General features: G+C 61.8%; 8 protein-coding genes across 11 annotated transcripts; 3 read left to right on the top strand and 5 right to left on the bottom strand.

Annotated features, from left to right (window-relative positions):
* Positions 1 to 55221: 55221 nt before the first annotated feature.
* On the top strand, positions 55222 to 129939 carry Kif1a (kinesin family member 1A). Of its 4 annotated transcripts, XM_042689050.1 has the most exons (48): positions 55222 to 55327; positions 56318 to 56394; positions 56875 to 57054; positions 57697 to 57762; positions 59200 to 59378; positions 65755 to 65866; positions 66913 to 66990; positions 67632 to 67697; positions 68336 to 68353; positions 73506 to 73581; positions 74869 to 74947; positions 75460 to 75602; positions 77360 to 77493; positions 81036 to 81115; positions 81448 to 81523; positions 82516 to 82595; positions 82915 to 83021; positions 83833 to 83916; positions 85883 to 86063; positions 86133 to 86205; positions 86331 to 86424; positions 87160 to 87308; positions 87628 to 87806; positions 89672 to 89809; positions 90434 to 90700; positions 95867 to 95985; positions 96960 to 97045; positions 97858 to 97996; positions 98115 to 98283; positions 98447 to 98537; positions 99490 to 99608; positions 100175 to 100230; positions 100891 to 100999; positions 102293 to 102359; positions 102462 to 102546; positions 105985 to 106090; positions 108116 to 108142; positions 115486 to 115600; positions 117282 to 117415; positions 118364 to 118425; positions 118976 to 119121; positions 119642 to 119842; positions 124762 to 124839; positions 125593 to 125717; positions 126983 to 127135; positions 127718 to 127910; positions 128773 to 128891; positions 129552 to 129939. In XM_042689050.1, exons 1-48 carry the CDS (start codon positions 55222 to 55224, stop codon positions 129592 to 129594), a joined length of 5364 nt encoding a protein of 1787 aa, XP_042544984.1. In that variant the 3' UTR covers positions 129595 to 129939. The 4 variants fall into 4 exon arrangements, with proteins under 4 accessions (XP_042544984.1, XP_042544986.1, XP_042544985.1 ...); XM_042689052.1 differs by lacking the exon at positions 90434 to 90700; XM_042689051.1 differs by lacking the exon at positions 108116 to 108142.
* A 1215-nt stretch (positions 129940 to 131154) lies between these two features.
* Positions 131155 to 144578, bottom strand: LOC122115680 (aquaporin-12-like). Its single transcript, XM_042689084.1, has 8 exons — positions 143975 to 144578; positions 142301 to 142417; positions 139539 to 139707; positions 138645 to 138870; positions 134821 to 134942; positions 132629 to 132692; positions 131624 to 131812; positions 131155 to 131193 (listed from the first exon to the last, which is right to left on the bottom strand). Exons 1-8 carry the CDS (start codon positions 144576 to 144578, stop codon positions 131155 to 131157), a joined length of 1530 nt encoding a protein of 509 aa, XP_042545018.1.
* Positions 144579 to 151362: 6784 nt separating this feature from the next.
* On the bottom strand, positions 151363 to 163049 carry Gpr35 (G protein-coupled receptor 35). Its single transcript, XM_042689057.1, has 2 exons — positions 162917 to 163049; positions 151363 to 152791 (listed from the first exon to the last, which is right to left on the bottom strand). The coding sequence occupies exon 2, from the start codon at positions 152779 to 152781 to the stop codon at positions 151870 to 151872; it is 912 nt and encodes a 303-aa protein (XP_042544991.1). The 5' UTR covers positions 152782 to 152791; positions 162917 to 163049; the 3' UTR covers positions 151363 to 151869.
* A 22863-nt stretch (positions 163050 to 185912) lies between these two features.
* Capn10 (calpain 10) lies at positions 185913 to 201193 on the bottom strand. The gene is made up of 12 exons (XM_042689055.1): positions 200962 to 201193; positions 194830 to 194961; positions 193713 to 193909; positions 192144 to 192361; positions 190171 to 190312; positions 189368 to 189534; positions 188969 to 189234; positions 188255 to 188457; positions 187898 to 188159; positions 186681 to 186880; positions 186502 to 186547; positions 185913 to 186272 (listed from the first exon to the last, which is right to left on the bottom strand). Exons 1-12 carry the CDS (start codon positions 201100 to 201102, stop codon positions 186243 to 186245), a joined length of 2004 nt encoding a protein of 667 aa, XP_042544989.1. The 5' UTR covers positions 201103 to 201193; the 3' UTR covers positions 185913 to 186242.
* A 6717-nt stretch (positions 201194 to 207910) lies between these two features.
* Positions 207911 to 217888, bottom strand: Rnpepl1 (arginyl aminopeptidase like 1). The gene is made up of 11 exons (XM_042689054.1): positions 217347 to 217888; positions 214454 to 214594; positions 213199 to 213350; positions 212601 to 212717; positions 212243 to 212478; positions 211530 to 211643; positions 210756 to 210868; positions 210528 to 210636; positions 209468 to 209698; positions 209252 to 209394; positions 207911 to 208793 (listed from the first exon to the last, which is right to left on the bottom strand). The coding sequence occupies exons 1-11, from the start codon at positions 217860 to 217862 to the stop codon at positions 208548 to 208550; spliced, it is 2118 nt and encodes a 705-aa protein (XP_042544988.1). The 5' UTR covers positions 217863 to 217888; the 3' UTR covers positions 207911 to 208547.
* Positions 217889 to 219888: 2000 nt separating this feature from the next.
* Positions 219889 to 223195, bottom strand: Dusp28 (dual specificity phosphatase 28). Its single transcript, XM_042689058.1, has 2 exons — positions 222827 to 223195; positions 219889 to 222662 (listed from the first exon to the last, which is right to left on the bottom strand). The coding sequence occupies exons 1-2, from the start codon at positions 223193 to 223195 to the stop codon at positions 222528 to 222530; spliced, it is 504 nt and encodes a 167-aa protein (XP_042544992.1). The 3' UTR covers positions 219889 to 222527.
* Positions 221497 to 222288, top strand: LOC122115679 (vegetative cell wall protein gp1-like). Its single transcript, XM_042689082.1, has one exon. The coding sequence runs from the start codon at positions 221497 to 221499 to the stop codon at positions 222286 to 222288; it is 792 nt and encodes a 263-aa protein (XP_042545016.1).
* Positions 223196 to 227889: 4694 nt separating the features above from the next.
* On the top strand, positions 227890 to 263080 carry Ankmy1 (ankyrin repeat and MYND domain containing 1). Its single transcript, XM_042689081.1, has 17 exons — positions 227890 to 228005; positions 230856 to 231045; positions 232322 to 232465; positions 233245 to 233717; positions 236872 to 237088; positions 237471 to 237629; positions 238646 to 239040; positions 239569 to 239740; positions 241213 to 241353; positions 242554 to 242697; positions 246492 to 246599; positions 247169 to 247300; positions 252740 to 252853; positions 253102 to 253267; positions 258944 to 259016; positions 260962 to 261122; positions 262998 to 263080. Exons 1-17 carry the CDS (start codon positions 227890 to 227892, stop codon positions 263078 to 263080), a joined length of 2988 nt encoding a protein of 995 aa, XP_042545015.1.
* The last annotated feature ends 17799 nt before the right edge of the window (positions 263081 to 280879 follow it).

Here is a 280879-nt window from a genome sequence, read left to right as displayed (position 1 = left end):
GTGGAGCTGTGGTTTCACGCCCATGTGTAAGCACACGCTGTCTGTCTGTGGAGCTGTGGTTTCACGCCCATGTGTAAGCACACGCTGTCTGTGGAGCTGTGGTTTCACACCCATGTGTTAGCACACACTGTCTGTGGAGCTGTGGTTTCACGCCCATGTGTAAGCACCCGCTGTCTGTGGAGCTGTGGTTTCACACCCATGTGTAAGCACACGCTGTCTGTCTGTGGAGCTGTGGTTTCACACCCATGTGTAAGCACACGCTGTCTGTGGAGCTGTGGTTTCACGCCCATGTGTAAGCACACGCTGTCTGTCTGTAGAGCTGTGGTTTCACGCCCATGTGTAAGCACACCGCTGTCTGTGGAGCTGTGGTTTCACGCCCATGTGTAAGCACACGCTGTCTGTGGAGCTGTGGTTTCACGCCCATGTGTAAGCACCCGCTGTCTGTGGAGCTGTGGTTTCACACCCATGTGTAAGCACACGCTGTCTGTCTGTGGAGCTGTGGTTTCACACCCATGTGTAAGCACACACTGTCTGTGGAGCTGTGGTTTCACACCCATGTGTAAGCACACGCTGTCTGTGGAGCTGTGGGTTCACGCCCATGTGTAAGCACACGCTGTCTGTGGAGCTGTGGTTTCACGCCCATGTGTAAGCACACGCTGTCTGTGGAGCTGTGGTTTCACGCCCATGTGTAAGCACACGCTGGTCTGTGGAGCCGTGGTTTCACGCCCCATGTGTAAGCACACGCTGTCTGTGGAGCCGTGGTTTCACACCCATGTGTAAAGCACACGCTGTCTGTGGAGCTGTGGTTTCACGCCCATGTGTAAGCACACGCTGTCTGTGGAGCTGTGGTTTCACACCCATGTGTAAGCACACGCTGTCTGTCTGTGGAGCTGTGGTTTCACGCCCATGTGTAAGCACACGCTGTCTGTGGATCTGTGGTTTCACGCCCATGTGTAAGCCACACGCTGTCTGTCTGTAGAGCTGTGGTTTCACACCCATGTGTAAGCACACGCTGTCTGTCTGTGGAGCTGTGGTTTCACACCCATGTGTAAGCACACGCTGTCTGTTTGTGGAGCTGTTGGTTTCACACCCATGTGTAAGCACACGCTGTCTGTGGAGCCGTGGTTTCACGCCCATGTGTAAGCACACGCTGTCTGTCGGTGGAGCTGTGGTTTCACACCCATGTGTAAGCACACGCTGTCTGTCTGTGGAGCTGTGGTTTTATGCCCATGTGTAAGCACACGCTGTCTGTCTGTGGAGCTGTGGTTTCACACCCATGTGTAAGCACACGCTGTCTGTGGAGCTGTGGTTTCACACCCATGTTTAAGCACACACTGTCTGTGGAGCTGTGGTTTCACGCCCATGTGTAAGCACACGCTGTCTGTGGAGCTTTGGTTTCACACCCATGTGTAAGCACACACTGTCTGTCTGTGGAGCTGTGGTTTCACGCCCATGTGTAAGCACACGCTGTCTGTCTGTGGAGCTGTGGTTTCACGCCCATGTGTAAGCACACGCTGTCTGTCTGTGGAGCCGTGGTTTTACGCCCATGTGTAAGCACACGCTGTCTGTCTGTGGAGCCGTGGTTTCACACCCATGTGTAAGCACACGCTGTCTGTCTGTGGAGCCGTGGTTTCACACCCATGTGTAAGCACACGCTGTCTGTCTGTGGAGCTGTGGTTTCACACCCATGTGTAAGCACACGCTGTTTGTGGAGCTGTGGTTTGACGCCCATGTGTAAGCACACGCTGTTTGTGGAGCTGTGGTTTCACACCCATGTGTAAGCACACGCGGTCTGTGGAGCTGTGGTTTCACACCCATGTGTAAGCACACGCTGTCTGTGGAGCCGTGGTTTCACACCCATGTGTAAGCACACGCTGTCTGTCTGTGGAGCTGTGGTTTCACGCCCATGTGTAAGCACACGCTGTCTGTCTGTGGTGCTGTGGTTTCACGCCCATGTGTAAGCACACGCTGTCTGTCTGTGGAGCTGTGGTTTCACACCCATGTGTAAGCACACGCTGTCTGTGGAGCTGTGGTTTCACGCCCATGTGTAAGCACACGCTGTCTGTCTGTGGATCCGTGGTTTCACGCCCATGTGTAAGCACACGCTGTCTGTGGAGCTGTGGTTTCACGCCCATGTGTAAGCACACGCTGTCTGTGGAGCTGTGGTTTCACACCCATGTGTAAGCACACGCTGTCTGTCTGTGGAGCTGTGGTTTCACGCCCATGTGTAAGCACACGCTGTCTGTCTGTGGAGCTGTGGTTTCACATCCATGTGTAAGCACACGCTGTCTGTCTGTGGAGCCGTGGTTTCACGCCCATGTGTAAGCACTCGCTGTCTGTGGAGCTGTGGTTTCACACCCATGTGTAAGCACACGCTGTCTGTCTGTGGAGCCGTGGTTTCACGCCCATGTGTAAGCACACGCTGTCTGTGGAGCTGTGGTATCACACCCATGTGTAAGCACACGCTGTCTGTGGAGCTGTGGTTTCACGCCCATGTGTAAGCACACGCTGTCTGTCTGTGGAGCTGTGGTTTCACGCCCATGTGTAAGCACACGCTGTCTGTCTGTGGAGCTGTGGTTTCACGCCCATGTGTAAGCACACGCTGTCTGTCTGTGGAGCTGTGGTTTCACACCCATGTGTAAGCACACGCTGTCTGTCTGTGGAGCCGTGGTTTCACGCCCATGTGTAAGCACACGCTGTCTGTGGAGCTGTGGTTTCACGCCCATGTGTAAGCACACGCTGTCTGTGGAGCTGTGGTTTCACGCCCATGTGTAAGCACACGCTGTCTGTGGAGCTGTGGTTTCACGCCCATGTGTAAGCACACGCTGTCTGTCTGTGGAGCTGTGGTTTCACGCCCATGTGTAAGCACATGCTGTCTGTGGAGCTGTGGTTTCACGCCCATGTGTAAGCACACACTGTCTGTGGAGCTGTGGTTTCACGCCCATGTGTAAGCACACGCTGTCTGTCTGTGGAGCTGTGGTTTCACGCCCATGTGTAAGCACACGCTGTCTGTCTGTGGAGCTGTGGTTTCACGCCCATGTGTAAGCACACGCTGTCTGTCTGTGGAGCTGTGGTTTCACGCCCATGTGTAAGCACACGCTGTCTGTCTGTGGAGCCGTGGTTTCACGCCCATGTGTAAGCACACGCTGTCTGTGGAGCTGTGGTTTCACATCCATGTGTAAGCACACGCTGTCTGTGGAGCTGTGGTTTCACGCCCATGTGTAAGCACACGCTTTCTGTGGAGCTGTGGTTTCACGCCCATGTGTAAGCACACGCTGTCTGTCTGTGGAGCTGTGGTTTCACACCCATGTGTAAGCACACGCTGTCTGTGGAGCTGTGGTTTCACACCCATGTGTAAGCACACGCTGTCTGTCTGTGGAGCTGTGGTTTCACGCCCATGTGTAAGCACACGCTGTCTGTCTGTAGAGCTGTAGTTTCACGCCCATGTGTAAGCACACGCTGTCTGTCTGTGGAGCCGTGGTTTCACGCCCATGTGTAAGCACTCGCTGTTTATGGATCTGATGGTTTCACGCCCATGTGTAAGCACTCGCTGTTTATGGATCTGATGGTTTCACGCTCACGTGTAAGTGCTCGCTGTCTTGGAGCCGGTGGCTCTGCAGTCACGCGTCAGGGAGTGCTCTGTCTGCCCTGGCGTCTGGCTCCTCTCCCTCAGCCCAGCGTCTGCGGCGTCCGCTCGGGCCGCTGCAGGAGAGGGAAGGCCGTTCTTCCCTGTGGCTGGTGCGATCGCACCGAGTCCTCACAGTGCTTTCTGTGCACGCGCGTCCACCCTGACACTCCTGTGGATCGTTCTCGTGCCAGGCGTGGTGGGCGGGCGCCTGTCTCGGGGTCAGGGCCGAGAACCCAGGCCAGGCGACCTGGGAGTCAGCGCAAGCTGGGGAGGGCTGAGGCTGAGCGGAGCGGGCGGCTCCAGAGCTCAGGCCCTCATCCACCTGGAAGGAGGGGCGAGCAGGCCGAGGGGGCGGGGAGGTGGGGGGCTGAGGGTGGGTCTTCCTGCACCCCCGGCACCCCCGTAGCACCACCCTCCCACTTCCCTGTGTGCTGGTGTCTGTCTGTCCTCAGCAAGACCACAGGGTTGTGCGGGGCTAGTCAATGGCCAGACACTGAGGCCCCCAAGCCTCTCTCCCCGCCTCCCCCCCACCCCGGGAGGGGAAGCCGTCATGGCCAGGCCCCCGGGGAGTCCTAGTTACTGCCCCCCAGCCTGCCCAGGGGTGAGCAGGACCTGTCCCTCCTCAGAAATAGCCCTGCCATGCAGAGGCCAGCCCTGTCCCCACCCCCATCCTCCCAGAGGAAAACGAGGCCTGGCAGGGTCTTTGTGGACAGACAGGAGGACAGAGGGAGGAGACGGACAGGGGCAGGCACTGGGAGGGGGAGGGGTGCGGGACGTTGGTCACAGAGGCCGCCTGGACGGAGCCATTGTGCAGACAGGGCATCCTGCCCGGGCTCTGGGCCAGCAGACACGGAGTCAGCACCGGGCCGGCGGGCGGGCGGGAGCCAGGCCCAGCAGAGCCGTCTGCGTGGTGCAGGCCTCGCTGCTGGCCTCAGCCCTGCCATGTCCACACAGCGCGGGGCCCGCCGCGCACCTGCCGGATGCCCGTCTCTGGACTGGGCCTGGCACAGCCCTTCCCCTGCGGGTCATCGCCTTCTTGGTGAGGTGAGACACAGTGGGGCCAGACTAGGGAGCGGCGTGGCCTCCGGCGTGGAGCCCCCTGCCTGGCCTCCGGCGTGGGCTGTGCACACACCTTCCTCCCCACAAACTGCCTTAAAATGAGCATCACAGGGGCTCCCCCAAGCCCCCCGCCTCCTGCAGGGTGGGTTCCGGCTCACCCCAGGGTCTGGAGCTGCCTTGTGAGCTGGCACCATCTTCCCCTTCGGCAGTCCCAGGCCCCCAGCTGGGCGCGCCTAACCATGGTCCACGCCTGTGGCTGCCCTGGGAATCGACCTGTCCTCATTCCTCAGAAACTGGCCTCAAAGGGAGTCCACATCGCCCAGGCTGGCCGTGGTGAGAGGTGGGGCCGGGGCCGGTTCTCAGCCTGGTGGGCACCGCCACCGCCCCCCAGCCTTCCGGTGCCTCCCGGTGCATGTGGCACCCTGAGGCTCAGGTCCCCGCGGGGACCCCGGGGCCAGCGTTGGCAAAGGCCGAGCAGGGCTGGCACTGAGGTGCGAGGGGGCAGGAGGCAAGGCCCTGGGGCCAGGGCAGCTCTGTCACAGATTGGAGGGTCCGGCGGGACACACCCGGATGTCTGGCCCTGTCCTGGAACAAGCCCCTCCCTCCTTATCCACCTCTGTGCCTGCCAGCCCCGCGCCTGTGTGCCTGGGCCCAGCCCTGGGGGTGCCCTTGCTCGGGGGCCCTTGGGGTCAAGCTTGGACTCGGCCCCTGCCGCTCCCACACCCGCTGCACCCACACCCGGGCTGCCTGTCCGCCCAGCTCCAGCCGCGCCCGGCGCTGCCAGGCAACGCACTCCCGGGAGCTGGACCACGCCGAGATCGCCAGGGCGACCAGGGGCCTCGCGGGAGGAGCGGGGGAGCGGTGCCACCCCCCCCCCCCGGCCTGGCCCTCGGGAGGCCTGCGCCCCGCACCCAAGCTCAGCCCCAGCCCGCGTACTTCCTCTCCCATCCTCTCCAAACTCTGGTCTTTCCGCGCCAGCGGGCGTATTCACGTACGGATGTATTTATTTTTGTGCCTGGTATGCTCCAGATGCTTCTCCTATTCAAACCGTCATGGTTCGTAGTCTGAATGCGTCTATTAGCAGTTCTGGACAATCCCAAGCCATTCATCTTCAAATATGGTGGCAGCCTCATTGCTCCCAGAGCCGGGAACCCTGTCCCTGTGCTAGCCGAGGGTCCTGTCCTCCCGAGTGGAGCCGGCCTGGCCCGCTGCTCCTGGGTGACCAGTGTCACAGAGTGTCCCCCCCCTCCCCGCCTGGCCGCGACCCCCCCCCCCCCTTCCCTGAGCTCCCCTCACCCCATGAGCCCTGCGGCTGCATCTGGACAGTCCACACCCACTCTGCCCCTAGTGGGCAGCTGGAGCAGCACATGTGTTTACTGACTTCCTGCCCAGAACAGGGCCAGGGTGCAGGGCCCGCAGGACAAAGCCTGGAACGTGGCCAGGGTGCAGGGCCCGCAGGACGAAGCCCGGAATGCGGCCAGGGTGCAGGGCCCGCAGGACGAAGCCCGGAAGGGTGCTGGCGAGGCAGTGTCTGTCCAAGGAGCGGGCACCTGTAGACTGGAGGCCGGGAGGGCAAGGGCAGGGTGGGGCTGCCCACGGCCCGGGAAGCCCCGACCCACGGACCTTCTCCATGCCCATGGCAATGGTGGGGGGGCTCTGCATCTTCAGGGGGCTCTGATCTGGTCATGGGGCTCCGCTCCCAGGACTCGTCTCCACGTAAAGCCCCCAACTATGAGTGCTGCCACACTGGAGGCTAAGTTCCAACACACAGCGGTGGGCTCAGAAACCGGCATTGATACCGAGGAGCTTCGGCCATGGGCGCGATCCATGACCAGCCCTCTCCTCCCCCCTCCCCGCCGCGGAGCGCCGTGGAGCTAACACCCCCAGGTGGTGATGGTGGCTCAGTCTTCTTGACTTTGTTTCCAGCTTCCAGCTGAGGAAGAGACAAGTCTGTGCTGCACGTCTTCCCTCTCCTCCGTGATGGGCAGACAGGTGTTCATAAACAGAACACGACAGCATGATCCATTGTGATGGCAGTCGATACTGCACACCCACATTGTGACCAGAGGTGACAGCACACACTATCGCTGTGACCGGAGGCGACAGCGCACACTATCACTGTGATGGGAGGTGACAGCGCACACTATCACTGTGATGGGAGGTGACAGCGCACACTATCACTGTGATGGGAGGTGACAGCACACTATCAATGTGACCGGAGGGGACAGCGCACACTATCACTGTGATGGGAGGTGACAGCACACTATCGCTGTGATGGGAGGTGACAGCACACTATCACTGTGATGGGAGGTGACAGCACACACTATCACTGTGATGGGAGGTGACAGCACACTATCGCTGTGATGGGAGGTGACAGCACACACTATCACTGTGATGGGAGGTGACAGCGCACACTATCACTGTGATGGGAGGTGACAGCACACACTATCACTGTGACCGGAGGTGACAGCACACACTATCGCTGTGATGGGAGGTGACAGCGCACGATGTCACACAGGAGGTGACAGCGCACGATGTCCTGTGATGGGAGGTGACAGCGCACACTATCGCTGGGACGGGAGGTGACAGCACACACTATCACTGTGATGGGAGGTGACAGCACACTATCACTGTGATGGGAGGTGACAGCACACACTATCACTGTGATGGGAGGTGACAGCACACACTATCGCTGTGATGGGAGGTGACAGCACACACTATCGCTGTGATGGGAGGTGACAGCACACTATCACTGTGATGGGAGGTGACAGCACACACTATCACTGTGATGGGAGGTGACAGTGCACACTATCAATGTGACCGGAGGGGACAGCGCACACTATCACTGTGATGGGAGGTGACAGCACACTATCGCTGTGATGGGAGGTGACAGCACACACTATCGCTGTGATGGGAGGTGACAGCACACTATCGCTGTGATGGGAGGTGACAGCACACACTATCGCTGTGACCGGAGGTGACAGCACACACTATCGCTGTGATGGGAGGTGACAGCACACTATCACTGTGATGGGAGGTGACAGCACACACTATCACTGTGATGGGAGGTGACAGCACACTATCGCTGTGATGGGAGGTGACAGCACACACTATCACTGTGATGGGAGGTGACAGCGCACACTATCACTGTGATGGGAGGTGACAGCACACACTATCACTGTGACCGGAGGTGACAGCACACACTATCGCTGTGATGGGAGGTGACAGCGCACGAGGTCACACAGGAGGTGACAGCGCACGATGTCCTGTGATGGGAGGTGACAGCGCACACTATCGCTGTGACGGGAGGTGACAGCGCACGATGTCCTGTGGCGGGAGGTGACAGCGCACACTATCGCTGTGATGGGAGGTGACAGCACAGATGTCACACAGGAGGTGACAGTGCACGATGTCCTGTGATGGGAGGTGACAGCACACACTATCACTGTGACCGGAGGTGACAGCACACACTATCGCTGTGATGGGAGGTGACAGCGCACGAGGTCACACAGGAGGTGACAGCGCACGATGTCCTGTGATGGGAGGTGACAGCGCACACTATCGCTGTGACGGGAGGTGACAGCGCACGATGTCCTGTGGCGGGAGGTGACAGCGCACACTATCGCTGTGATGGGAGGTGACAGCACAGATGTCACACAGGAGGTGACAGCGCACGATGTCCTGTGATGGGAGGTGACAGCACACACTATCGCTGTGACGGGAGGTGACAGCACACACTATCGCTGTGACGGGAGGTGACAGCGCACACTATCGCTGGGACGGGAGGTGACAGCACACACTATCACTGTGATGGGAGGTGACAGCACACTATCACTGTGATGGGAGGTGACAGCACACACTATCACTGTGATGGGAGGTGACAGCACACACTATCGCTGTGATGGGAGGTGACAGCACACACTATCGCTGTGATGGGAGGTGACAGCACACTATCACTGTGATGGGAGGTGACAGCACACACTATCACTGTGATGGGAGGTGACAGTGCACACTATCAATGTGACCGGAGGGGACAGCGCACACTATCACTGTGATGGGAGGTGACAGCACACTATCGCTGTGATGGGAGGTGACAGCACACACTATCGCTGTGATGGGAGGTGACAGCACACTATCGCTGTGATGGGAGGTGACAGCACACACTATCGCTGTGACCGGAGGTGACAGCACACACTATCGCTGTGATGGGAGGTGACAGCACACTATCACTGTGATGGGAGGTGACAGCACACACTATCACTGTGATGGGAGGTGACAGCACACTATCGCTGTGATGGGAGGTGACAGCACACACTATCACTGTGATGGGAGGTGACAGCGCACACTATCACTGTGATGGGAGGTGACAGCACACACTATCACTGTGACCGGAGGTGACAGCACACACTATCGCTGTGATGGGAGGTGACAGCGCACGAGGTCACACAGGAGGTGACAGCGCACGATGTCCTGTGATGGGAGGTGACAGCGCACACTATCGCTGTGACGGGAGGTGACAGCGCACGATGTCCTGTGGCGGGAGGTGACAGCGCACACTATCGCTGTGATGGGAGGTGACAGCACAGATGTCACACAGGAGGTGACAGTGCACGATGTCCTGTGATGGGAGGTGACAGCACACACTATCACTGTGACCGGAGGTGACAGCACACACTATCGCTGTGATGGGAGGTGACAGCGCACGAGGTCACACAGGAGGTGACAGCGCACGATGTCCTGTGATGGGAGGTGACAGCGCACACTATCGCTGTGACGGGAGGTGACAGCGCACGATGTCCTGTGGCGGGAGGTGACAGCGCACACTATCGCTGTGATGGGAGGTGACAGCACAGATGTCACACAGGAGGTGACAGCGCACGATGTCCTGTGATGGGAGGTGACAGCACACACTATCGCTGTGACGGGAGGTGACAGCACACACTATCGCTGTGACGGGAGGTGACAGCACACACTATCGCTGTGACGGGAGGTGACAGCACACACTATCGCTGTGATGGGAGGTGACAGCACACACTATCGCTGTGATGGGAGGTGACAGCACACTATCACTGTGATGGGAGGTGACAGCACACTATCACTGTGATGGGAGGTGACAGCACACACTATCACTGTGATGGGAGGTGACAGCACACTATCACTGTGATGGGAGGTGACAGCACACACTATCGCTGTGATGGGAGGTGACAGCACACTATCACTGTGATGGGAGGTGACAGCACACTATCACTGTGATGGGAGGTGACAGCACACACTATCGCTGTGATGGGAGGTGACAGCGCACACTATCACTGTGATGGGAGGTGACAGTGCACACTATCACTGTGATGGGAGGTGACAGCACACTATCACTGTGATGGGAGGTGACAGCACACACTATCACTGTGATGGGAGGTGACAGCACACTATCACTGTGATGGGAGGTGACAGCGCACACTATCGCTGTGACCGGAGGTGACAGCACACACTATCACTGTGATGGGAGGTGACAGCACACACTATCGCTGCGATGGGAGGTGACAGCACACACTATCACTGTGATGGGAGGTGACAGCACACACTATCGCTGTGATGGGAGGTGACAGCACACACTATCGCTGTGATGGGAGGTGACAGCGCACACTATCACTGTGATGGGAGGTGACAGCACACACTATCGCTGTGTTGGGAGGTGACAGCGCACACTATCACTGTGATGGGAGGTGACAGCGCACACTATCACTGTGTTGGGAGGTGACAGCACACACTATCGCTGTGTTGGGAGGTGACAGCGCACGACGTCACACAGGAGGTGACAGCACACGATGTCCTTGGATGGGAGGTGACAGCACACACTATCACTGTGACGGGAGGTGACAGCACACACTATCGCTGTGACGGGAGGTGACAGCACACGATGTCCTGAGATGGGAAGTGATAGCACACGATGTCCTGTGACGGGAGGTGACAGCACACGATGTCCTGTGATGGGAGGTGACAGCGCACGATGTCCTGTGATGGGAGGTGACAGCGCACGATGTCCTGTGATGGGAGGTGACAGCACAGATGTTACACAGGAGGTGACAGCGCACGATGTCCTGTGACGGGAGGTGACAGCACACGATGTCCTGTGACAGGAGGTGACAGCGCACGATGTCCTGAGACGGGAGGTGACAGCACAGATGTCACACAGGAGGTGACAGCGCACATGATGTCCTGTGACGGGAGGTGACAGCACAGATGTCACACAGGAGGTGACAGCGCACGATGTCCTGTGATGGGAGGTGACAGCACACACTATCGCTGTGATGGGAGGTGACAGCGCACACTATCGCTGTGATGGGAGGTGACAGCACACACTATCGCTGTGATGGGAGGTGACAGCACACTATCGCTGTGATGGGAGGTGACAGCGCACACTATCACTGTGATGGGAGGTGACAGTGCACACTATCACTGTGATGGGAGGTGACAGCACACTATCACTGTGATGGGAGGTGACAGCACACACTATCGCTGTGATGGGAGGTGACAGCACACTATCACTGTGATGGGAGGTGACAGCACACACTATCGCTGTGATGGGAGGTGACAGCGCACACTATCGCTGTGATGGGAGGTGACAGCGCACACTATCACTGTGATGGGAGGTGACAGCGCACGATGTCCTGTGATGGGAGGTGACAGCACACACTATCGCTGTGACGGGAGGTGACAGCGCACACTATCGCTGTGACGGGAGGTGACAGCACACACTATCGCTGTGATGGGAGGTGACAGCGCACACTATCGCTGTGATGGGAGGTGACAGCACACACTATCGCTGTGATGGGAGGTGACAGCGCACACTATCGCTGTGATGGGAGGTGACAGCGCACACTATCTCTGTGATGGGAGGTGACAGCACACACTATCACTGTGATGGGAGGTGACAGCACACTATCACTGTGATGGGAGGTGACAGCACACACTATCACTGTGATGGGAGGTGACAGCACACTATCACTGTGATGGGAGGTGACAGCACACTATCACTGTGATGGGAGGTGACAGCGCACACTATCGCTGTGATGGGAGGTGACAGCGCACACTATCACTGTGATGGGAGGTGACAGCACACACTATCGCTGTGATGGGAGGTGACAGCACACTATCACTGTGATGGGAGGTGACAGCACACTATCACTGTGATGGGAGGTGACAGTGCACACTATCACTGTGATGGGAGGTGACAGCACACACTATCACTGTGATGGGAGGTGACAGCGCACACTATCACTGTGATGGGAGGTGACAGCACACACTATCACTGTGATGGGAGGTGACAGCACACACTATCACTGTGATGGGAGGTGACAGCACACACTATCGCTGTGATGGGAGGTGACAGCACACACTATCACTGTGATGGGAGGTGACAGCACACTATCACTGTGATGGGAGGTGACAGTGCACACTATCGCTGTGATGGGAGGCGACAGCACACACTATCACTGTGATGGGAGGTGACAGCACACACTATCACTGTGATGGGAGGTGACAGCACACTATCACTGTGATGGGAGGTGACAGCACACTATCACTGTGATGGGAGGTGACAGCACACTATCACTGTGATGGGAGGTGACAGCACACTATCACTGTGATGGGAGGTGACAGCACACACTATCACTGTGATGGGAGGTGACAGCACACACTATCACTGTGATGGGAGGTGACAGCACACACTATCACTGTGATGGGAGGTGACAGTGCACACTATCGCTGTGATGGGAGGCGACAGCACACTATCACTGTGATGGGAGGTGACAGCACACACTATCACTGTGATGGGAGGTGACAGCACACTATCACTGTGATGGGAGGTGACAGTGCACGCTATCACTGTGATGGGAGGTGACAGCACACACTATCGCTGTGATGGGAGGTGACAGCACACACTATCGCTGTGATGGGAGGTGAAAGCGCACACTATCAATGTGACCGGAGGGGACAGCGCACACTATCGCTGTGACGGGAGGTGACAGCACACACTATCACTGTGATGGGAGGTGACAGCACACACTATCGCTGTGATGGGAGGTGACAGTGCACACTATCACTGTGATGGGAGGTGACAGCACACACTATCGCTGTGATGGGAGGTGACAGCACACACTATCGCTGTGATGGGAGGTGACAGTGCACACTATCGCTGTGATGGGAGGTGACAGTGCACACTATCGCTGTGATGGGAGGTGACAGCACACTATCACTGTGATGGGAGGTGACAGTGCACACTATCACTGTGATGGGAGGTGACAGCACACTATCGCTGTGATGGGAGGTGACAGCGCACACTATCACTGTGATGGGAGGTGACAGCGCACACTATCACTGTGATGGGAGGTGACAGCACACTATCACTGTGATGGGAGGTGACAGCACACTATCGCTGTGATGGGAGGTGACAGCACACTATCGCTGTGATGGGAGGTGACAGCACACACTATCACTGTGACGGGAGGTGACAGCACACTATCACTGTGATGGGAGGTGACAGCACACTATCGCTGTGATGGGAGGTGACAGCACACTATCGCTGTGATGGGAGGTGACAGCACACTATCGCTGTGATGGGAGGTGACAGCACACTATCACTGTGATGGGAGGTGACAGCACACTATCACTGTGATGGGAGGTGACAGCGCACACTATCGCTGTGACGGGAGGTGACAGCGCACACTATCGCTGTGACGGGAGGTGACAGCACACACTATCACTGTGACGGGAGGTGACAGCACACACTATCGCTGTGACGGGAGGTGACAGCGCACACTATCGCTGTGATGGGAGGTGACAGCACACGATGTCCTGAGATGGGAGGTGATAGCACACGATGTCCTGTGACGGGAGGTGACAGCACACGATGTCCTGTGACGGGAGGTGACAGCGCACGATGTCCTGTGATGGGAGGTGACAGCGCACGATGTCCTGTGATGGGAGGTGACAGCACAGATGTTACACAGGAGGTGACAGCGCACGATGTCCTGTGACGGGAGGTGACAGCACACGATGTCCTGTGACGGGAGGTGACAGCACACGATGTCCTGTGATGGGAGGTGACAGCGCACGATGTCCTGTGACGGGAGGTGACAGCACACGATGTCCTGTGACAGGAGGTGACAGCGCACGATGTCCTGAGACGGGAGGTGACAGCACAGATGTCACACAGGAGGTGACAGCACACGATGTCCTGTGATGGGAGGTGACAGCACAGATGTCACACAGGAGGTGACAGCGCACGATGTCCTGTGACGGGAGGTGACAGCACAGATGTCACACAGGAGGTGACGGCTCTCCGCGGCCGCCGCTCCTCGTGCTTGCGGGTTCTGTATCTCCCCCTCTCCCCTGTTCATGGGGAGACTCGCGGCTGCAGGACCGCCCTTCCCGTGAGGCTGTTCTTCCCGGTGTCTGGGGCGGCAGCATGGAGTCCGGCGGCATCCATCCTCGTCCGCAGAGCTTCCCGTCCCTCGCGGTTTGCTGTTGGCTGTTTAGCTAGAGACACGTCCCCTTGGCCGGTGTCTTTTTCATGCCTGTTGAAACTGTCCATTTCTTTTTACTCCATGATTTACTAAGCCCGTGGTGGTTTGGATGCACTCTCCAGGATTGTGCGGCCTTGCGTTGGGGAGATTCGGCCACCGTGTAGAATCCTTTCTGCCTTGTGTCTGGTTTTGCTACTACTTACGGCTGTGACAGTTGCTTCTAATTTTCTAGTTTGAGATTTTTCTACCAGGTTTTGGCATCAATGTTATACTGGCTTCACAATTTAAATTTCATAGATACCTTTATGTATGTGGCTGTACTTCACTGCTTTGAAGAGCCTAAGTTTGGAAAAAGAGAGATAGATGAGAGAGAGACAGAGAAAGACAGAGAGAGAGAGGGACAGAGAAAGAGAGAGAGAAAGAGAGACAGAGAAAGAGAGAGAGAGAGAGAGACAGAGAGAGAGAGAGAGAGAGACAGAGAAAGAGAGAGAGAGAGAGACAGAGAAAGAGAGAGAGAGACAGAGAAAGAGAGAGAGAGACAGAGAAAGAGAGAGAGAGAGAGAGACAGAGAGAGAGAGAGAGAGAGAAAGAGAGAGACAGAGAAAGAGAGAGAGACAGAGAGAGAGAGAGAGAGGGACAGAGAAAGAGAGAGAGACAGAGAAAGAGAGAGAGAGAGGGACAGAGAAAGAGAGAGAGAGGGGGGGGTTGTTTATCTCTGGCCCCTGACCCAGGCTTTTGGGTGGCTGCTCTTTCAATACTTTCTTCTTTTGTATTGGTGATCTATTTGAGTTTCAGATTATTTATCCAGAAAATCCTTTGTTTCCTACACATTTTAAGTTATTTCTGTATAGCTTTTCTCTCACTCTATATTTGAGGTTGCTCGCCCTTTTTTCTGACATTTCTGACTCTGTCCATAGTGCACTTGCTTATTCTAAAATGTAGTCTTTTCTCTCCAACTTCCATCTTCTTTGTAAAGAATGAGTCCTAAAAATCCCCATTTCCCATTTTTGACATTCCTTTATCTTGCCCGTTAATTCCTCTTTTGTTTTCTTTGTCCTTTGATTCTGGTCCTGTCTTTTTGAGTTAAAATCTAGAGGCTCGTTGACGTCCCTGGATGCTTTCTCCTCCAGCTGGTCAGCATGTGTGGTCTTGAGCAGTGTTTGCGCTCACAGGCCATGGTGTGTGTTTTTCTTTTTCTGATGGACACAGGCTGTGACCTTAGGACCTGGCGTGCTGGCTGGGTGCTCCATCACCTGAGCCCAGAGTGTTGCCAAGCCATGTTGCCACGTTTGTTTTCTGGACACGGTGCAGTTTCAGTTTTGACTTCTTTTATTCAAGCAGAAGTCCAACGTGGTGCCTTTTCGGCATTCTGCTGCCAGCCCACCCCGGGGGACCCTCCTGGGGCAGGAGTCCCCCTCCAGACCAGCTGCCAGAACCTGCCCGCCCTTCTGTAGGACGCAGCCCAGACGTTGCTAGACACAGGAGGATGCACGGATGGACAGATACGTGGATAGAGATAAAGCAGCCCAGGGAAAGGACCTGTCTCCTCAGCATCTCCCAGCAGGCATCCATGGGCTGGGCTATATTCCTGGGCCACACCACCCCTGCCCTTGGCACTCTGCTTAGAGTTCTCTGCTTTGAGTGCGTGGGGACAGGAGCAGGGGACGGGTCTACAATCTAGCTGGGGGACATTTGTGGGAGGAGATCGAGTCTTCACCCAGTCGGCCACCCCTCACCGCACCCTGGAACTCCATCCTCAGAAGCAGGACCTGAGTGGTAAATGCCTTGGGTTCAGTTTAGAGGCTGGAAACAGAATCAGGTGTCTCAAGGAAAGGGATGAGATTGGAAGGAGGAGGGAAAAGGGAGTAGAACAAAGGGAAGAAAGAGAGGAGAAGAGAAAAAGAGGATGAAGAGAGAAAGAGAAGGAGACCACAGAGGAGGAAAGAAGGGGAAACAATGGGACTGGCTCACACCTGTCCTGAGCCACAAGCGGGGGTTCTGCGCCCTGCGCCTCGCGCCCACGGGCAGCCCCACTCCCAGGCCAGGGCTTGCTGCGGCGCCCCAGGGTTCTTCATGGCTTTCTTCTGTGTTCTGTGAGAGGTGGGGATTGTGAGGACTCACCGAGGAGCCGCACAACCTTCGGAGACGCCTCCCCCAGCCCCGCGTGATCCCAGCGCCCGTGGCCAGTGCACACTCCCCATCGGAACCAGTGCTCACAAGAAGCACAGTGTTCTCAGAAACGCAGGTGACAGGACCCCGCGGCCCCTCCCCTCCCTCCCTGGCCCACTGAGGTGAAAGGGAAGGGAAGGACAGGCCCAGAGCTCTGTCCTTCCACCCTTCCGGTCCCTCGGGGAGCAGGAGCAGCGTGGTGTGGGTGGGCTGCGCTCTGTGCATGCTTCTGGCGGCCTGTGCATGCTTCCGGCGGCCGTGGGGTTTGCGCCCTGTCTTAGGCTCACCCCTCCGTGGCCCTAAGCACAGGGAGCAAGGAACACCAGCACGGGAAAGCAGACCCAGAATTTAGAAGAAGTCCCACACCAGGGGAGGAGGGGGAAGACCTGAGCTGTGGGAATTAAGAAGAATCACTGAGCAGAAAGCCTCAAGGGAGTATTTTAGGTGTGAAGAATGGTTGACATTAAGAACAGGCTGGACTGGTGGCCACTTGGGGAGACTGAAGGAGAAGCTGTGAGCAGTGAGCTGAGAGGCCAGTGAGCAGGCCAGTCTGGCCTCACTTTTCCAATCCTCCCTCCTTCCTCAGCCTCCCCAGTTTGGGGATTGGAGACATACGCTACTGTGCCCATTTGCCTAAAATGCTGGAAGCAGGATGGAAACAGACCTCAGTCCAGCCGCAGCTCAGAACCCACCCGTTGGACTGGCCTGCACGGTCGCCCTCTTTCCAGAAGTAGTTCAGAGGATCACGAGGCATTTTTTTCCCGAAGGGGGCTGCCCTTGACTTTTCTATTAACACCCGTATGGAGTGCATGCTGAGTGTGACGCAAGGGGCGCTCTGAGGACCAGAGACGCCACACGATGCAAGGGGGTTGCACAGGCATCTCAAGAGAGACTCAGAGCCAGGCCCGAAGACAGCAGGGCAGGGCGCCGTGGCTGGCAGACCAAGGGGTCCCCTGCCCCGCATCAGGAAGCAGTTAGAAGGCGCCAAGGAGATCCCTAGGAGCGGGCACTTAGGACAAACTGGGAGTTGGCTGTCAGCGGACAGAGGCTGCAATCCCCTCAGAACAAGGGGTGGGAAGAAAATAGAATAATACAGATGAAGCCAGGTGCAGAGCCAAATGGCAGGGTGCTGGTGTGAGGCCAGCCCAGGCGGACGAGCTTTCGAGACCTGTGTGCCTCTCATCCTAGCTCTGTCGGGAAACCTGAAATAGGTGGATTATGTTCCAGGGGAAGACCTGAGACCCTACTGAGACAAGAACCAGCCGAACATAGGGTGGGGGCACGGTTCAGCGGGAAAGCACCTACCCAGCCAGGGAACAAAGCACCTACCCAGCCAGGGAACAAAGCACCTACCCAGCCAGGGAACAAAGCACCTACCCAGCCAGGGAACAAAGCACCTACCCAGCCAGGGAACAAAGCACCTACCCAGCCAGGGAACAAAGCACCTACCCAGCCAGGGAACAAAGCACCTACCCAGCCAGGGAACAAAGCACCTACCCAGCCAGGGAACAAAGCACCTACCCAGCCAGGGAACAAAGCACCTACCCAGCCAGGGAACAAAGCAAAGCACCTACCCAGCCAGGGAACAAAGCACCTACCCAGCCAGGGAACAAAGCACCTACCCAGCCAGGGAACAAAGCACCTACCCAGCCAGGGAACAAAGCACCTACCCAGCCAGGGAACAAAGCACCTACCCAGCCAGGGAACAAAGCACCTACCCAGCCAGGGAACAAAGCACCTACCCAGCCAGGGAACAAAGCAAAAAGCTGACAACAGTGAACCCGAAACAAAGAAGATGCGCTTTCCCATAATTAAAGAAGAACTACACGCTTTCAGTCTGAAAGCCCACAGAATGTCCACACCAGGAGCACAGCTCTGCACAATGAGACCCCAGCTGCAAGAACACAAACTCTGCAGTAGAATTTTACATCTGGGAAAATTAACTAAGTAGTAAAAAAATATTCCCAAGGATACAAGGCTTGGAAGCATGTTCCAGACCAGATCTACATTAAACTTCTCTGTATTTCATAAGCAATACAAATATAGGGGAGGTTTCAAGAAGTGGGGAGAATCTGGGTGGCTCAGGCCTAGAATCCCAGCTACTCAGGAGGCAGAAACTGGAAGAACCCTGTGCGGTTCAAGGCCAGCAGGGCCAAAAGTTCAAGAGACTCCATCACAACCGGTGAACAGCCGGAAGGGGCAGTGTACATCTGTCACTTCAGTTACATGGAAATCGTAAAGAGGGAGATTGGGTCCAGCTCCATGGGGCGAACATGTGCCCTCAAATAAGTAAAGCGAGAAGGGCTGGGGCATGGCTTGCATGGTAGAGCACCTGCCGAGCAAGTGCAGAGCTTTGAGTTCAAGCCCAGTACCACAAAAAAAGAAAAGGAGAAAACAGAGGGGATCCACTTTCTTAGCTGCTTTCAAAAATTATCTGCAAGAAATCCCAGAAATCAGTTCATAAGCAAGATGCGTCTCAACCAGTGCGACGCCTTCCACGTTCCCCTCATCTTCCCCACCCTCGGGTACTTTCAGGACAATATCTGAACTACCTTAAAAGCAAGGCCAAGGGAAAGTGCAGAAACTGTAATTCCACAGGACACCAGCAGTGTCTGGGGGCCCCAGGGGGCGGAAGTCTCCCACCCAAGCGAGTTTGGCCTTCTGTCTAGGTGCCACAGCTCCCCCTGCAGGCAGGAGGGCTGTCAAACACCCTGCCCTTGGGATTTTCTGACTTGCCCACACCCTTGTCCACGGTCCTTTCTACAAAACACTCCCTGAGTGACCAGCTGCAAGTGAGCCTCAGCCTCCTGCCAGGATCCCTGCTGACCGCTGTCTTCTACCATAAGGCAATGGACTTGGAAACTGCAAACAAAAGGTTCTTTTTTAAAAAAGCAAACACTACTGGAAAGTAAGGAGCATTATTAAATGTGGGTTTAAAAGATGATTGTCAAGCTGGGCACCGGTACTCACACCTGTCATCCTAGCTACTCAGGAGGCTGAGATCTGAGGATCAAAGTTCAAAGCCAGCCTGGGCAAGAAAGTCCATGAGACTGTTATCTCCAATAAACCACCAGAAAACTGGAAGTGGCGCTGTGGCTCAAAGTGGTACAGTGCTAGGCTTGAGGGAAAAGCTCAGAGACAGCCTCCAGGCCCAGAGTTCAAGACCCACACCTGACCCGGCCCCCCCTCGCTCCCAACTCTTCCCCCCACCAAATAAAAACATGATTGTCAGGGATAGTAAGACATGATCATGGACTTTTTTTTTTTTCTCTCATTCTAGGGCTTCAATCCTGGGCTTGGGTGCTGTTCCTGGGTTGCTTTTGCTCAAGGCTAGCACTCTACCATCTGAGCCACAGTGCCACTTTTGGCTTTTTTTTGTGATTAATTGGAGGTAAGAGTCTCGTGGATTTTCCTGCCTTGGTTGGCTTTGAATCATGATCCTTGGATCTCAGCCTCCTGAGTAGCTAGGATTACAGGTGTGAGCCAGGCAATAATGGACATATTCTAAGACCAAAATGGTAAAGTTCAGCTAAGGCAGAGCTGTAGAAGGAGTGTGCTAGCTTAAAACAGATCTATCAGAATATGGAAAGGCTTAAGAGGTGGAATTGATCAATGCCTTGTGCTCATAAACTGCTTTGTTATGTGGCACTGCTTGGTACAACTACTTAAATAAAATAGAAAGACTACAGATCAAGTTCAAAAACTGGAGAAGGAAGAGTAGACAAGGAAAGACACCCATGAAATAGAGGAAGTCTGGGAACGGGACCTTTGGGCCTAAGTGTGCTGGTGATTAAAAATTTAAGCGGAATGGATCAATTCCTAGAAAAAAAAAAGTTGGATCAGATTGATTCCTCAAACACAGCAGTTGGCTTCAGACACAGAGAAGTTGACCAGATGGACTCGTACAGAGGACCTGGAGGCCGAGGGCCGGCCTGGTTCCTCTGGGAAGGAAGGGCCATGCTTGCTCCTCTGCAGGTGCTCCCCGGAGAGGAAGGCACAGCGGGCTCCAGGGAGAGGATGGTGGTCCCAGCTGTGCCCAGACCTGGTACCAGGGAGGGGGTGCGGGGTGGGGGGGACAGAGGGCTGACGGGATGAGGAGGTGATGATGATGATGAGGTGATGGTGATGATGATGATGATGGTGATGATGATGATGATGATGATGATGATGATGATGGTGATGATGATGATGATGATGATGATGATGATGGTGATGATGATGATGATGGTGATGATGATGATGATGATGATGATGATGATGGTGATGGTGATGATGATGGTGATGATGATGATGACGATGATGATGATGATGATGACGATGATGATGATGATGACGATGATGATGACGATGATGATGACGATGATGATGATGATGATGATGATGAGGTGGTGATGATGATGATGATGATGATGATGATGGTGATGATGATGATGATGGTGATGATGATGATGATGATGATGGTGATGATGATGATGATGATGATGATGGTGATGATGATGATGATGACGATGATGATGACGATGATGATGATGATGATGATGATGAGGTGGTGATGATGATGATGATGATGATGAGGTGATGATGATGATGGTGATGATGATGATGATGATGATGATGATAATGAGGTGATGATGATGATGATGATGATGATGATGGGTGCTGAGGTGATGATGATGATGATGATGATGATGATGAGGTGGTGATGATGATGATGATGATGATGAGGTGGTGATGATGATGATGATGATGATGATGATGATGATGATGATGATGATGGTGATGATGATGATGATGATGGTGATGATGATGATGATGATGATGATGATGATGATGATGATGGTGATGATGATGATGATGATGATGATGATGATGAGGTGATGATGATGATGATGATGAGGTGATGATGATGATGATGATGAGGATGATGATGATGATGATGATGATGGTGATGATGATGATGATGATGATGAGGTGATGATGATGATGATGATGATGATGAGGTGATGAGATGATGATGATGATGATGATGATGATGGGTGCTGAGGTGATGGGGTGCTGAGGTGATGGGTGCTGAGGTGATGATGGGTGCTGAGGTGATGGGTGCTGAGGTGATGATGGGTGCTAAGGTGATGGGTGCTGAGGTGATGATGGGTGCTGAGGTGATGGGTGCTGAGGTGATGATGGGTGCTGAGGTGATGATGGGTGCTGAGGTGATGATGGGTGCTGAGGTGATGGGTGCTCAGGTGATGATGGGTGCTGAGGTGATGGGTGCTGAGGTGATGGGTGCTGAGGTGATGATGGGTGCTGAGGTGGTGATGGGTGCTGAGGTGGTGATGGGTGCTGAGGTGATGATGGGTGCTGAGGTGGTGATGGGTGCTGAGGTGATGGGTGCTGAGGTGATGGGTGCTGAGGTGATGATGGGTGCTGAGGTGATGATGGGTGCTGAGGTGGTGATGGGTGCTGAGGTGATGATGGGTGCTGAGGTGGTGATGAGGTGATGATGGGTGCTGAGGTGATGGGGTGCTGAGGTGATGGGTGCTGAGGTGATGATGGGTGCTGAGGTGATGGGTGCTGAGGTGATGGGTGCTGAGGTGATGGGTGCTGAGGTGATGATGGGTGCTGAGGTGATGGGTGCTGAGGTGATGGGTGCTGAGGTGATGATGGGTGCTGAGGTGATGGGTGCTGAGGTGGTGATGGGTGCTGAGGTGGTGATGGGTGCTGAGGTGATGGGTGCTGAGGTGATGGGTGCTGAGGTGATGGGTGCTGAGGTGATGATGGGTGCTGAGGTGATGGGTGCTGAGGTGGTGATGGGTGCTGAGGTGGTGATGGGTGCTGAGGTGATGGGTGCTGAGGTGATGGGTGCTGAGGTGATGATGGGTGCTGAGGTGATGGGTGCTGAGGTGGTGATGGGTGCTGAGGTGGTGATGGGTGCTGAGGTGATGGGTGCTGAGGTGATGATGGGTGCTGAGGTGATGGATGCTGAGGTGGTGATGGGTGCTGAGGTGATGATGGGTGCTGAGGTGATGGGTGCTGAGGTGATGGGTGCTGAGGTGATGATGGGTGCTGAGGTGATGATGGGTGCTGAGGTGATGGGTGCTGAGGTGATGATGGGTGCTGAGGTGATGGGTGCTGAGGTGATGGGGTGCTGAGGTGATGGGTGCTGAGGTGATGATGGGTGCTGAGGTGATGGGTGCTGAGGTGATGGGTGCTGAGGTGATGATGGGTGCTGAGGTGATGATGGGTGCTGAGGTGGTGATGGGTGCTGAGGTGATGGGTGCTGAGGTGATGGGTGCTCAGGTGATGATGGGTGCTGAGGTGATGGGTGCTGAGGTGATGGGTGCTGAGGTGATGATGGGTGCTGAGGTGATGGGTGCTGAGGTGATGGGGTGCTGAGGTGATGGGTGCTGAGGTGATGGGTGCTGAGGTGATGATGGGTGCTGAGGTGATGGGTGCTGAGGTGATGGGTGCTGAGGTGATGATGGGTGCTGAGGTGATGATGGGTGCTGAGGTGATGATGGGTGCTGAGGTGATGGGTGCTGAGGTGATGATGGGTGCTGAGGTGGTGATGGGTGCTGAGGTGATGGGTGCTGAGGTGATGATGGGTGCTGAGGTGGTGATGGGTGCTGAGGTGGTGATGGGTGCTGAGGTGATGATGGGTGCTGAGGTGATGATGGGTGCTGAGGTGATGGGTGCTGAGGTGATGATGGGTGCTGAGGTGGTGATGGGTGCTGAGGTGATGGGTGCTGAGGTGGTGATGGGTGCTGAGGTGGTGATGGGTGCTGAGGTGATGGGTGCTGAGGTGATGGGTGCTGAGGTGATGATGGGTGCTGAGGTGGTGATGGGTGCTGAGGTGATGGGTGCTGAGGTGGTGATGGGTGCTGAGGTGATGATGGGTGCTGAGGTGATGATGGGTGCTGAGGTGATGGGTGCTGAGGTGATGATGGGTGCTGAGGTGGTGATGGGTGCTGAGGTGATGGGTGCTGAGGTGGTGATGGGTGCTGAGGTGGTGATGGGTGCTGAGGTGATGGGTGCTGAGGTGATGGGTGCTGAGGTGGTGATGGGTGCTGAGGTGGTGATGGGTGCTGAGGTGATGGGTGCTGAGGTGGTGATGGGTGCTGAGGTGATGATGGGTGCTGAGGTGATGATGGGGTGCTGAGGTGATGGGTGCTGAGGTGATGATGGGTGCTGAGGTGATGGGTGCTGAGGTGATGGGTGCTGAGGTGATGGGTGCTGAGGTGATGGGTGCTGAGGTGGTGATGGGTGCTGAGGTGATGATGGGTGCTGAGGTGATGGGTGCTGAGGTGATGGGTGCTGAGGTGATGATGGGTGCTGAGGTGATGATGGGTGCTGAGGTGATGGGTGCTGAGGTGATGATGGGTGCTGAGGTGATGGGTGCTGAGGTGATGGGGTGCTGAGGTGATGGGTGCTGAGGTGATGATGGGTGCTGAGGTGATGGGTGCTGAGGTGATGATGGGTGCTGAGGTGATGATGGGTGCTGAGGTGGTGATGGGTGCTGAGGTGATGGGTGCTGAGGTGATGGGTGCTCAGGTGATGATGGGTGCTGAGGTGATGGGTGCTGAGGTGATGGGTGCTGAGGTGATGATGGGTGCTGAGGTGATGGGTGCTGAGGTGATGGGGTGCTGAGGTGATGGGTGCTGAGGTGATGGGTGCTGAGGTGATGATGGGTGCTGAGGTGATGGGTGCTGAGGTGATGGGTGCTGAGGTGATGATGGGTGCTGAGGTGATGATGGGTGCTGAGGTGATGATGGGTGCTGAGGTGATGGGTGCTGAGGTGATGATGGGTGCTGAGGTGGTGATGGGTGCTGAGGTGATGGGTGCTGAGGTGATGATGGGTGCTGAGGTGGTGATGGGTGCTGAGGTGGTGATGGGTGCTGAGGTGATGATGGGTGCTGAGGTGATGATGGGTGCTGAGGTGATGGGTGCTGAGGTGATGATGGGTGCTGAGGTGGTGATGGGTGCTGAGGTGATGGGTGCTGAGGTGGTGATGGGTGCTGAGGTGGTGATGGGTGCTGAGGTGATGGGTGCTGAGGTGATGGGTGCTGAGGTGGTGATGGGTGCTGAGGTGGTGATGGGTGCTGAGGTGATGGGTGCTGAGGTGGTGATGGGTGCTGAGGTGATGATGGGTGCTGAGGTGATGATGGGTGCTGAGGTGATGGGTGCTGAGGTGATGATGGGTGCTGAGGTGGTGATGGGTGCTGAGGTGATGGGTGCTGAGGTGGTGATGGGTGCTGAGGTGGTGATGGGTGCTGAGGTGATGGGTGCTGAGGTGATGGGTGCTGAGGTGGTGATGGGTGCTGAGGTGGTGATGGGTGCTGAGGTGATGGGTGCTGAGGTGGTGATGGGTGCTGAGGTGATGATGGGTGCTGAGGTGATGATGGGGTGCTGAGGTGATGGGTGCTGAGGTGATGATGGGTGCTGAGGTGATGGGTGCTGAGGTGATGGGTGCTGAGGTGATGGGTGCTGAGGTGATGATGGGTGCTGAGGTGATGGGTGCTGAGGTGATGATGGGTGCTGAGGTGATGGGTGCTGAGGTGATGGGTGCTGAGGTGATGGGTGCTGAGGTGATGATGGGTGCTGAGGTGATGGGTGCTGAGGTGATGATGGGTGCTGAGGTGATGGGTGCTGAGGTGATGATGGGTGCTGAGGTGATGGGTGCTAAGGTGATGGGTGCTGAGGTGATGATGGGTGCTGAGGTGATGGGTGCTGAGGTGGTGATGGGTGCTGAGGTGATGATGGGTGCTGAGGTGATGGGTGCTGAGGTGATGGGTGCTGAGGTGATGGGTGCTGAGGTGGTGATGGGTGCTGAGGTGGTGATGGGTGCTGAGGTGATGATGGGTGCTGAGGTGATGGGTGCTGAGGTGATGATGGGTGCTGAGGTGATGGGTGCTGAGGTGATGATGGGTGCTGAGGTGATGATGGGTGCTGAGGTGATGATGGGTGCTGAGGTGATGGGTGATGGTGTGTTGGGGTGCTGAGGTGATGGGTGCTGAGGTGATGATAGGTGCTGAGGTGGTGATGGGTGCTCAGGTGATGATGGGTGCTGAGGTGATGGGTGCTCAGGTGATGGGTGCTGAGGTGATGATAGGTGCTGAGGTGGTGATGGGTGCTGAGGTGATGGGTGCTGAGGTGATGATGGGTGCTGAGGTGATGGGTGCTGAGGTGGTGATGGGTGCTGAGGTGATGATGGGTGCTGAGGTGATGATGGGTGCTGAGGTGATGGGTGCTCAGGTGATGGGTGCTGAGGTGATGATGGGTGCTGAGGTGATGGGTGCTGAGGTGATGATGGGTGCTGAGGTGGTGATGGGTGCTGAGGTGATGGGTGCTGAGGTGATGATGGGTGCTGAGGTGATGGGTGCTGAGGTGATGATGGGTGCTGAGGTGATGGGTGCTCAGGTGATGGGTGCTGAGGTGATGATGGGTGCTGAGGTGATGATGGGTGCTGAGGTGATGGGTGCTGAGGTGATGATGGGTGCTGAGGTGATGGGTGCTGAGGTGATGATGGGTGCTGAGGTGATGATGGGTGCTGAGGTGATGGGTGCTGAGGTGATGGGTGCTGAGGTGATGGGTGCTGAGGTGATGATAGGTGCTGAGGTGATGGGTGCTGAGGTGGTGATGGGTGCTGAGGTGATGGGTGCTGAGGTGATGATGGGTGCTGAGGTGATGGGTGCTGAGGTGATGATGGGTGCTGAGGTGATGGGTGCTGAGGTGATGATGGGTGCTGAGGTGGTGATGGGTGCTGAGGTGATGGGTGCTGAGGTGATGGGTGCTGAGGTGATGGGTGCTGAGGTGGTGATGGGTGCTGAGGTGATGATGGGTGCTGAGGTGATGGGTGCTGAGGTGATGGGTGCTGAGGTGATGATGGGTGCTGAGGTGATGGGTGCTGAGGTGATGATGGGTGCTGAGGTGATGGGTGCTGAGGTGATGATGGGTGCTGAGGTGATGCGTGCTGAGGTGATGGGTGCTGAGGTGATGATGGGTGCTGAGGTGATGATGGGTGCTGAGGTGATGGGTGCTGAGGTGATGGGTGCTGAGGTGATGGGGTGCTGAGGTGATGGGTGCTGAGGTGATGCGTGCTGAGGTGATGGGTGCTGAGGTGATGCGTGCTGAGGTGATGGGTGCTGAGGTGGTGATAGGTGCTGAGGTGGTGATGGGTGCTGAGGTGATGATGGGTGCTGAGGTGATGGGTGCTGAGGTGATGATGGGTGCTGAGGTGATGCGTGCTGAGGTGATGATGGGTGCTGAGGTGATGGGTGATGGTGTGTTGGGGTGCTGAGGTGATGGGTGCTGAGGTGCTGGGGCACAGGCTGGACCCCAGGCGCGGGGTGCAGGCCGCTGGTCAGGGCAGCAGGCTGGGCTTGGTGGGCGCCGCAGGGCTACAGAGCGTGGTTTGGGCGGGAAGCGCTGGGCCGGCCTTGGTGGACGGCGGCGCGCTGCAGGGTCTGGAGGCGAGGACGGGCCTCAGGATGGCCGCGCCGTGGCGGGAGCGCTGAGGACGGGGTGCGCTGCCTGGGGGCGCCGTGGTGGTTTGCTTTGGGGGATGCGGTGATGATGCGCCGTGGGGAGGGCGGGCGGCGCCGTGGGGGGACGGGGTGAGGACGGGGCGCGCCGTGGGGGGACGGGGTGAGGACGGGGCGCGCCGTGGGGGGACGGGGTTTGGACGGGGCGCGCCGTGGGGAGGGCGGGCGGCGCCGTGGGGGGACGGGGTGAGGACGGGGCGCGCCGTGGGGGGACGGGGTGAGGACGGGGCGCGCCGTGGGGGGACGGGGTGAGGACGGGGCGCGCCGTGGGGGGACGGGGTGAGGACGGGGCGCGCCGTGGGGGGACGGGGTGAGGACGGGCGCGCCGTGGGGAGGGCGGGCGGCGCCGTGGGGGGACGGGGTGAGGACGGGCGCGCCGTGGGGAGGACGGGCGCGCCGTGGGGAGGGCGGGCGGCGCCGTGGGGGGACGGGGGTGAGGACGGGCGCGCCGTGGGGAGGGCGGGCGGCGCCGTGGGGGGACGGGGTGAGGACGGGGCGCGCCGTGGGGGGACGGGGTGAGGACGGGGCGCGCCGTGGGGGGACGGGGTGAGGACGGGCGCGCCGTGGGGGAGGGCGGGCGGCGCCGTGGGGGGACGGGGTGAGGACGGGGCGCGCCGTGGGGGGACGGGGTGAGGACGGGGCGCGCCGTGGGGGGACGGGGGTGAGGACGGGGCGCGCCGTGGGGAGGGCGGGCGGCGTCGTGGGGGGACGGGGGTGAGGACGGGGCGCGCCGTGGGGGGACGGGGTGAGGACGGGGCGCGCCGTGGTGGGGACGGGGTGAGGACGGGCGCGCCGTGGGGAAGGCGGGCGGCGCCGTGGGGGGACGGGGTGAGGACGGGCGCGCCGTGGGGAGGACGGGCGCGCCGTGGGGAGGGCGGGCGGCGCCGTGGGGGGACGGGGTGAGGACGGGCGCGCCGTGGGGAGGGCGGGCGATGAGGGGGGGGGCGTCCCCTGCGGGCCGGGCGCGCGCGGCGGATTGCAGACCCACCTGTTGCCCCCGCCCGGCCCGCGCCCATCTCCCCGCAGCCGGCCCGGGGCGCAGCCGGGGTCGCCCTTGGGGTCTGGCGTGTGGCGGGGGGCGTCGTGGCCGGGTCCGCGGGCGGGCGGGGGGTCGGGGGTGCGGGCCGGGCGGGGGGCGCGGGGGAGGGCGGCGCGCCCCGCCTCGGCGTCCGCCCCCCCGGCTGGTGACGTCACCCCCCTCCCCGCGCGCAGCCAACCAGCGGCCGGCGGGCGGGGGTCGGGCGGGGGCGCGGGGCGCGGGCGCAGCCGTCACGCGGCGCCTCCGTCACAGCGCCCGGGCGGCGGGCGAGCGGCGGGGCTCGGGCTCGGGGACCGCGCCGCGGCCGGGCGCAGGACGCCGGAGAGGTAAGGCCCGCGCCGCGCCGCACCCGCGCCGGGAGCCGGCCGCCGGCCCCCGCCACCTGGGTCCCCGCGGAGAACAATGGGCGGTTCGGGCGCCCGCCCCGCAGGCGCGGCGCCGCGGGGCCTCGGCAGAGGCGCGGCCTGGGCGCGGGGCGCGCGGCGGGGAGGGCGCGGGGCGCGGCCGGTCCTCCCGGGGCCCGGCCGCCCGGGCGGGGCCGCCCGCGGGCGCGGCGTCTGCGTGGCCGGGGAACAGGTGCGGCGGCGGCGGGGGCGCTGCGGGCGCGGGCGGGGCGGCTCGGCCTCGGACCCGCCTCGGGGCCGCCGGCCGCGCAGACCCTCGTCCGGCCTCTGAACGCCGCTGCGCCCGGCCGCCCAGGCTGGGGAGGGGGGAGACCGCGGGGGACCGCGGGGGGCGCCGGCCGGGGGCGGGAGGGCGGGAATGCCGAGTCACGGGCCGCCGGGCGCGGCCCCGAGCGCGCGCCGCCCCCCGCGGTCCCCCCTCCTCCGCGGTCCCCCCTCCCCCGCCGCCCCCCGTCCCCCCTCCTCCGCGGTCCCCCCTCCTCCGCGGTCCCCCCCCCCCCGTGCCCGCAGTGCTGGATGCGCGGGGTCACGCGGCGGCGGGGGGCGGGGGCCGAGCCGTCCCGCGCAGCCGCCCTGGCCGCCGCGGTGGGAGGGGGCCGGGGGCGCGGGCGGGCCCCGCTCCTCCACCTGCGGCGGCCATTTTGCAGGTGTGGCCCCCCCAGTCTGCGGGTTTTGGGGTGATCTGGCGGCGGGGTGCGGGGCCGCCGGGACCGCTTTGTTCGCACATCTTGAGGACCTTCTGGGGTCCGGGGTTCGGGGCCCCGCAGGGAGTCCCCCCCCCCCAGCGTGTGAAGGGCAGCGTGTCCTCCAGCGATGCGGCCGCAGGACGAGCCCGCACCGCAGGTCCGCCGACGGGGACCCCACGGTGTCCGCTCCGTTCTGCAGGGGTGCGGCCCACCCCCGGGGTGCAGGCCCCGCCCGGCCCGGAGCCCCCACCCCGGCCCCCTGCGGTCATTTTCTGCTGTCACTGTGGATGCGGACGGCTGTCCTCTGGGAATACCGCAGGCTCCCCGAGGAGATGGGGGAGGAGGAGATGGGGGGAGGGAGGAGATGGGGGGAGGAGGAGATGGGGGGAGGAGGAGATGGGGGAGGGATTAGATGGGGGAGGGAGGAAATGGGGGAGGGAGGAGATGGGGGGAGGAGGAGATGGGGGGAGGGAGGAGATGGGGGGAGGGAGGAGATGGGGGGAGGAGGAGATGGGGGAGGGAGGAGATGGGGGGACGAGGAGATGGGGGGAGGAGGAGATGGGGGAGGGAGGAGATGGGGGGAGGAGGAGATGGGGGGAGGGAGGAGATGGGGGAGGGAGGAGATGGGGGAGGGAGGAGATGGGGGGGAGGAGGAGATGGGGGGAGGGAGGAGATGGGGGAGGGAGGTGATGGGGGGACGAGGAGATGGGGGGAGGGAAGAGATGGGGGGAGGAGGAGATGGGGGAGGGAGGAGATGGGGGAGGGAGGAGATGGGGGGATGAGGAGATGGGGGGATGAGGAGATGGGGGGAGGGAGGAGATGGGGGGAGGGAGGAGATGGGGGGACGAGGAGATGGGGGGACGAGGAGATGGGGGAGGGAAGAGATGGGGGGGGAGGAGATGAGGGAGGGAGGAGATGGGGGGAGGGAGGAGATGGGGGGACGAGGAGATGGGGGGAGGGAAGAGATGGGGGGGAGGAGGAGATGGGGGGAGGGAGGAGATGGGGGAGGGAGGAGATGGGGGGACGAGGAGATGGGGGGAGGAGGAGATGGGGGAGGGAGGAGATGGGGGAGGGAGGAGATGGGGGGAGGGAGGAGATGGGGGGAGGAGGAGATGGGGGAGGGAGGTGATGGGGGGAGGGAGGAGATGGGGGACGAGGAGATGGGGGGAGGGAGGAGATGGGGGGAGGAGGAGATGGGGGAGGGAGGAGATGGGGGAGGGAGGAGATGGGGGGATGAGGAGATGGGGGGGAGGGAGGAGATGGGGAGGGAGGAGATGGGGGAGGGAGGAGATGGGGGGAGGGAGGAGATGGGGGAGGAGGAGATGGGGGAGGGAGGAGATGGGGGAGGAGGAGATGGGGGAGGGAGAAGAGGAGGAGATGGGGGGAGGGAGGAGATGGGGGGACTGAGGAGATGGGGGGACTGAGGAGATGGGGGAGGGAGGAGATGGAGGGAGAGAGGAGAGGAGGAGATGGGGGGACTGAGGAGATGGGGGGAGGAGATGGGGGGACGAGGAGATGGGAGGAGGGGGTCCCCCAGAGGCCCTCTGGTTGGGGCCTGGCCAGCCAGGGTGGGGACGGTCCCCAGAGTCCGGCACCCCTGGGCGAGGGTGGGCAGAGGGGCTGCGGGTGTCAGGAGCCACACCCTGCGTGCCTGCTGAGCCCGAGCCCTGCTGGGAGCTGGGAGGCGTCTGGCGGTGGGGATGGAGGGCCTGGCCCCTCAGCCGCTGCTGGTGGGATGAACGCATGGTCATCTCATACAGACCCTGGCACAGCCCCCTATGTTTCCCAGTGCGCCGGTGAGCATGCTCAGGCCTGGGGGACAGGGCTCCCCTCCCCCAGCGGGTGGCCAGAGGCAGCTGGGGGAGTCCCCCCCCCCCCCCCCCCCGCACCATTTCTGAGAGACCTGAGGGGGCAGCGCGGGTGGTGGCTCTGCCTGCCGACCCCTCACTGTCAGGATCCTAGGTCTGCATCTGGGGCTGTGGCACCAGCGGGGGGCAGGGGTCCCCTGGCCCCACCCAGGTCACCAGCCTGCTGCTGCCTGCTGCATTCAGCTGGGGCCCGCCCAAGGCCTGCCCGGTCCTTCCCCCCAGTGTCTCTCTCTGTGAGGAAGGAGGAACACCCTGCCAGGCCTGCCACCATGCCGTGGGACTCTGCAGGGGTGCCCGCCAGGCCAGCTCCGGACCCCAGGGGTTCACCCTCCCACCGGCCCAGCCCTTCTGCTGGCTCTGGAGCTCCTCACCCTGGAGCTTACCCAATCCCAGGTCCTGCAAGGGCAGGCTGAGCTCTCCAGACGGCCTTGGGGCTCCTGCCTGTGACCTCGGCTCAGGTTCAGGCTGCAGGGGCAAGTCTGGACTCCTGCCTGGGCCTCTGTCTGCCCCCTGCCTGGCCTGCTGCAGTCTCTGTAGTCATGCCAGTGCTAGTGCCTGTAGCCACGGCAGCCCTGGGACAGGTGGGAGGGGGACCAGATGACACATACAAAGCAGCTGAGAACCACGGCCCAGGGCCCATGGCCTCCGAAGCTGCTCCCCATGGGCCCAGCCCCATCCTGGCCTGAGCTGGTGGAGAGGCCCACCTGAGGGAGATGGTCAGGAACCCCAGTGCCCCTCTGAGAAAGCCTGGGCACCAGCCAGCTGCTACGGGCAGCCCGGGGGCTAGCGCAGGAGGCCTGTGGGAACAGCCAAAGCTTGTCCCTACCCCAAGGCCTAAACCTTGAAGGCTGCATGAGGCCCAGAGGAGCCAGGGGTCCTGCCCAGCCAGCCTTGGGTGCAGCCAGCCCAGCGTCCCCAGCCCAAGGTGCAGCTGTTCCCCAGGGATCCACTGGTGCTTGCACGCACCAGGTCCTACCCTGCTTCTGGGAGTGGTGGGTGTGGCAGAAGGTTCTAAAGGAGAACTGTCATTGGAGTCAGAAAGCTGAGCTAGACCCCCGTCCTGTCCTGTAAGTCACGAGGCTTCACAGAAGCCTCAGAGTCTGTGTCTGAAAAGTGGGGTACCAGCATTGGTGTCTGGAGCAGAGGGGCCACAGAGTGATCTAGTTTTTGTACCCTGAAACCTGAGGAGGGGGCGGGACCTGTGTACTGGGGGCTCCCAGTGGGCCTCAGGGCGGGGCCTGGCAGCTGCCGGTGGAAGGGGGGGGGTCTAAAATCACGTCACATGACAAGACCTGCACTCAGGCAGGTACTCAGCGGGGCTCCGAGGACAGGTCTCCAGCCTGCTCCCCACCCCCAGCCGCAGCAGGGCACTCAGCTCAGCATCCTCTCCTCAGACTGGTGCCACATCCGGCCTGCTACAGCCCCGCCCTCACTGCCCACCCCTCCAGCCTGCTGCGGAGCTCCGCCCTGCCTGCCTGCTGGGGACTTTGGATGGGCAAAACCTGCAGTGGGCCTTGGTGTGTTCTCACGGTGCCGCTGGCCGGCCGTGTGAGGCTCTCTCAGGATGCACACAGCGAGGACAGACACTGCCCAGCACCCAGTGTGTGTGTGGGGGGGTACCGGTCCCATGCATGGCCTTTGGTGCAGCCTCTGGCTGGCCGTGTGGGCAGCGCTCAACCAGATCCTGCCACAGCGTTTTCAAGGTGATTCACTGATTAACCCATTTCTCCAAGGCAAGCTATTAAAAAAAAGAAAGAAAGAAAAGTTCCGGTATCGGTTGTCCCAGCTGCTGGAGAGGCTGCCGCTGGGAGCAGTGGAGCGTACCGTGTGAGGTCAGCCTGGCGGCGTAGACTCTGGGCCGTCTACCTTGGGGCATTCCCAGTTAGGCATCGTGGGGTGCCCACGGTCCGTGTTAAGTCACACGGAATGGCTGTCGTGTTATCTTTCCATGTAAATTTGCATGTTTGCATCCCCTGGCCCCGCTTTCCTCTGTGGCTTCTGCGTGCGGATTTTTGTCAGTCCCCATGCATCCTTGTTGGATGACGCGCCACAGACGCTGTTTCTGGGTGGGGAGCTCCTGGACTTTTTCTTTTTGCGCTGGTTCTGGGATTGAACTCAGCACCTGGGCACTGTCCCTTCGCTTTTCACTCAAGGCTAGTGCTCTGCAGCTCAAGCCATAGCTCTGCCTCTGCCCTTTTGGTGGTTTATTGGAGGTAAGAGTCTCATGGACTTTCCTGCCCAGGCTGGCTTTGAACCAGGATCCTCAGGTCTCAGCCTCCTGAGTAGCTGGGATGACAGGAGTGAGCCACCTGCACCTGGCTGGCTTTTCCTTGGTTTTGATTCTAGACCTTCTGTGTCACATGCCCTTCTTCACTGACAGCTGGAAGGTGGCTTCCTTTGAAGTGATTTTGTTCATGTTTAGGTCTTCTGTCCGCATGGGATGTGCTTTGCATACAGCAGGATCTAATTCTGTATGTGGCCTAGTCCACTGAGCTCTACCAATTGTACACGTGAAGCTACGTAGTAGCCACAGGGCTCTGGTGTTACACCTGGTCCTCAGCTTGGCACAGGCTGGGGGGGCCATCTCCAGGGGAGTCCCACTTGGAAGCCAGGCCATCACTGGAGTGTGCTGAGTGTTTTCTTCCAGTCTGGTTCCTGGTGTTCTGCGCACCTGCTCTTCTTATGCACTTTATTACACATTTTTAGAAGCAACGTCTTGTGATGTCACTTGAAATGACGTTGATCATTTGTATTTACTTGGGTGCAAGGGAACATTTTTAAGATACTGAGAATTTTATTTCTCCCACAAAAGGTCACAGTTCTTCATTTATTTAAATTTTCTGTACAAGTTTTTGAAAAATATTTATCATAAAAGTTACATGTTTCTCTTTTTTGTGTGTGCAATGCTGGGCATCGAACTCTGGGCTTCCCAGCCTCCTGCTGCCCTTCTGATGCCCTTTTGTTTTTGAGATGGGGTCTTGGTCTCCTGCGTAACCATCCTTTGCTTCTCCCTCCTGAGTAGCTGGGAGTACAGACATACGCCACTGTGCCCCGCTTATGTGCATGAATGATGCTCTTTGTTAGTGGAATATAGATTTGTGACATATAATTAATGGATTTTCAACAACTAAATCTTCCTGCTAACTCCAATAATTTGAAGAGGAATCTTGATTTCTGTGTAGATGAGCAAAAAGTCTGCAAATCCTTCCCAGTCAATTTTATGTTGTTTGTTACTTTTCTTGTCTTATTAGTGTGGCCAGGACCTGCTGACCCCTGCTTCCCGAAAAAGGAGCCTCCTGATCACTGTTAGGTGTAATGTTTGGATGACTTTTTGGTACACAGCTGGGAGTGGTGGCTGACACTTGTAATACCAGCACCAGGAGGCTGAGGCAGGAGCACTTTTTGGCTACAGAGTCAGTTCAAAGTCAGATGGAGCTGGAGAGCTCTTGTTTCAACAGTAGTTCTATTATAATACTGCTCAGTGCTTTATTGTTAAGGAATGTGTTTTCTACCCATGGAGGACCTCAGCCTTGGTCTGTTTAACCTGGGGTGTGGTGAAGTTGGGAAGCAGAGCTCTGGAGGTAAATTCCAGGAGGTGATACTCCTGGAGAGAGAATTCTTTGGGACTTTGTGTCTAAGTTCCTCAGTGAAATTGGCCTGTAATGTTGCCAGTTATGTTTGCCTCGAGGAATGAGCCAGGAGTGTGTTATTTCTTTCGTTTTCCCCGTGTCTGAAAGCATTTCTATATATATGGTGGTGGTGGTGGTGGTGATGATGATGATGCTTGTATGGGACTTGAACCCAGGGCCTACCACTTGCTAGGGCTAGGAAAGCTCTCTGCCATTTCAGCCAGTCCTTTTTGATTTTGTTTGCTTTTGAGGTAGGGTCTCACTAACTTTCCCTAGGCTGGATCCAAACTCAAGATCTTCCTGGATAGCCTCCTGAGTGGCAGGGATCACAAGCATGCACCACCACCTCTGGCATACCATTTCAATTAATTTTACGATCTGTAAGTAGCTGTGCAAGGACGTTACCGTGTAACCAGGCGGCTGATGAATGCCGCTCCCTTCAGCCCTCCCACCCATCCCCCCCCCTCCCCTGCCTTAATCCTGTAGAATGTTCACTGAATCGCAGAGCTCATCTGTGAAGGGTTTTGGGAGGGCCTTACATGTACAAGCCCCAGCTACATGCACACACATGCACACACACGCGTTAAGGTCTGCTGCCTATTTTATACGTAAAACTTTATTTTTGTGTTCTCAGATAGAATTGTTATTTTTGAAATGCCATCTCCATATGCTGGTGGGCTTTTGGGCTCCAGTGTCTGCTCAACCCTGTCAGTGCCAACACTGCAGGGGTGGGCACGGTGCTCAGCTGTGGGCACATTTTTATGAATTAGTTTTCTCTGACGTTATAGAAAAATATTCATGTGTCTGCCGGTGACTTTTTGCCCTGCTCCATGGTGTGCTGGTCATTTCTAGCTGATCGCTGGACCTGGTTTTTGTGTGGCAGGGTTTCCTCCTGGAGAGTGTGTTGGGCTCTGTTCTGTAGGCAGCCAGCTTATGGGAGGGCCTGTGGGTCAGCAGAGCCTGTCCTTGCTTCTAGAGTGGGTCTGGAGCAGGTCTAGAGCGGGTGTAGACATGACTTCCCGGAGTCTGCACTGAAGATCGTCAGCGGGAGGCAGGCCAGGGCTTTTGTCCCTCATTCGTGTGGGCTTGGCTGCTGCTCAGCCCTCCACACCTGGGTGTTTTGTGTCTGCGTCATGTGAGCACCCACTCTGGAGTTGTCCTGAGAAGCTCCTTCCTTTCCAGAACTCGGCTCAGCTTCCAGCTGCCCAGCCCCCAGCCCCGTCCCTTCAGCCTGGCCCTCCCTCCCAGGACCCCAGGTCTGAGGGTTGGGCTTGTGCTGGGACCCTGGAGCCCTGGGGCCTGGCCTGCCTGTGGTGCAGGGTCTGCAGCTGGGCACTGTCATGTTTCCTGGCACTGGCTGCTGTCCCGTCCACGGGTGGTGCCTGTGGCGTGTCCTGGCCCAAGGAGGGGGAAGCGCCAGGTGCTTTGCCGGCAGCGTTTCCACGACCACTTACTACATCTTCTGTCTTACCACCGTGGTTTCTTCTTTGGTGTACTAGTTAGTTAAAAGCATATTTTAAAATGCCTAAACAATAGTTATGTTTGATTGATTTTTAATTTTTAAACTCAGGGCCTGGGTGCTGTCCCTGAGCATTTTTGCTCAAGGCAAGTGCTCTACCACTTGGGCCACAGCACCACCTCCAGTTTTCTGGTGGTTCATTGGAGATAAGAGTCTCACAGACTTTCCTGCCCAGGTTGGCTTTGAACCACAATCCTCAGGTCTCAAGCCGCCTGAGTAGCTAGGATGACAGGTGTGAGCCATCAGCACCCAGCTCCTTTTGTTGATTTGAAACTTATTTCGAAATCCCATGATCTGCCAGTTGTAGTCTTTGGAAAATCCTAGGGCTTGTACCACTCCAAGGGTTGGAAGCCTCCCTCCTAGCTGCAATTGAGGACAGAGCCCAGTTGCTACGCTATATAACTCTGTATTAAGAGGTCATGGTTAGTTATTATGTTGCTCGTGCTTGTATATTCTTATTAGTTATGTCTGCTTGATCTATTAGCGAGCCTTGTATTGGAATCCCTGCCATGATGAATTAACAAAATCCTCACATAACCTGAAACTAGGCTTCAGCTTTGTCTCTGGAGCATGTTACCTAATTTCTTCTGACACATTTCCCAGTTCATTAATGCGTTCTCAACTTCACCTGACTTGCAGAGCAACATGTCTGCTGCGTTTCATATTTTAAATAGTTGCATTTTTAATGCAGGTAGTTGTACAGAGGCATTTCCGCTCAGCATGTAGTTTATGAGTACCAAGTCTCTTGATGGATGCCACCTCTTCCATCATTCTCCCCGGCTCTCCCGGCCTCATCTGTTCGAGTTGGTTATCTGGGTCCCTTGGCTCCGTTTTTCACATAGGTATGTTGAATGCAATGTTGTGTTCATTCACCTTCCTCTCTCCCCTTGTCTGCCAGCTTTCCCTTCACCTCTCCTCCCCCAACAAAGCAGAATCCCCTGAAAAGGAAACAATAGTAATACACACACACACACACACATGCACATGCATGCATACAGGCATGTGCACACACGCACACGCATGCAGGCACGCGCACAAACGCAGGCAGACAGGTATGCACACGCGCACACACGCACATGCATGCATGCAGGCATGCGCACACACGCACACGTGCGCAGGCAGGCACGCACACACACACACAGGCAGGCATGTGCACACACGCACACGCACATGCATGCATGCAGGCACGCACATGCACGCACACGCACACAGGCAGGCACGCACACACACACGCAGGCAGGCACGCATATTTGATCCACTTGTCTGGGCCTCTGGGCTGCTTCCAGATGCCCTTGGCTGTAGTAAACAGTGCAGAAATAATTGCACTTTTATTTCCAGAAGTCCTCTGTGGTTCATTTTCACAGTTTACTCCTTCGTTTCCCATTACCGCCTCTATCTGTAGGCTGCCTAAACGTGCATATCTGCCTACCATCCGAATCCTGCCAATCCAGCATCTGAAGTCCCGGAGGCCGCCATCCACGCCCCCCCCCTTCCCAGAGGCCACCATCCACACCCCCTCCTTCCTTCCCGGAGGCCGCCTCCACGGCCCCCCTTCCTTCCCAGAGGCAGCCATCCACGACCCCCCTTCCTGGAGGCCACCATCCACGCCCCCTCATCCCAGAGGCCGCCATCCACGCCCCCCCCTTCCCAGAGGCCGCCATTCACGCCCCCCCCTTCCCAGAGGCTGCCATCCACACCCCCCTCCTTCCCAGAGGCCGCCTCCACGCCCCCCCTTCCTTCCCAGAGGCCGCCATCCACGCCTGCCCCCCTTCCCAGAGGCCGCCATCCACGCCCTCCCTCCTTCCCAGAGGCCGCCATCCACGCCCTCCCTCCTTCCCAGAGGCCGCCATCCACGCCCCCCCTTCCTTCCCAGAGGCCGCCATCCACGCCCTCCCTCCTTCCCAGAGGCCGCCATCCACGCCCCCCCTTCCTTCCCAGAGGCCGCCATCCACGCCCCCCCTTCCTTCCCAGAGGCCGCCATCCACGCCCCCCCTCCTACCTAGAGGCCGCCATCCACACCCCCCCCCATTCCCGGAGGCCGCCATCCATGCCACCCTTCCCGGAGGCCGCCATCCATGCCCCCCCTCCTACCTAGAGGCCGCCATCCACACCCCCCCCATTCCCGGAGGCCGCCATCCATGCCCCCCCTTCCCGGAGGCCGCCATCCATGCCCCCCCATTCCCGGAGGCCGCCATCCACGCCCCCCCTTCCCAGAGGCCGCCATCCACGCTCCCCCTCCTACCTAGAGGCCGCCATCCACGCCCCCCCCATTCCCGGAGGCCGCCATCCACGCCCCCCCTTCCCGGAGGCCGCCATCCATGCCCCCCCATTCCCGGAGGCCGCCATCCACGCTCCCCCTTCCCAGAGGCCGCCATCCACGCCCCCCCCCTTCCCGGAGGCCGCCATCCACGCTCCTCCTCCTACCTAGAGGCCACCATCCACGCCCCCCCCTTCCCAGAGGCCACCATCCACGCCCCCCCCCCTTCCCAGAGGCCGCCATCCACGCCCCCCCTTCCCAGAGGCCGCCATCCACGCCCCCCCCCTTCCCAGAGGCCGCCATCCACGCCCCCCCCTTCCCAGAGGCCGCCATCCACGCCCCCCCTTCCCGGAGGCTGCCATCCACGCTCCCCCCATTCCCGGAGGCCGCCATCCACGCCCCTCCCCCCTCTGTCTCCGTGGCTCTTGCAGGAGAGAACTGTGTCTCCACGTGTTTGGTGGCATTGGATCGTGAGCTCAGGTGTGATCTTCCTCTGGGGAGCGGGGCTGGCCCAGCACTCTGCAGGGAGGAGGATGTCTGCTCTTGGCTGTCACTGCTCTGCAGCTTTGGGTGCGGGTGGCCAACCCCTCCCCTGGGCTTGGGTCACGGGGGTTTTAAGCGTGAAGCGGAACTAACATGAGGACACCTGTGGCCCCCCGGAACCTAGTGGCATCTAGACCGGTTCCCTGCGGCCTCCTGTCTCTGAGCTGGCTCTGAAGGTCCCTTCCTCTGGGCGTGAGGCGCCCCTCCCCTCCGTCCCCAGAGAGCCAGTTCCAGGCCCCTGGACGCCCAGTGCCTGCACTGCTCCGTGCAGACGTGCCTCTGCCCCGGCCGCACGCCCTTCCTCGAACTCTTTGGTTTTACTTAGGAATCTTGTTTCCTTCCCAGGACGTCTCTTACTTTGTCCGATGTTTGCTCAGTCGCCCTGGATCCCAGGTGTTTTGTAGTGGATGGCGTTGTGTCATTGTAGTCGCAGAGGTGACAGTCACCCTTAGTATTTTTTAACGAGAAAACACACGAGGGTTTGTCAGCCAAAATGTTTTTCTTCTCTTCCTGCCTTTTTCCTTCCATTCTTCTTTTCTTTCATGTTGGATCTAGATAAGTAGCCCAGGCCAGCCTCAAACTCCTCATTTTCCTATCTAGCCTCTGACAGCTGAGTGCTGGGATTACAGATGTGTGCCACCTTGCCTGGTTGAGTCATTTATCTATGTATGCATGTATGTATGCATGCATGTGTGTATCTACTTTACCTGAACTGTCTAGTAATATTTTTATGTTAAAATAATTTCTTTTAGGATTAAAATACAGACTGCATAGCGGAATTAAACAACTTACAAAATTTATTTTGCATAGCGGAATTAAACAACTTACAAAATTTATTTAGAAAGACAGCAGTTTATTTCAATCTGCATTTTATTTCAATTCTCACAACTAGGTTTAAGAATTTAGCCCTGTTACTGACGCTGTGCTGTTCTGCTTTGCATTACACCCAGATTGAGTGGCCTGACCCACGAACCCAGACAGCCACTCCACATACCTCCTCTGTGTACGCATGCACAAGAGACCAACTCCACCCACCTCACACACTTGTACAGAGACCTACCCCACCAGCCTCACACCTGTGCATAGAGACCTACTATACCCGCCTCACACGCATGCAACAGACCCACTCCACCCACCTCACATGCGTGTACAGAGACCTACCCCACACGCCTCACACACGTGCATAGAGACATACTATACCCGCCTCACACGCATGCACACAGACCCACTCAACCCGCCTCACACGCCTGCACACAGACCCATTCCACCCACCTTACACGCCTGCACACAGACCCACTCCAACCACCTCACACGCCTGCACACAGACCCACTCCACCCACCTCACACGTGCACACAGACCCACTCCACCAACCTCACACACGTGCACAGACCCACTACACCCACCTCACACGCGTGCACACAGACCCACTCCACCCACCTCACATGCCTACACACAGACCCTTTCCACCCACCTCACACGTGCACACAGACCCACTCCACCCACCTCACACACGTGCACAGACCCACTACACCCACCTCACACGCGAGCACACAGACCCACTCCACCCACCTCACACGCCTGCACACAGACCCACTCCACCAACCTCACACACGTGCACAGACCCACTACACCCACCTCACACGCGTGCACACAGACCCACTCCACCCACCTCACACGCCTGCATACAGACCCACTCCACCCACCTCACGCCTGCACACAGACCCACTCCACCCACCTCACACGCCTACACACAGACCCACTCCACCCACCTCACACGCCTACACACAGACCCAATCCACCCACCTCACACGCTTACACAGACCCACTCCACCCACCTCACACGTGTGCACACAGACCCATTCCACCCACCTCACACGTGTGCACACAGACCCACTCCACCCACCTCACACGCCTACACACAGACCCACTCCACCCACCTCACACGCCTACACACAGAACCACTCCACCCACCTCACACGCGTACACAGACCCACTCCACCCACCTCACACGTGCACAGGCTCACTCCACCCACCTCACACGCGTGCACACAGAACCACTCCACCCACCTCACAAGCCTGCACACAGACCCACTCCACCCACCTCACACGCCTGCACAGACCCACTCCACCCACCTCACACGCGTGCACACAGACCCACTCCACACGCCTCACACGCCTACACACAGACCCACTCCACCCACCTCACACGCCTGCACACAGACCAACTCCACCCACCTCACACGCGTACACACAGACCCACTCCACCCACCTCACATGTGCACACAGACCCACTCCACCCACCTCACACGCGTGCACACAGACCCACTCCACCCAGCTCACACGCCTGCACACAGACCCACTCCACCCACCTCACACGTGTGCACACAGACCCACTCCACCCACCTCACACGTGTGCACAAAGACCCACTCCACCCACCTCACACGTGTGCACACAGACCCACTCCACCCACCTCACACGCCTGCACAGACCCACTCCACCCACCTCACACGCCTGCACACAGACCCACTCCACCCACCTCACACGTGCACACAGACCCACTCCACCCACCTTACACGCCTGCACACAGACCCACTCCACCCACCTCACGCGCCTGCACACAGACCCACTCCACCCGCCTCACACGCCTGCACACAGACCCACTCCACCCACCTCACACTTGTACACAGACCCACTCCACCCACCTTACACGCCTGCACACAGACCCACTCCACCTGCCTCACACGCCTGCACAGACCCACTCCACCCGCCTCACATGCCTGCACACAGACCCACTCCACCCACCTCACACGCGTGCACACAGACCCACTCCACCCACCTCACACGCGTGCACACAGACCCACTCCACACGCCTCACATGCCTACACACAGACCCACTCCACCCGCCTCACACGCATACACACAGACCCACTCCACCCACCTCACACGCGTACACACAGACCCACTCCACCCACCTTACACGCCTGCACACAGACCCACTCCACCCACCTCACACGTGCACACAGACCCACTCCACCAACCTCACACACGTGCACAGACCCACTACACCCACCTCACACGCGAGCACACAGACCCACTCCACCCACCTCACACGCCTGCACACAGACCCACTCCACCAACCTCACACACGTGCACAGACCCACTACACCCACCTCACACGCGTGCACACAGACCCACTCCACCCACCTCACGCCTGCATACAGACCCACTCCACCCACCTCACACACCTGCACACAGACCCACTCCACCCACCTCACACGCCTACACACAGACCCACTCCACCCACCTCACACGCCTACACACAGACCCAATCCACCCACCTCACACGCATACACAGACCCACTCCACCCACCTCACACGTGTGCACACAGACCCATTCCACCCACCTCACACGTGTGCACACAGACCCACTCCACCCACCTCACATGCCTACACACAGACCCACTCCACCCACCTCACACGCCTACACACAGACCCACTCTACCCACCTCACACGGGTACACAGACCCACTCCACCCACCTCACACGTGCACAGGCTCACTCCACCCACCTCACACGCGTGCACACAGAACCACTCCACCAACCTCACACGCCTGCACACAGACCCACTCCACCCGCCTCACACGCCTGCACACAGACCCACTCCACCCACCTCACACGCGTGCACACAGACCCACTCCACCCGCCTCACACGCCTACACACAGACCCACTCCACCCACCTCACACGCATACACACAGACCCACTCCACCCACCTCACACGCGTACACACAGACCCACTCCACCCACCTCACACGCCTGCACAGACCCACTCCACCCACCTCACACGCCTGCACACAGACCCACTCCACCCACCTCACACGCCTGCACACAGACCCACCCCACCCACCTCACACGTGCACACAGACCCACTCCACCCACCTCACACACGTGCACAGGCTCACTCCACCCACCTCACACGCCTGGACACAGACCCACTCCACGCACCTCACACGCCTGCACAGACTCACTCCACCTGCCTGACACACATGCACACAGACCCACTCCACCCACCTCACACGCCTACACACAGACCCACTCCACCCACCTCACACGCCTACACACAGACCCACTCCACCCACCTCACAAGCCTGCACACAGACCCACTCCACCCACCTCACATGCGTGCACAGACCCACTACACCCACCTTACACGCCTGCACACAGACCCACTCCACCCACCTCACACGCCTGCACAGACCCACTCCACCCACCTCACATGCCTGCACACAGACCCACTCCACCCACCTCACACGCCTGCACACAGACCCCCTCCACCCACCTCACACGCCTACACACAGACCTACTCCACCCACCTCACACGCCTGCACAGACCCACTCCACCCACCTCACACGTGTGCACACAGACCCACTCCACCCACCTCACACGCCTACACACAGACCCACTCCACCCACCTCACACGTGTGCACACAGACCCACTCCACCCACCTCACACGTGTGCACACAGACCCACTCCACCCACCTCACACGCCTGCACACAGACCCACTCCACCCGCCTCACACGCCTGCACACAGACCCACTCCACCCGCCTCACACGCCTACACATAGACCCACTCCACCCACCTCACACGCCTACACACAGACCCACTCCACCCGCCTCACACGCCTGCACACAGACCCACTCCACCCACCTCACACGCCTACACACAGACCCACTCCACCCACCTCACACGCCTGCATACAGACCCACTCCACCCGCCTCACACGCATGCACAGACCCACTCCACCCACCTCACACGCCTACACACAGACCCACTCTACCCACCTCACACGTGTGCACACAGACCCACTCCACCCACCTCACACGTGTGCACACAGACCCACTCCACCCACCTCACACGCCTGCACACAGACCCACTCCACCCGCCTCACACGCCTGCACACAGACCCACTCCACCCGCCTCACACGCCTACACATAGACCCACTCCACCCACCTCACACGCCTACACACAGACCCACTCCACCCGCCTCACACGCCTGCACACAGACCCACTCCACCCACCTCACACGCCTACACACAGACCCACTCCACCCACCTCACACGCCTACACACAGACCCAATCCACCCACCTCACACGCATACACAGACCCACTCCACCCACCTCACACGTGTGCACACAGACCCATTCCACCCACCTCACACGTGTGCAGACAGACCCACTCCACCCACCTCACATGCCTACACACAGACCCACTCCACCCACCTCACACGCCTACACACAGACCCACTCTACCCACCTCACACGGGTACACAGACCCACTCCACCCACCTCACACGTGCACAGGCTCACTCCACCCACCTCACACGCGTGCACACAGAACCACTCCACCAACCTCACACGCCTGCACACAGACCCACTCCACCCGCCTCACACGCCTGCACACAGACCCACTCCACCCACCTCACACGCGTGCACACAGACCCACTCCACCCGCCTCACACGCCTACACACAGACCCACTCCACCCACCTCACACGCATACACACAGACCCACTCCACCCACCTCACACGCGTACACACAGACCCACTCCACCCACCTCACACGCCTGCACAGACCCACTCCACCCACCTCACACGCCTGCACACAGACCCACTCCACCCACCTCACACGCCTGCACACAGACCCACCCCACCCACCTCACACGTGCACACAGACCCACTCCACCCACCTCACACACGTGCACAGGCTCACTCCACCCACCTCACACGCCTGGACACAGACCCACTCCACGCACCTCACACGCCTGCACAGACGCACTCCACCTGCCTGACACACATGCACACAGACCCACTCCACCCACCTCACACGCCTACACACAGACCCACTCCACCCACCTCACACGCCTACACACAGACCCACTCCACCCACCTCACAAGCCTGCACACAGACCCACTCCACCCACCTCACATGCGTGCACAGACCCACTCCACCCACCTTACACGCCTGCACACAGACCCACTCCACCCACCTCACACGCCTGCACAGACCCACTCCACCCACCTCACACGCCTGCACACAGACCCACTCCACCCACCTCACACGCCTGCACACAGACCCCCTCCACCCACCTCACACGCCTACACACAGACCTACTCCACCCACCTCACACGCCTGCACAGACCCACTCCACCCACCTCACACGTGTGCACACAGACCCACTCCACCCACCTCACACGCCTACACACAGACCCACTCCACCCACCTCACACGTGTGCACACAGACCCACTCCACCCACCTCACACGTGTGCACACAGACCCACTCCACCCACCTCACACGCCTGCACACAGACCCACTCCACCCGCCTCACACGCCTGCACACAGACCCACTCCACCCGCCTCACACGCCTACACATAGACCCACTCCACCCACCTCACACGCCTACACACAGACCCACTCCACCCGCCTCACACGCCTGCACACAGACCCACTCCACCCACCTCACACGCCTACACACAGACCCACTCCACCCACCTCACACGCCTGCATACAGACCCACTCCACCCGCCTCACACGCATGCACAGACCCACTCCACCCACCTCACACGCCTACACACAGACCCACTCTACCCACCTCACACGTGTGCACACAGACCCACTTCACCCACCTCACACGTGTGCACACAGACCCACTCCACCCACCTCACACGCCTGCACACAGACCCACTCCACCCGCCTCACACGCCTGCACACAGACCCACTCCACCCGCCTCACACGCCTACACATAGACCCACTCCACCCACCTCACACGCCTACACACAGACCCACTCCACCCGCCTCACACGCCTGCACACAGACCCACTCCACCCACCTCACACGCCTACACACAGACCCACTCCACCCACCTCACACGCCTGCATACAGACCCACTCCACCCGCCTCACACGCATGCACAGACCCACTCCACCCACCTCACACGTGTGCACACAGACCCACTCCACCCACCTCACACGTGTGCACACAGACCCACTCCACCCACCTCACACGCCTGCACACAGACCCACTCCACCCGCCTCACATGCCTGCACACAGACCCACTCCACCCACCTCACACGCCTACACACAGACCTACTCCACCCACCTCACACGCCTACACACAGACGCACTCCACCCGCCTCACATGCCTGCACACAGACCCACTCCACCCAGCTCACACGCCTACACACAGACCCACTCCACCTGCCTCACATGCCTGCACACAGACCCACTCCACCCACCTCATACGTGTGCACACAGACCCACTCCACCCACCTCACACGCCTACACACAGACCCACTCCACCCACCTCACACGTGTGCACAGACCCACTCCACCCACCTCACACGTGTGCACACAGACCCACTCCACCCACCTCACACGCCTACACACAGACCCACTCCACCCGCCTCACACGCCTGCACACAGACCCACTCCACCCGCTTCACACGCCTACACACAGACCCACTCCACCCACCTCACACGCCTACACACAGACCCACTCCACCTGCCTCACATGCCTGCACACAGACCCACTCCACCCACCTCACACGCCTACACACAGACCCACTCCACCCACCTCACATGCCTGCACACAGACCCACTCCACCCAGCTCACACGCCTACACACAGACCCACTCCATCCACCTCACACGCCTACACACAGACCCACTCCACCCGCCTCACACGCCTACACACAGACCCACTCCACCCACCTCACACGCGTGCACACAGACCCACTCCACCCACCTCACACGTGTACACAGACCCACTCCACCCACCTCACACGTGTGCACACAGACCCACTCCACCCACCTCACACGTGTGCACACAGACCCACTCCACCCACCTCACACGCCTGCACACAGACCCACTCCACCCGCCTCACACGCCTGCACACAGACCCACTCCACCCGCCTCACACGCCTACACACAGACCCACTCCACCTGCCTCACATGCCTGCACACAGACCCACTCCACCCACCTCACACGCCTACACACAGACCCACTCCACCCACCTCACACGCCTACACACAGACCCACTCCACCCGCCTCACATGCCTGCACACAGACCCACTCCACCCACCTCACACGCCTGCACACAGACCCACTCCACCCACCTCACAGGCCTGCACACAGACCCACTCCACCCACCTCACACGTGTGCACACAGACCCACTCCACCCACCTCACACGCCTGCACACAGACCCACTCCACCCAGCTCACACGCCTGCACACAGACCCACTCCACCCACCTCACACGCCTACACAGACCCACTCCACCCGCCTCACATGCCTACACACAGACCCACTCCACCCACCTCACACACGTGCACAATCTCACTCCACCCACCTCACACGCGTGCACACAGACCCACTCCATCCACCTCACACGCCTACACACAGACCCAATCCACCCACCTCACACGCCTGCATACAGACCCACTCCACCCGCCTCACACGCATGCACAGACCCACTCCACCCACCTCACACGTGTGCACACAGACCCACTCCACCCACCTCACACGCCTGCACACAGACTCACTCCACCTGCCTCACACGCCTGCACACAGACCCACTCCACCCACCTCACGTGTGCACACAGACCCACTCCACCCACCTCACACGCCTACACACAGACCCACTCCACCCACCTCACACGCCTACACACAGACCCACTCCACCCGCCTCACATGCCTACACACAGACCCACTCCACCCACTTCACACGCCTACACACAGACCCACTCCACCCGCCTCACATGCCTACACACAGACCCACTCCACCCACCTCACACGCCTACACACAGACCCACTCCACCTGCCTCACACGCGTGCACAGACTCACTCCACCCACCTCACACGTGTGCACACAGACCCACTCCACCCACCTCACACGCGTGCACAGACCCACTCCACCCGCCTCACATGCCTGCACACAGACCCACTCCACCCGCCTCACACGCCTACACACAGACCCACTCCACCCACCTCACAAGCGTGCACAGACCCACTCCACCCGCCTCACACGCGTGTACAGACCCACTCCACCCACCTCACACACATGCACAGACCCACTCCACCTGCCTCACACGCCTACACACAGACCCACTCCACCCACCTCACACGTGTACACACAGACCCACTCCACCCACCTCACACGCGTGCACAGACCCACTGCACGCTCCTCACACACTTGCACAATCTCACTCCCAGCACTGCTCCACAGCCGCGTGGCCACCCACTAGAAATCTATGACAAGAAAAGCTTGGGAGTCATCCAAATATGTAGAAATTAAGTTACCTCAACGACTGCTGCTGACGGTGGGACTCAGAAGGGATTTGAACCACAAGGGTGACCCCAAGGCAAGCCCTGTGGGTGCCGGGGAAGCAGCTCTGAGCGGCACGGGTGGAGCGGTCAGCTCGCGTGGCCCACAGCAGAGACCTCGAGTCTGCGACCCTCCGTGATCTTAAGGAATTAGCAAAAACACACAGAATCAGTCGAAGGAAGGAACACAGTTTGGAGCACAAATAAATAAAACAGACTCCACAGACTGTTTTGTTTTTTTTTTGAAAGATAAAATCGATAAATCCTTAGCCAGACAGGAGAAAATGAGAAAACTAAGCTCAGAGCTGAAAGGAAAATGTGAGAGCCTGTCCTGCAGACATGCCCAGGACTGTGGGACCCCATGAAGAGCAAGCCTGTGATGACACCCCCGATCACCCAGCGGAAGCAGACACACAAAGTCATGCACCTTTCCAAGGCTGGAGGAGGACCAATCACAAGTAGCAGGACCGAGTCATTCATAGGAGCCGTCCCATCAAAGCAAAGCCTTGGACCAGATGGCTTCCCGCTGACCTTGCAGAAGGAAAAAAGCCAGGCTCGTGCCAGGGATCCAGCCACTCTGGAGGCTGAGATCTGAGCAGCACCGTTCAAAGCCAATGACTCCAGTCTTCAGTTAACCACCAAAAAGCTGGAAGTGGAGCTGAGGTTCTGGCATTAGAATACCAACCTGGTGTGAAAAAGCTAAAGGACAGTGTTCAGGCCCTGACTCTTCAGGCCCCAGTACCTCCCCGCTCCAGTCCCTAAAACCAATTCAATACTTACAGTAATTCCAAAAGAAAAAGAAAGAAGAGGAAGGAGATCTTCTAACTACATTTCACAGGCCGCATTACTCCGATGTCAGACCCAGGTAACTACATAGCACTGGTAACAATGGAAGAAAGAGAGAGCACAAGGAAACTACTATCACACAAATACCCTTGTAAAAGTCCTCAGCAAAATCCTGGCGACCCAAACCCATAGCTCATGAAAACGATTATAGACCATGATCATGCGGAATTCACTCTAGGCTGCAGGGTTGGTTTGACACAGGCCAGTTAACGCACCACACCTGTAGAATCAGAGACAAGCCCCATAGTTTCTGGTGCAGAAACTATGCATTAAAGGAGCAGAAAGTGAATGACAGAGTGGGTGGGCTCCATTGAGGGAGGAAAGAGGGGAATGCGTTCAAAGTCATTTGTTGGCACGTGTGAAAACGGAACAATAGGGCCTGTTGAGAACATGGGCGGCAGGGGTGGGGGTGGGGGTGTGAGTCAGTGTACTCATGTGCGCAAGTGTGACAGTGGAACCCCTTGTACGACGCATGCATCCTACTAAGAATGTGTAAAATAAAACCATCTGATCATCCCATCAAATCATCGGATAAAATTCAACACCTCCTCGTGACAAAAATGCTGCACAGATTCACTACAGGAGGAATGCACCTGAACACAATAAAGACCACTTACAATAAGCCAACAGCTCCTGTTCCGCGGAATGAGGAAAGGCTGAAGCATCCACCCGAGACCATGGCCACTTTCACCACTCCTACCCCAGACGGTGTCTGAAGTTCCCGCCTGAGCAGTTAAGCGACAGGAAGAAGTAAAGGGCACCTGGATGGAAAGGAGGTAAATTCTCACTGTTTCAGTTGGAAATTATGTATGGAAAACGCCAGAAAAGACTTCCAAAAATGACTGCAACAAATGAGCTCCGAGAAGTTGCCAGACAGAAAGCCACCAGACAAAATGAACAGTATTGGGTGAAACTGTAGCTCAATGGTAGAGTACTTACCAGATGTGTAAGGCCATGAGTTATAGCCCAGCCACACACGCACAAAGACACACACACACACCAGTAGTTTCTATATAATGATGGCCAATTATTTGAACAGAAATCAAGAAAGCAGTCCAGTTTGCAATAACACCCTCAAAAACCTAGGCATAAATTAAACCAAAGAGGTAAAAAAAATTATGTAATGAAAATTATTAAGCATTGACAAAAGTAATGGGAGAAGACCCAAAAAGAATAGAAAGGCATCCTAGGTTCATGGTTTGGAAGAATCAACATCATCAGAATGTCCAAAGCAATCTCTAGATTTAATATAGTCCCTTCAAAGTCCCAATGATGTTCTTCAAAAACTAGGAAAAACAAGGAACTGTAAAACCTTGAGTTGCTAAAGCCACCTTTAGTAAAAAGAATGAAGGAGGTATTATACTACCTGTTGTTGAAACATACCACAAAGTTGTAGTAAACAAAGCAGTATGATATTGGCATAAAAACAGACACATGGACCAAAGGAACAGAGCAGAGAGCCCAGCTGTAAACCTCTATGCGGCCTGATTTTTGACAAAGATGCTAAGACTGTGTATTAGAGAAAGGTCAGCCTTCAATAAGCGGGGCGTGGAGCCACGCAGAAGCGACATGACCCTGACCGCTCAGCTACACAAGTCACCTCAAAATGATCCAAGGCTCCCGTGTAAGATCCAGAGCCACAGAGCTGCGAAAGAAAACAGGAGAAGGGCTCCAGACATGGGCAAACTTCGTTTTGGAGAAGATTCCAAAGGCACAGGAAGCAAAAGCAAAAACAGGCAAATGGGTTTGTGTCGCTTCTGTGTGGCACAGGAAATAAGCAGCAGACTTCTCCTACCTTGTAGTGCAGAACACACTCTCAAGCCGCAGCTGACAGACAGGGCGGCCACGGAGACCAGGCAAGGAACTCCGAAGCCTTGGGACAAAAATCAGATTAACCCAGTGTAAAAAGGGACAGGAAGCCTGAGTGGGCACGCTGCTGTCAAGGAGGTTCAGAAGGCTGAAGGAACGGGAACGTGGCTCAGAATCACCGTGGTGACGGGGAAGTGCTCACCAAAGCCCCATGAGACCTTACCCACCCGAGAGATGAGATCCGGGGAGAACGTGGGGAAAAGGGGAGCCCCACCCACGAGGGCAGGGGTTAGGGAGGCCCGTCACGGTGGTTACAAGATGGATGGCCCTCAAAAGAAGTAAAATTCAGGCTCGGCACCACCCAGTGATCCCACGGTCCATTTGTCAGAGACATCTGGACGCCAGTGCTCACTGCAGCACTGGGCTGGGTAGCAGTCAGGCAAGCCGCCGTCACACCCATCTTCTGATGAGCAGATAAGATGCAGCACATATATGCACAGTGGAATACTATTCAGCATAAAAAGAACGGGATCTGTCGCCCTATGCCGAGTGCGGAAAGATGAGCGCTGCTTCATCTTGTGCACTCACTTGTGGAGGCCGCAGTAGAAGAGCCGACCTCAGAACTGTGCGGTAGGATGAGCCTAGCTACCTGCAGTACGCTGTGCGTTTCAAAAGGAAAAGGTGCCAGGACGTGACAAATGTTGAACCTGACTCAAACATTTACAATATATATAAGTACCTAAGTATCACATTGCCCCATTAATACATGGTCTTTGTGAGTCAGTTAAAAGTAAATTTGACTAAGCCGGGCACCGGTGGCGCGCACCTGTAATCCTGTTTACTCAGGAGGCTGAGATCTGAGGATCGTAGTTTGAAGCCAGCCCAGGCAGGAATGTCCTTGAGGCTCTTATCTCCAACTAACTACCAAAAAGCTGGAAGTGGAGCTGTGGTAGAGCACTAGCCTTGAGCACAAGAGCTCCAGGACATCTCCTGGGCCCGGAGTTCAAGTCCTAAGACCTGTACCTAAGTAAGTAATGCCCAAATAAAACCTTTACTAACTTAAGAGTCATGCTCTAAGCATGAGGACATGAGTTGATCCCCAACTCTGACAATAAATAATAAGCTTTGGAAACAAAATAACTTGATCTGACAGTGGTTTGCTTGGAATATTCAGTCCACATTAGTTGAGTTGGGCTTTTATATACGATCTTAACTTTAATTATAATGTATTATGTTTAGTCCTGTGTACAAGGCATTTCCATCGGCTGCCGCTTTCCCCGCCCTCCCTGTCCCTCCCTGCCCCTCCCCGCCCCTCCCCGCCCCTCCCCGCCCCTCCCCTCCCTGCCCCTCCCTGCCCCTCCCCGCTCCTCCCTGCCCCTCCCCGCCCCTCCCTGCCCCTCCCCACCCCTCCCCGCCTCTCCCCACCCCTCCCCTCCCTGCCCCTCCCTGTCCTCCCCGCCCCTCCCCACCCCTCCCCGCCCCTCCCCGCCCCGCCCCTCCCCGCCTCTCCCCGCCCCTCCCCGCCCCTCCCCGCCCCTCCCCACCCCTCCCCTCCCTGCCCCTCCCTGTCCTCCCCACCCCTCCCCGCCCCTCCCCACCCTGCCTCTCCCCGCCCCTCCCCGCCTCTCCCCGCCCCTCCCTGCCCCTCCCTGTCCTCCCTGCCCCTCCCTGCCCCTCCCCGCCCCTCCCTGCCCCTCCCCCCCCTCCCCGCCTCTCCCTGTCCCTCCCCGCCCCTCCCTGCGGGAGAGCCTCAGGCTTCCAGCAGTGCAGGATAGCTGTGATTATCACCAGTGGCCCCTTCCTCTCTCCATTCATCTTTGCTCACCTCCACAAACCTTTCAAGTGCCACCTTCCTGGCGTGTGTTTTGCTGTGCTGTTAATTTTTCTAAGGAAGTACACTGTTTGAATCCTGCCCTCAGAGGCCATACTTAGGTTACTGCTTTGCTCTACCACGCCAGCAGCCACGTTAGCGCGGCGTTAGCACGCTTCAGCCTCAGTGGCTCCCACTTCCGGCCTCCAGGGCATGCCAGCCCCTCCGTCTGCCAGGCCTGGCCCACCTGGCTCTGGGGCTCCCTGCTGGGCCTCCAGATCTGGCCCACGGTGACACCCAGAACCCTCTGGAAAACCTTGAGCTTCAGTCTCGGTTCCATAGCAGCGGCGTTGTGGAAGTGTGCTCTGACTTTGAGAGGAGAGGCTTCCTGCGTTTTGCCCCTCATCCCTCGCTCTCCATATTCAGAAGCTGCCCAGATTGTCAGGGATGGAGGGGCTGCGTGTCCTGCCAGGACCTGGCGCCATCCTCTCTTGGACCCTGGCCTTGAGCTTTTTTCTTGACCACACTGCCGCTTTCTCTGTCCCTCGGCAACGGCTCTCTGCCTGGGAAGACTCCAGATTCCCAGCCTCTGGCGCCGTGCCCAGAATGCAAATGCCCCGGGGCCGCTGTGACCGGCGTCTCCTGTCCCCTGCAGCCCTGCTCTGGAATCTTGGCCTCCCAGTCCCCGCTGCTCTGTCCTTTCATTCCTTTGGGCGGACTTTAACATGCTGTGCAGAGCGGCTGGCTGTGTGGGGGGAGCCTTGCCCACCGCCGCCTTGGGCTGCAGCTTCCTGTACGGGCAGAGTCTCTGCTCCAAGCCACACGGAGGTCCTGAGCATGAGGGCTTTTAAAAGGAAAGTTCTAGCTTTATTTTCACTGTGGATGAGCCAACGGTGCTGATGCCGATCTGACATGATGGCCTGAAATGCCGGCTTTGCCTTTCTGTGTGTGGTGCGCATGCATGCGAGTGTGTGTGTGTGCACGTGTGTGTGCATGTGAGTGGACTGGACACTGTCTCCTCTGGAGAGCAGCCCGCCCCGGTGATGTTACCGAGCTTGGGAATGGCTGCAGCTTCGCGGTCAGCATGATGGTGGAGAGGTGGCCATCTGTCCTTACTACACCACCATCTCTGCTTGCTGACTTACGTCACAAATCCTGCTGGAACCGGTTAGGGATGGAGTGCTACACTTGAGCAGACCTTGCATGGTGGAGTTGAACGGGCTGTGACAGACATGCCGTGTCCGTCTCATGATTTCCAGGTCCAGGGCTGGAGCGTGTCCGGCCTCCACCCGCTGGGCCCAGCGCTGCCTCTGCCCCCTTGCTCCCTGCTGGCCTGTCCGAGATCCCAGACAGCAGTTTGTCCCTGGAAGGAAGCACAGCAGAGTGGCGTGCTGTCCTCCCGTCCGCCTGAGCTGGTCCACGGGTGGGCTCTGGCAGACGCCCGTGTGGAGCAGGGCCTGGAGGACGCTGCGGGTGTCGGGGTTGGGTGTGAGCCGCAGGGAGGTGGGTAGACTCTGGAGGGGCTTTGTGCTGAGCGTCAGTCTTGGCTGTTCTTCAGAGTTCTGGAATTAAGTCCGCAGCTGTGCCCAGTTCCTGCTCCCCGGTGCAGGCTCTCCCGCCTCGATCCCGGGTCCCAAGGCACTGCTCAGAGGGCCGCGACACCCTTCTGTGACAGGTGGGCGGCACCGCAGGGCGCACCGCCGGCTGCGTTCTCTTCCTGGAGGTGGTGACCAGAGGGGTGAGGTAGAAGCCACCCTGTCAGAAGGGCCGTGCTGTGCTCTGAGTGTGTGGGTTCACAGAGCCGAGGCCCCCCTGCCCGTCCAGATGCTTTGGCGATGGGGACTGGGCACTGAACAGACTTCCAGGTCATGTCTAAGCAGCAAAAGGCAGAGCCATTTCCCCTACACCAAGCAGAGCAGCACCCTCCACTGGTCCCAGAGCCCGTCTGCCACCAGCTCTCTTGGGGGCAGCAGCTGGGGTCGGGCAGCTCTGGTGAGTCGGCTCTGGGCGGCGGCCGCAGAACGCGGGCAGCATTCCTCACAGCCTGGGCATGCAGGAGGCCAGATCTTGACCTCAAGCCTGGACTCCAGCCATCTGCAAACCAGGCCCACAGCGGGCTAAGTCACAGCTGGAGAACCGCAGGGCCAGCGCCACACCTGCGTGCAGGCCGGTGCCGGGTCCCCAGGGGAGGCTCCTCCCAGAGGAGCTCACGGGGAGGGAGGGGTCACTTTCCTCCGCTTACACCAGGGTGCCTTCCTGTCGCCTGGCTGGCCTCTGGCCTTGCTTTGTGCTGTGCCAGAGTCATCGGTTGGCGTGCGCCCTCCGCGCCACCCGCCAGCCGTGCCCGGCCTCTGGCCTCCGCTCACGCGTCCTTCGGGGTTTCAGAGGGAGTCCGTGCCGCCAACCATCCAGGCACCGACAGTGCTTCTAATTCCTGTTCCCCTTCTTCCAGGGCGTGTCCTGACTGGCTGGGGCTCCTGCCTGCGGGGCCGACACCACTGCCGAGATGGCCGGGGCATCTGTGAAGGTGGCGGTGAGGGTCCGCCCCTTCAACTCCCGGGAGATGAGCCGCGACTCCAAGTGCATCATCCAGATGTCAGGAAGCACCACCAGTGAGCACTGGGCTGGGGTGGGGCACGGCTGCCCACCCACATACAGAGCACGGGTCCTCTGTCCTCTGGCCCCGCGCCCCGGGGTGCTGGCCTCGGGCCACAGGCTGGGGAGGGCCTGCAAAACCAGAGGTCTGTTCTCAGAGGTCAGGAGGCTCCGGTGTGAGCCCAGGGCACTGTCCTGGTGTGAGCCCAGGGGTGAGGCTGATGACCCCCCCTAGGGACCGTCCTGGTGTGAGCCCTGGGGACCGTCCCAGTGTGAGCCCTGGGCACCCTCCTGGTGTGAGCCCAGGGGTGCGGCTGATGACCCCCTGGGGACTGTCCTGGTGTGAGCCCTGGGGACCGTCCTGGTGTGAGCCCAGGGGTGCGGCTGATGACCCCCTGGGGACCGTCCTGGTGTGAGCCCAGGGGTGCGGCTGATGACCCCCTGGGCACCGTCCTGGTATGAGCCCAGGGGTGCGGCTGATGACCTGGGGACCGTCCTGGTGTGAGCCCAGGGGTGCGGCTGATGACCCCCTGGGGACCGTCCTGGTGTGAGCCCAGGGGTGCGGCTGATGACCCCCTGGGGACCGTCCTGGTGTGAGCCCAGGGGTGTGGCTGGTGACCCCCTGGGCACCGTCCCCCGCCTCCCACTCTGGCCACGTGGCTGTCCCTCTGCCACAGGCCTTCTCTGCATGTCTGGGTCTTTCTTTTCAGATGTTCTTACTCTCACAAAGACACCAGTCCTTGGGTTGAAGGCTCTCCTTAACCTGACATTTTGATAATTATATCTTTAAAGACACCATTTCCAAGCCAGGTGCACCCCTCTGGGGTCCGGGAGGCCAGCCTGGCCAGGACTTCAGGCATCTGTGGCCCGCAGAGGACACCGGGGCCATCCTCCTGGAAGCAGTCTCCGGCCTCCTCCTCCTCCTGGCCAGAGGCCCTGACTGGGGAGTGTGCACAGGGTGGTTGAGTTAGTCTCAGCGCTGACCACTGTGTTCCTCCCCCCCATAGCCATCGTGAATCCCAAACAGCCCAAGGAGACACCCAAGAGCTTCAGCTTTGACTACTCCTACTGGTCACACACTTCGGTGAGCCAGGGCGGGGCCTGCAGGGCGGGGCCTGCAGGGTGGGGCGGGGTCAGCAGGGACAGGCAGGGGGAGGCTGGGCAGCCTGGAGCCATGCTGGCTCCGCCCCCTTGCTGTGTGCGCCCCCTGGTCGCGCTGTGCCTCTGCCCACCATCTGGCTATTGTCAGGACCCAGCCAGCGGCCTCTGCCCAGCCCCAAGGACTCCCAGCCTCTGGACCCTGCCTCCACTCTGGCCCTGGGTCGCCTACCAGTCACACGGTGGGCTGGGCTTGAGACCCCACCTCTGGGTCTTGGCTGTGCTGGGATGCCCTTCTGCCTTGTCCCAACTGGGCAGCCAGAGGCTGCTCCGGGGGCAGCCCCCGGGCAGGATTCCGACAGGCCATCCTACCTCCGCTCTGCTCTGCCTGGGTTTCGGGGAGGGGGCACGCTGCCTCCCGTGGCTGCCCGTGCAGCCGCCCATAGCCTCCACACTGTCGTCCCAGCCAGAGGATATCAACTACGCCTCCCAGAAGCAGGTGTACCGCGACATCGGGGAGGAGATGCTGCAGCACGCCTTCGAGGGCTACAACGTGTGCATCTTCGCCTATGGGCAGACGGGGGCCGGCAAGTCGTACACCATGATGGGCAAGCAAGAGAAGGACCAGCAGGGCATCATTCCACAGGCACGCAGGCAGGGCTGGGCAGGCAGGCCGGGGAGGGAGGGAGGGTCAGGGAGCAGGAGCAGGCAGGCTGGGGAGGGAGGGAGGGTCAGGGAGCAGGAGCAGGCAGGCAGGCTGGGGTGGGGAGGGGAGGGCCAGGGGACAGGGGCAGGCAGGCTTGGGCTACAGAGAGGTCCATGTTTAGCCAGTGCCCACCAGGACAGTGGTGTCTTGTAGACAGGACCCTGGGGCTGCTGGCTGGGCAGTTACTCTCCAGGGCACTGTGAGGCTGTGGGTCTGGACAAGGCAGGTGCCCAGGACACAAGGTGACCAAGCACTGAGGCATAGATGGCGTCTCTGATGCCCCTGGAGCATCAGCTCTCTGGGCCCTGCCCCTGGCAGCCTCTGGACCCAAGCAGACCGGAGCCGGGCAGGGAGAACACTGGGTAGTCTAGGGAGTGTCGGCCCAAGCCGGGCAGATGAGGATCCACAGGACCTCATCAAATTCTGGCCAGGAGGATGCGGGTTTTAAAGACCCAAGCATGGTACAGACCCTCCCAGAGCCTTTAAATGTGCACTATGAGGGTGCAGAAGGGACCTGGGCACGGGAGAGTGAGTGCCAGGCCACGTGTTCTCACCGGCTGACCATCTCCCTGCACCTTGCAGCTCTGCGAAGACCTCTTCTCTCGAATCAATGACACGACCAACGACAACATGTCCTACTCAGTGGAGGTGAGTCTGTGTCTGCCCAGGGCATGGGGTCCCCTGTTCTACTCAGTGCAGGGGGGTCTCCGTCTGCCATGCCAGGGCATGGGGTCCCCTGTTCTACTCAGTGGAGAGGGGTCTCCATCTGCCATGCCAGGGCATGGGGTCCCCTGTTCTACTCAGTGGAGGGGGGTCTGTGTCTGCCCAGGGCATGGGGTCCCCTGTTCTACTCAGTGCAGGGGGGTCTCCGTCTGCCATGCCAGGGCATGGGGTCCCCTGTTCTACTCAGTGGAGGGGGGTCTGTGTCTGCCCAGGGCATGGGGTCCCCTGTTCTACTCAGTGGAGGGGGGTCTGCGTCTGCCCAGGGCATGGGGTCCCCTGTTCTACTCAGTGGAGGGGGGTCTGCGTCTGCCATGCCAGGACATGGGGTCCCCTGTTCTACTCAGTGGAGGGGGGTCTGTGTCTGCCATGCCAGGACATGGGGTCCCCTGTTCTACTCAGTGGAGGGGGGTCTGCGTCTGCCATGCCAGGACATGGGGTCCCCTGTTCTACTCAGTGGAGGGGGGTCTGCGTCTGCCGTGCCAGGACATGGGGTCCCCTGTTCTACTCAGTGGAGGGGGGTCTGCGTCTGCCTAAGGCATGGGGTCCCCTGTTCTACTCAGTGGAGGGGGGTCTGTGTCTGCCCAGGACATGGGGTCCCCTGTTCTACTCAGTGGAGGGGGGTCTGCGTCTGCCCAGGGCATGGGGTCCCCTGTTCTACTCAGTGGAGGGGGGTCTGCATCTGCCGTGCCAGGGCATGGGGTCCCCTGTTCTACTCAGTGGAGGGGGGTCTGCGTCTGCCGTGCCAGGGCATGGGGTCCCCTGTTCTACTCAGTGGAGGGGGGTCTGCGTCTGCCCAGGGCATGGGGTCCCCTGTTCTACTCAGTGGAGGGGGGTCTGCGTCTGCCCAGGGCATGGGACCCCCTGTTCTACTCAGTGGAGGGGGGTCTGCGTCTGCCATGCCAGGGCATGGGACCCCCTGTTCTACTCAGTGGAGGTGGGTCTGTGTCTGCCAGTTGGGGTTGGTGACCCTTTTCTGGTTTGAAGTGAGTCCTGCCTCTGGTCTAGGCCCTTAGCTTGTCACTGTGGCCAAGCCAGCAAGTCCACCTAAGGCAAGGTGACCCGTGGAGGTGCAGAGACTGCTGGGAGTGGTTCTGAACTTGCAGATGTTGGGGGACAGCTGCCCTGCGGTGTAGGCACCTCGAAGCGTGGCCTGGCTATGCCATGGCCGAGGAGGACCTGGTGTGGCCTCGGTGCCGTGGACGAGCCCCAGGGAGGGGGGAAGCCGGGCAGGTGGTGCTGGCTACAGCCACTTGTGCAGAGGCCGCTGGCCGGGACTGTCCAGGGCTGTCCGTGCAGCACTGCCCGGTGGGCGGTCCCCAGGCTCCCGCTCGGGCCCCTGACATGTGACCCTTGACCTCGCAGGTTAGCTACATGGAGATTTATTGCGAGCGTGTCCGTGACCTCCTGAACCCAAAGAACAAGGGGAATCTGCGCGTCCGGGAGCACCCACTGCTTGGGCCCTACGTGGAGGACCTGTCCAAACTGGCAGTCACCTCCTACAACGACATCCAGGACCTCATGGACTCAGGGAACAAGGCCAGGTGCGTGGGGAGGGCGCTGGCCGGCCTTCCTGCCACACCCGCCTCCCTGGGCCCCGGGGGCCTCAGCTCCAGCCTGGCCATGGCTGCGCGGTTGGCTTCCTGTGGGCTTGTGTGCCCAGGCCCCTGGGCAAGGCCCGGGCTCCTCACCTGCATGAGAGAGGTTTCTCTGGGGAGGGGGGCAGTGGGGCCGTGTGACAATGGCCTTGGGCGGTGGCTGTGCTGTTGGCAGATTGCTTCCAGTTCTCAAGGCAGCTACAAGCCAGCTGCGACCTCCACAGAGGGTCCAGGAAGGTGGGGAAAGGGCTGCTGGCTGAGACAGTCCACCTCCTCTGGCCCCCAGGACGAGGGTCCTCCAGCCTGGTTGTCATGGTAGCAGCCATCTCCCTCTGTGCCTTGAGACCCCCAGGAGAGTGGCATTGCCCCTTGGAGCCTTGGCGTCTGAGGTGGTGCTGGGCACCGCGTTTCCCTGGCAGCCCTGTTCTGACAAGGTCTCGGGGTACGGGGTCCCTGTACCCCCTGTTCTGACGAGGCCTCGGGGTGTCGGATCCCTGTACTCCCTGTTCTGACAAGGCCTCGGGGTGTCAGGTCCCTGTGCCCCCTGTTCTGACGAGGCCTTGGGGTGCGGGGTCCCTGTACCCCGAGGCCTCGTCAGAACAGGGGTATCAGGTCCCTATACCCCTTGTTCTGACGAGGCCTTGGGGTGTCGGGTCCCTCTGCCCCCTGTTCTGACCAGGCCTCGGGGTGTAAGGTCCCTGTGCCCTCTGTTCTGACCAGGCCTCGGGGTGTCAGGTCCCTGTGCCCTCTGTTCTGACCAGGCCTCGGGGTGTCGGGTCCCAGTGCCCCCTGTTCTGACCAGGCCTCGGGGTGCCGGGGTCCCTGTGCCCTCTGTTCTGGAGGTGAGCTGGGCCTGGCATCCTCCGAGCCCTCATGGGCTAGGACGTCCATCCCCCAGGAGGGCCATACTGCCGACTCATATCACCTCTGTGGCTCCCAGGGCTGTGGTGGGCTACTTAGCCTCTCCCAGGGCTGGTCAAGGCTGTGGTGAGCATGGCTGGAAAACCCTTGGAGGAGGACTGGATATCTAAGAGAGGAGCACTAGATGACCCATGGAGGAGGGCTAGATGACCCACGGTGGACTAGATGACCCATGGAGGACTAGATAACCCATGGAGGAGGGCTAGATGACCCATGGAGGACTAGATGACCCATGGAGGAGGACTAGATGACCCATGGAGGACTAGATGACCCATGGAGGGCTAGATGACCCATGGAGGAGGGCTAGATGACCCATGGTGGACTAGATGACCCATGGAGGACTAGATGACCCATGGAGGACTAGATGACCCATGGAGGAGGGCTAGATGACCCATGGAGGAGGACTAGATGACCCACGGAGGACTAGATGACCCATGGAGGGCTAGATGACCCATGGAGGAGGCCTAGGTGACCCATGGAGGAGGACTAGATGACCCATGGAGGACTAGATGACCCATGGAGGACTAGATGACCCATGGAGGAGGGCTAGATGACCCATGGAGGGCTAGATGACCCATGGAGGAGGGCTAGATGACCCATGGAGGGCTAGATGACCCATGGAGGAGGGCTAGATGACCCATGGAGGACTAGATGACCCACGGAGGGCTAGATGACCCATGGAGGGCTAGATGACCCATGGAGGACTAGATGACCCATGGAGGAGGGCTAGATGACCCATGGAGGAGGGCTAGATGACCCACGGAGGACTAGATGACCCATGGAGGGCTAGATGACCCATGGAGAACTAGATGACCCATGGAGGAGGGCTAGATGACCCATGGAGGAGGGCTAGGTGACCCATGGAGGAGGACTAGATGACCCATGGAGGACTAGATGACCCATGGAGGAGGACTAGATGACCCATGGAGGAGGGCTAGATGACCCATGGAGGACTAGATGACCCATGGAGGACTAGATGACCCATGGAGGAGGGCTAGATGACCCATGGAGGGCTAGATGACCCATGGAGGACTAGATGACCCATGGAGGACTAGATGACCCACGGAGGAGGGCTAGATGACCCATGGAGGACTAGGTGACCCATGGAGGACTAGATGACCCACGGAGGAGGGCTAGATGACCCATGGAGGAGGACTAGATGACCCATGGAGGAGGGCTAGATGATCCATGGAGGAGGGCTAGATGACCCATGGAGGAGGACTAGATGACCCATGGAGGACTAGATGACCCATGGAGGAGGGCTAGATGACCCATGGAGGAGGGCTAGATGACCCATGGAGGAGGGCTAGATGACCCATGGAGGAGGACTAGATGACCCATGGAGGACTAGATGACCCATGGAGGACTAGATGACCCACGGAGGACTAGATGACCCATGGAGGAGGGCTAGATGATCCATGGAGGAGGGCTAGATGACCCATGGAGGAGGGCTAGATGACCCATGGAGGAGGGCTAGATGACCCATGGAGGAGGATAGATGACCCATGGAGGAGGGCTAGATGACCCATGGAGGAGGGCTGGATGACCCATGGAGGGCTAGATGACCCATGGAGGAGAGCTACATGACCCATGGAGGACTAGATGATCCATGGAGGACTAGATGACCCATGGAGGAGGGCTAGATGACCCATGGAGGAGGGCTAGATGACCCACGGAGGGCTAGATGACCCACGGAGGGCTAGATGACCCATGGAGGAGGGCTAGATGACCCATGGAGGACTAGATGACCCACGGAGGGCTAGATGACCCATGGAGGAGGGCTGGATGACCCATGGAGGACTAAATGAACCATGGAGGACTAGATGACCCATGGAGGAGGGCTAGATGACCCATGGAGGAGGGCTAGATGACCCATGGCGGAGGGCTAGATGACCCATGGAGGACTAGATGACCCATGGAGGACTAGATGACCCATGGAGGAGGGCTAGATGACCCATGGAGGAGGGCTGGATGACCCATGGAGGAGGGCTAGATGACCCACCGAGGGCTAGATGACCCACGGAGGGCTAGATGACCCACGGAGGACTAGATGACCCATGGAGGACTAGATGACCCATGGAGGACTAGATGACCCATGGAGGAGGGCTAGATGACCCATGGAGGAGGGCTGGATGACCCATGGAGGAGGGCTAGATGACCCATGGAGGGCTAGATGACCCACGGAGGGCTAGATGACCCATGGAGGACTAGATGACCCATGGAGGAGGGCTAGGTGACCCATGGAGGAGGACTAGATGACCCATGGAGGACTAGATGACCCATGGAGGACTAGATGACCCATGGAGGAGGACTAGATGACCCATGGAGGACTAGATGACCCACGGAGGACTAGATGACCCATGGAGGAGGGCTGGATGACCCATGGAGGACTAGATGACCCATGGAGGACTAGATGACCCATGGAGGACTAGATGACCCATGGAGGAGGGCTAGGTGATCCATGGAGGAGGACTAGATGACCCATGGAGGGCTAGATGACCCATGGAGGACTAGATGACCCATGGAGGACTAGATGACCCATGGAGGAGGGCTGGATGACCCATGGAGGACTAGATGACCCATGGAGGACTAGATGACCCATGGAGGAGGGCTAGGTGACCCATGGAGGAGGACTAGATGACCCATGGAGGACTAGATGACCCATGGAGGAGGGCTGGATGACCCATGGAGGACTAGATGACCCATGGAGGACTAGATGACCCATGGAGGACTAGATGACCCATGGAGGAGGGCTAGATGACCCATGGAGGACTAGATGACCCACGGAGGGCTAGATGACCCATGGAGGAGGGCTGGATGACCCATGGAGGACTAAATGAACCATGGAGGACTAGATGACCCATGGAGGAGGGCTAGATGACCCATGGAGGAGGGCTAGATGACCCATGGCGGAGGGCTAGATGACCCATGGAGGACTAGATGACCCATGGAGGACTAGATGACCCATGGAGGAGGGCTAGATGACCCATGGAGGAGGGCTGGATGACCCATGGAGGAGGGCTAGATGACCCACCGAGGGCTAGATGACCCACGGAGGGCTAGATGACCCACGGAGGACTAGATGACCCATGGAGGACTAGATGACCCATGGAGGACTAGATGACCCATGGAGGAGGGCTAGATGACCCATGGAGGAGGGCTGGATGACCCATGGAGGAGGGCTAGATGACCCATGGAGGGCTAGATGACCCACGGAGGGCTAGATGACCCATGGAGGACTAGATGACCCATGGAGGAGGGCTAGGTGACCCATGGAGGAGGACTAGATGACCCATGGAGGACTAGATGACCCATGGAGGACTAGATGACCCATGGAGGAGGACTAGATGACCCATGGAGGACTAGATGACCCACGGAGGACTAGATGACCCATGGAGGAGGGCTGGATGACCCATGGAGGACTAGATGACCCATGGAGGACTAGATGACCCATGGAGGACTAGATGACCCATGGAGGAGGGCTAGGTGATCCATGGAGGAGGACTAGATGACCCATGGAGGGCTAGATGACCCATGGAGGACTAGATGACCCATGGAGGACTAGATGACCCATGGAGGAGGGCTGGATGACCCATGGAGGACTAGATGACCCATGGAGGACTAGATGACCCATGGAGGAGGGCTAGGTGACCCATGGAGGAGGACTAGATGACCCATGGAGGACTAGATGACCCATGGAGGAGGGCTGGATGACCCATGGAGGACTAGATGACCCATGGAGGACTAGATGACCCATGGAGGACTAGATGACCCATGGAGGAGGGCTAGGTGACCCATGGAGGAGGACTAGATGACCCATGGAGGGCTAGATGACCCATGGAGGAGGGCTGGATGACCCATGGAGGACTAGATGACCCATGGAGGACTAGATGACCCATAGAGGACTAGATGACCCATGGAGGACTAGATGACCCATGGAGGAGGGCTAGATGATCCATGGAGGACTAGATGACCCATGGAGGAGGACTAGATGACCCATGGAGGAGGGCTAGGTGACCCATGGTGGAGGACTAGATGACCCATGGAGGGCTAGATGACCCATGGAGGAGGAATGGATGACCCTTGGAGGACTAGATGACCCATGGAGGACTAGATGACCCACGGAGGATTAGATGACCCATGGAGGAGGACTAGATGACCCATGGAGGAGGACTAGATGACCCATGGAGGAGGGCTAGATGACCCATGGAGGACTAGACCCATGGAGAACTAGATAATCCATGGAGGATTATATAAACCATGGAGAAGGGCTAGATGACCCATGGAGGAGTGCTGGATGACCCATGGAGGACTAGATGACCCATGGAGGACTAGATGACCCATGGAGGACTATATGACCCATGGAGGACTACATGACCCATGGAGGAGGGCTAGGTGACCCATGGAGGAGGACTAGATGACCCATGGAGGACTAGATGACCCATGGAGGAGGGCTAGGTGACCCATGGAGGAGGACTAGATGACCCATGGAGGAGGGCTAGATGACCCATGGAGGAGGGCTGGATGACCTACGGAGGACTAGATGACCCATGGAGGAGGACTAGATGACCCATGGAGGAGGGCTAGGTGACCCATGGAGGAGGGCTAGATGACCCATGGAGGAGGGCTGGATGACCCACGGAGGACTAGATGACCCATGGAGGAGGACTAGATGACCCATGGAGGAGGACTAGATGACCCATGGAGGAGGGCTAGGTGACCCATGGAGGAGGGCTAGGTGACCCATGGAGGAGGGCTAGGTGACCCATGGAGGAGGACTAGATGACCCATGGAGGAGGGCTAGATTACCCATGGAGGAGGGCTGGATGACCCACGGAGGACTAGATGACCCATGGAGGAGGACTAGATGACCCATGGAGGAGGACTAGATGACCCATGGAGGAGGGCTAGATGACCCATGGAGGAGGGCTAGATGACCCATGGAGGAGGGCTGGATGACCCACGGAGGACTAGATGACCCATGGAGGACTAGATGACCCACGGAGGACTAGATGACCCATGGAGGACTAGATGACCCATGGAGGACTATATGACCCATGGAGGAGGACTAGATGACCCATGGAGGAGGGCTAGATGACCCATGGAGGAGGGCTGGATGACCCACGGAGGACTAGATGACCCATGGAGGAGGACTAGATGACCCATGGAGGAGGACTAGATGACCCATGGAGGACTAGACCCATGGAGAACTAGATAATCCATGGAGGATTATATAAACCATGGAGAAGGGCTAGATGACCCATGGAGGAGGGCTAGGTGACCCATGGAGGATTAGATAACTTAGATAACCCAGGGAGGACTAGATGACCCATGGAGGAGGGCTAGAAGACCCATGGAGGTGGACTAGATAGACAACTCTCATGTGGGCTCCTGTTCCCAGGACTGTGGCAGCCACAAACATGAATGAAACCAGTAGCCGTTCCCACGCCGTGTTCAACATCATCTTCACCCAGAAGCGCCATGATGCAGAGACTGACATTACCACGGAGAAAGTGAGCGTAACAGGAGGTCTTGGTTGGCCGTGCTGCCTGGAGTGGCGGCTGAGGCTGGGCTGGGTGGTTAGGATGGCCGTGGCAGGGTGAGAAAACCTCAGCAGCTTAGTTGGTGACCTATAAGTCCCGTCTTCCCCAGCACTAGGTACTGGCCAGTCCAGCCCTGGGCATGAGAGGTGCACCAGGTCTGGAATGCTGCTCCCTCTGAGTGTGGGACCTCAGTGTGTAGGAACTCAGAGGTGAGGGGCTGTGGACTGGGGTCAGCCAGCCCTGTCTCTCTGAGCTTGATAGTTTTGACGGGCACTTCAGGGCTGGGGAAGGGAGGGGACAGAGCCATGCCTGTCCAGGGGCAGCGGAGATGAGCGGCAGGTCCAGGGAGCATCAGACACGGCGGTGCTCATGGCTGCTGGTCCAAGCTGGCAGGGAGAGCAGGGCCCCCACCCTCCCTGGACTGGGGCTGCCCGGGGGGCCGGGCCTCTGGTAGGCCCCAGCAGCCTTCGGCACAGGGAACCCCGTGTGTGGGGTGGGCCTTGCCCTATCGTGAGCAGCACCCGTCCTGATCCTGTGCCCTCCCCACCACCGCGCCTGCTTTCCCGCTGCCCCTGCCGGGGTCTGCGGGGTGGATGAGTGCACATCATTGTGACCTCGCCAAGTAGTGGAGAGGCCGAGGAAGGCTGGCCAGCGGGTGCCAGGGCAGGACAGGATCAGGACTGGGGCTGGAGACATCTGGTGGGCTCAGGAGGGCCACCTCCCTGGGGGCCTTAGCCTGGTGGCCACACAGACAGTTGAGTAGTGCCTTCCCAGGGCTGGCTTTCCATCCCTGGTGATGGAGGCAGTGCCCCTGCGCTTGCTCCGGTGTGGGGGGGCTGTGTCGGCCGGGTGGCTTGGCACGTGCTTGGAACAGAGCTTCCGAGGGCTGTGACAGGCAGGGAAGGAGACTGGACCCCAGCTGGGGCGGGGCCACGCTCATCGCAGGGCTCTGGGGCTGAGACGCCCGGCCTGCATGGCCGGAGCTGCTCCTGCATTTGATGCATCTGCTGTTCCAGGTGAGCAAGATCAGCCTCGTGGATCTGGCGGGGAGCGAGCGAGCTGACTCCACCGGTGCCAAGGGCACACGTCTCAAGGTAGGGCCGGGCCCCACGTCCAGGGCGCAGCCTACAGGGCCCAGGGCCAGGCCCGGCAAGCTATGGGGTTGTTGGGTGGGGATAGAGGGAGCTTGGAGCACCCCCAGGGCCATCCTGAGCGGGGGGGGGGGGGGGGGGGGCGGGGGCGGGCCCTAGGCCAGAGCCTTCCGCCCGAGGTGGCTGCTGGAACATAGGCTCAGGTAGACAAGGCCAGGAGGCCCCGTCTGGAGAGCAGCCCTTTGCCATGGTCCCCGCCCGCACCAGAGCAGCACACGGGCTGAGATAGCAGGGCCGCCCGAGTCCCAAGGGGCACCCTCCTGTGGACACGGTCCTTTGCGCAGGAGGCAATGTTTTATTGTCCTGAGCCCTGCATGTCGTCTGCCACAATCTGAGGAGGACTGAGGGGCTCTGGAAGCAGTACCAGGCAGGGATGCGTGAGGTGTAGCCAGGCTGCTGAGGAGACTGAGGAGAAACTGAGTCACTGGCTCCCTGGTCCGGTCGGGCCTCTAACAGGCCTGCCCAGCACCCCTTACTAGAGCGGCCCCTGGGGGACAGCAGTCAGGTGCCCCAGTGGTCAGGCCCTAGGGGAGCATGCTGGACTGAGTCTCTACTGACTTCCTGATCACCTTCTGCACACCCAGGAAGGGGCCAACATCAACAAGTCCTTGACCACACTGGGGAAGGTCATCTCTGCCCTGGCTGAAATGGTGAGCTGACTCCAGGCAGCTGGATCTGGGCTGGCGGGCTGGACGGGTCAGGGCCCTCCCTGGGGACTGGAGGGAGCCCTTCACACCTGTTCACAGGGGCCAGCTCTGGTGAGTATCTGGGACCCCAGGGGAAGCCCAGGGGAGGTGGTGCCATGGGGCCGGAGCTGGAATCCCTGGAGCCTCGGTTTGCACACCTGTGAGGTGGGGTGCACCGCCTTCCTCACAGGGCCACTCCAAGGCCACCCCATGCCATGGCACTGGGCAGCCCTGCCTTGTGCTGGCCTCATCTGGTACCCTCCGGAAGAAGCCCACAGTATTAGGGGAGGAGGCCCAGGATTGGCAGGGCCTGCAGGGCAGGAGTTCCTGCCCTTCCACAGGCCCCCTGGGCCCTGAAGACCCCACCCTATTCTGAAATCGTTGGTTGTTGGGTGACAGAGGCCAGAGAGGTCCCATTCTTACTTGGCACAGCCAGCTCAACGTGGCCAGCCATGGTGTGGGCAGTGGGCTGAGGTCCCTGGACTGTGCTCTGGCCTCTGCCTGGTCTGGCCCCTGGAGCCAGTGGTCCTCCCCTTACCCCAGCCCCTTGGAGCCCAGCCTCTCCCCTTGTTCTCAGACCCCCTTTGTCTTTTCTTTTTCAGGATTCTGGGCCCAATAAGGTAAGCTGCTTTCCTTCACTGAAGGGGGTGGAGCTGGATGTGGGGCCCTCCGCCAGCTCCCCAGGCGTCTCGCCCCTTCATACGGTCATTCGTGCACTCGCCCACCACCCCTGCTACGCCCCAAGCAGCAGCGGGCCCTCGTGGTGAACAGCACAGCTCTTCTGACTGCACCCGCAGTGGGGAGGCAGGCAGTAAGCAAGGGCAAGGCAGAGACGCGAACGTAAACCTCGAGGGCGAAAACAAGTTTTGAGTGTGGTACACAGCAAGACGGTTGTTAGTCGGTTGTTAGTTGCGAAGCTCCTGAAAGGTTTGAAGAAGTGGCCTGTGACAGAGCCCTGGGGTGAGGAGGGGCAGGGGAGGCCTATGTGTGGAGTTAGGAGAGGTGGGGTGGGAAAGGCTGGGGACTGTGGGGGACACAGAGGGATCGGAGAGGACAGGCGAGAAAGCACGTGGGGTTGTGGGAGAACCGTGCGAATCGTGTGAGGAGCCACGCAGGGGCGGTGGGAGGGAGCCAGGAGGGACTGTGGGGGGAAAGTGAGGGAAAGGAGGGACTGGGAGGGAGCCAGGAGGGACTGGGAGGGAGCCAGGAGGAACTGTGGGGGGAAAGTGAGGGAAAGGAGGGACTGGGAGGGAGCCAGGAGGGACTGGGAGGAAATGGGAGGAACTGGGAAGGAGACAGGAGGGACTGGGAGGGAGCCAGGAGGGACTGGGAGGAAACGGGAGGAACTGGGAAGGAGACAGGAGGGACTGGGAGGAAACGGGAGGAACTGGGAGGGAGCCAGGAGGGACTGGGAGGAAACGGGAGGAACTGGGAAGGAGACAGGAGGGACTGGGAGGGAGCCAGGAGGGACTGGGAGAGGAAAGTGAGGGAAAGGAGGGACTGGGAGGAAGCCAGAGGGACTGGGAGGGAGCCAGGAGGGACTGGGAGGAAACGGGAGGAACTGGGAGGGAGCCAGGAGGGACTGGGAGGAAACGGGAGGAACTGGGAAGGAGACAGGAGGGACTGGGAGAGGAAAGTGAGGGAAAGGAGGGACTGGGAGGAAGCCAGGAGGGACTGGGAGGAAGCCAGGAGGGACTGGGAGGGAGCCAGGAGGGACTGGGAGGGAGCCAGGAGGGACTGGGAGGAAACGGGAGGAACTGGGAAGGAGACAGGAGGAAAGGGATAGAAACAGAGAAATGTGAGGAGCCATGGGAGGGAATCATGAGGAACTGTGGGAGGGAGATGTGAGGAAATGTGGGAGACAAACATGAGGAACTGTGAAGGACCAACATGTGTGAGGACCAAATACTTGAGGGACGGCGTGAGGAAGTTTGAGGGTGAGGAAAGCGGCCGGGAGGCCTGTGTGAGTGAGGAGCCCCGCAGGGGTGTTCTGGGGGGGGGGGGCTGTTGGAGGGCTGTCAGTCCATGAAGTGGATTGCACGAGGAACTGTGGACACACGAGATACAGTTTAAATAGCGTGGGAGATGGGTGGAAATGGTGAGAGGATTGTCTGGAACTGGGTGTAGACCCAGGAATGGTGCTGGGAGCAGTGGAGGGGCTGTGAGGAGCCAAAGAGCTAGGAAAATCGAGGGTACCTGTGCGCAGCACTGTGCCAGAGGTACTGAGGACCATGCAGGACTGTGAGGAACTGAGCTGTATGGGGAGCCAAATGAGTAACAGGAGCTATGTTGGTCCACGTGAGCGGAACTGCAAGAGGGACCTGTGTCCAGGGGGGTCTGTGTGGGAAATGGACGGACTACTGCAACCGAGGAAGGAATTGTTCAAGGGGAAACAAACTGTGTCCTTACTAGGAAATGTCACAGAATTGTGCAGGGGTGTGCCCAAGTCTGAAGAATTGTGTGGAGAATCGTGAAGAGCCATGTGGAATTGTATCGAGTACTGTGTGAGAACTCCATATGAGTGTGTGTGTGTGTGAGAGAGAGAGAAACAGAGAGAGAGAGAGACTTAGAGTACAGAAAAGGTTTTGCAGGGAACTCAGAGAAGTCAAGAACTGTGGGAGTGGTTGTGTGTGTGCGCACGTGCGCACGCACACATGTGTGACTTAGAGTACAGAGAGCGTTGTGAAGGGAATATGGAGACGTTGAGACCCAGGGGAGGTGTTGTGTGGGAATGTGGAATGCACGAGGAGCCGTGGAAGGGAACTGGAACCATGTGGAGCCTGTGCAGAACTAACTGGGCATCGGTGAGCATGTATTTCCATCTGCAGGAGGATGTGGAAAGGGAGCTGTGTGGTGAATCGTTTAGGAACTGGAAGTATGCAGTGCGCTATACGAGTACAGGAAGTGGGAAAGGGCGAGACACTGAAGACTGGGCATCCATGAAAGAATTGTGTGAGGGAACTGTGCGAGAAGCCATGTGAAACTACAGGTTCTGTGAGGAACTGCAGGGTGCAGTGTGGGGTGCAGTGGGGGTTTCAGTGGGGGGCAGTGGGAGTGTGTGCAGTGCAGGGAGCAGTGGGAACGCAGTGCAGGGAGCAGTGGGAGCGCAGTGCAGGGAGCAGTGGGAACGCAGTGCAGGGAGCAGTGGGAACGCAGTGCAGGGAGCACTGGGAACGCAGTGCAGGGAGCAGTGTTGGCAGTGCAGGGAGCACTGGGAACGCAGTGCAGGGAGCAGTGTTGGCAGTGCAGGGAGCAGTGGGAACGCAGTGCAGGGAGCAGTGGGAACGCAGTGCAGGGAGCACTGGGAACGCAGTGCAGGGAGCAGTGTTAGTGCAGGGAGCACTGGGAACGCAGTGCAGGGAGCAGTGGGAACGCAGTGCAGGGAGCACTGGGAACGCAGTGCAGGGAGCAGTGGGAACGCAGTGCAGGGAGCAGTGTTAGTGCAGGGAGCACTGGGAACGCAGTGCAGGGAGCAGTGGGAACGCAGTGCAGGGAGCAGTGTTGGCAGTGCAGGGAGCAGTGGGAACGCAGTGCAGGGAGCAGTGGGAACGCAGTGCAGGGAGCAGTGGGAACGCAGTGCAGGGAGCAGTGGGAACGCAGTGCGGGGAGCAGTGGGAACGCAGTGCGGGGAGCACTGGGAACGCAGTGCAGGGAGCACTGGGAACGCAGTGCAGGGAGCACTGGGAACGCAGTGCAGGGAGCAGTGGGAACGCAGTGCAGGGAGCAGTGGGAACGCAGTGCAGGGAGCAGTGTTAGTGCAGGGAGCACTGGGAACGCAGTGCGGGGAGCAGTGGGAACGCAGTGCGGGGAGCAGTGGGAACGCAGTGTAGGGAGCACTGGGAATGCAGTGCAGGGAGCAGTGGGAACGCAGTGCGGGGAGCAGTGGGAATGCAGCATGGGGTGCAGTGCAGGGAGCAGTGTTGGACACTGTGTGGGGAGCAGTGGGAGGTGCAGTGATGGACACTGTGGGGTACAGTGGGGGTACAGTGCGGCGTGCAGCGTTGGACATTGTGGGGTGCAGTGCGGGGTACAGTAGGGGCGCAGTGCGGGGTGCCGCGTTGGACGCTGTGTGGGGTACAGTGGGGTGCAGTGTGGGGTGCAGTGTTGGATGCTGTGTGGGGTACAGTGGGGGTGCAGTGCAGGGTAGAGTGTGGGGTGCAGTGATGGATGCTGTGTGGGGTGCAGTGCGGGGTGGAGTGCGGGGTGCAGTGATGGATGCTGTGTGGGGTACAGTACAGGTGCAGTGCGGGTGCAGTGTTGGACGCTGTGTGGGGTACAGTGCGGGGTGCAGTGTTGGATGCTGTGTGGGGGTGCAGTGCAGGGTAAAGTGCGGGTGCAGTGTTGGACGCTGTGTGGGGTACAGTGGGGGCGCAGTGTGGAGTGCAGTGCGGGTGCAGTGGGAGTTACCTGAGACCTCCACTCTGTGAGGTAGTATGGGAGGACCATGAGGCATCAGCTGTGTGAGAACTGACAGAAGCCTTTTAGGGACCAGCTCCCCTCCTGTGAGGCCCTCAATCTGAGGCCAGAGCCGCTGACTGGGCCTGGAGTCAGCCGTGGACTGCTGTGTGAGGTGTGGTCAGGGCAAGGACAGCCTGTTGGCAGGGAAGAGTGGCATGGCGTGGACCTGGGCTTGAGACGGTGGGCCCCACGGGAGGCGAGGAGCGGGTGGTCCTGAGGTGGTGGGAGCATCAGGCAGGGTGCCAGAGCGCAGGGGGAGGGGAAGCGGGCAGTGATGTCCTGGGGGCTTCGGGCTCCTTGCGGCGGTGGCTGAGCGACAGCAGGGGCTTCCTGTGCAAACAAGGCAGGCCGTGCGGCAGGCCCGGAGCCGCAGGAATACACACGCCACATGCCAGTGAGCCAGCCGCTTCCCTACCTACCCAGTTTCCAAAAGGAGAGCAGAGTGCACAGCGTGGAAGGGCATTCCTGACAGCGGGGCTTGGGGTGTTCAGAACTCACATCACCTGTGAGCAGGGGAGCCTCTGCTGGGGATTGAAGCGCAGCAACGGAGGTGTATGTGTCCATGGAAACGGCGCAGCCTGCAGGCAGCGCCTGTATGCATCCCCAGGGTGTGGCCCCGGGCGGGCCTCGGGTGCTGGTCCTGGAGGCTCTGCAGGTACTTCAGCAAATACATGCACCAACCAGTAGATGCTGGAAAGTAACTCCAGCCACCATTGACAGAATCATGAAAGTATCCATAAGAAGCTGTCCCTAAAGAGGCCGAGATCTGAGAATCACAGTTCAAAGCCAGCACAGGCAGGGGGGATAAAAAGCTGTCCCTAGCAGCCATACAAAGGGATGAAATCCCATTTTGAGGGACTGCTGTTTGTCTTAACAGAGGTATAAAAAGCCTTTAGGAGCAAGAGAATAGAGAGCCTCCCCTTCCCTGCTCCCCCCCCCCCCCCCCCCCCGTTCCCCCTGGAGGTCAGACAGGACAGATGGTTACAGAGGGCCCAGGGATTGGCTTCGGAAGGGGGGAGAGGGTTTGCTGGGGAAGGGAGGGCCGGTTCTGTGTGGAAGGGGAGAGGTGTGCTGGGTGACCCTCCTTGGTTGTGAGGCCCCTTCCTTTTGGCCAGAAGGTGTTGCTTCAGAGGGCAGAGGGAAGGTGCCAGCCGGGTGACCCAGACCTAGCAGGGTGGGCGAGGGCAGAGCTGCCTCAGGCAGGAATGGCCCGAGAGCATGGCCTGGGCCAGGGCCTCTGGTTGGGAGGCTCACCGCAGGCCCTGAGCCTGGCCTCCCTGACGCGGTGCGGGTTAACCCTGACTGTCCTCGCAGAACAAGAAAAAGAAGAAGACTGATTTCATCCCGTACCGAGACTCTGTGCTGACTTGGCTCCTCCGGGAGAACCTGGGTGAGGACTTGGGGGCCCCGAGGGGGGCTCTGCCCTGCTTCCTGGGCACAGCGGGGCAGGGGGGGGTAACCGGGATGGCCAGCCCCTCCCAGTGCGGCCCTTCTGGAAGGCCCTGTCCCGGGAGCCAGGGTGGCTTTGGGGGCTGGCAGATGTGCGCCCGGTGGGCAAGGCAGGTGGTGACGCCCAGACCAAGCACCCGCCCTTCCAGGTCTCGCTTTCCCTATCTGTAACGTTAATCTAGGACTTAGTGAGTTGGGGAGCTCTGCTTGTCTGCTGGCTTTTGAGGGGCAGGGCTCCGCGAGCCCCACTCCTCTCTGCCTGAGTTCTAAGCCCTGAGGGATACGCAGGATGATGGCAGCAGGCCGGGGCCGGCGTGGACCCCACCCTAACGGACTGGCCCAGGCTTCTCCCCGCTGTGTCCACAGCCAGCCTGGGGAGCGGTGCACCGGCGGGAAGGAAGCTGGGGTCTGGGTGTTGGCCGCGGTAGCTGTACCCCACACCCAGCCAGGCCCGTCTCTGGCTCCGGCAGCGTGGTGTGCAGGGCAGATCTGCCAGGCCGGGCCAGTAGAGGGGGCTCCGGGGGACAGTGGGAGGCTGAGAGAGGACGGAGGGTCACAGAATTCACGTCCCTGTGTGAGATGCAGGATCTGGGCAGCAGGCCTCTCCCACGGGGGGGGGGGGGGGCAGGGGAGACCCTCCTATAACCCCTCCTGGGGTCTGGCAAGACCTTGTTCTTCCCGCTGTGACCTCCGTCTCGGGGACTCACCAGGGAGTCACACCGGGCCATGGCATGGAGGCCCAGGCCCCTGAGCAGGCAGGACCCCTAGTCTACTCAGGGCGGGGGTAAGAGGCAGTCCCGAGGGCTGGGCTTGGGTCAGTGCTGACCCTGGCACAACCACCGAGGCCACCAGCTGTGTCCCCTGCATCCCAAGGGAAGGGACGGTGTCCTCCCACAGCTATTACTGCTCTGGGCTGTGAACCTGGTGTGAAATACCGAGAAAAGCACTTCAGCAGACACGGGCCAGAGGGCGTGGAGAATGGAGCATAAGCTGTTTCGTTTCGGAGGAAACACCATGGAACCCTCCACAACTGGCCCCGTGTGTGACGAGGGTGACGAGGGCAGGTGGACAGCCAGCCCTGGCAGTCACGGGTGCCAGGAGAGGCTGCGACTCAGTTTCCCCTTTTGCCTCAATCTCCTCATCCAACAGTGCCGATGGGAGGGAGGGAGCTGCGAGTCCCCAGCTTTAGGCTGAGCCCCTCTGGGGTAACTGAGTCGTCTCCCGGCAGGTGGCAACTCCAGGACTGCTATGGTGGCAGCCCTGAGCCCTGCAGACATCAACTACGATGAGACCCTCAGCACGCTGAGGTGAGGCCTGGGGATGGGGCGGGGCCACGGGGGCGTGGGGGGGGGGGAGGCCATGGGGACGGGGGTGGGGGTGGGGTGGGGAGCTCTTCTGAGGGCTCCCTGGGCCTGCCTGGACTTCACGAGTCCTGATCTGATCTCTCCAGTGCTGCTCTGTGAGAACCGGCCTTGGCCGGCGCGTCAGGGACAGGTGGGCACCTGGAGGCAGCCTGGCTCCTCTCCGCGGGCTGACCTCTGGCTACCATTTTGGGTGCAGTGGGAAACGGGGCTAGTGCCAGTGTATGCATGTGTTGACACTTGGTGTAAGCCGTGGCCTGTGCGTGGCTGGCCTCTGCCCCGGAGCCGGGCAGACACGAAGGGCCCCTGTGCGGCAGGAGGCCCTCTCCCTTCTGCCCCTCAGAGGTGAGGCCATCCTCAGGGGCCTGCGGCGGGGTGACCTCACCCCAGGTTGGGCACCCCTGAGCCCGTGGGCGGGGATCTGCCTCCCCAGCCCTGCGCCCGCCTCCCCTGCCCAGGTACGCGGACCGGGCCAAGCAGATCCGCTGCAACGCCGTCATCAACGAGGACCCCAACAACAAGCTGATTCGGGAGCTGAAGGACGAGGTGACACGGCTGCGGGACCTGCTCTACGCCCAGGGCCTGGGTGACATCACCGACAGTGAGTGTCTGCGCGGGCTGCCCTGGGCAGGGCCGGGCCTCCTGGGCCACTGCGTCCTGACTCCCGGGGCCCCCATGGCCGGCTGTGGCCAGAGCAGGGTGGGCGGGTGCGTGGAGCCCCGTGACTCCCCACCCTGCTGAGCTCCCGGGCAGAGCACGTCTGGGCAGGGCGTGGGGCCAGGCTGGTGCTCCGGCCCTGGCTTGGGTGGAACTGCACGGTTTGGGTGTGGAGCTGGTCCTGGTGGGCCAGGCCCAGTTTCCTGGAAGCCGCAGGGTGGCCGTGGCTGCTGGACCACGGGGGTGCGGGCTCTCTCTCCCCACGGTAAGGACCTCTGCCACCTGCCTGCAGCGCCTGCGCTGCACCGTGGGCGTGCAAACCCTGGAGATGAACTTGCTCTGTTTCTCTGTCTCTCCTCCCCCTGCCTGCTCGCCCTATAGCCAACACTGTGCCTGGAGGACCCAAATGTGTGTATTCCCCACGCCACTGCGTCTCTGCTTCCCGCCTGGTCCCGGGGCACAGGGCGGCACGGGCTGGGAGGGGAGGGCCACCGTGACGCCACCTTCCTTGGCTCCCCATCTTGGGGCTATAAAGAGCAGCCCCCCATTCGCAGGGGCCTCCCCCCGATAGGAGATCGTGTCTGCCTTCGAGCCGAATTCCTGGCTCTTCCCGAGACTGAGGCAGCAGGGAGGTGGAGTATAGGCAAAATCTTCTCAGGCCCGAAGTGGCCAAAGTCAAACCCTGACCCCTGAGCTCCCACAGCCTGGGAAGGTCAAATGTCAGCACTCGAGGGTCAGAGGGCCGGAAGGCAAGTCCACCCCAGCTCCGGGCTCAGGTCTGCCTCCACTGGCCAGTGCTGCGGCTGCCCCCACGGGGCCTTTGTCTGGAAAGCACCCGGTCCGTGCTCATGGTCAGCCATGCCCAGCCCTGTCCTGCTTTGCCTCTGGCCTTCGACCACAGGCTCTGCTGCTTCCTGTCACCCTGCCCCGTGCCTGGCGCTGCCCTGTGCTGGCCACTGCGCTGCTGTGTGTGTGCTTCTGCTGGGGGGGCTGGGCACCTCCCCTCCCGGTGTCCCAGCCCAACTCCTGGGCTGGGGTGGCTGAAGTAGGGGCTCCCTAGGGGCCTCTGCCCACCTCCTCCTCTAGAGGGCCTCTGGGCTGTGTCCAGATTTAGCCAGACGGTTAGCACACTGAGTCTGATGCCCAGAGGGGCACAGAGGCCCAGCTGAGGGTGGGCAGGCTGCCCACAGGGGTGAAGCGCGGTGCTGGGTGTCCCGGTGGATGGCAGTGCTTGGGGAAGCCAAGGCCACGGGCTGCCTCTGGCCCTCAGGTTCAGGGGTGACGGCCAAGAGCACGAGCCTGGGAAAGGGCGTTGGGAGACGGGGCTGTGGAATGGTGGGACGGGGCGGGGCTTGATGGGGTCCAGAGGGCCTGAGTGCTGCTATCCGGAGAATGGGCCTTTGGCCGGGCAGGGAGTAGGCCTGGCCCTGGCACCGTGGCCCTCACCATGGCAGGAGACAGGAGAAAAAGAGGTCTTGCATGTGCTGTCCCCGCCTGCTCGGCTGCCGGCCCCTTCGTTGGTGGGCTCTGCTCCCTTCCTTCCCCTGGCCCCCCTGCTGGCTTTCTCCCCGCTGCATCTCTCTTTCCCCTCTGTCTGTCCACCTGGCCTTCCCTTCCTGCCTCAGACGTGTCCAACCCTGGGAGCTGTAGCTAACGGTGGCAGGGCCGAGCGGTGTCAAGCCCCCAACGCTCTCTTCACAGTGACCAATGCCCTGGTGGGCATGAGCCCCTCCTCCTCACTCTCCGCCCTGTCCAGCCGCGCAGCCTCTGTGTCCAGCCTCCACGAGCGCATCTTGTTTGCTCCAGGCAGCGAGGAAGCTATTGAAAGGCTGAAGGTGAGGGGGGCATGCGTCCCAGAGGGGCCAGGCTCCAGCACACAGTGAGGTTCGAGGAGATGGAGCCCGGCCCAGTCCTGGGCGCAGCCCCGCTGGGAGGGCAGCTGTGGTGGTGTGGGGCGTGGGGCAGCCAGGCCTGGCGGGAGTTCCTGTGAGGGGCTCGGCCTGGAGGGAGAGCCGCTCCCGAGGAGAGCCCAGGCTGAGGCCTCTCCAGGAGTCCAGCAGGGCGCAGTGGGCGTGCAGTGGCCAGCGGGCGGGAGTCCTGTCCTGCCCTCCAGCTGCCCTTCTTGGCAGCTCTCAGTTGGCATCACACAGAGCTGTGCTTACTGAGAAAGTTGGCAGGGGGCTGAGGGGCCCAGAGCCCCCGCTGCTGTCCCATGAGACCCCCGCAGCCCCCCGAGTGCCTCCCTGCTGTCTGTGTGACCACCCCTGAGTCCCCAAGTCCCTCCCTGCTGTCTGTGTGACCCCTGTCCCCTCCCTGCTGTCTGTGTGACCCCTGTCCCTGCTGTCTGTGTGACCCCTGTCCCCTCCCTGCTGTCTGTGTGACCCCTGTCCCTGCTGTCTGTGTGACCCCTGTCCCTGCTGTCTGTGTGACCCCTGTCCCTGCTGTCTGTGTGACCCCTGTCCCTGCTGTCTGTGTGACCCCCGTCCCTGCTGTCTGTGTGACCCCTGTCCCCTCCCTGCTGTCTGTGTGTCCCCTGTCCCCTCCCTGCTGTCTGTGTGACCCCTGTCCCCTCCCTGCTGTCTGTGTGACCCCTGTCCCCTCCCTGCTGTCTGTGTGACCCCTGTCCCTGCTGTCTGTGTGACCCCTGTCCCTGCTGTCTGTGTGTCCCCTGTCCCTGCTGTCTGTGTGACCCCTGTCCCTGCTGTCTGTGTGACCCCCGTCCCTGCTGTCTGTGTGACCCCCGTCCCTGCTGTCTGTGTGACCCCTGTCCCTGCTGTCTGTGTGACCCCTGTCCCTGCTGTCTGTGTGACCCCTGTCCCCTCCCTACTGTCTGTGTGACCCCTGTCCCCTCCCTGCTGTCTGTGTGACCCCTGTCCCTGCTGTCTGTGTGACCCCCGTCCCTGCTGTCTGTGTGACCCCCGTCCCTGCTGTCTGTGTGACCCCCGTCCCTGCTGTCTGTGTGACCCCCGTCCCTGCTGTCTGTGTGTCCCCTGTCCCTGCTGTCTGTGTGACCCCTGTCCCCTCCCTGCTGTCTGTGTGACCCCTGTCCCCTCCCTGCTGTCTGTGTGACCCCTGTCCCCTTCCTGCTGTCTGTGTGACCCCCGTCCCTGCTGTCTGTGTGACCCCTGTCCCTGCTGTCTGTGTGACCCCTGTCCCTGCTGTCTGTGTGTCCCCTGTCCCTGCTGTCTGTGTGACCCCTGTCCCTGCTGTCTGTGTGACCTCCGTCCCTGCTGTCTGTGTGACCCCTGTCCCTGCTGTCTGTGTGACCCCTGTCCCCTTCCTGCTGTCTGTGTGACCCCTGTCCCTGCTGTCTGTGTGACCCCTGTCCCTGCTGTCTGTGTGACCCCTGTCCCTGCTGTCTGTGTGACCCCTGTCCCTGCTGTCTGTGTGACCCCCGTCCCTGCTGTCTGTGTGACCCCTGTCCCCTCCCTGCTGTCTGTGTGTCCCCTGTCCCTGCTGTCTGTGTGACCCCTGTCCCTGCTGTCTGTGTGTCCCCTGTCCCTGCTGTCTGTGTGACCCCTGTCCCCTCCCTGCTGTCTGTGTGACCCCTGTCCCCTCCCTGCTGTCTGTGTGACCCCTGTCCCTGCTGTCTGTGTGACCCCTGTCCCTGCTGTCTGTGTGACCCCTGTCCCCTCCCTGCTGTCTGTGTGACCCCTGTCCCTGCTGTCTGTGTGACCCCTGTCCCTGCTGTCTGTGTGTCCCCTGTCCCTGCTGTCTGTGTGACCCCTGTCCCTGCTGTCTGTGTGACCCCCGTCCCTGCTGTCTGTGTGACCCCCGTCCCTGCTGTCTGTGTGACCCCTGTCCCTGCTGTCTGTGTGACCCCTGTCCCTGCTGTCTGTGTGACCCCTGTCCCCTCCCTACTGTCTGTGTGACCCCTGTCCCCTCCCTGCTGTCTGTGTGACCCCTGTCCCTGCTGTCTGTGTGACCCCCGTCCCTGCTGTCTGTGTGACCCCCGTCCCTGCTGTCTGTGTGTCCCCTGTCCCTGCTGTCTGTGTGTCCCCTGTCCCTGCTGTCTGTGTGACCCCCGTCCCTGCTGTCTGTGTGACCCCTGTCCCTGCTGTCTGTGTGACCCCTGTCCCCTCCCTGCTGTCTGTGTGACCCCTGTCCCCTCCCTGCTGTCTGTGTGACCCCTGTCCCCTTCCTGCTGTCTGTGTGACCCCTGTCCCTGCTGTCTGTGTGACCCCTGTCCCTGCTGTCTGTGTGACCCCTGTCCCTGCTGTCTGTGTGACCCCCGTCCCTGCTGTCTGTGTGACCCCTGTCCCTGCTGTCTGTGTGACCCCTGTCCCTGCTGTCTGTGTGACCCCTGTCCCCTTCCTGCTGTCTGTGTGACCCCTGTCCCTGCTGTCTGTGTGTCCCCTGTCCCTGCTGTCTGTGTGACCCCTGTCCCTGCTGTCTGTGTGACCCCCGTCCCTGCTGTCTGTGTGACCCCCGTCCCTGCTGTCTGTGTGACCCCCGTCCCTGCTGTCTGTGTGACCCCTGTCCCTGCTGTCTGTGTGACCCCCGTCCCTGCTGTCTGTGTGACCCCCGTCCCTGCTGTCTGTGTGACCCCTGTCCCCTCCCTGCTGTCTGTGTGACCCCCGTCCCTGCTGTCTGTGTGACCCCTGTCCCCTTCCTGCTGTCTGTGTGTCCCCTGTCCCTGCTGTCTGTGTGACCCCTGTCCCCTCCCTGCTGTCTGTGTGACCCCTGTCCCCTTCCTGCTGTCTGTGTGACCCCTGTCCCTGCTGTCTGTGTGACCCCCGTCCCTGCTGTCTGTGTGACCCCCGTCCCTGCTGTCTGTGTGTCCCCTGTCCCTGCTGTCTGTGTGACCCCTGTCCCTGCTGTCTGTGTGACCCCCGTCCCTGCTGTCTGTGTGACCCCTGTCCCGTCCCTGCTGTCTGTGTGACCCCTGTCCCCTTCCTGCTGTCTGTGTGACCCCTGTCCCGTCCCTGCTGTCTGTGTGACCCCTGTCCCTGCTGTCTGTGTGACCCCTGTCCCTGCTGTCTGTGTGACCCCTGTCCCTGCTGTCTGTGTGACCCCTGTCCCCTCCCTGCTGTCTGTGTGACCCCTGTCCCCTTCCTGCTGTCTGTGTGACCCCTTTCCCCTTCCTGCTGTCTGTGTGACCCCTGTCCCCTTCGTGCTGTCTGTGTGACATGGTTCTGGGGGGTGTGGGAGGCCTGCTCGGGTTCGTGTGTGTCAAGAAGCAGAGACAGAGCCCTTGCGTCTCTGCAGGAAGGACGGCCCTCGCCGCTGGCTCATGCTCGGTTTGCTGAGATGTCTGCGGGGCTGTGGCTTCTCTGCCATCCCCTAGGCCTCGCTGTGGACAGGGGCTCGCGCCTCAGTGCTTTGCAGCCCCTTTCCCGGCCCAGACCTCACCCGCTCTGTCCTGCTCCTCTCACAGGAGACAGAAAAGATCATTGCCGAGCTCAACGAGACCTGGGAGGAGAAGCTGCGGCGGACGGAAGCCATTCGGATGGAGAGGTGAGCGGCGGGGACGCTGAGCTCAGGGCAGGGCAGGCATAGCGAGAGGCCCACGGTCCAGCCGGACGTGACTGAACCCTGGCCTGCACTCCCTCGAGCGGTCACGCCCCGGTCACGGGAGAGACCTGTTCTTCCCGACCCGTGGCCTCTGCCTTGTGTGGCCCTGGCCACCGGCCATGGAGGCCTGGTGATGCAAAAAGTCTGGGGCCAGCCGTGGACGCCGTCCCTCCCGGAGCAGACCGGAGAGCGTGGCACCACCTCTGGCTCCTGCCGCGCTGCCCGGCATTGAGGCCTGGGCTCCGGGCCGCGCTGACCCCGGCTCTGACCTCCAGGGAAGCACTGCTGGCGGAGATGGGCGTGGCCATGCGGGAGGACGGCGGCACCCTGGGTGTGTTCTCCCCAAAAAAGGTAGGAGCTGGGCCCAGGCCCCTGGCACCGCCTCCTGTGGGTGGGCGCTGCCCCCGGGGGAGGGGAGAGCATTGGCTTCTGGAAGGAGTAGGGGGGGCAGCATGGGCTTCTGGAAGGAGTGGGAGAGGGCTGGGGGCCGGCCCGGCACCGGGCAGCCCCTTCCTACCTCCCAGCCGGACTCGTGTGGCGGGAGGCTGGGCGCCCCCGCCCGTCCTCCCCTGAGCCGTCCCGGAGGCGCAGGCCCCTCTCGCGGTTCGCAGGGGCAGTGGCTGGACGGCCTTGTGGGATGGCCGGGACACCCATGCCACAGGCGCACTGAGGAGTGGCCTGAGCCAGGTTCCCTGTGGGAAGCTGAGGCAGCAGCACCGCCTAGGCCTGCTTCCATCCTGCAGCCCCTTGGCCTGGGACGGGGCAGAGTCCTGGGCTGGGCTGGGGGGAGCAGAGACCCCGGGAGGGAGGGAGGAGGGAGGACGGAGCGGGCTGTGGGCCGGCCCTGCGCCGAGGTGGGCGGGGAAGGACACGGGCAGAGGCAGTGCCAGACCCCAGAGTCAAGGGAAAAGTGGTCACCATTGTGTGGTCCCACACGGGGTATACAGCAGCGCTGGGACCCGGCCTTTGTTCTTCGTGTCCAGGGCTCATCACAGGGCCTCCCCACCCCTCCGCAGCCCACTTCCCTTCCAGGTGCCTAGCGCTGGCCTGGCCTGCGCAGTCTGGCCCCGGAGTTTTCTTTCTCTCCCTTGCCCCGGTTTGAAGCCACCAGCCTGACTAGGCCTGCGGAGCCGGCTCTGGGGTCCTGGGGTCCTTCCTGGGGGACTCTTTTCTCAGTCTTCTGTCTTCTCTGCCGGGCTGTGGGTGGGGGAGCAGGCCCTGTGTGCCTCAGAAGCCAGGCCTGGGGAAGGGGGATGGCTCAGAGCGGTGGTCTCGGGGAGGGGAGGGCCACTGCGGAGCCCTTGCCCCTCCCCAGGAGAGGTAACCTCCCCCTCCCCCCACAGACGCCGCATCTTGTCAACCTGAATGAGGACCCGCTGATGTCCGAGTGTCTCCTCTACTACATCAAGGATGGGGTCACCAGGTGGGGCCTGGTTGGGGGCGCTGGAGCAGGTGGGGAGGGGCGGCCCCTCGAGAGGCCTCTGCCCTAACAATGCCTCCTGCCGCCCCTCCTGCAGTGTGTTCCCGCAGAGCCCTGTGGGCCACGTGGCTTTCCCAGTGGCTAGGCCACGTCCCGGGCATGGCACCCACTTCTGCTTCCTCTGCTCCCTGTGGGGAACCCCACTTTCCCCACAGTGCACCCCTGGGGTGCTTCTAGGAAGTCCCATGGGGCACCTCCGGGAGGCTGTGGGCTGGGCGGGCCCGCGTACGGCTGCCTCCTCATGCCCCTTACCTGCCCGCAGAGTGGGCAGAGAGGACGCGGAGAGGCGGCAGGACATCGTTCTCAGCGGACACTTCATCAAGGAAGAGCACTGTATCTTCCGGAGCGACTCCCGGGGCGGCGGCGAAGGTAGCCCTGCTGCAGTCCCCTCCCGCCTGCCCTGGCTGCCGGCCAGGCCCCTGCCGGCCTGCTGGGGGCCTGCCTGCCGGCCACCTGCCCAGCTTCTCGGCTCTCAGTGGGTTTCTGGATGGAACATGTGGCGCCAGGAGGGGTGTCGTATGGGGGCCAGGGCTGGTGTTCTTATGGGGACGGCCTCTTTGAAGGCCGGGGAGCAGGCAGCGTGGGGAGGGGCAGGTGGGCGGGGAGCCAGGCTGGGGGGGCGGGAGCTGTTCTGCCCCGCTCCTGGGTGGGGGGAGGGGGGTAGCCATCTGGGCATTTCCCCGCCCTCTCACAGGCCTCTCTCCGGAGGATGGCATTTTACGTTTTGGCTGGGGCTTGCGTGTCCGTGTGCCATTCGTGCCCACGGCCCCCGCACTGGCCCACGGCCAGTGGCCTCTCCTGCAGATCTGTGACTGGAGCCCGTGGCCGCGTGCGTGGCTGGCTCTGGAAGCTGCTCCGTGCGAGGCTGGGAGGGGAGGGGCACCCCCAGGATTCTAAGCTACAAGGACACCCTTGGAGACACAGTTGCGACACTGTCACATAGTCTGCCAGGAGACCTGGCCCTGGAAGTCAGGCCTGATGGGTCCGCAGGCATCCCTCCCAAGGGTGGTTTTCCTCCTCTGTGGTGTGGAGATGCCGTGAGGCTCCTCTGGGGCCCAGTGCATGGTGCCCTGGCCAGGTTGTGTGAACAGGGATGAGGAGCCGGGGACACACACCAGGGCCAGGCAAGAGGAGCCATCAGAGTGACAACCCCCCCCCCCCCACTTCTCTCTGTCTGTAGCTGTGGTGACCCTGGAGCCCTGTGAGGGGGCAGACACGTATGTCAATGGCAAGAAGGTCACAGAGCCCAGCATCCTACGATCAGGTATGGCTGGGGTAGATGGGGTTCAGGTGAGGTTGGGCTGGGGTATGAGGGCCTGGGGTAGAAAGGTTTGAGGTGAAGTCCTGTCTCCACGTTGGAGTTGCCTTGTCTGCCTGTGGTGTGCTTCTTGGGGAAAGCTGGGTTCCCGTAGGTGGCAGGGCTGTGGCCCTGACCAGCCCACGGGGCTCCCTCACTCTTGGGCACCCAAGGGCCCTGCTGTCAGGAACCAAGATGGCAGGATTGGCAGGAGCAGAGAAGGCCCACTCACAGACCACAGACCCTGCCTGGGGAAGCCAGGCCAGCCCTGCCCGGAGGCGGCTCCTGTTTGGAGAAGGGATGACCACTGCGGTGCTGGGCTCAGGGGAGAGGCCTGGGGACCAGTACCCGGATTAATAAGACATCGAGTTGAGCGAGGGGGACGGGATATCTCGGCACCCGAGGACCAGCACCCTGGGCTTGGCTTCGTTCCCAGTTGCCACAGTGCTCCTGGAACCGTGACATCCACACACAGCACACAGTGCTCCAGTCCCTCCCTTGGGAAGCCAGACAGGACGTGTCAGGCGGACTGGCAGAGGGAGTTGTGGGGGCACCGACACACACAGCTGTGGGCAGAGCTACAAGTTGATGAACGTGTGTGCTTGTGTGTGTGTGAGCATTATACACACATACCTGATGTGTATTGACAAGTGTGCACACACGCACGCTCGTGTTTGTGTGTGAGATTGCAAGGAGCTGGCCCATGCGTGTGGTGATCACTTTTGTCACTGTGACAATGTCTGAGGTAAGCAGTGTAGAGGAAGACTTGGGGCTCGTGGGGCCGGAGGTCGCGGTGCCTGGCCAGCTGGTTCCCTTGCCTTTGGTTCTGTGGTGAGGCAGAGCTCACGATGGCCAGAAAAAGAGGAAAAAGCACAGGAAGGGATTTGTGAACAAAGACTATCCTTTGGGATGAGCCCCTGGCTCCCGGCCTCCTCCACAGAGGCCGCTCCTGGGCACATCCCCTGACGGAGCGGGCCTCGTGACCCCAGCGCCTCCTGACAGTCCATAGCCCAGGACCACACCTTTGTCACATGAATCTTTTTGGGGGACGCTTCATGTCCAAACCAGAACCTTCCACCCGTCTCCACATAGCTTTCATAACGCAGTGCGTTCAGTCCCTCACCAAGAATTCTCACAGTCTTAAAAGTGTTACTTGAAAATTTGACGTCTCCTCCACGACTCCAGGCGAGCTGTGCGGTGAGCTCGTGTGAAATCAGGGCGCTGGGACGGGGTGTGTGCATCCTCATCCCAAAGAGGTAGGGACGAAAAGAGCAGCGTGGATCGGACCAAAGCAAGGGCGGAATCCAGCAGCGCAGACCCTAGATCCCATAGCTCTGTGTGCGTGGCACCCGGGGCCTGGGAGCCCTGCGTGTGAGGTTGACACCAGCGTTCTAGACCCCACGCTCCGGGAGTCGCACGCGGCCAGCCACTGTGGGGAGGCCTGGAAAGGAGGCACGGCGCGTTTGCCTGTCAGTGCCAGGCCCAGGGGAAGGCAGCGGAGGCTGGTGGAGCCAGGGCAGGGGGTACCGCGGAGTCTGCAGACAGGACTGCCTGAGGCCGCAGGCACGAGCCCCGAGCGGTGGCCGGCTCTGAGGGTCCTGCACAGGGTAGGCCCTGAGGGGGGCTGAGGCCAGCCTCCAGGCCGCGTCCCTGCACTGGCTGCCCACGCTGCCCAGCCTCTGCCTGCCTGGGGAAAGGGGGAGGTGGGGGGCTGCTGAGGTGAGTGTGTAGAGCCCCTGATGCGTGGGTAGTCCACGTCCTGCAGATCCGGCAGTGGCCAGGGCTGGGTGGCAGCTGGGGTTCCTGCAGCTGGCCTTCCCTTGGGGGATGCCAAGGGCCGGCGGAGGAGGCACCTCCCCCATTTCCGCTTCACCCCTTGGACCGCGTGAGGCGCCTTGCGGGTCCCCACACCCAGCCCGGCCTCTGTCCTCAGGGAACCGCATCATCATGGGCAAGAGCCACGTGTTCCGGTTCAACCACCCCGAGCAAGCCCGCCAGGAGCGCGAGCGCACGCCCTGCGCAGAGACGCCCGCGGAGCCCGTGGACTGGGCCTTCGCCCAGCGGGAGCTGCTGGAGAAGCAGGGCATCGACATGAAGCAGGAGATGGAGCAGAGGTGAGGCTCGGGCCCGCTGCCGGCAGGGGCAGCCACCGCCTGGCGCTCACGCCTGCCGCCCTCTCGCAGGCTGCAGGAGCTGGAGGACCAGTACCGCCGGGAGCGTGAGGAAGCCACCTACCTGCTGGAGCAGCAGAGGCTGGTGAGGACGCTGTCCCCACCTTGTCCCCCGCCCCGCGCCCAGCTGCCCCACGGGAGCGGCTACCCCCCCCCCCCCGCTGCTCCCCGTGCTCCAGCTGTGGAGTCACGCTGGGCCTCTCTCTGCAGGACTATGAGAGCAAGCTGGAGGCCCTGCAGAAGCAAATGGACTCCAGGTACTACCCAGAGGTGAACGAGGAGGAGGAGGAGCCCGAGGATGAAGGTGAGGGCTCTCAGGCGGCGGCTGCTTCCATCAGGAGGGCCGGGGGACGGAGGGGCAGGGCAGGGCCAAGGCCCTGGAGAAGCGGCGGCTGGCCAGCACTGCCCGGGGGACAAGCCTCCTCTGCCTGGGCGGCACCGCAGAGGCCGACGTGGGAGGCTGTGCACAGGTGGTGAGCACACCTGAGCTGCCCCCTGTGCTCCCCGGGGGGAGCCAGCCGCAGGGGCTCCCTATGGGGGCACCAAGGGGGAGGTCCGCTCCGCATTTCACCCCAAACCCTCCTCCTCTGGAGGACTCAGTGGACAGAGGGCTGAGCTGGCTCCTCTGAGCCCCCTCCCCGCCCTCTCCAGACTGCCCTGACTTCATCCCGACCCTCCAGCCCGGTGAGGGGAGCTTGCACCGCTTTGTCGCTGGGCATGGGGGCCTCTCCCGTCACTCGCGTGGCTGATCTTCCTCTGAACGCAGAGCAGAGGAAGAACAGAACTCCCCGGCGTAGAGCAGGGGGCTCTGCAGAGACCCATTGCCCAGGGAGGGCAAGGCCTGGGCCCGGCCCCGCCCCCGGCCGGCCTGGCAGAGCTTAGCCTTTTCACTCAGCGGACGGCCCTGCCCACAGACTGCTCTGGCACGGGCTCGGCTCGGCACTCCCCACGCCGGGCAGACCAGTGGACCTTCCGGAGGCTGGGATGTGGTGGGCCACGGGTGGCATTGCTTTGGTGGCCAGTGTGTCCTCTCCCACAGTCCACTGGACGGAGCGAGAGTGTGAGCTGGCGCTCTGGGCCTTCCGGAAGTGGAAGTGGTACCAGTTCACGTCCCTCCGGGACCAGCTGTGGGGCAATGCCATCTTCCTGAAGGAGGCCAACGCCATCAGCGTCGAGCTGAAGAAGAAGGTGGGCGCCCATCCCAGGCCATGCCTTTTCCCAGTGGGGACCATGCACACGCGCTAGGGACAGCTGCCCACAGCGGGGACTTGGCACTGGGCCAGCCCTGGGCTCCGGCAGGGGCGGCTGCGCGGGGGCCTGGACGGTGGACCTGGGGCCTCCTCTGCTGGGGGAGATGGCAGGCGAGGTGCAGCCACTCCTAGTGGTGTCTGGAGGGTTCTGGTGAGCCACTGCCGGGCGCCTGAGAGCCTGGAGAGCTGAGCAGCCCTCTCAGGACCTGGCCCCGCTCACCGAGGGGCTGATGGGCATCGTCAACTGCTGGCCACAGGTCCAGTTCCAGTTTGTCCTCCTCACTGACACCCTGTACTCGCCGCTGCCGCCTGACCTGCTGCCCCCAGAGGCCGCCAAGGACCGAGAGACACGCCCCTTCCCCCGCACCATCGTGGCTGTGGAGGTCCAGGACCAGAAGAATGGGGCCACCCACTACTGGACACTAGAGAAGCTCAGGTGTGGACTGGGGTCGTGGGGTGGGCAGGGTCTTGCTCCAGGATGGACCGGGCTGGGCCTCACAGCAGTGGTGTGGATGTGTGTCTGTCAAGGTGAGAGGAAACACGTGGTTAGAGCCCCAGTGCTTCCTCCAGCACCCTGGTCAACAGGAAAAGTAAATGCTGGGGTTTTCCAGCGGTGGGGGCCCCGGGGGCACAGGTGCCCTGCATCCTGGGAGCCAGGACGCCGCTGCCCAGCTTGAGGTCAGGGGCCTGGCACCACAGCCAAGCAGTACCTCAGGGCCTGCAGGGTGGCCTCTGTCCCCCAAACCAGGCAGCTGGGATGGGACACTCAGAATGTCTCCATCCTGGAGTCTTGGGAGGACCAGGAGTGGTGGAGGAACACCGCCTCCTCCGCTTGAGCAGCGTGGGAGCACCGCACACTCCAACGTGTGACGGGCCTTCACGAAGGGCGGTGACCGAGCGGAGAGGGGTGGACGGCTGGGAGGAGGGGTGGACAGGACGCACAGCAGGCCTGCGGTGACCGAGTGGAGAGGGGTGGACGGCTGGGAGGAGGGGTGGACGGGACGCACAGCAGGCCTGCGGTGACCGAGCGGAGAGGGGTGGACGGCTGGGAGGAGGGGTGGACGGGACGCACAGCAAGCCTGTGGTGACCGAGCGGAGAGGGGTGGACAGGACGCACAGCAAGCCTGCGGTGACCGAGCGGAGAGGGGTGGACGGCTGGGAGGAGGGGTGGACGGGACGCACAGCAGGCCTGCGGTGACCGAGTGGAGAGGGGTGGACGGCTGGGAGGAGGGGTGGACGGGACGCACAGTAGGCCTGCGGTGACCGAGTGGAGAGGGGTGGATGGCTGGGAGGAGGGGTGGACAGGACGCATAGCAGGCCTGCGGCCATGGCGGGAGCCGAGGGCTAGCGCGTCCTCAGGCAGCTGATGGTGGAGGCTCCTGGCCGTGATGCTGTCCACGTTCCCAGGCTTCCGACCACCTTCCCTCGTCTGCCCTGCCTCTCACGGTCCCCAGGTGGAGCCTCAGGCAAGGGCTGTCCTGAGTTCCCCGTGCCTTGCACAGTTGACTGAAGGTGGGCGACGTTAGACAGTGCCTGGACGTTAGGAGGAGAGAGCGTGGGTAGACTCGGGTAGGGTGGCCTGTCCGTGGGAGGCAGACTCACTGACAGTGTCGGCTGTCTCCCTTGAGGGGGGCTTTCTCCCCGTGAGGAAGGCCCCCACAAAGAGGAAAACACAGTCAGGAGATGCACACTTGCTCATACAGCTCACACACCCGTGTGTGCACGTGCTTGGGCAAGCACACACACAGGCCCACGCCACACGCCCCTCTCCCCTGCCTCCCAGGTGGGCTTCTGAAAGAAGCTGTTCTTGGGGTGGCCATGCTCACCCTGAGCCTGGGAGGGCCAGCCTCGCGTCCCTTCCTGCCACATCTTACCAGGGATGATCGTTTAAAAAGCAGGTCCGGCTTCAAGGCCCCACGCCCGCCTCGCTCCCCGTCACTCTGTGCCTTGAGCCCGCTCCCAGGCTTCAGCTGGGCTCTCTCCATCAGCCCATGTACCCCACTTTCAGGCTTGGGTTCTCTTCACCTGTCCGCCCCTCGGGGGCCGACAGCTGCCCATGGCCCTCTGTCCCTGCCATTTCCTCCTTCCCGCCCCTCTTTCCGGTCGCATCGCTGTCATCTGCTGGGTCCTGGAGGGATTGTGGTTCAGAGGTAGGTCTCGCGGCTGACAGGCCAAGGAAAGGTTTCTGCAGTGAGGAGCCCAGGCTGGTGATGCTAGGGTGCCGCGGACCGCACCGAGCTGCTGCACCAGGACAGGAGGAGAGGCCCCGGCTGAGCCCCCGCCCGGTCACCGTGTCCACAGGCAGCGCCTGGACCTGATGCGGGAGATGTACGACCGGGCTGCAGAGGTGCCCTCCAGCGTCGTGGAGGACTGCGACAACGTGGTGACCGGCGGAGACCCCTTCTACGACCGCTTCCCCTGGTTCCGGCTGGTGGGCAGGTGTGCCTCTCCCCTCCCCCACAGAGCAGTGGAAGGGGGCGGGGCGGGGCGGGGCGGGGCGGGCCTCCTCCTGGGACCCAGACCCACTGCTGCCCCAGCTCCGGCCTGAGAAAGGGGCCCCTCCTGTCTTTGTCCTCACTCCACCTGAGCTGCCCGCACACTCCTCCCCACGCACCGGGGCCATCATTCCAGGGGCCCAGACGCTGCCGCCCACATCTCTGGGCCACATGTGTGAGTGTGTGACAGCGTACAGCTGCCAGGGCCGCTGGTGGCCTTTGGTGGAGACGTGGGCCAGGGCTGTGTCACCCAGGCTGCAGGGTGCGGTCCTCCCGCGTGGACTCCGGCCCGTGGTCTGCACCCAGGCCCTCTCTCTACCGTGACAGTCTGAGGCCTCCACGTGGCCGCCCGGCAAGCCTTGGGTGGCTGATGGGCGCTCACGCCCGTCGGAGCCCCCCAGCCAGCCACGTCTGTGACGTGGCCCTGGGAACGGGCTTCTCACGTTTCAAAGCTGCATTCTCAGAGGCGTGAGGGTGTGGTTTTACACAGAAGCTCCTGCCGCGCCGTCCTCGAGCCGTCCTCGAGCCGCTGTGTTAACTTCTCTCTGTCTTGTCGCACTCACCCCAGCTCAGTCATCTCTGGCTGCAAAGGCTACCCTCTTCTCAACACATGCATGAGCCAGCGCATGGCTACTCTCACCCCCTCCCCCACCTTCTCGAGCCCCGACTCCGACACCACCACCGAGCCTGCCGAGGAGCAGAGCGTGGGGGAGGAGGAGGAGGAGGAGGAGGAGGAGGAGGAGGACCTGGAGGACGACGTCTTTCGGGAGCACGCGCAGTGCGACGGCCGGGACCCGTTTTACGACCGGCCCCCCCTGTTCAGTTTTGTGGGAAGGTTGGTGAGGTTGAGGCATGCTGGGGAGGAGCCAGCTCTTTGCGCAGGAGCACTGCTGTGGCACGATCCGGTGTCAGGGCCACCCGGACCCTCCAGGACAGGCAGGCTAGGGACCGGCCTCGAGGAGCCCGAGGGAGCTGGGCTGCCCCCACGGTGGGGCCTGTGCCGCCCTGCAGAGGGTTCCTCCCCCAGCCAGGAGGTCTGCATCCAGCTGCACAATGGGCAAGGGCAGCAGAGCGCAGCCCTGCAGAGAGGATATGACCGTGGCTCAGTTGCTCCCGATGAGGGCCTAGTGGGTGTGTGAGGGGTGAGCAGGGTGCCCGGCCTTCGTCCTGGGGGTGAGCGTCGTCCCCGCAAGGTGGAACCTGCCCCTCTGCTGTAGTCTGTGGAGAAGCAGGCAGCGAGTGTGCGCTGTGCACTACACTCAGGGAAAAGGAGCAGGACTTCCAAGGCTTTGGGGGCAGGGGAGGCTGCGTCTCCCATACCCATCTGGTTCAGGGGCCTGGCAGGCCCTCCTGCCACCCGAAGGGTGAAGATGGCTTCGTCTCTCTAGCCTCCCCCATCTCTGGCGAGAAATGGGGCATGTGGCCCCACGCTGTCAGACATGCCTTGCGGAGAAGAGCCGGCCGCTGGGTCTCCTGGGTCAGGAGGTGGAAGGAGGGGCAGAAAGAAGTAGCCACTGAACTGTAGAAACGGAATGGGGTGTAGGGGCATCTCCCTCTGGAAACAGCAGCAGCTACAAAGTCTTCCTGTGTGGAAAGGCGGAAGACAGTTTCATAGCTGCCGTTCTTAGTTTTGAGATTGCACTCTTGGGCTAGGATGATGGAAGTTTCCCTGGGTCTTGGCCTTGGGTTCCAGTACTGGAATCTGAAGGCTGGGATGGACCCCTGCAGGTGAAGAGTTTCCGGGGCCCGCCTTCCTTGGTAGTGGAAGTGATGGCATGAGATTCCCCCTCCCCCAAGCTGAGAAGGCAGCCCGCTCCGTGCCTGCCGTGGACTTGCTCTGACTAGTTTTCCCCGACTGTCTCCGCTGGTATTAGGAGTGTTGAGTTGGCCAGGGGACACAGGTGGGCAGCGTCCCCCTGAACACACCCCGCTCTGCGGGCCCCAGGCCGGCTCCACAGGCTTCCTCCAGCAAGGCCCCCAGGCCTCCCGCGCCTGCCGGGCCCTGGGAGTGGCTCCGGGTGCCAGGTAGGCGGGGGTGAGGACAGGCAGGGAGGGGTGAGTGGGAGAAACGGGGCGCGGGCTCTGCAGCCTCACAGAAAGAGCTGGGTCCTTCCAACCTTGTTCCCCCTCGTGGACTGGAGATTTCACCAAAGTACCCAGCAGACCAAATGCCACCTGCGCGCGGCCCGGCCCCTGCCGTGGCGCGGTCTGTAAAGGGCTGCGTGCGGCGGTACCCTGACCTTTTGGTTTGGCAAGAATTGGCTTTTCCCGCACAGCAGCTGCGCAGGCCAGCCCGGGGGAGACCCCGCTGCCGATTTTCCTTTCATCCTCTCGGAAGCTGCTGGCTCTCTCAAAGCTTAAGCAGAAGTAGGGTGCCACTGTGGTCCCCTGGGGAAGGGCTTCCCGTCCCGGCATGTGTCTCTGCACCTCACCAATCTGTGGTTAGCACGCCTCCTCCCTCCCGCCCCGCCAGCCTCACCGCGCTCCCCCCCAACCCTCCCCTCCCCTCCCCTCCCCGGCCATTTCAGTCTGCTTCAAGGTGCTCTGGACTTCGGGCCAGAGCCAGGGGCACCTCCCCTCCTCCAGGGTCAGGCCGTCCAGGGCCTCTGCTGGTGGCGCTCGGGTGCCTGTGGCCTGGGGTGGTGGAGGGTGTGGCGTCTGTGGCCCAGACTGAGGGAGTGAGCCGGGGTCTCTGGGAAAGGTGCTTCCAAAAGGGAGACGGGGGGCAAGAGGGGTGGGTGGGTGCGACATTGCAGAGAGGAGGGGGAGAGGGGTGCCGGGGGAGGGTCCCAGGAGGGAGCCAGCCGGGGGAGGGGCGTGTCACCAGGAGCAGCGTCCGGCACGGGTGGACGTATGCTGGCCGGTAGGAGGTGGAGCGCGGGTCAGCCCATGAGGCCCTGGGTGCCCTCAGCTCTCGCCAGGGCCTCATGTCTAGGCTGCCCACCTGTCTTTGTCCAGGGCCTGTGGAAGGTGTTTCTTCCATCTGAGTGGGTGTGGTGTGGCTAGGATTGTGTCACAGCACCTCGGGGGGCAGGCACTGGTGTCAGGTGACACGGGCAGAAGCGCAAGGCTGCAGACGTAACCCTTAGCCCCATACTCCTGGCTGTGCTGGTGTGTCCTCTGGCAGAGGGAGCTCAGGCCTGCCTTGCAGCCCCCCGAGGCTGCTGCTGCTGCTGGGCGGGTAAGTTCTGGACCCTTCTGGCTCAGTGAATCTGTTGCTGTTGCCAAGTGGACTGAGGCTGGGTTGTGGGGGAGATGGAGGGACCTTTGACCTTTGCCTTCTCCGACACTTAACGCCAGAGCTTCAGCTCCCACCTAGTGAGGGAGCCAGGTCAGAAGGCGCACCTGCCCAGAGCTGCAGGTGTCGAGATGCGGAGGCTTTGGACGCAGATCCCAGGGGTCTTTTCCACTGTCCAGCCCGTGGGGCCTTCGGGAACAGCCTGAGGTGTGGATGTGGGTCCTGGCGAACCAGTGCTCTGACAGGGAAGTTCTCAAAGGCCAAGACAGAATGACCTCCCGGGGAGGCATCAGGCAGGCGGGCACAGTGAAGCCGGCCGAGGGCCTGCCCGCAGGCCACGGATCCCCTCTGGCCCTGCTGCCAGCCCTGGCCACCTTCTGCTTTCTTTGTGCCTCCGACTGCATACAGCATCTCATCAGCTCTTACACACCATCTTAGACCCTAGATCTGCTTTAGTACCCCTAAGAGAGGAGGGGACAGTTAGCTGAACTGAGACATACTGCAGCTAAGTCACATCTGAAGACCTACCTCCAGGTGCTGGGGATCCCACAGTGCATCCCACGTTGCCTCCAGGTGCTGGGGATCCCACAGTGCATCCCACGTTGCCTCCAGGTGCTGGGGATCCCACAGTGCATCCCACGTTGCCTCCAGGTGCTGGGGATCCCACAGTGCATCCCACGTTGCCTCCAGGTGCTGGGGATCCCACAGTGCATCCCACGTTGCCTCCAGGTGCTGGGGATCCCACAGTGTGCCCCATACCTCCTCGCCACGAAGCTAACCACTTCTCTGTATTTCTCAGTCTCTTTTGTGTGTATGTGCGTGCGCACGCGTGTGTGCGTGCGTGCGTATACACGTGCTTGAACTCAGGTCCTCGCTCCCTGAGCACTTTTTTTCAAGGCTCTACCACTTGAGCCATATCTCTGCTTCCAGTTTGTTAGTAGATAAGAGTTTTGCGCACTTTTCTGCCTGGGTTGGCTTTGACCCTCAGTCCTGGGATCTCGGCCTCCCGAGTGGTTCAGACTGCAGGTGTGAGCACTGGAGCCTGGCTGGGTCCGTTGTGTTCACAGCAGGTTGCTTGAGGCTTAGGACACGAGGACCCTGGGCCAGTCTGATCTGCAGGAACATGAGCTGGGGGGGGGGTCTGCTCGGGGTGGAGCGGAAGGGGCTGTGGCGGGGGGGGGGTCTGCTCGGGGTGGAGCGGAAGGGGGGGGGCGGGGGGGGTCTGCTCGGGGTGGAGCGGAAGGGGGTGGGGCGGGGCCTGCTCAGCACCTGGGCTGTGGGAAAGTGGGCGTGCCTCCTGCTGAGCCTGGCTCTGCGGCCAGAGCAGGGCCTTCCTCTTCTCTCAGCTGACCTCCATACCGCTCAAACCCCTGGGACCTGGCCTTTGGGGGTTGGTGGGAGAGGATCAGACAGGGTCCTGGGAGCTTCCTGTCAGGGGTCCCTGGAAGCCCACAACCCTTCCAAACCACTGAGGACAGGTCTGGGCAGCGGCAGGACCTGGGCCCCACTGCCTCTGAGCCTTCTGGGAGACAGCAGGGGCCGGAATGGGCCTTTGAGCTTCAGGCTGGGTGCCCAGGCAGCCTGTGTTGTCTGGGTCCCGGGACATCCACACCCCCAGGGTGGCTGTGGCAGAGCCCACTGCTGAGAAAAGCAGGGCCCTGGATGGACAGCCGGAGAGGCCCAGGGCCCTGGATGGACAGCCGGAGAGGCCCAGGGCTCCGAGGCAGACAGCCCACCACACCACACTGCCGGCCTACTGGAGATGTTTTCTGGAAACAATCATGAAACCCCTTGTGTGTAGGAGGGCTTACTGAAAGCAAGAGATTTTTTATGGATTGACTAAGCCAAAAGACCAAGGGCTGCTGGGGAGAGGTCTGGACCAGAAGAAGGGAATGAGGGGCTGCTGCATGGGAGGACGGAGTCAGTCTAGGTATCCGAGATGCCGCTGGCCCCCGAGGCCAGTCAGGGCTAAGCCTGTGGGAACGGTGGAGACAGCTGGGCCGCCGTGGGCCTCCTGGGACTTGGGCATCCCGCAAGAATTTGGGGTGTCACTGAGGGTATAGCAGCCTCTTGTGGCCAGTGCCCTGGACCTGTGGGAATGGAAGAGGGGCGGGTGGTGGAGAGACACCCACAGGGCCTCCCAGGAGCTCCTGAGGCGGAGCTGCTAGCGTGTGGGCGGGGCCTGTGCGTGTGTGTGTGTGTGTGTGTGTGTGTGTGTGTGTGTGTGTGTGTGTGTGTGTCCTCCACTTGGGGCACGGGGCTGGTACTGACCCTGGGAGAGCTGGCTTGACCTAGGTGACCACATAGCTCCACCAGCCAAGTTTCTATGTGCATGTGTAGAAGGAACTTAGGAATTGAGCTGTTCCACGGGGGCCAGTGCAGGTCGGCCCGTGAGCGGTGGAGATCAGCATGTCCCAGCGGCCCTGTCCCCCAGTCCTTGAAGCAGGCTGAAACCCTCCTCAGCGATTCTTTTCTCAGATGGCCCTGTCTGGGCGGAGCTGGGCTGTGCCTCTGCTTGTGAGGCCTGCTCCCTCCTCTGTGTCTCCACCTCCTCCTGTCTTCTCTGAGCACAGAAGACCGCGCGGCCTCCTCGTCACCCCGTGCCTGCACCCCGCTTGCCTGTGCTGCCTCAGCCCCGGCTGGTCGGTGGCTTCGCTCGGCTTTGCAGCTTCGCGTCGTGTCGTGCGCGGGCTGTGCTGTCACTGTCACCACGCAGAGTGCGCGCCGAGGGCCGCCCGTAACCACAGCCCCTGCCCCCCGCAGGGCCTTCGTGTACCTGAGCAACCTGCTGTATCCCGTGCCGCTGGTGCACCGCGTGGCCATTGTCAGCGAGAAGGGCGAGGTGAAGGGCTTCCTCCGAGTGGCCGTGCAGGCCATCTCAGGTGCGGGCTGGGCCAGGAGGGCGCGTGTACATGCAGGCTGGGGCAGGGATGGATTCTCCAGGTGTCCTCACGTGGTCTGTGTGAGGCTAGCCCCGTCCGGGCCCCTCAGTGTCCTCACGTGGTCTGTGTGAGGCTAGCCCCGTCCGGGCCCCTCAGCCACTCTGGAGCCAGTGTGAACTAGTTTTGTCTTCCTATCCCGCGATGGCCTGAAGGTGGGCGTGGTGTGTCCCAGGTTGTGTTTGGGAAATGCGGCTGGATGAGGCCCGGGGATGCAGTCTGACCCACACTGGTCTCTGAGACGTTAGAAGACAGCTGGGTTCCTGCGTTTCGGGTGACACCTACTGTTCCCTTGTCTGTTCCTACTGTTCCTGCCTGTCTCATGGCCGTGGACCGAGGCCAGATTGCCGAGCCCACTGGAGCAGGCCCTGGCCGGCACTGAGGACTGCTCGTCAGCCCTCTGGGGCTTCGGGCCATGCTCGGGGTAACAGAGTCTGGAACCAAATCGGGCCACTTGGAGCAGAGGCCCAGCTGTCTCACTGAGGGAAAGCCATCTGCACTGTGTGGAGGAAGAGGGGGTGGTGAGAGTTAGAGGAGTCACTGATGGGGTCCTGGTGGCTTCACACAGTACTGGTGACGACACCAGTGGGGTCCATGTGGCTCTGCCCAGGGCGGTGGAGCGGTAGGAGCCCTCGGCTCTACCTGAGCATCCTTGTGGTTGTGAGAGATGGGCGAGGCAGGGCGTGTGGCTCCCGTGGAGGAAGCACAGGCTGGGGCTGGCGCAGCACCCCGGCCAGCGCAGGCTGATGGTGCTCCCTGGCCGTTACTGATGGCTGGCAGTGTTGGCTGCCTGGAATACAGGCGGGAGTGGCTGACCGTCCCGCCCCGGACCCTGTTCTGGTCCTCAGGCCTGCTGCTTGTCTCCACCCCGCTGGAGGACAAGCTGGGCCCGACTGCTTACGTATTCCCTTCTGCAGCTGATGAAGAGGCCCCTGACTATGGCTCTGGTGTCCGCCAATCTGGAACCGCTAAAATCTCCTTTGATGACCAGCATTTCGAAAAGGTACTTGCTGTTCAAGGTCTGTTCTTCACACCGCCATGGTGCCTCCAGGGCCTGGGGTCCCCTGGTAGGGTCTCCAGTGAGTTCTGCTGGGTTCTTCACTTATTCGTGCACGGGCCTGCCCTCCCCCTGCCCCCTGCCCCCTGCCCTCTGCCTCCTGCCTCCCGTCCCCTGCGTTCCAGAACACCACCACTAGGACCACCCTGGGGCCTTGCCTGGCTCTCAGGAGGGCACAGAGCTGGAAGCAGTAGATCTCAGGACAGATACCCCAATCTCGATCCTCTCTTGGGTCGGATCCTTACAGGACATTGCGTTTCCACACCCCTGTCTGCCTTCCCACCTGAAAGACCTAGACAGGCCCCACAGAGGCCGCCCATCTCTGGCCCTCTTGGAGGGACCAGGAATGAGACTTCCTAGGCTGTCTGAGGAGGAAATGGGGGCTGAGCCCCTGCCAGGCTCGGGGCCTCCTCGTCTTGGGCTCTCCTGGCCCTGCCTACATGGCTGCTTACCACTAGGGAATGCCCAGGAGGAGAGCGTTCTCCCATGTCCTGCCCTAGCAGGGGGCAGCACAAAACCTTTCCCACCCCTGTGCCTCCTTGTGCTCAGGCACCTCCCCCGAGGTGGCTTGCACCTCAGGTCACCTGCACAGGTCAGAAGGGGCCTGTCGCGGCAGGGGAGACCGAGTCCTAGGAGGCGGTGTCCCACGCGGGGTGAGAGCAGGCTTGGAGCCAGGCTCCCTGCAGGTCCTGGGCTGGTTGCACCGCTCCTCTGTGGACCCATGACCCAGTGGCCTTCCTGACTCGTGTCCCACGCAGTTCCAGTCTGAGTCCTGCCCTGGGGTGGGCATGTCACGCTCGGGGACCTCCCAGGAGGAGCTGCGCATCGTGGAAGGTCAGGGCCAGGGAGCCGATGCTGGACCCTCGGCTGACGAAGTCAACAACAACACTTGCTCCGGTAGGCAACCCCCCCCCCACCGGCTCGGGACGTGGGATGCATGAGACCAGGGCACCAGCTCCCAGCTTGAAGGGAGTGTGGCCTGGAGTGTGGCCTAGAGCCCCTGCCCCCTCCACAGCCGTGCCGCCCGAGGGTCTCCTGGACAGCCCTGAGAAGGCTGCTCTGGAGGGGCCACTGGACTCCACCCTGGACCACCTCCGCCTGGGCAGCACCTTCACCTTCCGAGTGACCGTCCTGCAGGCGTCCAGCATCTCTGCTGAATACGCAGACATCTTCTGCCAGTTCAAGTGAGCCCTGCGGTCTGTGCCCGAGGCTGAGGGGAGGCGGTGGCTCTGCTCGCTCACCTGTGAGGCGTGTGGTCAGCCGGGCGGTATCGGGGGCTCATGCTGGCCCACGGGACCCGGGTTCTGCCTGGGCCCAATCCTGTCTCCAAGTGACATCTCCCTGCAGCTTCATCCACCGTCATGACGAAGCCTTCTCCACCGAGCCACTGAAGAATACCGGCAGGGGCCCTCCGCTCGGCTTCTACCACGTTCAGAACGTATGTCTGCCCCCCCCCCCCGCCCGCCACATTGAGGCTCTGCATCCTTCATTCGTTCTGTTCTGAACCAGCCTGTGCCAGGCTTTGCCTGCCCCAGGACAAGAGCGCTGGTGCTGTGGTGGTTGTGGGAGCTGCAGCTAGGGCCTTCGATGTTGAAAAAATGGGGGATCCTTGGCAGATAGAGACGGGGGTGTTCAGTGAGGTCGTGACCAGGGTGTGTCCTGAGGTCTCCAAGGCCCCTGACCTGGGTTTCAGGGCTAGGGAGGAAGAGAACACACGGAGGGCCACAGGGCATCAATCCTGAGCAGCCAGGGGAGCTGCGACCGTGAGGGCTGGGCTGTCAGGAGCAGAGAGCGGGGGCCTCGAGCCTTCAGTGGAGCAGCCTTCAGGATGGGAGAGGCGCAGGCTGGGACAGAAGCACCGCAGACGGGGCTGTGCAGTGGAAGCTTTGCTGCAGAGCTGGACGGTCAAGGTCAAATCATTCTGGAGCTCCGTGGTCAGTCACCCATCAGCAGGGCTGGTTCCTTGACTGACCTCCCCTTGGCTTTTAGAAGACTACCTCTTACATGCACTCGACGGCCGCCTGCCCGTGTGTCTGCCCAGTCCCCCTTCTCCGAGGACCAGAGCCTGGGGATGGCCGCACAGGAGCTGGGGGTGGGGACACAAGTCAGTCTGTGTAACCTGGCAGGCTGCTGAGGCCACGCCGGCCTCGGCCTCCTTCCTGGACTCTGTTCCGGAAAGGCAACTGAGTCGTGTGGCCCCGTCTGTCCTGGAGACATTAGCCGAGAGCTGGCTGCGGGCACCTGGCCTGGTCTGGCTTGGGAGCAGAGGCCAAGGTGGTCAGGGGTAGGAGAGGACCGTTGTTCCCACAGGAGCAGAGGGTGGGCCCAGAGTGATTGGTTCTGTGTGGAGAGGGAGCACTTTCTGATGAGACTCTCCTCCCCCTGTCCAGATCGCAGTGGAGGTGACCAAGTCCTTCGTCGAGTACATCAAGAGCCAGCCCATCGTGTTTGAGGTGTTTGGTCACTACCAGCAGCACCCGTTCCCGCCTCTCTGCAAGGACGTGCTCAGGTCAGCCTTCCCTGCCCCTCGGCGCTCCTGTCCGTCAGTCCTCGAGCTGCTAAGCCCTGTGTCCCAGCGGCCACCCCTCTGGTGGGTCCCCCCACAAGACTGAGCAGGGGTTCAGAACCCCAGCCTTCGCCTAGGCGTGGGCGGGGTTCCGGGAGGCTGGCTGGGCTGGACCTCAAGAAGGGGTTCTGCTGACAGCTGCCTGCTCCCATCTCTCTGGCCTTCCTGCAGCTCTGACGCCTCCCCAGCTGCCGCGCAGGACCCGGGCTGTGGATGTCCGGTGGTCAGGGGGATGGCAGGGGCTCTGCCTGCCCCCTGCTGAATAGAGAGGTTCAGCCCAGGGTCTCTGAGCTGGGAACCAGAGCTCGGCCCACCTTGTTTCCTGTGGGGTGGAGCCAGGGTGCTGAGGGGGGGTCCTGCCATCCAGGCTGGTCCAGGGCCCAGTAGGAACCAAGAAGGTAGGGTCAGGGTCGGGGCCCATGTCTGCCCTGCCCTGGCCACCTGCTCCACCAGCACCCTGCGGTTACCAGCCCTTTGAGTCCTCTCACGCAGGCCTCCTCTCCCCACAGCCCCCTGAGACCCTCACGCCGGCACTTTCCTCGGGTCATGCCGCTGTCCAAGCCAGGTAGGCAGGGCTCCCTGTGTCCATCCAAGCAGTGTGATGTCGGTGCTGTGGGTGCAGGTGTGGGGCCCGGGTCTACACACCGAGGATGCTGTCAGCAGGGGCCTCCAGCCCACACGGGAGAGATCTTTGGAGCCACAGTGGCAGGAGCATGAGGGAGGCAGGGTGTTGTAATGGGTCCCAGGAGCTGCTGGCAAGGAGGGCACAGAAGCTGTCAGTCAGGAGCAGGACATAAGTGGCAGGCGGGGGAGGGTTGAGGCCAGGAGAAGGTATGGGGCTGGCCTTGGGACACGACACGCCTGGACTGGTGTATTAGCTGTGGCCAAGCGCATCTGGGAGACAGAGGGGCAGCTCGGGCTTGTGCGGGGGTTGAGCCTTAGTGTCTGCGTCTGCTGCCTTGCTGGGTCTCTGATTTTCAGCCACGGCCCTACTTAAGAGACCATGCCCAGGTTTTAAGGCCATGTGAGCCTCTCGCTTGGGTAGTGGAGAACATGTCTCCTGCATCTGAACTTGGGTGACGCAAGGACCAAGTGTGTCCTGGCTGTAGGCGGGATTGGGGGGGGGGGGGGGCGTCTCTGGAGAGAAGATGCCCGTCCAGCCTCTGAAGCCCTCCCATGTGATTAGCCAGGTCTCTGCCACCATGCATGTCTCCTGTCCCCCTAGTGCCTGCCACCAAGCTCAGCACTCTGACACGGCCCAGCCCTGGGCCTTGCCACTGCAAATATGACCTGCTGGTCTACTTCGAGATCTGCGAGCTGGAAGCCAACGGCGAGTGAGTGGCACCTCCTGTGCGACGGGCCGGGGGGGCCTCCGTGCGTGCGCGACACGCCAGGCCGGGGGGGCCTCCGTGCGCGACAGGCCAGGCGGGTATGGCCTCCGTGCACGACAGGCCAGGCGGGTGGGGCCTCCGTGCACGACAGGCCAGGCCGGGGGGGGGGGGGGGGGGCCTCCGTGCGTGAGCGACAGGCCAGGCCGGGGGGGCCTCCGTGCGCGACAGGCCAGGCCGGGGGGGCCTCCGTTCGCGACAGGCCAGGCCGGGCCTCGGGCTGGTGGAGTGCGAGGAGGGGGCCCTCAGGCTGGGGGGCTGGACCTTGGAACTAAACTTCTGGGCTCCTGGCTCCCAGCGGATCTTTCCAGGTGCCTTCTGCACCACATATGGACCAGAGAAGCAGAACCCTCTGCCCCCAGGGCTGGGTTCAGGCAGACACACAGTAGCTAGTGGCCCATAGACACACAGTAGCTAGTGGCCCATAGACACACAGTAGCTAGTGGCCCATAGACACACAGTAGCTAGTGGCCCATAGACACACAGTAGCTAGTGGCCCATAGACACCCAGTGGCCCATGAGGCTGAGCCCTGGCTCAGCTGTGCATTGGGATGGGCTGAAGGTGGTGGGTGGTGGGGTACAGAGCATGACCAAGGGGCCCCTGAGTGAAGACCTGAACATGATAGGAATCAGCCCAGGTTCCACAAGGGCAGCCTAGGGCCATTGTGGCCCACTGATGCCCAGGGAGCACCGGAGCCCACAGTGTCTGGGAAGGAGTGGGAGAGAAGGAGCAAGGGAGGCCCTAGTAGGGCTGGGCCTCACAACGGGAGCCCAGAGGGCCGGCCTTGTCCCATGGACACCTCCTAGAGGGCAGGGCCTTGTCCTCACTGGACACCTCCTAGAGGGCAGGGCCTTGTCCTCACTGGACACCTCCTAGAGGGCAGGTCTTGTCCCATGGACACCTCCCGGAGGGCCGGGCCTTGTCCTGCTGGACACCTCCCAGAGGGCCAGTCTTGTCCCATGGACACCTCCCAGAGGGCTGGGCCTTGTCCTCACTGGACACCTCCTGGAGGGCCAGTCTTGTCCCATGGACACCTCCTGGAGGGCCAGGCCTTGTCTTGGGGTCCCTGGACACCTCCTAGAGGGCAGGTCTTGGGTAGACAGGGGTTGAGGTGCCATGGGGCTCCCTAGGCCTAACTGACACATCTCCCTGTGCCGAGCTGTCTGCTGTTACCCACCTCTGCCCCTACCTGCCCTGGGCCTGGGGAGGGCCCCATCTCTTGCCCTTGTTTTTTCCAGTTACATCCCTGCCATGGTGGACCACCGTGGGGGCATGCCGTGCATGGGAACCTTCCTCCTCCACCAGGTGTGACGCCCTCCCACCCTACCTTGCTCTCTGCCTCCCCCGCCTGCACCCTCTCCCTGGGTCCCTGGTGCCATCCCGCCTCTCCTCTCCCGGTGCATGCAGGGCATCCAGAGACGGATAACCGTGACACTGCTGCATGAGACCGGAAGCCACATACGCTGGAAGGAAGTGCGCGAGCTGGTCGTGGGTGAGCGCGGTGGGCGGGGCTCCCTGGGGCTGGTCGTGGGTGAGCGCGGTGGGCGGGGCTCCCTGGGGCTGGTCCTGGGTGAGTGCGGTGGGCGGGGCTCCCTCGGGATGGGCTGGTCGTGGGTGAGTGCGGTGGGCGGGGCTCCCTCGGGCTGGTCCTGGGTGAGCGTGGTGGACGGGGCTCCCTCGGGATGGGCTGGTCCTGGGTGAGTGCGGTGGACGGGGCTCCCTCGGGCTGGTCCTGGGTGAGTGCGGTGGGCGGGGCTCCCTCGGGATGGTCCTGGGTGAGTGCGGTGGGCGGGGCTCCCTCAGGATGGGCTGGTCCTGGGTGAGTACGGTGGGCGGGGCTCCCTCGGGATGGGCTGGTCGTGGGTGAGCGCGGTGGGCGGGGCTCCCTCGGGCTGGTCCTGGGTGAGTGCGGTGGGCGGGGCTCCCTCGGGCTGGTCCTGGGTGAATGCGGTGGGCGGAGCTCCCTCGGGCTGGGCTGGTCGTGGGTGAGTGCGGTGGGCGGGGCTCCCTCGGGATGGGCTGGTCCTGGGTGAGCGTGGTGGACGGGGCTCCCTCGGGATGGGCTGGTCCTGGGTGAGTGCGGTGGGCGGGGCTCCCTCGGGCTGGTCCTGGGTGAGTGCGGTGGGCGGGGCTCCCTCGGGCTGGTCGTGGGTGAGCGCGGTGGACGGGGCTCCCTTGGGATGGGCTGGTCCTGGGTGAGTGCGGTGGACGGGGCTCCCTCGGGATGGGCTGGTCCTGGGTGAGTGCGGTGGGCGGGGCTCCCTCAGGATGGGCTGGTCCTGGGTGAGTACGGTGGGCGGGGCTCCCTCGGGATGGTCCTGGGTGAGTGCGGTGGGCGGGGCTCCCTCGGGCTGGTCCTGGGTGAATGCGGTGGGCGGGGCTCCCTCAGGATGGGCTGGTCCTGGGTGAGTACGGTGGGCGGAGCTCCCTCGGGATGGGCTGGTCCTGGGTGAGTGCGGTGGGCGGGGCTCCCTCGGGCTGGGCTGGTCGTGGGTGAGTGCGGTGGGCGGGGCTCCCTCGGGATGGGCTGGTCCTGGGTGAGTGCGGTGGGCGGGGCTCCCTCGGGATGGGCTGGTCCTGGGTGAGTGCGGTGGGCGGGGCTCCCTCAGGCTGGGCTGGTCGTTGGTGAGTGCGGTGGGCGGGGCTCCCTCCGGCTGGGCTGGTCCTGGGTGAGCGCGGTGGGCGGGGCTCCCTCGGGATGGGCTGGTCCTGGGTGAGTGCGGTGGGCGGGGCTCCTTTGGGATGGTCGTGGGTGAGTGCGGTGGGCGGGGCTCCCTCGGGATGGGCTGGTCGTGGGTGAGCGCCGTGGGCGGGGCTCCCTCGGGATGGGCTGGTCCTGGGTGAGCGCGGTGGGCGGGGCTCCCTCGGGATGGGCTGGTCCTGGGTGAGTGCGGTGGGCGGGGCTCCCTCGGGATGGGCTGCTTGTTAGGAAGAGCACGGACTCTGCCAGATGCCTGAATTCCAGCCACAGCTCTCCCCTCATGCTGTGTGGCCCTGTGTAAGTCATAAAACCCTTCTGTGCCTCTTCCTGTCTCCCGAAAACAAGAGGATTGGATCCAGGTGACAACGCCCAGATTTCCATTTAATCTGTGTTAAGGTCCTAGGGCTGCTGGGACAAAGCACCAGAAAACGGGGTTGTTTGAACCAGTAGAAATGTGTCATGTCCCACTTCTGGAGGCCAGAGGTTCAAAGTCAAGAGCCAGCAAGGCACGCTCAGGCCCATCTGGTCTCCCGGCTCTGCCCTGGCCTTTCCCGGAGGTCACCCTCCTTCAGGTGGCTGCTCCAGCCTTGTGCCCACAGTGCCACCACCTCCAGCGTGGCCCCAGGAGCACCCGTCTCCACGTGAGGCTGTACTTGGAGGCTCTGGGCCAGGCCTCCCGTAGCTCTTAGGGGTGCACGGCTCATCCAGTCCCCAGCACGGGTCTTAGGGGCAGGCTGAACGCTGGTCTGTCACACTTTCCTCTGCGAGGGTAGGCAGAGACGCAGACGGGTGGCCATCCCAATGTGTGGTTCAGCAAGGGCCTGTCCCCTGACTGGAGCTGAGGACTGGCCCCCAGGAATCTCCACCCAGTCCCCGGTGACCTGGTGTCTAGGCAGCGTGGGGAAATAGGGATCAAGTCCCAGGGAGCAGGGCTGCGGTTAGGGAAGTCCAGGGACACTGGGACAAACCTCTCACTTGATAAGCTCTGTGTCTGCTTTTCATGAGTCAGAAAAAGATGGAAAGAAGTGGACAAACCCTCCTGTGGCCTTGAATTTGAGAGTGAGTCAGGTCAAAGATAGAGGCCAGGGCTGGGAAGGTGGCTCAGCGGTAGCGCGCTTGCCTAGCATGCACAAAGCCTTGGGTTCGAGTCCACATACACAGAAAAGGATGGGAGTGGTGCTGTGGCTCAGTTGGTAGAGCACCTGAGCAAAAAGAAGCTGAGGAACAGTGCTCAGGTCCTGAGTGAGTTCAAGAGGCCAAGTCCAACTCCAACACTGGGCTTCTGCTTGGGGAGCACTGGAGGAGCCGCTGATGCCCAGGGTGGGGTTTGCGCAGAGGACTGCGCCTCTTCACCCCATGTGACCCGAGACAGCCCCAGCCCCCCTCACTGTGTACCCCTCTTCCTGTAGGGGCAGGGACGCAGAGAATAAGGGTGGCCCTGGCATGAACACCCAGGCCCGGCACAGGTGGGCCCCTGCTTCCATCTCAGCCTGACTGGGAACCCTCACCCCCCACCCCCGTCAGACCATAGCCAAAGCGCTCTGCAGAGGCCCGGTCCTGGGACTGAGGTCCTGCTCTGAGCAGGTTCTCTCCTCTGTGAGCGCCCCGGGTCCCGGAGGGCCCAGCATGGAGAGGGGGCTCGTTGGAGAACCTTACACAACTTCCTCCCTCAACCCAAGTGCTGCAAAGATGTGGTCAGAGTTCCAGGAACCGGGCAGAGCCTGGAGTATGCAACCAGATCCTGACTGTGGCAGGCAGGGGGACTGGCCCTCACAGGCTGACGTCTGGGAAATGGTCTCTGTCTGTCTCTCCCTGTCTCTCTCTCTCTGCTCCTTTGAATGAGCAGATCTCACAGCTGCAGATGGACCACAAATGCAGGCATTTCTGGCTCTGCCGGAATGGTTGGTGCCAGGAGCGCCTGTGGCAGGCAGAGTGCTTCTTTCTTCCATTCCTGTTACTTTAAGCATAGAAAAGGAACATCTTCTCGTCTTGCGGGCGGGAAGGCCTGTGTTTCTAGGCTGGGCATCCTACAGGAGGAGCACAGGAGAGGGGACTGTCCAGAGCCACATGGGACGCAGCCCAGCCTCGCTGTCAGCCTGGTGCTTTCCCCCACGTGGCACATGGCGCTGTCAGACTCCACTAGCTACCCAGGCTTCCCCCGAGGATGCAGTGACCCCAAGCTACTGCGGCCTCCTGAGAAATGACCTGCAGTTGTTGGCTTTTCTGCAGGACGAATCCGAAACACTCCAGAAACCGACGAGTCCCTGATTGACCCCAATATCTTGTCTCTGAACATCCTGTCCTCCGGATATGTCCACCCAGCCCAGGATGACCGGTAAGTCCCCAGCTCCCTGGAGGCAGGCCTAGGTCAGCACCCAGCCCACCATGACCTCCACCGGCCCAGCCTCCTGTTCCGTGTCCAGCTGCAGAGCTTTCCTGCCCTCCTTCCTGAGACTTGAGGGGATGGCTGCAGGCGCGGAGGCCCATGGCCTCCAGGTTCCTCACTTGATTGAGTGTCCTCCACCTCTGAGTCCTCCGCTGTGTCACTCTGTCACCTCGCTGGGTCCAGGCCTTGGGAGGCAGGTGCTGTGGGCAGGTTGTCTGGTGGCGTGGCTGGTGTTTAGTAAGCAGGCCTGTGCGTCCAGGGACCACACCGCTAGGGGCACTAGAGATGGGACAGTTCAGAGGCTCATGGAGCTGGAGGGCTGAGGTCCTACGCGTTGTTGGCCCCAGGCTGCTCGTCACTGGGCTGTTTCTCCCCTGGTCCCAGGGCACTGCCAGCTCACTTGCATCCAGACACTGGAGATGTTTCTGGAAACCCTGCTGGGGTTTGCCGGTGGGTGGATGTGAGAGGCCTCACCAGCAGCTGCAGGCACTTTGAGGACCGCCCTGCGCGGGCGGGGAGGGTATCCAGCTGGGAGTATGCAAGTGTCCAGCAGTGTGAAGACACTGCTCTCCAGGGCTGGGGGCGGGGGGAGCAGGAGGGGGCTCTGAGTCCCAGCTGGCTTCACCTGGCACAGACAGAAGCCGAGAGCTGATGCTTGGCTCTGGACGGAGCCTGGAGCCTGAGCAGGGACTGTTGGGACAGTTTGTGCTTGGAGCGGGGTGAAGGACAGAGGGCTCTGAGGGAGCATCTGTCCTTCCAGCTCCTGAGCCCAGACAGCTGGGCAAAGGGGCCTCCCCTCCCAGCACCCCAGTCACACAGGACGCTTCCCTTGGGGCAGCCAGACGGGCCAGGGAGGTGCTGGGCTGCGGTGGGTGGAGGCCAGGATGTGCCTCCGCCCTCACCCTCCACTCTTGGGGCACTGTCCAGAGGTGGGGGCCTGCCCGCGGGCCGGGGGCTCCCATCCAAGAGCGGAAGGAGAGGCAGGCTGGAGAGAAGGACCCGCGCTCCGACAGGCACAGAGAAAGCCTGGCCCCTGTCGCGGCGCTGCCTCGGGCTGGCTGCGGAGCCCGAGTCAGGTGCTGCCCACGGGGCGACGCCTGGGCCTGGACCACGGAGGGAAGTGTGGGGTCGGAGGGCCTGCCCGCCCCGCAGCGCTGGAGCCCAGGAATGGCCTCATTCCCCACCCCTACACGCACACCTGAGCCCCCCTTTGGGCAGTTCCTAGAATATGGGGACCAGAAGGAGGGTGTGGGTGCCCCTGGGGCCTCCTTCCCCACTGCCTCCGTGCACTTAGCCTTGTTTCTGGAGTCTTCTTGCTCCGCTAGCCAGCCCGAGCGCCGAGGGGCTCCCTGGGGGTCCTTGGGCCTGGCCAAGCCGAGCGAGACAGCCGCTCGTGGATGGACCTGGGCAGGGGGCTTCGAGGCTTGTCTCTGTGCTGCCCGGTGCAGCCTCAGTGCCCAGAGGTCCAGAACTGCCTCTGCTTCTTGCTGTTCCCCGCGAGCTGTGAGAAATGAGGGTCCCTGCGTGGGTTTGAGGCCCCGGGTCCAGGAGGAAGTTACAGACCCAGCCCCGGACGCTCAGGCCTGGCGCCTGCCCGTGCCAGTGCAGCCCCAGATCTCATACTGCTCCTCGCTGCGGCCTCCTGCCTGGGGCCCCGGGGGCCTTGGCTTCCTGTTTGGTCTGATGGCTGACATCCTGGGTGCCTGTAGTGAGGGCTGCTCGGAGGCCGGCCTCCCCCACGAAGGCTGTGGGGCTCGGGACCCCTCCCTGTCCTGCCTTGGGCTGCTCGTGTGCTTTGCCTTGACCTGGGCCTCCACCTCCTGCTCTAGGTTCGTTGCTTTGCAGCCTCCATACCCCACCGTGGGCTGCCAGCCCCGTGGCTGCCCCGCTGCCCCCGCTGCTGCCCGCTGCCCCCTGCTGCCCGCTGCCCGGCCCCACGGCCCTCACTAACGTGTGGTTGTTTGTGTTTTGCAGGCAGTTTCTTGATTCGGACATACCTAGGTACCATTTGTGTCCCTTGATTTTATCTCAGCCTTTGCCTCCCTCCTCTTCCCGGTGCCCCACAGCCCTGGGGAGTTGATTTCCAGCTTCGATCAACTCCTCGTAAACTTGCACACCTTTACCTCCTGGTTCTCCCTCTATTTCATTTCCTTGGAACTTGTTTTTTTTTCTTTCCCTTGCCGCATCCCTATTCTCTTGGCTGAGTCTCTCCCTCCCTCCTTGCCTTCCTCCCTCCTGATTTTGGCTGCTTTTGTAGTCTCCTGCCTCCGCAGACGCTGCTGGCCACCCCTCCCGCCCCAGCCTTGCCACCTGTGCTGACCCCACTGCCTGACAGGGCGGCCGGGCTTCTTGGCGTGCAGGCTGGCTGGCAGCTGCCTGGGCCGCCCCGGCTCACGAGGCCCGGTTGTTCCCTGTGAAGGGCGGGAGCAGGCAGAGCTAGGAGCACAGGGTGGGCCAGGCAGTACCCACACCAGGAGCCGCTTGCTCCCCAGCCGGCGGCCACGAGCCCTGGGCTGGCCAAGCCAGGAGAGGGACCATGCTTCATCCCACTGCCCGCCCTTTGAGAATGACACGCAGTGAATTCATGGACTCACGTCCGCCTTGGGTGCTTGGCCCCACCAGGGGAGAACGCGCCTCCTTCCCTCGGGCTTGAAGGAGGCCCCTGCCCACACCAGCTCCGGGCAGGAGCTCGGTGACCGCCAGTCCGAGGATCCAGACGCCCTCCCGGGGAGGCGTGGGTCTGCTCTGTGGAGTCCCTGGGGGATGGGGCCGGGCGTCGTCGCGGTCACCTTGTAGTCCAGCCTTCTTGAATCACAAACGTTTCCGTTTAACAGTTGGGGTGCCTGTCCCCATCCTGGTTGGGTCCCGGGGGAGGCGGGTGCAGCTGTGTCTGCCAGCTCGTGGCTGCGGTGGGTCATACAGATGGTGGCCGCAATAGTGGCCCGGGGCTGTCTGCTGTGACCGGGCAGAGGCCTCAGACACCTGCAGGGCTGTGGCAGTCCCTCCAGTATCCTAGACGGGTGCACATGTGCACCTGTGTGGACGCGCAAACCCTTCCGAGGGCTGCTGCGGCCCTGGGCTGTGTGAAGCAAAGGTGGTGGCCGTGCCTGAGCAGGAAGCACGGGCAGGCCCAGAGCACAGAGGGGCGGTCTGCTGTGGTCCTGGGGGCGGGCAGCTGGACTCCGCTCTTCTCCCCGCTGCCATCTCCCGGCACCTGCAGCTTCCCAGCGCACTGACCGGATCTCAGGAGGGCGCAGCAGGAGCCGAGTCGTAGCATGGCAGGCTGGTACCAGGGGTTCTACGGTTTGGTCGTGTTTGGGTTCCATGATCTCTGTCTGAGGGTTCTGCTCCCAGAGAAACCCTGGGTACAAAAACCCGGGACTTTCAGGAAGGTTCCGGATGAAGCAGGAAATGGCAGTGGGAGGGGAGAGGGAGCTGGCCTCCATCTCCCTGGCCTCCTTCCTCCGCCCCAGGCCACATTAGGCACTTGCCCTGGGACCTGGCAGGGAGCTAGGGGGGGCTGGCCCTCTCGTGGCCACCTGGGCGGGCTGGCCCTCTGGTGACCACCTGGGGGAAGGCTGGCCCTCTGGTGGCCACCTGCCCTCCTCGTACCAGTCCAGAGCTTGTCAGCCCCCACGGGCAGCCGAGCCCAGGACCTGGCCTTCAAGCAGAGGCCTCCCTCAGAGGAAGATGGGGGCCTCAGTCTTGGACTTGGGGCTCCTCACTGGGCCCAGTTCTTCAGAGCAGAGGTCCACCGTCAGGCAGTACCTCCCAATGAGTGGGTTGGAAGGAATGTCTCCCGAGACACGGGAGGGGAGGGGCTACAGCCATGCTGAGGGCTCGGGCAGCCTGGGGGAGTCACTGCTGATTGTGGCAGTGTGGACAAGTGGCAGAACCTTCTGGAATGTAATTCTCTTCCCCCTAAGGATGAGAACAGCAGGTGCTGTGGTGGCTGAGGTGGGTGAGATGGTGGGAAAGGCTGCCGCCCAGGCCTGCCCACAAGATCCGGAGTTGTGCTGTGCTGTGGCTGCTGCCCAGTTCTCGCCAGCCTGGCGTTATCCTAACAGCCATTTTGCTCAGTGGTCGCACACTACACAGTTGGCAGAGGAGTGGACGAGATGAGGGCTATGGCGTGGTGGGCTACGCTGGCTCAAGATTCGGTCACTCTCTGTCCCTTGTCTGGGGCCGTTTGCCGCTGCCCTGGGGGACAGAAGGGTCCGCGGGCCGTTGAAGCTGTGGCTTCCTTCTCAGACGCCCGTGGCAGGCTGAAGAGCAGCTCCATCCAGGCTCCCCTCCCACGCTGGGCTCAGGAGTGCCAGCGTGCCTGGGCCTCCCAACCTCGGGGAGGGCCGAGGGGCAGCTTGCATGGCCCGCTGTGAGTCAGAGCTAGCACCTGTGACTCCTCAGACGTCTGTCCTGGGAACCACACGGGTGGGGTTCTGGAAGCACCAGGCTCACCCCACTGCAGACAGCAACAGCATTCTTGTTTTTCTCTTTTTGTCAGTGGTGGGTCTTGAATTCGGTCTGGGTACTGGCTCTGAGTATTTCAGCTCAAGGCGAATGTTGTACCACTTGAGCCACTCTACCACATCCGGTTTTCTGTGATTAATTGGAGATGAGTCTCGTGGATTTTCCTGGCCCGGGCTGGCTTTGAACTGCAGTCCTCAGAAATCAACCTCCTTAGTAGCTAGGATGACAGGCGTGAGCCACCAGCGCCCGGCCCAACAGCATTCTTGTCCTGGGACAGAGCCGAGTGAGACAGGCAGCCTGCGGGGCCCGGGCAGTGAGGCCCTGGACTGCACAGAGCAGAGGCGGGGGTGGCCAGCCTGCTGGGTGGGTGATGTCACAGGATGGAGCAGCCAGCTGTGTTGGGAGCAAGACGTTCCTGAGCACGGGGGGAGGGGGGGCCTGGGGGTGGCAGCGGTTGGGCCAGGCCAGTCCCTACTGCTGCCTCTGGTCGGTGTTTTGCTAAAAGCAGGTCTGGTCGCCAGCTCCTCTTCCGTGGACAGCGGCCTCCCACGCCGGCCTTCAGATGTGGGTTGTTGGGGCCATGGAGGGAAGGTTGGCTCTTGATGAGGGCTAGCGGCCAGCTCTGGCCACCTGCGGATGCAGCCACAGTGCCTGTCAGGGGAAGCCTGTTTTCCTAGGTGCCTGGCAGTCCACGCAGGTCTGGTAGGAGCCGGGTATGGCTCTTTTGCGCTGCCTGGTGACTCTCATCCCAACCTGGGCCAAAATCCAAGAGGTTTCCAGAACAGGGGCAACACCCCTGCCTCCAGCTGTTCTTCTGACCTGCCCTCCCAGAGTTCACCCTTCCCCACCTCAGTCTCCTGAATGTGGGCTGCTGAGCTGGACTTCACGATCCCAGGGGAAACATTAGGTGCTTCAGTTTCCTGCTTCCCCATGGGACAGAGCCTGGGGCGGTACAGCTCAGGCCTGGGGGCTGCCCACAGTTGATCCTGATGTAGCTGGGAAGGCAGGCCAGGGTTGGTCAGACCCAGGCCAAAGGTGCGAGGAAGGGCTCAGGCAGTGCTCGCGAGCACGGGGCCACGTGTGCCACGTCTTCTGTGCGTGTTGCTGCAGCTGCTTGGCCTGCGCAATGTCTGTGTGATTTTCCATTCTAGGAGAGGACTCGGCCGCTCTGATCTCTGGTCTGTCCTAGTCTGACTGCTCGAGCTGCGCCTGGCATCAGAGCCTAGGGCATTCCTGAATTTAGTGCCTTTTCTAGAAACGTACTTCCTGGGCATCGTGAGCTTCTGGCATCACGTGGCTTGAGCTCAGGGTTTGATCTTCACGTGCTGGTAAAGGGCAGCGCTGCCGCGGAGCGCGGGTCCCGCGGCATGCTGGGTGAGGGTGCAGAGGCAGGAGGAAGGGTCGCATTCTGACACAGTCCTTGGACAGGTGGGGTCGCGGTGGTGTGTCCGTCCCCCCCGGCGCTCCTTGCCCACCGTGGCAGTGGCCTCCACGCTGCCCGTGGCTCCGTGGCCTCTGCTCTGTCAGGCCGGTGTGCTGAGGGCTCTTCCCTATGGGTCTCCAGGGCTGACATGCTGATCCTTTCATTAGGGCACGTGTGTTCTCTCGGCTGGGCCCCAGGCTCTGTGAGCGGCCTCTCCAGGACCAGGTACAGAGGTGTGCTTCCTGGGCCCCCAGTGCCCAGCACCAAGTGCACCACGGCCCTGCAAGCCAGGCAGGCCAACACGTGGTCTCAGTTTACAAACATGGGGCCAAGGGACACTGCCCAGGTCCGCTGGCGCTGTCAGGCAGGACTGGGGTGGAGGGGTGCCCCACGGCCCTCAGTGCTCACACTCTCCAGGAGGCTGGCCCTGCTTGAGCACCGGGCCTGCAGGTCCCACCGCTGAATTCAGGGGTCCTGTTCATGGACCTCTGAGGGCAGCTCAGCTCCCAACCACGAAGAAGAGCCAGGCCTGCAGGTCCCCACTAGCTCAGGCTGGCCGGGAAGGAGCCTTGCTGACCAGCCTGTCACCAGAAGGGCTCCGTGTCACCTCCCTGGGCTCTGCTTTCTGCAGCCTCGAGCTTCCCGGCCCTCTCTTCAGAATAGGGCTCTGGGAAGGAAGGGGAGCAGGCAGGAGCTCAGGACAGGCCGGCCCGCAGTGGAGGCCAGACCCCGCCCTGGGCTCCCGCCAGGGAACAGGTGGACTTGGAAGATCTGAAAGGTGGAGAGGTCGCAGAGCCAGGGCCGAGGCTCTGCAGGCCCAGCTCGGGTCCTTGTGTTTCTGACCCAGAATCTGCATCCAGTAGGTCTCCCAGAGGCCCTGTGCCCAGCCTGGGCCACATGTCTGGTCTGCTCACTGCCTCCTAACGGTTGAGTCCATTGGGGTCGCTATCAGCAAATGTGGAGGCCGGGTGCCTGCAGGGGCAACCAGCACACAGGGCCCGCAGATCTGAGCTCACTCACAGCATGGGGGTCCAGGGTGGACTCGGGACCCCCAGCACTCACCCTGGGGCTCCCCACGGTGGGTGAGGTGTCTACCCCCAGGTCCCTGGGCCTTCGTGCTGCTCTGTGCCTCGGAGGTGCTGGTTTTCAGGTGTAGCGGGTCTTCTGGGGGTCGCCCTTCCCTTTCCCTCCCCCCACATTGTCCCATGTGGGTCTTGGGGTACTGCCTGGAGCACCAGGTCTGTGACTGTAGAGCCCTGGCTGGTGTGGTCCGGAGCCCTGTGTGCGCTGCTCCCATCCCTTCAGAAGGGACCTGAGGAGAGCGTTACGGATGCCCGTGCCACACTCGGCCTTGCGCCATCCGGGCAGTGGCTGCAGACCTGGGTCCAGCAGAGCCCCCTCCCACCGCCTGCACCCCCTGAGGAGACCCCTCCCCCAGCTCTCAGGTTGGTTTCAGCTTTGGGGTCTCTCGTGAAGGCCCCGGAGGCAGGTTTCTCTCTCACCAGGCCGGCCGGGGTCTGGCTGCCCCCTCTCCAGATGTCCCTAGGACGGGATGGGGTGCCGGGGCCCTGGGCTGGAGGGCCGGTTGGGGCACGTAGATGGGTGTCCTGTCCACACGCCCTTCAGGCACCGGGGGCCTTGGGGCCCACACGGGCCTCACCAGGCGTTGGCTTAGAGCTGGCGCCACCAGCTCCCGGCTCTCCTCCTGGTCCCGTAGCTGCTTAGTCTGAGGCGGGGGCCGCGATCACTCACTGTCCACTCGTGACCTGCCCCCCCGACGGTTCCTGAGGGCAGCATGGGGCGCTGGCTCCAGCCCCCCCCAGACTGGGCCCTCTGCAGCCCTGGGGTGGGGCGGTGTGCAGCGGCACCCGACCGGCGTGCGGCCGCCTCTGACGTCTCCCTCTCTTCTGTGTGTGCGTGTGTCTGGCTGCCTCCCTTAGCGTTTCCTTCGGAAATGACACTAGGTACAGACGCCACCCCGCCCCTGCTGGCTCGTTCTCCGCTGTCTGTCCCTTCTTCCCCGACGTCTGCCTGTCCTGTGCCCTGTGCTGTGTCCCCGCCCCGGTGGCTTCGTCCCCTGCCCTGTGCCCGCTGCCCCCCCTGGACTCTACGCGGCGGCCCTGTCTGGCCGCTCCGCCTGTTGGCCTTGCCCCTTTGCCCTGGGCTGCGTCCTGCGGGAGGCAGGGTGGCAGGGCCCTGGGAGCCCGCTCTGTGCTCGGCGGGGGCCTGCTCTGCGGGGCACGCCGCGGCCCTCTGTCCGTGGGGAGCACCCTGCCCCCGCTGTGACTGAGGATGCTTGGATGGGAGCTCGCTCCAGGACCAGCGGGCTGTGGACGGGGACAAAGTTCCCCGGAGTGAGCACCCGCCCTAGGAAGGGGTGGGGGGAGTGGGCAGCAGCTCCTGGGGGACCGTGAGGGGTGGGGCATGGTGGCGGCAAGGTCCCGGCTTCCTGGCCCTGGCAGGCCTCTCTGGGCTGGAGACCAGTGGCAGGACAGCCTGGGGGCCAGGACGCACCCTGGGGGCGGCTTCCACTCCAAGCATCCTCCCCCAGGGCCTTCCTCTGGGGTGGGGGGGGGGGTGAGTTGGTTCATGAAGGGGAGGGGCCCAGCGTTGGGGCAGACCCAGGAAGGTCCTCTTCAGGCCTGGAGGGACTGTGAGACTCCTTGCTCAGACTAAGGCTGAGGTGGGACAGGAAGCGGCCCTGCCCTCCTCCCCCTCCCCCTCCCCGCCTGCCCTCCCCCCCTCCCCGCCTGCCCTCCCCCCCCTCCGCCTGCCTTCCTCCCCCTCCCCGCCTGCCCTCCTCCCCCTCTCCCTCCCCGCCTGCCCTCCCCCCCTGCCCTCCTCCCCCTCCCCCTCCCCGCCTGCCCTCTTCCCCCTCTCCCTCCCCGCCTGCCCTCCCCCCCTCCCCGCCTGCCCTCCTCCCCCTCCCCGCCTGCCCTCCTCCCCCTCCCCGCCTGCCCTCCCCCCTCCCCGTCTGCCCTCCTCCCCCTCCCCGCCTGCCCTCCTCCCCCTCCCCGCCTGCCCTCCTCCCCCTCCCCGCCTGCCCTCCCCCCCTCCCCGCCTGCCCTCCCCCCCTCCCCGCCTGCCCTCCTCCCCCCTCCCCGCCTGCCCTCCCCCCCTCCCCGCCTGCCCTCCTCCCCCTCCCCGCCTGCCCTCCTCCCCCTCCCCGCCTCTCCCACTTTGTGCATCCTAGTTAGCCCTCCATGTCTCCTCCTCCCCCTCCCCGGCCTCCAGTCCTCCCTTGGGAGCTGGGAGAACTGGAGTTCACAGGGGTGGCCACTGAGGGGCGGGCACGCATGGCCCGGCCGGTGTGCAGGGCCTGGTGTCCCCTGGGTGCCGGCGCCCTGTCCCCGCCCTCTACTCCAGTAGCTCCCTCTGTCTGTCTGAATGTGTGTGTCCCTGCTGGAGGCAGCCCCACACATTGTCTTTTACTTTGTCTGCTTCCTTCCAGGACTTTCTACCAGTTTGAGGCAGCGTGGGACAGCTCCATGCACAACTCCCTGCTGCTGAACCGCGTCACACCGTACCGGGAGAAGATCTACATGACCTTGTCTGCCTACATCGAGGCAAGGCACTGGGTCCTGGGCACCCCCAGAAGCCGGGGGGGGGGCAGTGAGGTTCCCGTGAGCTCTGGGCCCTCTGGGGTGGCTGTGGGGGTGGGTAGTGAGGTTCCCGTGAGCTCCGGGGTGGCTGTGGGGGTGGGTAGTGAGGTTCCCGTGAGCTCCGGGGTGGCTGTGGGGGTGGGTAGTGAGGTTCCCGTCAGCTCTGGGGTGGCTGTGGGGGTGGGTAGTGAGGTTCCCGTGAGCTCTGGGGTGTCTGGGGGGGCCGTGAGGTTCCCGTGAGCTCTGGGCCCTCTGGGGTGGCTATGGGGGTGGGTAGTGAGGTTCCTGTGAGCTCCGGGGTGGCTTGGGGGTGGGTAGTGAGGTTCCTGTGAGCTCCAGGGTGGCTGGGGGTGGGCAGTGAGGTTCCCGCGAGCTCTGGGCCCTCCGGGGTGGCTGGGGGGGTTGGTAGTGAGGTTCCCGTGAGCTCCGGGCCCTCCGGGGTGGCTGGGGGGGTGGGCAGTGAGGTTCCTGTGAGCTCCAGGGTGGCTGGGGGGGGGCAGTGAGGTTCCCGCGAGCTCTGGGCCCTCCGGGGTGGCTGGGGGGGGTTGGTAGTGAGGTTCCCGTGAGCTCCGGGCCCTCCGGGGTGGCTGGGGGTGGGCAGTGAGGTTCCCGCGAGCTCTGGGCCCTCCGGGGTGGCTGGGGGGGTGGGCAGTGAGGTTCCCGTGAGCTCCGGGCCCTCCAGGGTGGCTGGGGGGGGGCAGTGAGGTTCCCGTGAGCTCCGGGCCCTCCGGGGTGGCTGGGGGGGGGGGGGCAGTGAGGTTCCCGCGAGCTCTGGGCCCTCCGGGGTGGCTGGGGGGGTGGGCAGTGAGGTTCCCGTGAGCTCCGGGCCCTCCAGGGTGGCTGGGGGGGGGGCAGTGAGGTTCCTGTGAGCTCCAGGCTCGAGTCCTGCGTGGAGTCCATGTGCTCACACTCCACCGTGCTCAGCCGTGCGTCTCGTCTGCGGTGTTGCAGTGTGGCTGCGTCACCACCAGACATTGCATCTGTATTCCAGGCAGCTCCTTCTGCAGTGCCGCCCGTTCTCAGGAGCTGTAGCCTAGGGGCTTTCCAGACGTTGCTGTGGCTTGTCTTTGAGGCAGAGGCTGGGGCATGAGGGTTTTGGGGGGCACAGCAGTGGTGGAGAAGGGGCTGAGGAACTGGGGCCACCCCCTCTCCATAGAGACAGATTGCTGAGGCTGGGCAAAGGGGGCAGTGTGCGGCCTGGCGAGATGAAGCGGCGGTTTGGGCATGGCCGGGCCGGCAGGCCCTGTCCCCGCAGCCTGCAGGACGCCTGGGGCAGATGGCCTGGACGGGGATGTCTGTAGTGTGGGCAGACGGTGGAGGCCAGGGTCGGCTGCTCCTCACGGGTGTCAGGGTGCCCCTGGGGGTGTGGTGAGGTGGCCAGGACTGAGTGCGAGAGGTGCAGGTCTGGTGGAGCTGCCCGGCCCAGGCCGCCTCCTGCAGAGGCTCAGCCCAGGCTGAGGGGGGGATGCGGTGTGTTGAGGAGTCTCTTGTGCTGCTGGAGGAGGGAGGGGGGGGCTGTGCTGCTGAGCCCGGGAGGGCTGGGGTGGGTGCCCTGTGGCTGGGGAGGGCTGGGTACTCCAGTGCCCTCCCCCACCCACTCCCTCCCCCACCCACCATGCCCAGCCTCCACCCTCTGCCCTCACAGATGGAGAACTGCACCCAGCCCGCCGTCATCACCAAGGACTTCTGCATGGTCTTCTACTCCCGGGACGCCAAGCTTCCCGCCTCCCGCTCCATCCGAAACCTGTTTGGCAGTGGGAGCCTGCGTGCCGCAGAGGGGTGCGTCCGTGGGGGGTGAAGGGCAGAGGAAGGGGGGCGTGGAGGGGTGCGTCCGTGGGGGGTGGAGGGCAGAGGAAGGGGGCGTGGAGGGGTGCGTCCATGGGGGGTGGAGGGCAGAGGAAGGGGGCGTGGAGGGGTGTGTCTGTGGGGGGTGGAGGAGGGCAGAGGAAGGGAGCGTGGAGGGTGCGTCCGTGGTTGGTGGAGGGCAGAGGTAGGGGGCGTGGAGGGTGCGTCCGTGGGGGGTGGAGGGCAGAGGAAGGGGGTGTGGAGGGGTGCTGCTCCTCCCAGGGCTGGGGCGGGGAGGGCTGTAAGCTGAGCCGCTCCTCCCAGGGCGAGTCCTGAGGAGCACGGCCCCGGGCACGAGGCCCAGCCCTCCCGGAGTTTTGGCCACTTCTAGGCGGGAGAGGACCAAGCCAGTGTCCCAGTGCCAGGACTCTGCCTGGCACTGACCACCTTCCTGGGGGACCTCGTTGTCCACCCCACAGACCCACTGTCAGACCCAGCGGCCCCGCCAGGGGCCAGGAGACTTGGTGGCTGGGGCCCCGGGGCCAGTGGGGGGCTCTGCCGGGTGCAGGGCTGTGGGGCCTGCGTGGACGTGGTCAAGACCAGCTCTTGGAGGAGATCTCCTACGAGCATGAGGCCATGGGGACCCCAACGCAGGATCTGGGGGTGGAGGCAGCGCCGAGGTCCCTGGACTCACGCCCAGGCCCGTGGCACCTGAGCAGAAGTTTCCCACCCATCCTTTATCGGGACGGAGGGTCTGGGACGGGAATGGGGCCTGTAGCTCAGGAGCGCGTGCCTGGCGGCTACCAGAACAGGTCTCATGCCCGGGGCGAGGCTCATGCCCGTGTGTCGTACTGTGGCTAGTCAGGACCCGGCCTGTGTGCCTGTCCCCGCTGGGCCTGGTGACCAGGTGTCCTCCCCACCCCACCCACCCCCCCCCCGCAGCAACCGTGTGACTGGTGTGTACGAGCTGAGCCTGTGCCACGTGGCAGATGCTGGCAGCCCAGGTGGGTGCGGGCTGCCTGGGGGGAGGGGGGAGGGCCACCCAGGGGGGTGAGGGCAGCCTGGGGGGAGGGGGAGGGCCACCCAGGGGGGTGAGGGCAGCCTGGGGGGAGGGGGAGGGCCACCCAGGAGGGAGGGCTGCCCAGAGGGGGGAGGGCCACCCAGGGGGGGAGGGCTGCCTGGGGGGAGGGGGGAGGGGGGAGGGCCACCCAGGGGGGGAGAGCTGCCCAGTTGGGCTACTGCCTTGCCCTCTGCTGGGCTGGTCAGGGCCCTGGTGCTCCTGGGTGAGGGCAGGTCAGCTGGGGTCCTCACCTACAAAATGCAAGCACTGGTCTGGTCTGTGGTCTTCAGGGGGCTCACAGATGGAGGAGGGGGTGTGCAGGGGGCGTTCAGGATCACCAGCTCTAGGTGCTACCAGGCCAGAGGCCAGCCTGCTCCTGTGGTCCTGGGCTGGGGGCCAAGGCCCAGGGGAGCCCATCCTGATCCCAAGGGCTTCCCTGAGCTGGAAAGAGCCCCATTGGGAAGGAGAGTTGTCCGCTTTCTGCCACCATCCAGGGATGCAGCGCCGGCGTCGGCGGGTGCTGGACACGTCGGTGGCCTACGTCCGGGGTGAGGAGAATCTGGCGGGCTGGAGGCCCCGGAGTGACAGCCTGATCCTAGACCACCAGTGGGAGCTGGAAAAGCTCAGCCTGCTGCAGGAGGTGAGCTGTGGGGCCTGGGAAGCCGAGCGTGGGGACGAAGCCTCCACAGCCCCGCCCACCACAGCCTTGACCTGAGGGTGGTCTGGAACCAGCCTGGCACTGGCCAGACCAGACCAGAGTGTGTGGCCCATATCTGCCCTGCACGGGGCTTTGTGGCACCCGACAAAACCGAGCCCTCTGAGGTTAGACAGTTTAGGCTCACATAAGCATGGGGACTGGGCACTTAGGGACACCAAAGGGGCCAGGCTGAGGGTCTCTGTTACTTCAGTCAGGAACTCCCAACTCCAGTGTGGGCAGGTGGCACCGCTGTCGGGCTGAGGGTGGGCCTGCACCTGTGAGGCTAGGCCGGGCCCCCGGCCCTTCCCCGAGGTGGCGAAGATGCCAGCACCTCCTCCAGCTGGAGGAGGCCCACGTGTCCACTGCACAGCAGGCTAGGGAGGGAGGGGGTGACAGATCTTCCCAGAGGGGCTCGGAGGGCGGTGCTGCGCCAGCACAGCTGATCAGCCTGTGCTCGGTGCAGGTGGAGAAGACGCGGCACTACCTGCTCCTGCGGGAGAAGCTGGAGACCACCCAGCGGCCGGGCCCCGAGGCGCTGTCCCCCGCCTCCAGCGAGGACTCCGAGTCCCGCAGCTCCTCCGGAGCTTCCTCTCCGCTGTCGGCCGAGGGGCGGCCCTCACCTCTGGAGACTCCCAATGAGAGGCAGCGAGAGCTGGCGGTCAAGGTAGGTGGAGCTGCAGGCCGTGTGGTCAGGCGCATTGGCCCTGTCCATGGCTGGCTCCAGTTAGGTCTGCCTGGAGGAGGATGGGGAGTTGGCGTGTCCCTCCCCTGCTGCCCCCACACCCGCATGCTCCCTCCTGAGCCACTCCAGCAGGGCTGGCCCTCTGGAATCCTGAACTGGCGGGCCCCCACCACCTCCACCTGTGCGCTGGACGGGCTCTGGGCCGGCGGCCATCTTCGGGCACTGCCTCTGAGCCTGGGCTGTCCTTGTGGGTCCCCAGCTCACCTATCACCTGGGTACCTTGACCCAAGTGCTCAGGCCTCACCCCGTCCTCCTGGCTCTGGGGGGGATGTGTGTAGGCCTGCAGCCACGCACACAAAGCAGTCCCGAACACGCAGAGCCATCCTGACCACGCAGAAAGGTCCTGACCACACACACACAACTCCTGACCACATACACACACAGAGGTCCTGACCACACACACACACAGAGGCCCTGACCACACACACACACAGAGGTCCTGACCATACACACAGAGGCCCTGACCACACACACACACAGAGCCCCTGACCACATACACACACAGAGGTCCTGACCACACACACACACAGAGGTCCTGGCCACACACACACACAGAGGCCCTGATCACACACACACACAGAGCCCCTGACCACATACACACACAGAGGTCCTGACCACACACACACACAGAGCCCCTGACCACACACACAGAGGCCCTGACCACACACACACACAGAGGCCCTGACCACACACACACACAGAGGCCCTGACCACACACACACACAGAGGCCCTGACCACACACACAGAGGCCCTGACCATACACACAGAGGCCCTGACCACACACACACACAGAGCCCCTGACCACATACACACACAGAGGTCCTGACCATACACACACAGAGGCCCTGACCACACACACAGAGGCCCTGACCATACACACAGAGGCCCTGACCACACACACACACAGAGCCCCTGACCACACACACACAGAGGCCCTGACCATACACACACAGAGGCCCTGACCATACACACAGAGGCCCTGACCACACACACACACAGAGCCCCTGACCACACACACACAGAGGCCCTGACCACACACACAGAGGCCCTGACCATACACACAGAGGCCCTGACCACACACACACACAGAGCCCCTGACCACACACACACACACAGAGGCCCTGATCACACACACACACAGAGGCCCTGACCACACACACACACAGAGGCCCTGACCATACACACACACAGAACTCCTGACCACACACACACACACAGAGGCCCTGATCACACACACACACAGAGGCCCTGACCACACACACACACAGAGGCCCTGACCATACACACAGAGGCCCTGACCACACACACACACAGAGCCCCTGACCACATACACACACAGAGGTCCTGACCATACACACACAGAGGCCCTGACCATACACACAGAGGCCCTGACCACACACACACACAGAGCCCCTGACCACATACACACACAGAGGTCCTGACCATACACACACAGGGGCCCTGACCACACACACACACAGAGCCCCTGACCACATACACACACAGAGGCCCTGACCACATACACACACAGAGGTCCTGACCACACACACACAGAGGCCCTGACCACACACACACACAGAGGTCCTGACCATACACACACACAGAGCCCCTGACCACACACACAGAGGTCCTGGCCACACACACACACAGAGGTCCTGACCACACACACACACAGAGCCCCTGACCACATACACACACAGAGGCCCTGACCACATACACACACAGAGGTCCTGACCACACACACACAGAGGCCCTGACCACACACACACACACAGAGGCCCTGACCACACACACACACAGAGGTCCTGACCACACACACACACAGAGCCCCTGACCACACACACAGAGGTCCTGGCCACACACACACACAGAGGTCCTGACCACACACACACACAGAGGCCCTGACCACACACGCACACAGAGGCCCTGACCACACACGCACACAGAGGCCCTGACCACACACGCAGAGCCCCTGACCACACACACACACAGAGGCCCTGACCACACACACACACAGAGGCCCTGACCACACACGCACACAGAGGCCCTGACCACACACACACACAGAGGCCCTGACCACACACACAGAGGCCCTGACCACACACACACACAGAGGCCCTGACCACACACACACACAGAGGTCCTGACCACACACACACACAGAGGCCCTGACCACACACACAGAGGCCCTGACCACACACACACACAGAGGTCCTGACCATACACACACAGAGGTCCTGACCACACACACACACACACAGAGGTCCTGACCATACACACACAGAGGCCCTGACCACACACACAGAGGCCCTGACCATGCACACAGAGGCCCTGACCACACACACACACAGAGCCCCTGACCACACACACACAGAGGCCCTGACCACACACACACACACAGAGGCCCTGACCACACACACACACAGAGGCCCTGACCATACACACAGAGGCCCTGACCACACACACACACAGAGCCCCTGACCACACACACACAGAGGCCCTGACCACACACACACACACACACACACAGAGGCCCTGACCACACACACACACAGAGGTCCTGACCACACACACACACAGAGGCCCTGACCACACACACAGAGGCCCTGACCACACACACACACAGAGGTCCTGACCATACACACACAGAGGTCCTGACCACACACACACACACACAGAGGTCCTGACCATACACACACAGAGGCCCTGACCACACACACACACAGAGGTCCTGACCACACACACACACAGAGGTCCTGACCACACACACACACACAGAGGCCCTGACCACACACACACACAGAGGCCCTGACCACACACGCACACAGAGCCCCTGACCACACACACACAGAGGCCCTGACCACACACACACACAGAGGTCCTGATCACACACACACACACAGAGGCCCTGATCACATACACACACAGAGGCCCTGACCACACACACACACAGAGGCCCTGACCACACACGCACAGAGGCCCTGACCACACACACACACAGAGGCCCTGACCACACGCACACACAGAGGCCCTGATCATACACACACACACACACACACACACACACACACACAGGTCCTGACCACACACACACACACACAGAGGCCATGATCTCACACACACACACAGAGGTCCTGGCCACACACACACACAGAGGCCCTGACCATACACACACACAGAGGCCCTGACCACACACACACACACACAGAGGCCCTGACCACATACACACACAGAGGCCCTGACCACACACACACACACACAGAGGTCCTGACCATACACACACACACACAGAGGTCCTGACCATACACACACAGAGGCCCTGACCACACACACACACAGAGGTCCTGACCACACACACACACACACAGAGGCCCTGACCACACACACACAGAGGCCCTGACCATACACACACACACAGAGGCCCTGACCACACACACACACAGAGGCCCTGATCATACACACACACAGAGGCCCTGACCACACACACACACACAGAGGCCCTGACCACACACACACACAGAGGCCCTGATCATACACACACACACATACACACACACAGGTCCTGACCACACACACACACACACACACACAGAGGCCCTGACCATACACACAGAGGTCCTGGCCACACACACACACAGAGGTCCTGGCCACACACACACACAGAGGCCCTGATCACACACACAGAGGCCCTGACCACACACACACACACAGAGGCCCTCACCACATACACACACAGAGGCCCTGACCACACACACAGAGGCCCTGACCACACACACACACAGAGGCCCTGACCACACACACAGAGGCCCTGACCACACACACACACAGAGGCCCTGACCACACATGCACACAGAGGCCCTGACCACACACACAGAGGCCCTGACCATACACGCAGAGCCCCTGACCACTCACACACACAGAGGCCCTGACCACACACACACAGAGGCCCTGACCATACACACACACACAGAGGCCCTGACGACACACGCACAGAGGCCCTGACCATACACACACAGAGGCCCTGACCACACGCACACACAGAGGCCCTGATCATACACACACACACACACACACACACACACACACACACACACACAGGTCCTGACCACACACACACACACACACACACACACACACACAGAGGCCCTGATCTCACACACACACACAGAGGTCCTGGCCACACACACACACAGAGGCCCTGACCACACACACAGAGGCCCTGACCACACACACACACACAGAGGCCCTGACCACATACACACACAGAGGCCCTGACCACACACACAGAGGCCCTGACCACACACACACACAGAGGCCCTGACCACACACACAGAGGCCCTGACCACACACACACACAGAGGCCCTGACCACACACACACATAGAGGCCCTGACCACACACACACACAGAGGTCCTGACCACACACACACACACACACAGAGGCCCTGACCACACACACACACAGAGGCCCTGACCACACACACACACAGAGGCCCTGACCACACACACACATAGAGGCCCTGACCACACACACACACAGAGGTCCTGACCACACACACACACACACAGAGGCCCTGACCATACACACACACAGAGGTCCTGACCACACACATACACACACACAGAGGCCCTTACCACACACATACACACACAGAGAGGCCCTGACCACACACATACACACACACAGAGGCCCTGACCACACACACAGAGGCCCTGACCACACACACACACAAGAGGTCCTGACCACACACCCACACACACACAGGTCCTGATCATACACACCCACACAGAGGTCCTGACAATGTGGAGTGGGCCTGATTCTGCGTGTGCTTTGTCCACAGTGCTTACGCCTCCTCACACACACGTTCAACAGGGAGTACAGCCACAGCCATGTCTGCGTCAGTGCCAGCGAGAGCAAGGTAGGCAGGGCCCAGCCCCACAGGGCAGCGCCAACCGCAGGGCAGCGCCCCCACAGGTGTTGCTAAGGAAATGCCTCCTTGTCTCCAGCAAGCGCGGCTGCATTGTCTTAGGCTCTCCCCTCTGCAGGGGGCTGAAGTTGTATAGTAGGGGGCTGGAGTTGTGGAGCAGGGGCTGGGGTCGTGGAGCAGGGGCTGGGGTCGTGGAGCAGGGGCTGGGGTCGTGGAGCAGGGGCTGGGGTCGTGGAGCAGGGGCTGGGGTCGTGGAGCAGGGGCTGGGGTCGTGGAGCAGGGGCTGGGGTCGTGGAGCAGGGGCTGGGGTCGTGGAGCAGGAGGCTGGGGTCGTGGAGCAGGGGCTGGGGTCGTGGAGCAGGGGCTGGGGTCGTGGAGCAGGGGCTGGGGTCGTGGAGCAGGGGCTGGGGTCGTGGAGCAGGAGGCTGGGGTCGTGGAGCAGGGGCTGGGGTCGTGGAGCAGGGGGTGGGGTCGTGGAGCAGGGGCTGGGGTCGTGGAGCAGGACCTGGGGTCATGGAGCAGGAGGCTGGGGTCGTGGAGCAGGGGCTGGGGTCATGGAGCAGGAGGCTGGGGTCATGGAGCAGGAGGCTGGGGTCGTGGAGCAGGGGGTGGGGTCGTGGAGCAGGGGCTGGAGTCGTGGAGCAGGGGGAGCCTTGCTTGGGTTCTGGACAACTGTGGAGGTGCGGATAAGAACCCCACCCGCAGAGGCCCAGAGACCCCTGAGAAACATCTTCTCTCCCGCAGCTCTCAGAGATGTCTGTCACCCTGCTTCGGGACCCGTCCATGTCCCCTCTGGGGGCAGCCACGCTCACCCCCTCCTCCACCTGCCCCTCCCTGGTCGAAGGGCGCTATGGTACCCCTGGTGTGAGGTGAGCTCTCCCTGGCCTGCCGAGGAAGCTTCTGGAACCTCAGACAAGCCAATGATGGCGGCTGAACCTTGGGCACGGGGAGGGAGAGAGGCCGGTGTGCTGCATGCTCTGCACTGGCCGCACGGGGGTGGGCTCTGGAGCGGAGGCTGCCAGGCCTCCGGGGGGCAGCACCCGCTGAAACACAAATGCAAAGCCATGTTGGTGGATAAAACGAGGTGGGTGGAAACACGCCACAGGGCCCTTCTCCAGGGCCAAGGTTGGGCCCTCCTGTCCCCAGCGGGTAAAGTCTGCACAGCCGCTCTCAAGGGGCCGTGCGCTCTGCACTGAAGGCAAGGCCACCGGCCTGGGTCTGACGTGGGCGTGTGAAGGAGCCATCCCCTCCTGCGCGTGGTTGGCTCCACAGCTTCAAGTCAGCTGTCTTTACTTTTTTTGGTCGGTTGTGGGGCTTGAACTCTGGGCTTGGGCGCTGTCCCTCAGCTCTTCGGCTCAAGGGGAGCGCTCTACCACTTGAGTCACAGCGCCACTTCCAGTTTTCTGGTGGTTTATTGGAGATGAGAGTCTCACGGACTTTCTTGCCCAGGCTGGCTTTGAACCGCGATCTCAGATCTCAGCTTCCTGAGTAGGATGACAGGCGGGAGCCACCGGTGCCTGGCTAGTCATTTTTACTTTAAAATGCTTTAGGGTTCCCTCGTTTTGTTTTAGTTTTGGTGGCAGTATGTGTTTTGCATTCAGGCCTCAGCTCGCTAGATGGCTGTCCTGCCCCTTGAGTCAGGACCCCAGGCTCTTTTGTGCTTTTGTTTTCTGGTTTTGGGGGTTTGGTAGGGTCTGTGTTTTGGCCCAAGGCTGACGGGACGGCAGATCCGCACCTCTGCCTCCCAGCAGCTGTGCTGACAGATGTGTGCCGCCGGCGCCAGCTCTGGGCTTTCCTGTCCTGCCACAGGCCTCCCGGCCCGGCAGGCTCCCGCTCAGCCACCGCTGAGAACCCCGCGCCACACTGACATGCAGGAAAGCCGGACGTGCTTCTGTGGAGGCTGCAGATGGGGAGGTGGGCGTGTGTCCTCTGCACAGCCCTGGGCCTTGGGGCCATGGCCGAGTCCTCCTCACTTTGCCCAGCGGTGCTGAGTCGATGCGGTGCTCAGTGTTCTGAGGCTGGGCCGGGGTCTCAGCTAGGCAGACCCCAGGGGTTGTCCCAGTGGGTCTGAGGCAGAGGAGGCCCAGGAGGCAGCCACAGCCCAGCAAGGACCCTCTGCATCTCTGTCTTCCAGGACCCCACAGCCCTGCTCCCGGCCGGCCAGCCCCGAGCCTGAGCCGCTCTCAGAGGCTGACTCCAGGAAGCTCCCGTCCCCCGCCCTAGCGTCCCAGGCAGACAAGGAGCCGCAGCGCCTGCTGGTCCCCGACATCCAGGAGATCCGGGTCAGGTGTGTGAGGCTCTACCTGGAGCAGGCATGCCAGGCAAGCCCTGCCCAGCCAGCCTCAGGCAGGCAGGGGCAGAGCCAGTGGTCATGGCTGCTGTGGCTGCGGCTCCCTTCCTCCTCCTCCTCCTCCTCCTCCTCCTCCTCCTCCTCCTCCTCCTCCTGCTCCTCCTCTTCCTTCTTCTCCCCCTTCCTCCTCCTCTACCTCCTCCTCTTTCTTCCTCTTCCTCCTCCTCCTCCTTCCTCTCCTTTCTTCTTCCTCTTTCTCCTCTACCTCCTCTTCTCCTCCTTCTTCTCTACCTCTTCCTCTTCTCCACCCTCTTCTTCCTCCCTCCTCCCCCTCCTCCTCTACCTCCTTCTCTACCTTCTCCTCTTTCTTCCTCTTCTTCCTCCTCCTCCGTCTCCATGTCCCAGAGATGGGCTGGCAGCTTGGCCTCTGACCTCACAGGCCGGGGTCTGCCAGGCGCTCCAGGGTGCCGTGACCATTCCTGGCCTGTGTGGTGGCCAGCACTGCTGGGAGCGGGCCTGGGGAGGTGCGCTGAGCCCCGGCGCTGGACCTCCCTCCTGAGCCTTGCTGCCCCCCCACAGCCCCATCGTCTCCAAGAAGGGCTACCTGCACTTCCTGGAGCCGCACACGTCTGGCTGGGCAAAGCGCTTCGTGGTAGTGCGGCGCCCCTACGCCTACATGTACAACAGCGACCGGGACTCGGTGGAGCGGTTCCTCCTCAACCTCTCCACCGCCCAGGTGGAGTACAGTGAGGACCAGCAGGCCATGCTCAAGGTGCGGCCCGCGCAGCACGGGGTCCCGGGGGGTGGGGTCCTCCGCCGAGCCAGGGCCAGACCCCGGCTGACCGGGAGACGGCTTTGGGGAGGGTCACGCGGCCTGGGCGGTAGCATTCTGTACACCGTGGCGGTGCTGGGGCAGTGGGGCAGGGCCACGCATCTCCGTGAGCCCCCTGCCCCGCTGAGCATGCAGTGTCCTAAAACTGCCGGGCAGAGAAGGTTCTGGAAGCTGTCTGGGTCATGGCTATGATGCCCACTAGGAGACTTTTTATTTCTGGGCAAGCGTGACAGTGCACTCAGCTGCCGCCAATGCTGCCACACAGCCGGGGCTGGGAGCAGGCGCCCTGCGCGGGCGGCTCGGCTGGGGAGCAGGCGCCCTCTGCGGGCGGCTCGGCTGGGTCCCGGAGCGGTGTGACCCGTGCGGAGAGCCCTGGACGGGGCTTCGTGGCAATGCCACCACACACAGAGCTGGGGCTGGGGAGCAGGTGCCCTGTACGGGAGGCTCGTCTGGGGAGCAGGCGCCCTGTGCGGGAGGCTCGTCTGGGGAGCAGGCGCCCTGCGCGGGAGGCTCGGCTGGGGAGCAGGCGCCCTGCGCGGGAGGTTCGGCTGGGGAGCAGGCGCCCTGCACGGACGGCTCGGCTGGGGAGCAGGCGCCCTGTGCGGGCGGCTCGTCTGGGGAGCAGGTGCCCTGCGCTGGCGGCTTGGCTGGGTCCCAGCACGGGTGTGACCCGTGCGGAGAGCCCTGGACGGGGCTTCGTGGCAGTGCAGCCCCTGGGCTGGGGTAGGACACGTGCCCGCAGAGGAGGCCCCTCTCTGGGCCGCTCCCCGGGCGTCACCTCCCAACCCGCTCGCCTCCGCAGACGCCCAACACGTTCGCGGTGTGCACGGAGCACCGCGGCATCCTGCTGCAGGCCAACAGCGACAAGGACATGCACGACTGGCTGTACGCCTTCAACCCCCTCCTGGCGGGGACCATCCGGTACGGCCGGCCCGCCCCCCCCTGGCCAGGCAACACCCCGGGGGGCCCCGGCCGGGGACCCCCGCGGAGACCAGACCTGCAGGGGCGGGAAGCACCAGCCATGCCCCGCTCCTGTGTGCCACGGGCTGGGGGTGGGGTCCAGGGGTGGGGTTGGTGGGGTGTGGGGTCCAGGGCTGGGGTTGGTGGGGTGTGGGGTTGGTGGGGTGTGGGGTTGGTGGGGTGGGGTTGGTGGGTGTGGGGTTGGTGGGTGTGGGGTTGGTGGGGTGTGGGGTTGGTGGGGTGTGGGGTTGGTGGGGTGTGGGGTCCCAGGGGATGTGGGGTTGGTGGGTAGTGGGGTCCCAGGGGATGTGGGGTTGGTGGGGTGTGGAGTTGGTGGGGTGTGGGGTCCCGGGGATGTGGGGTTGGTCCAAGCAGCGATCTTCCGAGTGCACACCCTACAGGGTGGACCTAGACTCGGAACAGCGTGGGAGTGAGGCCTGGGTGTCACAGATTCTGGGTGGGGGCCCCGTGGGGCAGGCACCTCCACGGGTCACCTTGTCCTTCTGGGAGGCCAGGGACCAGGCTTTGGGTTGCACGGTGTGCATGGCGCCGCGAGGGCCCGGTGGACGGGCAGCCTGGGAGCCCGAGGCTCCGACCTGACTTCTTCCCCTGGCTCCACAGGTCCAAGCTCTCCAGAAGGAGGTCTGCGCAGATGAAGGTCTGAGCCGGCCGGTCCCCGCCGCCCGCCGGCAGCCTGGCATCCCACCCCGTGCCATCTTCTCGTGGTCCGCTGCCCAGCCCTCTCCCTCCAGGGGACGCCCGTGCGGGGCCAGCGCCAGCACGGTCGGCCATGCCGCACAGCCCTTGTGCCCCTAGGGGCTGTGCTGTTGTTGTGTCTTCTAAAATGGCTCTGGGTAGAGTTAGGAGAGGCCAGAAAGGTCAGAGGGCGCAGGGCCCGGGGTGTCGCTGCCGTGCTAATATTTTTTTAAGCATAGACAGACTTATAATTAATATACACTAGTTAGTGATGTTGAAATGGTCCATTGAGAAATTAACTATTAAGACTGTGTTTTATTTATAAGTATTTATTTCTCACGTCTCCAGGTAGACCTCTGTGGTTTGGTGGAGTCCTGCCCGCGGCCCAGCCTGTCGGGGGGTGGGGAGGGGGGGGTAGGCAGGAGGTGTCCGGGCCAGCCGGCTCCTCGGGGCTGTGCACGGGAGCGCTCACGGGCAGGCTTCTCCAGGGCTCCTGGGCCGGCGTCCGGTGGAGTGAGGTGTGCGCGGGAGCCGGAGCCCCGAGAGGGTCTAGAGCATGTGTGCTGCTTTGGAGGGGCAGTGTCGGGGGGGGGGGGCAGAGGGCGGCCGGCAGGTGTGCTGATCTGAGAGGAGGCTGTGAGGCATCTGGGTGAGGCAGGAGGGAAGTCAGGCTCCCCTGACGCTGCTGTGGGTCAGGCTGTTGGGCTCCGGGTGGCAGGATGGTCCACGCTCAGGATACACCACCCTTCCAGAGTTTGGGCCGCAGCCTCTCCTGCTTCCAGAAGATCGGGGGCAGGGTTCCTGGCAGTTTTGTGGCAGGGGTTCCCTAGTGCCGGCCTGGCCCTGGGAAGGGTCTCTGTGGGTCCCAGTGTGAAGACTGCAGGCGGGCCGTGGGCGGGCAGCAAGCAGGGGCCAGCCACGTGGCCTTCTCAGAGGAGTGCTCTTTTCCTGCTCGCATCTATGCACAGACATAGCGTGTGTGCATGCACAAACACCCAGCCCTCGGGAGTGGGCGTGCCGGGCCAGACTGGAGCCTCCCTGCTTGGTCCACCACCCGTCTCAGCTCCGGCAGCTTGGCCTAGGCGGGTCCCCTCCGGGGCTGTCCTGCCTGTGCCGACGTGGCCCCCCAGGCCCCTGTAGCAGGAGGTGCTGGCAGCTCCCTCCCAGGGTCTCCGGCCGTGGAAGCCCGTGTGGAGGGGAGGCTCTGGTTCCGGGGCTCTGAGGGGACCTGGCTGGTGGGGCTGGGGCGGCCAGGCCATGCTGTCAGCATCTGTGCCTGATGGCAGCCTTCGCCCGGTCAAAGCTGGAGCCTCAACAGCAGCCTCCACTGTCCTGGGCTCAGATGCCCCGGGCCGCCACCCCCTCCACCACCGCGTCCAGCGCACGGGCCGCCACCCCCTTCCACCACCGCGTCCAGCACAAGCACCTGTCCAGTGCCAGGCCTCCAACACCCGCCGATGCACCACACGGGGCGTCGGTTTTGCTTCCAAACCCCAGAGCAGGAAGCCCACTCCCGGGAGCTGAAGCCCTACTGTCCAGAAGCCAGGCCGCCTGTGCGGGCCCCTCCCTGGGGTGTGGGAGGAGGGGTGAGGTGTGGAGGGGACAGGAGACCGTGTGCCTACGGGGCTCTTGCTGGCTGCCTGGCCACCGAGAGGGAAGGGCAGACACGGCTGCTGTGAGCTGAGCTGGCTTCCAAGGGCATTGAGGGCCACGCTGTGCCCAGCGTGCAGAGATCGGACTGCCCAGGTCGGCCAGCCTGGGCCGGGCCCTGGAAGGACCTGGGCCTGGCATGCAGAGATCGGGCCACCCAGGTCGGCCAGCCTGGGCCAGGGCCCTGGAAAGACCTCGGCTGCTGTGAGCTGAGCTGGTTTCCAAGGGCATTGAGGGCCACACTGTGCCCAGCGGGCAGAGATGGGGCCAGCCTGCCCAGGTCGGTCAGCCTGGGCCCGGCCCTGGAAGGACCTGGGCCTGGCGTGCAGTGCCTCAGGCCAGCCCACCTGCAGAGCACCGCGCCGGAGAGGCGCCAGCCGCCCACCAGGCCCCAGATGCGTCCGCACCGCCTGCTTCTGTCTTTGGAATCGCTGGCTGGGAATGGAGGTGGGGAGGCCCCGATTGGTGCCCAGAAATGTGGAGTCGCTGGTGTGCGAGATCTGCCCACAGCCCGGGAAGTCGCTGGTGTGCGAGATCTGCCCACAGCCCGGGAAGTTGGGTGTCTGCCCCCCCTGCCGCCACTTACCCGTGTGTGTGTTACATTCGCTAGGACAACTCCTCCAGCCTCCTGGGATCTGCCTCTCATCTCTGACGTGGAGGGAGCCCGGGGTGGGGGGCCGGCCGGGGGAGGGGAGGTGCTCACACCCTGCCGTGAAGAAGGAAAACAATCCAGCTCTGGCTGCCCCTTCCCATTAGCCACAGAGGGTAAGGCGTTTCCGGAAGGCTCTCTACCCTAGGCAGTTTTGTCTTCTTGCTTGACCCTGGCCAGGCTCTGTCCACCCCTGTCCACCTCAGAGGGTGAGCTGTGTCCGGGCCCTGGGTGGGGCGGGCAGGACTGTGCCCTGCGGTGCCGCCGGGAAGCCAGAGGTCTCCAGTCTGAGCGACTGCCCATGTTTGTGCTCACTGACCGAATGGACGCACGCCGGCCCCGACCCCCGGATGGCTGTGGAAAGGGGCTTTCCCCATCGATCGAGGTCCCTGGAGACCCCCGGGCAGCTCAGCCCCCACACACACCATGGCTGATGCTACAGGCGGGGAGCAGGGTGCGGTGCCCTCTGCCAGCTCCACCCAGCCTGGGGACTTGAGAAACAGCCTTGATCCCTGAGTCTGGAGCCGCACAGCCCCCCAGGACGGAAGACAGCCCCCCAGGACGGAGGACAGCCCCCCAGGACGGAGGACAGCCCCCCAGGACGGAGGACAGCCTCCCTCAGGATGGACAGAGGTCGCGGCTGGCGTGCGTGTGTCCCGTGCCTGTGCCTGCTGTACGCGTCCGTGCCCTGGCTTGTACATACGTGAGTGCTAAAGCACACCCCGGGCCCCACGTCATCACCACCCCGATGTTCCGACTCCAGGTCCCTGCTGTGTCACACCGAGTGTTAGCTATAGGCCCCTGTACTGTTTGTGTGCACTTAAGGCTGTGTCCAATTAAGAAATAAACGTGGCTCTTGCGCAGTACAAACCGTGGATCCCGGCTGAGGCTTTGTTCCTGCCTTCCCTGGCCAGACAGCATGACCCCAGGGCAGAGGATGGGGAGGGGACATCGCTGAGGGGGAGAGGTCACGGGGGGGGGGGGTAGTGGTAGCCAGAGCCCTCGCTTCCCTCACCCCATGGGGCATGCCGGTCTGAGCTTGCGTGGGCCAGGCTGCTGCATCGCCCCGACAGCCCCCGGACAGGAGATCTCGTGGGCCAGGCTGCTGCATCGCCCCTGGACAGCCGCTGGGCAGGAGATCTCGGCCTCAGGACGTCCAGTTTCTGGTGTGTGATCCTTGCTTACAGGGCCCTGGCCTTGGCAGAGGCCCAGCTGGGAGGAGCAGCACTGGACCCTGGCCACTATGGTCTGTGGACAGGAGGCAGTCTGGGCCTGGGGAACGGGTGCTGGCAGGGCCCTGGGCCCACAGACTTGATGTATGGACGTCAGATGACCACTGACCTCCCCTGACAACTGTAGCTTCCAGGGGACACCTGGGAGGGGAGGGGGCTGCAGACTTGAGGGATGGGGCGACGTGGTGCCACCCTCTGGCTGCGGGTGGAACTGCAGCCGCTTTTGCCTCCACAGCAGAAGAGCCGTGGAGTCGGGATCCGTGCTACTGCCCACTGAGCACAGGCCAGGTTCTGGGCCAGGGCAGAGTGCGGCAGGGACAGGAAGCCCGGCTGAAGAGATCAGGTGTCCCCGCCCACTGCCCCAGAGACGCAGCTACTGGTCACTGCGAGGATCAGCCTGAACATGAGTGGCGCTGCCCAGGCTGGCCAGCACATGACCTAGAGGTCCCAGCGCTTGCTGCCCCGGGGCCCTGGCGGGTGTGACGTGGCCTCTCCCTGAGTTAGGAAGGAAGTCAGTGTGTGCTGAGCCGCTGCACTGCTCTGAAGGTACACTGGGACGTGGAGCAGCCCTGGCCCTGGAGCACCGCCCAGCCGGGGGAGGGAGGACTGCCGGGAGGGAGGGCACGCCACGGGCCGAGGACAGCGGGGCTCTGCAGGGCTGGGTGGGGGCCACACCCCAGGCTCCAGCCACAGCCCCGCAACACCCCAGCCCTCTAGAGCCTGGTGGAGATGTTTGCCTTCCATGAGGCCCCGGAGCCAGAACAGAGGCCGCGACAGGAGTGTGTGTGTGTGTGTGTGTGTGTGTGTGTGTGTGTGTGTGTGTGTGTGTGTGTGTGTGTGTGTTGGTTTGCTGAGATGCTGTCTTCCTGTGTAGCCAGGCTAGCCTCTTGAGAGCCTCCTGCTCTGTCTTCTGAGTGCAGGGATTACAGTATCTGCCACCACGCTCAGTTCCCCCTTCCTTCCTTCCTTCCTCCCTTCCTCCCTCCCTCCCTTCCTCCTTCCCTCCCTTGCTAATTTTTAATTATCTTTAATTACACAAGGGTTTTCGGTTCAGCATGTCACCTCTCATCCTTCTTCCTTCATTTACTTTTTTTTGGGGGGAGGGTCCGGTCGTGGGTCTTGAACTCTGGGCCTGGGCGCTGTCCCTCAGCTCTTCAGCTCAAGGCTAGTGCTCTACCACTTGAGCCACAGCACCACTTCCGGCTTTTTTCTGCTTATGTGGTGCTGAGGAATTGAACCCAGGGCCTCAGGCATGCAAGGCAAGCGCTCTACCACTGAGCCACCTTCCCAGCCCCTCCCCTTCATTTACTTTTTAAAAGAAATCCAGGAGTCTTGTCCACCTGGTGCTGGTCCAGGCCCAGCCAAGCCTGGAGCTGTGAAGCTGTGAGCCCTCCCTCCCCTCCTCCCTACTCCGCTCCCCCCCTCCCCCCCCCCCCCCCCCCCCCCCCGGCCTGGTCCCAAGCTGTGTGACTGTCAGGCTCCCACTGGTGCCTCTGCTGATTTCTCTTTGTTTTAAAAAGAATGAATTACAATGCACTGTGGAGAGTTAGGACATGCCACGAGTAAAAAGAGCCGTGCGTTTTCTTGTTTTCGGGCTTCACAGTTCCCCAAAGGCGCTGGTGTGCACAGTCCACCCTTGGCTGGCCGCCCTGCCAGTGCAGACCTGGGGGCCTCGCGGAGCCGACGTGGGCTCCCGGGCCACCTTCCAGAGCCCTGCCGCTCCGCCTTCCACTCCCCCTCCTGCTCCCGCAGAGCATCGTCCTTTCCTGCTCCTCCAGGCCAGGCCTGGGGGGACATGGAGGTGGGGACAGTGTGAGAGCAACAGCTCGCTTACAGAAGCGAGTGCGTGTGCTGAGCACGGCGCACAGCACTGCACGTCCACAGCTTCAGCTTCCCGTTCAAAAATACAGGAGGCACTTGGCTTGTCAACAGACAAACCCTGTGGCATTTTCAAGACTCCCCATTATGTCACCCTGTGGATGAACCATAATCTTTCAGTGTCAGAAATCAGTGTCGCGAGCTTGCTTTCCTATGAGTCTGGGTGTGTGGCTCCCCCATGGGACACATTCCCCGCTGGAATCGTGTGTGTGTGTGTGTGTGTGTGTGTGTGTGTGTGTGCATGCACGTGTGCATGCACAACTTCTGGGAGATCACCACCCCTGGGCCAGCTCAGCCTCCCTCACCTCCCCAGGTCCTTCGGGAATAAATGACACCCATTAAATTTCAAGCCTTGGGTGCTGCTTAGGGTGGCTGAATCTTTTACGTGCTCACTTGGTCTCCTTTCTGTATCATGGCTGGGGTCTGGCCATGTTTTCCTCTGACTTTGAAGCTAATTCCATAATGCGCTCCTCCATCTCTGCGTGGGGCTGGAAGCCCGGCGCATTCCGGGACGTGAGAGGCGAGTGTTTGCCGCTGTGTGGACACTGCGGAGCACTGGGCAAGCCCGCCGGTGTGGGTCCGCCGCCCAGACGGCGTCTGGGTGCCAAGAGCACTGAGCTGGAGCTGCCCTGGCAATGCTGTCTGGCGCCCCATGCGGAAGTTGTGCTTCGTAGAAGTAGATGTGAGCGAGGGAAATGGGGACCGGGAGCACAGAGACCAGCGCGCAGCGCTGGGTTCAAATCCCATTCCCACCCCAGAGAACACAGCAGCCAGCGAAACAGCTGTCTACCCTGCGTGTCCTGTGCTGTGTGTGCGGGCCGTGCGATGAGTGTGCTCACACCTGGTCAGCACACACCCCTGGGGCCCGGTGCGGGCCGTGTGATGAGTGTGTTCACACCTGGTCAGCACACACCCCTGGGACACGGTGCTGGCCGTGCGATGAGTGTGCTCACACCTGGTCAGCACACACCCCTGGGGCCCGGTGCGGGCCGTGTGATGAGTGTGTTCACACCTGGTCAGCACACACCCCTGGGACACGGTGCTGGCCGTGCGATGAGTGTGCTCACACCTGGTCAGCACACACCCCTGGGGCCCGGTGCGGGCCGTGTGATGAGTGTGTTCACACCTGGTCAGCACACACCCCTGGGACCCGGTGGGGGCCGTGCATTGAGTGTGTTCACACCTGGTCAGCACACACCCCTGGGGCCCGGTGCTGGCCGTGCGATGAGTGTGTTCACACCTGGTCAGCACACACCCCTGGGGCCCGGTGCGGGCCGTGTGATGAGTGTGTTCACACCTGGTCAGCACACACCCCTGGGACACGGTGCGGGCCGTGCGATGAGTGTGCTCACACCTGGTCAGCACACACCCCTGGGACCCGGTGCTGGCCGTGCGACGAGTGTGCTCACACCTGGTCAGCACACCCCCCTGGGACACAGTGCTGGCCGTGCGATGAGTGTGCTCACACCTGGTCAGCACACACACCTGGGACCCGGTGCGGGCCGTGCATTGAGTGTGCTCACACCTGGTCAGCACACACCCCTGGGACACGGTGCTGGCCGTGTGATGAGTGTGTTCACACCTGGTCAGCACACACCCCTGGGACACGGTGCTGGCCGTGCGATGAGTGTGCTCACACCTGGTCAGCACACACCCCTGGGGCCCGGTGCGGGCCGTGTGATGAGTGTGTTCACACCTGGTCAGCACACACCCCTGGGACCCGGTGCGGGCCGTGCATTGAGTGTGTTCACACCTGGTCAGCACACACCCCTGGGGCCCGGTGCTGGCCGTGCGATGAGTGTGTTCACACCTGGTCAGCACACACCCCTGGGACACGGTGCTGGCCGTGTGATGAGTGTGTTCAGACCTGCATCAGCACACATCCCTGGGACACGGTGCTGGCCGTGTGATGTGTGTTCACACCTGCGTCAGCACACACCCCTGGGACAAGGTGCTGGCCGTGCGATGAGTGTGCTCACACCTGAGTCAGCACACACCCCTGGGACACGGTGCTGGCCGTGCGATGAGTGTGCTCACACCTGGTCAGCACACACCCCTGGGACCCGGTGCTGGCCGTGCGATGAGTGTGCTCACACCTGGTCAGCACACACCGCGGTGCAGTGCTGATGGACACCTGGCCTCAGCGGTGGAGGTGTGGTTGTGCCGTGTGCTGACCCTGGAGTGGAGCACCTGGTGCTGGTGTGGCGTGGGCATGGTCTGGGCTGGTGTGAGCATGGTTTGGGTGGGGCATGGTCTGGGCTGGCATGGGCGTGGCATGGGCATGACGTGGGCATGGTGTGGCGTGGGCTGGCCTGGGTGTGGTGTGTGCATGGCGTGGGCTGTGTGGGTTTGGCATGGGCTGACGTGGGTGTGGTTTTGGCATGTCATGGCATGGAGTGGGCTGGTGTGGTGGGGTGGGGTGTGGGCGTGGCCTGGGCTGGCATGGGCGTGGTGTGGGCATGGCATGGGTGTAGCATGGGCTTGGGCGTGGCCTGGGCTGGCGTGGGTGTGACGTGGGCGTGGCCTGGGCTGCCTTGGGCCTGGGTGGTGAGTCTATCATTGGCACCAACCAGCATGTGGCTGCTGTCTGGGAGCTGCCTGGTGCCTGCGGGTGCGCCACGCCCCAGGGTGTGGCCAGAGCCCCCCCCAACCTCCTGCGGGGCGCCTGCTGGCACCATCCTGGCTGCGCGCTGAGCCCAGCCTGCCTGGGACACCCACAGCAGCGGCCACCCGGCCACCTCTGGGTCTTGTCTGCGAGGCACCTCTACCTCACCAGCTCCGGGACCCCTGTGCGGCCTGGCCCCCAGGGGCTGCCAGGCGCTCTGGGTCTTGGCCAGGGGAGGTGCAGGCCTTCTCCAACCAGCGGGGTTGAGCCACAGCACCACTTCCAGTTTTCTGGTGGTTTATTGGAGATAAGAGTCTCCTGGACTTTCCTGCCCAGGCTGGCTTTGATCCACGATCCTCAGATCTCAGCCTCCTGAGTAGCTAGGATGACAGGCATGAGACTTCGGTGCCTGGCTCAGCTCTTCAGCTCAAGGCGAGCGTTCTACCCCGTGAGCCACAGCACCACTCCTGGCTTTTTCTGCTTATGTGGTGCTGAGCAATGGAACCCAGGGCCTCATGCAAGGCAAGCACTGAGCCACCTTCCCAGCCCCTTACAAGTGAATTCCTGGTGGTTATATGAATTAGCATGCTGGGAATTCTGGACCATCAAGCAACAGGAGAAATTAATTTTAAAATCATCTTCCACATCAGTATTGTTCATCTAGGCCAGGCGTGGGAATGACTCAGGCCTGTAATTCTAGCTGCCTAGGAGGCAGACAGTGTGGTGAGGACAGCCTTGGGTAGAGGAGACTGCAAGACTCCAGTTCAACCCATGACGCGGTCACACGTGCCAGGCATTCTAGTGACATGTGAAGGCACAGACAGGGTCCCAGTCCAGGTCAGCCTGGACATAAAGCAGCAATGGCCAGCAGCGTCTTAACAATAACCCGCACGAAGCAGCCTGTCAGAGTGGCTCAAGTGGCAAGTGCGTGCCTAGCGAGTGTGAGGTCCTGAGCCCAGCACCTCAGTGCTACCAAAAGACGGAGCCCAGCACCTCAGTGCTACCAAAAAGAGTTCATCTGACATCTTGTGAGACTCGGGTGCCCGTGGCCGGTGGCCATGCCTGTCATCCTTCCTCCGGGAGGCTGAGGTTGAGAGGACTGCGGAGCCGGGCTGCCCCTCGGCAGAAAGCTCGAGGTGCGGGAGCTCCGTGGGGAGCTGGAGGACTCGGTGTGCTGTGAGTCCAGCAACCGCAGGGGCCTTAAAATAGGGAGAAGGCTCAGTCCCGTGCCTGGAACAAGAAAAAAACCGGCAGAAAGCAGTGCTGGAGGCCTGGCTCAGGTGATAGAGCACCAGCCTAACGGGGGGGAGGGGGAGCTCTGAGCTCAAACCAGCGTCGTCCCCGCAAAGTAAATGATAGATAAGTGCGTGTGCGTCGTGAAAAGCGAGGGGTCTTCACCAACAGCAATCACTGAGTGTTAGATGCGATGTTTGTTTTGAAATCTGTGGGTGTGCTTCGTGCTTTCCAGAATGGGGTTCTGAGACTGCTCCGGCTTCCAGTGGCACCCTGGCGGAGCCTGTGTGCCCCCCGCGGGCTGCCTTTCCGCCCGGGCTCAGCCTGGGTGCCAGAGGCCTCGGCTGGCTGGACGCCTGGGCTCCAGGACGGCCGTCCAGGTGCCGCTGGGGGACCCCAGCCATGTTTGCCAGCCGCTCTGGGCCCTGGGGGCCCCGCCCTCCTCTCCCCTGAGCGGCTTCCTGCCCCCCTCAGCAAGGCCCCGCAGGATGCTGCAGGCCCGCCGCGGCAGGGGAGGCTGCTTGGGGCTGGAACTTGTGCCTCATCCTGGAAGCCAGTGACGGGCTGAGATGGGAGGTCTCTCCGCAACAGTTTATTGGCAACAGCTTCCAAGGTCCTCCTAGCTAGGCGAGGTCCAGGCCGCCCTGAGCGCCGCCGTCCCGCACAGCCTGGGCTCCTGGCTGCAGCGTCCCTTTGCGGGTGTCTGGGTGTCGGAGGCGCCGGAGGCCAGCTTCCCCCTGGGGCTGCGGTACTTGTGCCTCTGCCGGTAGAGCAGGTTCCTCTGGGAGAGGCGGGGAAGCCGGCCCTCGTGCAGCAGGACCGCCAGCACCATCCCTGCAAGAGACCAGAAGCCAGGCGGCCCTTTCCCCTGGAATCCTCGCCGCCCGAGGCTGACACCTGAGGGTCGTGGTGTGAAGCCAGCCCGGACAGAAAACTGTGAAACCCTGATCTCAAATTAACCAGCCAAAGGCCATCAGTGGAGCTATGACTCAAAGGGTAGAGCACCCGCTTTGAGTGAAGAGAACCAAGCCAGAGTGAGAGGCTCAGAAGCAGAGCAGGCCTGGGATGGGCAAGGCACTCCTTGGGGGCCCCAGGACACCTCCTCGGCCCTCCCCCCAGGACACCTGCTCAGCCCCCCAGGGACACCTGCTCAGCCCCCCACCCCCAGGACACCTGCTCAGCCCCCAGGACGCCTGCTCAGCCCCCCACCCCCAGGACACCTGCTCAGCCCCCAGGACACCTGCTCAGCCCCCAGGATGCCTGCTCAGCCCCCCAGGACACCTGCTCAGCCCCCAGGATGCCTGCTCAGCCCCCCAGGACACCTGCTCAGCCCCCAGGATGCCTGCTCAGCCCCCCCACACCTGCTCAGCCCCCCCAGGACACCTGCTCAGCCCCCCAGGACACCTGCTCAGCCCCCCCAGGACACCTGCTCAGCCCCCCAGGACACCTGCTCAGCCCCCCAGGACACCTGCTCAGCCCCCCAGGACACCTGCTCAGCCCCCAGGACACCTGCTCAGCCCCGAGGACACCTGCTCAGCCCCCCAGGGACACCTGCTCAGCCCCCAGGACACCTGCTCAGCCCCCCAGGACACCTGCTCAGCCCCCCCAGGACACCTGCTCAGCCCCCCAGGACACCTGCTCAGCCCCCCAGGGACACCTGCTCAGCCCCCAGGACACCTGCTCAGCCCCCAGGACACCTGCTCAGCCCCCCCAGGACACCTGCTCAGCCCCCCAGGGACACCTGCTCAGCCCCCCACCCCCAGGACACCTGCTCAGCCCCCCAGGACACCTGCTCAGCCCCCAGGACACCTGCTCAGCCCCCCAGGATGCCTGCTCAGCCCTCCACCCCCAGGACACCTGCTCAGCCCCCCAGGACACCTGCTCAGCCCCCCAGGACACCTGCTCAGCCCCTCAGGGACACCTGCTCAGCCCCCCACCCCCAGGACACCTGCTCAGCCCCCAGGACACCTGCTCAGCCCCCCAGGATGCCTGCTCAGCCCTCCACCCCCAGGACACCTGCTCAGCCCCCAGGATGCCTGCTCAGCCCCGAGGACACCTGCTCAGCCCCCCAGGACACCTGCTCAGCCCCCCACCCCCAGGACACCTGCTCAGCCCCCCAGGACACCTGCTCAGCCCCCCCCACACCTGCTCAGCCCCCCAGGACACCTGCTCAGCCCCCCAGGACACCTGCTCAGCCTCCCAGGACACCTGCTCAGCCCCCCAGGACACCTGCTCAGCCCCCCAGGACACCTGCTCAGCCCCCAGGACACCTGCTCAGCCCCCCAGGATGCTTGCTCAGCCCCCCACCCCCAGGACACCTGCTCAGCCCCCCAGGACACCTGCTCAGCCCCCCCACACCTGCTCAGCCCCCCAGGACACCTGCTCAGCCTCCCAGGACACCTGCTCAGCCCCCCAGGATGCTTGCTCAGCCCCCCCACACCTGCTCAGCCCCCCAGGATGCCTGCTCAGCCCCGAGGACACCTGCTCAGCCCCCCAGGATGCCTGCTCAGCCCCCCCCACACCTGCTCAGCCCCCCAGGACACCTGCTCAGCCCCCCCACACCTGCTCAGCCCCCCAGGATGCCTGCTCAGCCCCCCCACACCTGCTCAGCCCCCCAGGACACCTGCTCAGCCCCCCAGGACACCTGCTCAGCCCTCCAGGACACCTGCTCAGCCCCCCCACACCTGCTCAGCCCCCCAGGACACCTGCTCAGCCCCCCCACACCTGCTCAGCCCCCCAGGATGCCTGCTCAGCCCCCCCCCACACCTGCTCAGCCCCCCAGGACACCTGCTCAGCCCCCCAGGACACCTGCTCAGCCCCCCAGGACACCTGCTCAGCCCCCCCACACCTGCTCAGCCCCCCAGGACACCTGCTCAGCCCCCCAGGACACCTGCTCAGCCCCCCAGGATGCTTGCTCAGCCCCCCCACACCTGCTCAGCCCACTCAGTGGCCAGAGGCTTGCCTCCCCTCCCCCCCGACTCCCCCCCACCCCGGAACTGAGGCTGGGCTCAAGTGGCTCCCAGCAGGGGCAGAGAGACTCGGGGTGCCCCTGGACCCCAGGCTGCGATCTGACAAGCACAGAGCTCATGCTGGATCCAAGCCCCTGGGTCACCGGGCAGGCCTCAGGCCTGAGCAGCTCCCGGGGCCCAGCTGTCCTCGGCCTGGTCCAGGAGGAGCGGAGCGGCCCCCTCTGTGCTTCAGGCCCGTGGGGGTTCGCCTCCGCCTCCCCCTCAGCTCCTACCAGTACCAGGCTCCAACGCTCCCATGGGGCCCAAACAAGTGGGCTCACCAGAGCCCCCCACCCCGACCGACCTCTGCAGGGCGCCCTCACACCCTCCCTCAGCCAGAGGACCGAGGCTGCCCCCCCCCGCCCCATCCCTCCCCAGCCGCCCGGAGTGGCCTGGCCCCCTCCCGGCTGCAGCCTCACCTGTCAGAGGGCCCAGCCAGTACACCTGTGCGAACTCCAGCAAGGTGTGCCCCGAGCAGCGGAGGGTGACAGAGGCCGCCAGGGCGGGGTTGAAGAAGGCAGAGGTGAGGGGCCCGGCTGTGGACAGAAGCACACGGCCCTCGTGCCGGCCCTGCCTGCGGCCTGTCCAGGCCAGAGCCAGATCCCCCAGCGGAACTCAGCCCCATGCTGCCAAGGTCAAAGGTCACAGGGTCAGGGCCTCCCGGGGAGGCACAACGCCCCTCCCCACATCTCCCCTAAGAGGGGCTCCTGTCTCGGGTCCCGCCTCATGGGAGGTGGCCACAGAGAGAGGTGGAAGAGACAGACAGCAGGAGACCCAGAGAGGAGAAAGGTGACAGACAGCGCTGGAGCCGAGGCCGGCTCACGCCCAGGGTCCTGGCTACTGGGAGGTCTGAGGACTGAGGTTCAAAGCCAGCCAGGAGGAAACGGCAGTGAGACACAGCTCCAATGAGCCATCGACAAGCCATCAACAAGCCATCAACAAGGCTGGGGCTCAGGGGGTAGAGTACTCATCTTGAGCACAAAAGCTCAGGGACAATGTCCGGGCGTTCCTGGAGTTCAAGCCCTGCCAGGACTGGCACACACAAAACAAGACAGACACAGAAGGCGGCAGCTGTGACAGTCCAGGGAGAGGGAACCTCACAGAGGCTGCGGCCAGCCCCAGCCAGCGAGCTGCAGAGAGGAGGGGCCAGCCCCAGCCAGCGAGCTGTGGAGAGGAGGGGCCAGCCCCAGCCAGCGAGCTGCGGAGAGGAGGGAGGGGCTGGGCTGGCGGCACTGCTGGGCGGGGTGGAGCGGGGCATGGGTCCTGGGGACAGCTGGTGGCCAGGTGACCCAGCGCTGGGGCCGGCCAGTTGGAGGCCAGGAGACAGGTAACCTGCTTCAGCAGGCAGCGCCCAAGAGGCCCTGGTGCTGTGCTGACATAAAGCTGGACCTCTGCGGAGGGGTCCCACCCCTGCCCAGGCTGGGGCCCAGGTCTCCAGCTCCTCCCCCCCCAGTACCCCCCCTACCCCTGGCCTCTGCCTCCCCCCCCGCCTGGCACCCCACTCCTGGCTTCTGCCTCCCCCCCCACTCAGTCCCCATACCCCTGGCCCCCCCACCTTCCCCACCCCTACCCAGTGCCCCCTTTGCCCCTGGCCTCCACCTCCCCCACCCCCCCACTCAGCCCCCATACCCCTGGCCTCCACCTCCCCCACCCCCCCACTCAGCCCCCCACACCCCTGGCCTCCACCTCCCCCCCCACTCAGCCCCCACACCCCTGGCCTCCACCTCCCCCCCACACTCAGCCCCCATACCCCTGGCCTCCACCTCCCCCCCACACTCAGCCCCCATACCCCTGGCCTCCACCTCCCCCCCACACTCAGCCCCCATACCCCTGGCCTCCACCCCCCCCCCACTCAGCCCCCATACCCCTGGCCTCCACCTCCCCCCCTGCCCTGAGTCTCCACTCATCACTCATCCAGCACCCCCCACTCTCCCCCGTGCTGGGTCGGGGCTCTAAGCTCTGGCTCTGGCCTTACTCGGTCCCTGGACCGCCTAGGAGTCTAGGACCCCTAGCCGCCTCGGTGCAGCCCTTGCAGGATGCAGATCTCCGCGTCCAGCGTGTCAGCCCCTGGGCTGGCCCCGTCCGGGTCTCACCTGTGTGGGCCAGGAGGGTGACCAGCAGGGCCAGGGCGGGCACGCTGCAGGCGGCCGGCCTGTGCCGCAGGCGGAGCAGCGCCAGGTGGAAGAGGAAGGCGCAGGTGCCCTCGGCCAGCGCGCCCAGGGGCACGGACGTGCGCAGCGCCGAGCTGCAGTGCGCGGACAGGAGGCTCTGCAGCAGGTGCAGCTCGCTCAGCCCCCAGGCCCAGCAGAGCTGGGTGAGGGCGCAGGCCGCCTGCATCCCCAGCCCCTGGGCTGCCAGCTTGAGCAGCGTGCTGGGCAGGGTGGTCTCCGCCATGAGGAACTCCTGCAGGGCCACGGTGGGGTTGGCAGAGGCCCCGTCGAAGGTGGCCCCATGCACGAGGAAGAGCAGGAACAGCAGTGTGAGCAGCAGGTCGGGCCCGAAGCCCCCGGCCCAGGGCCCCAGCTCCGCCAGCGCGCGCAGCTCCAGGCAGCAGGCGGCCAGCTGGGCTGCCCCGGCTGCCTCCCGGGCCAGGCCGTAGGCGCCCGCCGGGAGCAGGGCCCGGGCGGCCCTCCTGGCCGCCTCACACAGGGCGCAGGCAGCGCAGAGGAAGGAGAGGGACGCGTTCAGACCTGCCATCAGTCCAGACCCCGGGAGCCGCGAGCAATCCCAGGAGGCCGTGTGGGAGCCTCCACCTGGCCCCTGGGAACCCCACACCTGCACCCTCACGGCTGCCCCACTCCTCACCGGACAGCTGTCTCCAGAAGCACGGCCACTGTCCCCCCGCCCCGCCCAGCATACCCCCCCCCAGGTGAGGCACCCAGGCCTGGCTCCCTCTCTTGGCGCCGGCTATGGACCTGGGGCCCAGCCACACCGTCACAGCTTCTACCAGCTTTGTGACTCATGCCTGGCCTCCCCTGCGGGGCTGGTGGCCTCGCCTGGGCCGGCTCCCCCAGCCTCTCCCTCCCCTCCCCCCCCTCCCCTGCCCACTCTCTGCCTCACACTGGTCCCACCAAGGGGCAGCTGCTGTTCTCTGTTGGACCCAAGACCTCCTTGTGGGCATCAGTGTGTCCCCAGCCCACAGGCCCGGGCTCCACCTCACTGTGGGCTCTGAGCTTCCTGTCTGGCTTCTAGAAAGGACACAGGAAGTGCTGGCTGGGAGTTCCTTTGGCCCCTGCAGGCCAGTGCTGGACTAGGAAGCACTGTGTCACACAGTGGGGACAGCTCCTGCACAGCTCTCCCGGTCGCCCCACGCCACGGCGTGGACTCCGCGTGGAGGACACGGCCCACAGTCATCAGACAGCACAGCGCCACAGCGTGGACTCTGCGTGGAGGACACGGCCCACAGTCATCAGCACAGCGCCACGGCGTGGACTCCGCGTGGAGGACAAGGCCCACAGTCATCAGACAGCACAGCGCCACGGCGTGGACACCGCGTGGAGGACACGGCCCACAGTCATCAGACAGCACAGTGCCACGGCGTGGACACTGTGTGGAGGACACGGCCCACAGTCATCAAACAGCACAGCGCCAAGGCGTGGACACTGCGTGGCGGACACAGCCCACAGTCATCAGACAGCACAGCGCCACGGTGTGGACTCTGCGTGGAGGACACGGCCCACAGTCATCAGACAGCACAGCGCCACGGCGTAGACTCTGCATGGAGGACACGGCCCACAGTCATCAGACAGCACAGCGCCACGGCGTGGACTCTGCGTGGAGGACACGGCCCACAGTCATCAGACAGCACAGTGCCACGGCGTGGACTCTGCGTGGAGGACACGGCCCACAGTCATCAGACAGCACAGCGCCACGGCGTGGACTCTGCGTGGAGGACACGGCCCGGGGTGCGGTCATCAGACAGCACAGCGCCACGGCGTGGACTCTGCATGGAGGACACGGCCCACAGTCATCAGCACAGCGCCACGGCGTGGACTCTGCGTGGAGGACACGGCCCACAGTCATCAGACAGCACAGCGCCACGGCGTGGACACTGTGTGGAGGACACGGCCCACAGTCATCAGACAGCACAGCACCACGGCGTGGACTCCGCGTGGAGGACACGGCCCACAGTCATCAGACAGCACAGCGCCACGGCGTGGACTCCGCGTGGAGGACACGGCCCACAGTCATCAGACAGCACAGCGCCACGGTGTGGACTCTGCGTGGAGGACACGGCCCACAGTCATCAGACAGCACAGCGCCACGGCGTGGACTCTGCGTGGAGGACACGGCCCACAGTCATCAGACAGCACAGCGCCACAGCGTGGACTCTGCGTGGAGGACACGGCCCGGGGTGCGGTCATCAGACAACACAGTGCCATGGCATGGACTCTGCATGGAGGACACGGCCCACAGTCATCAGCACAGCGCCACGGCGTGGACTCTGCATGGAGGACACGGCCCACAGTCATCAGACAGCACAGCGCCACGGCGTGGACTCTGCGTGGAGGACACGGCCCGGGGTGCGGTCATCAGACAGCACAGCGCCATGGCGTGGACTCTGCATGGAGGACACGGCCCACAGTCATCAGACAGCACAGCGCCACGGCGTGGACTCTGCGTGGAGGACACGGCCCACAGTCATCAGACAGCACAGCGCCACGGTGTGGACTCTGTGTGGAGGACACAGCCCACAGTCATCAGACAGCACAGTGCCACGGCGTGGACTCTGCGTGGAGGACACGGCCCGGGGTGCGGTCATCAGACAGCACAGCGCCACGGCGTGGACTCTGCGTGGAGGACACGGCCCGGGGTGAGGTCATGAGACAGAACAGCGCCACGGCGTGGACACTGTGTGGAGGACACGGCCCACAGTCATCAAACAGCACAGCGCCACGGCGTGGACACTGCGTGGTGGACACGGCCCACAGTCATCAGACAGCACAGCGCCACGGTGTGGACTCTGCGTGGAGGACACGGCCCACAGTCATCAGACAGCACAGCGCCACAGCGTGGACTCTGCGTGGAGGACACGGCCCACAGTCATCAGACAGCACAGCGCCACGGCGTGGACTCTGCGTGGAGGACACGGCCCACAGTCATCAGACAGCACAGCGCCACGGTGTGGACTCTGCGTGGAGGACACGGCCCACAGTCATCAGACAGCACAGCGCCACGGCGTGGACTCTGCGTGGAGGACACGGCCCACAGTCATCAGACAGCACAGCGCCACGGCGTGGACTCTGCGTGGAGGACACGGCCCACAGTCATCAGACAGCACAGCGCCACGGCGTGGACACTGTGTGGAGGACACGGCCCACAGTCATCAGACAGCACAGCGCCACGGCGTGGACTCTGCGTGGAGGACACGGCCCGGGGTGCGGTCATGAGACAGCACAGCGATGGCGGCGTGGCGGGAGGAGGAGCGGGCGCTCAAGGAGGAGCGAGGGCCGAGCTGCGTCCGTGCTAGGGAGCAGGCGGAAAACAGCAGAGGATTCTGGGAAGGAGGGGCAGGCCAGGGAGAGGGCCGACTAGGACATTCCAGGGAAGAAGCTGGGTTTGGGGTCCCGGGACCGCGCCCCCAGAGACGCCGCTCGGGGCCCAGCAAGGGTGCAGGGTGCTGCAGTGGCCGCGCAGAGACCAAGGTGACGGCCACTCACCCTGTTTTTCCTGCCCCCAGAGGGTGGGCCCAGGAGCCAGTGGCTCTGCCGAGATGCAGACACCATCGGGGCCATTCGACCGAGGACGGGGGATGTTGCCCACCGCCCTCCCTGCGCCCCCCTCTCCACACCCTTTCTCCACTTCCTCCGCTTCCCATGGGTACCACAGGTCCACCCACCCCGGCAGCCGGGAGAAGTTGCTGACCGAAAGGCGGCGGGAGGCGCTGCCGGGCCGCTCTGAGCCCGGGCATCCGCGGCGTCCTCGGAGATGCCGAGGCTGTTCCCTGCTGTGAGGCTGACGTCACGATGCCTGAATGGGACGTGGAGACCACGCGGCCCTGTCCAGTGGGCAGGAAGCTGCTGTGGAGACCACGCGGCCCTGTCCAGTGGGCAGGAAGCTGCCGTGGAGACCCGCAGCCCTGTCCAGTGGGCAGGAAGCTGCCGTGGAGACCCGCAGCCCTGTCCAGTGGGCAGGAAGCTGCCGTGGAGACCTGCGGCCCTCTCCAGTGGGCCGAGGCCCTTTAATCCCCGCCACACCTCGCCCGCCCTGCAGGGACTTTGGTTTTTATTTCTCCAAACCTGGCTGCTCCCAGCTCACCTGGAGGAGCGGGTGCCGGTGGCTCACACCTATAATCCTAGCTACTCAGGAGGCTGGAGACCTGAGGGGCAGGGTTCAAAGCCAGCTGGGCAGGAAAGTCCATGAAACTCTTATTTCAAAAGAACCACCAGAAAACCGGAAGTGGTGCTATGGCTCAACGTGGGAGAGAACTCGTCTTGAACAAAAGAACTTAGGGATAAAAACCACAACCAAAAAGAACTAAGTGTATTATTTAGGACTAATAAGGAGAGTTTATTGATATCAACGTAACGATATCAGTACTAATTATTATCCCTGATGCTGTACTAAATGAAAATTCGACTGTTTTTCCAATTGCTGAACTTTTTCCAAAATCCTAATCATGGCTGTGCCAAGTCTTCTGTCATCTACAATTTTAATCCTTCTCTAAAACATTTACAATCAAGCTCATAAAAATGACTCTAACAAGCATGTATTTGTTAAACAGTTTTTCTTAAATATTTGCTCTGAAAGTTTTGTAACATTTGGGAATCACAACTTCTGATGAATAACCAGAGTAGCATTTTGAGATGCTGGGACAGTACTTAAAAGGCTGACAAATTATTAAACTTAAAAATGGACTCTGTGTAAGTTCTCCCTAAGAATCGCTCCTGCTAAACCTCTTAATTGCTTAAATTTGGTCAAAAGATCTAATGAACACAGACCATGTCCGTGTGTCGCTACCTCTCCCCGGCGTCCCTCCCTCCGTCCCCACCCTGCTCCCACCCTCAATCCCGTCCCCCCCAAAACCATGGGGTGTTGGGATCGCAACAGACCGTGGGGAGAAATCTCAGCCTGGCACCAAGAGACAACCAAAGCCAAATCACACAGTGGCCAATCATAATTTCTTCAAAAATGTTACCCAAGAACAGAGTGGGGAGGGGATTGTCAAAACCCAAATGGTGCCTCACAGCCAGGAGGTCCTGGAAAAGGAGGGTGTCCACAGCTTCACAGGCGAGCCACAAGGAAGCCCACACCCACGGTGACAAAGACTTGCAGGAGACGGCTTTCAACGGTTTCCAGGGGAGTTTGAGTGCCACGCCTGTGGAGTTGTCTTTAAAAGGGTCAAGTCCTTTCAAAGCCCCTTGTGGGTGGCCCTTCCTCCAAATAGACAGTGTATGTAACACCAGGATGGTAAAACGTAGGCGGGGGGCTCAAGCCTGAAATCTTAGCCACTTGGAAAGTGGGGTTGGGGTGTTGAGATCTGAGGCCAGTCTGAATTTTTTGAGGTTTCCATCAATTCAGTGGCTGGATGTGACAGTACCGGCCTGTTGTCCGTGACAAGGAGGCTCACAGCCCAGGCACGAAGTGAGACTGTCTCTCAAACCTAACCAAAGCAGAGGGCCTGGCGGAGGGATCGCCGCGGAAAAGCACCCACCCAGGTCACCCCAGCTACAGCCTAGACACCTCATACCAACCCCCGTGCCAGCCCAAAGGGCTCTAACCTCAAATGCTCATCAACACTTGAAGGAAAGGGGGTGCAGTCAACTCATGGAGGCATGCTACACAATTAAGCAGGGGGAGGGGTGGGTGAGAAGGCGGAAGGGTGACGCTGTGGAGATGCACTGCTGTGCAAATGGGGACACCCCTGCACCATTACTCACAGGCCACACACACGCACGCACACGCACGCACATGCGCACACACACACACGCACACACTAAAACAAAATGAATGAAACAAATGTTTTTTTAACTTGAAAGGACTGATGTCCTAGGGCTACTCTGGAATCTTCTGGAAAGCTTGATACTGTCCTGCTTTCTACCCCCACAACAAATCAGAATTCTGGGTACTGGGACATGTCTCCAGAGCGGAGCCCTTAGCCGACACAGACACTGCAGACCCCGACCACTTCCCGGCCCACCAGTGAGCACTTCCCGGTGATCAATAAACGCCTCCCGCCAGAGCCCAGGTCAGCACGGAGCACGCTCGTGCTTCTCTGGGGGCCGCAATGCCCACGCTGGGGCGTCCCCGGGAGGCCAGGCCAGGACGCCAGGCCCCCGTGTGCGCTCCTGGCACCGTCTTCTCCCACAGCCCAGCTGGCTCGCCCGGGCAGAACCTGGACCTTCACACCAGTGATTCCCCGCTCCAAGGACGGGGCTGCGGTCAGGCCCTCCTCCATTCCCCGGGCCCCACCTGGCCTGCAGTGCGGCCAGCCTAGCGGCGCCCTCCCCTGGGCTGTCCACCACCACTCACCCCACCCACCTGCAGACCTGCGCAGTGCTGCTGGCCGTTCAGAAAACGTAGTGATGTCCTGAGCTGCCACGCAAGGCCACACCCCGGGGTGTCAACAGGCTCAGGGTGGAGGGCCACCCCGCTCTGGATCTCCCTAGTAAGGAACTGAGCTTGTAAGTGCCTGGCCAGCAACTCTTTTCTGGGCCCTGCTCACCCACCCTCCTCCTCCCCACTGAGCTGTGGCTCCTCCCAGAGGGCCTCTGGGCCTCTGCTTGCCCTGGGCATTTTACTGGCCTGCGCCTGGTACACATGCAGCCTGTGGGCAGTGCGTTCAGTGTTCCTGACTGCTCCGTGGAGCCACCGATCACCTCAAGTGCATTCCCAGGACACCTCAGGACCCTGGACCGGCCATTCCCAGCACAGGATGGGACCCTGGACTGGCTATTCCCAGCACAGGACAGGACCCTGGACTGGCCATTCCCTGCACAGGCCAGAAGGTCGATCCCAGGGGGACCTTGTGACCCCAAGAGTCCAGCCCTCAGGGCTGCACAGCCTGTACTTATCACTCATGGACCAAATACTCGTGCTGCGATACTTCTATTGCCCATCAGGGCAGGAGTCCCCTGCGGGTCAGGGGCTGTCCAGACACGCGGGCTTGTGCCACGCCAGCTCAGGTAGAAGAGTCCGTGAATGAGCTCAAAGGAGAGGCCCGGAGTCTGGGGACAGCATCCTGGGCGTGCACTGGGTGGGCCTCCGCCGCGGCCTCTTGTAAACAGCCCTCTGGGCCCAGCTGCCTCTCGGTGTGTGTGGTCTGTGACTGCATCCGAGACGGCCGTGCTCCAGCAGCAGTGGGCGGGTCACACGAGACAAAATATTTACGCTGGGGCCTTTGGGCAGAAGCTGGCCGCGGCCAGGCCAGGCCAGGCCCCGGCTCAGCAGCCGGTGACCAGCACCGGCCATGCGGGGTGCAGTGAAGCGGTTCCGCCCTCACCCCACAAAACGAACAGGGCGAGCTGAGTGCAGTCCAGCTGTCACGCCACCTGCCACCGGCCGGGAAAGCAGAACCATCACCACGGGAAGCTGACAGGACAGACGGATGCCCTGCGCACCTTCCTCTGCCCTGGCAGAGGGGCCCCGCCGCGCCCGGCTCCACTCCTGCACAGACAGTCTAGGGGAGCCCTGCAGAGCCTGGCCCTCTGAGCCACCTGACGCCCACCCACAGAGCCCAGGAGACGTGGGGACCCGCAGGACCGACTCTCAGTGGACAGCTTTACTCAGCAGACTAAAGCCTGCAGTAGAGACCCCCCCCCCGCCCCCACCGCCCGCCTGCTCGGGCTGGCAGGAGCGGGACCCTGTCCTGAGTCCTTGGGATTGGCTCTCTCAGCCTCTGTCCTCTGGCCTTGGCTCCGCTCTCTTCCCAAGGGAGCAAATGCAACCCCCGGGGCCTGGGCTGGGTCGGGGTGCTGAAGAGCACCACAGTCTGCGGTCGGGGCCAGTCTCCCCGGCGGCAGGCGCCCCGGCCCGCGCCGCACACAGGCTAGGTGAGGGTCATACTCTGGGAGTCTTGGCTCTTGTGGGTCTGGCCTCTGGAGGCCACGGGCAGGGAGGACGCGTCCTGGAACTCCTTGGCCATGTAGTAGTAGCAGATGGCGTCCAGGCAGCAGTTGGCGTCGGAGAGCTTGCTGGTGATGGAGAAGGTCTGGGAGAAGGCCACCCGGGCCGCACAGGAGGTGGGGCCCAGGGCGGCCTGCGCCGTCAGAGCCACGTGCAGGGGCAGGAAGCAGACCACGAACACCACCAGGTTGGCCCACACCATGCGGGCGGCCTTGCCGGAGGCCCATCCCACGTCGGCGGGCGGCCTCCGGGCCAGCGCGGTCACCACCTGCAGGGAGCAGAAGACCAGCACGGCCAGCGACAGGTAGAAGCCAAGTAAGGAGATCACGGTGCTGCCGAACTGCTGGCGGGCGCGGTTCCGGAAGCAGAAGCCGCCCTCCTGCACGCCCAGGCGCCAGCGCGCCACCAGAGAGCCGAGCACCGCCACCCAGAGGCCCGTGCACACGGCCGCCGCCCGGCGCGGGGAGCGGAGCCCGCGGGCGCGCAGCGGGTGCCGCACCGCCACGTAGCGGTCCACGGCGATGGCCACCACCAGGCTGATGCTCATGTACCTGTTGACCAGGTAGACGGCCTGGGACAGCTGGCACAGCGGGGTGTCCGACGTGTGGTCCAGGGAGAGCAGCATGAAGGGCAGGGAACACAGCAGACAGAGGTCGGCCACAGCCAGGTTGGTCATGTAGATGCGAGTCTCCGTCCACTGCCGCATCCGGCAGCAGAACACCCAGAGCGCCAGCCCGTTGAGCAGCAGGCCCAGCACCAGCAGCGTGGCCGAGTAGGCCAGGAAGATGTAGTTGAGCGGGGAGGGCCAGGTGACGTAGTCGCAGGTGTTGTTCATTGTCCTGGGGCTGCACAAACAACCCAGGGTTAGGTCTTGCTGCCCCTCCCCCAAGGCCGGGGGTTCAGGAAGGGGTGAGCCCCACCCCACCCCATTCACACCCCAAAGTCACCCTCAAGGCCTCACACCCGCCCTCCCCTGGACGGTCGGTCGGGAGAGCCAAGCCTTCTGAGCGGCCGCCAGGCCCAAGAGCCCACAGTGCGGCCACCCTTGCTCCTCGCACCGTTTCCACTCAGAAGGGGCGCAATATCCACCTCAGCCTGGCGGGGCAGGCTGTGCCCTCCAGAGCTCAGCTGCGGGCAGGTCCCGGGCAGCCTCAGCCAGCCGGCCGCTGCCCGTGGGGAGCCCGAGGCCCCAGGCTGGGCCCGGGGCCGGCCCAGGCCTGCGATCCTCCCGCCCTCCCCCACCCAGGCTGCAGGAGGCTGCTGCCCCCGCTGGACGCTGCACCCGCTCTGCCTGGCCTTGCTCGGAAGCAGAGCCAGGATGGCAGCGGCAGCGGGGAGAGCTCTGCTGCCCTGGCTCCTCTCCCCTCCTCGGAGCCACAGCTCTCAGACCTGCGGCCTCAGCCCCCTGCACCAGCCGAGGCTCCTCCAAGGCCACTGCCCAAGCAGACATGGGGCTCCCACCGTCAGGGCCACGCTGCCCCTCCAGGCCTGACCCCCTGCTGCTCACCCAGGTGTCCTCAGGAGCAAGGCCACCCTCACTGGCCACACAGCCCCTGGCTCCCTGTGGGCAGGGGTCTGAGGTCCAGGGCACGGCAGGCGCACAGCATTGGACTGTGGACTCCCCGGCTCACCCCCAGCCAGCCCGCCGCCACCCCTCATGGGGGATGCCTGGATCCCCTGGAATCCAGGACAGGAAGTGATGGGCAGGGTCACGGAGCCGGCACGCTGGCCAGGCCCAGCCCATTCTCTATGGGCCCAGGACGGGCGTGAGGGTGGAGGTGGGGTCCTGGCTCCCCAGGCCTCCCCTCGCGGCCTCCCTGCTTCTAGGCTGAGGGGGCGGGAGGGGGCTCCAGGGAGAGGGCCGCGCCCCGGGCTGGCAGCATGGTGAGTCCTGGCTCATGTCCTCTACCTTCCCCAGGGAACCTCCAGCCCCCCCAGTCCATTAGGGAAATGGTACAGAGCCAGTTGGAGCCAGAACATTCCATCTAATTGGATTCTGTCTCTTTAGACCCTGCATCTGTTAAACCCTAATGACACACTCGTCCGCAAGAAGCGCCACGTGCCTGCTCACCCGTGTGGACTCCCGCCCCGGCTCACGCTCCTTCTGGAAGGAGTCTGCCTTCTCTCCTGCACCTGTGCACTCAGCCCCGCACTCCAGCCACAGCTACCCAGAAAGCAGCACAGACCCCCAGGAACCTTCTGGAAATCCCACAGGAGCCCGGGAGGCTGCCATGCTGGGTAGAATGGCCCTTGGCTCACCTTGGGAAGGGCTCCACGTCACCAGAGACCCCACTTCCACCAGAGGCCAAAGGAGCTCCCCCCACCCCTGGCCCTGCCAGCCTCATCCCTCCCCACCATGCTGGAAGGGCTCAGCCCTGCCTCCGGCTCCGTCCCTGGAGCCCTCCGTCCCCCTGGGCCCTCTGTCCCCTGGCTCCGGCTCTGTCCCCTAGGCCCTCCGTCCCCGGGCCCTCCGGGACCTCTGTCCCCTGGCTCTGGCTCTGTCCCCTGGGCCCTCTGTCCCCGGGCCCTCCGGGACCTCTGTCCCCTGGCTCTGGCTCTGTCCCCTGGGCCCTCTGTCCCCCGGGCCCTCCGTCCCCCCAGGCCCTCTGTCCCCTGGCTCAGGCTCTGTCCCCTGGCTCTGGCTCCGTCCCCCGGGCCCTCTGTCCCCTGGCTCTGGCTCAGTCCCCTGGGCCCTCCATCCCCTGGGCGCTCCGTCCCCCGGGCCCTCCATCCCCCGGGCCCTCCGTCCCCCGGGCCCTCCGTCCCCCGGGCCCTCCGTCCCCCGGGCCCTCCATCCCCCGGGCCCTCCGTCCCCCGGGCCCTCTGTCCCCTGGCTCTGGCTCTGTCCCCTGGGCCCTCCGTCCCCGGGCCCTCCGGGACCTCTGTCCCCTGGCTCTGGCTCTGTCCCCTGGGCCCTCTGTCCCCGGGCCCTCCGGGACCTCTGTCCCCTGGCTCTGGCTCTGTCCCCTGGGCCCTCCGTCCCCCGGGCCCTCCATCCCCTGGGCCCTCCGTCCCCCGGGCCCTCCGTCCCCCGGGCCCTCTGTCCCCTGGCTCTGGCTCTGTCCCCTAGGCCCTCCGTCCCCTGGTGGCACGGGGGAAGGGGGGAGGAGGGGTTTGGGCCCCGTTCCTGGCTGTCACTTTCAGCTTGGCCTCAGCATTGCCCAGGATCCTGTGGGAGAAAGTTTAAAGAAAAATCTAACACAGTCTTTAAACTGTTCCATTGTAGTGAGACGAACACTGAACTAGGGAAGAGTTCAAACCTGTGATAGCACTCAGCAGCACCACGCCTGGAAAAACCCTGCTCACAGAGCCCTGTCCCCCCCACCCCTGCCCTGCTCCCAGAGCCCTGCCCCCCCCACCCCTGCCCTGCTCCCAGAGCCCTGCCCCCACCCCTGCCCTGCTCACAGAGCCCTGCCCCCCACCCCTGCCCTGCTCACAGAGCCCTGCCCCCCCCACCCCTGCCCTGCTCACAGAGCCCTGCCCCCCCCACCCCTGCCCTGCTCACAGAGCCCTGCCCCCCCCACCCCTGCCCTGCTCACAGAGCCCTGCCCCCACCCCTGCCCTGCTCACAGAGCCCTGCCCCCCCCACCCCTGCCCTGCTCACAGAGCCCTGCCCCCCCACCCCTGCCCTGCTCACAGAGCCCTGCCCCCACCCCTGCCCTGCTCACAGAGCCCTGCCCCCCCACCCCTGCCCTGCTCACAGAGCCCTGCCCCCCCCACCCCTGCCCTGCTCACAGAGCCCTGCCCCCCACCCCTGCCCTGCTCACAGAGCCCTGCCCCCCCCACCCCTGCCCTGCTCACAGAGCCCTGCCCCCCCACCCCTGCCCTGCTCACAGAGCCCTGCCCCCCCCACCCCTGCCCTGCTCACAGAGCCCTGCCCCCACCCCTGCCCTGCTCACAGAGCCCTGCCCCCCCCACCCCTGCCCTGCTCCCAGAGCCCTGCCCCCACCCCTGCCCTGCTCACAGAGCCCTGCCCCCCACCCCTGCCCTGCTCACAGAGCCCTGCCCCCCCAAACCCATCCCCTGCCCTGCTCACAGAGCCCTGCCCCCCCCACCCCTGCCCTGCTCACAGAGCCCTGCCCCCACCCCTGCCCTGCTCACAGAGCCCTGCCCCCCACCCCTGCCCTGCCCCCACCTCTGCCCTGCTCACAGAGCCCTGCCCCCCCACCCCTGCCCTGCTCACAGAGCCCTGCCCCCCCACCCCTGCCCTGCTCACAGAGCCCTGTCCCCCACCCCTGCCCTGCTCACAGAGCCCTGCCCCCCCACCCCTGCCCTGCTCACAGAGCCCTGCCCCCCACCCCTGCCCTGCTCACAGAGCCCTGCCCCCACCACTGCCCTGCTCACAGAGCCCTGTCCCCCACCCCTGCCCTGCTCACAGAGCCCTGCCCCCGCAACCCCTGCCCTGCTCACAGAGCCCTGTCCCCGACCCCTGCCCTGCTCACAGAGCCCTGTCCCCCACCCCTGCCCTGCTCACAGAGCCCTGCCCCCCCACCCCTGCCCTGCTCACAGAGCCCTGTCCCCCCCACCCCTGCCCTGCCCCCCACCCCTGCCCTGCTCACAGAGCCCTGCCCCCCCCACCCCTGCCCTGCCCCCCACCCCTGCCCTGCTCACAGAGCCCTGTCCCCCCCACCCCTGCCCTGCCCCCCACCCCTGCCCTGCTCACAGAGCCCTGCCCCCCACCCCTGCCCTGCTCACAGAGCCCTGTCCCCCCCACCCCTGCCCTGCTCACAGAGCCCTGCCCCCCCCACCCCTGCCCTGCTCACAGAGCCCTGTCCCCCACCCCTGCCCTGCTCACAGAGCCCTGCCCCCACCCCTGCCCTGCTCACAGAGCCCTGCCCCCCCAACCCCTGCCCTGCTCACAGAGCCCTGCCCCCCCCACCCCTGCCCTGCTCACAGAGCCCTGCCCCCACCCCTGCCCTGCTCACAGAGCCCTGCCCCCCCCACCCCTGCCCTGCCCCCCACCCCTGCCCTGCTCACAGAGCCCTGTCCCCCACCCCTGCCCTGCTCACAGAGCCCCGTCCCCCCCACCCCTGCCCTGCCCCCCACCCCTGCCCTGCTCACAGAGCCCTGCCCCCCACCCCTGCCCTGCTCACAGAGCCCTGTCCCCCACCCCTGCCCTGCTCACAGAGCCCTGTCCCCCACCCCTGCCCTGCTCACAGAGCCCTGCCCCCACCCCTGCCCTGCTCACAGAGCCCTGCCCCCCCAACCCCTGCCCTGCTCACAGAGCCCTGCCCCCCCCACCCCTGCCCTGCTCACAGAGCCCTGCCCCCACCCCTGCCCTGCTCACAGAGCCCTGCCCCCCCCACCCCTGCCCTGCCCCCCACCCCTGCCCTGCTCACAGAGCCCTGTCCCCCACCCCTGCCCTGCTCACAGAGCCCTGTCCCCCCCACCCCTGCCCTGCCCCCCACCCCTGCCCTGCTCACAGAGCCCTGCCCCCCACCCCTGCCCTGCTCACAGAGCCCTGTCCCCCCCACCCCTGCCCTGCTCACAGAGCCCTGCCCCCCCAACCCCTGCCCTGCTCACAGAGCCCTGTCCCCCACCCCTGCCCTGCTCACAGAGCCCTGTCCCCCACCCCTGCCCTGCTCACAGAGCCCTGTCCCCCCCACCCCTGCCCTGCCCCCCACCCCTGCCCTGCTCACAGAGCCCTGCCCCCACCCCTGCCCTGCTCACAGAGCCCTGTCCCCCCCACCCCTGCCCTGCTCACAGAGCCCTGCCCCCCCAACCCCTGCCCTGCTCACAGAGCCCTGCCCCCCCACCCCTGCCCTGCTCACAGAGCCCTGTCCCCCCCACCCCTGCTCTGCTCACAGAGCCCTGCCCCCACCCCTGCCCTGCTCACAGAGCCCTGCCCCCCCACCCCTGCCCTGCTCACAGAGCCCTGCCCCCCCACCCCTGCCCTGCTCACAGAGCCCTGCCCCCACCCCTGCCCTGCTCACAGAGCCCTGCCCCCCACCCCTGCCCTGCCCCCCACCCCTGCCCTGCTCACAGAGCCCTGCCCCCCCACCCCTGCCCTGCTCACAGAGCCCTGCCCCCCACCCCTGCCCTGCTCACAGAGCCCTGCCCCCCCACCCCTGCCCTGCTCACAGAGCCCTGCCCCCCCCACCCCTGCCCTGCTCACAGAGCCCTGCCCCCCCACCCCTGCCCTGCTCACAGAGCCCTGCCCCCCCCACCCCTGCCCTGCTCACAGAGCCCTGCCCCCACCCCTGCCCTGCTCACAGAGCCCTGCCCCCCCCACCCCTGCCCTGCTCCCAGAGCCCTGCCCCCACCCCTGCCCTGCTCACAGAGCCCTGCCCCCCACCCCTGCCCTGCTCACAGAGCCCTGCCCCCCCAAACCCATCCCCTGCCCTGCTCACAGAGCCCTGCCCCCCCCACCCCTGCCCTGCTCACAGAGCCCTGCCCCCACCCCTGCCCTGCTCACAGAGCCCTGCCCCCCACCCCTGCCCTGCCCCCACCTCTGCCCTGCTCACAGAGCCCTGCCCCCCCACCCCTGCCCTGCTCACAGAGCCCTGCCCCCCCACCCCTGCCCTGCTCACAGAGCCCTGTCCCCCACCCCTGCCCTGCTCACAGAGCCCTGCCCCCCCACCCCTGCCCTGCTCACAGAGCCCTGCCCCCCACCCCTGCCCTGCTCACAGAGCCCTGCCCCCACCACTGCCCTGCTCACAGAGCCCTGTCCCCCACCCCTGCCCTGCTCACAGAGCCCTGCCCCCGCAACCCCTGCCCTGCTCACAGAGCCCTGTCCCCCACCCCTGCCCTGCTCACAGAGCCCTGTCCCCCACCCCTGCCCTGCTCACAGAGCCCTGCCCCCCCACCCCTGCCCTGCTCACAGAGCCCTGTCCCCCCCACCCCTGCCCTGCCCCCCACCCCTGCCCTGCTCACAGAGCCCTGCCCCCCCCACCCCTGCCCTGCCCCCCACCCCTGCCCTGCTCACAGAGCCCTGTCCCCCCCACCCCTGCCCTGCCCCCCACCCCTGCCCTGCTCACAGAGCCCTGCCCCCCACCCCTGCCCTGCTCACAGAGCCCTGTCCCCCCCACCCCTGCCCTGCTCACAGAGCCCTGCCCCCCCCACCCCTGCCCTGCTCACAGAGCCCTGTCCCCCACCCCTGCCCTGCTCACAGAGCCCTGCCCCCACCCCTGCCCTGCTCACAGAGCCCTGCCCCCCCAACCCCTGCCCTGCTCACAGAGCCCTGCCCCCCCCACCCCTGCCCTGCTCACAGAGCCCTGCCCCCACCCCTGCCCTGCTCACAGAGCCCTGCCCCCCCCACCCCTGCCCTGCCCCCCACCCCTGCCCTGCTCACAGAGCCCTGTCCCCCACCCCTGCCCTGCTCACAGAGCCCCGTCCCCCCCACCCCTGCCCTGCCCCCCACCCCTGCCCTGCTCACAGAGCCCTGCCCCCCACCCCTGCCCTGCTCACAGAGCCCTGTCCCCCACCCCTGCCCTGCTCACAGAGCCCTGTCCCCCACCCCTGCCCTGCTCACAGAGCCCTGCCCCCACCCCTGCCCTGCTCACAGAGCCCTGCCCCCCCAACCCCTGCCCTGCTCACAGAGCCCTGCCCCCCCCACCCCTGCCCTGCTCACAGAGCCCTGCCCCCACCCCTGCCCTGCTCACAGAGCCCTGCCCCCCCCACCCCTGCCCTGCCCCCCACCCCTGCCCTGCTCACAGAGCCCTGTCCCCCACCCCTGCCCTGCTCACAGAGCCCTGTCCCCCCCACCCCTGCCCTGCCCCCCACCCCTGCCCTGCTCACAGAGCCCTGCCCCCCACCCCTGCCCTGCTCACAGAGCCCTGTCCCCCCCACCCCTGCCCTGCTCACAGAGCCCTGCCCCCCCAACCCCTGCCCTGCTCACAGAGCCCTGTCCCCCACCCCTGCCCTGCTCACAGAGCCCTGTCCCCCACCCCTGCCCTGCTCACAGAGCCCTGTCCCCCCCACCCCTGCCCTGCCCCCCACCCCTGCCCTGCTCACAGAGCCCTGCCCCCACCCCTGCCCTGCTCACAGAGCCCTGTCCCCCCCACCCCTGCCCTGCTCACAGAGCCCTGCCCCCCCAACCCCTGCCCTGCTCACAGAGCCCTGCCCCCCCACCCCTGCCCTGCTCACAGAGCCCTGTCCCCCCCACCCCTGCTCTGCTCACAGAGCCCTGCCCCCACCCCTGCCCTGCTCACAGAGCCCTGCCCCCCCACCCCTGCCCTGCTCACAGAGCCCTGCCCCCCCACCCCTGCCCTGCTCACAGAGCCCTGCCCCCACCCCTGCCCTGCTCACAGAGCCCTGCCCCCCACCCCTGCCCTGCCCCCCACCCCTGCCCTGCTCACAGAGCCCTGCCCCCCCACCCCTGCCCTGCTCACAGAGCCCTGCCCCCCACCCCTGCCCTGCTCACAGAGCCCTGCCCCCCCACCCCTGCCCTGCTCACAGAGCCCTGCCCCCCCAACCCATCCCCTGCCCAGAGCCCTGCCCCGCCACCCCTCCCCTGCCCAGAGCCCTGCCCCCCACCCCTGCCCAGAGCCCTGCCCCCCCACCCCTCCCCTGCCCAGAGCCCTGCCCCCCAACCCCTCCCCTGCTCACAGAGCCCTGCCCCCCACCCCTGCCCAGAGCCCTGCCCCCCCACCCCTCCCCTGCCCAGAGCCCTGCCCCCCAACCCCTCCCCTGCCCAGAGCCCTGTCCCCTCAACCCCTCCCCCTGCCCAGAGCCCTGCACCCCAACCCCTCCCCTGCCCAGAGCCCTGTCCCCCCAACCCCTCCCCTGCCCAGAGCCCTGCCCCCCAACCCCTCCCCCGCCCAGAGCCCTGTCCCCCCAACCCCTCCCCCGCCCAGAGCCCTGCCCCCCAACCCCTCCCCCGCCCAGAGCCCTGCCCCCCAACCCCTCCCCTGCCCAGAGCCCTGTCCCCCAACCCCTCCCCTGCCCAGAGCCCTGTCCCCCAACCCCTCCCCTGCCCAGAGCCCTGCCCCCCAACCCCTCCCCTGCCCAGAGCCCTGCCCCCCAACCCCTCCCCCTGCCCAGAGCCCTGCACCCCAACCCCTCCCCTACCCAGAGCCCTGTCCCCCCAACCCCTCCCCTGCCCAGAGCCCTGTTCCCCCAACCCCTCCCCTGCCCAGAGCCCTGTCCCCTCAACCCCTCCCCTGCCCAGAGCCCTGCACCCCAACCCCTCCCCTGCCCAGAGCCCTGCACCCCAACCCCTCCCCCTGCCCAGAACCCTGCCCCCCAACCCCTCCCCTGCCCAGAGCCCTGCACCCCAACCCCTCCCCCTGCCCAGAACCCTGCCCCCCAACCCCTCCCCTGCCCAGAGCCCTGCACCCCAACCCCTCCCCTGCCCAGAGCCCTGTCCCCTCAACCCCTCCCCCGCCCAGAGCCCTGTTCCCCCAACCCCTCCCCTGCGCAGAGCCCTGTTCCCCCAACCTCTCCCCTGCCCAGAGCCCTGCCCCCCCAACCCCTGCCCAGAGCCCTGTCCCCTCAACCCCTCCCCCACCCAGAGCCCTGCCCCCCAACCCCTCCCCTGCCCAGAGCCCTACACCCCAACCCCTCCCCCTGTGTCAGGAAGCCAGAACCCAGGGCCCCACCAGCGCCCCTGGCGCAAGGCATTCTGTGAGGACCCGGGGCCCTGTTGCCTGGGATCGGCAGGCTGGCCTCTCTCCCTGCCTGTCTGCACACAGCCAGTTCTTAAGCTCCCAGAGCTCAGTGTGGGGAAGGGGCCAGGGAACTCTGGGTTGGGGAAACCAGGACTTGCGGGCCTGTCGCTTCCTGCCCGGGAAGTGTGTGGCTAACAGGGGAAGAGAAGCCAGCACCCCTAGCTGGCCTCTTCTTCACCCCTGCCAAGTCCAGGCTCCACTTTGATTCTGCACTGCAGTCCAGGTGAGAGGTCTGTGGTAGTGGCTGAGTCCTCACCAAGCCCCAGCCTCTCCCCAGCCCCCACTCCCCAGAGGGGACCCCAGAGCCTGAGCCTCACAGCCCCAGCCCCTCCCCAGCCCCCCACGCCCCAGAGGGGACCCCAGAGCCTCAGCCTCACAGCCCCAGCCCCTCTCCAGCCCCCCACGCCCCAGAGGGGACCCCAGAGACTCAGCCTCACAGCCCCAGCCCCTCCCCAGCCCCCCACGCCCCAGAGGGGACCCCAGAGCCTCAGCCTTACAGCCCCAGCCCCTCCCCAGCCCCCCATGCCCCTGGGGGGACCCCAGAGCCTCCGCCTCACAGCCCCAGCCCCTCCCCAGCCCCCCACACCCCTGGGGGGACCCCAGAGACAGCCTTACAGCCCCAGCCCCTCCCCAGCCCCCCACACCCCTGGGGGACCCCAGAGCCTCAGCCTCACAGCCCCAGCCCCTCCCCAGCCCCCCACGCCCCAGAGGGGACCCCAGAGCCTCAGCCTCACAGCCCCAGCCCCTCCCCAGCCCCCCACGCCCCAGAGGGGACCCCAGAGCCTCAGCCTCACAGCCCCAGCCCCTCCCCAGCCCCCCACGCCCCTGGGGGGACCCCAGAGCCTCAGCCTCACAGCCCCAGCCCCTCCCCAGCCCCCCACGCCCCAGAGGGGACCCCAGAGCCTCAGTGCTCTTCAAGCCTGGGACCGGGTCCATTAACAAAGGCATGGGGGCAGAGGGTGGGGCTGCGGACACCAGGAGCCCCTCAACCTTGTGGGTGCCCTAGGGCTACTGACCCTGCCCCCAAAATGCTCTGGAGCTCACCAAAGCCTGTGACTGAGACAATGATGCACGCGGCTCCCCCAGGGCACTGGGTCCTTTCCTGTGGCGCGGAGATTCGGCCTGGCACCACGGATAGATTTGTCCCCAGTGAGGGAGAACCCCAGAAGACCCTGAGTTCTCTGCACTTACACCCGGGGGGGCGTCCCCGCATGGAGGACCGCACACGGATCCTCCAAGCAGCCCGCCGGCACGGCCTCACCTGTACGACACCCCTGCCCCAGCCTCCACCTGTCCTAACGGCCCCCGTCCCGGCCGTGCCAGCCCCACACCCCAGAAGACCCTGCGCATCCTGGCTCCCACCTGTGGTCCGTCCCGGCCACGGCTCCTGGCCGTCGGCCCTGCGCTGGGGAAGCGTGTGCGGTGGCCTCAGGCAGGCCCACGGGCTGCTGACGGGAGCAGAGCACTTCCCGCACCCGCCCGGGGCCGTGGGGGATTCCTGGGGGGAAGTGGGGTGTCAGCCGCCACGGCTGGCATCTAGAGAGCCAGCGAATTTGATGAGAACGAGCACTTGTTCTGAAAGCAAGCCCCGCCCTCCTGGCTTCCTCTTTCCCAGAGCCACGTCTCTGTGCGTCACTGCTGGCTGGCTGCACAGCACCCCCCCCCCACGACCACCCCGGTCAGGAGAGGACGCCTGTGCGATGGGCCGGCCGCACCCACCTGGCGGGGCCTCCACGCCCGCCCGCAGGGAGGCCGCCCCGCCTCGCCCCCCCCACCAGCCCCCCCCACTCCCCCCAGTCAGGAGAGGCCCGCCCCGCCCCGCCCCCCCCACCAGCCCCCCCCCACTCCCCCCAGTCAGGAGAGGCCCGCCCCGCCCCGCCCCGCCCCCCCACCAGCCCCCCCCACTCCCCCCAGTCAGGAGAGGCCCGCCCCGCCCCGCCCCCGCGGCTCCCCCACCCACCGCCCAGGGCCTGGTCTGGGTGGGGGAGCAAAGCAAGCCAGAGGAAAGGCTCACCCCACACCCCACGGTGTCCCCACCCTCAGCACAGAGGCCCCAGAGCCCAAGGGCAGGCCCTGCTGTCTGAGTGTCCTGTGTGCGCGTGTGCGTTAATGTGAGGGCAATGTACCTGCCAGCTGAGCATCACCTCACACCTGACATCACCTCCACACCTGACTTCACACCTGACCTCACACCTGACCTCACCTCACACCTGACCTCACACCTGACCTCACCTCACACCTGACCTCACACCTGACCTCACACCTGACCTCATCTCACACCTGACCTCACACCTGACATCACCTCCACACCTGACTTCACACCTGACCTCACACCTGACCTCACCTCACACCTGACCTCACACCTGACCTCACCTCCACACCTGACCTCACACCTGACCTCACCTCCACACCTGACCTCACCTCACACCTGACCTCACACCTGACCTCACCTCACACCTGACCTCACCTCCACACCTGACCTCACACCTGACCTCACCTCCACACCTGACCTCACACCTGACCTCACCTCACACCTGACCTCACACCTCACCTCACCTCACACCTGACCTCACCTCACACCTGACCTCACACCTGACCTCACACCTGACCTCACACCTGACCTCACACCTCACCTCACACCTCACCTCACCTCACACCTGACCTCACCTCACACCTGACCTCACACCTGACCTCACACCTGACCTCACCTCCATACCTGACCTCACACCTGACCTCACACCTGACCTCACCTCACACCTGACCTCACACCTGACCTCACACCTGACCTCACCTCCACACCTGACCTCACACCTGACCTCACCTCACACCTGACCTCACACCTGACCTCACCTCCACACCTGACCTCACACCTGACCTCACACCTCACCTCACCTCACACCTGACCTCACACCTGACCTCATCTCACACCTGACCTCACCTCACACCTGACCTCACCTCACACCTGACCTCACACCTGACCTCACACCTGACCTCACCTCACACCTGACCTCACACCTCACCTCACCTCACACCTGACCTCACACCTGACCTCACACCTGACCTCACCTCCACACCTGACCTCACACCTGACCTCACCTCACACCTGACCTCACACCTGACCTCACCTCCACACCTGACCTCACACCTGACCTCACACCTCACCTCACCTCACACCTGACCTCACACCTGACCTCATCTCACACCTGACCTCACCTCACACCTGACCTCACCTCACACCTGACCTCACACCTGACCTCACACCTGACCTCACCTCACACCTGACCTCACACCTCACCTCACCTCACACCTGACCTCACACCTGACCTCACACCTGACCTCACCTCCACACCTGACCTCACACCTGACCTCACACCTGACCTCACACCTGACCTCACACCTGACCTCACCTCCACACCTGACCTCACACCTGACCTCACCTCCACACCTGACCTCACCTCCACACCTGACCTCACACCTGACCTCACACCTGACCTCACCTCACACCTGACCTCACACCTGACCTCACACCTGACCTCACCTCACACCTGACCTCACACCTGACCTCACACCTGACCTCACCTCACACCTGACCTCACACCTGACCTCACACCTGACCTCACCTCACACCTGACCTCACACCTGACCTCACACCTGACCTCACCTCACACCTGACCTCACACCTGACCTCACACCTGACCTCACCTCCACACCTGACCTCACACCTGACCTCACACCTGACCTCACACCTGACCTCACCTCACACCTGACCTCACACCTGACCTCACACCTGACCTCACCTCCATACCTGACCTCACACCTGACCTCACACCTGACCTCACCTCACACCTGACCTCACACCTGACCTCACACCTGACCTCACCTCCACACCTGACCTCACACCTGACCTCACCTCACACCTGACCTCACACCTGACCTCACACCTGACCTCACACCTGACCTCACCTCCACACCTGACCTCACACCTGACCTCACCTCCACACCTGACCTCACCTCCACACCTGACCTCACACCTGACCTCACACCTGACCTCACCTCACACCTGACCTCACACCTGACCTCACACCTGACCTCACCTCACACCTGACCTCACACCTGACCTCACACCTGACCTCACCTCACACCTGACCTCACACCTGACCTCACACCTGACCTCACACCTGACCTCACACCTGACCTCACCTCACACCTGATCTCACACCTGACCTCACACCTGACCTCACCTCCACACCTGACCTCACACCTGACCTCACACCTGACCTCACCTCACACCTGACCTCACACCTGACCTCACCTCACACCTGACCTCACACCTGACCTCACCTCCACACCTGACCTCACCTCCATACCTGACCTCACACCTGACCTCACCTCCACACCTGACCTCACACCTGACCTCACCTCCACACCTGACCTCACCTCCACACCTCACCTCACACCTGACCTCACCTCACACCTGACCTCACCTCACACCTCACCTCACACCTGACCTCACCTCACACCTGACCTCACACCTGACCTCACACCTGACCTCACCTCACACCTGACCTCACACCTGACCTCACCTCCACACCTGACCTCACCTCCACACCTGACCTCACACCTGACCTCACCTCCACACCTGACCTCACCTCACACCTGACCTCACACCTGACCTCACCTCCACACCTGACCTCACACCTGACCTCACACCTGACCTCACACCTGACCTCACCTCCACACCTGAGCCTCACCTCCACACCTGAGCCTCACCTCCACACCTGAGCACCACTTCCAGACTTGAGTGTCACTTAGAGGAAAGGAACAGAAAGTGCAAACCAGAGACACATCCTCGGCTGGCTCAGCCAGGCAGCACCCTCCCACGGCCCGCCCAGGACAGGATGAGCAAGCAGCTGGTGCAGACACAGACACAAGGCCCCAGGAAGTAGTCACAACCAAAACCACTGAGTATCAAACCTAGCAAAGGAAAATCTATCCCGATCAGCAGCATCTCAGACCAGGCAGGGCCAGGACAGTGCTGCTGGCTCCTCTTCCTGGGGACGGTGGAGGCACGCATCCAGTCCTGCTCCCGTCGGCCCTGGAGGCGTCCTGGACCCAACAGCAGGCCCCCACTAGAGTCCTCTTTCTTCCCACGTCTGCGACTCAGTCCCTGCACTGCAGTACTGCTTCCTCTAGTGCCTGGCTGCCAACTGGGGTGGCTCAGGAGAGTGCGATCCTGAGTGGACAGCCTGGGTGGTGGCTGGGACAGGGGTGGCCCTGTGGGGACGGGATCCTGGGTGGGATGGGACAGGGGTGGCCCTGTGGGGACGGGATCCTGGGTGGGGTGGGACAGGGGTGGCCTTGGGTGGGAACGGGATCCTGGGTGGAGTGGGACAGGGGTGGCCCTGTGGGGACGGGATCCTGGGTGGGGTGGGACAGGGGTGGCCCTGTGGGGTGGGGATGGGATCCTGGGTGGGGTGGGGGACGGGATCCTGGGTAGAGTGGGGATGGGATCCTGGGTGGGGACGGGATCCTGGGTGGGGGTAGGGATGGGATCCTGGGTGGGGTGGGGAAGGGATCCTGGGTGGGGACGGGATCCTGGGTGGGGGTAGGGATGGGATCCTGGGTGGGGTGGGAATGGGATCCTGGGTGGGGACGGGATCCTGGGTGCAGTGGCCCTGGATGAGGACAGGTAGAGTCACCTCAGGTGAAGCAGAAGCATTAGTGCTGATGGGAATTTGGGGTGTCTCTAGACTTCTATGTGTATTTGCAAATCCCCACAATGAAAGTTTTTGAGTGAGCCTGTCAGCTGGGAGGCAGAGAGCCTGTCAGCAACACAAGGTGGGTAGAGATGTGCCCTGCCCCAGGCCCTGGGAAGGCTGAACCCAAACTTGCTGGACCTCCGTCTCCTCTGGGACCACCCCGTCCCCCCCAACCCCCCCTCCCCCCGCGTGGCAGTGAGAGAGGAGTGGGCGGGGAGTGGGTGGGGAGAGGGGAGTGGGCGGGGAGAGGGAGTGGGTGGGGAGAGGGGAGTGGGCGGGGAGAGGGAGTGGGGCGGGGAGAGGGAGTGGGCGGGGAGAGGGAGTGGGCGGGGAGAGGGAGTGGGCGGGGACAGGGAGTGGGCGGGGAGAGGGAGTGGGCGGGGACAGGGAGTGGGCGGGGAGAGGGAGTGGGCGGGGACAGGGAGTGGGCGGGGAGAGGGAGTGGGCGGGGAGAGGGAGTGGGCGGGGAGAGGGAGTGGGCGGGGACAGGGAGTGGGCGGGGAGAGGGAGTGGGCGGGGACAGGGAGTGGGCGGGGAGAGGGAGTGGGCGGGGAGATGGAGTGGGCGGGGAGAGGGAGTGGGCGGGGGACAGGGAGTGGGCGGGGGAGAGGGAGTGGGCGGGGAGAGGGAGTGGGCGGGGAGAGGGAGTGGGCGGGGACAGGGAGTGGGCGGGGAGAGGGAGTGGGCGGGGACAGGGAGTGGGCGGGGAGAGGGAGTGGGTGGGGAGAGATGGGCTGGGGCCAGCAGGGAAGTCAAGGCTCCTCTCCGTGCGGGGCGGGGAGACCGCAGGCCGCAGCCCGCAGCCCCAGGAGCCCCTGTGGCCCCCCATGCAGTCCACAAAGCTGGGTGGCAGGGGGTCGAGGGGGCCGTGAGGCCGGCCTGGCTGGGTCTGGTTCCTCCACCCTCCTCTGGCTTGTCCGGTGCACTCACACATGCGCGCTGCCCACTCAGACCGATTCAAAATGACCAACCTGACAGGACATGGCCAAAGGCAAAAGGAAGGGCCTCAGCTTGGAAGTTTCAGGAAGCCGGCCACAGCCACACCTGCCTGCCCCGGCAGAGCTCCTCTGACCACCGCGCATGGGTCTGGAGGAAGCCGGAGGACAGGCTGGCGGCAGGGAGCGCAAGGCGGCCGGTCAGCCACCCGCCCCCACCCTGCCAGGCTCCCAGCGCCGAGCCGGGTCTGCTGGACGCGTCCTGTGGGTGCCGAGCGCGGGTCTGCTGGACGTGTCCTGTGGGTGCTGCTGGACACCGCGGGCACCCCACACGCTGTCACTGTGACCCAGTGGGCGGCGCCCAGCTCTGCTCTCCTCCATCATGCCACACCCTGAGTGGACGCACAGACCTGTCCCTAAGGTGGCCGCCCTGGCCTCTGGCGGTGCCTGGTCCATAGCTGTCTAAGCAAGAGGTGTGGGGGCCACACAGGGGCGGAGGTCACCCCGGGGGACCCCAAGGGTCCTGCGGGAACTCTGGGAGGCCCCAAAGGGGTTATGAGAGAGCCCCGAGGGGTCCTGGGGGGTCCCAGGGGGTCCCGGGGGATCCCAAGGTCATCTTGAAGAGGTCCCGGGGGGACTCCTGCTTAGCACCCAGGACCTTCCTGCCCCACCCAGCTCTCGTCCACAGGGGCCACACGGGGCCTGTGCTTCCCGCCAGCGGAGGACAAGGCCTCAGCCTGGGGTACTCAGGTGTGGCCTCCCTTTCCAGGAAGCCCCTGTCCATCCACCCAGTGCCCTGTGATGTGTGCCCATCACCCAGTGCCCTGTGATGTGTGCCCATCACACGGTGCCCTGTGATGTGTGCCCATCACCCGGTGCCCTGTGATGTGTGCCCATCACACGGTGCCCTGTGATGTGTGCCCATCCACACGGTGCCCTGTGATGTGTGCCCATCCACACGGTGCCCTGTGATGTGTGCCCATCACCCGGTGCCCTGTGATGTGTGCCATGCCCGTCCACCCAGTGCCCTGTGATGTGTGCCCATCACACGGTGCCCTGTGATGTGTGCCCGTCCACCTGGTGCCCTGTGATGTGTGCCCATCACACGGTGCCCTGTGATGTGTGCCCGTCCACCCGGTGCCCTGTGATGTGTGCCCATCACCCGGTGCCCTGTGATGTGTGCCGTCCACACGGTGCCGTGATGTGTGCCCATCCACACGGTGCCCTGTGATGTGTGCCCATCACCCGGTGCCCTGTGATGTGTGCCCATCACCCGGTGCCCTGTGATGTGTGCCCATCCACCCGGTGCCCTGTGATGTGTGCCCATCACCCGGTGCCCTGTGATGTGTGCCCGTCCACCCGGTGCCCTGTGATGTGTGCCCGTCCACACGGTGCCCTGTGATGTGTGCCCATCACACGGTGCCCTGTGATGTGTGCCCATCACACGGTGCCCTGTGATGTGTGCCCATCCACACGGTGCCCTGTGATGTGTGCCCATCACCCGGTGCCCTGTGATGTGTGCCCATCCACCCGGTGCCCTGTGATGTGTGCCCATCACCCGGTGCCCTGTGATGTGTGCCCGTCCACCCGGTGCCCTGTGATGTGTGCCCGTCCACACGGTGCCCTGTGATGTGTGCCCATCACACGGTGCCCTGTGATGTGTGCCCATCACACGGTGCCCTGTGATGTGTGCCCATCCACACGGTGCCCTGTGATGTGTGCCCATCACCCGGTGCCCTGTGATGTGTGCCCATCCACCCGGTGCCCTGTGATGTGTGCCCATCACCCGGTGCCCTGTGATGTGTGCCCGTCCACACGGCGCCCTGTGATGTGTGCCCATCACACGGTGCCCTGTGATGTGTGCCCATCACCCGGTGCCCTGTGATGTGTGCCCATCCACCCGGTGCCCTGTGATGTGTGCCCATCACCCGGTGCCCTGTGATGTGTGCCCATCCACCCGGTGCCCTGTGATGTGTGCCCATCACCCGGTGCCCTGTGATGTGTGCCCGTCCACCCGGTGCCCTGTGATGTGTGCCCGTCCACACGGTGCCCTGTGATGTGTGCCCATCCACCCGGTGCCCTGTGATGTGTGCCCATCACCCGGTGCCCTGTGATGTGTGCCCATCCACCCGGTGCCCTGTGATGTGTGCCCATCACCCGGTGCCCTGTGATGTGTGCCCGTCCACCCGGTGCCCTGTGATGTGTGCCCGTCCACACGGTGCCCTGTGATGTGTGCCCATCCACACGGTGCCCTGTGATGTGTGCCCATCCACACGGTGCCCTGTGATGTGTGCCATGCCCGTCCACCCAGTGCCCTGTGATGTGTGCCTGTCCACACGGTGCCCGGCAGTGTGCCCATCCACACAGTGCCTGGCGGTGCCACAGATGGCTCCGGGTTTCTGAAGCATGCCCCCCTCGGGGCAGGACCTTGCCTGGAGACCACAGAAGGCAGCCATGCAAGAGGAGTTCCCTGGGGAAGGCAGGTGCCTGCCCGACCCTGACCCCTGACCCCGTCCCCCGACGGCACCTGCCCCCTGCAGGCGGGCCTCTCCAGGCCTGTGCTGCCAGGCCCCCTGGGGCCCTCTGGGCAGCGAGGGCTGGGGACTCCATGCCCACCTGGAGCCTCTGGCCCGTACCTGCCTGGGCGGCTTGGCCGCCCTGGCCAGCCTCCTTCCCCTTTTGGGGCTGGCTGTGTCTGACCGGAAGGCCGGCGCTGGCCTCACCCCCAGCTCCCAGCTCCCAGCCCCCAGCTCCCCCCGAGTTCCCCACCTGCCCACCGAGCCCCTCTGCCCACCCCCAGGCCCGCTGCAGCTGCAGCACGTGCAGGGCTCGCGCAGGCTGAGGTTGCCGCTGTGAGGAGGGCCAAGGGCCAGGCCCTGCTCCCGCCAAGCAGCCTGGCCGGAGAGGCCGAGGGTCTCTCCAGGAAGGACTTCCGCCTCCCCACCAGGCCGGCCAGACTCAGCCCCGCCCAGGGTGGGCTGTGGTGTGCGTGCTCAACTGCCCTCCGCCCTTCGAGAAACGCAGCGCCCAGAGTCTGCCCTCAGCTCCGCCAGCCCTTCCAGACGCTCCCCCGTCCTTCCGGACGCTTCCCCCATCAGCTCCGCCAGCCCTTCCTTCCGGACGTCCTTCCAGAAGCTTCCCTCAGTTCCGCCAGCCCTTCCGGATGCTCCCCCGAGGCCAGGCAGGATGCAGCCACCCCGCAGGGGAGGTGCGCAAGGAGCTCTCACACCCCATTTCTGCTCTTCTGACGCACGAGTCCCCGCGTCTGACTACAAGCTCAGAGAGAACATAGTCCTTCCATACTGAGAGCCGCAATGAAACAAACTGGGCAGGCTCTGAGTGCGAGGCGCGGTGACTCTGCCCCAGAAACCCCTCATCTGCCATCGCAGGGGGCGGGCGGGCGAGCGACTCCTCAGAGCAGCACCGGGCCTCAGACGCCCTTCACCCTGCAGAAGAAGCCTGCCACTGCGTGGGCAGAACACTCCTGTACACTATGACACCACTGCCTTGAGAAGGCATTTCTAACTGAAAGTAAAGAAACATATGCATATGGAGATGGTCCGCCTGTTTTTATTCTTTGAATTATTTTGAGACAGTCTATGTAGCCCAGGCTGGCCTCCCGGGCTCGATTCTCCTACCTCAGCCTTCAGGCTCCATCCTCCTACCTCAGCCTCTTGGGTGCTGGGATTACAGGCATGTCCATCTTGACAAGTGGAGGGGCTGTGGTAGCCGATCTGCTACCATAAGGCTGGGGTGCTGATGCAGCTGCCTGAGGAACTTCCTAAGATCCCTCCTAATTCCAGCCTGGAGAAGATCACAGAGTACAGAGAAATGTCCTGGAGACTAAAGGCGCATCACACCCATGACAAGGTGCTTGCTCAGCAAAATAAAGTCCTCAAGTGCACAGGTGCAGGGCTGTGCCTAGCTGTCCTGAAGCCAGCTCTCAGGAGAGACCCAGGGCAGCCTCGGGTAGATGCCCTGCACGTCACTGATATACACAACAGAGCACACTGCCCTGCACGACACTGATATCCACAACAGAACACACTGCCCTGCACGACACTGATATACACACAACACAACACACTGCCCTGCACATCACTGACATCCACAACAGAACACACTGCCCTGCACATCACTGACATCCACAACAGAACACACTGCCCTGCACATCACTGATATCCACACAACAAATTGCACTGTGGGAATGCACATGCCCGCTTGGGAAAACAACTTACACTCAAAATTGCCCATTACATAAGACCACTCCTGGGGAGCTCAAGAAACCAATTCCTTCCAAATCTAACAAGCCAGTCATTGAGTGGGTAAGAGAGACTTCTCAGAAGAAGAGGTAAAAATGGCAAAGAAACATGTGAGGAAATGTTCACCATCCCTGGTTGTAAAGGAAATGCAAATAAAGACAACCCTGAGATACCCCAGTCAGAATGGCCCACATCCTCAAGTCAGCCAAAGACAAATGCTGGAGGGGATGCAGAGAAAGAGGAACCCTATTACACTGCTGGTGGGAATGTACACTTATACAACCACTTTGGAAAGCAGTCTGGAGGGTCCTCAGAAAGCTAAATATTGACCTCCCTTATGACACAGCAATACTATTCCTAGGCATCTACCCTGAGCAACATGAACCAGGATACAAGGACACATGCACCTCCAAGTTCATTTCAGCACTGTTCACAATAACCAGGCTATGGAAACAACCCAGATGCCCCCCAAAATTGTGGTACCTATCTGTAAGGTCTGCCCCTGGCCACACAGGCTCTGGTGTGGCCAGGTGAGGGAAGGTGTGTGCAGATGACCTCAGGGCCTGGGACCCTCCCTCAGTCCCATGGGAGGGGTGACCTCAGAGCGGGAGGTGACTGCCTCCAGGTGTGCCAGTTACCTAGGTGAAGGAAGGAAGGAAGGAAGGAAGGAAGGATGACTGGAAGGAAGGAAGGAAGGAAGGAAAGATGGCTGGAAGGAAGGAAGGATGGATGACTGGAAGGAAGGAAGGAAGGAGGGAAGGAAGGAAGGAAGGTTGGAAGGAAGGAGGGAGGGAGGGAAGGAAGGAAGGAAGGAAGGAAGGAAGAGAGGGAGAGGGAGGAAGGAAGAAAGAAATGTTTAAATCCATCAATCCGTAATTATACTTTAAAAATCCATTATTTGTTTATAGTAAAAACAGGTCACAATTTGGAAACTAGCAAATAAAGAGAAAGCACCAAGACCTTGCCTTGCCTTTCCTACACAAATTGTACCTGGACACGATCAAATAGTTAGTGAAGCCTCTCTTTACAGATGTATTTCAGCTAATAAATGAGGGCAGAAGGAAGAGAGAATTCGAATATTGCTATTTCACAGACTGGTAAATTGATGAAACTAGCATTAATATCAGTTGTTACATTAGTTGTGCCTATTTCACACACACACACACACACACACACACACACACACACAGAAGCACATTCACACATACAGCAGCTTAAAACTACAATGTGATATTCTCATTAGGTTTCTGGGCTGTGCTGAGCAGTGGCTCTGCCGCAGTCTCAGCTCTTCAGTGTGGGTGTCCAGGGTGTGCAGGGTGTGCAGGGTGTGCAGGATGTGCAGGGTGCAGGGTGTGCAGGGTGTGCAGTGTGTGTAGGGTGTGCAGTGTGTGTAGGGTTGCAGTGTGTGCAGTGTGTGTAGGGTGTGCAGTGTGTGCAGTGTGTGCAGGTGTGCAGGGTGTGCAGTGTGTGCAGTGTGTACAGGTGTGCAGTGTGTGCAGTGTGTGCAGTGTATGCAGGGTGTGCAGGTTTTGCAGTGTGTGCAGGGTGTGCAGGTTGTGCAGTGTGTGTAGGGTGTGCAGTGTGTGCAGTGTGTGTAGGGTGTGCAGGTTGTGCAGTGTGTGCAGTGTATGCAGGGTGTGCAGTGTGTGTAGGGTGTGCAGTGTGTGCAGTGTGTGCAGGTGTGCAGGGTGTGCAGTGTGTGCAGTGTGTACAGGTGTGCAGTGTGTGCAGGGTGTGCAGTGTGTGCAGTGTATGCAGGGTGTGCAGGGTGTGCAGGTTGTGCAGTGTGTGCAGGGTGTGCAGTGTGTGCAGTGTGTGCAGTGTATGCAGGGTGTGCAGGATGTGTAGGGTGTGCAATGTAGGTGTGGTTCTGGGCTGTGATCTCAGGTCTAGAGAGAACCTGCTGTGAGCTCCCTGCAGGCCAGGCCTGGCAGAACTGCTGCCCAGATGCAGATGCTGTTGTCATGGAAACCCTAAAGGAACAAGGACCTCTACAGGAGTTGCTGCAGTGGTTAAAGGATCCTTCCCATTCTCCTGGGGAGAGTCACGCCACTCCTTCCTGCCTTCACCTCTTCTCTGGGGGAACAAACTTCTGACACCCCAACAGTCAAGTGCTGTGTTGCCTCCTTCATCTTCATGAGGCTTCCTGATGAGTGAAGGAGCCCAGCACATCCTGTACCCTGCATGCAGCAGCAACTCCTGCGTCCTCCTATTCATGCAGCTGGGGCCGCACGCCGACCTCTCCCCAAGCTCGCCCGAGTCGGTGTCCGTGAGCACTGCCCGAGGTGACTTTGGTTTGCTGACTTTCCAAGCCATCCGTCTGTTCTCACCCCAGAGCATGTTTCAGCTCCTTGGCCTCTCGAGGGGACGGAGCCCCGGGCCACCCTTGGCTGCCGGCCTCTGTGCCCCTTGTGGGCAGCTCAGCACATGGCACCTGGTTCCCCTCAGCGCAAACAAGCGCCAGGCACAGCACCCCTGACGGTGCCAAGGCTCAGAAGCGACAGGGCACCCGCTTCCTCAATTCTGGCCTCCAGCGCCCCCCCAAACCAGCTAGCGCCCCCCCCAAACCAGCCAGCGCCCTCCCGCAAGGGGAGGGGCGGGACGGGCATGCACACAGAGGCAGGGCCGTGGAGGTCTCTTGGAGAGGGTCCCCCAACGGCCCTCCCTGGCTGCTGGCTTCACGCAGGGCTGAGCACAGCAAGAGCCTCTGCTGGAAACGCACGTATCAGCAGCGGCCGGGGGCTGCCTCTGACTGCAGGCGGTAACGCCCCGGGGACGGGGTGCAGGCAGCCCACTCCAGGCCGCGGGGGACTGCACAGGACAGGAGACAGCAACAGGAGAAAAGGTCCAAGCAGGGCTGCAGAGGGGAGTGGCCGCAGAGGAGGTGGCCCTGGGGAGGGCCTGCCAGGGGAGCTGTGGACTGTGGCACTGGCCCTGTGGGAGCAGACGGGCAGGCAGACCACGGCCCACCAAAGGTCACAAGTGCCACATGCTTCAGCAGGGCAGGGAAAGGAGAGGGTATGCGTTCCTGGGGGTCCATTTGCCGGCCGGGCAACAGCCAGGATGGTCTCACTGCCGGGGCGGGGGGGAGAGAAGGGGCGTCTGCCTTTCCAACCACCAGAGGGGCTGAGGAGGGCCGGGCTGGGCGCAAGATTCCACCACAAACAAGGAAAGAGGCCTCGGCTCAGACCCCGGAGGACTGCACACGGGTCCCACCCGGACCAGACCCCTCTGGTCTTCATGCCATTAAGAAAAACCATTTTCAGCCAGGTGCCGGGGCTCACACCTGTCATCCTAGCTACTCAGGAGGCTGAGATCTGAGGATTGCAGTGCAAAGCCAGCCTGGGCAGGAAAGTCCGTGAGAAACTCATCTCTAATAAACCACCAGAAAACCAGAAGTGGTACCGTGGCTCAAGTGGTAGAGCGCTTGCCTTGAGCTGAAGAGCTGAGGGACAGCGCCCAGGCCGAGTTCAAGCCCCATGACTGACAAAAAAAATTAACTTAGGAAAGAGTCATGGAGACATCCCCTTGGATGAAGCCTGCCATACTGTTCTTTAAGAAATGTGCACAGGCCGGGCGCTGGTGGCTCACGCCTGTAATCCTAGCTACTCAGGAGGCTGAGATCTGAGGATCGCGGTTCAAAGCCAGCCAGGGCAGGAGAGACCGTGAGACTCCTATCTCCAATAAACCACCAGAAAACCGGAAGTGGTGCTGTGGCTCAAGTGGTAGAGTGCTCGCCTTGAGCTGAAGAGCTGAGGGACAATGCCCAGGCCCAGAGTTCAAGCCCCACGACCGACCAAAAAAAAAAAAAAAAAAAAGAAATGTGCACAGTAAGCCAAGGTGGTGGCTCATATCTGTAATCCCAACTACGTGGGAAGAAGAAATCAGTAAGATTGAGATCTGAGGCTGGCCTGTCATAAAGTGAACCAAGAAGCTGGGAGCAATGGCTCGGGCCTGTCAACCAGTCACGGAAGAGGCAGAGGCAGGAAGCCCAGCAGCCCAGGCAAGCAGAGACGCCATCTGCTACAGACACTGGGCCGCAAGGGCAGCAGGCCGCGCAGGGCACCGCGGAGACGCCGCCGGCCACTCCCTGGCCAGGCGTGCTGGCTGCGCTTCCCGCACTTGAGAATACCTGCCTTCCTAGCTGGCATTCCGCAGGCGCAAGGATCCAGGGGCTGGTAGACAGAGGGGGAGATGCATCATCACGACCTGATCACTGGCAAACACGGGGACCGTGTGCACCTCTCGGTGTGAAGGTTTGAAATTCCCAAACATAAAGGTTAGAACGGGGATGGCACCCCCCCCCCGCCTCCCCCCCCCGCCTCCCCCCCCCCACCTCTCCCCCCGCCTCCCCTCCCCCCGCCTCCCTCCCCCCCCCCCGCCTCCCTCCCCCCGCCTCCCTCTCTCCCGCCTCCCCCCCAGCCTGTGAGTGCTCACACTGTGGTCCCGCCTCCCCCCCTCCCTCCTCCCGCCTCCCTCCCCCCCGCCTCCCTCCCCCCCCCCCCCGCCTCCCTCCCTCCCCCTTCCCCCCAGCCTGTGACGTGCTCACACTGTGGCTGTGTGCAGAGGCAGATGTTCCAGTCCTGGAATAAGTGTCTGAGGGTCAGAGGTCAGAAGGGACCCAGGGGCCAAAGGGCATGAGACCCTGGAAAAAGGGGCTCCAGGCTGCCCAGATGGAGGCAGGGGTGACTCGGATGTGGCTGGGCTCCAGGCTGCCTGGTGTGGTGTGGGGGGATTTGTACAATATGCCTTGCACACACAGAATGTATGTGCGCACACACACGTGCACTGTACACAGAGTACACACATAGGCATATACACTCATACATACATCTATACATATAACCAGACCCACAGCACACACTCGTGCTCACACCCAAACACACATAAGCACATATATACAGGTGTACACAACTATACACAATAAACGCATGCACACTCCCGTCCAGTTCGCATGGGAAGGGCGGCCCCGCTGTCCCACAGGAGTTTGCACGCACCAGGGCCAGCTGCCCCCCCCCCCCCCGTGCGCGGGCTCTTCCCTCCCATCCTATTTGCATAGCTCTTCCCCTTCTCAAAAGCCCCCTTCCTCCCCTTGCTCCCCTTGCTCCCCTTCCTCTCCCTCTGAGGTCAGCAGCAGGTCACTTCGGGTGAGGGCTGCAGTTACGGGAAGTGGACGGGGTGAGGCACAGGCTGTGTGCAGGCTGTACAGTCACCGCTCTCCGACAGCCGGGACTGCAGATGGGGACATCCTGCCCACGCGCAGGGGCAGCTCCCAGCGTCCCAGCACAGGGACGCAGGCCCCACCCAGGGCCGGGCCCTGCTCCTGCTGCGACATCCCTGGGCCCGGGAACTGCTGGAAAAGTCCCCAGGGCAGAAGTCCTCCCCCCAGGGCCCATCTCCCCACGCCCTAGACAGGGGCCTCACCCCGGAAGACCCTGGACCTGCCCCCCTCGAGTCCCTTGGGCTCCGTGCCACGAGATGCCCTGCCCTGCTCACCACGACTCCCTCTCAGGCCGGGCCCATCCTGGGCACAGTTCTAGTGAAGTGTTCAGTAGACATAAATGGATGCACAGCACCACCACAGGGCCGGGGAGGAGCAGGACCCACTCTGGGGCCCCGCGCATCCTCCCTGAAGCTCGGATCCCGCAGCCCAGAGGCAGCCATGAAGCCGTGGGCTTGGTTCAGCTTCCGCTCTGGCCTCAGCTCTCTCTGCTCCTGGGGTCCCTGAAATGCCAGGGCTCCCTGGGCTTGCCTGGACTCTGCTCGCATTACACTTACTCTCCGCTAGCAGCTTCTGCCTTCCCCGTTCCCACAGCCTCAGATTGCGAGCGCAGGCCCAGCCTCTGGCCCGCGTGCAGGCCACGCCCATCCAACCACCAGCTGTCCTCCCTCAGACACCTCAGAAGCTCGTTGGGGCGATTATGACAAGCTGACCCCATCCCCAGCCTCCCTCCACCCCAAACCCACACTTCTGCAGCTCAGAGACTGAACCCTCCTGTTGTCAAACCAGGTAGTTGAGTGTCAGGTCTGAGTCTACCTCTCCCTCCTGTTTCCAACCAATTATCATAAGTAAAATATGCATATCATAAGTCCCAAACAATCATTAAAAAGATACAACAGTCAGCCGGGCGCTGGTGGCTCACGCCTGTAATCCTAGCTACTCAGGAGGCTGAGATCTGAGGATCGCGGTTCAAAGCCAGCCAGGGCAGGAGAGACCGTGAGACTCCTATCTCCAATAAACCACCAGAAAACCGGAAGTGGCGCTGTAGCTCAAGTGGTAGAGCGCTCGCCTTGAGCTGAAGAGCTGAGGGACAGCGCCCAGGCCCAGAGTTCAAGCCCCACAACCGACCAAAAAAAAAAAAAGATACAACAGTCATTTGCAGGGAAACGGATGGACCTAGAATAAATCATGTGAAGTAAGCCGAGCTCAGAGAAACAGATGGCGCATGTTTTCTCTCATATGCAAAAGCTATATCTAAATAGACTGGGACATGATAAATTATGCAGAACTCTAGGCATCCACACACAATGAGACCAAAGGAGGATACTCTTAGGAGACTAACACAAAGGGGCAATGCCCATGTGCATCTGATCATTATAATAATTATTGAAATGAACCCCAGGAAATGGAAACAAGAGGTCTTTTTTTTCTTGCTACTAAGGTTTATTTTTTCTTTTTGTCTTGTTATTTTATTTGTAAGGGATCTGAGGATTGCAGTTCAAAGCCAGCATGGGCAGTGAGACTCTTACCGCCAATTAACCACCAGGAAACCACAAGTGGCACTGTGGCTCAAGTGGTAGAGTGCTCGCCTTGAGCTGAAGAGCTCAGGGACAGCACCTAGGCCCAGAGTTCAAGCCCCACGACCAACAAAATAAAATAAAATTACCAAAAAAGATGGTACTCCACTAAAAAAAAAAGATAAAACAAAGAGGTATGCCTGCCAAATGATCCAATAGAGGAGAGATAAATGTAATATTAAAAGGTATTGAATAAACCCAAAAGAAGACAGAGGAGAGATAAATGTAACATTAAAAGATATTGAATAAAACCAAAAGAAGACGGGAAAAAGGGTATGAAAAATAGGTAAGAAGAATAGGAAAACTGCAAAGTGTTCTCTTACCCTATCAGTAATTGCAGTAAATGTAGTTGCTATAAACAATCCAATCAAACAAAGATGTAGGGACGGGAGGGAAAAACTGGCAGAGAAAGAGGGAGGGGTGACATTGTCTAAAAAGAAATGTGTACTACCTGACTTGTGTAACCATGACCCCTGTATATCATCTTTATAATGACAATTAAAAATTAAAAAAGACAAAGATGGTCAAACTGGATTGAAAAAACAAGACATGATAATATGCTGTCTGTCAGACGCACAATATAAATGTAAAATGAAGAAGGCGTAAGAGAGCAAGGCCTGGGACTGTGGCTCGGAGGTAGAGCGCTTCCCTAGCACGCATGAAGCCCTGGATTCCATTCCTCAGTACCACATGCACAGAAAAAGCTGGAAGAGGCTCAAGGTGTAGAGTGCTAATCTTTTTCCTTCCTTCTTTAATTTTTTTTTTTTTTTTTGCTAATCCTGGGGCTTGAACTCAGGGCATGGCCACTGTCCCCGGGCTTCTTTTGCTCAAGGCTAGCATTCTATCACTTGAGCCACAGCACCACGTCTGGCTCTTTCTGTTTGGTGGTACTGAGGAATCGAACCCAGGGCTTCATGCATGATAGGCAAGCACTCTACCACTAAGCCACATTCTCAGACCTAGAGTGCTAACCTTGAGCAAAAGAAGCTTGGGGACAGTGCCCAGGCCCTGAGTTCAAGCCACAGGATTGGCCAAAAAAAAAAAAAATGAAGAGAGTTATAAAGATCATAAGGAAGCTCTGACAGGCATATTAACACCGGATTGACCTCAGCACAGGGAAGAGAAAAGGTACCGTGTAGCTGTATGCAGTGACTCCCATCTATAATCCTAGCTATTCAGGTGGCTGAGATCTGAGGATGGCAGTTCAAAGCCAACCTGGGCAAGAAAGTCTGTGAGAGTCTCATCGCAAGAAACCACCAAAAAGCCAAAAGTGGAACTGTGGCTCAAGTGATAGAGCATCAGTCTAGCTGTCAGGGAGAGCTCCCTGAACTCATGCATCGGTATTTGTACATGTACACGTGTGTGCACGTGCACACACACACACTAGCAAATTAAATCCATTAAGTTTTAAATGTCACCTCTTATACAATTCTACAAATGGAAAATATTAAAGAAGTTGCCAGAAAACAAAAGAAGAATCCATACACTAAAAAACATATTAGAAAAATCCACATAGGGAGCTGGGAAGGTGGCTCAGTGGTAGAGCACTTGCCTTGCATGCCTGAGGCCCTGGGTTCGATTCCTCAGCACCACATAAACAAAAAGAAAAAAGCCGGAAGTGGTGCTGTGGCTCAAGTGGTAGAGCACTAGCCTTGAGCTGAAGAGCTGAGGGACAGCGCCCAGACCCAGAGTTCAGGCCCCACGACTGGACCCCCAACAAAAAAGAAAAAAAGAAAAATCCACATAGGATACTGCATTAATATACTAAAACTGCATTTTCTCAAACCAGCAACAATGTAAGTGGAAAACAAACAAAACTACACCATTTGCAAACCTGAAGAAACATTTGGGTACGAGTGCAAAGTGTGTGTGCTCCAACCCGCTAACCACGGCTGAGGGAGCTTGAGAAAGCACCGGAAGCTGTGATAGGCATGTTCGCACACAGAGGCTACAGATCCTGTTGCCTTCGCGTCCTGCGTCCACGCTGGCCTCTCCTCTGCCTCCATCCCTCCACCCAACCCTACCTTACACACCCTGGAGGCTTCTGTTCTCCACTTCCACGCCAACACTCTACAAGCCCGGACAGCCTCTGCTGTCCACCTGCTGAATGCCCAGCGCCTGCCTGACCTGCTGGCCATCTGTGGCGTCACTGTCCACTGCCACCTGGTTCACCTGTGTGCGGATGGTCCTCTCCAGTGGGCTGTGCGGGCCACGGCAGGCACACCGGCTGTTTCGGCCACATCCATGGTGCAGGGCTGGGCAGGGTGCCTGCCACCCAACATGTGCGCCCTGTGGGACTGGGGCACAGGAGGTGGTGGGAAGCGTCTCTCCTGCTCAGCCTCCCCACTGGGCCTGAAGGATGAAGGGCAAGCCTGGGTCACCTGGACAGCAGCACAGGCACAATACCAGGATTGCCCTGCCCGACCAGCCAGGCCGTGGGACCCACAGGGAACTAGGCCTGTTCCAAACCTATGCGCCTCTGTCCACTCAAGCCGAGGCTCCTTCACTGCCAGGTGGCCTCCTCACCCACTGCAAAGGGGCACGTGTCCCCAGCCGCAGCCTGGGCTCCCCGACCGGAGAGGCCGCGCACACCCGAGTCAGTGCGCCCTGTGATCCCGGTGCAGACCCAAGGCCACGCTACATGGACACCGCGGACACTGCCTGTACTCCTCAGGGGCCAGAGAGGACTGGCCAGGGCCCCCCGGGCTGTCCACCAGCCAGAGCCCCGCAGCCTCCACGTGAGCTCCCTGGGAAGCTCTGGACACCGGTGGGCTGCTCCTGTCCCTTCAAACCAGAAAAGCCCCTCCCCCAACGGAGGGCCGAACGCAAAGCTCCGCGCCGGGTGAGGACCGCAGCGATTCATTCCAGTGTTCACCTCCAATGACCGCAAAGCTGGTTTGAGTCACAAACCCAGCTTACTCATACATAGGATACCTAGCAAAGCATGGTTATGAGGGCAGAGAGAGGCAGGCGGTGGAGAGGTAGGAGTAGGGGAAGACAGAAGAAAGAGAAGGGAGGGGAGGGGAGAGAGAGGAGGAGAGAGAGAGAGAGCGGAAGAGAGAGATAGAGCGGGAGAGAGAGAGAGACAGAGAGACAAAGAAAGAGAGAGAGAGAGAGAGAGAGAGCGCTCATCTGAATCCCTGCCCTGGCCAGCCCCTGCTGTCCCGTTGTGCCCACGAGTCTCTGCCCCGGCCGGGCCCCTGCACCGCTGTCAGTACTCACCCCCGAAGCTCTGTGTGCCCAGGACGAGCTGGGCCCAGGGAGAAGGCGCAGGGCGGGGCAGCCAGGACGGGGCTGGGCCTGGCCTCACAGGCGGCGCTGGCTCTGAGCAGGAAGTCGTGCTGGGAAGAGCTGGCCAGGGAACGGGCCAAGTCTGCCCAGGTGGCTGGGAAGGTGTTGCCCTCATACGCCCAGCCTGCCTGCCTGGATCTACCAGAACCATCCACCTCTTCCCGCCACCAGGGAGGCGGTCCCCCGAGCCCAGGGCTGGGCCTCATCTTGGACACTGCTGGGCTACCACAGGAAGGCAAAACCATGCTTCCTAGGGAGTCCTGTGGCCTGACTAGGGCAGCTGTGGTCCAGCCGGGCTGAGGGCTGTGAAGGGACATGGGAGGTGGGACTTCAAGACCACAGGGGTGCTGTCACCCCAAAAGTGTTCTCCAAGATGGACATTTTGAAACACTAACCCCAAAGAGCCAACGCCCCTCTAGAAAGAACCCCACAGGGCTTCCCCAGCATCCCACCCCTGAGCACTCGGCGAGGAGTCCACGGGTGAGCCAGGAAGCAGACGTCAGCCCTCCCTGATCTCCACCCACAGTGAAGAGTCCACGCGAACCAGGAAGCACTTCCCAGACACCAACTCCCCTGGGCCTTGGTCTTGGACTTTGAGCCTCCACAACTGTCTTGTTCATAAATTATGTGACATACGCAGAGGCCCAGGGGAGGGCGGGTGTGGACAAGTGCACCCCCCTGGGAGGAGCCACGGCATCCCAAGGGCTTGCTCTATTTCCATGTGGTCCAGGAGGCTGCGGGAGCTCGCGAGCTGGACTTGCTGAGACGGGGCTCAGTGCGGGGCTGGGGCGCAGCGCCCTCTAGAGGTGGGTGAGCAGCATCCCCGCTTCTCAGCCCTTCCTTCCCCGCGGCCTCTCCTTCACCACACTGAGCAGGTGCCTGTGGCCGGCGAGCTGGCTGTGCCCCCGGCGAGCATGGCGCTGGAGCTGGGGACCGATGGGGTCTGGATGGCACAGCAGACCTGTTTATGCCGTGTAGCAGCTGCTTTTCAAATGGATGCTGAGAGCCTGCAGCCAACTACTCCTGCTTGTCTCTCCAGAGGCCAGCCTGAGGCCACCCGAGGTCCTTCCTGGAAGCTTTTAGCCCCGGAGTCTCTTCTTAGGGGTTCACGTCAGCCTTCCTCGGGCTACTGTCTGAAGAGATGTGCTGGAAGGGAAGGGGCAGTGGAGAGGAGGCCTGCTGGCCTGGAGGAGAGTGGCTGGCCTGGGGACACTTGAGGAATTCTCAGGCTGGCCTCAAGGGTCCCAAGTCCTCCGCAGGACCGCGGAGCCGGGCCCCGCACCCACGGCAGACTTCTGCCACGTCAGTTTTACTTCCGCCTTCCATGCAAACTCTTCGCCCCACATTTTGCTCCAGCCTATTTTCCTGCAGAATCTGCACACCAAAGCTGGGTCACCCACTGCCCACGGTGATGGCATTCTATCACACGTGTGAGACACAGCATGCCCTGGACTAAGCCATGGTCCTCCTGGTCCTGCCACTAAATCTGCCCAAGGTGAGGGTCCTTCCAGCCAATCACAACATTTGCTCAAGGTCCTGATCCTTCTTGTCTAATTGCTACATTCGCTCTGCTGTTGCCGGAGGGCCTGGAACATGGTGTGTGGATGCCCCTGCCGACGGCCCCAGGGTGCTGGCCCCAGGGTGCTGGAGAGCGCTGTGTGGAGACACAGAGCTGCAGACAGGAGCCAGGAGGCCTCTGCCCGGCGCTCCGGGAGGCTCGGGCCGGCCTGGCTGCTTAGGGAGACCCGCGAGGCTTGTTTCCACAGCAGGCCTGGCTCACACCGTCCCGAGGCCTTAGCTGCACTCGGGCTCGTCACTGCTGGCTGTCTTGTAGTAAAGCTGATGACACCCCCACCACACAGGGCCAAGTCACCAGGGCAACAAGGTTCCAACCCAGAAAAGCAGAGCCTGGAGGGCGGCCCTTCTCCATCAGAAGCCATACACCACTGGGAGAGGATGGGGTGGCAGTGTGGGGCGGACACGGCAGTGGTGGTGTGTGGTGGACACAGCAGTGGTGGTGTGTGGTGGACACGGCGGTGGTGGTGTGTGGTGGACACGGCAGTGGTGGTGGTGTGTGGTGGACACGGCAGTGGTGGTGTGTGGTGGACACGGCAGTGGTGGTGGTGTGGGTGGACACGGCAGTGGTGGTGTGTGGTGGACACGGCAGTGGTGGTGTGTGGTGGACACGGCAGTGGTGGTGGTGTGTGGCGGACACGGCGGTGGTGGTGTGTGGCGGACACGGCGGTGGTGGTGTGGGGCGGACACGGCGGTGGTGGTATGTGTGGCGGACACGGCGGTGGTGGTGTGTGGTGGACACGGCGGTGGTGGTGTGTGGTGGACACGGCGGTGGTGGTGTGTGGTGGACACGGCGGTGGTGGTGTGTGGTGAACACGGCAGTGGTGGTGGTGTGGGTGGACACGGCAGTGGTGGTGTGTGGTGGACACGGCGGTGGTGGTGTGTGGTGGACACGGCAGTGGTGGTGGTGTGTGGTGGACACGGCGGTGGTGGTGTGTGGTGGACACGGCGGTGGTGGTGTGGGGCAGACACGGCAGTGGTGGTATGTGTGGTGGACACGGCGGTGGTGGTGTGTGGTGGACACGGCGGTGGTGGTGTGTGGTGGACACGGCGGTGGTGGTGTATGGTGGACACGGCGGTGGTGGTGTGTGTGGTGGACACGGCAGTGGTGGTGTGGTGGACACGGCAGTGGTGGTATGTGTGGTGGACACGGCGGTGGTGGTGTGTGGTGGACACGGCGGTGGTGGTGTGTGGTGGACACGGCGGTGGTGGTGTGTGTGGTGGACACGGCAGTGGTGGTGTGGTGGACACGGCAGTGGTGGTGTGTGTGGTGGTCACGGCAGTGGTGGTGTGTGTGGTGGACACGGCAGTGGTGGTGGTGTGTGGTGGTCACGGCAGTGGTGGTGTGTGTGGTGGTCACGGCAGTGGTGGTGTGTGTGGTGGACACGGCAGTGGTGGTGGTGGTGTGGTGGACACGGCAGTGGTGGTGTGGTGGACACGGCAGTGGTGGTGTGTGTGGTGGACACGGCAGTGGTGGTGTGTGTGGTGGTCACGGCAGTGGTGGTGTGGGGCAGACACGGCAGTGGTGGTGTGTGTGGTGGACACGGCGGTGGTGGTGTGGTGGACACGGCGGTGGTGGTGTGTGGTGGACACGGCAGCGGTGGCGGTGTGTGGTGGACACGGCGGTGTGGGGCGGGAATGGCAGCACTGGGGCAGAGGCAGCACCGCCACGCCGCGGGAGGCGACGGCTCTGCCCCACACCTGCGCACTGGAAGCTGACTCAATGGTGGACCCTGCAGACCATCTCAGTCACTCCTTTATTATAAAACCACACCCTAAAAATGTTTCAGTGGACACAGTTTCCAGTGGCGCCTGCCACGCCTGCTCCCGCGGGGAAGGAGAGAGAGCTGGGAGGGTCCTGGGAACTCTCCAGCCTCATCTCTGGGGTCTGGGAGTCTTGCAGTCTCTGGTTGGAACAAAGATGCCACCTGAGGCCTTGCCCTTCCTGCAGCCGCTGCTGGGCTCGGCCGGCCCCTCTCCTGGCAGGACGCCAGGGCTGGGGCTCTAGGGCAGAGGCTGCAGGCACCAACGTGGCTCTGTGCCGCCGGCCGGCACACAGGGACGCCAGTCAGGTTTTCATCACCGCCACGACGGAGACCTGCAAAGGAGCGGCAAAGGTCCAGCCTTCCTTGGCCCTCCAACCCCAAGGAACAAGACAGACCCAGTCTCTCTCCCTGCCCTGTGGCTCTCATGAGAGGGCACCCCATGTCCCAGAGATCATCTGCAGCAGGATGGCTGGGGGGGGTACTGAAGGAATTAAGATCCCCACCAGCTGGCCACGGGCAGGTGAGCCAGGAGGGAAATGTCGAGGGACGCTTCATACACACCTCCTGGAGGGCCTGGCCCAGCATCTCCTGGCTGTGAATGGACCGCCTGTGGAGAGAGCCGGGTCAGCCCTGAGATCTGCTCTCGGCACACCCCCAGGAGCTCCCAGGTGCACATGCCCACCTCCGGTGCCAACTGGGAAAGGCCGAGCACTCACGCCCACGGAGACCCCGGACCCCACCTGTCTATCCGGATGGCTATGGTGACGGTGAAGGCCCCCTCGGCGTCTGGCAGATAGGTGGAGGGCACCACTCTGTAGGCGCCCGCAGACAGGAGACAGAGCCGGCCGACTTCTTGCGCATAGCGGTGTGGCACACAGCTCAGCAAAGGCTCCTGGAGCAGCAGCGCGCGCGTGTCCTGGCTCACACCACCTGAGGGGACCTGGCGGGTGACGAGTCAGTCTGGGGGTCTGCACGGGGTGCTGCAGGCATTCCCTCTGCCCAGGCCCAGCGGAGGGCTGTCTGGTCAGCCTGCTTGGACTTCTGGAACCTGATGCCCCCAATCCTCCTGAGTCACATGCTCCCTTCTTCTAGGAGGAACTGACAGGCTGACACCAGGCCCAGCACTTCAGAGGAGCCATCCTTGAACAGTGTCCAAGCCCGGAGGGTGACCAAGGTTCTGTTTTATGGAGTATTTATACTCTGGCTTCTGCCTTGGCATGCTCTGATAGGACCCCAAGTTCTGGCACTCTACTCAGGGCTCCGGGTGCCTGAGGCAGGTGACTGGGGACAGGGTTCTAGAAGTCTCCCTCCTTCTCTGGAAGCACTGGCTACCATTCCCAAGGGACACAGAAGCCCCAGTCCCAGGGTGGTGTGCACGTGCCTCCAACCCCACCCTAGCGGCCCAGGACGCCCCTGGGGCCAGCAGGACCCCAGGTGTGGGGCCCCTGGGCATGGCCTTCTCCTGACCCTTCACTACCCGTCCAGTGACCCCTCGGGGTGCCTGGGCCTGATGTAGACCCCTGAACCCCAGAGCTCCTCCCCCCTGGTGGAGTCTATATGGAATCCTCTAGGCTCTCTGACCACAGTGGCTTATGGCTGGCAGGCAATTTGTCATGTTGCTGATGGGGCTGTGTGGCCAATACTTCTGGCATGTTCCCTGGGTGTGGCCTCCCCAGCTGCCTCCTTCCCCTGCTGAGCAGCCTGCCAGGATCGCCCTGGGGTCCTGCTCTGGGGCCACACACCCCCACCCTGTGGTGAGGCTGGCCTCCGCCCAGGTCTCCAGAGCAGCTGCAGGGGAGAGTGGAAGGTCCGCTCTGAGCCAGGGTAGGTGGGTGGCCAAGGGCTGCCTTGGCTCACTCTGGGCCTAAGGACTTCATGGGAGCTACAGATAAGTCTTTTATGAGACCAGGCGGCCAGATGGCCAGGCCTGGAGTCACAGCGAGCAAAGGCCACAAACCTGGAAGACGTGGAAGCCAATGGGGTAGAGCTGGCTGTCACCAAGCTGGCAGTGCTGGCACAGGGTGATGCGGACACAGCGGGGACCGGCACCCTCGGGGACGGAGAACGGGAGGCAAGGGTTGCAGGGGTAGGAGGCAAAGTTCCTGCTGCCCCCGGCCGTCTGTCCGGCTCTCCAGAGCCCCCGCAGCTGCACCGTCTCCCACTCGCCAGCAGGCTGCGCTGTTCTGGGGGAGGCCCCCTTGGCCACGGGCCTGACAGCACTACGGGAAACAGGCAGAGGCGCGCTCAGAGACGACCCTGTCGCGGAGGGGGCCTCAGCCCAGCACAAGGAGAGCTGCGGGCACCCGCTCCTCACCTGAGGGAAACCTTCCCAGTGGAGAAGACCCGGAGCAGGAACTGCCCTGGCACGTCCTTCAGGAAAGTGCTGGGCACTGCCAGGTAGAAGCCTGGGGACAGCTGGCAGCGCAGGTGGACCTCGCGGTCATAGGTGTGACACGCCGTTCCGGCCACCGGGGGCGCAGACAGGACGCGGGGCAGACTCACCCGCCGCTGCTCCACCTGCAACACCACAGGGGAGGCCATCCTCTGCTTCCCTGCGTGCACAGGGGCCCGGAGCTACCAGGCAGAGCCCCCACCCACTCAGCATCTACACAGAGCCATGCTCCAAAAAGCCTGGACAAACTCCCAGCAACTTCTTTTGCAAGAGGAAGGCCCGTGACACAGGCCATGGATTGGACGTGAGAGCTGTCTGTCACACAGATTACCAGCCTTCAAGAGCGAGCAGTGGCTCCCTGACCTGCTTGCTCTAGCCCCGCTACACTGATGGACTGGCGGATGCGCACGTCAGGCTGAGTGTCCCCAGCTGAATGTCTGGATCACCATGGCGGGGGACGGGGACTGCAGGCCAGAGACCCAGGAAGGATGCAGGGGCAGGGCCAGCGGGGCACCCAGGGTCGGGTGGAGAAGCTGAGAGCAGGGTCTGGGAGACGGGGGCTGGCAGCCCAAGGGGTGCGGGGACCTGTGTGCGAGGGTGTTCCTCCTGGGCCACCCAGGGCCCCAGGGAAGTTACCTTCCACAGGTGCAGGCCCACAGCCTGGTAGACCTGGCCATGGCTGGCCCGGGTTGGGCCGGTCCCAGGCTCGCGGGGCCTCTGCGGGACGGCCAGGCTCGCCTCGCGGGGTCTCTGCAGGACGGCCACGCACACCTCGCTGGGCTCGGCCAGCCGCAGCCAGAACTTGGGGTTGCAGGGGAAGCAACTGTTGTTCCGGCAGCCTCCGGCCGACCGCCCTGCGACCCAGGCCCCAGGCAGGGCCCGTGCATGGCAAAGCACCTTCTCTAGTAGGAAAGCACTGGCATCAGCTCGGGGCCGGCGCCCCCGGCTCAGCCCTCTTGGGGCCCCATCTCCCCGCATGGGTCAGCACGTGGGATCCACCCCCCTGTTCAGTCTCTCCACGTCAGAGGCCCCTACCTGTGTAGAGACTCTGCAGGTGGCCAGCCTCTGTGACTGGGTAGCTGATGGTGACCTCGTCAAACTCCCTGAGGAACTCCTCCTCCTCCACCCAGAACTCCCCTTCCTGGAGCTGCGCCAGGAGCTGCGCCTGCTCCCCCGGCTCCACCTGCTTCCATCCTTCGCCCCTGCAGGGAGCCTCACGTCAGCGGAGCTGACAACCAAGGCAGAGGAGGCTGGGCTGCCCTGAATTCCCACACTCCAGGGCTGCCCAGCCCCACAGACCCCTCCGGGCTGAGGTCCCTGCGTGGGTTCTCTGTGCTGCAGACACCCACCAAAACCTCTAGCCCTGCACCTGCACAACGGGGCGCTCTGCCCCCATGGGTGCCTCGTCCTTCAGGGGTGCTCTTGCCTCTAGAGCTATCTTCCCAGGACAGTCAGTCTGGACTCTGACTCTGTGCTCTGTGGAGCCCGTATAACCTCACCGAGAACCATGCTGTTTGCTCAGTGCCCGGCCCTGCCCGGGCTCAACGGGGTGGTCATGGTCCAAGAGCCTCAGAGCTCTCAGGACTTAAGGAGGTGCTGGTTGAGTCTTAGTGAGCTGAGGACTGTAGCTACAGGCAACCCCCGTCCCTACGCAGCCAAACGTCTGGCCAGGTACACACCACCCTGGGGGTGTCCCTGAAAACTCTCAGACCAAGGAGAGCATGGTCTCGGGCCTCCAAAGCCCACACGGAAGCATGACGGTGTGAACTGAAGTGACCGAGCGCAGGCCGGGGCGTCTCAACACCACCTCCTCCCGCCAGCACGGGTCTGGCACTCACCCCTCTCTCCACAGCCCCTGCCAGCAGCTGCGGCCCCAGGGGTTCTGGATCCTCAGCAGCAGGGTGCCCTGGCTGGCCCGGCTCCGGAGCTCTCGCAGATCTGAGATGATGAAGGCGTGGAACTCCCCCAGCTCCCTGGCACCTGTGTGTGGAACAGCCGCGCGGCCTGCCGACTGCCCGCCGAGCAGCCCTCTCGGCCCTGGCTGCTGGCGGACTCAGGTCCCTCAAGACGAGCTCGGCCCTGGGCCACAGGCCAGTTGCTCTGCCGGCCTCTGCAGCACAGCACTGTGTGCCATGGGGAAGGGCCGAGAGGCAGCCCTGGCTTGTTGCCCCTGGGGACTGGTTCTGCGCGACCATTTCCTTCTCTGGGCTTCAGCTGTTACCATGCAGGGCCTGTGCAGACCAGTCTTCAAGCATGCATGACTGCTGTCGGCGATGGGGCTGCAGCTGTGAGTAACCAGGAGAGCTGGCCCTCCTCCAGGCAAACCAGCCGAACTCGGGGCACTCAGACCCCAACCAAGGAGGACTGGAGGCCCTGAGACTCTCACTTGGCAGAGTGGTGTCGATCTGGGGAGGCAGCCCTGCAGCCGCCGTGGGAGCCCCAGTGTCTGGGCCCTGGACACGCCAGCAGCCCTCTGCACGTGTCAGGCACAGCCCGTCCACCCTTGAGGTGGCCGCCCCAGAACCAATGGCTGGGAGCCAGGCTCCTCAGCCAGCTCTCTCTCTCTGAAGGAGAGACCAGCGTCTGCGTCTCCTCCTGCCTCCGGCAGTGCCTGGCCCCAGGAGAGGAGACAGGGGCTGACACGCTGGCAGAGGCACTCGGCGGCTCGCACGTGCTGCTTTTATGTTCATGTTAATGAACCAAAGTTGGATCAGGGAAAAAGTCCTGAGTGTGAATAAAAAATTCACTGTGGTACCAGGAGCCATTGGCTCAGGCCCGTCATCCTAGCTACTCAGGAGGCTGGGATCTGAGGATCGAGGTTCAAAGCCAGCCTGGGCAGGAAAGTCTGGGAGATGCTTATCTCAAGACATGCTGTGGCTCAAGTATTAGAACACTAACCTTGAGCTGAAGAGCTCAAGGCACCCAGGACTAGAATTCAAGTCCCATGACCGGGAAAAAAAAATTCACTGTGGTGTTACTTTTAATTACCAGAAAGACTAGGCATCCAACAACAGGAGGATTAAGAAAGCCATCAGGTCCACAAATGAAATAAGACGTTAAAGCTTATGTAGTAGCAAAGAAACAGAACGGAAATGCACATACGTTTACAGAAAACAGAGAGGTAGATGGAAAAGCCACCGATGGTTTTCAGTGAGTTCTTTCCTCTTTAGTTTGGGCAATCGTAGGATTTGAGCCTGGGGCATCTGCTTGCCAGGCAGGCTCTGCACTGCAATTAGCCCTCCCATCTTTCCTGCCCTTTTTGCTTTAGTTATTTCCCAGATAGGGCCTCCCGTGTTTGCTTGGGCTGGCCTCAGACTCTGACCTCCTCCTCTGTCCCTCCCACACCAGAACCACGGGTGAGGATCAGCACATTCACATTTTTTGCTGAGATGGAGTCTTGCTGGTGTTTTGCCTGGGCTGGCTTCGAATCAGGATTGTACCCTTCACTCCCTCATCTCTACCTTCCAAGTAGCTGGGATTACAGGTGTGAGCCACCTTGCTGGCCTTCTTTCTTCACTTGCAAACTTCCCTTAACGAACCCTAATGGGCGGGTTTAAGGAGTAGGGGCGTGAGCCCTGTCAGGCCGCCTCGCTTCCCAGCTGTCTCTGGGAGGCAAGGGACCATGATGGTGGTCCTGTCTTGCTCTAACAGAAAAGACTGGTGGAGGAAGGGGAGGGTCAGCTCTCTCTGAGACAGAAGAGGGAGGTCGCCAGCTCAGGACTGCTCCCTCAAGGACAGCCTTCTGACTTCCTGTTCCACTTCATTCAGGGTATCTCAAGCAGGGCGGGAGGGGCCCTGCCAAGTGCCTTACCTGCTCTGGGGTTAAGCACCGAGCAGCTGATCAGACACTGGTCCTTCAGGCGCAGGAGCTGCCGACAAGTCCTGGGGCTCCCGGCCTGGGTTGCATCCTGCTGACCGCAGCTGCCTGCCACGTCCTTCAGGCTCCACCGTTCGGCCAGGCCCCCGGTGAGGTCCACAAGGGCGTCTGCTACCTGCCCTGCCCACAGGCGCTCATAGGAGCCATGGACCCTAGGGGACCACACACAGGAGCGGGTCTGACCATCAGGTCTGCCTGCGCCACTACAAGGTCCTTGACACACTGACCCCGCTTCCATGCCTCTGACCTCCCACCATATCTTTGGTGAATTGAGGCTTGGGCTCGCCTGCAATTGCCATAGTCTGCTATGTCCCTGCTGGTCTCCACCCACGTTCACACCATCCTGCTGGTCTCCACCCACGTTCACACCATCCTGCTGGTCTCCACCCACGTTCACACCGTCCTGCTGGTCTCCACCCACGTTCACACCGTCCTGCTGGTCTCCACCCACGTTCACACCACCCTGCTGGTCTCCACCCACGTTCACACCACCCTGCTGGTCTCCACCCACGTTCACACCATCCTACTGGTCTGTCTCTACCCACGTTCACACCATCCTGCTGGTCTCCACCCACGTTCACACCATCCTGCTGGTCTCCACCCACGTTCACACCATCCTGCTGGTCTCCACCCACGTTCACACCATCCTGCTGGTCTCCACCCACGTTCACACCGTCCTGCTGGTCTCCACCCAAGTTCACACCGTCCTGCTGGTCTCCACCCACGTTCACACCGTCCTGCTGGTCTCCACCCACGTTCACACCGTCCTGCTGGTCTCCACCCACGTTCACACCGTCCTGCTGGTCTCCACCCACGTTCACACCGTCCTGCTGGTCTCCACCCAAGTTCACACCGTCCTGCTGGTCTCCACCCACGTTCACACCGTCCTGCTGGTCTCCACCCAAGTTCACACCGTCCTGCTGGTCTCCACCCACGTTCACACCGTCCTGCTGGTCTCCACCCACGTTCACACCGTCCTGCTGGTCTCCACCCACGTTCACACCGTCCTGCTGGTCTCCACCCACGTTCACACCGTCCTGCTGGTCTCTACCCACGTTCACACCGTCCTGCCAGGGTGGGCAAGGCTCAAAGTAAAGGGCCCATTTTCTCATTTTCCCGTCGGCCTCCCTCAGCCAGACACCGTTGGCTGTGTTAGCTGGGACTCACGCGCAGGACAAGCCAAGCGCGTGATGGCACACACATGGCTCACTCCTCCCCCACCCGGCAGCCAGCCTGCCTGGATGCTCAACGATGCACAGAGGCGTTGTTCTGCAGGGTCTGGGGAGGGCGGACCTGCCCACCTTCTCCATGCAGAGGCAGTGACTGCTGGACCGTGAAAAAAGGGACAGGGAAGAGCAAACCACAGGTCCCCGCAGACCCACAGTCTGGCTGCCAGGCCCCGTGTATTGGCAACACCGGGCGGCCCGGGCAGGTGTCCCAGGCCCCCCGGAGCAGCACCAGGGCCGCCCCGCCCGCCCCATCACCTCTGCAGAGCACACTTACTTGGCATAGGCCTTTTCCAGTAAGGGAAGCCAGAAGACATCCTCTCTCTGGCACCGGGAGAAGCAGAGTCTCCCTGCAAGACAAGGCAGACGGTCATCTACCGTCACCTCCTGCCAGCATCCAAACCGCCAGATTCGACAGGCGAAGAGGCCACGGTACGTCTGGTCGGACCAGCTCGGCTGTCCCGGAGGGAAGACCTAGCATGCACAAGGAGGAGCAGAAGGAGAGCATGAAAGGCAGGCATCCCCCACTCCTCAGAGCCGGAGAAGACAGGCATCACCCGCACCCCTGACACCCTGCCTGCCGAGGGCACGGGTTCCGCTGGGTGCAGCAGCTACACATCCACGTCACAGAACAGACAGCCATGCTCTCCACTGAAATAGCTCAGGACTGCCCTGCAGGACCCAAACTCCCCAAAGCTTCAGATCAACCGCTTTGTTAACCATGTCCCAAATAAGCACTCGACCTAAATCTAAAGCGCAACTTTGGCAGGCAAAACCGATCCAGTTCTGGACAGAGTTGGCTGCACACAGGCGACAGATTAGGGCTGGCCAGCCAGCAGGCCCACTGTGCCCATTGCTCGTTCCTTCGGGGTGCCAGTCCCCACAACAGGAAGTCAGGGCGGCCTTCACTCAGGACAGGGAGAGACATAGGCACCCGTGTGCAAAAGCAGGTGCAATGGGAGGGGTGTGAGGCGGCGGAGGCGTGCTGTGCTCCGGCCCCTGCCCCAGGGCCGTGCACTGAAAGGCCTCGGCAGCACGTGGGCCCCAACGCAGCCCGGGCCCCGAGGGAAGACACCATGAAGGCCTCTCCACAGTAAAAAAAAATCTTAACTCTCTGAGGTCACATACTCTAAAGTGGCCACACGGAAGCCCTCTGCCAACCCCGTGCTATGTGCCCAGCACCAAAATCCAGGACCTGGAAGATCTCAGAGCCGGGCAGAGCCTCCCAGGGTACCTGCAGGCTTGGTCCTGCTCCTACACCCCTCTACCTGCTCGCGACAGAGCGCAGGTCGGGAGAGCAGCCAGCGACTGGCTCACATGGGGCTCTGCTCTGGCAAGAGCTCCCTGAGCTCAGCAGGCAGGGGGAGCTGCAGAGGGAGGCCTTTGGCCCGTACCTGGTCCAGGAGGTGCTGACTCTTCTGTAAGGCCGCACAGGCACACAGGAACCAGCAATCCCCCAGCAGCCCTTGCTTCACCTGTCCTTCCCCTGGGTTATCTGGAAACAGTCGGGGTGTTGCACAGATTTCCTGAAATAAAGAACACTGTCCAGAGTTAGACTAAGCCTGGCAGCTCATCTTTAAACTAAGAACCCAAGGGGTGAAAGTGACAAGGCAGGAGTAGCTTTGTGACCACATGAGCTCCCCACGCGGGGGGAGGGAAGGGAAAGACGCAGCTCCCCCAAGCACTGTCCCTCAGCATCTCCTGGCTCCAGACCCCGATCCAGCTCAGGTTGGGGGGGGGTCATCTCTGTCCACTATCCTTACTGGTGAAACTGAACTATGCATGAGTCTTTTGTGGTGCCAAGCCTATGACCTTTCGTGCTCAAGGCTAGTGCTCTACCACTCTCTTGCAGCTCTTTGTTCATTGGAGATGTCTCAAACTTTCCTGCCTGAAACATGATCCTCAAATCTCAGCCTCCTGAGCAGTTAGGATTACAGGCGTGAATCACCAGTACCTAGTTCTAGATGACGCTTACCATCCTCTTGTTTCAAACAACTAAGTGCTGGCTTAACTAGTTTTGCTTTAGAGATTTGTGATGCCCAATCTCTCATGGGTCCTCACTCTCTCAGGAAATCCTACATACAAATTTCCCACTCCCCACACTCCCTTAGACCTTGCCTTCCTCCTGAAAACATTCATGCTTCCTTTGTCCAAATGCCTGAGGTACCAACCTGGCCGCCTTCACCAGAATGGGACCTGACGCTCTTCCTCCTCTAGCACCAGACCTCCCCTTCCCACGACACAGGCCTCTACTCCTGTCACGATTCTCCATGCACGGCAGGACAGAATACCTGCTTCTGGACATATCCTTCTTCTTTGGCACTATGTGCTGACCTGGGCACCCCCCATGGCAGCTTCTCAGGAGAGCTGTGGACCCCTCTGGCTTCTGAGTCAACCATATGGGAATATGGTCACCAGCACCATCTCCACAGTGCCAAATCCCATGGTACATTCCTGTTCTGTTCGTCTGGCAGCTTCAGAACAGCTAGCTGTCCCTGCCCATGATCCCACTCACGCTCCTCCCGTGTTCTTATCCCTCGACTCCCATGATCCCACGCTCCTCCCATGTTCTCCTCCCTCAACTCCCATGATCCCACGCTCCTCCCGTGTTCTCGACCCTCGACTCCCATGATCCCACGCTCCTCCCGTGTTCTCGACCCTCGACTCCCATGATCCCACATTCCTCCCGTGTTCTCGACCCTCGACTCCCATGATCCCACACATTCCTCCTGTGTTCTCGACCCTCGACTCCCATGATCCCACGCTCCTCCCGTGTTCTCGACCCTCGACTCTCCCATGATCCCACGCTCCTCCCATGTTCTCCTCCCTCAACTCCCATGATCCCACATTCCTCCTGTGTTCTCCTCCCTCAACTCCCATGATCCCACGCTCCTCCTGCTCTCGTCCCTCAACTCCCATGATCCCACGCTCCTGTGTTCTCGACCCTCGACTCCCATGATCCCACATTCCTCCCGTGTTCTCGACCCTCGACTCTCCCATGATCCCACACATTCCTCCCGTGTTCTCGACCCTGGACTCCCATGATCCCACACATTCCTCCCGTGTTCTCGACCCTCGACTCCCATGATCCCACACATTCCTCCCGTGTTCTCGACCCTCGACTCCCATGATCCCACACATTCCTCCCGTGTTCTCGACCCTCGACTCCCATGATCCCACGCTCCTGTGTTCTCGACCCTCGACTCCCATGATCCCACGCTCCTCCTGCTCTCGTCCCTCAACTCCCATGATCCCACGCTCCTGTGTTCTCATCCCTCAACTCCCATGATCCCACATTCCTCCTGTGTTCTCGACCCTGGACTCCCATGATCCCACACATTCCTCCCGTGTTCTCGACCCTGGACTCCCATGATCCCACATTCCTCCCGTGTTCTCGACCCTGGACTCCCATGATCCCACACATTCCTCCCGTGTTCTCGACCCTCGACTCCCATGATCCCACATTCCTCCCGTGTTCTCGACCCTCGACTCCCATGATCCCACACATTCCTCCCGTGTTCTCGACCCTGGACTCCCATGATCCCATGCTCCTCCTGGGCTTTCGTCTCTCTACTCCCATGATCCCACGCTCCTCCCTTGTTCTCCCTTCGCAGCCTGCTTGTCCTGTTGGAACTCCTGCATGCCCCACACATGCTGGGCTCCTCAATGCTCAGCCTCTGGCCACCTCCCACCCCTCACTCTACCTGTCCCAAGATGCTCTTCAAGGTCCTGGACTATAAACCACCTACAATATTCATGCCCAAAGGAAGGCTTAGCTCTTCCTGCACTCCTGAGCTGCCTTTGTGACAGCTCTGCTTGTACAGGGGAGACAAACTCAATTCTAGAGCCCTGGCTCTGCCCAGGACTGTCCTCACAACCCACCAAGTCATTCCTGATCCTTCCTTCAGCCTCACCCTCTACCAAACCTTGTCAACCCTCCTCACAAAGTATCCACAAACCTGTCCCCACCAAAGGCCCATCCTAGCTTGGGCCCATCACCCCTCTCCACGATTAACAAGGGGTGCCTGCATCCTCACATGAAACACTTTCATTCCTCTTCTTTTCCTTGCCTGTTTATTATGAATAGGTGATACCCTCACATGGCTATGATATAAAATGGCATTTGGCCAAAATAGAAAGATTAACAATGGCATAAAGAATCTATGAAAGCTATTGATCAACAGGGGCCTGGCAGGGGAGAACAGAGTTATTCAGAGCAGAAGATAATATATTGGGCTGGGAAGGTGGCTCAGAGGTAGAGTGCTTGCCTTGCATGCCTGAGGCCCTGGGTTCGATTCCTCAGCACCACATAAGCAAAAAGAAAAAGGCCGGAAGTGGTGCTGTGGCTCAAGTGGTAGAGTGCTAGCCTTGAGCTGAAGAGCTGAGGGACAGCACCCAGGCCCAGAGTTCAGGCCCCATGACCGGACCCTCCCCCCCCCTCAAAGAAAATATATCAACATCTGAAATTCCATGATAAAACCTCGGTGCAATTACTATATACAAAGAATGAAGGAGAGCAAAGTAAGACAGGCTCTGCTGGAGGGGCACTTGTGGGAAGGGGTTGGGAGGGCTGGCATGATGGACAAATGAGGAAGTGGGCACGGCTGAAGTAGTTTGCATGCATGAAAACAGAACAACTAAACCCAGTGAAATGTGTTTAAGGGATGGCCGTGATAGGGCATGAGGTTGATTGGGATACATTGTATACTCGAACCTCCCCCCTTGTACACTAATAAACAATGCACTCTGAAAGAAAGTGCCAGCAGTGGTAGTGACCAGACACTACGTTGAACTACACAATTTGGTGGTCATTCTTAGCACATAAACCACTTCTAAAATCAAGCCCTCCCAACACAAGGACTGATACAGTGACCCACAGGAACAGGCCTGTGACTAGGGCTCTTTGCCTCTGCAGGCCTTGCTCCCGGCCCGTTTCCGGATGGCTGCCCATCACACACACTGAAGCTCCTTCCTCTGCCTTTCACAACAAAAGCAACAGAGCCCTAGGCCAGGCCAGCGTTTTGTTTTAAAAACCTTTACAAAAAATTCAAGTGTACAACATTTGAAACCACCTTTTCCAAAGCGGGGTAGGTGGCGTCAGCCTGGACCTTCCTAGGTACAGGACACGCGCGGGCGCAGGCGCAGGAGGAGCCCGCGGCCCGGGGCGCAGGCGCAGGCGCAGGAGGAGCCCGCGGCCCGGGGCGCAGGCGCGGGAAGAGCCCGCGGCCCGGGGCGCAGGCGCAGGCGCAGGAGGAGCCGCGGCCGGTAGGGAGCTGTTCGGGGACTCCGTGTCACACCGGTCGGTGGCCTACACCTGAGACAAGTCAGCTCCCTCCCTCCCCGTCTGTGGGTGGCCCCCACTTCCTGTCTACCCCGCAAGGGCAGATGGCTCCGGAGCCCCCGCCGCGGGGACGGCGGCCTCTCGGGCTTTCCCACCGCGCTCTGCTCGCTGGACGACCCGGCCTCGGTCTGGCCAACTCTCGGACCTGGAGACTCGAAACAGTCCGCCGGGACGCAGGTGGGCAAGGGCAAAACCAGGACTCCAGTGTGAGCCGAGCTGCTGAACGCGCATGCGCGCTGTGGCACCGCCTGTGGGCGGGGCCCCGGCCCAGCGCAGAGCGGAGCGGAGCCCTGCGCCTGCGCCCGCCGCACGCCCTCCCCTTGAACTCTGGCCGCGGAGGACTTTAGTGCGGATTGTTCCAGGGCCACATGGTCGGGCGGCCCGGAACAGACAGACGCAGTGGAGGGCGGAAAGCCCCCCCCCACCCCACGCACCTGAGAGCGCAGGCCGGCCGCCCCGCCCCGCCCCTGAGGCCGCCCCGCCCCGCCCCCGAGGCCGCCCCGCCCCGCCCCCGAGGCCGCCCCGCCCCGCCCCTGAGGCCGCCCCGCCCCGCCCCTGAGGCCGCCCCGCCCCGCCCCCGAGGCCGCCCCGCCCCGCCCCCGAGGCCGCCCCGCCCCTGAGGCCGCCCCGCCCCCGAGGCCGCCCCGCCCCGCCCCCGAGGCCGTCCCGCCCCTGAGGCCGCCCCGCCCCCGAGGCCGCCCCGCCCCTGAGGCTGCCCTGGGGCCGCCCCGCCCCTGAGGCCGCCCCGCCCCTGAGGCCGCCCCGCCCCTGAGGCCGTCCCGCCCCGCCCCTGAGGCCGCCCCGCCCCGCCCCCGAGGCCGCCCCGCCCCTGAGGCCGCCCCGCCCCGCCCCCGAGGCCGCCCCGCCCCCCAGGCCGCCCCGCCCCCGAGGCCGCCCCGCCCCTGAGGCCGCCCCGCCCCTGAGGCCGCCCCGCCCCCGAGGCCGCCCCGCCCCTGAGGCTGCCCTGGGGCCGCCCCGCCCCTGAGGCTGCCCTGGGGCCGCCCCGCCCCTGAGGCCGCCCCGCCCCTGAGGCCGCCCCGCCCCCGAGGCCGCCCCGCCCCCGAGGCCGCCCCGCCCCTGAGGCTGCCCTGGGGCCGCCCCGCCCCTGAGGCTGCCCTGGGGCCGCCCCGCCCCTGACGCCGCCCCGCCCCCGAGGCCGCCCCGCCCCTGAGGCCGCCCCGCCCCTGAGGCCGCCCCGCCCCCGAGGCCGCCCCGCCCCCGAGGCCGCCCCGCCCCTGAGGCTGCCCTGGGGCCGCCCCGCCCCTGAGGCCGCCCCGCCCCTGAGGCCGCCCCGCCCCTGAGGCCGCCCCGCCCCTGAGGCCGCCCCGCCCCGCCCCTGAGGCCGCCCCGCCCCGCACCTGCGGCCGCCCCGCCCCTGAGGCCGCCCCGCCCCGCCCCTGAGGCCGCCCCGCCCCGCCCCTGAGGCCGCCCCGCCCCTGAGGCCCCCCCCGCCCCGCCCCTGCGGCCGCCCCGCCCCTGAGGCCGTCCCACCCCTGAGGCCGCCCCGCCCCGCCCCTGAGGCCGCCCCGCCCCGCCCCTGAGGCCGTCCCGCCCCGCCCCTGAGGCCGCCCCGCCCCTGAGGCCCCCCCCGCCCCGCCCCTGCGGCCGCCCCGCCCCTGAGGCCGTCCCACCCCTGAGGCCGCCCCGCCCCGCCCCTGAGGCCCCCCCCGCCCCGCCCCTGCGGCCGCCCCGCCCCTGAGGCCGTCCCACCCCGCCCCTGAGGCCGCCCCGCCCCGCCCCTGAGGCCGCCCCGCCCCTGAGGCCGCCCCGCCCCTGAGGCCCCCCCCCCCCCCCCCCCGCCCCTGAGGCCGCCCCGCCCCGCCCCTGAGGCCGTCCCGCCCCGCCCCTGAGGCCGCCCCGCCCCTGAGGCCCCCCCCCCCCCGCCCCTGAGGCCGCCCCGCCCCTGAGGCCGCCCCGCCCCTGAGGCCGCCCCGCCCCTGAGGCCCCCCCCCCCGCCCCTGAGGCCGCCCCGCCCCTGCGGCCGCCCCGCCCCTGAGGCCGCCCCGCCCCTGAGGCCGCCCCGCCCCGCCCCTGAGGCCGCCCCGCCCCTGAGGCCGTCCCGCCCCGCCCCTGAGGCCGCCCCGCCCCGCCCCTGAGGCCGCCCCGCCCCGCCCCTGAGGCCGCCCCGCCCCGCCCCTGAGGCCGTCCCGCCCCGCCCCGCCCCTGAGGCCGCCCCGCCCCGCACCTGCGGCCGCCTCCACGTGATGTCCTCCCGAAACTGGGCCAGCGGCGTGGACAAGCTGGAAAACAGAGAGGCCTCCGAGGCCGGGAAGGCGGAGTCCCGGAAGAGGCCCCGCGCCGACGCCTCACCGCGGCCCGCCCGCATCTCCAGCGCGCGGGGCTCCCATCGGCGGCTGGAGAACGCAGCCGCAGCCCGGAAGCGAGAGGGAAGCCGCCGCCGCCGCCGCCGCCCCCGGCGACCTCGCCGGCCAGGCCACCCACTCGGCGCCCGCCGCGCGCCCGCCCCTCGCCCGGGTAGCCAACCAGGAGCGAGGCTGAGATCACTTGACACCGCGGCCCAATCGCGTGAGGGGCGAGCGGGGACACCCGAGCTCGACTCTCGCGAGGCTGCGTTTGTTTTCCCTCCTGGCCGGAGGCGCCGGGGCCGCGCCGGGGGCTCCGCGTGGGTGAGGGGGGCGCGCTCGGAGACCCCCGCGCCGGACCAGCGACCCCGCGAGCAGCGCCGCTCCCACAGTGCACCTGGCCTGCCCGCCACGCCCCGCCCCGTCTCCGGAGGGCTCGGCGCGCTTCGCCGCCAGCGGCCGGCCTCGGGCGCGAGGCCGGAGCCCGGGCTCCCCGCCGCTCGGAGGAAGGCCGTCTGAGCCCCAGCGCCACTCCCGGCTGCGTGGGGACCCGCGCCGGGCGCGGGGCCGCGGCCGGGGCGCCGACCCTGCTCACGAGGGAGCGGTGAGCGGCCGCGCCGGCCACTGCCGGGGAGGGCCCGGTGTGGACGGGAGCCTGGCGCTGCGGGGAGGGCCCGGTGTGGACGGGAGCCTGGCGCTGCGGGGAGGGGGCCGGTGTGGACGGGAGCCTGGCGCTGCGGGGAGGGCCCGGTGTGGACGGGAGCCTGGCGCTGCGGGGAGGGGGCCGGTGTGGACGGGAGCCTGGCGCTGCGGGGAGGGGGGCGGTGTGGACGGGAGCCTGGCGCTGCGGGGAGGGGGGCGGTGTGGACGGGAGCCTGGCGCTGCGGGGAGGGGTCCGGTGTGGACGGGAGCCTGGCGCTGCGGGGAGGGGGGCGGTGTGGACGGGAGCCTGGCGCTGCGGGGAGGGTCCGGTGTGGACGGGAGCCTGGCGCTGCGGGGATGGGAGCGGTGTGGACGGGAGCCTGGCGCTGCGGGGAGGGTCCGGTGTGGACGGGAGCCTGGCGCTGCGGGGATGGGAGCGGTGTGGACGGGAGCCTGGCGCTGCGGGGAGGGCCCGGTGTGGACGGGAGCCTGGCGCTGCGGGGAGGGGGGCGGTGTGGACGGGAGCCTGGCGCTGCGGGGAGGGGGGCGGTGTGGACGGGAGCCTGGCGCTGCGGGGAGGGGGGCGGTGTGGACGGGAGCCTGGCGCTGCGGGGAGGGCCCGGTGTGGACGGGAGCCTGGCGCTGCGGGGAGGGCCCGGTGTGGACGGGAGCCTGGCGCTGCGGGGAGGGCCCGGTGTGGACGGGAGCCTGGCGCTGCGGGGAGGGGGGCGGTGTGGACGGGAGCCTGGCGCTGCGGGGAGGGCCCGGTGTGGACGGGAGCCTGGCGCTGCGGGGAGGGGGGCGGTGTGGACGGGAGCCTGGCGCTGCGGGGAGGGGAGCGGTGTGGACGGGAGCCTGGCGCTGCGGGGAGGGGAGCGGTGTGGACGGGAGCCTGGCGCTGCGGGGAGGGGAGCGGTGTGGACGGGAGCCTGGCGCTGCGGGGAGGGGGGGGGGTGTGGACGGGAGCCTGGCGCTGCGGGGAGGGGGGCGGTGTGGACGGGAGCCTGGCGCTGCGGGGAGGGGGGCGGTGTGGACGGGAGCCTGGCGCTGCGGGGAGGGTCCGGTGTGGACGGGAGCCTGGCGCTGCGGGGAGGGTCCGGTGTGGACGGGAGCCTGGCGCTGCGGGGAGGGGGGCGGTGTGGACGGGAGCCTGGCGCTGCGGGGAGGGCCCGGTGTGGACGGGAGCCTGGCGCTGCGGGGAGGGGGGCGGTGTGGACGGGAGCCTGGCGCTGCGGGGAGGGGGGCGGTGTGGACGGGAGCCTGGCGCTGCGGGGAGGGGGGCGGTGTGGACGGGAGCCTGGCGCTGCGGGGAGGGGGGCGGTGTGGACGGGAGCCTGGCGCTGCGGGGAGGGGGGCGGTGTGGACGGGAGCCTGGCGCTGCGGGGAGGGCCCGGTGTGGACGGGAGCCTGGCGCTGCGGGGAGGGCCCGGTGTGGACGGGAGCCTGGCGCTGCGGGGAGGGCCCGGTGTGGACGGGAGCCTGGCGCTGCGGGGAGGGCCCGGTGTGGACGGGAGCCTGGCGCTGCGGGGAGGGGGGCGGTGTGGACGGGAGCCTGGCGCTGCGGGGAGGGGGGCGGTGTGGACGGGAGCCTGGCGCTGCGGGGAGGGCCCGGTGTGGACGGGAGCCTGGCGCTGCGGGGAGGGGAGCGGTGGACCGCGCTGTGGACAGGGCTCGCTGGGCCGACAGTCTCACGGTCTTTCCTGCCCAGGCTGGCTTTGAACCGCAGTCCTCAGATCGCAGCCTCCTGAGTAGCTAGGAAGACAGGCGTGAGCCGCCTGCGCCCGGCTTTCCAAGCCCACGTCCATGAAGCCGCTCTTTGCGTCACCTATTCCGGCGCTGGCCAGGGCTGCTTTTGCTTACGCCACAGGGTGGAAGGCCCAGAGTCACCTCTCCTGGTGTTCTCAGCTGTAAGGTGCTTGGATGTAGTTCTATGGTTGGAGTAATCTTAAATCTTTGTAGCAAGACAGACAGGCTTACACAGGGTGTAAGGTTGGTTCCGTTGTAGTCTTTTTTTTTTTTTTTTGTCGTAGGGCTTGAACTCTGGGCCTGGGCGCTGTCCCTCAGCTCTTCAGCTCAAGGCGAGTGCTCTACCACTTGAGCCACGGCGCCACTTCCGGTTTTCTACTGGTTTATGGGAGATAAGAGTCTCACAGACTTTCCTGCCCGGGCTGGCTCTGAACCGCGATCCTCAGATCTCAGCCTCCTGAGTAGCTATGTTGTAGCCAATTTGAGGAGTAAGGTAAAAGTTCCTACTTCCGGTAGAGGAATTGAATTTGGCCTAGAAGTGCCTGCCCCTGCTACCTGCTGCTATGCCAGCGGTGGCCTCTGCACTAGCAGTTGCTGCTAGTGGTGTGACCCCATCCACAGGCCCCAGCCCCATGATGGGTGTGGGCATTCATCTTGCTGAGGTTCTAGAAAAGGGAGTGGCCGGGGCTGGGAAAGTGGCTCAGTGGTTGAGCGCTTGTCTTGCATGCCTGAGGCCCTGGGTTCGATTCCTCAGCACCACATAAGCAAAAAGAAAAAAGCCGGAAGTGGCACTGTGGCTCAAGTGTTAGAGTGCTATCCTTGAGCTGAAGAGCTGAGGGACAGTGCCCAGGCCCAGAGTTCAGGCCCATGACTGGACCCCCCCCCCCCCCCCAAAAAGGGAGTGGCCATAGTTCAATGTCTCTCTGGAAGCTTCGTGCTCACCCAGTGCTCCCTGGAGCTGTACCTTAGCTGGTGGCAACTAGGAAGGCCTGGCCTCTGCTTCACTCGTGGTCCTGGAACACTCAAGACAAATTAGTCCCTGTCCTTCCTGGCAGCTGGTTCACCCCAGAGGACTTACAGGTGTGGTTTTCAGGGGCAACTCTTAAGATTCAGACTTATTGTAGCCTTTTGCTATGCCACTCACCCATGCTGGCAAGCTCTGTGGAGAGCAAGCAGCTTCCTGTGGCTACCGCCCTGTCCAGTGCCCAGAAGGACCAGGATGTGAAAGGGTCTGAGAGACAATTTGTGCTTGGTGAAACTGCAGCCTAGGCCTGCAGTATGATAGACCAGCACTGTCAGCGATGATGTCAGGGCTGCTTTTCAGTTGACCTGTGCCGACCCCATACTGTTTGTCCCTTCCTGCAGTTTTGCATCTCTATGCTTCCTCAGTCAATTTGGAGAACACTCCTTTCAGCCTGTTGAGCCCCTGTCCTGGGCCTGCACCAGACAGGGCCACTGGTCCTGGGTGGCAGAAGGGACTCCAAGCAGCCTGCATAGTGGGATAAAAAGAAGTGTGGAGAGAGACAGCTAGTTCTTGACATCAGCCCCACAGCTGAGGTTCTGGAACTGAGGCATTTGAAGTCTCAGCTCAAGCCAAGTGTCGTAGCATAAATCTATATCCCAGCACTCAGGGAGATCCTAAGGTCAAGGCCAGCCTGAGTTTTGTAGCGAGTTTGATACTGTTATGTAGCTTGGGCTACATAATGTGGCAAGACCCTACCTCAAAACCAAACAACAAACACTCAAGCTCAGGGCTCTCCCTCAGGGAGAGGCACCACCCCAAGCCACAGTGTGTGAGGGCAAAGCATCCCACTGCAACTGCTCTTCCCATTAGAGGACCATGTCCGAAACTGCCTCTTCCTTCCCTAACCCTGAGGTACTCAGGGGCCCCTGGGTGCCTCCTTCCATTGTGCTGCTTTGGCGTCTGCCTGGAGGACTGACCCTCTCAAGGGAGTGCTCCCTGGGCCTCTGCACCGGAACTCGCACACCCCCATTTGCTTGGGGATGATAACTGTACCTCTTGTACTGGTGATTGGTTTTCATGGAGTTACGGAAACAGAAAACCCATTCCCTGCTTGCAGTTCCCAGGGTTAGGTGAGGATGCAGAGACGGGAGCCAGCAGCAATCCCAAGCTTAGGGAGAGGAGAGAAGGTGCTCCCGGTGCAGGGACCCGCAGCAGTAGCTGAAGAGGGCAGGTGCCGGGCTGAGGGCAGTCTGTCAGACCACAGGTTCAAGTGCGAGCCTGCCACATGGTCACCTTCCTTACCAACACTGGCTTTAACCCTGTTTTTTGGCAACTAAAGTCACCCGAAGACTATGACCTAATCTCCAATCAGAAGTGTAGCAAGGGCCACATGCCCCAGTTTTTGGCAGTAAGGCACAAGTAATCGGGCTACAAGGGAGGTTTTCAGTACCAGAAAAAGAGGGCACACACCCTCTTCAGCCTCTGGAAAATGCCATGTGCTAGAAACAGGCGTGCTCAGCTTGCAGCCATGTGGAAATGAGCCATAGAACAAAAACAAACATGCCGGTAACCCAGAGCAGAAAGAGAAAGAACCTGGATCTCAACACCACTAACCCTGAAGTAATAGGCCCAGAGTCACCTCTCCTGGTGTTCTCAGGTGTAAGGTACTTGGATGTAGTTCTATGGTTGGAGTAATCTTAAATCTTTGTAGCAAGACAGACTGGCTTAGATTGTCTTATCCACTGCTGCCTAAAAAATTGCTCAAAAACTTGGTGGCTCAAAGCAACATCTCACAGCTTTGGTCAGGCATGTTGGAGCCTCTCATTTGGGGTTCCGGCTTGAGGTCTGGAAGAAGATTGAGTACAAGAAGGCTGGGCTGGGGCTGGAGGAGTCAGCAGCTTCCTGAGCTTCCCATGTGAGCCCCCATGGGGTGCACACGTGTCCACCTAACCACTCCACTGGCTTCCTTCAGAGCAGATAATCCAAATACAGTGTCCTAGGCCCGGGATGGGGTGATGCTCCAAAGCGTGCGCTGTGGGCAGGGCCCTCTGTGGCTCTTTATCCCCATATCGTGTCTGTAAAGGTCTCCATCAGCACAGACCTTGAGCAGCTACGTGGCAGCCCATCCCACCCTAGCATGCGGAAGCCAGTGAGGAATACACGCTTGGTCCTATGCCCTGTGTCTCTCTGCTGCCTGTGGAGGAGCTGCAACTTAACCTCCCTGATGCCGAATTTGGCCCGCAGAGGTGCGGCTTGGTCAGATGTGGTGCTGGTGGTTGGCCAAGCCAGGCTACAGCCAGCAGCAAACGCTGGAGTCTGTAATTGCACGCTGACAAAACATTTGGTAGAATCTATAGACTCCTAAAGCCGTGTATCAAATAGCGTCAGCCCCTGAGGGAGGCTGGGGAATAGGCAGAAAGCCATGGTCACAGGCTTCCCTTGACCAGACGCTGCCGGAAGAAGTGCTGACATGGTGGCGTGGCCAGGGTGCAAGGCTGCGAGGGCTGCTCTGGAAGTGCCCTCCCCCCCAGGATCCACTGGGTGGCACAGGAGGTGCTGGGGATGACAGTGGGCAGGACTTGTCAGGAAGAGTCTGGTGGCTGGGGCAGGAAGAATTCTGCAGTGGAGGAGGGCTTCTATGTAGACCTGTCTTTAGGTGCTGCCACAAAGGAACCAGCAAGAAAGCGGGCTGCCCGCCAGGGCCACAGAGCACAGCTGAGGATAGACCGGGGCCTGGAAATGATGCTGTGTGCCATTGCCGTCATTTCCTCCCAGGCCCCTGCTACCTGTAAGGGAAGAGGCCACTGGATTTGTCTAGCTAAAGCAGTGCTTCCCTAGGGCAGAGGCAGAGACTTGCACATGGACCTCACAACCCTGGACTCATTTTCAGCCATGACTGGGGGTCTCTTGTATCAGAAGATGGGTTGGTGTCATAAAGGCTTTGATAGCCAGGGGTTGGATGGGGAGCTGTGCCTTCAGCATCACAGTACCCCTACTTTCTAGTCTCCCTACTTCTGGACAGTGTGTCGAGCAGGGCCATGACCAGGTATGGCCTGTAGGCTGGGACAAGAGACATTGCCTCCAGGCCACAGCACCTTTCCTGGTGGGCAGACATCTGAGTGTGGCGTGGTACCAGAGGGTGGCCCTGCGGCCCAAGCCCGGGATGACTACAAGAAGCAGTGCCACCCATTTGTGTCAGCCTGTCCTCGTGGACTCCATGCAGTCTCCTCCGTGACTCATCCCCCTCTCCCACACCTCCTCCTCCATGGCTGAGGGCGGGACTGCAGCCCATGTTGAGGCTCAACTAGTCAGGGTGTGATGTGCATCTTCTCTGAAGATCCCCAGAAAGCCATGCTGCCCTCCAGTCCCCACCCGGGAGAGGGGAGGCTGCTAGAGGCAGACACCCACTTCCAGGCCTTGGTGTCAGGCTCAGGGTGGAGGCCGGCGCTCACGGTGGATGAACCGGACGGGAGGCCAGGTCTGCAGAGTGGAGGTTTAATGGGACAGCTACCAGGTGTTCTGCTGCAGTGGTCCCAGGCTGAGACTCTGGCCCGGTGCCTCTCCCAGCAGGGCCCTGAGCACCACCAGCACCCTCGTCAGCCTCGGGACAGGCTGTCCTGCCCACAGGCCTCCAGGGTCTGGACCCCATGGCTGGCTGGCTGGCTGAAGGGTGCCCAGGGACACCCATCTTCTTCCCCACTATGAAGGAATGTCGGTGTCCTTGTCCCTCTGCCAGGCCCAGGGGCCGGGCGCAGGGCTCTGCGGGGAGACGCACTTCAGACACGAGTGGCCTGGGTCTCCGGCAGGCATAAGGCACAGTGTGGCGGTGGCCAGGGGCTGCTGGGGTCTTGGCCCCCGGGCAGCGGTCAGCAGGCGCTGGCATCTGGACGGAGGTGGGAGGTGTGGTACTGGTTGTCCTGGACCCTGCAGTGCAAGAGAGCTGGGACAACTTGGACCCAGTTCCGTGGGCTTTCTCCGGACACAAGGTCCCTTTCCCTGTGCCCCAGGCCCGGGAGAGCCCATGGGGGGCTCACAGCCAGAGCCAAGGGGCAGTCATGGCGGCCCAGACCACAGAAGGCACAATCGCGGCATCCGGGAGGTGGGCAGCCATCCGAGCTAGGCGGACACGTTGACGTCCCTGAGAGAGAGGGTGCCGCTGGGGGCCTCCTCCCCGAGCAGCAGGGCTGGTGTGTCTCCCGGCTCTGTGCTGGGGCCCAGGCCCTGGGACAGGATCTGCTGGATGGTTCTGCGCAAGTTGGGGTGCAGGCGGCCCTGTGTCTGGTAGAAGACCTCCAGTGCGAAGGACTTGAGGGCCCCGGTGCAGAGGTCCTCATACAGCGGGACGGTGTACATGCGCGACACCTGTGTGTGTGGGTCACGGGGTGGGTCACACGGGCACCTCCCGCCCCCTCCTGCACCTGAACAGGCCTCAGCCTGCAGCCCAACAACTCCAGCCTCTCACCCCCCGCTCCCCACCCCAACATGCCCACCATCTCTGGAGGTCGAGAGTCCAGGAATCTGAACTGGGGGCAGGACACACAGATTTGAGACTTGGAGCGGCTGCCTGATAGTGCTTCCCCAAGGCCCCCACGCCATCCCCAGCCAGCCAGCATAAGGCTGAGATGGCAAAGACCCCCCAAACTCCAGCTCCAGCTCTTCCCTCCAGGCCTCCTGCCTGGGGGAGTCAGGGAACCCTGACACAGACTTCCATGCTTTCCCATCTCCCTCTCCAGCGTTCCTGGCCCTGCCCCAGACTACACAGCAGCGCTAGGCACGGAGGCAAGCCCCCCATGCTGCGGCCCCACGGCCGCTGGCCTGACCTGGCTCTCCAGGAAGCGCCGGACCCTGTGGAGGTCAGGGTAGTAGTCATTTCGGACCACAATCTGCAGCCAGCGGATGCGGATCTCGGCATTCATCGAGTCCAGCAGGGAAGAGTAGCACTTGGACAGGCTTGTCACCACCTCTGCAGGGCAGCGGGCGGTTAGGCGTGGATGGACACCAACCCCCCACCCCGCATCCCCAGTGGTGGGACCCACCCTGGGGTAGTGGGCACCCGTCCAGCAGCCGGTCCAGGAAAAGTGCCGTCTGGAAGGTTCTCCACTTGGAGATGTCGGCAGCACTGGCCGAGGCGGCTGCCTGGTCCAGAGGCCCTGCGGTCCACAGCTGGAAGAGGGCCTCCACAGGCCGGGTCAGGCTGGACCCCTGAGACAGGTCTGGTTCTGCCAGCGGTGGACCCGTGGCGTTAAGCCAGCGCTCAAACTCCAGCCCTGTGGGGAGAAGCGGTCCTGACGTCCCTGTCCAGGCTGAGGAAGGGGGGACCTGAGCAGCCTGCCGATGGGACTCAAGCCCTGGGACTTCCCTGGCAGGTGGTCTAGTCTCGAGCCTGGGTCCTCCCAGAGGCACGGGTGGTTTGGGGAGCAGGGGGACAGTTCTGGCTAGTGCTTGCCCCTTGAAGCCACTGGATGAACCTCGAGTGGTGCCCAAGAGATGCCCACTCCCTTTATACCCCTCCTGAGAACAAGACAAGCAACTACTTAAAACCCAACCCTGTGTAACTATAACCCCTCTGTACAGTATTTTCACAATAAAAAACATTAAAAAACAACAACCCAACCCTGGGGTTGGTGGGGGCTCTGCCCTGTGCGTGACAGCGCTGCAGAGATGCGGCTCCCACCCAGATCCACCCTGTTCTTCGGTAACTTCCCAAACAGGGCCAGCTCCCCCATGCTTCCGGCCTCCTCTCACTGCTCTAGTCAGCTCCAGCCTTTTCTTGGGTTTGGGGTCCTCTGGTCCCTTACTTGCCCCCAAAACTCTCAGACCCTCAGGAGGTCCTCATGCCCCACAAGCAGGACCAGATCCAACCTCTTTCCACATGGCTGATCCCGCCCAGACTCTCAATACCTAGCCCAACCTGCTCGGCAGGTGTTCACCTCTAGGAACAATCCCTAGCCGCAACACCCCATCCCCCATAGGCCGGGGAGCACACCCGCCTCTCCCCACAACACCCTTGTCTTCCCCTGCCTGCCCGGCAGCCTACACTGGCTCCTTCACTCAGCACTGGTGTCCCAGGCCTGCAGCAGGGCAGGCCAGCCTCACCTGCCCGGCAGTCCACACTCTGTTCCTTTAGCTCCGGGAAGAAGCTCAGGAAGGAGTCCAGCAGGTCCTGGGCTACCACGCTGGTGAATTTGTATTTCTCCACATAGGCCTGTGTAAGGAGGGGCAAGGCCTCATGGCACAGGGAACCGCAAAGGGAGGGGGTGCCAACCCTGCCGGCCCCCGGGCCTCTCTCCCTGGGGGGAGGGGGTGCCGGGCCCATCTGCTCACCCGGAGGAAGTCATCAAAGCGCTTGGGGTCCCCACAGAGCTGGGACAGGTAGTACACAAAGCAGTAGCCCTTTTCATAGGTGAACAGGTTCATCAGGTGGCTGGGATTCACTCCTGTGGGGAAGCATCTTATTGGACAGCCACTGGACCCCTGCGTCCTCTGGGGGGATCCCGAGAGGTGTCATGCATTGGACCCCATGTCCTCTGGGGGTCCTGAGAGGTGTCATGCATTGGACCCCATGTCCTCTGGGGATCCCAAGAGGTGCCATGCATTGGACCCCATGTCCTCTGGGGGGATCCTGAGAGGTGTCATGCATTGGACCCCATGTCCTCTGGGGGGATCCCGAGAGGTGTCATGCATTAGACCCCATGTCCTCTGGGGATCCCGAGAAATGTCATGCATTAGACCCCATGTCCTCTGGGGGGATCCTGAGAGGTGTCATGCATTGGACCCCATGTCCTCTGGGGGGATCCCAAGAGGTGTCATGCATTGGACACCATGTCCTCTAGGGGGATCCCGAGGGGTGTCATGCATTGGACCCCATGTCCTCTGGGGGGATCCCGAGGGGTGTCATGCATTGGACCCCTGGGTCCTCTGGGGGTCCTGAGAGGTGTCATGCATTGGACCCCTGGGTCCCCTGGGGATCCCGAAAGGTGTCATGCATTGGATCCCTGGGTCCTCTGGGGGGATCCCGAGAGGTGTCATGCCTTGGACCCCTGGGTCCTCTGGGGATCCCGGGAGCAGTCATGCACAGGTGTCATGTGGGGGGTGTACCTGGCTCTAGCTTGACCTGCAGCTTGCTGACTGGGCTGTCCTCCCCCAGCAGCCTCATCTGCCTGTGCAGGGCGTCCAGGCGGAAGGCCGTCTCCAGGCAGGTGAAGGCAGCACCTGCGGAGGGAAATGTGAGAGCTGGGCAGCTGAGGTGGCCGGAGCCTGCCCCAGTGCTGTCTGTTGCCTGGCTGCTTGCCACTCAGCTTTGTGGGCTTAACCAGTGATGGCCAGTCCCAGACCCTGTGACATAGCCCACAGCCCACACTACACCTGCCTGTCCTCAGACCCGTGACCCCCACCCCCCACACTGCACTGCACCTGCCTGTCCTCAGACCCAGACCCGTGACCCCCACCCCCCACACTGCACTACACCTGCCTGTCCTCAGACCCAGACCCGTGACCCCCACCCCCCACACTGCACTACACCTGCCTGTCCTCAGACCCAGACCCGTGACCCCCACCCCCCACACTGCACTACACCTGCCTGTCCTCAGACCCAGACCCGTGACCCCCACCCCCCACACTGCACTACACCTGCCTGTCCTCAGACCCAGACCCGTGACCCCCACCCCCCACACTGCACTACACCTGCCTGTCCTCAGACCCAGACCCGTGACCCCCACCCCCCACACTGTACTACACCTGCCTGTCCTCAGACCCAGACCCGTGACCCCCACCCCCCACACTGCACTACACCTGCCTGTCCTCAAGGGTACCATAAGTCTCTGTGGTGATGCGGCGCTGGGCATAGGTGGCCAGGCCCTCACTCAGCCACATCTCCTCCCACGTGGCATTGGTGACGGCATTGCCGAACCAGCTGTGGGCCACCTCGTGGATGACATCGATGACCAGGAACTCGTCGCTCTCCAGGATGGAGGAGATGATGAAGGTGAGGCAGGGGTTCTCCATCGCCACGATGGGGAAGGAGGGGGGCAGGAAGACGATGTCATACCTGTGCCACAGGTGCAGGCAGGGCACGACAGAGGAGCTCAGCAGCCCACACCCCACCCGACGTGGCCACCCGCCTGGGCTCCCCACATGGGGACAGGTGTGTAACCCGAGGACACGACATACCTGCCCCACATGTAAGGCCCATAGAGCCGCTCAGCCGCACTTAGCCACTGCTCCACAACGCCAGACAGCTTGCTGGTGGCCGTGGGCAGAAGACATGGCTCAGCCCACACACGGCTCCTGTCACGGGTAGAGAGGACGGGTGAGGCACCCCACCAGCCTTCCCACTGCCTGCCCTTCCCTCCCCAGTTGGCCGCCCTCCCTCCCTGCGTGGGGGACCCCGGCCCTTCCCACAGCAGCGGTGGCGCTGAATTCGGAGGAGTCACGCGGTCCCTTTGCCTCCAGGTTAAAGGGACTCTCGAGGACAGGAGGTGCATCTGGCTGTGTGAGGCCAGGGAGGCAGGGCAGGCTGGCAGGGCCAGGTACTAAGTGGGTCAGGTTGCCAGGTCTGAGCGGACGTGGGAAGGAAGCTTTGGCAGTGTGACTCTGGGCCTGGCCACAGGCAGGAGCAGAGTTGGTCCTTGGGGCTTGTGGCTGTCTGACATGAATTGCAACGCAGTGGAGGGCTTGGGCAGGACAGCACGGGTGCAGGCTGCAGCTCAGTCTACGGGGCTCTCCCTCCCTGCCTTTAGAGACAGCAGCGGGATGGAGGAGGCCCTACCTGGGCCCGATGTCTGCTGGCTTGAGGTCTCCAGCCACAAGGGCCACGAGGTAGGCGGGCACGGGGTGCTCCATGTGGAAGTGGTAGACGCCCTCCTCCTCCACGTATGTGCTGCGAGTCGCACTCATCAGCACCTGCACCCCCGACGGGGCCTGCGACAGAGGCAGCTGGGGCCCCGCGGCCTGCGGGGCGGCTCACCCTCCACCCACCCGGGCCTGCGGCCTGCAGGGCAGCGCACCCGCCTCCTGGGGTACCCTCCACCCACCCGGGCCTGCGGCCTGCAGGGCAGCGCACCCGCCTCCTGGGGTACCCTCCACCCACCCGGGCCTGCGGCCTGCAGGGCAGCGCACCCGCCTCCTGGGGTACCCTCCACCCACCCGGGCCTGCGGCCTGCAGGGCAGCGCACCCGCCTCCTGGGGTACCCTCCACCCACCCGGGCCTGCGGCCTGCAGGGCAGCGCACCCGCCTCCTGGGGTACCCTCCACCCACCCGGGCCTGCGGCCTGCAGGGCAGCGCACCCGCCTCCTGGGGTACCCTCCACCCACCCGGGCCTGCGGCCTGCAGGGCAGCACACCCGCCTCCTGGGGTACCCTCCACCCACCCGGGCCTGCGGCCTGCAGGGCAGCTCACCCGCCTCCTGGGGTACCCTCCACCCACCCGGGCCTGTGGCCTGCAGGGCAGGGCACCCGCCTCCTGGGGTACCCTCCACCCACCCGGGCCTGCGGCCTGCAGGGCAGGGCACAGGCCTCCTGGGGTACCCTCCACCAGGGCTGTGGCTGACAGGGCAGGGCACCTGGCTCCCAGGCAGGAGGAAACGTCTGAGTGACAGGAAGTTCTAGGTCCCCCAAGAGTGACCCCCCACTCCCCCAGGTCGGGGAATTCCACATCATGGATGGGACCCTACACCCCCTCATAGAGCCCCACAAGCTGGGAGAGGAAGCCACCCATACTGGGAACCTCAAACTTCCGGTCTGTAACACTCACCCAGCTAAGTCTGCCACACGCTCCCCAGCTCTGAGGAGCTGGGAGCTCACCCCTGTCCTCATCGGGACCCCATCCTAACCCAGGACCCTGCCGCATCAGGCCAGTGTGAACGCGGGGCCCATCCTGGCGGGAGGGGCTCCCTTCAGAGCAGCGAGGGTGGCCTCTTGCTAGGAAAGTGGCAGGGCAGCCGGGGCCTTGGCGGGACAGGCACCCTTCTGCCCGGCTGGCCTGGGGTTCGGCAGTGCCTGGAGGTGGCGGGGGCAGGTCTGACCTTGACGACAGCCGAGTACGTGCTCTTGACAGCCGGCGTGTCGAAGCAGGGGAAGAAGGAGCGGTTGCACACAGAGTGGCCCTGGGTGAAGACGAAGGGCTTAGCGTTGCCATAGGTCAGCTCTGGGTCCAGCCACCAGATCTGTGGGCAGAGTGGGGCATGGACAGTCAGTACACAGCAGCCCAGGGCCCCAGGCAGCAGCAGAGAAGGTGGCTGGGGGCTGGGAGTCTAGTCTAGTTATGCTGAGCTTGTGGCAAACCCGTAGTCCTCACCCACCACCTGCCACCCTTGCTTCCCTCCCCCAGGCCGAAGGACAGGAGGGCTGCTCACCCAGAGCGCACCCTGCACCAGGGCCAGGCCTTGCTTGGGAAGGAGGTCATATGTTCGGAGGCAGCCCAGGGAATCGCCCAGCACCACTGGGCAGAAGAGGGAAAAACTCATGCTAGCATTAGCTGAGCTTGAGGGGAAACCGCGGCACAAGATCCAAATCCCCAAATCCCCGCAGACCGGCCGCCGGTCTGGTCTCAGCCCGGAACGTGGAAGTGTGGGAACCAGAGCTTGCGACCATCGCCGGCAGTGAAGGCAAGCCTAGGTAGGGTCTGGCAGCGGGTGAGAGGCAGCCAGGCAGGAAGCTCGGAGGACAGAGGTGGCCCTTGGAAGGCCTCTGTGCCGGGGCGTGGAGGTCAGAGCGGCAGTGGCAAGGCTGTAATCAGGGCGGCTGCTGTCCCACCCCCAGGGACAGGCCAACCTCTGGCTCAGACCGCCCCGGCTCCGGGCGCTGAGGCCAGGCCCATCCCACTGCGGGGTGGCAGCTGTGTGGCTGCCCCCCGGCTCTCTTCCAGGCCGTGATTGTTGGAGCAAACGGAATTGTTCTCTATCCACTCTGGTGACCCATGCTCACCTGTCTTCCCAGGACCATGGGTGGGATACACAGCTGGACAGTCCAGGCTGCTGCCATCATGAGGGTGGGGGAGGGGTACCCAGAGCTGCTGAGCGGTGTCACCCCTTCTCCCCCCGCCCAGCTAGGCCTCTACCAGTACTGGTGGAGCTCCTCCAAGCCCCTTTCAGCTGCCCCGACAATGACCCCTCACCATGGCAAGCCTGTCTTCCTTTTCTGCTAGGGCTCAAGTTTTCCACATACTCAGAGACCTGTCTGGGGTGAATGTGTGGCAGAAGTCAGCCTGCAGGGACGGCCTCGGACCTCTGGGCTCTCCAGGCCTAGGATCCAAGGGCCCTCCTTGCATGGACACACGAGTCCACAGGAGATCCTGCTGTGGTCCCTGGCCCTCAACCCCTCCCCTCCTTTACCCCTGGCCCACTCTGGTGTCGGCTCTGCCTTCCCCTCCACCGCAGCCGCCTCCTCACTGCCTCATAGCCACACCTAGCCCCGGTGAGTTGTCTGCTTTCCAGGGACCAAGGGGCCCAAAGGCTCCCTTAGGCTGAGGAACTGGGCCCTGCCCCAGCCGGGTTCCCAGCCCCTGCCCTGGCAGCCTGAGGAAGAAGGGATGGTCTGACCTTGGGACACTGCGGGGCAAGAAGGATGGTGTCCTTGCGCGGAGAGATGCAGGAGTAGGATGCAAGGGAAGAAGGTGGGGTCTACAACACTCCCAACTGGTTTCCGAGGGCATGGGGCCTGCCGGCTGGGCCTCCCAGAAAACCCAGACATCCTAGGACCTGCAGTGGCCCAAGAACAGGCTCGGGGAGGCAAGCTCTGAACCCTGCAGCACTCATGCCATGGTAATGTTGGAGACCAGCGCCACCGTGCTTCCTCAGGTGTGGGCCTGGCCCTTGTCTGGGGCCACACTCAGTCTGTGGGGACTGTGCTGCCTGGGGCAAGCAGAACCCCCAAACATTGGCCACCCTGGCTCAGGGGCCCTGTCCACAGCAGCCAGGTGAGGACCCTGGTCCTGCCGCCAGGCTGGCCATGCTTGGACCCATGGGGCCCATGTGCCCAGGTGGGGTCAGGGGGGAGCGTGTCCCTCAGGTCTGACCGGACGCCCCAGGCGACCACTGCGGGCATGGGCCACGCCTGGTGGAGCAGCATCTGGGAAGACCCAAGGTGGCAGGACTCAGAGGAGCTCCTGGGCACGTGCACCTGACACGGCTTCTTCCTCGCCAGATATGCCACCTTGCTCCTTTGCTGCCCTCAGCCTGTCCACTTGGGGGTTCCCGCCACCAGGGGCAAGAGGCCCTTCCCAGGGCCCACACAGCAGGGGTGGTGGTTAGGTGAGTACTCCGGATTTCACGTGTCACCCATACAACCTGCAAGGCCAGCAGCCCCACCATGCTTCAGGGAAGGAAAGGCCTTGCTCCATCCGGGCGCCACGGTGCTGGGCCTGGCCCTGCCTAGCTGGCTTTCCTGGCAGGGCTTCTGGGGTGGTGTGTGCCTGGCACCAAGGCACTGCGGGGAGCCTGGTGTGCCTGTCAGAGCTGGGGTACACCCATCTCAGCACCCAAAGTCCAGCCTAGAAGCCTAGACAGGCTAGGTCCTGCCTCGGCAGGAGCCACCTGCCCCTTACCGTGCCTCTAGGGAATACACCTGGATGTGCTCACGCCTGGGAAGGCCCGGGTCACCAAGGGCCCCTGCCCACCGTGGCTTAAAGCCAGGCTCCGTTTGGCTCACGACCGCCCCTCCCCCCCTGCCTCCCCCCTACACAGAGGAGGGCCGAGCTCCTAAGGCTCCCGGAGCCTTCTCAGGGTGACACTGTTCCCAGGCCCCACGGCCCACCGGGCCTGAACCTGCAGCTCCAGCCTGAGCGCCTAAGACCTTGGAGCAGGCAGCTGGAAACCAGCGGGGCCCCGGGGAAGGGCTCGGCCCCCCGGCGGCCCCACGCTCTGCTCCCCCGGGTGCCCCAGAGCAGGGTCCGGCCCGGCGACCCCCGGCGGGACTCACAGCGGGGGCGTCGGTCGAGGTGTAGCGCAGGACCACCTGGAAGGGCTGGTGCGCCGGCAGCTCGGGCGGCAGCGTGACGGTGAGCGAGGAGCCGTAGTCCGTGAACGGGTCCGACCGGAAGGCCAGCGGGCGGCAGGCGGGCTCGGAGCCCGGGGCCTCGGCGAAGGCGGGCAGCGGGGGCGGCGGGGGTCCGGGCCCGGGGGCGGGGAAGGCGAAGGCGCAGGGCGTCGCGGCGGGCGCGCGGCGGAAGGCGGCCGAGTGCAGGCGCAGGGCCGGGTGCGCGTCGAGCACGAGCGCGCGGGGCGCGGGCCGCCGCGCGCACAGCTCCAGCACCAGGCAGCCGGCCAGCTCGCGCGCCCCGGGCCGCAGCTCCAGGCCCAGCTGCAGGTGGCGGAGGCGGAAGAGCTGCGCGCTGGAGGCCGAGGCCACGTCCAGGGCGGGCGGCGGCTCCGGCGGCGGGCGGGCGGGCGCGGCCTCGGCGCCGGGCGCCTTGCGGCAGCAGCACTGCGCCGCCATGGCCGCCGGCGCTAGGTGAAATCCATGGGGCGGCGGCCGCACCCGGCCGCGGGCAGCGGGCGAGGGGCGCCGGGCGGCGGCGGCGGCGGCGGTGGGGCGCGGGCACAACAGGAAGTCGCGCCGGGAGCCGCCCGACCCGGCCCCGCGCCGCGCGCCGCCCCGCTCGGGCTCCGCGCGGCAGCCGCCGGGGGCGCTGTGCGCGGGCCGCGGCCTGCGGGCCCGCGGGGAGGGCCGGGCCGGGGCGCCGCTCGGGAGGTCGGGGCGTGTGGACCGCGGGGAGGGCCGGGACTCGGGGCGCCGCTCGGGAGGTCGGGGCGTGTGGACCGCGGGGAGGGCCGGGCCGGGGCGCCGCTCGGGAGGTCGGGGCGTGCGGGCCCGCGGGGAGGGCCGGGCCGGGGCGCCGCTCGGGAGGTCGGGGCGTGTGGACCGCGGGGAGGGCCGGGACTCGGGGCGCCGCTCGGGAGGTCGGGGCGTGTGGACCGCGGGGAGGGCCGGGACTCGGGGCGCCGCTCGGGAGGTCGGGGCGTGCGGGCCCGCGGGGAGGGCCGGGCCGGGGCGCCGCTCGGGAGGTCGGGGCGTGCGGGCCCGCGGGGAGGGCCGGGCCGGGGCGCCGCTCGGGAAGTCGGGGCGTGCGGGCCCGCGGGGAGGGCCGGGCCGGGGCGCCGCTCGGGAGGTCGGGGCGTGCGGGCCCGCGGGGAGGGCCGGGACTCGGGGCGCCGCTCGGGAGGTCGGGGCGTGCGGGCCCGCGGGGAGGGCCGGGCTGGGGCGCCGCTCGGGAGGTCGGGGCGTGCGGGCCCGCGGGGAGGGCCGGGACTCGGGGCGCCGCTCGGGAGGTCGGGGCGTGCGGGCCCGCGGGGAGGGCCGGGACTCGGGGCGCCGCTCGGGAAGTCGGGGCGTGCGGGCCCGCGGGGAGGGCCGGGACTCGGGGCGCCGCTCGGGAAGTCGGGGCGTGCGGGCCCGCGGGGAGGGCCGGGCCGGGGCGCCGCTCGGGAGGTCGGGGCGTGTGGACCGCGGGGAAGGCCGGGACTCGGGGCGCCGCTCGGGAGGTCGGGGCGTGTGGACCGCGGGGAAGGCCGGGACTCGGGGCGCCGCTCGGGAAGTCGGGGCGTGTGGACCGCGGGGAGGGCCGGGACTCGGGGCGCCGCTCGGGAGGTCGGGGCGTGCGGGCCCGCGGGGAGGGCCGGGCCGGGGCGCCGCTCGGGAGGTCGGGGCGTGTGGACCGCGGGGAGGGCCGGGACTCGGGGCGCCGCGCAGGGAGTCGGGGCGTGTGGACCGCGGGGAGGGCCGGGACTCGGGGCGCCGCTCGGGAAGTCGGGGCGTGCGGGCCCGCGGGGTGGGCCGGGACTCGGGGCGCCGCGCAGGGAGTCGGGGCCTGCGGGGCCGGGGCACTGTGCGCGGTTCGGGGGCTGGGGCGCCGCGGGGAGGTGCGCGGTTCGGGGCTGGGGCGCCGCGCGGGGAGTCGGGACGTGCGGGGTCTGGGCACTGTGCGTGGGGCCGGGACTCGGAATTGGGAGCTTGGGTCGCCGGGGCGTGCAACTCGGGGCACGGCGTGCGGGGCCGGGGCGCCGCGCGGGGAGTGGGGCATGCGGGGCGCTCCTCTGGGCACGTGGCGGCTGCCGGCCTTGCCTGCGCAGGGAGCCCCCGGGAAGCGGGTCGCCGTGGAGCCCAGGATGCTGGGCCAGGCAACCCAGGGGCGCACGGGGACTTCGGGACCTGCAGCGCAGAGCTCGGTGCTGCCCGCTGGCCTGTCCGCAGGCGTCGGCGATGGTTTCCGTGTCCCCCGACCCCACTCGGGAATCAAAGCCGCAGTGAGCTCTCGGGCCGGGCGGTGGGGTGGACAGGTCCTGGGCCCCGCACCGCTGGCAGGCCCCGAGCCCCCTTCTGTGTCCTGTGAGGCCGGGAGCCTCACCGCGGTAGCCTAGGCGGTGGAATACCGGGTCGCGCGTTACCAGACCTGGGGCTGGGGTCCCTGATGTTCCAGACAGGACCAGGCCTCTGCTCGGCTCAATGAATGACGTCACAAAAATTAATTTTAGGACACACTGAGCCTGAGGTTTATTAGAGGAACAAAGCAAGATAACGCACAACCAGATGCGGGTGTGTGGGTGCAGCTGATAGCACTCTAACCCTCCCGAGTGCGATTTAAAAGCAGGCTGGCTACCTTAGATCCGAACCCAGGCGCATCCCATCCTGTTGTTACACTGTGTCACTTGCGACTAAACTCCCGGCAGAGACTGCTCTCCGAACTTGGCTCACAGGTATCTATCTGGTGGTTACTTTAGAGTGGATTCTGCCACAAGCTCCTTTCAAGACCTGCCCACCCTTGAAGTATTTTCTTTGCAAACATGGTTTCTGCCCAGAGGAGTCATTTTCTCAATCCCAGAATGAGCACACTAACAGAGACACCAACATCGCACCCCTCCCTTTTTTTTCTACTAAACATTGTAGTTCATGAGTATATAGCTTAAAGCAAGCAGTGCATACATGCTTTGAATTAAAAGCTATTAAGAATGAACTTGTCTGTCAGTCTTGGTTGATTCCCCATGCTTCCTTCACACTCGGACATCAGGACCCGTCAAGTCCTGTCTTTCCCACTGGGATCTTTGCACCATCCCAGAGGTGGTGTGGTGGGGGGGAGACACACTACCTGCACTGTGTGGGCTGTCTGTGATGGGGTATGTGGGATCCTGGCCTCACCCCTGAGAAGTGAGTGCTGAGACGTGCAGGGAGCCAGCAGCCTGGGAGAGCAGCAAAGGTTCCTGGAAGGAAGCAGTGTTCAGAGGAGGGCCCTGGTGTCTCTAGAACAGAGGTCTGGTGGGGAGCCCCCAGAATGGAGCTGGTGAGATAAGAAGTGTCCAGTGGGACCCTTCCTGGCCTAGGCCTTGCAGTCCTTGTTCTCATTACCCAAGGACAAATCAACAGCAGCTGTTCCCTGCTCTGAGGATGGCTTTGGAGACCCTATCAAAGGTATGGGGAGCAGGCATCAGCCACATACATGGGGTACAAATCTGAGCCTGGTTCTCCTTTGTAAGCCACTGCAGCCTTGCTGGCTGAGGGGAGCTGATGATCTTTGAGGGATATGGGGAGGTAAACTCGGCAGGCTGCGCAGCAGTCCTGTTTTGAGACCGTGGCTCTGGTGTAACAGACCCGGCTGACTGCTTCCCGCCAGGGTGTGGTGGTGACTTGTGACCAGTGGCCAGGCTGTTCCATCACAGCCAGAGCCTAGGTCCAGGAGTGCAGGGGGGAGGTGCACAGAGCTACCAGTGTTTGACCTCCAGGGGCAGTGTGGCTCTGGACTGCTCAGCAGACAGCAGGTGCACTATGGCACTTTATTCATAGATTCCTATGTATCTGGATAGATTAACCAGTGACTGTATTGTTTGATTCATACACACTTGTTTCCCTTTTCTTTTTCCTCACTATTTGAAGAATGTTGTTGGCGACTAACTTTCCAGATGTCAAAACCATAGGATGTGCCTGAACTTGGGTAGGAATTGGCACAAGGAGACCACGGGAGGACAGCACAGGGAAGGCATTCCAGCGGCCAGATGATGCTAGGTCTGACGTTGTTGACATGGTTGAGTGAAGTGGAAGCCGCCATCCCTGGTGTGTAGGAGTAGGCACAAGCCTGAGCATGGAAGACAGCCAGCGCATTTCTGAGAAGCCTGGCAGGGGCAGGGGCTGCGGTGGTTCCAGCAGCCAGCAACCCCAGGCTCCCCGTCTCCTACCTCAGGCTCCAGCAGCCAGCAACCCCAGGCTCCCCGTCTCCTACCCCAGGCTCCCCATCTCCTACCCTAGGCTCCCCATCTCCTACCCTAGGCTCCCCATCTCCTACCCCAGGCTCCCCATCTCCTACCCCAGGCTCCCCATCTCCTACCCGAGGCTCCTCATCTCCTACCCCAGGCACCTCATCTCCTACCCCAGGCACCTCATCTCCTACCCCAGGCTCCAGCAGCCAGCAACCCCAGGCTCCCCGTCTCCTACCCCAGGCTCCTCATCTCCTACCCCAGGCTCCTCGTCTCCTACCCCAGGCTCCTCGTCTCCTACCCCAGGCTCCCCATCTCCTACCCCAGGCTCCCCGTCTCCTACCCCAGGCTCCCCGTCTACTACCCCAGGCACCTCATCTCCTACCCCAGGCACCCCATCTCCTACCCCAGGCTCCCCGTCTCCTACCCCAGGCTCCCCGTTTCCTACCCCAGGCACCTCATCTCCTACCCCAGGCTCCCCGTCTCCTACCCCAGGCACCTCATCTCCTACCCCAGGCTCCCCGTCTCCTACCCCAAGCACCTCATCTCCTACCCCAGGCTCCCTGTCTCCTACCCCAGGCACCTCATCTCCTACCCCAGGCTCCCCGTCTCCTACCCCAGGCTCCCGTCCTCCATCCTCTTGCATGAAATCTCTGCCTAAAACTACTGTGGTGGGTTAGAGTTTGGAGCTGATAAAGGCAGGCTGGGAGGAGGTCTCGGGCAGCGGTGCCCGGTGGCCTCGGTGGACACGCCGTGCATGCAATGGAAGGGACAGAGACCCCAGTGAGTTGCACTTCAGGCAGAGGAGGCCCCACGGGGAAAGGCGGGCGCTCGACGCCGGGGCCCCGCCCGTCGGTGCAGACGGCCGCCCCTTCCCCCAGCCTCGGCGCCGGAGGCGGAACGGGGCCGTCGGGAGGGGTCACCGGTCCCCCCGGCCGGGATCAGCGGGCGCCCCGGGCGGGCAGGCCTGGGCCTGGAGAGTCTGCTCATACTTCTGCAGCTGAGACCAGAAGCCCGGATTCGGGTCGGCTACCGGCCTGGCGTCCTTCACCATCTGCAGACCAGAGGGGGAGAGAGATAGAGCCAGGGCTCCGGAATGGGTCCCGCGGGGAGCTAGGACGCGCCCAGGCTGCGCCGCCCCGCCGGAAGGCCCGCCCCACCGGAAGGCCTCGCCCCGAAGTCCGCGTCTGCGGGAAGTCCCGCCCCGGAAGTCCCTACCTGGAAGGCGCGCTCCAGGCTGAGGCCGCCGGACCGCATGAGGTAGGCGGTGCACACCGCCGCCGAGCGGCTGCGGCCGTTCTTGCAGTACACGAGGCAGGCGCCGCCGGCCCGAACCGCGGCCTCCATGGCGGCGCAGGTCGGCTCCAGGTGCGTCAGCAGGTCCTCGGCCGGGTCGTCGAACACCGGCACGCGCAGCTCGGCCACGCCGGGCGCGCTGGGGCCGGGCTGCTGGCGGGAGACGTTGACGCACAGCGTGACGCCCGCACGCGCCAGCAACGCCGTGGCGCCCGCACTGCGCGCGTTCCCGAGGAAGAGCGCGGGTGCCACGCGCGCGAACGGCGGCGGCGCGGCCGACTCCGGGCCCATCGCTGACGTCCGGCAGCCGACCCCGCGCGGCTGACCCCTGGGCCTGGCGTGGCCTCGGAGGCCGGCGGGGCGGGGCCTCGGAGGCCGGCGGGGCGGGGCCTCGGAGGCCGGCGGGGGCGTGGCCTCGGAGGCCGGCGGGGCGGGGCCTCGGAGGCCGGAGGGGCGGGGCCTCGGAGGCCGGCGGGGCGGGGCCTCGGAGGCTGGAGGGGCGGGGCCTCGGAGGCCGGCGGGGCGGGGCCTCGGAGGCCGGAGGGGCGGGGCCTCGGAGGCCGGCGGGGCGGGGCCTCGGAGGCCGGCGGGGCCTCGGAGGCTGCGGGGCGGGGCGGGGCCTGCCCTCTCTCCTCTGATTGGCTGCGGGGTCGGCCCTGCGGCGTAGGCTGGGGACTCGCCGCGTTCGGCGCTGCGTTCGGAGCTCGGGGCGACATGGACACCGGGCCGCGTCCCCGGTGGTGGCCTGTGATTCACATCCTCCAGGTCTGTCCTGGGACATCGTGGCTGGGATGGAAGGTTCTCTGGTGTTCGCTTTTACAGCTTTGTTCCTTGGATGTCAGTTAGCGTCTGAATTTGTTTTCCTCTTTAATTGTAAGCACGGCGCATGAAATAAAACTACCATTGACTTAATCGTTTCTTCGCAGGCCATGGTTTCCTAATTGCTTGGCTCAGTACTGTAATTTAAAGGAACTTAGAATCGTTTAGTGCCTCTTGAATCAGTTTTTCCAATGTCCAGTATTTTTCAGATAGATGAGCTGCTGTCAAGTACTAGACAGTTAACTGTAAGTTTGGTTTTATTCTAATATTGAAGGCTTCTGATTTATTTCTGTCCTTCAGTAATGCATCTGATATTTTTTCGGGGGGGGGGTCCGGTCGTGGGGCCTGGGCGCTGTCCCTCAGCTCTTCAGCTCAAGGCTAGCACTCTACCACTTGAGCCACAGTGCCAGTTCTGGCTTTTTTCTTCTTGCTTATGTGGTGCTGAGGAATCGAACCCAGGGCCTCAATGTATGCAAAGCAAGCGCTCTACCACTGAGCCACCTTCCCAGCCTCGCATCTGATTTCTATCACAAGCCATCCTCCATTACCCCCACTCCTCCCAGCCTGGTCTAAGTCAGCTTGAGGCAGGATGTACATTCCTGGCCAGCCTGGTCCATATAGTCTGTCAGTCTGTCTCTGTCTCTCTGTCTCTCTCTCTCTCTCCACACATACACACAGAGCAAACTGCATCATCCTTCATCGAAATACACTGTTTATCTGGCATGGCACGCCAGGCCTTCCACCCTGCATACTAGACAGTGTATGGCGGAGAATAGTCTACAATTGAGTGGCATCTGCATTATCTAGGAACTAGCTAAGAGTGCAAGTTCTCAAGCTTGCTTCAGACCTACAGAATCAAACTCTGGGTGAAGCAGGGCTTGTGTGCCCCCAATCCCAGTTGCTTTGGAGTCTGAGGTAGGAGGAGCTAGATCCTATGCATCAAGCTGGGTACCAGAGACCCTGAGTTCAATCTCCAGGACTAAGGGGGAAAAGGGAAAGAAACCTGCATTTTACTAAGGCCCCTATTACTTGAGATGTGCTAAAGGTTGCATGCATTTAGCCAATTTAAAATGTTATGTCAGGAAAACTAAAACAAGTTACCCCCCCCTCCCCTTAAGCATTGAGCTCTGACTTAGAACATGTAGCACATAATCATGCACTTTCCTCTGACTTTTGTTAGGTTTGCTAGGATTCATAGCATCTTTTTTTTTTAGTGTGCATCTAAAATCATGAGAAATAATTTATGGAAACAATCCTTTTGGAATTTTGTTGGGACCTGTGGCCACCAGGGACAACAAATGACAGACACTGGACCGTGGAATTGAGGTTTGGAGCACCAGGGGTCTGAAGTCCTCCACCAGCTTCAGGTGTCCTGGGTCCATTTTACAAGGTATTTATTGAGTAGGGTACAGGTGCAAACACAAAGGGAAGTCAAATTTCCTTAAAGTCACAGCACCAATAATCCAATACAGTCTTAATCCTTGTCTCAAGCACCAATCATATGGTATAATTTTACTCAAGTGATAATTTTTTTTTTTTTAATTTTAGAAGCAGGTATAAGCAGCAAATGACTTATGGTTAGCATAGATTTTTTTCCTATCCCAAAGTTCCCAGAAAGTTTGGTGTGGAAATAGCCTCCACCTGGGATATAAATGTGAATTCCTGACTCTAGGACTGAATGACCTTTTTGACCTTTTCCCACCATTGTTTCCAAATACCTCACTTGCATTTAATTTGATTGTAATTTTAGGTGACTTTTGATTTTCCCAGAGCCTTTAGTTGTTTTAATAAAAATGCCACTCTGCCTTGTGCACATCAATAATACTGATTCATCGCAATATTTGGGCCCAACACATTTAGAATTCTTTTGCTAGTCGCACCAAATTACCAAATTGTCAGACTTGCCAAATAGTTTTTTTTTCCTTTTTTTTTTTTTTTTGTTGGTCGTGGGGTTTGAACTCTAGGCCTGGGCAATGTCCCTGAGCTCTTCAGCTGAAGGCTAGCTCTCTACGACTTGAGCCACAAGGCCTCATGCATGCGAGGCAAGCACGCTACCACTAAGCCACCTTCCCAGCCCTCAAATGGTTTTCTTGTCTTTATGATTTAGCCCTCTTGGTCCCTCCCACTGGATGATGTAGCAGTTTCCCAGAGCTTCTGTACCAAGCAGGATAGGGTAGGTGTCCCACAGCAACAGAGCAGTATTCTGCAGAGCCTCTGATTGTCCACATCTCCTCAAGACCATTAGGAGGCCCACCATGACCACCAAGGCCTCGTCTTTATGCCTGTGAATACTTTAGGACGGTCACATTCACTGACTTGGGTGTTAGGTTTCAACTTATTTTAGGGGGAAAGGGACACCATTCAACACATAATTGGCACAATTTCACTGATTTGTGGTACATTTCTGCTGGTAGTGGCACTGAACTCTGGGCCCTACAATCTAACTTGGCTTTTTTGCTTAAGGCTTGTTCTTTCCCGCCAGAGCCACATCTGCATGTCTGGCTTCCCCTCCCCCTTTAAAAATGTTATTATAAAGGTGATCATCAGAGGGGCTTACAGTTATGTAAGTCAGATAATGAGTACGTTTCTTTTTGAACAATGTTACACCTTCCCACTTAAGACATTTTTCTGGTTAATTAGAGCTGGGGTCTCATTTTCTTTTATGGCTGGCTTTAGAACCTCAATCTTCAGATCTCAGGCTTCTGAGTACCTAGGATAACAGGCATGAGCCACCAGTGCCTGGCTATTTTGATACCTTAACTGAATATCATTTTACTTTTGGCAGTACTGGGGGTGGAATCCAGGGCTTTGTGAATGCTAAGCAAGCATTGTACCACTGAACTATATGCACAGCCCTTACAACTGTTAGGTCCACCCGGAAAAAATGTCCCCTCCCTTGAAGTCCCTGCCTAGCACCTATGTAACCCAGGTAATGGTGCACCTGGGGGCAGCAGGCGGTTTCCCCTAGGCTCTGAGGTCATGGCTGTGGCCACATCTCCCCGCTGCCCTCTCCCTGTATAGTCAGTCTCCATCTCCGTCATTAGTTCCACCCTTTGGCCCTTTTTCCCCTTGCCCCTCCCCTTCCCCGCCATCCCTTGCACCCCCTGCACAGCCTTTCTTGTGCAGGGCAACAGTATGCTCCCCCTCCCCCCCCCATAAACTTTTCTGCCTGAATCAGGTGAGGGTCTCCTTTTGGTCAGCCTTATAATAACTAATGGAGTCTTTTTTCCCCCCCTCAGTCGTGGGGCTTGAACTCTGGGCCTGGCGCTGTCCCTGCGCTCTTCAGCTCAAGGCGAGCGCTCTACCCCTTGCGCCACAGCGCTACGCCTGGTTTTCTCGTGGTTCATTGGAGATCAGAGTCTCCCTGACTTCCCTGCCGGGGCCGGCTCTGAACCGGGATCCCCGGACCTCAGCCCAGGCGTGGGCTCCGGCGCCCGCTTCCTGATGGGACAGTGACAGTCTGGGTCCGGGGCAGCTGCCATCTTGCCGCCCGTGGGCGCAGCGGCCCAGAAGCCTGAGTGACCAGGGCGGGGACGTGAACTGGGCAGGGACGGGCGCGCGGCAGGGGCCTCGGGCCAGCGCCCCAGAAAGCCGGCCCCCCGAGCTCGGCCTGGCGGAGGGTCCTCGTGGTGGGGCACTGGTGCACGGCCTGGCGCGTCCCCCAGGCCGGTGGGCGAGGCCCGCTGGGAGCCCTCTTCCCCGGGGCGCCAGCGACACCCAGCGCCGAGGCCGGGCAGCGGCGGCGTAGCTGCGGCCGCGGGAGCCGGGGCGCTTGGGGCCCCGAGGCTGAGCACGTCATCGGATGGGTGGATCCTGGAGGGCGGGGACATCGTGAACAGGCGCGGGATTGGCCAAGAGCGGAGGGGAGGGGCGTTGCCGGCAGGACCAAGCGCGGGGATTGGCGGAGGCTGGCAGGGGCTCTCCAGGGAAACGGACGCCGTCCTCCAGCTGTGTCTCGGCGGCTCGGTGGGTCGGGTGTGCGCTCCCGAGCCTCCCCAGCCCCGCCCGCCCTGTGCGCCCCCGGGGCCGGGACGCCCGCGGGGCCCGGGGCGGGGCGGGGCGGGGCGGGGCGGGGCCGCTGGCGGGGCTGCCGTCCCGGGCCCCAGCCGCGGGCCCCAGGGAGAACTGTGGTCCCCGCTCTGCTTCCAGGTTCCAAGAGGAGAGTCATGGAAGACAGTCCTTCCCCCGTCAGCCCAGACCACGAAGCCTCCAAGGGTCCCGACCCCAGAAGCCCGCTGGAGGCCCTGGAGGCCCAGGACAGCTACAGGCTCTTCGCCCGAAGGTGCAGGCCCCGCGAGCCCGTCCCGCGAGCCCGTCCCGCCGCGACCCCGCCCGGAGCTAGTCCCGAGGCACCGCGCAGCGGTCCCCAGAAAGCAAGTCTGGAGAGATGGAAAGGCCTCTGAGGAGAATGTCCGCTCGCCGCCCTCTCACCCGGCCATCTTCTGCGGGGCCGGTGGAGCGGCCCCCTCCCGTCCTAGTTCCCCTTACAGCTCCTCCCTGCTGAGTTAGTGCGCAGGGCTACCTTGGGTCAGTTGCTGCCAGCGCCTTACTTGGACCTGCAACCCCATCCTGTGTGTTCCCGTTGTAAGCTGAACGGTTGTGTGCCTCAGAAACGGATGGCATTTGAAGGGAGTCCTCTGGGCCGTGGCTGGGTTTAGACGAGGACACAGCTCCGGACTGGGGACGGGCTAGGAGTCGGTATTACCAGAGGAAGAGGGGTCAGAGCGCGGCTTCTGCTTTGGCTCTGCTCTGTGAGCTCACAGTGAGAAGGTTCCACTTGCAGACTAGGGAGAAACCCCCAGGAACCAAACCCACTGGCACAGGAGCTTGGACTTCCATCCCCAGGAACCATGGGAAATAAATAGCAGTTGTTTAAGCCCCCCAGGCAGTGGTAGTTTGTTGTATGTAGTAGCCCCAGCAAACTATCACAGTCCTCAGTAGGACACAGAGTTATTTATGCTGGGGATGAGGAGCCCGTGAGGACCAGGCAGAGCAAGCTGGCTGGGCCTTGCCCACTGTGCAAACTGGCCTTTCCCAGTGATCTCTGGGGGGGTCTCACAGCTGATTGGTTATATTGTAATATTCTCTCTCTGTCTCTGTCTCTCTCTCTTTCTTTTGCCAGCCCTAGGGCTTGAACTCAGGGCCTGGGCACTGTCTCTGAGCTTCTTTTGCTCAAGGCCAGCACTCTACCACTTAAGCCACAGTGCCACTTCTGGCCTATTCTGTTTTATATGGTACCGAGGAATTGAACCCAGGGCTTCATGCATGCTAGACAAGCACTCTACTACTAAGCCACATTCCCAGCCCTATTGTAATATTCTTGAGTGACCTCAAAGTTATTTCCATTTTTAAAATCTTTTCCTACTTACACTAAAGGTTTTCTTTCTTCTCTTAATCCCTTTTTAAAACTTATACAAGTAATACTTGTCACATGTAGGAAAATGAGCTAGGAGTGCTGTAACAAATCACCACAGACTGAGAGGCTTAAATAGCAAGCTTATTGTCTCAGACCTCGGTACCAGAAGTCCAAGATCAAGGTGCCAACCATCTTGGCTCCTTCTTCATCCTCAGCTTGTGTGTGGCTCTGTCTTCATCTGTCAGGTCACATCATTCTATGCATTTCTCCGTGTCCAGAGTTCCCCTGCCCCCTTTTAGTTTGAACTCTGGGCCTGGGTGCTGTCCTCAGCTCTTCAGCTCAAGGTGAGCGCTCTACCACTTGAGCCACAGCGCCACTTCCGGTTTTCTGGTGGTTTAATGGAGATAAGAGTCTCACAGACTTTCCTGCCCGGGCTGGCTTTGAACCATGATCCTCAGATCTCAGCCTCCTGAGTAGCTAGGATTACAGGCATGAACCACTGGCGCCCAGCTAAAGTTCCCCTTTTAATGGAGACATGGTCATATTGGGTAGGCCACTACTGTAAAATCTATTTCTAAATGCCATAGTCTGAGTTATTGAAGTTTAAGACTCTGAAATAAGAATTGAGGGATACACTAACGTGTACAAACAATTGAGCAGAAGTAAAAAAGCAAAGCAGGACGATGCCCCCAGCCTTCGTCATTGTTGAATTTGGATGTCTACCTTCCTGGCTCTGTGCACCTACAACAATAGGCCCAACACAGACTGAATACTTCCAGAACTTCCTTGTGCTTAGCCTCTGTGGCTCATGCTAGTCTCCCAGAGCTGGTTGATGGAGGTGTCTTGCTACCAGCTAGGCCACCAGCCAGTGTCTAGAGCAGAGACACATGCATACAGCATCCCCCAGAGAGTTAAGTGGGAGGAAGAGAGGGTTATGTGAGATGGGGACGTTAGGATCCCTGTCTGAGTTATGACTTTAGGTATGATCTTTAGATCCCAAGAGCAGGAAAGAAGCAAATTCCTGCTGCTCAACAGTGTGGATCCCACATCTACCCCTCTGTCAGGCTTCTATCTCTCAATATGCTCTCAATATGCTTCCTGGGTCCATATGTGTGTGCTGAGTATTTGCTTCCTTCTTGGCCTGGTGCTGGTGTTGCTGGCTTGAGTGGGAGGACCCCAGCATGAACACAGCTGCCCAGCAACAACTGGAGGTAGCTATGGTTGTGGGCCATCAAGTCCCAGGTGGTGGAGCCAGCAGCTGGGGGAGCCAGCAGCTGGAGCCATGTGGGTGGAGGGGCTGACTGGTCTTTCCTAGAAACCAGCACATCTGCCCTTGGCCATGGCTCCTTACCGGCACTTTTCGCTTCTCAGATGCCCCTGGGAAATCACTGTATCCTTTGTGCCTCAGTTTCCTTTTCTGTGCACATGCCTCAGGGGTGTGAGAGTGAAATGAAATGGTACACTGAAATGGTACAGATACACAGTCATTTTTTTTTTTTTTTTTGGTGCTGGTTCTGGGGCTTGAACTCAGCCTGACGCTGTCCCTGATTTTTTTTTTTCTCCCAGCTACCAGCTGAGCCACAGCTCCACTTTCAGCTTTTTGGTGGTTAAGAGGACATAGTCTCATGGGCTTTCCTGCTCTGGCTGGCTTTGAACAATCCTCAGATCTTAGCCTCTTGAGTAGCTAGCATTATAAGTGTCCCTTGGCTTGTGGCATGCTGTTACTATGAAGACATTTCAGCCTTCCTTGATACCCTTTCCCTCCTGTCTTCCTAGGGACAGGCCAGTGACCCCAGGGGAGGAAGATGAAGGGTCTGAGGCTAACCTGCAGGACAGGGACCTGAAGAGGAACTACATCGAGCTTGTCCAAGGCATGCAGGAGTGGCAGGACGGCTGTGTCTACCGGGGGGAGTTTGGGCTTGACATGAAGCTTGGATACGGAGAGTTCTCTTGGCCCACAGGAGAGGTAGGTGTCTTCCCTTGCTGCCTCGCATCCTCCCCGGGGCCTGGGGACCGGCCTTCTCCTAAGAGCCACATGATAGGAACCTTAGCATCCATCCCAGGGCTGGTAGGCTGCCTGCCCTCTCTACATCACAGGGCCAGAAGAAAGTCCCTGCAGACCCCCTCAGCTAGCCCTGGTTACCTGAGGATCTGGGGAGGGGGGTGAGGTTTGGGAAGCTGTGACTCAAGAAGATGGGTTTTATTCTAGGCACATGTTTGAAAATTAGCAAATTATGAGCGCAAGCTGAAACTGCCTCGTATTTAAGATCAAATGACAGAAAGAAACAAAGACATGTTCTCGCACCCTCACTAGAGCATGCTGAGTCCCTCAGTGAAGATTTAGTGGTGTCAAGGGTCTGAACCAGGGACCCCACAGCCAGAGCTCTTTGTGCCTCCTGGTGCCCTTGGCTGTGTACAGTAGCTAAGTGCACAGTGAAGCTGGGCCTGTGTTGTATCTAGGGCCACCAATCGTAGATGCCGGTATGTCCCCCTCACCTGCACCATTTGCCTGAGTAAATGACTCTGCCCTGGCATTGCCTGGAGTGTGTGTGTGTGTGTGTGTGTGTGTGTGTGTGTGTGTGTGTGTGTGTGTGTGTGTGTGTGTGTGTGTGTGTGTGTGTGTGTGTGTGTGTGTGTGTGTGATGGGGCTTGAAACTCTGGGCCTGGGTGCTGTTCTTGAGCTTCTTTTGCTCAGGGCTAGCACTCTACCACTTGAGCCACAGTGCCACTTCCGGCTTTTTCTGTGTATGTGCTACTGAGGAATCGAACTTGGGGCGTCATGCATGCTAGGCAAGCACTCTACCACCAGGCCACATTCCCAGTCCCAGGCATCCTCTTCTTTCCCCGCTGTGGCTTCAGGAGAGGGCACCTCTGACACTTGCCTACGTGTGTGTGTGGGGGGGGGGGGGCTGGCTCAGAGGCCCACCGTGAGTCTCTGTGCTGAGTTCCCAGCCAGACCACGTCCCTGCCAGTCTGACTGCTGTCACCTGCACGGGGGCCTGGGTTCTGTTCAAACCTAGCCTGGTGCTGGCGTGTTCCTGCCACAGCCTCCAAGTGGTTCTTAACTCCCTGTCTCCTGAATGGGGCGGGACCCTGGCCACCTTGGCCACCTCGCTAGTTAGTCCTGTACCTGCTGGCCATGAGAGCCTCTGTCACTGCCAGCCTGGTGGCTACCAGGGGCGGGGGTGCCCGAGGGCAGGAGCTCACCCCAACACCAGGCCTGCTGACCTCTCCCCCTCCAGGTCTATCGAGGGCAGTTTTACCGGGACCACTGTCATGGTGTGGGCACTTACACGTGGCCAGATGGCTCCAGTTTCACTGGCATGTTTTACCTCAGCCAACGAGAGGGCTATGGTACCATGTACATGAAGACAAGGCTCTTCCAGGTGAGGAGACTCCGTGTTCCCGGCGCGTGGCCTGGGTGTGTTCCTGAGGCAGGGCAGGGCCATAGTGTTTCTGAGGGGGCAGGACCAGTGCTGGGGCTTGAATCCAGGCCCTCTCCTCTCAGTTCCATTTATGGCTGGTGCTCTACCACTTGAGTCTTGCCTCCTATGGCTTTTTGGTTGTTCATTGGAGATCAGAGTCCCAGGCTGATTTCTGCCTAGGCTGACTTTGAACCATGATCATCAGCTCTCAGCCTCTTGAGTGGTTAGGATCACAGGTATGAGCCGCCCACACTCAGCTTCACTTGTTTCTCAGGAGCAACGTTTACTCTAGATCTTCTAGAAAGAATGAGTCTGGAGACTAGGTGATTTGGATAGATCCTAGTGAGTTTCTCTAACTAAGCAAACAACAAAAGCAATTTTCCAGGACAACAGCTATGTCCCCTTAAGTAGAGGCATTTAATCCTCAGAGTGCCAATGTGGCAACCATTCAGCCTGTAGGAGGGAGGGAGGGCTTCACCCTGGAGGCCTTGGCTGTGTCTTTGTCCTTTGAGAGAGGTCCTAGGCTTCCCCTCTACCTGTACCCTCCCCTTTCCACCCTCCCCTTCTCCAGGTATCTGCACTCCCATGAGAGATTGCTGCCAGGCACAGTGCCCGGTGTTTCAAACACTTTGATAACTGTTGAACAAATGAGTATATTTCTTAGGAGTACATTTTCTTTTACTGCTTTGGCAAAGCTTGTCACAAAGTATATCTTTTGGCTCTCCGGATTCTCCTTGCAGGGGCTATACAAAGCGGACGAAAGGTTTGGGCCAGGCTTTGAGACTTACCCTGATGGCTGCCAGGATGTGGGCCTGTGGTTCCGTGAGCACCTTGTCAAATTGTGTATGGACATTCCCAGCAGCTTCTCCATGCTCAGCTACCCAGAGTTCTCAGCCTTCCTCACACAGTGTCAGGAGAGACTTAGTCTCTCCGAGGAGGAGAGAGTGGAGTGGCACCCATCGGAGGAGCAGGACCCCTTCTTCTATGAGTACAAGCGGTTTCTTGTGAGTGATGACCTCACGCTGCCCCCAGAAATGCACATCTACTCAACTGACAACCAGCACCTGCCCATGCCAGACTCTTTCCGCAGAGAGCTGGATGCCCAGGTCTTCCACAATGAAATCCCCCCATTCATCGAGGATGGAGAACCCTGGTTTATACAAAATCAGACACCTCTGTTGATAAAAATCCAGAAGCAAGCCTACAAGTTCAGGTGATCAAGCGGATCTTTCTCTCCATCCAGTGTCCCCTCTTTGGGTAGGGGCCCCTCCCCCACATCCCCAGGTGGCTTCCTGATGTCCTCCAGGGCCAGGTGACTGCTAGTTTAGAAAACATAATTTTTTTTATACAGAACTTTTTTAAAGTAGAAGTACTTAAAAATAACCATGAAAGGGCTGAGAAGGTGGCTCAGTGGTAGAGCGCTTGCCTTACATGCTCAAGGCCCTGGGTTCGATTCCTCAGTACCACATAAGCAAAAAGAAAAAAGCCGGAAGTGGCGCTGTGGCTCAAGTGGTAGAGCGCTAGCCTTGAGCTGAAGAGCTGAGGGACAGTGCCCAGGCCCAGAGTTCAGGCCCCATGACCGGACCCAAAAAAAAAACAATAACCATGAAAAACACACTAAAGGGCTAGGGGTGTAGGCACACACCTGTGACCCCAGCTGCTCAGGAGGTGGAGATGGGAGGATCACCATCTAAGGCTAGCCTGAGCAAAAGTGTAAGGCTGTCCCTGAAAAACAAACTGAAAAGCAAAGAGGGCTGGAAGCATGGCTCAGATAGTGGAATGCTTGAGGGGTGGCTCCTGAGTTCAATCCCCCCACGTACCAGGGGGGAAGAGAGAGGAATATATGAGGTTAACCCGACTAATTATAAGATACGCCTGTGAATCACCAGGGTGAGGCCTTTGTAGGACTAATATGTGCTAAGGAAAAGGAAAAGAAAAGCATTTCTCAGCTTTGCCAGGACCTGTGGGCCCACCATGGGTATGTGGCCCAGTCTGGCATGTGATTGCACTGTACTAGGCCCTCTTCCATAAAGGAATGGATTTTTTTTAAAGAAAATAATATATGAGCACAAATGCCTGTTTTTCCATCCAACCATCTACCATCTATGTATTCACTCATCATACAATCATCATTCCATCCATCCAACCACACATCCATTCATCCATCATCTATCGACCATGCTAATATCCCATCCATCTATCTATCCATCCAACTACACTTCCATCCATCCACCCATCATCTATCCATTGTACAAACATCATCCATCTATCCAGCCACCCATACATCATTCAAACATCATCCCATCGATCCATCCATCATGCAAACCTTTTCCCATCAACCCATCCATCCATCCACTCATCCATCATCCCATTCATCCACTGATCCATCATCAAACATCATCCCATCCATCCATTATCCATTCATCAATTATGCAGACATCATCCCATCCATTCATCATCAAACATCATCCTATCCATCCATCCATCATGTAAACATCATCCCATCCACCCATCCATCCATCCATCATGCAGACATCATCCCATCCATCCATCCATCATGCAAAAATCATCCCATCCATCATGTAAACATCATTCCATCCATCCATCCATCATGCAGACATCATCCCATCCATCCATCCATCATGCAAAAATCATCCCATCCATCCCTCCATCATGCAAAAATCACCCCATCCATTCTTCATGCAAACATCATTCCATTCATCCATCCATCATGCAAACATCATCCTATCGATCCATCCATCATGCAAATATCTTCCCATCAACCCATCCATCCATCCACTCATCTATCATGCAAACATCATCCCATTCATCCATTATGAAAACATCCCATCCATTCATCCATCATGAAAACGTCATCCCATCGATCCATCCATCATGCAGACATCTTCCCATCCACCCATCCATCCATCCACTCATCCATCATGCAGACATCATCCCATCCATCCATCCATCCATTATGCAAACATCATCCCCTCCATTCATCCATCCATCCATCATGCAGACATCAACTAAGAGCCTCATCAATGAGAGCTGGTCCATGCTCTCAGTGAATTCATGTTGCATAAATTTATGAGTTCTTGATTTCTTGAAGACACAGGTCTTCAAACAAAAAAAGGGGCAGAAATGAGTAGAGCGTTGGTGCTTTGTGCTGCACTGTGGACTCATGTATTGCTGGCTGCCTACCCACCCTAAGACCCTGTTGTGGGAAACTGTTTACAAGAAGACATAAATTGAATTGGTGAAGTCAGAGATGCACAGGATCCAGTTTGACCCCTCACAGCCCTTCTGGGCTAATGCTGAGCCGGAACATTTTCCTGTGGCATGTCTCCATGCCTGAGCGCTCCCCACTGTCACTGGCTGACAGTGCAGCTCAAGGTTAATAAGATTCTTGGGGCAGCCAGTGGGGGCTGAGGAATGAGAGGAGCAAGGGTTAAGAAGATAGCTCCCTTGGGCTATTCTTATTTTCCTTTCAGTACTGTTGCTTCAACTCAGAGTCTTGTGGTTCCTAAGTAGTCACTCTACTACTGAGCCCTGCCACCGCCACTGCTGCCGTCTCCTCCTCCTCCTCCTCCACCTCTGCCTCCTCCCCTTCCTCCTCCCCTCCCTCCTCCCCTTCCTCCTCCTCTTCCTCCTCTCCTTCCTCCTCCCCTCCCTCCTCCCCTTCCTCCTCCACCTCCTCTGCCTCCTCTCCTTCCTCCTCCCCTCCCTCCTCCCCTTCCTCCTTCTCTTTTCCAGTCATGGGCCTTGAACTGTGGGCCTGGGCGCTGTCCCTCAGCTCTTCGCCTCAAGGCGAGCACTCTACCACTTGAGCCACAGTGCCACTTCTGGTTTTTTGAGTGGTTTATTGGAGGTAAGAATCTCATGGACTTTCTTGCCCGGACTGGCTTTGAACCATGATCCTCAGATCTCAGCTTCCTGAGTAGCTAGGATTACAGGCATGAGCCATCAGCGCGTGCCAATACTCCTCCTCCTCCTCCTCCTCCTCCTCCCCCCCCCCCCTCCTCCTCCTCCTCCTCCTTTTACTTTTTGCCTGGGTCCATGCCTGGACCACATTCTTCCCATTTTGGCCTTCCTGTCATAGCTGGGGTGACAGATATTCACCACTGTGCCTACCTTCTTTGTGCTGAGTCTTACGGCATCCAGGCTACTCTGGAACCATGGTCCTTCTCAGCCTCCTCCAAGGCTGGGATGGCAGGCACATCCAGCTATTGGTTGAGATGGGGTCTCACGTGTATGCCAGAGCTGGTCTCACACCCAATATCAGCCTTCTGCGTAGCTTCCCCCACAGGACCTGTGGGGAAGGCCAGAGCCCGGACTAATGCCACGGACGCCTGTCATGTTGCCAGGCACAAGAAGGCACACAGCAGCTGGAGCATGGACGCCATCCTCCAGGGGAACCGCAGCGGCTTTGCTCACAGGGGTCCCAAGGAGCGGCTCTCCAAGGAGATGATCCTGAAGGCCGAGGCCGGCGACTATGACTGGATCTACGGGATGCTGAAGGACAACCTGGTCCACGTCGACGTGGCCGACTCCAAGGGCTACACTGTGCTGGCTGCGGCTGCTGTAAGCCCCGCCCCTCCCTCCAGAGCCCGCAGAAATGCGGCCCTCAGAGCCCTCGTGGGGCACACCCTCAGAGTGAAGCCCCTTCACCACCCCGCGCCAGGATCACGGGGCTGCTGGTGGGCACACCTGCGCCCCGCTACCCAGCCAAGCCCACACCCCCAGGGTGAGACTCAAGGCCCCATGGAGAGCTGGGCTCAGGGCAGGGCATGCTGCTGCTTCTGCCCCCGCTGCTGGCTGGACCCTGTGTCCTCACAAGCTGGAGCCCGGGGGATGTGGCCACCAGCCCCAGTGGAGCCTCAGGAAGTGGCACCAGCGCCACCTGCCCTCCACACCCCCGCGGAGCCAGCGGCTGCCTTGGTGAGGCCAGCATGTCTTTCTCCAGGTGCATTCTCATCATGACATTGTCAACCTGCTCCTGGACTTTGGGGCTGATGTGAACAAGTGCTCCGATGAGGGCCTCACCCCGCTTAGCATGTGCTTCCTCCTCTACTACCCTAGCAAGGCCTTCAAGCCCAACATTGCAGAGAGGACGGTGCCCCAGGTCAGCCTTGTTCACCGCCACACCCGCACCATCCACCGACCTCCCCCCACCCCACCCCCAGTGTGGCCCAGGCCTCATACAGGGTGGCTAGGCAGATAGGCCATTGGGGAAGGGAGTAGAAGCATGGAATGCAAGAACTCCCTAAGGAATCTGGAATCCAGTGCCATGAGTGTCCCTTAGGACGCATGCATGACAGCTCAGGGCCCGAGCCCACCCTTCCCACACAACTGCCAAGGTCCGCATCCACACAGAGCCCCCGCCCCGCAAAGCAAGACTGAGAATCTGCAATTCTAACTAGTTCCAGAGGAACCTGAAGCACTTAGTCAAGGGGACGGCACTTTATGAACCACGGTTCAAAACTGGGAGCCTACCAAGAGCAGCGCCACTGGATAGAAATGTAATACAAGCTACAGTGGCCACTTAAGTGAAGCAGGTGGGATCAATTTTTTTTTTTTTTTTTTTTTGTTGGTCGTGGGGCTTGAACTCTGGGCCTGGGCGCTGTCCCTCAGCTCTTCAGCTCAAGGCGAGCGCTCTACCACTTGAGCTATAGCGCCACTTCCGGTTTTCTGGTGGTTTATTGGAGATAGGAGTCTCACGGTCTCTCCTGCCCTGGCTGGCTTTGAACCGCGATCCTTAGATCTTAGCCTCCTGAGTAGCTAGGATGACAGGCGTGAGCCACCAGCGCCCGGCTAGGTGGGATCAATTTTAAAAATGTATTTTATTTAGCTTCAATTATCCAAACCAGGACGCTCTTTCTGTGTGCTGCCAAAGAACAGGAGTGAGATTTGCTACCCGTCTCTCCTTGAACCCACCCCACGGCTCATTTTGTGGGCCCAGGAACCATAGGGGCACGGCTCCCATGTCTGCTCAGCCCGAGGTCCATGCCAGACTCCAAATGGGTCCCTCTTGGTCTGAGGCGTGTGGACTTTGGAGGTGGTAGCTCCAGGCCATGGGTGTAGGGATGTACTTCAGTTTCTTCCTTCCGCTAATGATACTCTCCTGGGTGCCTTCCAAAGGAAATTCCCACATTCCTAAGTGCCTCAAAATACTCCATCCTGAACCTGGAGTCCATTTACGAGGCGAACGACATGGTCTCGATCAGTGAAGAACGGAAGGCAGCCGTCTCGAGCGGCCTGGAGGACCAGTCCCCCAGCAGCATGCTGCGGTGGGACTCCTCCTCGAAGCGCAGCCTCGGTGACCTGGAGCAGGTGGTGGAGGAGTCGGAGGGGAACATCAGCACCGTATACAGCACCACCGAGACAAACTTCGAGTCCTCCCTGTGTGTGCGCAACTATACCATCCAGCTGTCCAGGGACATCCTGGAGAAGAGCGCCGAGGCGTACAGCATGCTGCAGGCCCCCGCTTTTCCCGACAAGGGGACCATGAGGAAAATGGCGCAGTCCATGCACGAGTAAGTTGCTGGTGCTGGACTGGAGGGGTGTGTGCAGGGTGTTCAGCTCTGCCTCGCAGTACCGCCAAGAGGCCGGGGCACCTGCTCTGACCAGCCTGGGTGGAGCACTGGGTGTGAGTCCACTCTCAGCATGTGAGTGTGCAGGTGTGCGCGCGTATGTGTGTGGTAAGGCCGTGGGGTGTGAGAGACACCACCTGCCAGTCACAGGGCCAGTTCTCTGCCACTGTCTCCTACCCACCCCAAGAAGAAGGGGTGTTTGCCACCCCGCCCCCCACTGCTCACTTCTCCCAGGTTGCCGGGTTTGAAGCCCAGCAGGGCCCCAGCAGGATCAGACTGTGGCCTGGCTGCTGCAGGGGCAATGTGGCTGGCCTCCCAGGGTGGGGACCAGGCTTGGAAGAGGTGTCTCTGCCTGTTTCCAGCAAAGGCTGCGTGTTGAGGCTCAGGGCATTTGGGGAGCGTCTGCAGCTCCTCCCTTCCTAATACTGGTGTTGGAAGCCCTCTGCACCTCCCTTCCCCTGGCCCCTGCAGGCACCGGAACCTGTGGATGACCATCCAGCTGCTGCTGTGCCGTGGTGCTGACCCCAACCTGTGCCAAGTGCCCATGCAGGCCCTCTTCCTTGCTGTGAAGGCTGGGGACGTGGAAGGGGTGAAGCTGCTTCTGGAGAGTGGGGCCAGGACGGACATCCAGTACCCCCCTCAGGTAGGCCCTGGGTGGCGCCTCTCATTCCCGCCCGCTGTGCCTGGGAGGGTGGGCGGTGCCCCAGGCCCCTGCTGGGCCTCTTTCGTGGTGGCTGCTGCGCTACCCTCCACCAGTGCTGGAGCTGCGGCTCTTGGCTGGGCATTGGGCTGTTGAGGTAAAGCAAGAGTCACTGTCAGGCTGAAGTCTGCCCTTCCTATTGCCCCGGATCCCACGTCTGTGCTCACTTGTGAGGGGTCAGGGATTGTGGGTGGTCTTGCATGTAGCTGTTCTTCCCTTGCTCATTTCCCTATGGGGTCTTTCCCTCTCCTCAGACTGCCTGCATACCCACGTAGGAAGCCTTAGGTTGCTTTGCCGCAGGGGTGCCTTCCTGTGTGAGCAGGGTCACATGAGGAGGGGCTGGAAGGAGGCAAGCTGGGGTCAGCGAGTCTGCTGCCTGCTCTGGTCAGGCTCTGTCTGCCATGGTTCTCCCCTGGAGGGCCTGCACCCATGTCTAAGCTGCTGGGGCTCCTGGACAGCCCTTCAGGGATCTTAGCAATGGTCAGCAGGATGCTGTGGTGATGATGGCAGTCAGGTGCTACACGGCTGTCAGGGTGTTGGTGTCTGAGCCAGGGCCTTAAAGGGACAGGAAGGAGCTTTTGCTAGAGGAAGGTGATGACGGAGCTGCTGGTTCAGGCTGGTGTTCCTGTGCAGGGCACTGGATACGTGGGGCATGTGGTGTGTGAGAGCTTTCAGTTGCTATTCATTAATGGCACCTGGCTGCTACCTTCCCCATTGAAGGAGGGGCTGGCAGGAGTGGAGAGGGAGGCGCATGGGCAAGCCAGTGAAGTCCCTGCCCTGAGCAACTGCCTGGCCCCGCACCTGCCTGGCCCCACCCCCTGCCTGGCTCCCCACCCCCCTGCCTGGCCCCACCCCTGCCTGGCCCTACCTACCTGCCTGGCCCCACCCACCTGCCTGGCTTCCCACCCCCTGCCTGGCCCTACCCAGCTGCCTGGCCCCACCCACCTGCCTGGCCCCACCCACCTACCTGGCCCCACCCACCTGCCTGGCCCCACCCCTGCCTGGCTCCACCCACCTGCCTGGCTCCCCACCTGCCTGGCTCCACCCACCTGCCTGCCCGGCCCCACCCACCTGCCTGCCCCCACCCACCTAGCTGGCCCCACCCACCTGCCTGGCCCCACCCCTGCCTGGCTCCACCCACCTGCCTGGCCCTACCAACCTGCCCACCCACCTGCCTGGCCCCACCCACCTGCCTGGCTCCCCCCACATGCCTGGCTCCCCCCACATGCCTGGCTCCACCCACCTGCCTGGCTCCCCCCCACATGCCTGGCTCCCCACCCACATGTCTGGCTCCCCACCCACCTGCCTGGCTCTACCCACCTGCCTGGCTCCCCACCTACCTGCCTGGCTCCCCACCTGCCTGGCCCCACCCACATGCCTGGCCCCACCCACCCTCACCTGTGCTTGCTCTGCAGCTGCGGTCCCTGACTCCACTCCACATTGCCGTTTCCCTTCCTGGGGAGGAAGGAGTCAAGATTACTGAGCTGCTGCTCCATGCCATCACCAATGTGGATGCCAAGGCAACTGACCAGGATGAGGTGTACAAGGCCAGCAAGGTGTGCTGCTGGGGCATCCGGTTGGGTGGGGGAGGGAACCAAAGGATGGGAGGGGAAAGGAGGGGGGGGAGGGGAGGGGAGGGGAGGGGGGCAGAGGCTCTAAGGCTGGGCTGGACACTGCCATGATGTTCTCAGGTGCAGCTCCTGCACTCAGCTGACCTCATGGGGCCCCTCTTGGAATAGGGCACAGCGGAGAGTGTGGGTCAGCTGTGTGAGGAGGCTCAGCCCACATACTTTTAGAGATGTAGGATAAAAACGATTGAAATCAGTAAGCCAAGACCTGTTTACTCAGGCAGCTTGGTGGGCTTGCTGAAGATGGGTGTCCACAGGACACTTTGTAAGCAGCCCACCTCATGCCTTCAGAAGGCTGGCCTCTCAGGCTGGAGCTTTGCTGCCCACAGGGTCAGGCAGCTCTGCCCACGGCCCTGTCCAGCCTCCCCGCTGCCTCCTGTAGGCAAGGGCTGGCCTCTCACGCTCCTCCCTGCTCTTTCTCTCACTCACTGCTCTCCGAAGGTGGAGGAGCCAAGCAGGCTCCTGGCTCCAGACTTGGCGGCAATGCTGGAGGCTGTCAGGGACAGTTGCCAGGCTGGTCCTGTGTCTTTGCCCCTGGAAAGAGGCTGCTGGCTTGGCCTAGCCCCTTCCCTCACAAGGCTGTGTGCTGGAACAGTAGGACAGGCAGGGCCCTGGGTGTAGAGGCCCCACGGCTCCCAGGTTGCATGTTGGTCTAACCAGACTGACCAGGTCCAGGAGGCTGGGAGCAGGGCAGGACCCCTTGATGCCTGGGTGGGGCACAGTGGTGCACGGGCAAGGGCATGGGGGCTGGTGGCACTCCTGTCTGTAGCTCAGCCTCTTCCACCTGTAAGACCAGCTAGACCGCCTCCACTAGGGAGCCCTCCTGGCTCTTTCAAGAGGAAGAGAGGCAACCATGCACCCTCATTTTCCTCCTCGTGGCTCCCTGGGCGTGAAGAGACTTTGAGGACGTGCACCTGTGTGCATGTGTGGGGAGCCGGCTGGGAGGGCTCTGACGCTCCCACCGCTGTGGGAGTCTGACTGGCTCAGGGCAGGATCGCAGAGACTGGGCACTGGGGCAGGATCGTGGGGGGAGGATCACGGCACCGGGGCCAGGCAGGGTGGTTCTCCCATTCAGAAGGTCGGAGGAGGGGCTGGGAGCCAGCTCCTGACCACTGCATCTGTGCACAGTTGGACCTACTGCCCTCGAGCCTGAAGCTCAACAACGAGCTGGGCCCGCCCAGCAGCTACTACACAGCAGTTCCCACATGTGTCCCTGAGGAGGGCGGCAGGACAGCTCTGCACGTGGCCTGTGAGCGGGAGGACAGCAGGAAGGTGAGCGGCCTGGGCCCCACCGGGCTGGTCAGGTTGCTCTGTGATTGGGGTTACCTCTTGGGAAATGTGGGTTCTCATTCAAAAACCAAGCCACAGGGGGATGCAGAGCAGGGCGGTGGGTCCTGGGACCACCAGGGTTCTAGTGTCTAAGAACGTGTGCATGCATACTACAAGAGCATGGCTGGGTGACCTGTGCATGCCTGCACGATGCATGCATGCATGTGTGTGTGCCTCAGTGTGTGCTACTCTCAGCAGGAACCAGCAGCTGGCATGGGGGATGGGCACCCTTGACATCCTGGCTCCTCCCGTGGGGTCCAGGTCTGGGACTCCCAAACAGAGAGCTGTCTTGGTAGGGGTCATGGTCAGTGAAATGGGCTACATCTTGGGCTTCCAGATGGAAGAAAAGACAGCAGCTTCAAATGAATGGAGAACACCATGCTTCATGCATATTCTGGAGTGTGTGGACCAGTGCTGCATGTGAGTGCAAACCCACACACACGAGCACACACATGAACACACGTGAGCAACAGGACAGGCACACACATGAGCATGGGCACAACATGGGCACACACGAGCACACTAACACCATGAACACAAACACAAACAGATGATAATGAGCACACACAGGCACATGAGAACACATGAACAGAAGCACATACATGAGCATGAGTGCACATGAACACACGTGAGCACAAATGCATGAGCATGGGCATACACATAAGCATGAGCACACACGAACACAAGAACACTGTGCAAGGACTAACACATGAACATGATCAAGTGAACATGGGCAAACATGAGTAAACTAACACACATGAATACAAATACATGAGCACAAGCACACACAGGTGCATGAGCATATGTGTGAGCACACACATAAACATGGGCACACACATGACCACGAGTACATATATGAGCATAAATACATCTACGTGGGCACACACATGAGCATGAGCACACACATGAGCACAGGCACACACATGAGCACAGGCACACACATGAGCACAGGTACACACATAAGCATGAGCACACACATGAGCACAGGCACACACATGAGCACAGGTACACACATAAGCACGAGCACACACATGAGCACAGGCACACACATGAGCACAGGGACACATATGAGCACAGGTACACACATGAGCACAGGCACACACATGAGCACAGGCACACACATGAGCACAGGCACACACATGAGCACAGACACAAACATGAGCATGTGCACACACATGAGCACAGGCACACATGAGCACAGGTACACACATGAGCACAGGTACACACATGAGCACAGACACACATGAGCACAGGTACACACATGAGCACAGGTACACACATGAGCACAGACACACATGAGCACAGGCACACACATGAGCATGAGCACACGCATGAACACAGACACAAACATGAGCACAGACACAAACATGAGCATGAGCACACACATGAGCACAGGCACATACATGAGCACAGGCACACACGAGCATAGGTACACACATAAGCATGAGCACACACATGAGCACAGGCACACACATCAGCACAGGCACACACATGAGCATGTGCACACACACGAGCACAGGCACACACATGAGCACAGACACACACATGAGCATAGGCACACACATGAGCACAGGTACACACATGAGCATAGGCACACACATGAGCACAGGCACACACATGAGCATAGGCACACACATGAGCACAGGTACTCACATGAGCATGAGCACACACATGAGCACAGGCACACACATCAGCACAGGGACACATATGAGCACAGGTACTCACATGAGCATGAGCACACACATGAGCATGAGCACACACATCAGCACAGGGACACATATGAGCACAGGTACACACATGAGCACAGGTACACACATGAGCACAGGCACACACATGAGCATAGGCACACACATGAGCACAGGCACACACATGAGCACAGGCACAAACATGAGCACAGGCACACACATGAGCATGAGCACACACATGAGCATGAGCACACACATGAGCACAGGCACACACATGAGCACAGGTACACACATGAGCATAGGCACACACATGAGCACAGGTACACGCATGAGCACAGGCACACACATGAGCACAGGTACTCACATGAGCATGAGCACACACATGAGCACAGACATACACATGAGCATGAGCACACACATCAGCACAGGCACACACATGAGCATAGGCACACACATGAGCACAGGTACACGCATGAGCACAGGCACACACATGAGCATAGGCACACACATGAGCACAGGCACACACATGAGCACAGGTACACACAAATTAGCACAGGCACATATATGAGCATGTGCACACACATGATCATGGGCACACACATGAGCACGGGCACACACATGAGCATGAGCACACACATGAGCACACACATGAGCACAGACGTTCAAAGCATAAGCACATATATGAGCATAAACACATGAACATAAGCACACACATGGCCAGGGCATCCACATGAACATGAACACATGCATGAACATGAGCACATGCATGATCACGAGCACATGCATGATCACCAACAAGAACACAAGCGTGTGCACGCACACACACACACACACACGAGCTGATCTGAGTGTGTCACCCTGGGCTATCATGGTGCCACTGTGCTGGAACTGCCCTGCGCTGCCCACTGTAGGCATGGGAATGGGGCAGAAAGCCAGGTCTCAGCCTTGACAGGCAGTGGCCTGTATACCTGGCCTAGTGGCTGAGGAGCACAAAGAAAAATCTAGCCTCAGTTTACCTATGAAATAGTGCCCAGCCTCCCAGCCTGAGATGGCCAGTTTGTCTGCAGTGAGAGCCCAGTATGTGTGTCAGGTGTGGGGGTGTGGGAAGCAGAGAGAGGGGAGAGGAGTGGCGTGGGGCCCATCTGGCTCCTTGTAGGGCAGGGAAAGGAGGGAGAGGAGGGGGAGGGGCCACCAGGGGTGCCAGGAACCCACATTAGGAATGGGTCCGCAGAGCACCGAGGCCTCTGGCCTGCCCCTTTCTATCCACAGACTCAGGGTCCTCCAGTGGGGAAGCTAGGAGACATTGATGGGATATTGACACTAAGTTCAGGACAGTTCGTTCACCAGGAAAGGTGCCAGTGGTGAGGGCAGGAAGTCTGCCGTCATCCAGCCATGGCATCTGTGTTCCAGCAGGAGAGAGGGGGAACCCCTCCAGGAGCCCTCAACAGAGTTCTGCTGACCCCACCCTGGTCTAGTCCTGGAGTGATAGGGAAGGGGTCCAACAGGGAACTGGGGGCCCTGGCCTCAAAAGTCTGTCATGTCCAGAGTACCCACCGTGTCACTACAGAGGAGACAGAGATGCGTCTCCACAGTGGGGACACTTCTGGGGCACCTGCGGGAACCCCGAGCCCCAGCAAAGGGGCACGTTCCACCTACCACTCTTGCCCTGAGTCAGGCCGCTTGTTCCTGACCACCCCTGGTCAACGGGCGGGTCCAATCCATGTCCTTCCTCCTGGGCTTGAGGCTGCGCCCCGTGTGGGGAGGAGCAGCTTCTGCAGGGCAGCACTGGTGGAGGGGCGCAGCGCTGGGATGGGCCCCAGTGCCTTGCTGCCCATGGCGCGCGGGCTCCTGGGAGGGGCGCAGCGCTGGGACGGGCCCCAGTGCCTTGCTGCCCATGGCGCGCGGGCTCCTGGGAGGGGCGCAGCGCTAGGAAGGGCTCCTGGGAGGGGCGCAGCGCTGGGATGGGCCCCAGTGCCTTGCTGCCCATGGCGCGTGGGCTCCTGGGAGGGGCGCTGCTTTGACGTGCCCCACTCTGTCTTCCTTCCTCCCCAGTGTGCCAGGGACGTGGTTCGCCTCCTCCTCACCCACAGAGCGAATCCGAACCTGCTGTGGAGCGGCCACTCCCCGCTCTCCCTGTCCATTGCCAGCGGGAACGACCTGGTGAGCGTGTTCTGCGTCGGAAACCCGGGCACCTCCCCCACGTCGGCGCCTGGGATTTGCTGTGGTTGGTTACCACCTGTTCACCTGTCCATCTGTCCACCTTCTCACCAGCCACACACCTGCCCATCCTTCATCCACCCATCCATCTGCTTTCCCATCCACTGGTCAATGCGGATTCTACTCACCCACTCATCCCTCATTGAACTATTTATTGAGCCCCTGCTAAGGGCAAACAGGCAACATGTGGGCAGTAGGTTTTTAACAAACCAAAGGCCTCACGAGGATCTCATCTTCTAGCGGGGGGGGGGGGGGGGGGGGCTGGCCCTCACCAGCGGGCAGCTCAGTCACAGGGGCCAGGCCCCGGGGCTCCTGACCCTGTGCCAGACCCTGCTCAGGGCCAGGTCTGCTTCAGGAGGGAAGGCGGGATGGAAGCAGGGCTGTCGGAACACTGGGCCTGGCTCCTCTCCAAGGAGCATGGCCTGTGTGGGAAGGGTGGCACGCATCCGTGGGTGGAAGCCATGCCAGGCTGGGGTGGCCTCTGGGAGTGGCGTGATGGCTGCTGTTTCCAGGTCGTGAAGGAACTCCTGTCCAAGGGAGCCGACCCCAACCTGCCCCTGACCAGAGGCTTGGGCAACGCCTTGTGTGTCACCTGTGACATAGCCTATGAGAACCAGAGAAGCACAGACAACAAGATCACCCTGGTGAGAGGGGGAGGGCAGGAGGGAGGGCAGGGGGAGGGGGAGGGGAGGGGAGGGGGAAGGGGAGGGGAGGAGAGGGAGAGGGGGTGGGAGGGGGAGGGGGAGGGGAGGGGAGAGGGAGGGGAGGGGAGGAGAGGGGGAAGGAGAGGGGAGGGGAGGGGAGGGGAGGAGGAGGGGAGGGAGCGGCTGCAGGCCGTCTTAAGACAGTGTCCCAGCCTAGGTCACCCCAGCCAGACACCAGTACTAGCCTCTCAGGAGGCTTGAGGAGGGGATGAGCGTGCCGTGTGCACGCTGCAGGAGGTCAGCAGTGTGCTGGGGAGGGGAAGGCCTCCTGGGCACAGGCCTAGAACACTGCACAGGCGACACAGACCAGCTCTCTTGGTGGTAGTTCGCTCCCAGGATCGGGGGACAGTGGAGACAGACTGGGAGGAGGTGAGGGGGACGGTGTAGATGTGGGGTACAGAGGTGTAGATGTGGGGGGCAGAGGTGTAGATGTGGGGTACAGAGGCGTACATGTGGGGTACAGAGGTGCAGATGTGGGGTACAGGGGTACAGATGTGGGGTGCAGAGGTGTAGATGTGGGGTACAGAGGTGTAGATGTGGGGTACAGAGGTGTAGATGTGGGGTACAGAGGTGTAGATGTGGGGGGCAGAGGTGTAGATGTGGGGTACAGAGGCGTACATGTGGGGTACAGAGGTGCAGATGTGTGGTACAGAGGTGCAGATGTGGGGTACAGAGGTGCAGATGTGGGGTACAGAGGTGCAGATGTGGGGTACAGAGGTGTAGATGTAGGGTGCAGAGGTGTAGATGTGGGGTACAGAGGTGTAGATGTGGGGTGCAGAGGTGTAGATGTGGGGTACAGAGGTGCAGATGTGGGGTACAGAGGTGTAGATGTGGGGTACAGAGGTGTAGATGTGAGGTACAGAGGTGTAGATGTGGGGTACAGAGGTGCAGATGTGGGGTACAGAGGTGTAGATGTGGGGTGCAGAGGTGTAGATGTGGGGTACAGAGGTGTAGATGTGGGGGCAGAGGTGCAGATGTGGGGTACAGAGGTACAGATGTGGGGTACAGAGGTGTAGATGTGGGGTACAGAGGTGTAGATGTGGGCTGCAGAGGTGTAGATGTGGGGTACAGAGGTGCAGATGTGGGGTACAGAGGTGCAGATGTGGGGTACAGAGGTGTAGATGTGGGGGGCAGAGGTGTAGATGTGGGGTACAGAGGTGCAGATGTGGGGTACAGAGGTGCAGATGTGGGGTACACAGGCGCAGATGTGGGGGGCAGAGGCGTAGATGTGGCGTACAGAGGTGCAGATGTGGGGTACAGAGGTGCAGATGTGGGGTACAGAGGCACAGATGTGGGGTACAGGGGTACAGATGTGGGGTACAGAGGTGTAGATGTGGGGTACAGGGGTGTAGATGGGGGGGCAGAGGTGCAGATGTGGGGTACAGAGGTGCAGATGTGGGGTACAGAGGTGCAGATGTGGGGTACAGAGGCGTAGATGTGGGGTACAGAGGCACAGATGTGGGGTACAGAGGTGTAGATGTGGGGTACAGAGGTGCAGATGTGGGGTACAGAGGTGCAGATGTGGGGTACAGAGGTGCAGATGTGGGGGGCAGAGGTGCAGATGTGGGGTACAGAGGTGCAGATGTGGGGGGCAGAGGCGTAGATGTGGGGTACAGAGGTGCAGATGTGGGGTACAGAGGTGCAGATGTGGGGTACAGAGGTGTAGATGTGGGGTACAGAGGTGCAGATGTGGGGTGCAGAGGTGTAGATGTGGGGGGCAGAGGTGTAGATGTGGGGTGCAGAGGTGTAGATGTGGGGTCCAGAGGTGTAGATGTGGGGTACAGAGGTGCTGATGTGGGGTACAGAGGTGCAGATGTGGGGTACAGAGGTGCAGATGTGGGGTACAGAGGTGTAGATGTCGGGTGCAGAGGTGTAGATGTGGGGTACAGAGGTGTAGATGTGGGGGCAGAGGTGCAGATGTGGGGTACAGAGGTGCAGATGTGGGGTACAGAGGTGTAGATGTGGGGTATAGAGGTGCAGATGTGGGGTACAGAGGTGTAGATGTGGGGTACAGAGGTGTAGATGTGGGGTACAGAGGTGTAGATGTGGTACAGAGGTGCAGATGTGGGGTACAGAGGTGTAGATGTGGGGTACAGAGGTGTAGATGTTTGGTACAGAGGTGATGTGGGGTACAGAGGTGTAGATGTGGGGGTACAGAAGTGTAGATGTGGGGTACAGAGGTGTAGATGTGGGGTACAGAGGTGTAGATGTTGGGGCAGAGGTGCAGATGTGGGGTACAGAGGTGTAGATGTGGGGGTACAGAGGTACAGATGTGGGGTACAGAGGTATAGATGTGCGGTACAGAGGTGTAGATGTGGGGTACAGAGGTGCAGATGTGGGGTACAGAGGTGTAGATGTGCGGTACCGAGGTGTAGATGTGGTGTGCAGAGGTGTAGATGTGTGGTACAGAGGTGTAGATGTGGGGTACAGAGGTGCAGATGTGGGGGGCAGAGGTGTAGATGTGGGGTACAGAGGTGCAGATGTGGGGTACAGAGGTGTAGATGTGGGGTACAGAGGTGCAGATGTGGGGTACAGAGGTGTAGATGTGGGGTACAGAGGCGCAGATGTGGGGGGCAGAGGCGTAGATGTGGGGTACAGAGGCACAGATGTGGGGTACAGAGGTACAGATGTGGGGTACAGAGGTGTAGATGTGGGGTACAGGGGTGTAGATGTGGGGGCAGAGGTGCAGATGTGGGGTACAGAGGTGTAGATGTGGGGGTACAGAGGTACAGATGTGGGGTACAGAGGTGTAGATGTGGGGTACAGAGGTGCAGATGTGGGGTACAGAGGTGTAGATGTGGGGTACAGAGGTGCAGATGTGGGGTACAGAGGTGTAGATGTGGGTACAGAGGTGTAGATGTGTGGTACAGAGGTGTAGATGTGGGGTACAGAGGTGCAGATGTGGGGTACAGAGGTGCAGATGTGGGGTACAGAGGTGTAGATGTGGGGTACAGAGGTGCAGATGTGGGGTACAGATGTGTAGATGTGGGGTGCAGAGGTGTAGATGTGGGGTGCTGAGGTGTAGATGTGGGGTACAGAGGTGCAGATGTGGGGTACAGAGGTGCAGATGTGGGGGGCAGAGGCGTAGATGTGGGGTACAGAGGTGCAGATGTGGGGTACAGAGGTGCAGATGTGGGGTACAGAGGTGCAGATGTGGGGTACAGAGGTGTAGATGTGGGGTACAGAGTTGTAGATGTGGGTTACAGAGGTGCAGATGTGGGGTTCAGAAGTGCAGATGTGGGGTACAGAGGTGTAGATGTGGGGTACAGAGGTGTAGATGTGGGGTACAGAGGTGCAGATGTGGGGGGCAGATGTGCAGATGTGGGGGGCAGAGGGTTACAGTTGGGCAGGAGCTGCTGTTGGGTTGTTGGAGGCAACGTGAGCAGAGGCTGCTGAGGGTGAAGACCAGCACCAGTACTAAGGCCCAGGTGCCCTGCCCTTGTCAACCCTGTGCCCTGGGCCCAGGGCCCTGTCCCCACCGGCTCTGCGCAGGGAAGGCCATGCCGCCTGCCCACCCCTCTCACCCCCCCACCCCCCATGCTGCTGGCCACCAAAGCCCAGCCCCACGCCATCTGCCTCTTGCTTTTCTTTGTTAAAAATTGCAGTGCTGGGACTCAAACCATACATTGATCCTTTGATCTGTTGTAGGTCATCTTGGCTGTTTCCATAATTTGGCTATAGTGAATAATGCAGCAATGAACCTGAGCGTGCAAGTGTCCTTATTCATGTCCTGACTTGCAGTGTTCTGGGTCTGTGTCCAGGAGTGGTATTGCTGGATCCTACGATAGTTCCATGTTTAGTTTTCTGAAGAATCTCCAAACCACGTTCCAGAGTGACTGACTAGTTTCCACCTCCACCTCGCCCAGCTGTGACAGGGTTCCTCTTCCTCCCTCTGTCCTCATCAGTGTTTGTTGCTAATATTCTTGATGCAAGGCAATCTTACTGGATGGAATGCCAGTGTTGTTTTGATTACAGTTCCTTTATGGCCAGGGATGTTGAATATTTCTTCATGCATTTGTTGTGTATCTTTACTACTTTTGAGAAGTTTCTGTTTTGCTCCTTTGCCCATTTATTAATCAGGTTCTTGTTTCCTTGGGGAATTAATTTTTTTGAGCTCTTTATATATTCTCTTGGGCCTTAGTCAGATATATAGCTGGCAAAGATCTTCTCCCCTTCTGTAGGCTGTCTTTTTAACATAGAGAAAATAGTCCAAAAATGTATATGGAAGCACAAAAGGCCACAAATAGCCAAAGCAATCCTAGGCAAAACAAGAAATGCTGAAGGTATCACAATTCCAGACCTCAAACTTTACTACAGAGCCATAGTGACAAAAAACAGTATGATATTGGCACAAGAAACAAGCCTGAAGACCAATGGGCCAGGCTAGAACACCCAGAAATAAACCCACATACCTACCTCTGATATGTAACAAGGGAGCCAGAAATGTATGTTGGAAAAAAGACAGCTTCTTCAACAAATGGTGTTGAGGAAACTAGCCATCCAGATGCAGAAGACTGAAACTGGAGTCCTGTCCCTCACCTTGTTCTACTGCCAATACTACCAATTCAAAATGGACCCAACACCTCAAGGTCAGACCTGAAACCTGGGAATGACTACAGGAAGGGGGGTGGGGAGAAGCACTGGAACGGTTAGGTACAGGAGGGAGTTCCTGAGGACAGATGTAGGGGCTCTGCAAATATTGGCAAATGAGACCGCACCAGACTAAAAATGTTCTGCACAGTGAAGAACATGTTACAAAGCTAAAAAAAAAACACCTTCTTAAAAACAATCCATTCTTCAGGGCCAGGCAGAGCCGCTCTTCCCTCCCCTCTCAGGTAGGCACACATTGTGCGTGGCTGTGGTCCAGAAGTTGTGCACAGTGCACATATTCATGCATGCACAGACGCTGGCCACAGTGCCCACATACAGCCATGCACACCCCCCCCACGTGACCTATGCCCATGCCCACACTCCGGTGCGTGCAGTGAGCATCGTCTAGATACAGTGAGGAGTAACACTTGCCTGGCCTTTGCCTTTACACCACTTACAGCCCCCTGTGGGAGCGGGGCCACGTGGGATCACGTGGATGGTGGGGCGGGGTGGGGCTGGGTGGTAATCCCAAAGCAGGGCTGGCTGGGGGGGGGCTTGGTGGTTGTGTAAGGCAGGCCCTCTTTGCTGCCTCACACGCCGGGAGGATGCTTTGCTTGTAGGGTGCAGGTGGTGGCAGCCCTGCTGCTGGCATCCTTGGAGCCTCTCAAACCGCCTTCTAGCCGAGGCTCAGGAAGCAGTGGGCTTTGAGGCCCGCTCAGTGTGGGGCTGCTGTGGACATGGCCGGCCCCAGGGTGGCTTTGCCTGCCTGACGTGTTGTGTGTTCCACAGATCGACCGGCTCATTAACCACGGGGCAGATGTCCTGACGCCTGTGACGCTCACCCAAGGCGACAAGGTGGCTGTGGGCACCGTGGTGGACTACGGTTACTTCAGATTCTACCAGGTATGACTTTGTTCGGAGCCCGGCCCTCTGGTTCTTGCCCCTGGGCAGATCCAGGCTCTCTGGAGCCAACCCGAGTGCTCAGGGCAGGAGCCCCACCCTGGGAGTGTGTGCCGTGGTGGGGTGTGGGCTGAAGATGGCCAGGGAGTCCTCTCGCAAGCCACTCTGTACTGTGGGTTGGGGGTGATCCTCTGTCACCCTCGAGCCGCCCCTGGCCGGGCTGCCCCATGAGGACCCACACTGTACCGTAGGATCGGAAGATTGCCCACTGCCCCTTCCATGCATTGCTGCCTGCAGAACGGGAGACGTTCCTGGCCCGGAAGAGGCTGCTGGAGTACATGGGCCTGCAGTTGCGGCAGGCAGTACTGGCCAAGGAGAGCCAGTGGGATGCCAGGGAGCTGTACCTGAGCAAGAGGGGTGAGTCCAGGGATCAGAGAGGACACAGCATGCCATCCCATACACAGACACACACACAGCACCCTATCCCACACACAGCACCCCATCCCACACACAGCACCCCATCCCACACACAGACACACACACAGCACCCCATCCCACACACACACACACACACACAGCACCCCATCCCACACACAGCACCCCATCCCACACACAGACACACACACAGCACCCCATCCCACACACAGCACCCCATCCCACACACAGACACACACACAGCACCCCATCCCACACACAGCACCCCATCCCACACACAGCACCCCATCCCATACATAGCACCCCATCCCACACACAGACACACAGCACCCCATCCCACACACAGCACCCCATCCCACACAGACACACAGCACCCCGTCCCACACACAGCACCCCATCCCATAAGCGTGCGCACACACACACACACACACACACACACACACACACACACACACACACACACACCAGCCTCTCCTATCTATCCTCCCCACCCTCCGTTCTCTCCTTAGTCCCCTCTGCAAGTGGCCTGCCCTCCGTGAATGTCCACGTCACTCTCGGCCCAGTGCTGCATATTAGGTGTTATTAACGTGCTCTCCACAAACCATTGGAGACACAGTGGCAGACATGAAAACAATCGTCTCAGCAAGACAAAGTTTGCTTCTTGGAGGGGTGCACCATCAGCCAAAAGTCTGACAAGCAAGCACAGAGAGCAGGCGGCTGCTCTCCGTTCATCCCGACCCAGCAGGCCCCGCCCCTGCTCAGGTCCCAGCAAAATACACTTACATACAGCGATAGTGAAATAAGATTAACAGCACACAAGTAATCTCAAAATATACCCTGCACCTTCTGCTGTTCCCTGAACAATCTCAGGTGCATCTCAATTCTATCTTGATAAGACAAAGATCTTTTGCATTTCAAAAGATGCTTCCTATCCCAAAGGGGTTCCTCTTGTCCTTGACAAGACCCAAAGCACCTGGCCAAAGCAGGAGCTTTTAAGCAACACACTTGGAAAGAAAAGACAGTTTTTGTCACACAGTCCACCCACAGGTGTCCACGTGCCACCACTGCAACCCAGGTGCCAGCTGCCCAAACCACACGTGGCCCCCCCCCCACGGGAATCCCACAGTACAGATTCCAGGCTGCATGAGTCCCTTCCACCCAGCCAGCCATATGCAACCCCCCCACCCCACCCTCATACCTGCCAACCTGTGCAGCCAGCCCACCCACCCACCCATCCTCCACCACATCCCTATACATAACAGCCCCCATGTCTTTCATACATGCAAAACCCTAGCCACAGCCACACATGTGACCGTACACAGCCACACATGTGTTCACAGTGCACACACACACATCCACATGATTGCCTGTGTACTGGTACATGCTCATACACAATCACAGGTATCTAACCAACCCCTCCCACATCTGCCACATAATAATCCACACATCATCTACAGCAACACCCCCGCCCCAAACCTTGCCTTCTAACAGTGCATTCTAACAGTCCTCAATCATACTCATGGCCCCCAGCCTGTTCTACACAATCCTTACCCACCACGTGCCACCCTCCCTCCCACGCACACTGCCTACAACCCATCTCCCACGGTGGCCCCCACGCACTCCCCACTGTCCACACGTTTCCTGTGTGGGATGGAGTCATGGTGGCTACTCGGGGCCAATCAGAAAGCAGGGCTCCATATGGAGGAGGCCAGGTGCAAACACGTGGGTGTCCTGTTCTGTGGAGTAAGGCTTCTAAACACAGCATGGGCAGGGGGCACTGTGGTGTGAGTGTGTAGATGGGGACACTGGGGTGTGGGTGTGGGATGGAGACTCTGGGGTGTGGGATGAGGACACTGGGGTGTGGGTGTGGGATGGAGACTCTGGGGTGTGGAATGGGGACTCTGGGGTGTGGGATGGGGACACTGGGGTGTGGGATGGAGACTCTGGGGTGTGGGATGGGGACTCTGGGGTGTGGGATGGAGACTCTGGGGTGTGGGTGTGGGATGGGGACACTGGGGTGTGGGTTGGGGATGGGGACTCTGGGGTCCGTGGGATGGGCACTCTGGGGTGTGGGATAGGGACTCTGGGGTGTGGGATGGGGACTCTGGGGTGTGGGATGGGGACACTGGGGTGTGGGATGGGGACACTGGGGTGTGGGTGTGGGATGGAGACTCTGGGGTGTGGGTTGGGGACTCTGGGGTGTGGGTTGGGGATGGAGACTCTGGGGTGTGGGATGGGGACTCTGGGGTGTGGGATGGGGACACTGGGGTATGGGTGTGGGATGGGGACACTGGGGTATGGGTTGGGGATGGGGACTCTGGGGTGTGGGATGGAGACTCTGGGATATGGGATGGAGACTCTGGGGTGTGGGTGTGGGATGGGGACACTGGGGTGTGGGTTGGGGATGGGGACTCTGGGGTGTGGGTTGGGGACTCTGGGGTGTGGGATGGGGACTCTGGGGTGTGGGATGGAGACTCTGGGGTGTGGGTGTGGGATGGGGACACTGGGGTGTGGGTTGGGGATGGGGACTCTGGGGTCCGTGGGATGGGGACTCTGGGGTGTGGGATGGGGACTCTGGGGTGTGGGATGGGGACTCTGGGGTGTGGGTGTGGGATGGGGACTCTGGGGTGTGGGATGGGGACTCTGGGGTGTGGGATGGGGACTCTGGGTTGGGGATGGGGACTCTGGGGTCCGTGGGATGGGGACTCTGGGTGTGGGATGGAGACTCTGGGGTGTGGGATGGGGACTCTGGGGTGTGTGTGTGGGATGGGGGCTCTGGGGTGTGTGTGTGGGATGGGGACTCTGGGGTGTGGGTGTGGGATGGGGACTCTGGGGTGTGTGTGTGGGATGGGGACTCTGGGTTGGGGATGGGCACTCTGGGGTGTGGGTGTGGGATGGAGACTCTGGGGTGTGGGTGTGGGATAGAGACTCTGGGGTGTGGGTTGGGGATGGGGACTCTGGGGTGTGGGTTGGGGATGGGGACTCTGGGATGTGGGTGTGGGATGGGGACTCTGGGTTGGGGATGGGCACTCTGGGTTGGGGATGGGCACTCTGGGTTGGGGATGGGGACTCTGGGTGTGGGATGGGGACTCTGGGTGTGGGATGGGGACTCTGGGTGTGGGATGGGGACTCTGGGTTGGGGATGGGGACTCTGGGTTGGGGATGGGGACTCTGGGTTGGGGATGGGGACTCTGGGGTGTGGGTGTGGGATGGGGACTCTGGGGTGTGGGTTGGGGATGGGGACTCTGGGGTGTGGGTTGGGGATGGGGACTCTGGGGTGTGGGTGTGGGATAGGGACTCTGGGGTGTGGGTGGGGATGGGGACTCTGGGGTGTGGGTGTGGGATGGGGACTCTGGGGTGTGGGTTGGGGATGGGGACTCTGGGGTGTGGGTGTGGGATGGGGACTCTGGGTTGGGGATGGGGACTCTGGGTTGGGGATGGGCACTCTGGGTTGGGGATGGGGACTCTGGGGTGTGGGTGTGGGATGGGCACTCTGGGGTGTGGGTGTGGGATGGGGACTCTGGGGTGTGGGTGTGGGATGGGGACTCTGGGGTGTGGGTTGGGGATGGGCACTCTGGGTTGGGGATGGGCACTCTGGGTTGGGGATGGGGCACTCTGGGTTGGGGATGGGCACTCTGGGTTGGGGATGGGGACTCTGGGGTGTGGGTTGGGGATGGGCACTCTGGGTTGGGGATGGGCACTCTGGGTTGGGGATGGGCACTCTGGGGTGTGGGTTGGGGATGGGGACTCTGGGGTGTGGTTTGGGGATGGGGACGGGCACTCTGGGTTGGGGATGGGCACTCTGGGTTGGGGATGGGCACTCTGGGTTGGGGATGGGGACTCTGGGTTTGGGATGGGCACTCTGGGTTGGGGATGGGGACTCTGGGGTGTGGGTTGGGGATGGGCACTCTGGGTTGGGGATGGGCACTCTGGGTTGGGGATGGGCACTCTGGGGTGTGGGTGGGGATGGGCACTCTGGGTTGGGGATGGGGCACTCTGGGTTGGGGATGGGCACTCTGGGTTGGGGATGGGGCACTCTGGGTTGGGGATGGGGACTCTGGGTTGGGGATGGGGCACTCTGGGTTGGGGATGGGGCACTCTGGGTTGGGGATGGGGCACTCTGGCTTGGGGATGGGGACTCTGGGTTGGGGATGGGGCACTCTGGGTTGGGGATGGGCACTCTGGGTTGGGGATGGGCACTCTGGGGTGTGGGTGGGGATGGGCACTCTGGGTTGGGGATGGGGCACTCTGGGTTGGGGATGGGCACTCTGGGTTGGGGATGGGCACTCTGGGTTGGGGATGGGTACTCTGGGGTGTGGGTGGGGATGGGCACTCTGGGTTGGGGATGGGGCACTCTGGGTTGGGGATGGGCACTCTGGGTTGGGGATGGGCACTCTGGGTTGGGGATGGGGCACTCTGGGTTGGGGATGGGCACTCTGGGTTGGGGATGGGGCACTCTGGGTTGGGGATGGGGCACTCTGGGTTGGGGATGGGCACTCTGGGCTGGGGATGGGGACTCTGGGGTGTGGGTGGGGATGGGGACTCTGGGGTGTGGGTGTGGGATGGGGACACTGGGGTGTGGGATGGGGACTCTGGGTTGGGGATGGGGACTCTGGGGTGTGGGATGGGGACTCTGGGGTGTGGGTAGGGACTCTGGGGTGGGGATGGGGACTCTGGGGTGTGGGTTGGGGATGGGCACTCTGGGGTGGGGATGGGCACTCTGGGGTGGGGATGGGGACTCTGGGGTGTGGGTGGGGATGGGGGCTGCTGGTCTCCCATCTCCAGTTGTCCCACCTTCAGCCAGTGTCTGCAGTAGCCCCCAGTGAAAGGTGCCTCAGGACTGGGACTTCTCAGCTGCTGAACTACAGGGTTCTCGTCCTGGGGTTCTCCAGCCAGAGCCAGTGGAGATCAAAAGGAGAAGTCTAAGTGCCATCTGGGAGAGGAGGGTGGACCACCCCTGGCAGCTGTTGGAGAGTCTTCCCGGGTCGGGTTCAGTGATTTCCCTGGGCAGTCGTTAGGACTAAGGATGCCCTGAGCACTGTTGACACCTTAAACAAGGGCCAGCATGGGGGATGCACTGGTGGGGTCAGGGAAGGCGAGGTCAGCAGGGGCCTTCTCCAGCTGCTGCCACGCCAGGGCACAGGTGGCTCCCAGGCTGTCCTTCACAGCGGTTTGCTGCTGGACAGAGGCCACACAGGAGACTGTCCCTGAGCAAGCACTCAGCAGACAGTGCCGGCCACCTGAGGAGCGGGAACAACTGGCCTGGCTTCCTGGCCTCCACTTGGGAGGGGCTGTGGGCCCAGCAAGGCAGCCTGGTACCTTCTGTGTGTGTGTGCCAGTACTTGGACTTGAATTCAGGGCTTGGGCATGCTCAAAGCTGGTGCTTTACCATTTGAACCACATTTTCACTTCCAGCCTTTTGCTGGTTAATGGGAGATAAAAGTCCTATGGTTTTCCTGTGGAGGTTGGCTTCACACCGCAGTCCTCATGTGCCAGGCGTACAAGTGTGAGACACTGGTGGCCAGCCGGCAGCCTTGTGAAGGGGCACCCAGTGGCAGTGGCACAGGGGCTGCAGGGCCCACGCCGCTCCTGCAGCGGGGACCCGGAAAGCCCGGCGGCCCCAGGCTGGGCCCTGACCAGAGCCTCTCCCTGCTGCAGCGGAGATGGGCCCCATCCACAGGCTGAAGAAGAGGAGCAGCAGCCCGACCAAGGCTGTGGAGAAAAAGGAATCGTGAGTGTGGGGCCAGGAGAAGTGTTTGGGAGGGATGGTGGGTGGAGGGGTGGAGGGGAAGGGCCGTGGGTGGATGGGGTGGAGGGGAAGGGCCGTGGGTGGATGGGGGTGGGGTGGAGGGGAAGGGCCATGGGGGGTGGGGGCGGTGGAGGGGAAGGGCCGTGGGTGGATGGGGGTGGGGTGGAGGGGAAGGGCCATGGGTGGATGGGGGTGGGGTGGAGGGGAAGGGCCGTGGGTAGGTGGGGTGGAGGGGAAGGGCCGTGGGTAGGTGGGGTGGAGGGGAAGGGCCGTGGGTGGGTGGGGGTGGGTGGGGTGGAGGGGAAGGGCCGTGGGTGGGTGGGGGTGGGGTGCAGGGGAAGTGCCGTGGGTGGGGTGGGTGGGGTGGAAGGGAAGGGCCATGGGGGATGGGGGCGGTGGAGGGGAAGGGCTGTGGGTGGGTGGGGTGGAGGGGAAGGGCTGTGGGTGGAGGGGAAGGGCTGTGGGTGGGGGGGTGCAGGGGAAGGGCTGTGGGTGGAGGGGAAGGGCTGTGGGTGGGGGGGGTGCAGGGGAAGGGCTGTGGGTGGGTGGGGGGGTGGGTGCAGGGGAAGGGCTGTGGGTGGGGTGGAGGGGACGGGCCGTGGGTGGGTGGGGTGAGGTGGAAGGGAAGGGCTGTGGGTGGGTGGGGTGGAGGGGAAGGGCCATGGGTGGATGGGGGTGGGGTGGAGGGGAAGGGCCATGGGTGGATGGGGGTGGGGTGCAGGGGAAGGGCCGTGGGTGGGTGGGGTGGAGGGGAAGGGCCATGGGGGGTGGGGGCGGTGGAGGGGAAGGGCCGTGGGTGGATGGGGGTGGGGTGGAGGGGAAGGGCCATGGGTGGATGGGGTGGGGTGCAGGGGAAGGGCCGTGGGTGGGTGGAGTGGAGGGGAAGGGCTGTGGGTAGGTGGGGTGGAGGGGAAGGGCCGTGGGTGGGTGGGGGTGGGTGGGGTGGAGGGGAAGGGCCGTGGGTGGGTGGGGGTGGGGTGCAGGGGAAGGGCTGTGGGTGGGTGGGGTGGGGTACAGGGGAAGGGCCGTGGGTGGGGTGGGGTGGAAGGGAAGGGCCATGGGGGGTGGGGGCGGTGGAGGGGAAGGGCTGTGGGTGGGTGGGGTGGAGGGGAAGGGCTGTGGGTGGAGGGGAAGGGCTGTGGGTGGGGGGGTGGGTGGAGGGGAAGGGCTGTGGGTGGGGGGGTGCAGGGGAAGGGCTGTGGGTGGGTGGGGGGGTGGGTGCAGGGGAAGGGCTGTGGGTGGGGTGGAGGGGAAGGCCTGTGGGTGGAGGGGAAGGGCTGTGGGTGCAGGGGAAGGGCTGTGGGTGGGTGGGGGGGTGGGTGCAGGGGAAGGGCTGTGGGTGGGGTGGAGGGGAAGGCCTGTGGGTGGAGGGGAAGGGCTGTGGGTGCAGGGGAAGGGCTGTGGGTGGAGGGGAAGGGCTGTGGGTGGGTGGGGGGGTGGGTGCAGGGGAAGGGCTGTGGGTGGGTGGGGGGGTGCAGGGGAAGGGCTGTGGGTGGGTGGGGGGGGTGCAGAGGAAGGGCCCCTGGGTCTTTCGGGAGGCAGAGTGGTTTGGATGGCATGGAGCCTCTTAGGCCCCACTTGCTTCCTTTGCTCAAATCTGCATGGCCTTGTTCCGGCGGTCACTCTGGGGGCCTGGGCTCTGACCCCCTGTGGCTCTCAGGCAGGGTGTCAGGGTCAGCGGCAGGGGCCGTGGTGTGGTGTACCCAGGTCCTCAGCCCCAGCCCTCCAGCCCCCAGCGGTGCGGAGGCAGGGCTGGCTCTGTGGCCCTGCTCAGGGTCTGCACTGGTCTCTGTGCTCTCATTCCCGGCAATGTCCCGCGGTGACCCCTGAGGGGTCAGGTGTGGCGTGTGGGAGCATGTCCCCAGCCCAGGCCGGAGCTCTGCCCGCCCCGGCCTGCTCACAGCCCTGTCCTGTCGTTTGACTGCAGCCTCCCCTTCTTCAAGTTCTGCTACCAGTGTGGCCGCTCCATTGGTGTCCGCCTCTCGCCCTGCACGCGCTGCTATGGCATCCTGACCTGCAGCAAGTACTGCAAGACCAAGGCCTGGGCAGAGTTCCACAGGAAGGACTGCAACGAGATGGCGGCCACGTGTAGGCACTGGGTTGGCGGCCGGTAGTGGGGGGGGCTGAGGCATCCAGAGTCCATCCAGTTGGGCGTGGTGGTGCGGGGGGAGGGGGGCTGAGGCATCCAGAGTCCATCCAGTTGGGCGTGGTGGTGCGGGGGGAGGGGCTGAGGCATCCAGAGTCCATCCAGTTGGGCGTGGTGGTGCGGGGGGAGGGGCTGAGGCATCCAGAGTCCATCCAGTTGGGCGTGGTGGTGCGGGGGGAGGGGCTGAGGCATCCAGAGTCCATCCAGTTGGGCGTGGTGGTGCTGGGGGAGGGGGGCTGAGGCATCCAGAGTCCATCCAGTTGGGCGTGGTGGTGCTGGGGGAGGGGCTGAGGCATCCAGAGTCCATCCAGTTGGGCGTGGTGGTGCGGGGGGAGGGGCTGAGGCATCCAGAGTCCATCCAGTTGGGCGTGGTGGTGCTGGGGGAGGGGGGCTGAGGCATCCAGAGTCCATCCAGTTGGGCGTGGTGGTGCTGGGGGAGGGGGGCTGAGGCATCCAGAGTCCATCCAGTTGGGCGTGGTGGTGCTGGGGGAGGGGGGCTGAGGCATCCAGAGTCCATCCAGTTGGGCGTGGTGGTGCGGGGGGAGGGGGGCTGAGGCATCCAGAGTCCATCCAGTTGGGCGTGGTGGTGCGGGGGGAGGGGGGCTGAGGCATCCAGAGTCCATCCAGTTGGGCGTGGTGGTGCTGGGGGAGGGGGGCTGAGGCATCCAGAGTCCATCCAGTTGGGCGTGGTGGTGCTGGGCTTTGGGAGCCAGGGGAGGTCAGGAGCCACAGGCCCTCCTCACCTGTGCAATGCCAGTTCCATGTGTGGCCACCCCTGGCAGTGCTGGGACAGGGATGCCTGGTGGGGTCTGCTGTGGACGGGCCGGGTGTTTTTCTGGACTTTGGTTTCTGTGCATCACAGGAACTTCCTTCTGGAAGGTTCCCTCCTAGCCTCTGTGACCATGTGGGTGTCCTCATGTTTCTGCTTCTAGAAAAAGCCTGCTTTCCCTGTGCCTCCCCTCCCAGGCCCCACCAAGGAGCAGCGGAGGGCCTGGGCCTTGGCGGCCAGCTGGTGCAGCCATGGTCCTGGAGTGTGGCTTTGGGGCGCAGGGAGGGGTGGGGGCGAGGCCCTTCCTCAGAGCCGTCCCTTTGCACAGGACTAAAGCTGCCTCACTCCATCCATGGGCGGGGCCAGAAGCTGTGCCCTGTGTCCCTCCTTGTGCCCGCTGTGATACCGGGCACCGGAGCGGTGCTTCCCGCCCTGTGCTCTGTGCCCCGGGGCTGCAGGCTCGAGCAGCTGTTTGGAAGGCCTGTCACAGACGCCACAGGGGCTGGGCGGGCGTGCAGCCCAGCACCCAGGAGGGCTGCTTAGTGCTCAGCTCGTCCAGGTGCGCCTCATGAGTCCCCCAGAGAGCAGGACTTTGTTCAGGTGGCAAGGCTCAGACACCGAGGGGCCAGGTCTCCCAGGGGTAATCCAGACCTCACCTGCCTGTAAGGGAGGCAGCCATGCCCTGCCCCCAGCCCTGTGCCTCAGGCAGACAGTCCTGCCCTCCCCTGGATGGCCATGTCCTCCCCAGATGGTCATGCCCTGCCCCCAACCCTGTGTCTGCTCAGGCCAGATGGCCATGCCCACCCCTGGACAGCCATGTCCTCCCCCTGAAGGTCATGCCCTCCCCCTGACCATCATGTCCTCTCCCTGACTGTCACGTCTTCCCCTGACAGCCATGATCTCCCCCAGACTATCATGTCCGCCCCCTGAAAGCCATGCCCTCCCCCAGTAGCCATTCCCTCCTCCAGATGGCCATGCCCTCCCCCTGATGGCCATGCCCTCCCCCTGATGGCCATGCCCTCCCCCTGACGGCCATGCCCTCCCCTAGATGGCGAGGCCCTCCCTGGTGGCTCTTCTCACTTAGCTCTGCCCTTGGAGGATGAGCGCGCCAGGGTGGAAGAGTTGCAGTGAAAGCGCAGCTGGACGTGGGCCGAGGGCGGGGCCAGGGCTGGATCCCGTCTCCTCGGCGGCTGGTCCCTCCATGCTCCATGTGCAAGTCTTTGCCCTCCGGGGCTTTGTGCAGCACAGCACACATCTGCCTAGCGTCACAATAAAGTGGCCCACCATGCCTCCTTGAGTCTGCGCCCTCCTCTGCTGAGTGGCCTGTGTCTGCCTCCCTGGCCCTATGGGCCTGGGCAGTGTGCGTGCCTGAGGAGGGGTGGGAAGGGCGGGTAGAGGCTCGTGGCCTGGGAAGGAGCCACCACAGGCCCCCTCGCTCCCACACCAGGGCCCACCCAGCTTCCGGTCCTCCTCCTGCACATTGTTTTCCAGAGTGCTTGCTAGGTATCTGCCGGGGCTGGGCATGTCCTGAGGGCATGATGTATGCTCAGTTCCCCTGATCTCACCACGAACACCGGACAGTGAGCTGAGCCCCACTGCAGCAGGGCCCCATGGCCACGGGTGGGGCCTGTCCTGGAAGGTCTGGGGGGGGGGGGGGACAGTGCCACTCTCGCCTGACGGTGGGACAGGCTGGCAGGTCCGGGAGCTAGACGGTGGCAGCATAGAGGGTGAAGGTGAAGTCAGGCATTGGCGGCCAAGGGCACGAAGCCTAGGGCAGGAGGAGGACCGGGCACGCGGGCACACAGGGACACGGGCACACAGGGACACCGGCACACAGGGACACGGGCACGCAGGGACACGGACACACGGGCACACAGGGACACGGGCACACAGGGACACGGGCACGCAGGGACAAGGGCACGCAGGGACACGGGCACGCAGGGACACGGACACACGGGAACACAGGGACACGGGCACACAGGGACACGGGCACGCAGGGACACGGGCACACAGGCACACAGGGACACGGGCACACAGGGACATGGGCACACAGGGACATGGGCACACAGGGACACAGGGACACAGGGACACAGGGACACAGGGACACGGGCACACAGGGACACAGGGACACAGGGACACAGGGACACAGGGACACAGGCACACAGGGACACAGGGACACAGGGACACGGGCACACAGGGACATGGGCACACAGGGACACGGGCACACAGGCACACAGGGACACGGGCACACAGGGACACAGGCACACAGGGACACAGGGACACGGGCACACAGGGACACAGGCACACAGGGACACAGGGACACAGGGACACAGGCACTCAGGGACACAGGCACACAGGGACACAGGGACACGGGCACACAGGGACACGGGCACACAGGGACACGGGCACACAGGCACACAGGGACACAGGGACACAGGCACACAGGGACACAGGCACACAGGGACACAGGGACACAGGCACTCAGGGACACAGGCACACAGGGACACAGGGACACGGGCACACAGGGACACAGGGACACAGGCACACAGGGACACAGGGACACAGGGACACGGGCACACAGGGACATGGGCACACAGGGACACGGGCACACAGGCACACAGGGACACAGGGACACAGGGACACAGGCACTCAGGGACACAGGCACACAGGGACACAGGGACACGGGCACACAGGGACACGGGCACACAGGGACACGGGCACACAGGGACACAGGGACACAGGGACACAGGCACACAGGGACACGGGCACACAGGGACACAGGGACACAGGCACACAGGCACACAGGGACACAGGGACACGGGCACACAGGGACACAGGGACACAGGGACACAGGCACACAGGGACACGGGCACACAGGGACACAGGGACACAGGCACACAGGCACACAGGGACACAGGGACACGGGCACACAGGGACACAGGCACACAGGGACACGGACACAGGGACACAGGCACACAGGCCCACAGGGACACAGGCACACAGGGACACAGGCACACAGGCACACAGGCACACAGGGACACAGGGACACAGGGACACAGGCACACAGGGACACAGGGACACAGGCACACAGGGACACGGGCACACAGGCACACAGGGACACAGGGACACAGGCACACAGGGACACGGGCACACAGGGACACAGGCACACAGGGACACGGGCACACAGGCACACAGGGACACAGGGACACAGGCACACAGGGACACAGGGACACAGGCACACAGGCACACAGGCACACAGGCACACAGGCACACAGGGACAGGCACACAGGGACACAGGGACACAGGCACACAGGCACACAGGGACACGGGCACACAGGGACACAGGGACACAGGGACACGGGCACACAGGGACACAGGCACACAGGGACACAGGGACACAGACACACAGGGACACAGGCACACAGGGACATGGGCACACAGGCACACAGGCACACAGGGACAGGCACACAGGGACACAGGGACACGGGCACACAGGGACACGGACACAGGGACACAGGCACACAGGGACACAGGGACACAGGCACACAGGGACACAGGCACACAGGCACACAGGCACACAGGCACACAGGGACAGGCACACAGGGACACAGGGACACAGGGACACAGGCACACAGGGACACAGGCACACAGGCACACAGGCACACAGGGACAGGCACACAGGGACACAGGGACACAGGGACACAGGCACCCAGGGACACGGGCACACAGGGACACAGGGACACAGGGACACAGGCACACAGGGACACAGGCACACAGGCACACAGGGACACAGGCACACAGGCACACAGGGACACAGGGACACGGGCACACAGGGACACAGGGACACAGGGACACAGGCACACAGGGACACAGGGACACGGGCACACAGGGACACAGGCACACAGGGACACGGGCACACAGGGACACAGGCACACAGGGACACAGGGACACAGGGACACAGGGACACAGGCACACAGGGACACAGGCACACAGGCACACAGGGACACAGGGACACAGGGACACAGGGACACAGGCACACAGGGACACAGGCACACAGGCACACAGGGACACAGGCACACAGGGACACAGGGACACAGGCACACAGGGACACAGGGACACAGGCACACAGGGACACGGGCACACAGGGACACAGGGACACAGGCACACAGGGACACAGGCACACGGGCACACAGGCACACAGGGACACAGGCACACAGGGACATAGGGACACGGGCACACAGGGACACGGGCACACAGGGACACAGGGACACAGGGACACGGGCACACAGGCACACAGGGACACAGGGACACGGGCACACAGGGACACAGGCACACAGGCACACAGGGACACAGGGACACAGGCACACAGGGACATAGGGACACGGGCACACAGGGATACGGGCACACAGGGACACAGGGACACAGGGACACGGGCACACAGGCACACAGGGACACAGGGACACGGGCACACAGGGACACGGGCACACAGGGACACGGGCACACGGGCACACAGGCACACAGGGACACAGGGACACGGGCACACAGGCACACAGGCACACAGGCACACAGGGACACAGGGACACGGGCACACAGGCACACAGGCACACAGGGACACGGGCACACAGGGACACAGGCACACAGGGACACAGGGACACGGGCACACAGGCACACAGGCACACAGGGACACGGGCACACAGGGACACAGGCACACAGGGACACGGGCACACAGGGACACGGGCACACGGGCACACAGGCACACAGGCACACAGGGACACAGGGACACGGGCACACAGGCACACAGGCACACAGGGACACAGGGACACGGGCACACAGGGACACAGGCACACAGGGACACAGGGACACAGACACACAGCGACACAGGCACACAGGGACACGGGCACACAGGCACACAGGGACACAGGGACACAGGGACACAGGCACACAGGGACACAGGGACACGGGCACACAGGGACACGGGCACACAGGCACACAGGCACACAGGGACACAGGCACACAGGGACACAGGCACACAGGGACACGGGCACATAGGCACACAGGCACACAGGGACACAGGCACACAGGGACACAGGCATACAGGGACACGGGCACACAGGCACACAGGCACACAGGTACATAGGGATTCAAGCACGCAGCGATGCAGGCGCACAGGCAGATAAACAGGAGCACACAGACACAGGGATACAGAAGTGAGGGGACAGAAGTGTGCAGGAACATGGACATGGGCACACATTCGCACACATGTGTATCTAAAAGTGAGTTATCTACTAGCTGCCAATAAGGCCTCAGACGCTCTGAAGTATTTCTCTGCAATGCTGTTTCCCAAATGAACAATACTTGCATTGTATTTTACTCTGGTGATGCATGGCATATCTGCTTACTGTTAAAGGGGAGACAGGCCAGCACAGCAGTGGGAAGTCCTCTTCAACTTAGCCTCCAGGACCGGCACTAAGGGGGGTGCAGTGCCTCCTGCATGCTCATGTGCATCCTGTGCTGCTCCCTTCCCAGAGTTGGAGTGCTGCCACCTCATGCTGCACACCACCCCACACCGCGTAGCCGGTGGGCACACCTCGGCCGGGGGCAGCAGAGCCCGCCGGTGCTTGCTCATGTCAGCTCCCTCTCAGTCTGGAAAGAATGTTGGTTGTATGTGAGTGCACGGGCACGTGTGAGCCCCCCGCCCCCCCCCTCCCCTCTAGCTGATTTGTGCTGTGGATTAATTTCTGGCAAGTGTCTGCTGTTCCCTGACCCTGCTCTTGGGAGGCTTAGAGACTTGTGGTGAGCATGTGGTCATCATTTCCACCTTATGAGTGTGGTCAGCATGGCCTGCCTTGTATGTGTGGTCTCATGTCCACCTTGTATGAGTGTGGTCATCATGTCCAGCTTGTATGAGTGTGGTCATCATGTCCAGCTTGTATGAGTGTGGTCATCATGTCCAGCTTGTATGTGAGTGTGGTCATCATGTCCAGCTTGTATGTGAGTGTGGTCGTGTCCAGCTTGTATGTGAGTGTGGTCATCGTGTCCAGCTTGTATGTGAGTGTGGTCATCGTGTCCAGCTTGTATGTGAGTGTGATCATCATGTCCAGCTTGTATGTGAGTGTGGCATCATGTCCACCTTGTATGTGAGTGTGATCATCATGTCCAGCTTGTATGTGAGTGTGGTCATCATGTCCAGCTTGTATGTGAGTGTGGCCATCATGTCCAGCTTGTATGTGAGTGTGGTCATCATGTCCAGCTTGTATGAGTGTGGTCATCATGTCCACCTTGTATGTAAGTGAGGTCATGTTCACCCTGCATGTGAGTGTGGTCATCATGTCCAGCTTGTATGTGAGTGTGGTCATTTCCAGCTTGTATGTGAGTGTGGTCATGTCCAGCTTGTATGAGTGTGGTCATCATGTCCACCTTGTATGAGTGTGGTCATCATGTCCAGCTTGTATGTGAGTGTGGTCATCATGTCCAGCTTGTATGTGAGTGTGATCATCATGTCCAGCTTATATGTGAGTGTGGTCATTTCCAGCTTGTATATGAGTGTGGTCATCATGTCCAGCTTGTATGTGAGTGTGGTCATCATGTCCAGCTTGTATGTGAGTGTGGTCATTTCCAGCTTGTATGTGAGTGTGGTCATCATGTCCAGCTTGTATGTGAGTGTGGTCATCATGTCCAGCTTGTATGTGAGTGTGATCATCATGTCCAGCTTGTATGAGTGTGGTCATCATGTCCAGCTTGTATGTGAGTGTGGTCATCATGTCCAGCTTGTATGTGAGTGTGGTCATCATGTCCAGCTTGTATGTGAGTGTGATCATCATGTCCAGCTTGTATGTGAGTGTGGCATCATGTCCACCTTGTATGTGAGTGTGATCATCATTTCCAGCTTGTATGTGAGTGTGGTCATCATGTCCAGCTTGTATGTGAGTGTGGCCATCATGTCCAGCTTGTATGTGAGTGTGGTCATCATGTCCAGCTTGTATGAGTGTGGTCATCATGTCCACCTTGTATGTAAGTGAGGTCATGTTCACCCTGTATGTGAGTGTGGTCATCATGTCCAGCTTGTATGTGTGTGGTCATCATGTCCAGCTTGTATGAGTGTGGTCATCATGTCCACCTTGTATGTGTGTGGCCATCATGTCCAGCTTGTATGTGAGTGTGGTCATCATGTCCAGCTTGTATGTGAGTGTGGTCATCATGTCCAGCTTATATGTGAGTGTGGTCATGTCCAGCTTGTATGTGAGTGTGGTCATCATGTCCAGCTTGTATGTGAGTGTGGTCATCATGTCCAGCTTATATGTGAGTGTGGTCATGTCCAGCTTGTATGAGTGTGGTCATCATGTCCACCTTGTATGAGTGTGGTCATCATGTCCAGCTTGTATGTGAGTGTGGTCATCATGTCCAGCTTGTATGTGAGTGTGGTCATCATGTCCAGCTTATATGTGAGTGTGGTCATGTCCAGCTTGTATGTGAGTGTGGTCATCATGTCCAGCTTGTATGTGTGTGTGGCCATCATGTCCAGCTTGTATATGAATGTGACCATCATGTCCAGCTTGTATGTGAGCTTGGCCATCATGTCCAGCTTGTATGTGAATGTGGCCATCATGTCCAGCTTGTATGTGAGTGTGGTCATCATGTCCAGCTTGTATGTGAGTGTGGTCATCATGTCCAGCTTGTATGAGTGTGGTCATCATGTCCAGCTTGTATGTGAGTGTGATCATCATGTCCAGCTTGTATGAGTGTGGTCATCATGTCCACCTTGTATGTGAGTGTGATCATCATGTCCAGCTTGTATGTGAGTGTGGTCATCATGTCCAGCTTGTATATGAGTGTGACCATCATGTCCAGCTTGTATGTGAGCTTGGCCATCATGTCCAGCTTGTATGTGAATGTGGCCATCATGTCCAGCTTGTATGTGAGTGTGGCCATCATGTCCAGCTTGTATGAGTGTGGTCATCATGTCCAGCTTGTATGTGAGTGTGGTCATCATGTCCAGCTTGTATGTGAGTGTGGTCATCATGTCCAGGTTGTATGAGTGTGGTCATCATGTCTAGCTTGTATGTGAGTGTGGTCATCATGTCCAGCTTGTATGTGAGTGTGGTCATCATGTCCAGCTTGTATATGAGTGTGGCATCAGCTCCACATGCCGCTGCTGCATCATCAGAGAATTTTCTCTCTCTCTCTTTTTGTCAGTTGTGGGGCTTGAACTCAGGGCCTGGGTGCTGACCCTGAGTCTCTTTGTGCTCAAGGTGAGCACTCTACCATTGGAACGACAGAACCACTTCCCTTTTTTGAGTGGTTTATTGGAGATAAGAGTCTCCCAGACTTTTCTGCCCTGGCTGGCTTTGAACCGGGATCTTCAGATCTCAGCCTCCTGAATAGGTAGGATGACAGGTATGAGGCACTGGTGACTGGTAAGATTTTTCTTCTTGATATGAAAAATCTCACAAGCCTGGTATCCCACCCTGCCTTTCATGGAGAGGGCCTTACTGTATGTGAAGGTCGTCCTGCGGAGTGTCCTGTTCGCCAGCCTCGGCTCTCTGATTGCCAAGGGGGTGGTCCCAGATGTTCACAGATGTTTTAATGCACTGCAGTTGCACTGTGGTTTTAGAATTGGCTCGATCTTTCTCCAAGCTCACACCTGTGCCCCTGACCAGATGTTCACAGATGTTTTAATGCACTGCAGTTGCACTGTGGTTTTAGAATTGGCTCGATCTTTCTCCAAGCTCACACCTGTGCCCCTGACCTGGGCGCTCTGTGTCTCGGCCTGACCCTCACGTTTGCATATTTGCTGGACAAACCCTAGCCAGGGTGGTGTGTGGTTTCAGACGCACCTTGAATTACAAATGCAGGCTGTCAGGCTCACAGCCTTCTTGCGGGACTTTGCCGTTAGTTGGTCTGCTTTGGTGGGGACACGGCTGACTTTCTGGGGCCCTTGTGAGGCTGTGGCCCCTTTGCTCCCCGTGGACGAATGCTGCCCCCCTTTGGCTTTCCTGTGCCACGCGCCCTCCACTGGAAGTTGGCTCAGCCCTGTCCCTAAAACCCGGGCGGGCGGTGGAGCTGCTTCCCGACCTCGCCCAGACAGTCCTGCCTCCCTGCTGCCCCGAGGGCACTGCTGCACTGGCCAGGCGGCTCCCAGCAGGCTGAGGCCCCAGGGCTGCTAAGCGAGCACCATTAACATCTTGGTGAGCCTTGGCCTTGGGCTGAAGGGCAAGGTGACTTGGTCCTATCACCTCGGGAGCCCACATGCTTTCATGCATGGGAGGGTGCTGATGATGGTGGGGATGGGAAGTGCTGGTGTGAGGGGTAGAGTCACCGGAGGCAGAGGAGCCCAGTGCACACGGGGGGTGGTCCCCGGGAGCTAGGGAAGCGCTCCCTGAGATTGCAGGGGTCGGGGCCTGGGGAGAGGAGGCCTAGAGGAGATGGAGCAGATGAGGGAGGAGTTCCTGGGGAGAGGGGTGAAGGAGATGGAGCAGAGGAGGGAGCAGCTGCCCTGCCCGGCACGTTTCCCCCCAGCCTGCCGCGGGCCTCTGATTCCTCCTCTCCGCCCATCCTGCCCGCCCCCGCGTGGGAGTGTGGCGCCTGCTGTCTTGCTCTAGGCCCAGTGCCTCCCTCAGATGCCCGCCTGAGCTCGCAGCCTGAGCTGTGGCAGCCACACCTGCTCTGGACATCATTCCTGGCCAGCAGTGCCTGGCATGGAAGCCCCGGGCTGGCCGAGGCCGGGGCTGCGTGTGACTGACAGACAGATGCATGTGTTGTATGTGTCCTTGCCGGGACCCGGAGGCCGGGCCGCGAGGGCACTGGATCAGAGGGGTGAAGGAGAAGGGAGCAGGTGTGGGTCAGGTGGACTGTGTGCTGAGGATGGGCGGAGAGCGGGCACTCATGAATGGGACCCGGACAGATGCTGGCCCACGTGGTGACCCCTGAGCTCCCCCCATGAAGAGAACCAATGGTCCCTTGGGGGCCCGCCTTCCCGCTCCCTGGGCAGCAAAGGACGCCCCCTCCCCTAAGCAGACCCCAGGAGCACATCCCGGTGACCCCACGTGTCCCGGGGTCATCTGCCACCTGCCTTTTCCGTCGGCTGTGAGCTGTGCCCCCGGTGGGGCGTGCTCCAGGCCCTTCCAGACGCTCATCCGTGCCTCGGCCTCCCCGGGGCATCCCAGCCCCGCTCTGCCACCTCCCTCTCCATCTGGAAGAGGTGCCCCGTCCCCTGCCCCACCCCAGCCAGCCCGAGTATGTGAGGCTGAGCCGGAAGGCGGCCAGGCCTCGGAGTCAGCGCGGTGGTCAGGTCCGATTGGGTTTGTGGAGGGGTCAGGAAGGGTCGGGGTGGCCTGGCCAAGGAGCACCCGTGGTGGAAGCCCTCAGGCAGGGCGGCGGGCAGTGCATGCACCCGGAGGAGGGACGGTCCAAGAAGACTGGAGGATGGGCGCATCCTCCCGACCTCTCAGCAGAGTGGGCATCACCCAGGGCATGGTGGGGGGGGGAGCTGCGGGAGGAGGAGGAGCCATCGCAGTGCAGGAAAGGAGCAGAGTCGGCAGCAGAGGGCGCTGGGGTTCCGGCTGCCTGGGGAGGTTGTGATGGAGATGCAGGGCCTGGCTGGAATCTCGGGGTGTCAGGGTTCTCCTCAGAGAACACGGGCTCCTCTGTTCTCTGGGAGGAGGGGCCACAGGACAGCCAGGGTGTGTCCTGCAGGAAACAGGGCTCAGGGCCGGGCCCTGGCTGCCCTGGCCAGGACAGCGGCAGCCTCTGCGCAGGCCAGCCCACCTGATTCTGCAGGAGAAACTTGTTCTTTTCCTACACATCCGGGGTCTGCCCTGGTGCCATGTTGCACATGAAACACTTGAAAGCCATCACAGAGCCCCCGCTCCCACCCTCAGAGCAGGGAAGAGGTACGCCTGAGTCACCAGACCCAAGGCCGGGCTTAGGGAACTCGTGTGTGCTGCCGCCATTGTGTGACTTGGCTTCTCATTTGTAACTCCTGCATGCTATGCAGCATTGCTCTGCAGGCTCAGCTCGCCAGGTGGGTGCGCCACCTGAGCCACCCCCGTAGCCCTGTTTTGCTCTGGTTATTTATTTTTTGTCGGTCATGGGTCTTGAACTCTGGGCCTGGGCGCTGTCCCTCAGCTCTTCAGCTCAAGGCTAGCGCTCTACCTCTTGAGCCACAGTGCCACTTCTGTTTTTTGGTGGTTTATTGGAGATAAGAGTCTCATGGACTTTCTGCGCAGGCTGGCTTTGAACCGCGACCCTCAGATCTCAGCCCCCTGAGTAGCTACAATTACAGGCCTGAGCCACTTGTGCCCAGCTTGCTGTGGTTATTTTTGTTTGAGATAAGGCCTTGATTCCTGCCCAGGTGCCTATCCGGACCACAGACTCCTGTTTTAGGCTTCCTGTTGTATCTGGGATGTTAGAAATGGCTTGGGATGTGGGGTGTTTGTTGTATTGGACTAAGGACTTGAACCGGGCAAGGCGAAGTTCACGTCTGCAGAAGGGTGCCCCATCGGCCAGGGACCTGCAAGCAACCACAAGGGCAGGCAGGCTGCTCCCTGGTTATCCCTAGCCCCGCAGGCCCTGCCCCACGCTCTGATTGGCTGGGCTCAGGCGCAGTCTGCAAAAGGATGTCACTAAAATTCAAGGGCTTCTAACAGAATGTTTTAATTAAAGTGCTCTGAGAGAGAAGGTCACTAACATAGTCATCAACAAGGGCCACAGCAGATGAGCAGAAAGGAAGCAACTGTGGTAAACAAGACTTTTCTCACAGGCAGGCACCAGCAGAGCGGCCATCCGCTGGGAAGGGGGTTGCAGCATGCCCAGTGGGCCTTGCGCCCGGAGTCGGTGTCATTGAGAACAGCGGCGTTTCCTTTGCGTAGCGTTGGGCAGTGCTCCATCCTGTGTCCACGCCACTTCTCTCCACATGCTTGGCTTGGTGGTGCACGTTGGCTTCCGCGCGCAGATGCTCAGGGCCTGGGGATGGAGGATTCTTCTCATTTCCACTGCACAGAGCCACAGTCCTGCCCCGATCCTGTGGTCGGGACTGCCAAACGCTTCTGCAGTGGCTGCATATCCTTTTTCCCTTCTCACCACACTCTGCCAACGCTCGCTGGCTCGCTGGCTGGCTCTCCCAGCCGTGCCTTGTGGCCAGCCTACGCGCAGGACAGGCAGGCGAGGATGTTTTCCTGAGATCTGATTATCAGCGATACCTAACACTTTAATATTCCCTTTGACATTATTTTTTATGTGAGTATGTCTACGTTTAAATCAGGTGCTTTGTGTGGTTTTCTGTCGAGTTGCATGGGTTCTTTGTGTGCTTAGGACACTCATCCCTGGTCAGATACACAGGGTTTACAAGTATTTTCTTTCAGCCCATCAGCTGCCTTTTCGTTTTGCTGACTGACTGACTTGCTGGCAGGCGCTGTTTAATCAGCCTGTGCAGTCTTCCTTTGCTTTCCTATGCCTTTGGAGTCATTTCTTTTTCTTCTTTTTTTGGTTGGTCGTGGGGCCTGAACTCTGGGCCTGGGCGCTGTCCCTCAGCTCTTCAGCTCAAGGCGAGCGCTCTACCACTTGAGCCACAGCGCCACTTCTGGCTTTTTCTGCTTATGGGGTGCTGAGGAATCGAACCCAGGGCCTCATGCTTGCGAGGCGAGCGCTCTGCCACTGAGCCACCTTCCCAGCCCTGGAGTCATTTCTTTTTTTTAACTAATTTGCTTTATTGTTGTTACTGTTATGAGAGGGATGACAATGACTGGCGTCAGGTGGGGAGCTCAGCCCCTTTCCTGCAGTGCCTTCTGTTCTCCTGTTAACCCCAGTCCCTCCCTCCTGTCTCCACACACCAGTGGCACAGCTCACTTTCATCCGTGTCCGGTGAGCTCCACTGCTGCACTTTCCAACCTTTCCCCTCAAGTTCTGTGCTCTCCCTTCAACTTTCCCAAAGATATACACATGAATATACCATACATAAGGTAAAGAAGACAGAATCATCAAAAACTAAAAAATAAAGGCCTTTTCCCATATCTTAGAATTTGTTTCAGTATGTATATTAGTTTATATAAATATGAAGAGGCATTTTGGTGTTATTTCTAAAAAACACCCCATTAGTTTGTTGTTGTCGTTTTATTTGTGGAACTTGAACTCAGGGCCTGGGTGCTGTCCCTGAGCTCTTTGGTTCAAGGCGCGTGCGCCACCATTTCGAGCCACAAGTGCCCCTTCCAGTTTTCTAGTGGTTTATTGGAGATGCCCAGGCTGGCTTTGAACCACCATCCTCAGATCTCAGCCTCCTGAGCAGCTAGGATTAGTAGCTGGTGGTGTGAGCCTGGCTTTTTTTTTTTCTTTCATTTTATTGTTCTAGATCTTAAGTCTTTGTCTTCACATTTGGATTTGAGTTTAATTTTTGCATATAAGGGCCAATTTTCCATACCAATACCCAGTTTCCACCATTAATTGAAGAGATGCCTTTTCTCCTTGTATATTCTTGATGCCATTGCTAAAGAACAGTTGCCAGCGTCTGGATTCACCTCTGGATAATCTATTCCCCTACTCTGTGGGTCTGGTTTTGTAACCATTAACAAATTACTGAAGCTATAATCATTTTTGACACATTGGTCTTTTAAATTCTGTATTAAAAATGGGCTATGTGCCATTATGATGGCATTATGTTATTAGGGTGTTGTACAGGAGGTTTACCATTTCATAAGTCAGGTAATGAATACATTTCCTTGTTTGGATAATGTCACCCCTTCCTTCACTTTCCCCCAGTTCGCCTACTGTCTCTGCCCACGATCACATAATTTGTTGTCCATATGGTATATATTGAATAGCATGATTGCATTTGTTTACCCTTCCTCCCTCCCTTCCTGTGCTCCCCCCCCAAAAAAAATCAAAACCACACATCACCACCACCACCACCAATAACCCCTTGTTTCCGTTTCCTGGAATTTGTTTTAATAAATATTATTTTAAATGTCCAAGGGGTTTGGGTTCTTCGCCTGGTCTCTGTGTGGTTGCCTAGTCTTGTCTAGGTTCTCCTGTCCGGTTTAACTTACTGGGGAGTGGTATAGCTTGGGTTGCGTGGCTTCAGTGGGAGAACTGTAGCTGGCATTGGCTACAAGGCAGCTGTGGCAGGATATCTGAGAAACCCTCGATCTGTCGTTTATGGCTGGATGGCAGGTTTATGAGGCTTGGCGTGCTCAGGTGGCAGGTTGCTTTCCATTGCAGAACGCTGAATATGTACACGGATATACTATTTGAGTGTACTGAATATGTATTCTGCATCCCGTGGGTACATACACATACACCTACAGAGGCACGCATCCAGCTTCCGGCCTGCCAGGGCTCACTGGAAAGCCGAGCCCGGAGGGCTCCTCTGGGTCTTACTGCTTCTGAGGCTCTCCTGCCTTTTGAGTGGATTATGTGTCTCAGAATACTCTTCTTTGGCATTGGTCAGCCATTATTTGATGAAGGCTGAGTTTGTCTGTCTTCTTCAGGGATTTCTCTAAGTCATGTATTTGTAGGCTCCTGTGAAGCCTGGTCCCAGTCTCTGGCCTCTCTTTCTCCCTTTCTCTTTGAACCCAAGCATGCATTTTATAGATCATCTCCATTTGCTCCATTAGCTGAAGCTTTCAGGTTGCTGCATCATTTGGCATGCTGTAGTTTTAAAATTCGAGTGTATCACTGGAGCCTTGTGATTCTTTCCCTGAGTCACATTGTTTGCACATGTGTGTGTATGTGTGTGCACGCATGAGCCTTCCTCACCCCACTCACTGGCCGCTGGTTCTCTCCCACCCAGAGCACCGTGTGCACATGCGTGTGTGAACCTCACCCCACTTGCTGGCCGCTGGCTCTCTCCCACCCAGAGCACTGTGTGTGCACACGCGTGCGAACCTCCTCACCCTGCTCGCTGGCCGCTGGCTCTCTCCCACCCAGAGCACTGTGTGCACACGCATGTGAACCTCCTCACCCTGCTCGCTGGCCGCTGGCTCTCTCCCACCCAGAGCACTGTGTGCACACGCGTGTGTGAACCTCACCCCGCTCGCTGGCCGCTGGCTCTCCCACCCAGAGCACTGTGTGTGCACACGCGTGTGAACCTCCTCACCCCGCTCGCTGGCCGCTGGCTCTCCCACCCAGAGCACTGTGTGTGCACACGCGTGTGAACCTCCTCACCCCGCTCGCTGGCCGCTGGCTCTCTCCCACCCAGAGCACTGTGTGTGCACACGTGTGTGTGAACCTCCTCACCCCGCTCGCTGGCCGCTGGCTCTCTCCCACCCAGAGCACTGTGTGCACACGTGTGTGTGAACCTCCTCACCCCGCTCGCTGGCCGCTGGCTCTCTCCCACCCAGAGCACTGTGTGTGCACACGTGTGTGTGAACCTCCTCACCCCGCTCGCTGGCCGCTGGCTCTCTCCCACCCAGAGTACTGTGTGCACACGTGTGTGTGAACCTCCTCACCCCGCTCGCTGGCCGCTGGCTCTCTCCCACCCAGAGCACTGTGTGTGCACACGTGTGTGTGAACCTCCTCACCCCGCTCGCTGGCCGCTGGCTCTCTCCCACTCAGAGCACCGTGAGCACACGTGTGTGTGAACCTCCTCACCCCGCTCGCTGGCCGCTGGCTCTCTCCCACCCAGAGCACTGTGTGCACACGTGTGTGAACCTCCTCACCCTGCTCGCTGGCTGCTGGCTCTCTCCCACCCAGAGCACCGTGTTTGCACACGCGTGTGAACCTCCTCACCCCGCTTGCTGGCCGCTGGCTGTCTCCCACTCAGAGCACTGTGTGCACACGTGTGTGTGTGAACCTCACCCCGCTCACTGGCCGCTGGCTCTCTCCCACCCAGAGCACCGTGTGTGCACACGCGTGTGAACCTCACCCCACTCGCTGGCCGCTGGCTCTCCCACTCAGAGCACCGTGTGCACACGTGTGTGTGAACCTCACCCCACTCGCTGGCCGCTGGCTCTCTCCCACCCAGAGCACCGTGTGCACACACGTGTGTGAACCTCACCCTACTCGCTGGCCGCTGGCTCTCCCACCCAGAGCACCGTGTGTGTGCACACGCGTGTGTGAATCTGCTCACACTGCTTGCTGGCCGCTGGCTCTCTCCCACCCAGAGCACTGGGTAGGGCAGCAGTTCCCTTGGCCTCTCTGGGCAGCAGCAGGGCTTTGTGTAGCGGTGTGCCGAGGCCTCAGGTCAGGGTCTGCCCAGCACATAGGAGTCCCATCCTGAGAGGCAGCTGAGCATCCGCCGTGAGCGGGGCCCCATCACGGGGCCTGAGCTCTGGGCCTGGACGCTGTCTCTCAGCTCTTCAGCTCAAGGCTAGCACTGTACCACTGGAGCCACAGCGCTACTTCTGGCTTTTCTGCTTATGTGGTGCTGAGGAATTGAACCCAGGGCCTCTTGCATGAGGCAAGCACTCGACCACTGAACCACCTTCCTAGCCTTGTGCTCCAGGTTTCGTTTTGTTTTTTCCTTTTCTAAGCACACAGGATTTGCTGTGGTCTGACCTTGGGTATCGATTTGGGGAAAACCTGCCTTTTTGCTAACATGCCAGTGTCGGTGGGGGAAGGGACCCGAGGCTGCTGCGACCTGCATTCCCTGCACTGTGCAGGGCTGCCTGGCAATGCCGCACCCTTGGGAACCTCCTGCGTGTGCTCCAGATGGTGCTGTGCTGGGATCCTGGGTGCTCCAGGCACAGGAAAGGATGGACTGCCGAGACTCACGTTATGTCCCATCTTCGGGGTCCCGTCCTCCCCGGGGCCAGGGCGCTGCCCAGGGGACAGTCTGTGGGGTAGTGACTGACCCGGAGTCTCGGTCCTGATCTGTGGTCCAGCAAAGGCTGGTGGCCTTGTTGCCAGAGCCCCGCCCCTGGTACACTCCCCGTGGGCACAGCCCCTGCCACCGCCCTCAGTGGGCCTCCTCCCCAGCTGTGGCCCTCCATGCCTGCAGTACTGAGCGGGCTCAGGCTGGCCAGTGCAGTCCTGTGTGGGGGGTGTACTTGGATCACAGCGTTTCCCCACAGACAGCTGTTCTAGGACTTATAATCGTCACCTGGAAGGGCGTTCTTGCTTTGCATGTCTGCATGTATGTAAGGGCAAGCATGTGTGTGTGCGTGGTGCCCATGGGGTGCCAGGTCCAAGGTGGTGGCTGGTCTCTGGCCGTCCATGAGGGCTGCCTGGACATCGGCAGCCCCGAGTCCACCAGGAGCCCAGACGCTCTGAGCGCGAGGCCGGCTGCGGGCTGCACCTGGCAGCCCCTCAGGGAAGCACTGGCGTGGGTTGGCAGGACCTGGGGGTCGGGGTGACCGGGGCAAGTTTTGAGGGCGGCTGAGCCGCTCTGGCCAGCCCTGCTGCCTTGGCCTGCGCTGGGGCCCGTCTCAGGGCCGCATTCTTTCCTGGCAGGGAGGACGCGATCATGCCAGTTACCCAAGAAGCAGCAGAAGCGTCTCCAGGTGGTGTCGAGGCCGCGTTTCTGACTGCAGACCTGACAGGCCCACCTGCGGGCCTCACCACCTGGTCCACGCAGGCTCCATCCGGTGCCCAGGCCGCTTCTCCTGACCCTGGTGAGGGAAGAGTCCCTGAGAGACGCACGGGGCTCCCAGGGACTCGTGGACAGGCGGGAGGCGACGAGCAGCCGTGGCCGGGCCAGCCACTGCTGGCGTCCTGGGGCTGTGTCCCTGGCCGCTCCTCTTGGAGCCAGGCTCGAGGCTCTCCAGGTGCTGCCGGCCCCGAGCAGGGCGGGCTCTGCTGCCCATGCTCACAGGCCCAGCCGCCACACCCCAGGGCTCAGGCCAGAAATGTCAGAACGGCTGCCAGGCAGACTGGCGTGGCCACAGCTCCCAGATAAAAGCTACCCACAGCGGCGCAAGTTCAGGAGAGCAGAACTTCCTTGAGCGCGCCATGTTCACCTCCCAGCGGGGCGCGGTATGCAGCCTGCTGCCGCAGCGTGCGCCCTCCACCCAGGGATGCAGGAGAGCAGGGGCGGGCTGCGGGCTCCCGGAGGACACCGCTCTCTCCACTCCGCCATCTCTGGGGCACCTGGCAAGAGCTGGAACCTTCTTGGGGGATGGGGGTCCCATGCTACACACACCCTGATATGCCCTGGCTCCGACACCGTAGGAACTCTCCTTGCCCCTCGCCCTGGAGGAGCGGCAGGGCTTGGAGCTGAGCTGGGCCTGGCCCGCTCCTCGGGCACTGGCAGGAGCTCAGGGATCAGAGCTCAGCCCGGGTGCGTGCAGCCCCTCCGAGCTGCGTGAGGTGGGCAGGGGAGCCACGGAGGCCCGGTCCTTCCGTACTCCAGCCTTTTATTCAAACAAGGACTCCAGCAGCACACACCACCCACCGGCGCCGAGTGACCAGGGCCCCAGGGAGGAAGGACACAGACCGGGCCACGGCCCTGACCAGTGGCTGCCGCCCCTCCTTGGGGCGATGTGAGCACCGGCCCGGCGCCCGGGCCGCGTGTCCTCAACCCTAGCCTGGCTGCCACTGCCCCTGATATCCCTGATCACTGGGATCAGCAGGGCTATCAGCCTGGGCCCAACACGACCAGCTTCAGAGGACACTGCCCCCTGGTGACCAGACTGGCCGTGCTGGCATCCACGGCACGGGTGGACCCTGCACTAGCAGACCTTTCTAATCCAGTGATGAAGCGTGAAGCGCAGTGGCCCTGGCAGGGCCTCCTGAGGCCCGGTCTTCCCATCCCCCCAGGGCTCCCTCCCGCAGGGCAGCAGCCCCTCCCAGGGCCCACCGCAGCTGCCTGGAGGGTAGAGGCCACGGGACAGCAGCGCCCACGCAGCCCCTGCCCCTCCGCTGGACGGGACGGGTGAGGCGTCTGTGAATGTGCATTTCTGGAAAAGCCCTTGGCTACCGATACTACCCCACCCCGGCGGTGCAGCGGGAGATCGGGGCCCCCGACCCACGCAGCCGGGTCTCCCTGGCCCTGAGCTGAAGTTT

Source organism: Dipodomys spectabilis, unplaced genomic scaffold, assembly GCF_019054845.1.
Source record: "Dipodomys spectabilis isolate Male_0828 unplaced genomic scaffold, ASM1905484v1 ptg000124l, whole genome shotgun sequence".
In the NCBI taxonomy this organism is placed as follows: domain Eukaryota; kingdom Metazoa; phylum Chordata; class Mammalia; order Rodentia; family Heteromyidae; genus Dipodomys; species Dipodomys spectabilis.
The sequence above is the reverse complement of the archived record's forward strand: the minus strand, read 5'-3'. Positions and strand labels throughout refer to the sequence as shown.

Coding starts and splice junctions, on each gene's coding strand:
- Rnpepl1 (XM_042689054.1), bottom strand. CDS start 217,862: ATGGCGGCGCAGTGCTGCTGCCGCAAGGCGCCCGGCGCCGAGGCCGCG. Junction 213,351..214,453: donor CGTACTCGGCTGTCGTCAAG/GTCAGACCTGCC, acceptor CCTCTGTCGCAG/GCCCCGTCGGGGGTGCAGGT. Junction 209,395..209,467: donor CGGGTGCCCACTACCCCAGG/GTGGGTCCCACC, acceptor GCTGCCCTGCAG/AGGTGGTGACAAGCCTGTCC.
- Ankmy1 (XM_042689081.1), top strand. CDS start 227,890: ATGGAAGACAGTCCTTCCCCCGTCAGCCCAGACCACGAAGCCTCCAAG. Junction 232,466..233,244: donor TGAAGACAAGGCTCTTCCAG/GTGAGGAGACTC, acceptor TTCTCCTTGCAG/GGGCTATACAAAGCGGACGA. Junction 252,854..253,101: donor GTTACTTCAGATTCTACCAG/GTATGACTTTGT, acceptor ACTGTACCGTAG/GATCGGAAGATTGCCCACTG.
- Kif1a (XM_042689050.1), top strand. CDS start 55,222: ATGGCCGGGGCATCTGTGAAGGTGGCGGTGAGGGTCCGCCCCTTCAAC. Junction 55,328..56,317: donor GATGTCAGGAAGCACCACCA/GTGAGCACTGGG, acceptor TCCCCCCCATAG/CCATCGTGAATCCCAAACAG. Junction 83,917..85,882: donor GCCCAGCATCCTACGATCAG/GTATGGCTGGGG, acceptor CTCTGTCCTCAG/GGAACCGCATCATCATGGGC.
- LOC122115679 (XM_042689082.1), top strand. CDS start 221,497: ATGGAAGACAGCCAGCGCATTTCTGAGAAGCCTGGCAGGGGCAGGGGC.
- Dusp28 (XM_042689058.1), bottom strand. CDS start 223,195: ATGGGCCCGGAGTCGGCCGCGCCGCCGCCGTTCGCGCGCGTGGCACCC. Junction 222,663..222,826: donor GCCTGGAGCGCGCCTTCCAG/GTAGGGACTTCC, acceptor TCTGGTCTGCAG/ATGGTGAAGGACGCCAGGCC.
- LOC122115680 (XM_042689084.1), bottom strand. CDS start 144,578: ATGGCAGGTCTGAACGCGTCCCTCTCCTTCCTCTGCGCTGCCTGCGCC. Junction 132,693..134,820: donor CGGCTCCGCGAGGCCCCCAG/GTCTGCACTGGC, acceptor GTGACACAGCAG/GGACCTGGAGTCGGAACATC. Junction 131,813..132,628: donor GGGTGTGCTTTAGCACTCAC/GTATGTACAAGC, acceptor GGCTGTGGGCAG/ATCTCGCACACCAGCGACTT.
- Gpr35 (XM_042689057.1), bottom strand. CDS start 152,781: ATGAACAACACCTGCGACTACGTCACCTGGCCCTCCCCGCTCAACTAC.
- Capn10 (XM_042689055.1), bottom strand. CDS start 201,102: ATGCGGGCGGGCCGCGGTGAGGCGTCGGCGCGGGGCCTCTTCCGGGAC. Junction 188,458..188,968: donor TGGGCCTGCACCTGTGGAAG/GTAACTTCCCTG, acceptor GTGGTGTTGCAG/GTGGAGCAGCGGCGGGTGAG. Junction 188,160..188,254: donor ACTGGGAAGGTTTCCCTCAG/GTGAGGAGCGGG, acceptor TGTTTCCCGTAG/TGCTGTCAGGCCCGTGGCCA.